General features: G+C 34.6%; 3 protein-coding genes and 1 non-coding gene across 7 annotated transcripts; 1 reads left to right on the top strand and 3 right to left on the bottom strand.

Moving 5' to 3' along the window:
* Positions 1 to 22,577: 22,577 nt before the first annotated feature.
* LOC128240741 (uncharacterized) lies at positions 22,578 to 128,451 on the bottom strand. 4 transcript variants are annotated; one of them, XM_052957556.1, is made up of 81 exons: positions 128,403 to 128,451; positions 124,559 to 124,710; positions 123,909 to 124,013; positions 123,364 to 123,477; positions 121,745 to 121,916; positions 119,832 to 120,013; positions 118,587 to 118,709; positions 117,607 to 117,737; positions 116,802 to 117,002; positions 115,888 to 115,999; positions 113,409 to 113,546; positions 112,754 to 112,851; positions 111,697 to 111,743; positions 109,613 to 109,784; positions 107,696 to 107,725; positions 106,259 to 106,406; positions 105,243 to 105,377; positions 104,635 to 104,711; positions 103,418 to 103,514; positions 102,340 to 102,464; positions 100,876 to 101,083; positions 100,230 to 100,370; positions 99,265 to 99,455; positions 96,710 to 96,842; positions 95,950 to 96,195; positions 95,026 to 95,235; positions 93,571 to 93,702; positions 90,937 to 91,144; positions 89,921 to 90,124; positions 86,959 to 87,176; positions 86,438 to 86,658; positions 85,434 to 85,581; positions 84,760 to 84,878; positions 84,247 to 84,332; positions 82,824 to 82,944; positions 82,221 to 82,467; positions 81,205 to 81,260; positions 80,592 to 80,685; positions 79,478 to 79,565; positions 77,365 to 77,500; positions 76,576 to 76,669; positions 75,782 to 75,916; positions 74,616 to 74,674; positions 74,206 to 74,399; positions 73,438 to 73,496; positions 72,602 to 72,698; positions 71,714 to 71,887; positions 71,207 to 71,394; positions 70,206 to 70,763; positions 69,519 to 69,650; positions 68,614 to 68,773; positions 67,622 to 67,728; positions 65,924 to 66,047; positions 65,512 to 65,709; positions 63,917 to 64,082; positions 63,032 to 63,203; positions 59,777 to 59,923; positions 58,512 to 58,601; positions 58,052 to 58,174; positions 57,505 to 57,720; positions 56,146 to 56,319; positions 55,038 to 55,130; positions 53,434 to 53,525; positions 52,194 to 52,347; positions 51,743 to 51,860; positions 50,985 to 51,189; positions 49,746 to 49,977; positions 47,371 to 47,472; positions 46,410 to 46,598; positions 45,654 to 45,725; positions 44,266 to 44,376; positions 43,677 to 43,886; positions 42,698 to 42,812; positions 41,863 to 42,008; positions 37,401 to 37,487; positions 35,683 to 35,865; positions 35,032 to 35,129; positions 33,746 to 33,944; positions 32,611 to 32,728; positions 25,072 to 25,173; positions 22,578 to 24,754 (listed from the first exon to the last, which is right to left on the bottom strand). In XM_052957556.1, the coding sequence occupies exons 2-81, from the start codon at positions 124,625 to 124,627 to the stop codon at positions 23,724 to 23,726; spliced, it is 12,507 nt and encodes a 4,168-aa protein (XP_052813516.1). In that variant the 5' UTR covers positions 124,628 to 124,710; positions 128,403 to 128,451; the 3' UTR covers positions 22,578 to 23,723. The 4 variants fall into 4 exon arrangements, with proteins under 4 accessions (XP_052813516.1, XP_052813517.1, XP_052813519.1 ...); XM_052957557.1 differs by having other exon boundaries at positions 41,863 to 42,005; XM_052957558.1 differs by lacking the exons at positions 22,578 to 24,754; positions 25,072 to 25,173 and adding an exon at positions 29,134 to 31,489.
* Positions 128,452 to 131,477: 3,026 nt separating this feature from the next.
* LOC128240331 (uncharacterized) lies at positions 131,478 to 185,014 on the top strand. Its single transcript, XM_052956931.1, has 10 exons — positions 131,478 to 131,585; positions 135,377 to 136,818; positions 137,453 to 137,552; positions 139,846 to 139,955; positions 141,627 to 144,480; positions 145,688 to 145,791; positions 148,008 to 148,054; positions 156,934 to 157,102; positions 157,981 to 158,149; positions 173,910 to 185,014. Exons 2-10 carry the CDS (start codon positions 135,384 to 135,386, stop codon positions 174,058 to 174,060), a joined length of 5,139 nt encoding a protein of 1,712 aa, XP_052812891.1. The 5' UTR covers positions 131,478 to 131,585; positions 135,377 to 135,383; the 3' UTR covers positions 174,061 to 185,014.
* Trnah-gug (transfer RNA histidin (anticodon GUG)) lies at positions 160,069 to 160,145 on the bottom strand. The gene has a single exon. It is a non-coding gene; the product is annotated as a tRNA-His (tRNA).
* Positions 185,015 to 191,213: 6,199 nt separating the features above from the next.
* Positions 191,214 to 200,472, bottom strand: LOC128241109 (uncharacterized). The gene is made up of 3 exons (XM_052958087.1): positions 200,344 to 200,472; positions 197,731 to 197,938; positions 191,214 to 191,377 (listed from the first exon to the last, which is right to left on the bottom strand). Exons 1-3 carry the CDS (start codon positions 200,470 to 200,472, stop codon positions 191,214 to 191,216), a joined length of 501 nt encoding a protein of 166 aa, XP_052814047.1.
* Positions 200,473 to 210,715: the final 10,243 nt, after the last annotated feature.

Below are 210,715 nucleotides of genomic sequence, written 5' to 3'. Positions count from 1 at the left end.
TAAGGTCTAGTCTAGAATATTGTACCTCAGTGTGGAACCCCTACCAGAAGACCAGAGCTACAAGATCGAGATTGTCCAACGCAGAGCTGTTCGTTATGCACTCAACCGCTTCCATTACACCAGTATCGTGAATTCCATGCTAGAAGAACTAGGCTGGGTGACGCTCGGGATTAAACTGCAACTTACCAACTCAAAATCAAACACAAATCTTATTGATGTAGCAGAATCTAAGTACCTTAATAAATGGTCAACGTCCACTCTCAGATCAAAGCATTCTATCCAGACCAACCTCTACCAGCCATCTTCGGATCAATTCAAGTTCAGCTGCTTCCGAGGACAATACAGCAGCGGAATGGACAACCAATCACACTGGCTGAGGCTCCCACCTTGGTACTTTTAAAAAGGTAGTCCCACCCAGCCCTTGTAATACAGATCTTCTATAGTTGAGGAAACCTCCACGAGTCTTGAGCTGTGCCGGCGGGTACTCGTCCCTAGCATCGCCATGCAAGCCGAAGAGGTCAATCTTCCAGTCTCAACGGAGTATCATACATGTAGCTGTGTTTTCCTGTGTTTTCTTTTTTTCTCTCCCTTTTTATCTATGACATAGCCATGCCCGTGTCTATTTTCTATTTCTATTTTTATCTATTGTTCTCTTTCATTTTCTTGATCAAGCGTATCATAATATCATGTTGAAATTTGACAGTTTTACGTACAAGAGGAGCTTAAAATTAAGAAATACACGAAAATCAAACAGGCATTTTCTGTTAGAATTAGACATATTACAGTAAGAATTCTAATAGGCGTCTGCTTCTTTCCCAATATTGTTTTCTAATCGAACCAAAAAAGATTTTTTTTTGTTTCATTTTCGTGTATAGTAATACAAAGTGCAAATTGTTGCAGACATTCCTTTCGATGAGATTAAAAATTATATTAAGTGGTTCATAATTTAATTAACGGTAGGAAAGGCAGTAAACACATAAGAGAGAAATACCATGTTTAATGAATATATATTTGACTAATGTGTCTAACATGTCTTTGTTTAATTATTCTTTCTATTGTATAGCATACAAACTCCTTATTGACATTTAAGAGCATACACTGGTTCAATGTTTCAGCGTTCGCGGTACCGGAATCGTCGATACATCCAACTGGAAGTGTCCCTCCCTTCAACCGGAAATGTCCCTCCCTTCAACCGGAAGTGTCCCTTCATCCAACCGGAAGTGCCCCTCCCTCCAACCGGAAGCTTGATGGCTTGACTAGGTTATTGAGGTGAGTTTTTGTATCAAAGAAATGATTTAACCATTGGCCAATTGTTCAGAACTTTGTTAAAGTAATTAAATGTGATTAAAGTAATCGCTTCTAACTTTTAAACGTGAAATAGTTGATGTGCTCATATATTTTAATCAAGTTAACCTGAGCAGCAGTCCCAAAGCTTGTTACCAAAACCGCAAACTACAAGTGTATCAATTTACCTCACAAAGCAGTGATTTGAAGCCTAACCTCAACGACATTACTTCAACAACGCTTGAACTTGAACAATGTTGAACAACTGGCCGATTTTTGGTAAATACACAGATTATAAACAGTATTGTTAGTGATGAGAGAAAATGCTTACAATGTACTAGGGATAAGGATGTTATGAGTGGTCTTGCATGTCGATGATGGTGGTGGTATTTGTGGTGGTGGTGATAATAGTGGTGTTGGTTGTGGTTGTGGTTGTGGTGATGATGATGATGATGATGATGATGATGATGATGGTGGTGATGGTGATGCTGCTGCTGCTGCTGGTGATGAAGTTGTTGTTGATGATGATGCTGATGATGGTAGTAGTGATGGTGGTGGTGGTGGTGATGATGAGGATGGCATGGATGATGGCGGTGGTCATGGTGGTGGTGGTGGTTGTAGTGGTGATGATGGCGGTGATGGCGGTGATGTTGATGATGATGATGATTTTTTACATATGTTAACAGTGACAAAATCACATGAACTTTTATTAAAATACTTATGGCCTATTACAGTCATACAGAGTTAACACACAAAATGCAATAATAAAATGGAATGGGGAATAATGAATACACATAACATACAAAAAGTGACATAGAAATAACTTTCTACAACACTACTATATATAATAAGAACCATATCTCTGACTCGAATTATGCCCCTTCTACGGTGGAAGAATAGACAAATCAACTTTTGCTCACAGGCACTCTTGTTTACCAAATAGTCCCCTAGCTAAACTTTGATTTTTTTAAATGTCTTTGCCTTTTGTACTGAAGCTATTTAACAATTGTAGACTTTATACTAAAAAAAGTTAATGATTTGGTTCAATGTTTCAGTATCCATGGTACCGAAAGTGTCCAACTATCCGACCGGAAGAGGTGCCCTTTGCAGTGGAATTCGCTACCCAGCACCCTTGTTTATTGATAAAAACCCTAGCTTACCTTTGAGTTCTCAAATGTATTTGCCTTTTATAATTTAGCTATTTTATTTAGGTTGGTGGTATGGGGCTTCAATTTCAGGTTTGTTTGCACCAGATTCTGTGGACAACATCATCAACAACAAAGTTATGTATTTTTGTACACGTTTTTGTTAATACGTTGTTAAAAGTTGAAAAAAAAATCAGTTATGCATTTTGAATTATGGCAAAAGGTAAATGGTGTGCACCATTTTGATAAATGTAATTGTTTTTGTTTAAAAACAGAATAGCTTTAAAAGGAATCTTTTCAATAAGAAAGTCACTTAATACTTCATGAGCTTATCATTTATAAGTCATAATCTAACTTAAAATGAAAATGTTCATCATAAAATCAACTATTTTCGGAACAAAATCTTTATTTAAAACTCAAATTACTTGAAAAATAATCAGTTATGCATTTTGAACTATGGCAAAAGGTAAATGGTGTGCACCACTTTGAATAATATAGTTTTAAAGAAACAGAATAGCTTTAAAAGGAATCTTTTCAATAAGAAAGTCACTTAATACTTCATGAGCTTATCATTTATAAATTATAATCTACTTACTTAAAATGAAAATGTTCTTCATAAAATCAACTATTTTCAGAAAAAAATCTTTATTTAAAACTTAAATTGCTTTCTAAAGAAAAACATAAAAATTGAAAAGGCATTTTCTGTTGGTTTTTGAAATCTTATCGTGAAAATGCAATAGGCACCAGCATGTTTCCCAAGATTTCTTAAACCGAACACGAGTAGCAGAAAATGTTTACATCCTTTTTTATGTATATCACTATATAATAATTGGGTTGGCTTTTTGGTTTTAGTTTGAAAATTGTTAATAATAGACTGGTAGGAAATGCTCATGAAGTGAAAAAATATAAGAAATTTAAATAATGGCAATATATTTTTAATGAACCTATTTATAAATAATTTAATGATTTTTGTTAATAACCACTTGAATTCATATGTTTTGCATTTGTTTATTTGATTCTGAGACTTTATTTTGAATGAAGTTACTGCTTTTGGTTCAATGTTTCAGTATCGATGGTACCGGAAGTGTCCAACCATCTGACCGGAAGAGATGCCCCTTGCAGTGGAGTTGGCTCGCTGATGACGCAGTGGCTTGATTGCTGGACTTGGACAGGTGAGAATAGTGTATGAAATGTAATAGTATTGGTAAATACATAGACAATGGTAGTATTAATGAGAATGATGCTTACAGTCAGTGTGCAATAGTTAAATATGTTATGAACGGTGTTTTCTGGTAATTTCTTGCATTTTGAAGAACAGACCAATTCGCGTTGGAATTCGCTACCCAGCACTCCTGTTTATTGATAAAAACCCTAGCTTACCTTTGAGTTCTCAAATGTATTTGCCTGTTATATATTGTATTTAGGTTGGTGGTATGGGGCTTCAATTTCAGGTTTGTTTGCACCAGATCCTGTGGACAACATCATCAACAAGGTTATGTATTTTTGTACACGTTTTTGTTAATACGTTGTTAAAAGTTGAAAAAAAAATCAGTTATGCATTTTGAATTATGGCAAAAGGTAAATGGTGTGCACCATTTTGATAAATGTAATTGTTTTTGTTTAAAAACAGAATAGCTTTAAAGGGAATCTTTTCAATAAGAAAGTCACTTAATACTTCATGAGCTTATCATTTATAAATTATAATCTAACATAAAATGAAAATGTTCTTCATAAAATCAACTATTTTCAGAAAAAAATCTTTATTTAAAACTCAAATTACTTTCTAAAGAAATACTTAAAAATTGAAAAGGCATTTTCTGTTGGTTTTTGAAATCTTATCGTGAAAATGCAATAGGCACCAGCATGTTTCCAAAGATTTCTTAAACCGAACACGAGTAGCAGAAAATGTTTACTTCCTTTTTATGTATATCATTATATAATAATTGGGGTGGCTTTTTGGTTTTAGTTTGAAAATTGTTAATAATAGACTGGTAGGAAATGCTCATGAAGTGAAAAAATATAAGAAATTTAAATAATGGCAATATATTTTTAATGAACCTATTTATAAATAATTTAATGATTTTTGTTAATAACCACTTGAATTCATATGTTTTGCATTTGTTTATTTGATTCTGAGACTTTATTTTGAATTAAGTTGATGCTTTTGGTTCAATGTTTCAGTATCGATGGTACCGGAAGTGTCCAACCATCTGACCGGAAGAGATGCCTCTTGCAGTGGAGTTGGCTCGCTGATGACGCAGTGGCTTGATTGCTGGACTTGGACAGGTGAGAATAGTGTATGAAATGTAATAGTATTGGTAAATACATAGACAATGGTAGTATTAATGAGAATGATGCTTACAGTCAGTGTGCAATAGTTAAATATGTCATGAACGGTGTTTTCAAGTTATTTCTTGCATTTTGAAGAGAAGACCAATTCGCGTTGGAATTCGCTACCCAGCACTCCTGTTTATTGATAAAAACCCTAGCTTACCTTTGACTTCTCAAATGTATTTGCCTGTTATATATTGTATTTAGGTTGGTGGTATGGGGCTTCAATTTCAGGTTTGTTTGCACCAGATCCTGTGGACAACATCATCAACAAAGTTATGTATTTTTGTACACGTTTTTGTTAATACGTTGTTAAAAGTTGTAAAAAATATCGGTTATGCATTTTGAATTATGGCAAAATGTAAATGATGAGTACCATTTTGATTAATGTAGTTGTTTTTAAAAACAGAATAGCTTAACAAGGAATGTTTTCAATTAGTAGGTCACGTAATACTTCATGAGCTTATTTATATATTATAATCTTTTAACTTAAAATGAAATGTTCATCATAAAATCAACTATTTTCAAACAAAAAATCTTTTTAAAACTCAAATTACTTTTTAAAGAAATACATAAAAATTGAAAAGGCATTTTCTGTTGGTTTTTGAAATCTTACAGTGAAAATGCAAAAGGCACCAGCATGTTTCCGAAGATTTCTTTAACCAAACCCATGTAGCAGAAAACGTTTTATTTTTTTTTATTTTTGGGTATATAACTATATATGTAGGTAAATATTATATTGAACATTGGAGGGCTTGGTTTGCATTAGTTTGAATGTGATTAATTATAAAAACAGTAGGAAAGGCTCATGAATATGATGTGAAAAGCAATATAAGACATAATTTAAGCAATTTGAAAATATTTGTAATACAAAACATATTTTTAATTAATTTTGCTTGTGTATTTGCATATTGGCGGGACTTTGATCGTGTAAGTTTGAAATAATAATCATACAAATAATTTAAATATATTCGTTGAATGAATATATTTTGAATTCATTTTGAACGATATATGCTTATTATCATTTCTTTTCAAATCTTTAACATTTGTTTGTTTAATAATGATACGGTACTTATTTTTATGATAAATTGACCCTTTATTGAAATGGGTGACTGCGTCCGTTCTACATTTCAGCGTGTGTCCCACCATATAGTCAGAAGTGATGCTCCGTACAATTGGTTTATTATGATGCAGAACTGATCATGTAAGTATTGTCTATTAAACTTATGGTAATAGTAATGTAAAATGCTTACTGTCAAGGATATTCATGGATTGAAACGTTTTTCTTGGATGATTTTTGGAATTGTTTCAAGCTCGACTAATCGAAGAATAAGGATGTCCATACTTCTCGCCAAGTTGTCCAAAACCATCACACAATTATGTTTCAGCAAAAAAAAACAAAAAAAACAAACAAACATTAATGCACTCATTTCTAAGAATAAGCAGCATCAAGTTCAGTGCACTGTTCAGGGCAGCTCTTGATGATGATGATGATGATCCTTTATTTGGCCTTTATGTTTAACATTTGTTTGTTTAATTGTGATACTTGGTTTATAACTATTATATTGAAATAAAGATATATGCTTTGGTTCAATGTTTCAGTGTCCACAGAACCGGAAGTACCCCACCATGCAACCGGAAGTGTCCCTCCATATATCTTGAAGTGATACCCCGTGCAACTATGGTCCATCATTGGCCGTAGCAATGGTAAAAATTTAACAAAACATTGCTTGGTTGGATTTTAGAATTAAAATAACGATATTAATTTAAGGAAATATCATAAATTAAAATATCACACTAGATAGAATATCATTTTGTACAAAAAATAATGATGATTATAAATGATGATGGTGGTGCTGTTGTTGATGAAGCTGTTGTTGCTGTTATTCTGAAGGATGATGCAACTAGTATTTTTGCCCTCAAGTTAGCAGCAACATAGTTATAAACATGATTGATAGCCTTATTGAATTGTTGATGTGTTATATAATTTTAGCCACAAAAAGAATACACAGACCTGGCTTTGGCATTTAGCGCTTTTGGAGTTGGCCATGGGGGACGCCTCACTGATGACACAATGGGTGACACCTCACTGATGACACAATGGCCTGTTTCCTCGACTTGATCAGGTAGGTGTGAATTGTTTATGAAACTTGATCATGGTCATACCATGATAAAAGATATTGGTAAATAGTGATGAGAAAAAATGTTTTTAGTATAATAGGGGCAGTGATGTTATGGAAAGTGATTAATGGTCTTGCATAATGATAATGGCAATATGTTTATTTGGATACTCTGCATGAAAATTTTACCTGTTTGTGGGTCCAATCCCTTAATCAAAATGTTCAGATAAACATTTTGAATATTATTAAGTTTTATTCTATTCTTTTTCTTTCAGAGAAAATGATGGATGCTTTCACGGGAAACACTATGGAATCGAAAATTCGAGATATTGTGTTTATTGACGAGACAATTTTACATTGATGTTTATGTGACATTCTAATATTGATTTGAGATTCTTAAATTGATGTGAAATTCTTATATGTATGTGATGTCTTAAGTTGATTTGGAATTCTTATATTGATTTTACATTCTGATACACGGTTCCCGCGGTCATGGAATTTTGAAATTGGTCAGGGAAAAATGAATTTTGGCAGAAGTCAGGGAAAAGTCAGGAAATTTTATGATGAAGGGGCATTGCTCGTACAACTACGTTCATTTAGTGACAAAAGGATAAGGCAGTTTCTTCCATTTTGTATTATTGTTGTCATTATTAATTAATTCACATATGTTGTAACTTATTAACCAATGAAACACCTTTCTTTAACATGCTGTAAATACAACTTTTGCTTGACATAATGGTATCTTTGACAGAGTAGTAATATGCTTGCTCACTTGCCTTTTTTGCTTTTTATAACTTGTGCTTAAATTTTGAATGCTTTTCCATTATCATAGCTTTATATTGCTTTATATGATTGTGTAAAAGTACTTGTATAAGCTCATGCACTTTATACCACAGGGTGTTTTTAAATTTGTGAGCAGCTAATATCAGAGCATTGTTATGTCATGTATGAGCTTGATTTGTATGTTTATGATTCTCTTAATTCATTCCTAAGTATTAGTATCAGTATTTAATAGATTTTACTGAAATGACCTTTAAGGAGAATTTCTATGATTATTATTTGTACAAGTTTTGTGTTGAATCCATCTAAAAAAATCATACAGAGAAAAAAAATGCAAATAAGGTCATGTTTTTTATTTGATTGTCTTGTTTTATACTACCAGTAGATACAAACATTTCATTAGCTGTTTTTTACAATACTAATTGAATCTATTTGATAATTTTTAGATATTACTTAGGATAAAGAGGGAGATTAAAAAGAAAAACAAGAAAAAAGAAAGAGAATGATCAGAATATTTATTAAAATAGTACAAGGAGGTAAGGGTTGGCTATGGGGAAGGAAGGAGCCCAACATCTTAAGTACATTTCATGCTCATATATGACCTGTATGTGTGGTTTTGAGCATGTGAATTGGTCAAGGAAAATTGAATTTAGTCGGGGAAAAGTCATCGAAAAGTCAGGGAATTATTATATTGATGTGGCATTCTTAAGTTCTGGTTACATCTTAAGTTTCATTTGTGTTGCAAAGGGTATATTTTATACAATATTGTATGTGCATCATAAATTTGAACAAGACACATGAATGAGGCTCGACATTCATACTTTGTTTAAGAAATTATTTTCCCCTGTTTATAATGAAATAACCGCCAGGTGGCGATTGATAAGCACGAGGAATTCGTGCGAATATGAATGTAAAATCATTCAACTTAGGGGAACCGATCCGTTCACATCGATTCAATTGATTGTTAAATTTTACAAGAAAATGTTAATTGTAAAAGTTTTCGGTCACTATGCACTTCCATCATATGAATGATAAATCTATTTTTCATTTGTCTTCAAAGAACATAACCATGTAATATACATTTGTATAACTTGATCAAGTACGTATACATGATTCATAAAATTGATAGGTTTTCTATACATCTTTGTTAAGGAGCTTATGGGTGATGAGGCCCGACATCTAGTGGTACGAGACAAATCCTGTAATTCTGGATGACAAACGGGCAGAGGTTTCTGAGTTTTCCCAAGAAGGAGGGTTTTATCTCAGTTTTTCCTCGGCCAGTCGACCACGTCTGTAAGCTCAATTTTGTCAGGCATGTTGTTACCAAGACGTACTTTGCTCATGTTCCTATTTCGTGCTGTATGTGTTAATCCGCTTCACTGATACTTTCAAAATAATACCATTGAAATAGTATTGATTTTGTTGTTTTCTATAGGAGGTTATAGAATGGTATGTAGGGAATTGTATTTATGTGTTGTTGTTTTTTTATTTAAACGAAGTAAACTAAAACTGTTAAGTCAAATTCATAATGTAGAAAATTATTGATTATAATACTAATTATCAAATAGGGTTATTTCTACTGTGTTACTACTATCAAGTGTATTCAACAAAAAAAGATTTTTCAAATTTTACGAGGCTGCCATTTTTAATAATCTTTAGTTAAAACTTTTACAAGCCCTTAGTATTTTTGTGTAAAAAATAGTAAAGCCACTAGTATTTAAGTGTAAGAATTAGTAATTTAGTTTTATCAATATAGGATTTCGCTCCTCCGGCTCCGATATAAAAGAATACAAGATTTTCTGGCATGAAGCTTAGTGTGTTGACTGTAAAAGTAGAGGTATCTAATGAACATGCTTGTATCGATATTTGAAATAATATTACGACAGAATTTGAATGTATTTGACCTTTGATAAAACTTGCATGAATTACATGTCCTGATTGTTTTTGTTTGAATTTTAACTTGATAAATGATAAAATTGTTTTGTTCGTTTTGTTTATTTCTTTGATGGCTGAAAACCTAGCTATATATTATATCAGTTTTGCGGAGAACTGCAAATTATGAAGTATTGAGTAAGGTTCAAATGTCACTTGGTTACCCAAAACGGGAAAGATGTTTGCTTGAAGGAATTGATTGAAACTTGGAACATGTTCTCCTTGGAATTTTATAATGCAGCCTACTCGAAAACAACTTGAAGCAATTCGAATACTTATGAAGTTTAATTGGTGTAGGAGAAATACTTTGGAGCTACACAGGACCAAAACAATTGAAGGGATGTGACATGACATATACAACTCCTAGTAGATACATGTTGATCTGGTGGTTTACAAAAACAACTAGCCATTGGGGACGTTTTAAGTGGCCACTTCGACAGGCGAATGATTGTGCATAAAAGTGATACTCCTGTATTGAGTGACAAACCTTTAACTACATACTAGATATTGCATTTATGGAAAATATTAAATAACCGTGCATTTAATAGCAGAAATCGCAAAAATATTAAATGATTGGTGAATGCTAAAATATTTACTGTCATCTACTATATTCTCATAAGGTAGATATACCACGTTTTCTGCACGTTTCTTTCAAACTAAACTCGGTATCCTTCATAAAAAACATTGTTTTCGACATCTATTCATCTTTTTTGGTAAATTTTATTTGGGAGTAAGAGTGCATCTTAAACTTTGAACGCGGAAAATCATCATCAAAATCAGTTATTAAGATTACTTCAATCATTACTGTAGGAACTTTAAATCTACAAACATACTTGATCAGGGCTTTACGGAGTGTGTCGCAATTTTGATAATGGAATTTGTATATCTAACATTGCAAACTATGCATACTCGTCCACTTTTTCAAAAGATTCAGCATAAAACCCAACCTCAGTAAAACTTTGCCGTTAACAAAAAACATTTACGGGTCGACAAAAAAAACTATGGACTTTTATAGGCTAGAAAGGATAATTGCGTTTGTTGGAATTATATATACATGAATATAGCACCTTATACTATGAGGGGAATGTGTTAATCGTATAATTATTGAACCTCTTGTCGGAGATCACTGCTAAGGCGAATATTGTACAATAGCTTAAAGGGGCATAATATAGGTTTATGCGAGAAGAAACATCGAGTTTATTTCAGAATACAATAGGCAATACGCCCATGCGTACACAATCAATAAAATACGTTAATGTTTTAACATAGTCAATGGTCACTCAATCTTCCAATCATACAGTTACAAATTGGTTTAACAATCACAGTTCCATACAACAACATAAACACAGCGAGAGGAATAACCAAATATTATCCGTAATAACTATAGTAGGCATTTCTCAACTCGAAAGCTTTGAAAACAAACATAGATAATTTTCTATTTACGTTAGTATTTTGAGAGGAGAATAATTCTATAAATTTAAGCATATTAGGTCTTGCAAAATAATATTTATCTATGTAAGCTTTTCTTATATCTGTATACAATTTACATTCAAGAACAAAATGATATTCATCTTCCAGTGAATCACATAAATGACATTTTCTTTCCAAATAAGGTATAGCAGCTGGTTTATGCCATCTACCAGCCTCTACCTGTAATCTGTGTGCAGACATCCTTAATCTTGACAATGCAATTCTATACTTATCAATGTTAACATCCTTTAACTATGTTGTTATGTTGAAATCTGCAAAAAGTACATAGGTTCTAGCTCTGGTAGACTCTGTTAATTCTGAGCTCCAACTCTGTATAAAAATATCAGTAGTTCTTTGCTTAAAAACATTTAAAAATAAAGATATATCCCCAACTCCTTGGATTAACCATACATCATTGAATCCAAGCCTCTGTAATAATTCTCTTAACATGTAAATCCATGATTTATTATTTGGATTTCTATCTACTTCTAAATACATTTTATCATATACAACTCTGACATATTTTATGGTTTGCATATAAACATATCTATATATAGGAAATCTCTTGGCGCTTTTTTAACTTCAGACATTGTTGCCACGAAGCTATAAATTAAGAAAACAACATTTATAAAGGCTAATATTTTTTAACTGGACTCAGATCATATCTTTTTTTGTTTTGATCAAAAATTCAAAAGGGTTAAACATAATAATGCATTAAAATGGGGAAAAAATATTTTGCATAAACATATATTGCCTCCTTAATATTTTTTTCACCTTTTTTGTAAAGTGGGCCAGACGCTTAGACTTGTTGATACCAAAATTATATGTGCACCCCATCCATTAAGGATCTTGGTCGATTCTAGTCATAAACTTAAAGTATCTTTAAAGGGTGTCCTATTATTTTTTTACATATTTGTGTGAATTTGTCTTTTATAGCCAGTTTAACAAATTAACACAAAGTTTTCTACAATCTACAAGTTTTTTTCAATCCCTTGGTAGTTCAACGTGTGTTTTGACGGATTTTGAAAATCCAAGGATGGGGCGTTTTCATGAGGAAACGTATTGACCAAACTAAATGCGACCTAAACACTGCTCATGAAAATATAGCGTTTTTTTAAACCTGAGTCGGACACCAACTACTTCATGACTGTGGTGTTCCCGCTTAATATTTGACTTGATACTGATTTTTTAAATTGTGATTTTTTTCACCAATTGCAAGTTTATACTTTCATTTTTTTATAATTCTTAATATGAATGTAAAAAATGTATAAATAATCAATTTCTAATTTGTTTTGGATTTAACTGGGGTATAAGGGGAAGTAACTGCGTTATCTAGAGACTGCTAACGCTTCAAAACAGTGGTCTGCTGCATGAAACAAGTAAAACAAGATTTATAACTGTGATTTTGCAGAAAGTAGGGGAAGCGGGAATGTCCAAATAATAATGTTCTTTTGTTTATTTTTCCACTGCCAACTAGTGCTTTTCCTGCAATAAGAGGTGAAATCCCATCAGGATGTGCTGGCTAGATAGTCTGGCATGCAATGGCACAAGATTCCTCTCGTGTTGTGGAATGGTTGAGTACACTGGTAGTGGAGTGCATTTCGGACGGGATTAGATGTTGGACAGTCAAGATATTTGTTAACAATGAGAAATATATCAAGTTTATGTTTAAAATCAAATTTTTTATTCAGTTACCTTTCTGTCATTTTTGGGTACATAAGTATATTCCAACTGGCTTCACTCTGATCTGGGTATTGAAAAATCAAAGTTGTTGCCTAAATTTGCGGGGTCAAGGGTTACGCCACAATAATGCATTTTTAGGGAACTTTCTAACATTTAGACATTCATTTTGTTCCCTTAACGTTGTGTTGCAAAACCAAAAATCATCAAAGACTCTAAAGCAGTTATTTATATGGATTAGCTGACCGAGTTGAAAGCAATTGAAGATAAAGATTTCATATACTGGTTGAGTTTTACAACCTGATCAGTTTATAAATATGATCACCTGTTAAATCATGCGTTTGTTTACCTCGATCGATAATTAGATGATCTAGATCGATACAGACGCTTGCCTTAGTCTAAAATGGTAGACATGTTAAACTTATACAGGATTTTTCTAGGATTTGCCATATAAAAAATTGTAAAAACATCTGCCAAGGTACAATTATTTGGACTACCACAGAACCCAACTCAATTGCAAATCCAGAAAAATAGAAACGTGCCTTAGGGTTGCAATATTTTGACATGCGTTCCTTATCAAAATCAACCAATTTATGTACTATTATTTTGTTGGCTGAGGATCATTTCCCATGAAAATGCTGACGCCTGAATGTAAAGTTTATATTTGAGATCTTGCTATAATGGCAAACAATTCTGAGGCTTTGAAGATGGCAGTGAGTGTTGTTAAGCAGAAGGAGTTGAGCTTACAGAAAGCTTCTGCTGAATATGGTGTGCCTGCTACAACCATACATGACAATGCAAAAGGGCCAGAGCATGCACCCAGATGTTGGAGACTAGATATGAAGCCAGAGGATAAGATAAGGCCCCAGTAATAGCCTCTACATGGCAAACCAGGGCGTGCCAGCCTCGAGAATCATTTTGACTTTTGAGGCAAAAGATAGTAAAAAAAAATCTAACATATGGTAAGATTAATTAAATTATGGTAAAATATTATCTCATAAATTTAAGAATATATCCTGAAATAGATTATTAATCTGCTAATTACTACTGTAAGTTTAATACAATCAATCATACTATCATTTATTTATCAGATCATGCTACCAGCATCAGTACAGAGAGTGAGACCACAAACAATTGGATCTGGAGTTTCCTGATCCGACATCCTGTCCACTCTGAGCGCTTGGCCGAGAACATGGACAGATCATGGGCGTCTATGTCCACACAGGAGGTCATCCACCAGTTTTATACGATGTTTGCCGGTGTCTTGGATGATCATTACCTTTAAGACAAGCTAGACAGTGTGTGAATAAAGCTAACTGTAATAAACACCATTTTTTAACGTCATTCATTGACTGATAAGTATTTTGAAATAATTGGAATAATTTCATGTTAGAATGAATATTTCAATTTTTCAATTGAGCAGTTCATTGAACTCATGTCATATTTGGGAGTGACACATTATACAAATATTATTTCATACGTATCAAAATCTGTCTACTTTCTTCAGATCTACAATTGTGATGCAATTGGATGGACTGGGAGAGAAAAGTGCTGTGAAGGTCTTTGGGCCATGGCATGGCAATGTTTTCAGAAAACTGGTTTCTTGGACAGTGCATGTAACAGCCCAAATATGTGCCTCAGCCGCCAGACTAGTTCTTCCAACACTCATGATATTTCAGGTATATACTGCTGTATGCGCTAGTGCTGTATGACTATGTTACGTCTCTCACGTTCTCTGTAGCCTAGAACAACGTCAGGAAAACAATATTCAACTTAAAACAACAAAAGAAAAAAATGTTCGCATTAAGCACGGTACTAATTATTTAATCAAAGAAATTACATGTATCTTCCTTCTCTTTGCAAATGCCTTTGCCACTAACGCTAAACGTTTTTCAGGGTAGCATCCCACACAGGGCTATAGAGGGGGTGCCGGAGTCGTGGATGTTCACCTCGAGTAAAAAGAGCTATATTTAGACGAAATATGTACCAGTGGTTGGTAAGAGTATTCATCCCCCACTGCAGAATGGCCTGTTTTGCTTGTGATGGATAACCACGACAGCCACATGTCCATCAAGACCATCGAGACGGCTCGTGATAATGGCGTAATCCTGCTTGGACTACCAGGTCATACATCCCATTTCCTCCAGATGTTATTAAAGTAAGCTAGCCTGATTGAACCCTTAATAAGATATGTTCAGTTTAAAAATTAAAATCACATTGACTCATTGACAAGTTTTGATGTCATTTAAAAGTTGGTCTTCTTCATGGCAAGATTTGCTATTATTCCAAATGATTGTATGTGGACATTTTCTTATATGGCAAATCCCTTATGTGTAAATTGTTTTGTTGCCATTTTCCACCAGTTGTTCCGATAAGGATTCTGGGTTAAAGCATATTATGTTTGTATCATACAAACAAGCTAAATTACGCGTAAAAGTTATTTCATATCAGTTCTTTGCTGTAAAAGTAAATATCCAATGAACACTTATGAGTTTAAGGTGGGTTTTTTTCATTCCCTTCTGACAAAAAATAAAGGTCATGGTTGCCTTGACTGGAAAAATAACTTGACCCAAAATCACAAAAATACTCAGTCAAAAATCAATCACTCAGTCTGATCTTTAACTCTTGAAAAACTTGGTGTAGAGTCTTCAAAATTGGTATATACATTGGCCATGTTCAGTTAATGACCCCTATTGATTTTGGGGCCAATATGTCAAACGTTAAGGTCATTAATTACGGGCGTTTCTGATCAATTTCTATTGAAAGATTTAGAGCAGAGTTTCAATCTTGGTATGTATAGGGTCAGTAGATGACCCTCTATTGAGGTCATAGGTCAAAGACATGGTGATGTTTATCAGAAAATGTCTGGGCACTACTGAAGGCCAACGCAAAGAATTCAGTGGAATTCCAGTTTTATCAAACAATAAATATTTTGAAGGTATATATTTATCAGACAGAATTTGAAAAACTGCTTTTAATCAGAGTTTGACATACAACGATTAAGACAAGGAAGAGGATAAAACAAACGTTAGTTCTGAAAACAAGTTTGTTTCTGGTTACAGCCTGAAATAAAATGAAGTTTGGTATGGAAGGATTTTTCTGCGGCAAACAGAATTAAAACCTTCAGATCATACTATTTTAAGCTCGACTATTTGAAGAATAAGGAGAGCTATCCTAGTCACCCGAGCGTCGGCGTAACCACTTAAGTTAAAGTTGGTGTACCACCTCAAATATTTTCAAAGTCCATTGACATCTGGCTTTGAAACTTGGCACCCTTGTTCACCATCATGCCCCCAGCCTGTACACAGGAGGAGGTCACTGTATCGAGCATTTTGACAGAATTATCCCCCTTTTTCGGCTTAGAATTTACATTAAAGTAGAATTTACATTAAAGTTTGCGTACCACCTCAAATATTTTCCAATTCAATATACGTAAATATCTCAGCACATCATGTATTGCATTGAAATCTAATCTCACGGTGATCCATGCATGAAACGTTTCGCCAAAACTTTTCAATCCGTACACCGAAAAGCGGCGGAATAGTTGAGCGCGCTGTCTCTGTGACAGCTCTTGTATAAATTCTTCTCATTTGAGGATCATTTATTTTATTTTATGTTCTAAAAAAATATTGGTCAACCATGGGCGGTATTTTTATTTTTAAGTACTTGTATGATTGTGTTGTTGTAGAATTGAAGCCTAATTCCGGCATGGTACAGTGGGAAAATCCCAGCCCCCAAGGGAATCTCATACTGCAAAATGCATAAACTGACAAAGATGGTTGGAGACCTATACTGATCATCTATAGCAGGATGAGTGGATGTCAGGATGAAAAGAAAATAGGTATATGATCTCCTGTAGAAAGGACTTGGAACTGTTGTGAGTATACATACAAATGATACTTTATGGCCATTTAAAAGGACATGATATGTTGGGTCAAGCCCCAAACTGCAATTTCCTTGGTATGACAAATTTTTCTATGGTATGAATTAAATCATGTATAACAGTCAATAATCCAAAATATTGTGCCTTGTCATTTGAATTAATTTTAAAAAGTGTAGAATTATTTTGATAACCAAAAATGACAAAATATCCTCCATTATGTTAAATTTTACCAATATCTGACATTAAAACTTTTTATCCAAATATACCGTAGACGTGGAAAAAATGGGTAACTTGATAACATGCCATTTAGACATTATAACATGTATGTCAGACCATAGCATTTTAAGTGAGACATTAAAGCATGTCAAGTTAGACATAATACCATAATATGCCACAACATTAGTAATTTGTGGCAAACCATAGAAATGCATGAATGTCAAACATGATATTGCTTTCAACAGATCTCAGATGCTGCTTCGAACTCTGATTTCCTTGATGTGATAACAGGCATGGGACTAACAGTGATGGGGAGATATAAAAAAGTATGTTTTTATTAATGTTTTTTTTCTTCAAAAATATTTTCTTATTTCCTTTCACTTACTTATGATTTTGAGGTAGCAAGTACATTGTGCTTTTCATGTCTAAATTAGGCCTTAAAGAGTGGTTTGTTTCTGGTTACCCAGAAAAAACAAACACACAAAAAAAACAACACAACTACTGACTCATTATATTTTGGACATGTAACCAGAAACAAACATTTTATTTGTAGTTCTTGTGCGCAGAGCATTATTTACTTACTTTGCAACGTTTAAATAGCTTCAGAACTTTTACATAACACTCACTTAGCATGAAAAAGATATCCTGGTACTCCTTATGAACAAATATTAAAAATCAAATCATGTCCAATTTTTGACTGATGAAATAAACATGGATAGAAAAACTTAACGTGTTGTTATGTAACATCATCAAGGTTCTTTAACTCCGGTTAGCGCAGTGGTTAGCACACTCGCTTCTCACCAAGGCTAAACTAAGGTTCTTTTAACTCATCTAATGTTGTTATTTTACAGATAGCAATGCAAGACCAACCTATGAGGATACCTCGGCCAATCCAGTCCCCATTCTAGACTCAATAGACATTACAGAGCATTTCAAAGTCATATGAAGGAAGTATGGAGGTAAATAAATATAGTATACTAAAGGCAACAATATGTAGCAATGTGATATACCTGGTGGGGATCAAACCACCAACCTCTTAGGTGAGAGGCGGACAACCATACCACTGGCACTCTCACGCCACGTGTTAACATAAAGGGTGATTATTTTAATAAGTGCTGGTTACAGCCTCACCAAAACCTTCCACAGACAATATTGAAGTGTTCATTATCCAATCATGTTGAAACATGGTGTGTGGGCTTTAATTGTTTCGGTCCAGTTTGATTTTGGAGCGACTTGCCACAATATCTTCAGAATTATGCCTCCTCTGTGGAAAAAAAGGTTTCTATTTTCTGCAGACAATAACTAAAGAATGAAATGGATTTTACCTTAACAAGTTCCCAAATTGAAAATTCTTTAATACAAAGTCTGGGTTCCAAGGCAGAAAAGAGTGAAAAATCAGGAAATAAACTGCTCCCCCTCTGCTATATAATATGTTATATATTATTTTGTAGGTAAAGATCTGTGGGTGTAACATGAACTGGCCATTCACAGACTGAAGTTTTCAATACAGTATCAAAGATAAATTAGACAAATATGTTGTCATGTTGTCTGCGTTATCTCACATTGTGCATGTTGTGGGCGTTGTCATATCCTTCGTGTTCATGGTGTCGGCATTGTCATAGCCTTCATAATCATGGTGTCAGCGTTGTCATAGCAGTCGTGTTCAGGTTTCGGCACATAGCAGTCGTGTTCATGGTGTCGGCATTTAATAGCCTTCGTGTTCATGGTGTCAGCGTTGTCAAGACTTCGTGTTCAGGTTGTGGGCTTTGTCATAGCATTCGTTTTCAGGTTGTGGGCGTTGTCATAGCCTTGGTGTTCATGTTGTTGGCGTTGTCATAGACTTCCTGTTCATGGTGTCAGTGTTGTCATATCCTTTGTGTTCAGGTTATTAGCGTTGTCATATCCTTCGTGTTCATGGTGTCAGCGTTGTCATATCCTTTGTGTTCTGGTTGTCGGCGTTGTCATAACCTTCGTGTTCATGTTGTCAGCGTTGTCATATCCTTTGTGTTCATGGAGTCAGCGTTGTCATAGCCTTCGTGTTCATGGTGTCCGTGTAGTCATAGCCTTCGTGTTCATGTTGTCGGCGTTGTCATATCCTTTGTGTTCAGGTTGTCGGCGTTGTCATAGCCTTCGTGTTCATGTTATCTGCGTTGTCATATCCTTCGTGTTCATGGAGTCAGCGTTGTCATAGCATTCGTGTTCATGGTGTCCGTGTGGTCATAGCCTTCATGTTCATGGTGTCAGCATTGTCATAGCCTTTCTGTTCATGGTGTCAGGGTTGTCATAGCCTTTGTGTTCATGTTGTTGGTGTTGTCATATCCTTCGTGTTCATGGTGTCAGCGTTGTCATAGCATTCGTGTTCAGGTTGTCGGCACATAGCAGTCGTGTTCATGCTGTCGGCATTTAATAGCCTTCGTGTTCATGGTGTCAGCGTTGTCAAGACTTCGTGTTCAGGTTGTGGGTGTTGTATCCTTTGTGTTTAGATTGTCGGCGTTGTCATATCCTTTGTGTTCAGGTTGTCGGCATTGTCATAGCCTTCGTGTTCATGTTGTCGGCATTTCATAGACTTCCTGTTCATGGTGTCAGCGTTGTCATATCCTTTGTGTTCAGGTTGTCAGCGTTGTCATAGCCTTCGTGTTCATGTTGTTGGCGTTGTCATATCCTTCATGTTCGTGGTGTCAGCGTTGTCATAGTATTCGTGTTGATGGTGTCGGCGTTTCATAGCCTTCCTGTTCATGGTGTCAGCGTTGTCATATCCTTTGTGTTCAGGTTGTCAGCGTTGTCATAGCCTTCGTGTTCATGTTGTTGGCGTTTTCATATCCTTCATGTTCGTGGTGTCAGCGTTGTCATAGTATTCGTGTTGATGGTGTCGGCGTTTCATAGCCTTCCTGTTCATGGTGTCAGCGTTGTCATATCCTTTGTGTTCAGGTTGTCGGCGTTGTCATAGCCTTTGTGTTTATGTTGTCGGCGTTTCATAGCCTTTCCTGTGGAAAATTCGAGCGGAGCGGAAAAGTTTTATTAAATTTTCAGTTTAAAAGAGATCTGTCCTTTTCATCCAATTTGAGCCAATGAGGATTTCAAGCCAAGCGAGTTCAAGTCAACAGGTTTCGACTGTATGATAAATTTGTCTTGGCCCACTTAACATTTCAATCTTGTTTAAATGGGCCTGGATTAAAAATTGGCTTGCTCCAATGTCACTTACTTTTATGATTTACACAAGATGTCATGAACTTGGTAAGATGGTTTTAGCCAGATTATTCAACGAAAGTTACAGGTTATAGAATGGCGAAAACCGGGCAGGGCAGATGTCATTAAAAATTCTGCGTTAATTTTTTTGTTCCATGGCATTAATTTAATAGTTGTTATCCAATTGTTATGGAACTTGATCAGTGTCTGTATGTTGTCTTGAATTATTGTGAATATGGGTCACCTCAGGTCAAAACTAGGACACTAGAATACATCTTTGAAGAAAAAATCCCTGTCATAAATTCAATGGCTTTTATCAAATCATTATGAAACCATTTCAGAATAATTGTCTGCAAGTTGTCTTGAACAATTATGAATATGGGACACCTCAGATTAAAAACTAGGTCCCAAAGTCAAATCTAAGTGGACAAAATCCCTGTCAGAAATTTAATAGATTTTATCCAAATTGTTATCAAACTTGGTCAGTACACTTGTCTTCATGTTTTCTTCAACATATATGAATATAGGTCAACACTTAAAGGTGAAATCTTATTACTACTTATTATACTAACATATATAGTTACTGTGTTTTATTTTTGTACATTCAGATACTTCAAGAACAGGGTTGGATTCATACTGTACGCCATATTTGATCAAGATTAGATCCAATTGGTGACCATTATAATGATGCAGACTTTAACGTGTGTGTGGAGTCGTATGTGCAGTTTTGCTTTTATAATAACAGAAACCTATAAACATTTTACATCTTAAGACAGCTGGAAAATGTATGTTCATTTTTAAATGAATAGATTTGCATGTCATGAACATTTTTTCCAAAGTCATTGAGAACCACATATTCCTACAACCTTTGTGAATTAAAGATGCACTCTTACTTCCAAAGTTTTAATAAGCAGTACCACAATTAATACAATTGTTTTAATTTACTGAAAAGGTTGAATAAATATCGAAAACAATGGCTCTTTAGAAGCATATAGGGTTTAATTTGAAAAAGGGTGCTACTAAGAAAGGTATTTCTACCTTATAAGACAATAGTTGATCACTGTAAATCTTTTAGGACCCACCAGCCATTTAATATTTGTGTGTTTCAGCTGTTAAATACACGGTTACAATCTTGATATCAGTAATTAGTATTTTCCATAAATGCATTATTAAGTAAGTAGTTAAAGGTTTATCACTCAAAATTTATGTTTATTACAAATGTGTATGTATTGATTTTACTTAGAGTATCACTTTAAAGCAAAAAATGAGAAGTAAAGTATTCTGTCTGAAAAGTAAGCAAATAATTATTTTTCAGTTTCTTTCTAGCAGATGCTAGCTATTTCCACTTATGATGATAATTTCTCTATTACTTTTCATTGCTTTTATAATGTGTCTTTGTCAGCCAGAAATATTTTTTTCCACTTTATTTCAGAGTTGTACCAGGAATACTGCTGTTCTACTGGTTGTTGAGTTGTTAAACATTGATACAAGCCATCATGTTCTGTGATTTATAGCCATTAGGTATGATTTAAGGGGCCCCACAAAAAATGTGGTTTCCATATTGTAATCACCACGTCCATCTTTCTGTCCATCTGTCTGTCTAGAATAATTTTGGTTAAAAAAATATAATTAAAAGTATAATACACTGTATCTTATATAATGGTTTGAAATTAACAGTACTGCATGGCATCAAGTGTTTTAACAACCATTGCTATACATTTTTTCTGAATTTGAGTAAGCAGGAAAGCATTTAACCAGTGCAGGGTGAGCAGGTTTGTGCTAATTTAAACTAGTCTGTCCTAAACTTTATTTCCTAAACGTTATGTCTTACTCTGTCCGTAACCTTGTGTCTAAAGATTTATATGCATCAAATTTCAATGCATGTTTTTTAAAATCATTCAGTTCACATCCTGTAACTTTTGCTTGGCAGTGGTCATGATTAATTTTGTCAGATTCTGTTCTTAAAATGCCAGTATGTTGAAAACATGTACCTGAATGCCCTTTCTTGGAACTACCATCAGAATCTAGGCTATGTCTCAATGTATGTTTCTTATAAGCCAGCCATTGAAAGAAACTATAAATGGCCAAGGTGCTGCTTTAAAACAATCCAGGGTTTACTAGAAGGTATTTATTATCAAAAAATAATATATTAAGAACATACAAGTAACATGTATAAATATATGTATAATAAACATGTTTTAGATTAAGAACATAAAAATAACATGTATACATATGAACAAGATATAATTTAGAGTATTAATATACATTACACCAGCAATATTCTTTATCACAGAACAAAAACATGTACAGTCTAACCCCATTGGCTCGAACTCGCTTGGCCCAATTTCATCGTTGGCTCAAACTGGATCTAAAGGACCGATTTCTTAAAACTGATTGTTAAAATTCCCGCTTGGCTTGAACTCCCAGAGTCCAGAGGTATTTTCGCCGGTCCCTTAGAGTTTGAGCCAACAAAGTTCAACTGTACATGGAAATCATAAAATGGGGAATCAATAAAAAATATATTTGATGAATATTCCATCACAAGAATAAAACTGGAAAAGCTTAGAACTTCTTATGAGCTTGTAACCACGGACGACCAAATGCGAAAGTGCATCCCACCGACCAGGGTCATAGCGGCCCCGCCGAGCTACATTCCCCCGGAAGCGATCCGACACATGACGGCGCCCTATGAACCCTCAGTTACAAATACATAGTAAATACATGTTAATCTATCAAAATTGTTAATTGTTCTAAAACGAAATAAACTGAATATTCATCAACATTTATAGTATTATCATGTAATAATTACAATATCCTATGAAAGTTTAACTTGTAACCCGGTGAAAGACATTTATTATGCAGAATTTGAAGACAAGTATTAAATTAGTTAATTAATAAATAAGAAATGTAGACTACATAAATTCATGTGTGAGAGTTTCACCAAGAGTCTTGAAAAATACACAATACAAAAAAATACATGCACATTATTTAATTATATATAAAATACAGACTATACTATGTGCTATAAGGAACACTGTCGAAAATTGCATACTGAAATGCATGTATAATTTTAGAGATTACAAAAAAGAAATGTTTGTTTTCCCATTAGAAAAGAGTTAGGCTAGAGTAATCTTATGTTGCTCATATCTCTTAAAGTATCTGAACCAGAGTGATGAAACTATACAGGATCATTTACAGCATATGAAGTGGTACATACTTAAAATTACCCTGTTGCCAATATCACAGAAATACTTACAAAAATGTCTCAACTGAGAATATTATAAATAATTAAAACTATATACTATATATATACTAAGCTAAAGGTTCAATTATTGCATGATGTCTTAATATCAATATAAACAGTGCATAAAGTAATGAAATACAATTTGATATTTTGTCATTTTGCTAAAGTGCAGCTTTTTGCCTTAAAATTTTCTTTCTTTAGCTGTCCAATATATTTTTTTTTGAGTATTGTACATTTCCACAAATGAATTCTCCATAAAGGTTAAAATATCAGTAGCAATTGTAATACACTTTTCACTAGTTTGCACATTTCAATCATTTGATTGGTTATTAGTAATTATTGGATAAATATTGACCAATCAATGAACACTTTGGCTTACTTTTACCAAATAAAAGAATTAACCATTTATTCAATTGGCTGCTGTTATTTGTATGCCAAATCAATGAGCACAGTTACTGAATAACACATGCCTGACTTGTTTTGGAATCTGTCGGATTCTTTGTCTGCTTATCGTCCCTTTTTGTTCTCAAGGATGAGCCCGTTGCACCGAGAGAGGGCACTCCAGGTTTGTTCTCATCTGATATTTCCTTTGGCTTGACTATTATCTTTTTGGGCCGTACTTTTTCTAGGGGGTGTATCATCTCTTTTTCTTTGTTTGTTCTTTTGTTTGCTCCACGGCGTTCATCAACTGAAGTTTTACTATCTGCAGATCCTTTGTTGGAAACTGTTGTAATATTAAGAGAGCTTTCTAAATTTGGTGAAGTACATTTAGAGGAGTGTAAGCTAGAACTAATGGATTCATCTTTCTGTGAAGAGCTTTCTAAAGTCTGGCTTTCATATAAACGCTTGACATTGCTTCCTTTTTTGATGTTTCCAAAACGACCTGACTGCGATTTTTGCAATGGGTGTTTTGTGTCTGTAGCTTGAATGGCATAGTTTGACTTGCTGGAGTTTTTGTATGACGATTTTAGAGCTTGGCTTATGGCCTTGTTATCTGAGCCAAGTAACATCTTTTTAATTTCATCTTTCTTTTCTTCAGTTGTAGGTGGTTTAGCTTTAGGTTTTGATCTGACATCTATTTTTCTGTCATCCTTGCCTAAACTGTTAATCTCCTCTTTTGCTTTGAGGGACTCCTCTTCCTGCTCATTTACCTCTTCGATAGTTTTTATCGCTTCTTCCTTTTGCAACTGTTGTACAGTATCCTTATTTGTTTCTGGTGTTTCTTTATCATTTTTTTCAGATTTACCATCCTTTCTCTCTTTCTTGCTTTCTAGTTTTGCTTCAGGAGTTGGTATCTTATCATCATTCTTCTTGACAGTAGTGTCTTGTTTTAGTTCAGTATTTATTAGTTTGGCATCTACTGTGTGATTCTCTGTTTCATCTTTAATATCAAGTTGTTCGTTTTTAGGAATATTCTGATGTATTTCAGGAGTTTTGTCCAACTTGGGTTCCTCTAATTTAGAATGTGAAACGTTCTTTTCTTCTGCAACAAACATGGTTACGTAATTTATTATTTATATCAACATTGAAGTAACATTTGTTAAAACCTGAAATTTAATAAAATAAAATATATATTATTATTTATTTTTATTAAATTTCAGGTTTTAACAAATACATACAATATATATATTCATAACATTGTCAGAAAGTACTTAATCCAATTTCCGAAGTATCCATGCAAAAACATTTTTTTTATATAAATTGTGATATTTCGATAACATTTTGAACGACCCTTGTATCTATAATTCTATGAAAAGGCAAATTTTATTAAGAAACAAAACCCACAACTGAGCTTATTACCTTTGTCTTCAGAAGGCGTCTGTTTGCTTAATTTAGGCTCAACTTTCGGTTTCGTTGTGGATTCTCCTTTCACTTCTTGGTTTTTGGACTCCTTTGTGGTTTCTGCAATTTGAATATAGCTGTATAATTGTTGTTCTAGGTAAATAAGTTAAACTTTGTCAAATTCCATGTTTTCTTTATAACCCTTAACAAGAAGCACAGCAATGAGACAAAACCAGGTTTTCAATGTTTGACTGAAAAACTTCACCCTTAGTTGTGAGATTCAGTTTCAAATATTTTTTCTATTTTCAGTAACATCGACCTTCACCTTGACCACAGGGACCCCAACTGCAATCCCATAAAAGTCGGCCATACACTCTTCGAACATACTAAGTTTGGTTGCAATATATCAACCCCATATGAAGTTAAAAACAGGTACCTTGACCTTGACCCAAGGCGCCCCAAATGCAATCCCATGAAAGGTCTTCATAAACTCTTCCTATACACCAAGTTTGATCACTATATGTCAAACCTAGCTTAAATAAATTGGATACCATACGTAAGTTTGGCGCCGCCCACACAACAGTGTATGTCATTCGAAAAACTCACTGAGTGGCAGAGGCATTATTAAAGTGGTAGAGGCAGGTAATCCAGACTAGTTTATTTTTAGTCTATTTAGTGTTACATGGTTTTACCAGGGTTGTCCGGAAAGTCTGTGCACAAGGATAAATATGAGAAAAATATTATAATTTTGTTAGGCGTTCACATATTACTAGTATACGCTATTACATCAAACATTTCATATATATTTTCTTTTAAGATATTCATAAGTAAGCTCGAATAATGTCAGTTTGATAAAGTCAAGAACCATCTGCTGTACGCAGTCAAACCATGAGTCAAAATACACTGTCGCTTGTTTGGTTACAAACAGAAACAACCTTAATTGTTTCATAACAAGATGAAATAAATATCTTTAGATACCCTGTAGTCTTCAGTGTAATCATATCCTAATATACAGTCTTACCTGTAAACGAGTAAAATGACTGTATTAATTGCAACACTCTGTCTAGCACAGCAATGCTGTTAATGATTGATGTATGTATTTAAATGCAAACATTTCACAAGAATGAATCTTTTCATTTTTTGTCTCGGAATGAGCCAATTTTTGCGTGAATGATTGAAAACAATGATATAAGATGGCTGACTAAAAATTAGACCGCAGTTTTTATATTCATGGTTGAAAACTGATTTTTTATGGCTAAAAGCGTTACTAATGCATTAGGAAAATTGGTATTTTTAGCCATTTTTCAAACAATAAGATCCCTTGTATGACTAAATCGAAGGTGTTGATGACAAAATTAGCTGATTCTGAGACAAGAAATAAAAAAAATGGCAAAATTGTCAAACTGTGAGAGTGCAGCTTTAAGGAGTCTTTCTTAAAAAAAACCTGAGACTAGCTAATAACTAGGTCAAGGTAATAACTAGGTCAAGGTAATAACTAGGTCAAGGCAATAATACAATGGAAACTACAGGGACAAGCTTAGTAGTCTAAAATGTTGGGTTTACATAAAATAAATGAAGCAATAAACTTTGATTATTTAAAAGAATTTTATTTTCATACTGCAAGTAGTAATCATCACAACAGTTAAAGAAACGCAAGAAGAATAGTCACTAAAGATTTATTATATTTCCTTTCTATTAACTAAATATTAGGAAAATTGACAATATTCAGGAAAATAGTAATTATAAATTACCTAAAATAGAAAACCATTATTAGATTACAAGATATATAAAACTTTCATATGTGTTTCAAAAGTATTGATAATAATTGTTATACATGTATATACATGATCACATTGTATGCAGTGCGCATGCCCAGAATCTTACAGATAATCTCGCCACTACAGCAACATCCTGGCAGTTGTAATAGAATAAAGCATAGTACAACGCGTATCGTGTGGACTCTCTATTTATATAACTCCAAATATATCAACAATTAAAACAGGACATATGTGAAAAAAAACTAATTTATGGCTAAACAGACATACAGGTAGGCTGTTTGGGGCATGGTGCCATTTGTGCAGTATAATGCCTATATAACATTTTTTAAAAGTAATAGGAGTTAATACATTATTAAACATACATGTACATTATTATACATACATGTACATTATTATACATACATGTACATTATTATATACAAGCCAAGGCTTGTTTTTATAAATATGAGAAAATCTGTTTAATAAATTACTTATTTAATGACTATGTATAAAATATCCTCTGTTTACATTTCCAAAAATTATGACGCTAAATTGAAGAATAACTTTTGAGACCTTCATAATAAATTTAATAGTGAAAGTGTTCAAAGAACAATTACTTACATGTAGCTAAGGCTAATAAACTGATATATTTGTAAGAAAAATCTAAGAAAAATATTTTCATCTATCCCCACTCCTACCTCAAAAAATCCACAAGAACATTGCATCTATATTTGAATTGTATACATACATTATGAAAGCAATCGAACCCAAAGATAATCCAGGAAACATGAAATAAAACTATTTGTTATAAAAAAAATGATGATGTAAACAAACCATGAACTATCCTCTATATTAGGATGAGGGCCTGTTATTCACTAATGTTTAAGGCTGAATTTCAGTCACTGGCTCAGAAAAGTTATTTCTTAAAGCTGCACTCTCACTGGTTGACCACTTTGAAAACTAATTTTAGTTTTTTGTCTTGGAATAAGCAAATGTTTTCGTAAATGTCTGGAAACCAGTGATATAAGACAGCTGACAAAAACGCGCAAAAAATAATAAAAATCGTTATCAAAATGGTCAATCTGTGAGAATTAATGCATCTTTAAATGTTTCAAAAATTCTTTAAAATCATTATTTTTGACAAAAGATCTGGACCTGATTGTAGAACAGTTTATGCTGAACAAACACAGGAATTTTTAAAATTATTGCTCTTATAAGAGCAGTTACAATCAAAAAATTATTTACATTTTTGAGTCAGAGTTTGAAAACATTAGAGAATATCGACTCTGAACACTTTATCAAAGAATTATTCTTAAATAATTGTACACATAAAACAGATACGCACACAAGTATAACCTGTCAATTAGTAAGATATATTCTTACAGAAATGAGTATATTCAATGATATATTAATATACTAGTTATGTGTCTATAGGACACAGATGCCATCTCTTCCCCCCTTTGTCACAAGATACAAGATGCATGACAAAATCAAAGACCTTTATTCCACTGTAGTAGATGTATGCTTCACAATTACAAGTTGTATAATGAAAGAGAGTAGGACAAAAGCATTACTAAACTTCCCATCTTGAAATATACCTGTATCAGATATTTAAACAGTATAGTTTAATTTTATCTGGTAAAAACATTCTTTCTATATTTTTAGTAACAGAGACCTTGACCATGACCTTAATTGCACACTTTCACCTGCAGACGTACATCAAATGCAAACTAACATCTTTGTGAATGTTTATTATTCAAATAAGGTGCACAACTTCAAAATATAATGCTGCTTAACATTCCTGTTAAGTTTTCTACAGTTGGCTGATACACTTATGGAGATACACACAAGCCAACTATAGGGTAGACCAGGGGCAAATTCTCTGCACTTAATGGGCGCAGCTACTCATGAAACACCCTGTTGACAGACTTTAAATCCTGCTTAAAAGCCTTTTCATCTCGGTAATATGCTTTGGGAGATATGGGCAACAAGAGATTGCATGCACTTATTATAGGGTATTTTTTTTAAAAATTGATAAATGCCATAATTCTGCACTTACTAAGTGCAGCCGCAATTTTACAAGCCGATCATCACCCTGGCTCCTATACTATAAATATGTGTGACACAAGGACTTTGGTGGTAAGGACTAGAGGATGAGGGTAACTATATCTATTTGCCCGCACTCCCACCCCTCCCCCCCCCCCCCCCCAGAAAAAAATAAATAATATTAATACAATATATAAACACTATAGTTAAAAACAATGTCCATTTACTAAATATCTGGGTAACACAAAAAATACAATCACAAAAAGAATTACAAATATTACGAAATATACATATATTATTTCATGTTCTTAACACAGTAACTTTATTCAAATCAAATTTGCAAAAAAAAGCTTTAAAATTGTGCAAAGCTACTGGTATAAACACCAGTGTAAACATTGTTTAGACGGCATTTGGTCAAAATCAACACTTAATAAACAAATTAACGTAAGCTGAGTAAATGTAAATTGATAAAAAATATATCACATTATTACTGAGGATATTTGACCAGGATAAAACCCGAGTATCACAATTGTATATCCATTGAGCCAATTGTTCAGAACTTTGTTAAAGTTAACAACATGATTAACAAGATTGTTGTTAACTCTAAAACAAGAAATATTTGATGATGTGCTGATTATTTTTTAACAAAAAACCAATACATCTGAAACCGTTGTCTCCAATCTTGTTAGAAGTACTGCAGATCATGGGTTTATCCATTCAACTTCCAGAGCAGTCAATATTTGAAATTTAAGAATGATGACGAATGATGACGATAACAACCTCGTTGACCTTTAACTGAGTTCTGAACAATCAGCCCATTGATTGCCAAACATTCATTTATATCAAGAAGGTTAAATTAAAGAATATGAATATTCACATCATTATTGCGGGTTCAAGTGAACATCTTCATGAACATTCATGAAAATATAACAAACCAATGAGCATAACGTACAATATGGATATGAAGATATTACAGTCATGTAAATTAGAGGTACCGGTAAATTGATAGCAAATTTGATTTTTATACCCTGTTGAAAATGTTAATACTATCACAGATCTTTATGAAAACTATACAGGAATAATTAAAACAAAAAATAATTCACATTTTCAGGTTAGGGTAAGCCATCTATCATAAGGATGCAAAGAATGTGTTAACGATGTGTCTTATGTTTTATTTATATTGATTACCCACTATTTTATTTTTGCATGGAATACATTTTTGAAAAAACACAATAATGACGCTACTATTTAAAATGATAATTCGCGAATAATAATTAGATATCTTATTTCTCCATGTATATGATGGAGTTTATTAAGTAATTTCTTCATGAATGAGTAACCTAATGAGGGAGCGGTAACAGCACAGCGCCAGTCACCGTTTCTTATTCACGAAGAAATTACTTAATAAATTCTGACCGACTTAGTGTTAGCCCCATCCTCATTGCATTAGCTTTATAATATAGCCGTGTGCCTGTCAGAAAGACCTGTCAATCACTGCAAGATAGAATGATGTCATTTAAATCAGCGTTGACACTGAAATTTCGCCTTATGAAAACAGTAGGTGTGGCTATATGCGCATGCACGGTTAAAGCAATTTACATAATCATGAAGAGTTGTCTTCACCAGTAAGTAATAATTCAAATAAAGAAACTAAACATTTTAAAAATCAGATGTCCCTGATTGGCTGAATATGCAAGGCAAACACTTCACATATGAAAAGCTGATGGATGGCTTAAACATAACTTTTTAAGTTAAATTGTAAAAGTTAAGGTTGTTTAAGTTTGACTTGTAATACTATAATTGAGTAAGGGTGTTCGTTAAATCTACAACATTCATTTATATGTAAAATCACACATATTATATAAATGTACCGAGTATAACAAAACAGATACAAAAACCAAGTTCAACAAAGCAAAGTAACGTCAAAATGTCTACAAATATTGCATTGTTAGTATATGTAATTGAAATGGCAAATAATAATATCATCAATATGACTTAATCACATAAAATGTTTAAAGTGTATAATCCTGCACTTCAAACATCACAGTAACAACACATTCCAAAATGTGTGTAAAATTACGGAAACAAAAAATATTTCGAATTTCGAAAAACTATTTTCACGCATTAACTATAATACATTTTCCATTCAATTAGTGAGCACATACATATAACTACCTATAAATGAATGATCATTGTCTTGTATAAATAAATTAAATTTCTAAGCAAATTGTTCATCAATTTTCATGAAGTTTTGCTGAAAAGGGTTCCTTATTTTGCTTGATACAAACAAAATGGGGCATGTCCATATTTTAAGATTCACATAAGTGAACAAGCCTTGCTCTTGGGATTTCCCTTTTTAGGTGAAGTAACCAGCTCTGCTGTTCTTCCCACTGCTTTGAATGACGGTTTTCCTTTACTATCTTCAGATTTCTTGTAAGGATCCTGATTGGATGAGCCTGGGGTGGGTGGGTCACTTAGAGCTTTTTTATTGGCTGAAGATGGCCTTGAGGATTTCTTATTGGCTGAGGGAGGTCTTGGAGGCAGCTGATTGACCGTTTTATTTTTTTCTTCCTTTTGATTGGTTGTTTTGTCTCCTTTATGATTGGATGGGGGAACTGGGGAGTTAGACTTGTCTGGAGATGGAAAAAGAATAAAAAAAGTGTTAACTACAAGCATAGTGGTGTTTATATTAACTTTTCCCCGACTATTAACTAATAAAATATTAATATTACCAGTACCACTCTAAATAAACAGTCCTTTAATTCTTATAATAAATTTAAGAATTTAAAATAGATGAAAACAGCAAAAGAAAGAGGATAAGATAGAGAAAGAGACATCAGAAATTCTTTTGATCTCCATTCATTTTTATTGAAAAGATTTGTACTCTTTACAAAAAACAAGATATTTTATAACTTTTTGTGTGTTTCATTTTAAGCAATCAAGTTCATTTTGACTGAACTATTCAGAGTTAAAAGAATGTGTTGTGACATTAGTTGGAAACTCTTTTATTGTCTAACTCCCCATGGAAAATGGGTATGATGAAAAAAGGGATAGCACAGCATAGCACAGCTTCAGTGCGTTCAATACAATCTCAAACACAAGTGCTGTTATATTGTGAAAACTAATGTAAACTAGGGCCAGTATTCAATATTCATCTTATCCTTATCCTTCGACATGCCTAAGTGATTCCATTCAGCCTATTGGTCAGCTAAATATATCGGTCAATCATAACACTTAGTTTCTAATCTTAGTTATAAGTTCAATCTAAGTTGCTTATTGAATACAGCCCCTGGGTCTACAGATAAGGGTAAGCCAGGCATAAAATACTAGAAACTTTACAGCTATCATTCATGAAATCTGTATGCAGAGCATGCATTGGCTGGATTACATTTATCTTACTAGTTAAATTTGCCTCATCACATTCGATCAGATATATCTATTTATGTTTGGGTTTTTTAAAACGAATGTCATAGAATAACCTCCAACAGCAAAATCTTAAACTTTCGAAAGTCTTAGTAGTTCTATGTGGTTCAAAGTAGTTCTTAGTAGGTTGATTAGCATTCTAATTACATGTATGTTATCGTTTTCTCAATTAGTAGCTATTTCATTTTATACTTGTACTCAAAGCATAAGTTTCTTTTCATATTAAATTGTTCAATAACAAACTTCATGAGTGAGCTGAGAATTTCTAAGTTGAGAAGATACTTAATACACACAAAATGTAGTTTCAAGAAATAAGCATTGAATAACCAACCTTTCTTTTCTTTCCTGTCACTAGGCCTGGGGCTCGCCCTTCCAACAGTCTCTAGGGTCTCGGGATCAGGCCCCACATACTCGGGTAAGGGTACCGGCTTGGGGAGAGCAGAGGGTACCTACAATACAAGTAAAATGTTTAATGTTTTATGCACAATCTTTAATGTTTTATGATGGTTTATTTGTTAAATAGCAAAGGGTTGACCTGGCAATCAGGATCTGGCCCATCAAACTATGGTAAAGTAACTGGACTGGGAAGAGCAGAGCAAAGATCAAGGTATCTACAATGCACGAAAAATAAATAATGTTTTCGGTGTTGTTTTTTTGTCCTTTGGCCTTCCAATGAAGTTGCATGTGTGTAGGTGCAATACATTTTGGAGCAACATGTGACACAATATTTCTCCGGGATCTGATTCCGTGGTCAAGACTGAAGGTTATGGGACAGACAGAAGCACCTCCTATAAATCTCCCAGTGCTTCTATAAATCCCCCAGATATAACTATCTGGCCATTTTGACATTCAAATGCCTTCGAAAACCTAACAAATATTAAACGTTGGATGACTGGTAAAAATATTCATCCTTCGAAATGAGGGTTTCTTTCATTTATTTTTCAAAACTATAAACACCATCGTTATTAGTTCATCAATTTCATGTCATGTATATAAATTAACATACAAATATCTTTTTTCATAATTAAAAATCGAAAGAGCGATAATCCAACAGATATTATTCCAGTTTAGAACACAAAGCTAATTCAAGACAGCTAACAGCTTCTTTGTTAAACCCAATTGATATTCAACCAATCTTCAATACTTGCATGCATACAAAAAGAAAAAAATACCTTTAATTTCTTCTGCAGCAATGATAAAAAGAAAAGAGTATTATGTTAAAAACAGAAATATTACAATTTTAGTTTCTCAAGCACCGTTTTATTCATTTTTTAACCTCCCAAATCACTTGTTTAATCCAGAATTTTATTTTTTCTATCAATTGCTCAGAATTGTGCAACCAATACTTAATTGCATAGTTGCAGGACACCAAAACCTTTTATTCCACAGTTTAGCAACTCACAATAATAATAAGATTGTCAACTTCAATAAAGCAGTAAACATGGAAAGACAACTCAAACAAATACCTTATCAGATTTCTTCCCCTTGAGATTCTTGTATTTCTTGGATTCGAGGATGTTTTCTGACATGAATTTGTCCTCTGGGTATAGAACGGTGATCTTGCTGTACGAGCTGCCACTGGTTCCCATGCTCAGCTTGGATACACGTTGCATGCCCTGGTGCTCCTTGCACAGCCACACGATTTTTCCACTCGGTAATCGGCACCTACAAAATCGGTATAAAATCTTTAGATATTGGAACGCACAGTTTAAATACTCCTTGTACAGTCGAATCCCATTTGCTCGAACTCGCTTGTCTCGAATTCCTCGTTAGCTTGAACTGGATGTAAAGAACAAATTTCTTAAAACTGACGGAAAGCATTCACGCTTTGCTCAAATTTTTTGAGGCTCAAGGTATTTTCACCAGTCCCTGGGAGTTCGAGCCAACGAGGTTTGACTGTATACCCTGTTTCACTTTGCAGAGCCACATGGTAGCTTGCACCATAACACAGTGATACGAGATAAAGATTATCAGAAACTATCCCATGCTTAGTTTTGAGACTTGTTGCATGGACTGGTTCTCCATGCATAGCCACACATCTTTCGATCGATACTCTGCACCTAAAAATGCAGATAGAAAATCTAGAAGTATGACAGATTCACACCCAAACTATCACTTGAACAGCTTGGAGTTGTTAGATAGCCTGATGCTTGTTGCAAAGCACCTAAAAAAAGCAGATACAAAATCCAGAATTATGGCACAATCACAGCCAAACTATTTTTAGCTGGACTTGGTCACTTGTTGCCTGCTGTTTCTTCCATAACCAAACAATATTTCCACTCAGCAACAATATTTCCATTCAGCAGTCGGCAACATAATTGATAATATACAAACTAGTATATTTATACAAACTAGTTTAAGCCCCCAGAAGACTGGTGTTCAAGTGAACTCTTGTTTCACTAACTGTTCCAAGGCCGTATTCCCATCATTTATTGATAAAGTTATTTTAGTGAGTTTGTGGTCTTTTGTATTTGTGTTTGTGGTGATTATACGTTAATGTGTCTATAGTTCATTTTTGTTCTGTACCTTGCCTTTTTTCCTCCCTATATGGTTTGTTTTAAATTTTTAACTATTGGGCTTGCCCCTGTAGTTTTCATTGTATTATTGGAAAAAATCAAAGAAGCAATAAAGCACATCTCATTGATTTTAGGACTCCTTCAGTTTACAAATGAACACCTTATTCATCATAAAACATGAGGTATATGATATATTGCTAGTCTTCTTAAAGCAAGCTTCAAAAAAGTTTTTATACCTGGCAAGACAACTGCAAAACTCGGCCGCATCGTCTTTGTCCAATTCAGAGCGCAGGTGGGTCATGGCACCAACAAAGTCCAGGTTATCTTCAGAGGCCTACAACAAATATAATCCAAATTAGTTCCAATCACAACTTGATCAAAGGGTTAACAAACATACCTACATCCCTTCAAAATATATACAGAAAGCCACTTTAAGAGTTTAGACAGTTGAACAACCGCAACCTTAGAGTGGGTGCATAACAAAACAGATATGTAACAAAATATGGTTATTACAAGTTTAGGGCAATTTTAAAATCTGGGCTGATCCAGCCAAAGAAGGTCTTTTTCTTATCCACAAACAAACACTGACATTTATATGGTCTCTGTTTCATGATTGTGTAGATTCAGATGAGATAGAGGGCATAACAAAGTAGTGACTAAATACAACCAGTCTAGTCTGGATTCAGAAAGAGATATATGCATCATAACAAATGTGGGGCAAAAATATGAACCAGTCTAATACAATCCAAGAAGGCCTCTCCCTTCCCTCCAGAGAAACTTAAGTTTAAGTGGACATTGTTTCAAGTTTGAAGTTAATGTTTCAAAATTGAGTAGATTCAGAAGAGACATGAGATAAGGCATAACAAATTAGGGGTAAATATACGAACCAGTCTAATCCAGTCCAAGAATGCCTCTCCCTTTCCTCCAGAGAAACATTTAAGTTTAAGTGGACTCTGTTTCAAGATTGTGTAGATTCGGAAGAGATAGGGTGCTGCCCCCTGTAGGAATGTTTCCAGTTGTTCACGGTTCCTGAATGCTAGTGGGTACATCTCTTGGCAGAAATGCCAGCCCTTGAATTATCAATGGATTTTTTTTTAATACTTTTAAAACAGCCATTTACTTGTTATTAAAATACCTACATGTTCATGTATCAATATCTAACATGTAAATCAATGGATAATGTGTTTCATGTTCACATTAAAGTTGCACTGTCACAGATTTATCGTTATGACAATTTATTTTGTTTTTTTAATGAGCCAATTTTTGCGTAAATGTCTGGAAACCAGTAATAATATAAGACTGCTGACCAAATATCAGATCTCAGTTTATCAGTATATTTACGTTCGAAAATTGATGTTTTATGGCTAAAAGCATTACTAACGCTTTAAGGAAAATGATTTTTTCTGTAGTTTACAAAACAATTGAGATCTGCTCTATTGTGAGTTATCTAATATTACAAAATGAAAGGCATTGATACCACAAACAGCTGATTCTGGGACAAATGTTTCAAAAAGTGTCAAAACTGTCTATCTGTGAAAGTGCAGCTTTAACTAATGGACTAAGATGTAAATGTTTATGTCAATCAAGGTGTAGCATGTTCAATGTGTGTATACCACGTGATAAATTACGTCATATATGCTACGTCAGACGGCAACATTTGGCTTAAAATGAAGACTTAAATCAAAGATAACTTTTCTTTTACAAAACTATTTTAAATGAAACAAGGCAGTCTATGCCTCTTAAAGAGCACCGCATTTGTTTTATTACCGAAATTTGATAACGTCATTAGTTTCATCAAACACTTCAACAAACCTGTTTCCAAAATCATGTTTTGACAGTGCTACGTCAGACGGCCGTATTGTGAAAAGGTTTGTCGAAGTGTTTAATGAAACTAAACTCGCAATCAAACTCTGGTAATAACCGAAGAAAGGCTCTGTAAGCGGCGTAGACTGCGCTATGTTTCATTTAAAATGGTGAAGAAATAGTGAAGTTACCTTTGTTTAAAGTCTTTTTTCAAACAAAATATTGCCTTCTGACTTAGCATTTATGACGCAATTTATCACGTGGTATACACACACTGATGTTACAAAGTCAAGGACTATGAAGTTCATGTGATATTCATACAGGACCTTATCATAAAAGGCCAATATTCAAGTAGAGAAGCTCACCTCGATGGCACCAAATGAAAAACAAGTAAATGCCAAAATGATACTTTTTAGCAGAGACAAAAAACTAAAAAATGTAAATCCCGAACCCGCCCTTTTTTGCACATTGTTGAGGGTTAGTGCAAAACTGGTGTAACTCCATCAATTTTATATGGAATTAAAAAACTGTTTTGCACTTAGCCTGCAAATGAAGGAATTTCATTCATCCAATGCATTTATGGCCCTTTATAACATGGTAACTTTTTTGCTTTCTGATTTGCTATTGGAATGCGTGATTTCTGAAAAGGACGTGGAAATAAGCGTTTCCAAATAAAGTACCAAAATGCATATACTGATTTTTCATTTGGTGCAATCGACCTGTTCATGATGAAACTAAGAGAAAGCTAACCTGTTCATGTTCACACAGGACCTGTTCATGATGAAACTAAGAGAAAGCTAACCTGTTCATGTTCACACAGGACCTTGATACAGAAGCTTTCCTTGGACCAGTCCTCCATGTCTCCATCTTCAAATACACTCTCATCAATCTGAAAATAGAATTACACCTGTGGTCATTAACCTTAGGACAGAATTATGGAATAGCATTATGCATAAAGTCATTACAGCTATGGTCTTTTAAGTGAGGACAGAATTATTGAAAAACAACTGTGGTCATTTAGCTGAAGACAAAATCACATTACATCTGTGGTCAATTAGCTAAGGACAGAATTATGGAATAGCATTACACCTGGGGTCATCTAGCTGAGGACAGGATTACGGTACATTACATATGTGGTCATTTAGGTGAGGACAGACTTATGGAATAACATTACAGCTGCAGTCATTTAGCTGATGAGGACAAAATTATCAAACAGCATTACACTGGTGGTTCTATAGCCTAGGACAGAATTATGGAATAACATTACACTGTGGTTCTATAGCCTAGGACAGAATTATGGAATAACATTACACTGTGGTCTTTAAGATAAGGACAGAGTTATGGAATAACATTACACTGTGGTCTTTAAGATGAGGACAGAATTGTGGAATAAAATTACATTACACTGTGGTCATTAAGATGAGAATAGATCTATGGAATAACATAACATTACACTGTGGTCTTTAAGATGAGGACAGAATTATGGAATAACATAACATTACACTGTGGTCATTAAGATGAGGACAGAATTATGGAATAACATAACATAACACTGTGGTCTTTAAGATGAAGACAGAATTATGGAATAACATAACATTACACTGTGGTCTTTAAGATGAGGACAGACTTATGGAATAACATAACATTACACTGTGGTCTTTAAGATGAGGACAGACTTATGGAATAACATAACATTACACTGTGGTCTTTAAGATGAGGACAGAATTATGGAATAACATAACATTACACTGTGGTCTTTAAGATGAGGACAGAATTATGGAATAACATAACATTACACTGTGGTCTTTAAGATGAGGACAGAATTATGGAATAACATAACATTACACTGTGGTCTTTAAGATGAGGACAGAATTGTGGAATAAAATTACATTACACTGTGGTCATTAAGATGAGAATAGATCTATGGAATAACATAACATTACACTGTGGTCTTTAAGATGAGGACTGAATTATGGAATAACATAACATTACACTGTGGTCATTAAGATGAGGACAGAATTATGGAATAACATAACATAACACTGTGGTCTTTAAGATGAAGACAGAATTATGGAATAACATAACATTACACTGTGGTCTTTAAGATGAGGACAGAATTATGGAATAACATAACATTACACTGTGGTCTTTAAGATGAGGACAGAATTATGGAATAACATAACATTACACTGTGGTCTTTAAGATGAGGACAGAATTATGGAATAACATAACATTACACTGTGGTCTTTAAGATGAGGACAGACTTATGGAATAACATAACATTACACTGTAGTCTTTAAGATGAGGACAGAATTATGGAATAAAATTACATTACACTGTGGTCATTAAGATGAGAATAGATCTATGGAATAACATAACATTACACTGTGGTCTTTAAGATGAGGACAGAATTATGGAATAACATAACATTACACTGTGGTCATTAAGATGAGGACAGAATTATGGAATAACATAACATAACACTGTGGTCTTTAAGATGAAGACAGAATTATGGAATAACATAACATTACACTGTGGTCTTTAAGATGAGGACAGACTTATGGAATAACATAACATTACACTGTGGTCTTTAAGATGAGGACAGAATTATGGAATAACATAACATTACACTGTGGTCTTTAAGATGAGGACAGAATTATGGAATAACATAACATTACACTGTAGTCTTTAAGATGAGGACAGAATTATGGAATAACATAACATTACACTGTGGTCTTTAAGATGAGGACAGAATTATGGAATAACATAACATTACACTGTGGTCTTTAAGATGAGGACAGAATTGTGGAATAAAATTACATTACACTGTGGTCATTAAGATGAGAATAGATCTATGGAATAACATAACATTACACTGTGGTCTTTAAGATGAGGACAGAATTATGGAATAACATAACATTACACTGTGGTCTTTAAGATGAGGACAGAATTATGGAATAACATAACATTACACTGTGGTCATTAAGATGAGGACAGAATTATGGAATAACATAACATAACACTGTGGTCTTTAAGATGAAGACAGAATTATGGAATAACATAACATTACACTGTGGTCTTTAAGATGAGGACAGAATTATGGAATAACATAATATTACACTGTGGTCTTTAAGATGAGGACAGAATTATGGAATAACATAACATTACACTGTGGTCTTTAAGATGAGGACAGACTTATGGAATAACATAACATTACACTGTAGTCTTTAAGATGAGGACAGAATTATGGAATAACATAACATTACACTGTGGTCTTTAAGATGAGGACAGAATTATGGAATAACATAACATTACACTGTGGTCTTTAAGATGAGGACAGAATTGTGGAATAACATAACATTACACTGTGGTCTTTAAGATGAGGACAGACTTATGGAATAACATAACATTACACTGTGGTCTTTAAGATGAGGACAGACTTATGGAATAACATAACATTACACTAGTCTTTAAGATGAGGACAGAATTGTGGAATAACATAACATTACACTGTGGTCTTTAAGATGAGGACAGACTTATGGAATAACATAACATTACACTGTGGTCTTTAAGATGAGGACAGAATTATGGAATAACATAACATTACACTGTAGTCTTTAAGATGAGGACAGAATTATGGAATAACATAACATTACACTGTGGTCTTTAAGATGAGGACAGAATTATGGAATAACATAACATTACACTGTAGTCTTTAAGATGAGGACAGAATTATGGAATAACATAACATTACACTGTGGTCTTTAAGATGAGGACAGAATTATGGAATAACATAACATTACACTGTGGTCTTTAAGATGAGGACAGAATTGTGGAATAAAATTACATTACACTGTGGTCATTAAGATGAGAATAGATCTATGGAATAACATAACATTACACTGTGGTCTTTAAGATGAGGACAGAATTATGGAATAACATAACATTACACTGTGGTCATTAAGATGAGGACAGAATTATGGAATAACATAACATAACACTGTGGTCTTTAAGATGAAGACAGAATTATGGAATAACATAACATTACACTGTGGTCTTTAAGATGAGGACAGAATTATGGAATAACATAACATTACACTGTGGTCTTTAAGATGAGGACAGACTTATGGAATAACATAACATTACACTGTAGTCTTTAAGATGAGGACAGAATTATGGAATAACATAACATTACACTGTGGTCTTTAAGATGAGGACAGACTTATGGAATAACATAACATTACACTGTGGTCTTTAAGATGAGGACAGAATTGTGGAATAACATAACATTACACTGTGGTCTTTAAGATGAGGACAGACTTATGGAATAACATAACATTACACTGTGGTCTTTAAGATGAGGACAGACTTATGGAATAACATAACATTACACTAGTCTTTAAGATGAGGACAGAATTGTGGAATAACATAACATTACACTGTGGTCTTTAAGATGAGGACAGACTTATGGAATAACATTACACTGTGGTCTTTAAGATGAGGACAGAATTATGGAATAACATAACATTACACTGTGGTCTTTAAGATGAGGACAGAATTATGGAATAACATAACATTACACTGTAGTCTTTAAGATGAGGACAGAATTATGGAATAACATAACATTACACTGTGGTCTTTAAGATGAGGACAGAATTATGGAATAACATAACATTACACTGTGGTCTTTAAGATGAGGACAGAATTGTGGAATAAAATTACATTACACTGTGGTCATTAAGATGAGAATAGATCTATGGAATAACATAACATTACACTGTGGTCTTTAAGATGAGGACAGAATTATGGAATAACATAACATTACACTGTGGTCATTAAGATGAGGACAGAATTATGGAATAACATAACATAACACTGTGGTCTTTAAGATGAAGACAGAATTATGGAATAACATAACATTACACTGTGGTCTTTAAGATGAGGACAGAATTATGGAAAAACATAATATTACACTGTGGTCTTTAAGATGAGGACAGAATTATGGAATAACATAAAATTACACTGTGGTCTTTAAGATGAGGACAGAATTATGGAATAACATAACATTACACTGTGGTCTTTAAGATGAGGACAGACTTATGGAATAACATAACATTACACTGTAGTCTTTAAGATGAGGACAGACTTATGGAATAACATAACATTACACTGTGTCCGACCTCTTTAAGATGAGGACAGAACTATGGAATAACATTACCCTGGTACTCTCCAAATATTTTCTCTTCTGTTCTGGTCACACTTACATTAAGCCTATCCCTGGACTTTGTTGCCGACTTCGGCCTCAGAAACTTCTTAGATCGCACTGTCAATCTCTTCATTGATGAACCTATGGATGATGATGTCCCCATAGAACTTTCACGACCTTCGTCTGCCCTGGTAGTTTTACCTGCTAATCAATTGGATAAAAATGGGCAACTGTGAGCATTGACTGGCCTTTTTACTAAAAAACTCATAGGCAGGAATTGGGCAAAAGCCAATAAACAGGAAAACCTCGAGACAAAGGAATAAACAACTTGTATGTAAGAGTATGTTTATATGCAAAACTTTTTAAACAAGGGGGATAACCATTATTAAACAATACTAGTAGCAGACAACAATTATGTGGCATACAACAATCAATACTCTGGTACTACCTTTTTTTCTTAAAAGAACAACAATCTTGAACAAAAAAGATTGGATAACAATGGACAACTGTGAGCATTAACTTTTTTTTTCATTGACAATCTTTGGTGCAGGCACGAGGCCACAGCATTTTTAAGTTTCTAAATTCTCATGCCATTTACCAACAGATAATTATGTCTTGATATACCAACATTGTAAACAAACTATTTTTTTCTTGAAAAAATACTGAATCAGATAAACTTGAAAACAAATATTTAAAGAAAAAAAGCTTTCATAAAATCAATGATTAATAAAATTATATAAGTATCGTTCTCCAATATTACACAAATACTTAAGTCCTATCTCAATCTCAAACTCAACTCATTAATTAACTCATCCAACAATTTCTGAATTAAATCTTAACACTTTATTTTGAAATGCTCCTTTTGAAACAGATTTCATATCTATTTAATATACCTGCTGCCTTGACAAAGTCCACGACCACAAGCCTAGGCAGTGCAGTCTGGTCCATTGCTGTTACAGAGCCTATTATGTGTCGCATAAACTTCCGCTGGATTAACTCAACTTCTTCCTGTAAGTCATAGCCCAAAAATACTTATACATCTACCATTTTCTTGTCGTGAGTTTCAAATTTTATAATAATATACATTAAAGGCGAGACTATTGTCACATTTGATATGACAAATGCTCCCAAATGGTACTGTTATGTCCTCATACAGGGAAACTCCAAAGTTTTATTAGACAGTAAAGCATGTTTACACATGTATTATTTCAAAATTTAGCAACACATTACATTTGATTTTATTTTCTAATACAAACATCATTTAGTTTATAATAATTTTTAGATTGTTACGGAAGCTTATAGCTTATTGAATTAAGTACAAGTCCATTTCCTGGGTAGAAACTGAGGTCAAGAGAAATCTCCCTTAGTGGGGATCGAACGAACAACCTCTTGGGTGAGAGACTCACACATGTACCACTGACCACTCTCACCCTCAAACTATATTACATGGACAGCTTATCTGATATGCCTCATAAAGATCAAACCAATAACCTCTAGGGTGAAGGGCGGACATACATACCACTGACCACTCTCACCCTCAAACTATACTTAATGAACAAATTACCTGATAGGCCACACAGGGATCAAACCAACAACTCCCAGAGTGAGGGGCAGACATACATACCACTGACCACTCTCACCCTCAAACTATACTTCATGAAAAACTTACCTGATAGGCCACACAGGGATCGAACCAACAACTCCCAGAGTGAGGGGCAGACATACATACCACTGACCATTCTCACCCTCAAACTATACTTTAAGGACTTTATACCTGATTGAAAACATGGGGATCAAACCAACAACCTCTTTGGTGAGGGGCGAACATACATACCACTGGCATTCTTTAACAATACTTCATGGACAACTTACCTGATAAGCTACATGGGAGTTCCCCTCTTTCTTTTTTTTCTCTGTCTCCCCGTCTTTCTTCATGTCTTTCTTTGCGGCAGGTTTTTTTGCCTTCAAGGCTTGAGTCTTGAGTGCTTCTTTTAGGTGTTTTATGATAACATTCACACCCTCAGGGTTATCCTTTTGCATATACACCTCTGTGGCCTTGGCTCGTCGCAAAAGCATTGCAACCTGGTAGAATAAACATCTGTTTAGAACGTTTTAAAAAAAAAGTATTAAATACTACTTTATTTCTTGATTGATTTTAAGAAACCTAGTATAAGCTTGAGCCCAGTATGAGCGTCCTTTTTTGCTTCTCCCCCTTGGTGGTCGTCATCATCATCATCTTCATCATCTTCATCATCATCATTACCAATACCACTACTACCACCACCACCACTACTTAACCACCACCACCACCACCACCACCACTACCACTACCACTACTTAACCACCACCATCATCATCATCATCAGTACCAGCACAAAATAAGCAACGAGCAGATAGCAACATCCCTATCAAGTTCAGTATCATCACCTCAAATAACAACAATAACAGCAGCATAATTTACCTCAGTTTCTTTCCATTGATTGCCTGTGCCAACAATAACTGCTATCACTGGCAGACCGATATTCAAGATTCCAAATCTAAGCTCCATCATACAGTTGTCAGACTCGGAGTACTGAAATACACCGGGCTTACAATAGTATCATTGAAAAAGGCTTGTGTTCAAAGCAAACAGTTATAATAGGTTTTAATCAAGAGGAGTCCCTCAAAAACTATTTAGCTGGAGTCATAAAACTTGCTGCAAAATGTGTGTGTTGCTAAAATGAACAAAGTTTCATGTGTTAGCTTCAGGATTGAGTTACTACCAACAAAAGAGTTTTTAACACTCAGACAATAATACCATCACCATGACAATTACTTTTTTTTGTAATTTCTTTTAAATATAGAAAGAATAAAAAGATTAAACAAATAGTCTTGTACAGGACGATGCTCCAGGGTCAGACATGTACTGGATAATGCTCCAGACGGGGACATGTACAGAACAGTGCTCCAGACGGGGACATGTACAGGACAATGCTCCAGAGTGGGACATGTACAAGACAGAGCTCCAGATGGGACATGTACAAGACAATGCTCCAGAGTGGGACATGTACAGGACAATGCTCCAGAGTGGGACATGTACAGGACAATGCTCCAGAGTGGGACATGTACAAGACAATGCTCCAGAGTGGGACATGTACAGCACAATGCTCCAGAGTGGGACATGTACAGGACAATGCTCCAGAGTGGGACATGTACAAGACAATGCTCCAGAGTGGGACATGTACAGGACAATGCTCCAGAGTGGGACATGTACAGCACAATGCTCCAGAGTGGGACATGTACAAGACAATGCTCCAGAGTGGGACATGTACAAGACAATGCTCCAGAGTGGGACATGTACAGGACAATGCTCCAGAGTGGGACATGTACAAGACAGAGCTCCAGAGTGGGACATGTACAAGACAATGCTCCAGAGTGGGACATGTACAAGACAGAGCTCCAGATGGGACATGTACAAGACAATGCTCCAGAGTGGGACATTTACAGGACAATGCTCCAGAGTGGGACATGTACTAGACAGAGCTCCAGAGTAGGACATGTACAGGACAATGCTCCAGAGTGGGACATGTACAAGACAGAGCTCCAGATGGGACATGTACAAGACAATGCTCCAGAGTGGGACATGTACAGCACAATGCTCCAGAGTGGGACATGTACAAGACAATGCTCTAGAGTGGGACATGTACTGGACAATGCTCCAGAGTGAGACATGTACAGGACAATGCTCCAGAGTGGGACATGTACAAGACAGAGCTCCAGAGTGGGACATGTACTGGACAATGCTCCAGAGTGGGTCATGTACAGGACAATGTGTGTCATGTCCAGTCTCTTGAAAGGAAAAGTTCCTACCTCATCTGATATGAAAGCCAGAATTACTTTGCTGTTCCGAATCCCAGCCGCCATATCAGCAAATATTCCTTTCTGAAATAAAAGGTTTATAATCATATTATCCTTATTTGATTCATAAATGATGAAGCAAGATGTGAACTGCGTCATTTTATATTTTTTTATCACCAGAACTATTTTCAAAATCAATCTTGATGGCTTTTTTTGTATTCCAAAACAGAGGTCTCCCCCAATGATTTGCTCATTTCGTACCACGTGTGGGTTCTGCAGTCATGTCGACATGGTAAACACTTTTCCCAAGTTTCATGAAAATCCTTAAAGGGGTTTTGACATGGTAAACACTTTTCCCAAGTTTCATGAAAATCCTTAAAGGGGTTAAGGACACAGAAAGCAGACGCACTATCTATGGTTTGAATCTTTGAATAGGAATGGACGAACGGACACTGCTCTAAAAAGAAATACATCTTCCCCTGAATAGAATTGGGGAGACAAAATTTATAAAAACTTCAGCAACAAGCTCAGTAGCCTAAAGTTTAATGCCACAGGCTAAACACCAAAGACAGAACACAAAAACAAAAATCACATACAAGAAGCATGGATCAATAGCACAAAACTCCACAAACACAGGGCATATATACCATATAAAAACTAGGTGTGTTTATCAAAGATTGTTAGGTATCGCCTTGGAGTGGTCAGTACACTGTACATTTATTTGCGGTTTTAACCAGTTTGCGTGACAAAAAAGTTGACCCTCCTCACCTTTTCCTTCCCAACATATTCTGTATCAATCCAGCAGTGAAGATTTCCATCTCGTTCCAGCTGATTTTTAATATCCCGCGGATCCCCGTGTCCTAAAGCCTCCTCTTTGATCCGCATGGATTTCTCCTGTGCCTGGCGGGAATTACTCCAACAATAACTGATAAACACCTCAGGAAGGGATAGTTCCTTCTGAAAATGGAGATTAATAATGGATGTAGTTTTGATTTTGTAATATATCTTTTCTGAAAAGGGAGAGAAATAGGGCCGCTATTTATCATTCACATTATAAAAGCTTATTCATTCATGGCTTCACAAGAAACATAACACAAGTTCCATTTATCTCTATAATGTAGTTATTTCTCTTGACTTAGCACTGATCTTCTTTGCTGGCTAGAACAAGTACCTAAATTCTAGCTTAAAAAAATCACATATTTTCACACTGGACTAAAGAACTAAATCAAAAAGTTTTCATGTTAAAAACTATTAAGGATTCAACTGCAATGAAACCATTTTTTATTTATTTTTGATGATGTCATGTGATCGATCATCATCATGTGATTTGTGTGACACTACTGATAACTTTACTGCTAAAAAGTTCTAAATTTACTTTCTACCTGTCCTTTGTATACATATAACATCATATATATATATATATATAAGTCAGTCAATGGTAGGTTTGCATGTATTATTGAAAAAAAAGGGCCGTAACTCCTAAATGACTAAAGCGATTTCCATGACTATCGAACTTGATCAAGATATTATGGTCACAAACATGTGTTTAAAGTTTGGTGAGGATTGGACAAACAGTTTTCAAGAATTAGATCGGAAACAATCTTCGGGACGTACGTACGTACAGACAGACAGACGTACGTACGGACAAGGGCAACCCTATATGCCGCCACTTTGTGGGGGCATAAAAAGTTATAAATGTGCACGGAATAGTTAACTTGTATATTTTTACATCTTTCATCATCTGCATTTTCTCTGCAAGCCATTCTTTTAGTTCATCGCGTCTTCCGCCAGCAACTTCATAACGGGATTTTGTCTTCACCATGAGCTTTCTCTGCAATATGATGATATACATTAGTGCAACCATATATTCAAAATATATCCACATTTATACGGTCTTATGTCAATGTTAACACAGTAAAGTGTTCAGCTGTGGTGAGCCCTGCCTTCATTTTATTACCGGAGTTTGATGAGGAGATTAGTTTCTTCACAAACTTCAAAAACTAAACTCTCAATCAAAATCTGGTAAAAGACCAAAGGCAGAACAGGGGCGTAGACTGTGCAATGATAATTTAAAATAGTAAAGAAATAATAAAGTTATCTTTGTTTTAAGTCTTAATTCGAAGGAACATATTATGCATAAATTTGCTTATTCCTAGACATTTTTTTATAAAGTTATCAAAACGGTCAATAAGTGAGAGTGCAGCTTTAAGTATGCAGAATTATGTAATAATAACCACACCCTCTACTAGTGTTATTGTAATTATATACACAACAATAGGGAAACACAAGTTATGTATAATTTCAAACTAGAACTACGCGAGTCGGATGTGTCGCCTGACGAATTATTTACTGTCGACATTATAGCTGTTAGATTGGCACTTTATTCATTTATAGACAATGATGTTGCCATTTAACTTTCAAGTGTAGGTGGCATTTGATAGTTTACGAGATATGCCACGGACAAAACCTAAGCAAGAAAATTAACAAAGGGCAATAACTCTAAAAATATGGCAGCAAGAGTAACAGTTCTTGTGCACTGCACTTGCCCTCAATGAGATCTATCTAGCTATGAAGTTTCAAGTTGATACCTCTTATATTCTTCAAGATATGCCCCGGACAAAACTTTAAGCATGAAAATTAACAAAGGGCAATAACTCTAAACATATAGATGCAAGAGTTACGGTTTTTGTGCACTGCACTTTCCCTCAATCAGATATACCTACGGAATAAGTTTCAGGTTGATACCTCCTATAGTTTACGAGATTTGCCACGGACAAAACCTAAGCAAGAAAATTAACAAAGGGCAATAACTCTAAAAATATGGCAGCAAGAGTAACGGCTCTTGTGCACTGCACTTGCCCTCAATAAGATCTATCTAGCTATGAAGTTTCAAGTTGATACCTCTTATATTCTTCAAGATATGCCCCGGACAAAACTTAAGCATGAAAATTAACAAAGGGCAATAACTTTAAAACTAAGAAAGCAAGAGTTACTGTTATTGTGCACTGCACTTGCCCTCCATGAGATCTATCTACATATGAAGTTTCAAGTTGATAACTCTTATATTCTACAAGATATGCCCCGGACAAAACTTTAAGCATGAAAAATAACAAAGGGCAATAACTCTAAAAATATGGAAGCAAGAGTAACAGTTCTTGTGCACTGCACTTTCCCTCAATTAGATCTATCTACATATGAAATTTTAAGTTGATACCACTAATAGTTTAGGAGATATACCCCGGACAAGCAAAAATGGGACGCGGACGCCGCCAACGCCACCGCCGCCGCCGCCGCCGACAAAAGTAACCCCTATATGTCGTCTTTTCAGGCGACACAAAAAGCAGGGGTCACAGGTATCCAATGTCTGTCTAACTTGGATCTTACAACGATATAGCTAATCCAATTACGTGTTATAAATAGAGGACCTATACAGTGCATGTGTCAAATATGTATGAGTGTAAGATTTACTTTAAAGTTGCATATTGAATACCTCCCCTGGTCTAGTCATTGTGTTTATTATATTGCCGCTTACCATACAATATGTAATGGAATATCATTGTAATTTATCTGCACACTAATATTACAATGGTAGGTGATCGAGCTCTGGTTGATGGCTACCGTTCTAACATGAGAATTTAAAACTACACAAAGGGTTACAAAGAAAAACTCTCAAATACCATGTGATAAATTATATCATTAATGCTACCTCAGAAGGCAATGTTCTGCTTTGAATGAAGACTTTAAACTCTGTCTTCATTTTATTACCGGAGTTTGATAACGTGAATAGTTTTTTCAAACACTTTGACAAACCTGTTTCCAAAATGTTTTGACAGTGCTCCATCAGGCGGCTGCTTTGTGAAAAGGTTTGTCAAAGTGTTTTAAGAAACTAAACTCTCAATCAAACTCTGGTAAAGGACCAAAGGCAGGTATCTGTAAGCAGCATAGACTGCGATAGGTTTCAGTTAAAATGGTGATGAACTAGTCAAGTTATCTTTGTCTTATGTGTTCATTCGAAGCAAAACATTGCCTTCCGATGAAGCATTTATGATGTAATTTATTACGTGGTGTATATACACACTGAATATTGTACCAGTACAACCTTACCTCCTGTTGTCCAATTTTCATTCCCAAGTCCTTGTTCTGCCATTCCATTGAGTTTCCGATAACAATTATAATTGTCTCTTTGTTCAGTATCTCGCGAGCGTAAACCAGTAAGTTGTTACACTTAGGGTCTCGTTCAAAACTATCAGAAACAAGCGCTATGAGGATTTTGCAGTTTTTAATGGCTGCCGTCAAATCCACTGTGCTGACCTCATTGACATTTTCTGCCATCCAACTGAAAATCAGTAGATGATCATTTTAGCAAATTCAGGCAGGAATGATTAAAACTCATTGTCTTCCATGTATGAGTGTTGCTTAGTTTAATTTGTGAGGTTCCTTTCCTACAATTCTTTGATTTTGACTAGGTTTGTGACACAAATATTTCATCATTTGACTTGATAAGTTAATATTTAACTACATGTCTAAAATATGTGAATACAATAATTCCAGAAAAAAATGCAAAAATTAAACCCTGTGAAATTAAAGCAATGTACTTGCAGTAATAACTGATCATGAAAGTAAAGTTTAGAGGTCAATCTAAACATCAAGTTTTTTTTAAACAAACAAATGCACATTTCTTTTTTACCAATACACAAACCATTTTTTTTTACCTGTTTCTGAGTTTAAAGTACTTGCAACAAATTAAGTATTCAATTTTTTTTTTATTTAAAGAGAAAACACAAAATATTTATCTTACACTGCTTTGGCTTCAAAGATGTCAGTGGTTGCGTTGATAAATTGTACCTGGCTCTTAAAGCTGCACTCTCACAGATTGAACGTTTTGAAAACTTTTTTTTTTTGTCTTGGAACAAGCCAATTTTTGCGACAATCCATGGAAACCAGTTATATCAGACTGCTGACAAAAATTAAATGTCAGATTTTTATATTTAAGTTCAAAAATTGATGTTTTATGCATTTTTCTTATACTGTTAGTAACGGTTTAAGCCATTAATCAATAATTTTCGAAAGGAAATATGAATATCTACGATCTGATTTTTCTCAGCAATCTTACATCATTGGGTTGCAGATATTTACACAAAAATTTGCTCTTTCCAAGACAAAAAATAAAAAAGTTGTAAAAATGGTAAATCTGTGAGAGTGCAGCTTTAAAGTCAAAATTGTCTCTCATATATATATATATATATATATATGCTCAGCTTTAAGTTAATATTTTATGATGAAATGTCAACATAATTATAATGATGCTGTTATAGTTATATTTAAAAATTCCATATAACCTACCAGGTGTGACCCCAGCCAATAATATCATCACGAATTTGGAATGGGGAAATCGCATCGCTATCGTTGGGTCCCGGAATGTCCAAGACAGCATAAATGATGGCGCAATCCACCACTAGTTCATTATTCAGCTCCTGTAAGGCCACAATACTCTGTTGTAGCTGAAAGTCAAAATCTGCGACCTCACGGCTGTCTGTCGGCATTTTTTCTGTAAAGATAAGTGATATCAGGGATAATTTAGTATGTTTCCGAAGCAAACTAACTAATTTCAGCAAGGAAGTTTGTCAAACAATTTGCCCTCTAAGTGCCGCTTTGTCAGAAACATGTGGGACTAAATAAAGGTGTTTTAAGAAAAAGTTTTCCTGAGCCAGTGACCTTGACCTTTGATCAACTGACAATCGACGCCAAAAAGGGATCATATTAGCAAAAGGCAACCTACCACTAAAGTTTCATGGTCCTCGGTTAAGCTGTTCTGATTTAGTTTAAACATATCCATTCAGTTCAAGGAAACACAACACTGAATGCACAAGGTAAAAATAAATAATATATAAAATGTTACTGAACGGATCTGCAGACAAGCATTTAAAATGCTTATAAAATTTCCTTTCCATGAAATACTCCTTGACATTTTTTTTTTGTAAGTGACCTTGAGCTTTACCCCACTGAAGTTATTAACAACAGGGGTCATCAGCTGTTCAAGGGCTATCTACAACTATTATTCTTCAAAAACAGATGGGCTTAACATGATTGCATCAAGCTACCTTGTAACTGGGCCATGGAAATCCAGTGGAAGTATTTATAACACTGAATGAATGGAGCTTTGTGGTCCTTGGCTCTCTGGATCAGCTTGGAACACAACAGGTCTGGGTCGGTGGTTCCCTAAAATAAAATTGAAATAATCATTAATATTTAGCAGCCACGAGAAAATATATTTTTCTGTGATCACAAATGAAATAAATTTAGATCTTGGTACAAAATTCAATTCATATTCAGCTTCTTTTATGCTTCATTTTAGTGACCAAAGTTAAAGATTGTATACACCAACAACACTGCTAATGATGCTGCCAATGACAATACATATGCTATGCCAGATTATTATTTTTTTACAGAGACAAACGTATAAAACTGTTGCAAATAATAACTGCTAGATCATGATTATTTAACAAAGACAAGCGTATAAAACTGTTGCATATATTGACTGGTCTACAGTACCTCTTTTTCTACACAGTCTGGGCAGGGCAGGTACAGCTCATAAGATACGCCATTGAATGATTCCTCGATGATACTTTCAAACACCTCATGAATAAGGAACAGGATGTTCTCTGGACGTGGACCCTGGACTAATACCACTAGCTCTTTGTTGTCCCTGTAATGGTTAAAGTGATGTAGGTTAGTTTATACTAGTAATTTTTAACATGATTGTTAAGACAGCTACGAGCAGATATGAACCAGCCATTATCCAGTCATATGTTGTTGTTTTTATAAAGGTCTGCCTGCACCCTATATAACGGCTGCATCATGGCTTGACCCCATCAAATCCCCAAGTGTGAAATGAACAAAATTTTGAGACCAAAAGAGGAATCGAATCCCCACCAGTTGACGAGATATTTGCCAAAATATTATATTTTTTTCTACCCAAGATGACCTGCAATGAATGACAACATAGTGGTGCTACAGCTAGATCCATTCATTAACCTGTTTAGAAACTTGTTATACCGGGATGCACTTTTTGAGAGGCAAAGGTAACATGGCTCTTGGGTACAATGGTTACAAACAGTTTCAAGTCTGAGTTCAGACTCAAGTGGCAAAACTGCATATCTTCATTTCCGTGTGAAGTTGAGTTTAGATGATGAAATTTGTTGGATACTTTTGATACTAAAAAATTGTGCAATATGAGTTTAGACTTTGACTTGAATTTTTTTGTTATCATGACCACAGGTGGGCCTCTCGGGAGGTAGGTGGACACCTTAACCACAAGACCACTCCAATCAGGAGATTAAGGGTTAACTATTTTGACCCCTTAATATTGAACAAATTTTTAACCTATATATATTCCTTTCAAGGGGCTTAGACATACTGCGATACACCATATAGTCTGTATTTACACAAGAATTATAAAAGAGATGAAGGAAAATATCAAGTCATGTCCCCTTCAAATAAAATTCAATCAAACTTTTAATTATTTTAGACAAAATTCAAGTAATGTGTAAAACAGAGTTTGCAAATGACGAAACAACATTTCACACTTGCTACAGTTCAGCAATGTAACATCTTTATATATCTAATAGCACTAGCTGTGCTTGTTTTTCAACAGTTACGCGACCAACTTTTCCATTAATGGAGAAAAATGGAAGTTATGCGTGTCACAAAGTTTGAAAATGATGTAACTTTATTTCACACTGGCCCCAATTTAGCAATGTAAATTAATGTCTTCTTATATTTAATAGCTTACGTCTGTTTTATGAGAGCACTGTGCTTGTTCTTTACCAGTAGCGACCCTTTCTTCCATACCTTCTTGCCATCTGACAGCTGGAACAGTCGCACCTACACGCAAATAAAACAAAATTGCTGCAACATTTTGTTATTTGGTTCTTTTTATAAATTGATAATTATTTTGTGAGGTTGTATTCTTGTGCAATTTGTATATATCGAAAGTTTTGCAATACCATCATCATTTTGCTTCCGTAAAATCTGTAACATAATAACAATAATAAAATGTCGAATTCATGAAATAATGTTATAATGAATATAGCTTTTATCTATAACCTGCAAGAGCTGTATTTAAAGTCCTATTTTATTTAGTCTGTTTATTAATGAATTGTATGACTTCCTACATCAAAATGGAGTATGCTGAATACAACTTTCACCTGATATTATTGAAATATTCATGATTTTATTTGCTGATGATGTAGCACTTATGTCTGATACTATTGCAGGTCTACAATCGCAACTTAACCTGTATGAATATTGTGAAAATTGGAAACTAACTGTCTTTTAAGCGTGTTATATGCTATTGAATAAAATTTTTAAGTATGCCAAAACATAGATATGTGTCCAAATGTTATGCGATGTTGAAATCTTTGGATACTGTTGGTTATGTGAATTGGGTAACCCACTTAAGAAAACTTTTATTTTCAAATGGCTTTGGTTATGTTTGGGAAGCCCACTGTATTACCAATAAAAAATGCTTTATGGCAACATACTTACGACTTAAAGATTAATATGTTCAGTCATGGCGTAGCAGTTGTATAAATAGTGCCAAATTGCAATCTTATATCGGCTTTAAAACCAATTTTGAGACTGAAGCGTATGTAAATTTTCTTTGTGTTAGGAAATTTCGGAACGTATATGCTCGCTTTCGAGCTTCAGCTCATACGCTAACAATTGAACGTGGCCGTTATACGAATGCTGAAAGACAGTTAAGGTTTTGTCCTCATTGTAAAGATGTTGTAGAGACAAAATATCATTTTCTTTTGGTGTGTCCTTTATATGATACTATTAGACAAGAATATATAGAAAGAAAATATTATGAGAACCCAAATATAATTAAGTTTAATATATTGATGTCTTGTAATATTGGAAATGTTGTGAAGAAAACTGCTCACTACTTATACTCAGCTTTTGAAAAGAGAAGTTCACTTTTCCAGGAATAAACATTACATACTTGTTACAAGTTTTGACTGTTAGTACATCGTATTGTATATATAAGTTATCAATGTCATTGTATCAAAATGTACTTTTTCTATGTTTTGAGAGACACTATTATTTTATTTTATCCATGCTCACTAATTTGCACAAGTAGTTTTCATGTATGTATTGTGTGATGTTTGCATGGGCTGATGGCCTTCTAGAAAATAAACTGTTTGTTTGTTTGTTTGTTTGCTGAACTCTCACAGATTGGCCGTTTTGACAACTTGTTTATATTTTGTCTATTGAATGTTTCTAATGCTTTAGGAAAATGACTTTTTTCGGCATAAACATCAATTTTTGAACTTAAATATATAAAAACTGTTAAAAATCTGATCTTCCAAGGACTAAATTGAACTGTGGGAAAACCTGAGCTCTGTTGAAGAGTCCTGATGGAAGGTAGGTAAACCTGTACACCATCTTTGTTTCTCTGACTCCCTCTTTCTTCCTGGGCCACTCAAGCTGTAAAAGGAGACAAGGGGGGTAATTTATCAATGACTGAAAACATGAGCATTCAAGGGAGATAATTCATTAACATCTGTGACACTGATCCCTGAAGAAAGATGGAGAGATCTGTCCTGTTTTTGGCTTATTCAAGCTGCAAAGAGCACAAAAGGGAGGTAATTTACGCATTTCAAAAGAAAGACAGTTCACAAATGTCTCTGTTGAACAATCTTGGGAAGAGATAAGTAAACCTCATTGTTCAAGGAAGACATTTTTATAAATGTCTTTGATGAAAAGTTGCTTTCTTTTTTTCCAACTCAGTGCTTTTTTATGTGTGATTAAGCTGGAAACAGCATAAAAGCTGAAAAGAGCATAAAAGGGAAATAATTTAAGTATTTTACAAGGAAGATAATTCCAATGTCTCTGTTGTACAGTCCCAGCCATAGGGAGGTGAATCAACCATCTTCACCTCTCTGACATTATCTTATTGCTGAAAGGCATGCAAGGGAGATAATTCATCTGTTGCTTAAACTTGAGCTCTGCTGAAAAGATCAACATGAACACCCCATTTTTTCTGACTCTAGTATTCTTTCTCAGATAAACAAGCTGATATGAGAGCAGAGAAGATGATTACTTGTCAATGTCCTTGTTAAAAAAACCTAAGGCATGCTTCCGCACGTGTCCTTGGATTAAATTTTCTGATCTGAATTGAATTCACATGACAAATAATTAGAGCCAACATTGAATAATATGTATGTTTTAACAAATTTGCAGCAGAGAAAATACAAATCTAAATATAGCAATTCTAGAAATAGTAACTTACATCATCAAGGGGTTCTCCAAGCAGATCACCCACAATTTACCTTATACCATCAGAGGGTTCACAATCACAGAGTATTCTTAGTCAATCTTTAAATATAGCAGTTCTAAAAATAGTAACTTACATCCTTAGGGGGCTCTCCATGCAAGAGACAGGCCATAGAGTAATCTTAGTCAATCTCTAAATATAGCAATTCTAAAAATAGTAACTTACATCATCAGGGGGTTCCCCAGACAGGAGACAGGGAACAATATTCACAGCCTCGGTTGGGAGGGGGAAAGTCAGATCAAAATCTTCTGTCAATCTCAGAAGCCATTCATGTAAATTGGGGTCATATTGTTCCCAAACAGTCGTAATATCAGAGTGAAGAAACCTGCCATGGTTTTTCTGTAATAAAATACACTAGTTAGGATTTTAGGTAGTCCATTCATTAATGCAAAAAAAAAATGCTACAAGTAAAGTTTCATTTTAAAGTTATAAAATGTTAATAAGTTTCCCTGACAACTTTTTGTTATATAGACATGGGGTGTTTTAGGAAACAAATTATTACAAAAAATACTATACTAATAAACTTTTGTTTTATAACCTCCCTTTTATATATCATATTATAATAATAGCATCATTATGATGTTATTCAAAAATGCAATCCATGCAAAAATAATATAATGGATAATCAAAATAAATACAGAAAAAAACACAATGTTAATATGCTTCTAAAATCTAAAATGCATCTTTGCAACTGAATGATGAATGGCTTACCTTAAACACAGCACATCAAAATAACAGACATGGAAACAAGCTTTATTTTTAATATGTACATAAGTCTAATTTTAATAAGTGGTGTTGTTATCTTATTTTATGTAAATGCATTGTTTCCTAAATCATATGAAAGTCAGGTGTGGATGTCCTGTAAACCCATATTACTTTTATGTTTTGAAAGGGGTTTATGAGTGTATTAAGAATTTGTAAAAAATATAGGAAAATAAACAAATAAGCTAGCCGATGGGCCTTAAAATATTTCAAAATGTGTAATTTTACAGCCTATTTAATTTCAAATAAAGAATGAAAACTGAAACTCCAATAGGCGCACTTAAAAAAATTCAGGTCAAAAACAATATTTTATTGATAGCATACAAGACATATATTTGGATGGCTTCAAAGATGATTTTGCTCAGAATAGAAGGGGATTTTGCCCACAACTAGGGAGATTTTCATAAATCGTCATTAATAACTCCGTCACTGCACATCGTCTCAATCAGGTCAACATTTGTACCAAGTAATATGGTAATCCATCCATGCATAAGTAAATTATAGCGCGGACACGAGCATGTGTACTCTAACTCTGACTCTGTATTAACTTTTACCAAGTCGCTTTCGTTGTCACAATTTTATGCAAGAGTGTGGTCTTGTGTTGTGGGGGAAACTGGAGTACCCAGAGAAAACCCACTTGTCCGGCTTGGTGACTATAAACCAAACTCACATGCGCCCAGGCCCAGGTTGCCCAGGTGAGAAGCAAATGTGCTAACCACTACACTTACCCGACAACCAACATGTCCATTTTAGAGAACGCACCTGAATAGGGGAGCTCTGAGCTGATACCACACATGCCATTACATCTACGATCCATTGTGGATTGATGACCACATAGTCTCTGAGGAAATCGTTGTCGAAGTATTGGACGGTCCCGAGATCGTGCAGCAGCTGGACTGCCATGCGAACGTCACGCTCGTCATATATTCCCTGTACCATTGCATACTCCTTCGCAACCTCCCATTTGATGTAATTAACCTGAAATGGGAAATTAAGAATGACAAGGTCCCCTTAAAAGGCACATGATAAAGGTTGATACAAAAAAGAAATTCCCTTTTTAAATGCATAATCATGTTTACCTTATTGGACTTTAATGATCAAAACAAAAGAATATGATTTGGGTACTGATAATAAAATATTGGCCATTATAAATGTTTTTGTTTTTTTTATTATTAGCTACATGCCACAAATTCCAGTTAAAAAAAAAGCTAAAATATTCTGACTCCCACTCCCCCTGCCACGCCTACCATTACTATAACCCCTTCGCTTTTCAGGGGGGGGGGATTAAAATAGACAAATAATTTTGTACCTTTGTCAGTCTTTCTGCGAGTATTCTCTTCTCAAAGTTTAGCCAGACTTGCGGTATTTTCTCGCCCATGTAGCCCTGCTGTAGAGTGACATCCAGCAAACTGTCCTGCAGATCTTTGATACCCTGAAAAATGTGAAAACAATTTTAACATCAAGAAGGGTTTTGCCTCATATCATTTAGTATTGTTTAATAATATTCTCATTTATTAAAGGTTGTGATAATTTTTTTCATATAAGCTGAACTGGGTGAATCTGAGTTTGGTCAGAAAACTGAACTGTTGAGTGTTTCAAAATGGCTTCAATATAACTATTTTAGTCAAAAGATGTATGCTGATTGTAGAACAGGTTATTTTAACAGATACAGTATGCCATTGCCAACACAGACAATGACACGATTGCTATGACAATATCGCGATTTTTTTGCAAAATACAGACAAGCTAAAAATTACAATTAAACCTACCTCTCCTGTGATTGAGCTGACCCGGTGAAAGCTAGCAATCTGGGGATATCGCTCCAGTAGCTCTTTAATCGGGATTTCAGCTTTAGGGATCTGAAAAAATAGTGATGATAGGTTACACACCACCAATATCACAAATTACATGGTTTTTTTCATAATTGAAGCACAAGGGGCCATTCAATCAAGATTTCTAGGCACACAGTTCATTTTGGTATCTACATGTAGGAGAGTTTTTTCAACAGTATATAGTACTGCCCTGTTGAAAACCTCTCCCTAGTACAAAATCGCTCTAAGAGCTCTTGATGAAAGGGCACCCTTGGATCACTGTACCTAGTGCGTTACACCGAATTGAAGCAATTCCAGAAATGCCATTTTTTTGCTAATTCAAGGGCATTAACTCTGGTTTTACTACAATAATGTTCAGCAGGACACAAAAATCAGGTGCAAAACTTCATCACCTATAATAAAATTCCACCAAGGTTTTTTAATGTTGTTGAAATAGTATGGAGATTTGAGCGTCATAAGTTTGCATAATACTTAGGGAAGAAATCACCGACGGACGCACAACGGCATGCACAGACAGACAAGGGCAAATCTGTATAATGCCTCCCCCATTTTCGTTAGGGTATAGAAAAAAATGTCGTTACTGATTAGATCAATTAGTAAAGCACCTGGGGGCCATTTCAAAAAAGATATTTTTCCATTTAAGTCCAAAATTTATTAATGTCATAGTATTATTATTTTGCTACATATTTGAGTGAACTTAACTATTTAGCCAGTATTAAAAATGAAAACAAAGTAAAGAAAAAAATAATCTTGTTGCCATTAATGACATTTATACAGATTTAAGATTATGGAAGCTTTAAGATTATGGAAGCTACGAATAAAATCCTTTTTGAAACAGCCCCCTGACTTTCATGCCTGGGGTTCCAAGTTTGATCCCCGGACTGGTGGCCAACCTTTCTGAGCTAGTGACAGACATTTACATTAAACCATTTGAACTTCTTTTTCATTTGTGACACGGAGACATGGTGGCAAGGCTCGTTGAGGCATTTTCAACAATACCTCATTCGCCCTGATTGGAAAAGTGACAACAGAGATATAGTCAAACAACGTTTCCGCGCATTCATGGCTTAGCTTTCATCATAATTGCCAAGCAGTTCAATATTGCATTATTTTATCTCATTCAATGTCAATTGGTGTATATTAAAGCATTAATCTATGATATTATTTTTTTCTTCTATGACGCAACTTTTCCTTATACTTACCAAATCACATTGTGTTCCAACCACAATAATTGGAGTTCCCGGAGCGTGACAGCAGATGGAGCTGAGCCAGAAATCAAGACCTGCGTGCTCGTAACCCTGTCTCATACTCCATAGTAGCAGGTACACGGCACGCTTCGACAGGAAAAACTGGAATCAAGGGAATTGAATTTCAATTTAATGGTTGTTCAAAATTTGCATCTTCTTTTTTTGGTTAATTGTTATTAATAACCATTATTTCAAATCAATGCTAAAACTATATAAGCCAATTTTTGCTGATAAACTAGAACTCCGCGAGTCGGATGTGTCGCCTGACGAATTATTTACTGTCGACATTATAGCTGTTAGATTGGCATTTTATTCATTTATAGACAATGATGTTGCCATTTAACTTTCAAGTGTAGGTGGCATTTGAACCCTCAATCAGATATACCTACGGAATAAGTTTCAGGTTGAAACCTCCTATAGTTTACGAGATATGCCACGGACAAAACCTAAGCAAGAAAATTAACAAAGGGCAATAACTCTAAAAATATGGCAGCAAGAGTAACGGTTCTTGTGCACTGCACTTGCCCTCAATGAGATCTATCTAGCTATGAAGTTTCAAGTTGATACCTCTTATATCCTTCAAGATATGCCCCGGACAAAACTTTAAGCATGAAAATTAACAAAGGACAATAACTTTAAAACTAAGAAAGCAAGAGTTACCGTTATTGTGCAATGCACTTGCCCTCCATGAGATCTATCTAGCTATGAAGTTTCAAGTTGATAACATTTGGCGATTAATTTCCCCATATGTGACCTTTAAAACCATACATATAGACATAATCTGAATCCCCAACTACTGACTGGTTTGCAGTTGAACATTCGCGAATAATCGACTGGAAATGGTCGAATATCCGATTAGCAATATACGAATAAAGTAGATTAAAACAGTGTTTGTCGCAAAGATACATATGTGTACATGCATAAAGAAATATTTGGCAATTAATTTTTCCATATGTGACCTTTAAAACCATACATATAGATATAATCTGAATCCCCAACTACTGACTGGTTAGTAGTTCAACATTCGCGAATAATCAACTGGAAATGGATGAATATCCGACTGGCGAATATACGAATAAAAGTAAATTAAAACAGTGTTTGTCGCAAAGATACATATGTGTACATGCATAAAGAAACATTTGGCGATTAATTTCCCCATATGTGACCTTTAAAACCATATATATAGACATAATCTGAATCCCCAACTACTGACTGGTAAGTAGTTCAACATTCGCGAATAATCGACTGGAAATGGTCGAATATCCGACTGGCGACTTGAAATAGTCGAGAAGCTTAATATCAACATCAACATCTAACTCTGATTTTTCGAATCCCCAACTGGCAACTAGCAGGTAGTTGAATATTCGAATCCCCAACTGGCAACTGGTAAGTAGTTGAATATTCGAATCCCCAACTGGCAACTGGTAAGTAGTTGAATATTCGAATCCCCAACTGGCAACTGGTAAGTAGTTGAATATTCGAATCCCCAACTGGCAACTGGTAAGTAGTTGAATATTCGAATCCCCAACTGGCAACTGGTAAGTAGTTGAATATTCGAATCCCCAACTGGCAACTAGCAGGTAGTTGAATATTCGAATCCCCAACTGGCAACTGGTAAGTAGTTGAATATTCGAATCCCCAACTGGCAACTGGTAAGTAGTTGAATATTTGAATCCCCAACTGGCAACTGGTAAGTAGTTGAATATTCGAATCCCCAACTGGCAACTGGTAAGTAGTTGAATATTCGAATCCCCAACTGGCAACTGGTAAGTAGTTGAATATTCGAATCCCCAACTGGCAACTGGTAAGTAGTTGAATATTCGAATCCCCAACTGGCAACTACCAACTACCTTCCAACTTTACCGTCATAGTTTAAAGATATATATTCACTTACATATTTATCTGATAGCAGAATGAATGTGCTTTAATTTTATAATCGTCTCATAAAAATATTTAAATTTGTTAAAAATGAAAAAAATATATAAAAAATATGTATAAATATGCTGATTTTTGCATTTGTTTTCCTTCATCCCATCCCATCCCTCAAAATGCTCTGCCCTCATCTGCATAAGGCCAAACAAACTATTTTTAATTGTGGCCTTACTATTTGCAATTTTTATTTCTGGCATAAGGGGCCTTCTTTGTACCTGGTTTTAGTTGATCAAAGTTTTTTTTTATAGAAATCCAGTTTTATGACAACAGCAGGACATAAAATACTTTTAACATCTCAGGCCTTGTACACCCTCGGGGCTGACTGGCCTGTCCTTAAAATATTAAATAACTCTCTGCGGTGTGAAATATTTCTTAATTTCAAAATATTAAATAACTCTCTGCGGTGTGAAATATTTCTTAATTTCAAAATTATATTAAATAACTCTCTGCGGTGTGAAATATTTCTTAATTTCAAAATATTAAATAACTCTCTGCGGTGTGAAATATTTCTTAATTTCAAAATATTAAATAACTCTCTGTGGTGTGAAATATTTCTTAATTTCAAAATACCGGTATTAAATAACTCTCTGCGGTGTGAAATATTTCTTAATTTCAAAATATTAAATAACTCTCTGTGGTGTGAAATATTTCTTAATTTCAAAATATTAAATAACTCTCTGCGGTGTGAAATATTTCTTAATTTCAAAATATTAAATAACTCTCTGCGGTGTGAAATATTTCTTAATTTCAAAATATTAAATAACTCTCTGCGGTGTGAAACATTTCTTAATTTCAAAATATTAAATGACTCTCTGTGGTGTGAAATATTTCTTAATTTCAAAATATTAAATAACTCTCTGCGGTGTGAAATATTTCTTAATTTCAAAATATTAAATAACTCTCTGTGGTGTGAAATATTTCTTAATTTCTAAATACCGGTATTAAATAACTCTCTGCGGTGTGAAATATTTCTTAATTTCAAAATATTAAATAACTCTCTGTGGTGTGAAATATTTCTTAATTTCAAAATATTAAATAACTCTCTGCGGTGTGAAATATTTCTTAATTTCAAAATATTAAATAACTCTCTGCGGTGTGAAACATTTCTTAATTTCAAAATATTAAATAACTCTCTGTGGTGTGAAATATTTCTTAATTTCAAAATATTAAATAACTCTCTGCGGTGTGAAATATTTCTTAATTTCAAAATATTAAATAACTCTCTGTGGTGTGAAATATTTCTTAATTGTAAATCTTATCAATTTTAATATGCGTTACCTGATGTGTGTTATAGTACACAGCTTGTCCTGCGAAATCCCAAGTGCTGTATGTGACTTCCCTACCATCTTCGCTGGCAACTGTCCACGGTTTTATGTCGATTCCATCTGTTGGGGTTTCTTTCTCAGTTCCCGATGTCTTTTTGTCTGTTGCCATCAGTGCCCGAATTAGACTGGTAAATAAATGGTCCATATTAGTTTTAACTACACAAGTTAACGAAAAACCTACAACTAGTGTACCTGGTAATAGCTATTCCCTAAAGTATGATGTTATGTCATTATTAAATAGTGTTGAAAATAGCCACACTGTATAGCGACGTCTTATGAAATTTAGCGCTTCAAATTGGCACATAAGTATTAATGAAATAAATTAAATCTCACATTCCTGGTCATTCAATAAGAAATTTATCAAACTCATTTAGTATAATTGCCGAAAACTCACCACACTAAGTCTTGTTTTTTTTCATCTATTTCAGAAAAGATGTTTTACATGTTTGTATTAGATCTCATGGTAATAGGCAATCATTAAGTAATTCAAAGCCTTATCATTTAGAATTACAACTTTTGAGGGTGTTTACAGGTCCGCCAACTGCCACTCATCGATAGACAATCCCTGCATCAATTTTTGTGTTGACAATGTGTAAGTCAATGAGGTTGTACTCTAAGTCAGTAAGATGACCTGAATAAAAATCTTAAAAATTAAGAAAAGCTCCTTTGCTTCGATCACTCAGCCCATTCTTAATCATCAACATTTTAATTAATGCAATCTAACTATTTTTAACATAGTTTCTGAACTCTGCCTACTTGAAACAGTTCTGATATGGAAGCTGGTGTTGTTAACTCTCAAACCTGATGAGAGAACAAATCTATTATTTTCCACCTTTACCTGGTTTTTCCAGCACCTCCAAGACCTACGACCATCAGCTTAGTTCTGCGACATTCAGTGAACCCTCCTGCTAGACGTTTCAGATACGCTTTCACAGATTCAAACCCTCGTGAGACAATTTCCGTCGGAGGTGTTCGTATCTGTGGGCAGCTCTGGATATTGATGGCTGAAATAATTCATTGTAGAGTTAAATTTGCATGCTTATTATATTTTTGCGTGTTTTGACTTTTTACATTTTCAGTGAGGTTCGATATTTGCAACACCATAATGATATGCATGCTTTCAATATTATATAAGTCAATGGTAGGTTTGCATGTATTAATGAAAAAAGTTTTGAATGTGCATGGCATGGTTAAATCAGATATTTTTGGGAACAGGAACCCTGGAAAGGAGTTTGTCCTGTTGGTGCAGTGGTAAGCGCACTTGCTTCTCACAAAGGCAACCAGGGCTTGATACCCTGCCTGGGTACATTAAAAAAAATAATTCAGTAACAAACGGTTATCTATTTTTAGAAGCAGTGACCTTGACCCTAGAAGCCCTAAACACATTCCCTTGAATGATCTCCATAAACTCTTTCTATATACTAAGTTTGGTCACAATATGTCAACCCTAACTTAATTTTCAGTACTAACCATTTTTTAATTTTTGTAACAGTGACCTTGAGCTTGACTCTGGGGCTCAAAACACTGTCCCATGAAAAGTCTCTATAACCTCTTTCTAAATTCCAAGTTTGGTCACTATGCAGACCCCGGAGTGTAGTTACTAATAGCCTCCTTTTTATGCCCCCGAAGGTGGGCATATTAAAATCGCACCGTCCGTCCGTCCATCCGTCCGTTCGTGTGTCCAGCTCAATAACTCGTGTCCGGGCTGTAACTTTCCCTTGTATGGACAGATTTTAAAATGACTTGCCACATATGTTCCACATACCAAGACAACGTGTCGCGTGCAAGACCTAAGTTCATACCTCAAAGGTCAAGGTCACACTTAGTGTTTATTCACAATGGAGCATAGGTTGTCGTGTCCGGGCTGTAACTTTCCCTTGTATGGACAGATTTTAAAATAACTTGCCACATGTGTTCGACATACCAAGACGATGTGTCGCATGCAAGACCCGTGTCCTTACCTCTAAGGTCAAGGTCACTCTTAGGTGTTTATTCACAATGCTGCATATAAGCACATAGAGTATAGGTTGTCTTGTCCGGGCTGTAACTTTTTCTCGTATGGACAGATTTTAAAATAACTTGCCACATGTGTTCAACATACCAAGACGACGTGTCGCATGCAAGACCCATGTCCCTACCTCTAAGGTGAAAGATACACTTAGTGTTTATTCACAATGGAATGCTGAATATAAGGTCATAAGAGTGTAGGTTGTCAAATATGGCTGGTATTTTTTTATGTTCAGAGGCAATTTAAAATGACTTGCCATATGTATTTGACATGTAAAGGCAAGATCAACTTTTCATGTACTGATCTTGTTCATAGTTCAATGTCACATTCGGGGGCATTCGTCACATACTGTGACAGCTCTTGTTCTTTGAATAGTCAAGCTAAAAACAGCTCGAGTTAATAGCAATATGATAAGGTTTTCTTACAGGTGATATTAGGCAAATGACCAAGCAGTCCAGGCAACGATTCCAAAAGTGGGTTGTCGGAGAGGCTGAGTGTGATAAGATTCTGCAGGTTATTTATAGCTGCAGGAACCATGTTGATGGCGTTGAAGTTAAGGTACAACTCCCGAAGGTTCTTCATATTAAATATCACTGGGGGAATTCCTCCGCACACTTCATCATCTGAAAATGAGAAGTTGCTTATATAATCTGACCTTGCATATTCTGACATGTCTTTCTGAAAATGTTTATTTAAAAAAAAAATCAACATCTCATTAAAGTACAAAATGTTAGACACCAGACAAGCCTACAATCCTAACTCCGATATCTGATCCTCTAAAATACTCTAATCTTATCTGAGTGTTATCCAGAATCTCTCCCTATTATCTTATCTTACTGATATCAGACATCCCTATCCTGGGCACCATGAAGAACAGGTCCTTGTTTACTCCTCCTAGCTCTTCCTCGTCAAGGCTGCCATTGCGATTATAGTCATGTTTCTCAAACAGCTTCATAATGGCCTGAGATGAGATCGAAGAACAATGGTAAAATTTCATGGAAATTCAGAGCAATGGTTAAATTTCATGGAAACTAGAGATTGGTTTTTTGAAAAAGCGCTTGTCTTCTCTATTGTGTGGTCGTATCTGAGAAAAAATAAATGATGGACATGAAATTTTGGACTGGAGATGAACCAACAGTGAAGTTTGGTTTATTCACCCGTAAAAATGTAAACAAAGTTTGTATTGTATGAAGTTCCTGGGCGCAAGTGTTATTCAATTATTGATCGGAAACCATTTTTCAGCTCAAGGTCATCGTGACCTTGATCTTTGACCTACTGATCACAAAATCAATAGGGGTCATCTACATGACCAACTTGCATACCAAGTATGAAGTTCCTGGGTGCAAGCATTCTTTAGTTACTGAGCAAGAGTAATGGTTAATTTTCATGGAAATTTAGAGCAAAGGTTAAATTTTATGGGGGGTTTTAAAGAACAATTGAAATTATCATGGAAATAAAAAAGTGGTGAAATTTCAGGGTACAATGTAACAAAAACAGATGTGGTCAACTGCAAAAAGCAAAGAACATTCATACATCTGGTCAATTTTATAGAAGTAAAATAGAAGTGGTCAACTTTCATGGGAGCAAAAACATTGGTAAATTTCATGGAGGTTAAAAGCAGTGAATACATTTAATTAAAACTAGGGATGTAAACGAATGGCAAAATAGATATTCGAATATTTGGTAATTCTTTCGATTGAATATTCGAATTTTCGATTTACAGAATACATATTTTAGAAGATGTAGTAAACTTCTATTATTATTCGCTAAAGTAATAGCTGGGGCATTTTAACCCTATTTTTGTCGTAGCCAGTACTACAATGGAGGAAATATATCCTTAAATCCATTTCAAAGCACGAAAATTGTATCGAAAGATGGAAACAGTTTAAAGCACATATATGCAACAACATTATTGTAGAACAATATTACATTATTGTGGCATTCATATCATCACATTGATTTGCGCAATGTTGCACATCATAATTTGCAGCCAAAATAGACAACACATTGGTGTATAAGTTGATCCCTAGACAGTTATTGTAAAAGTAGGGGGGACTATTTATAGTACCCGACGATCTGTCCCTAAATGACACATGACGCGTGTCTAGTCATCACGTTCACACCTCTGGCATTAGGGGCCAATCGTTGTAAAAACAAAATAAACAAACTTTATAAACAACATCAGTGTTGTGGGCAAAATGTGTTTTATTCTCTTTATTGAACTTTTTTTCGAATATTCGAATACCGATTTTGACATTCGAATACCGGTTTGATCGAATATTCGAATATTCGTTTGCATCCCTTATTAAAACCATCTTCATAGAAATAAAAAAGAAGTAGCAATATTTCATTAAAATGAAAGATTAGTGATAAAATTACAAGGAAATGAGGTTAAATGGAAGAAGTAAAGTAAATGGCTAGATTTATGAAAGTGAAAGCAGTTGTTAAATTTCATTAAAAGTTTGAATTACATGGACAAAAAGAGAAATGATTGAACTTCATGGTAAATGGAAACTATATCTACTTGGGACTCACATCTTCACCAACAGTAGACACAAAGGAGGGATGATTTTTCCAGAAGGACTGGTATTTCTCCAGGGTCATTTGTGGTTTCTTCATCTCCAGTTTCAACCATGGCACACCTGAAAAAAACATGGCATGGATGGGTGAAATTCATTTTTATTCATGTAGAATTTATTCTCTAATAATGAAACTGTTCATGGTAGAAAGGTTACCATTCCAATTGAATTAGTTTAAACTTATTTAAATTTCACAATGATTGTGAAACAAGTTATAACAACATAATATTAATCACTCTTGTTGGCATGATTTTACTCTTGGTGTGTTATAACATCACTTACCAATCAGTTCCAGCATGGTGAGTTTCTTCAGATTTGTGAGACTGTCTTAGAGAGAGGAGAGTATGGAATATGTCCACGGTGTAATGACCACAGGTGTATAACATCACTTACCAATCAGTTCCAGCATGGTGAGTTTCTTCAGATTTGTGAGACTGTCTTAGAGAGAGGAGAGTATGGAATATGTCCATGGTGTAATGACCACAGGTGTATAACATCACTTACCAATCAGTTCCAGCATGGTGAGTTTCTTCAGATTTGTGAGACTGTCTTAGAGAGAGGAGAGTATGGAATATGTCCATGGTGTAATGACCACAGGTGTATAACATCACTTACAAATCAGTTCCAGCATGGTGAGTTTCTTCAGATTTGTGAGACTGTCTTAGAGAGAGGAGAGTATGGAATATGTCCATGGTGTAATGACCACAGGTGTATAACATCACTTACAAATCAGTTCCAGCATGGTGAGTTTCTTCAGATTTGTGAGACTGTCTTAGAGAGAGGAGAGTATGGAATATGTCCATGGTGTAATGACCACAGGTGTATAACATCACTTACCAATCAGTTCCAGCATGGTGAGTTTCTTCAGATTTGTGAGACTGTCTTAGAGAGAGGAGAGTATGGAATATGTCCATGGTGTAATGACCACAGGTGTATAACATCACTTACCAATCAGTTTCAGCATGGTGAGGTTCTTCAGTTCTGCCAGGCTGTCTGGGAGAGAGGAAAGTTGGTTGTAACATAGTTCTAGCTCCCGAAGGTTGTTCAGGTGGCTGATTTGTTCGGGTAGGCTCGTTAGCTTGAGTCCTTGTAGTACAAGTACCTTCAACTGAAACAATGCATTTGGTTATATTAAACAAATGTAATAATGTATTAAACTAATGTATTATTCAAGTGTATTAAGCCTAATGTCTTTCCGAAGACAGATAATATTTTTTGTGGTGAGGAGGTGATTAACAGGTGCCTTACCACCAGACAATGGATTCGACACTTAAATGGACCAGTCGCTGAAGTACAATGTAATTATTGTAACATGTCCATTTCGTGGAGGTTTTCCAGTTTACCTATTGCATAATTCAACCGTGAGCTTATCAGTGGCTTTAAACTTTCAAATATCGAAGCTACAGAATCCCATGTTTTCAGTAGCAACATTTTGAGAATCTAAAACTTGGTAATTTGATCACACATTTTTTATTCAAAATGCCGAAGTTACAATTTTGTAGTTACAATTTCTGAAGGTTCCTCATTTTTGCTTCTCTTTAATATATGCCAATCATGGCTCAACATTTTGATCTCATGATACAACACAAGTTTCCCATTGAACTATTTACTGGCATTTTGCAGTTAGATGCAGCTAGCCCTTATGATTTTAGTGCTGTAAAAATTCTGAAACAGAAAAAATGCAGCTTTGGCTTTTTGAAGTGAGGCCATCATTATATTTGTTAATAAAACATTATCTTGGTGGGCACCTGATTGTTTGATTTGAACTGGCGATTGGTCAATTAAGTTAATGTACATGTACATGCATATTCATATTTAAAGGACGTTTTTTCAGTAAAAATATTCATACTCACCGGACTACTTTCAGGCCAACTGTTTGGAAGCTCCTTGACTGGACAACCCACTACGGTTATCCACATGACTGACTCACTCATGAAAATGTCCTCCGGTAGACTTTCTATCTCCAAGTTGGTGAGCTCAATCAGCTAGAAACACAATGTGTGTCATTTGCAACTTAAAGCGTGTATTGTGTGTTTATTATTATAAGGCATATATATAAACAGCTGAAAGTTTAAACAAAGATACAATTGCAAAACAATAATTTCAAAAATGATTTTTCATTGGCATATAATTTGGCACATTTTTTTGAAAAACTACAATTAACTGTTGTCTTGTATCTTTTTTTAGACACATAATGTAAAGAAAAATTGTTTGTTTCATTGTAAACTTGCAATATGTTTCCCCTTGTGAACACCAGAAGTGAATATTTATAATATCTATTCAAGTGAACATAGCTTTATTTGTCATTCATTGAAAAATACAAAGATGACACACTACAATTGAAAATTACAGTGGAAACCTATTGGCTTGAACTTGCAGACAAGTGGTATTACCTCGAACACAGGATAATTCAAGCCAAGCAGGATGGCTTACCATCAGTTTAAAAAAATCGGTCCTTTACATTCAGTTCGAGCCAATGGGAAATTTGAGCCAACCGGTTTCAACTGTACACACTCTCCATATTATTCCACTGTACTTACTCTTAACTTTTTTGCTTTGTTGACACCACCCGGTAGCTTAACTATCTTAGGCATTCTTTCCCACAGATGCCCGAGTTTGAATTTTTCCAGCTGTGGAAATTTCTCAAAGAAGTCGTCAGGAATCGTTTCAAGGCTCGAATGAACCCAGTGGAAATCCGTCACAAACTCTGCATATGGAGTGAAGTCTTCGTAATCAAGGCTTATCATATGATCTGTCATTTCTTTGGAATGGCTATAATAATGTGCCTTGCATACAAAAGAGTCAATAGCCTTTACCAAGGATTGTTCGCTCAACTCTGACTTTGCGCTTTCATGATCAGCTTTCATGTCGCTGAGACGTTTGACGATCTTTCCGTCTGCATGCTGAACAGAGTATTTGATTTTTTTTTCGCCACTGTCCTTCGTGCACTGAATTCCGCCCCACGTTGTGCTATAAATACCACACAGGGACGCGTAGCTCTGCAGCATTCTGTGTAGCAGGGTTTCTATTTGTTCCCGCGTGAATTCTTTCTCGTTTTCTTCCGTCACTAGAATGTTCTTGTATGATGGTAACAGCAACTGTAAATGTTTACAAAATGTTAACTCAGTTATTCATCTTACAATGTGAATAAAACATCTACCTGCATACTTCAGATCATATTTAGATGGACGTGGAATATAAAAATCATTTCATCACCTTATATCATGATATAAGGAATACTTAACAATACCAAGAGTGATGTTGAAACTTACACCTTCACTTGCTATTCATCTGCAAAAAGGAATTGACATACATTTCTGTTTGATCTACGGCCAATTTTGTCCTAATCAATACTTGATTAGGTACTAATTAATATGCTTATTTAGAAATATATAGAATGATTTTTGAGTTAAGGACACTGTTGAAGATTTTGCATGACAACAACAACCACAACAGCAATGATTTAACATTACTTCATTTTTTTTTTTCTAATAAGGGACAAGATAATAAAATTATTGACTTGTATTATGAATAACATTACCCTGGAAGTGATCAATGCGACATAAGCGTAGGCGCTTTTGGCATCAGCGAACAAGTAGTCAAATTGTATGTCACTGGAAGGGACAATACCCTCGATGTCGACAAAGTGGGCGGGGTGTCGGAAGGTGATGAACGAGTCTTCATTGGCTCCATACGTCTCCAGTGTCTGAACATTTTCCGATAGTATTTCTGAAAAGAATATTTTATAGGGGCTAGACACAAGATGGTTAAAAAATCAGCAAATACTGTTTTTCCTCAAAACAAGCCTAGAATTGTCAATACGAGCTAATGATACGTCACTTTACATGGTTAAAATAATAAATGCAACATGTTACTGTTAATTATCTGTGTTTCCCCATTTAAAGTTATAAGCACCTACTTCACATTGGCCAGTTTTTTCACGTTTAACCCTAAATCAATCAAACTAAAACAAATAGATCCTGTGCAATGATTGTATAAAATATTTTTTCATCAATCGTTCTACTTTCAACCAAAGCTTTTGACCTACGTCCAAAATAGCATAGCCTGTGAACACCAATATCTTTGAACATCTCCATGGCAACAGGAAATGTCAAGGTCACTTCGGTAAGATGCCTGGGAAGGAAGGTGAACAGTGCATTCCACTCAGAGGGGTCCCAGTCATAAATGTTCCTGGACACCTGGGTGATATGCCTCTCTTGAACTGAACAGAATAAAAAAAATGTTAATGAAATACACTTGTATAACATTCTTGAATTAAATAACAAAGGAATTATTCTGTTGATTGTTAAGAACTTTGTTAAAGTTAACAAGATGATAACATTATTGTTGTTAAATTTCAACTTGTTACTGCATTCGAAGTTTGATGGATCAACTTGTGATCTGCAGTGTTTCTAACAAGAGCTGAGAAAACTGTTTCCGATGTTCTTTTGTCATTTCAATATGTGAGCACGTCATCAAATATTTCTTGTTTAAAAGTTAACAATGATGTCGTTCATCATGTTGTAAACTACCTTACCAAATTCTGAACAATCAGCCCATATTTCAAAAATCATCAAAGAGGATTTATTTATACCTCAAAAGACTGATAAGCCCATTCTACATTCTGACAATTAATACTATTATCAATGAAAACAAAGAAACCAACATTGATAAGCCCATTCTACATTATGACAATTAATACTATTATCAATGAAAACAAAGAAACCAACATTGATAAGCCAATTTACTTACTTGTTTTTTTCTCATAAAAAGAAGATTTTTGAGCAAGAGTTTTGAACACAGATACATGTATAAGAGCAATTTGAAAACAAATATTTGATTGCATGATTTTGACCCAGCATAATATAAGTTAAAGTGCATTCATCAAGTTCTATAAACAAATCTGAAAACTGTTGAGTGCACCACATAGTCTGACCTGTATATCTGGTTAACTGTTGAGTGCAGTTCATCACAGATTGCAGCACACTGGCCTTCCATTCAGGGTGCAGGTAATCTCGAACCTTCCTGGATCCCTGAAATGTTTTTGTTTTTTAATTTGTTGTGTTCATATTATTTTGAATTAAGGGAATAAAACATCATCATCATCATCATCATCATCATCATCATCATCATCATCATCATCATCATCATCACCATCTTCATCATCATCATCTTTATCATCATCTCCACCACCACCACCACCACCACCACCTCCATCACCATCATCATCATCATCATCATCATCATCATCATTTATAAACTTTGAAATTGAAAAATCCATATCAAGCTAACTGTGGTTTATCTAAATTTGAATTCCGGGAAATGTCCTTGAAAAGCTAAGTGCAATATTATAAGTTCAAACTGCAAACAGTGCATTAAAACAAAGAACTTAATAAAGGAGGCACATAATCAAAGAAAATTGAAGCAATGCTATTCTGACACTTTTTTATAACGTAATGTTTGGTATGTAAACATGAATCCGTCTGGACCACTATTGGGTATTATTTTTAAACTACAAAACGGGTGTGATATGGGATGTCAGAAGAGCGTCCTATCATAAAATTCTCTGTAATAAACCATGGCGATCAACTTGCTTTTTGTGTTATCTTTCAGCATGGTAAGGAATTATAAAAATATTATTCACAAATCTTTATTAATAACTCAGCCTTCACTATGCGATTCCAAACCAGCATTTCATAAAGAAGCCTTGTTAACAAGAGGCACCAATAAGCTTAATGTGTGATATTAACTTAAAATGGGCAATTGTCTTACCTCTGAGAGCAAATAATGAGGTGCATGGACAAAGGTTTCCACAAGATTGGCTGGGGTGTCTGAAATAATATTATCATAAAATTGGGTAAAGGTTTCAAAAGTCAATCCAATGTATGTTACTGACAAAACTTATCGATGCAGGGACCTTTATCCAAAATCGGGCCAATGATGCTCATATATTAAAATTAAATCGAGTACATTTAAACAGTTGTCTCACATCTTGTTAGGAAAACTGCTTATCATATGTTAATCCATGAAACTGCCAGAGTTATATCCCTTTGATAGTTAACAACGATGATGTTAACAACATTGTTAACTTTAACAAAGTTTTGAACAACTGTACTAATGTTGGAGTGTGACTCGTACTGACACACAATCCACTCAACCACACATGATGTGATCATTGTAAACCTGCCTTTGGAGGCATACACATAAGTCTAGCTATATGCCCTCTAAGGCATAATAATACGAGATGTTTTTAGAGCATAAATATCTAACTAGTTGTTAGGGGCATTATCATCTAACTATGATACTAGGGCATAAGAAATTTCAAGCCCTTGTGGCATATAAATTTAACTTGGTGTAGGGGCATAAATATGACTAGCTTTTCGGGGCATAAATATCTTACTTCCTTTGAGGGGCGTAGATATCTCACTATCTTTCAGGGCATAAAAATCAGACTTTAGGGGTATAAAAATTTGACTAGGTTTTGTAGCATTAATCTTATTAGATTAAGTGGCATAAAATCTTGCAAGCAAAATGTCTTACTTCTTGCTTCATAATTCAGAACGACTGCCTCGTTTTCATTGAACTCGTCAGCAGCAAACTTGAAGGCGTGTGAATTCGTCATCATACACACCGTCGTGTTCAGCGCCGCTGCATCTTTCGGAGAGTACTCAAGAGCAAGGTTTTTTCCTCCTGGATACGTGTCCACAATGACACACTCGGCAAACTTCTTTCCCCTTAAAAATAGATTATTCAAATATGAATGGTAAAAAGAAACCTATTAATTGCTAAAAATCATATATTGAAAGATCTCAACTATTTTAAAAATGGGAGATGGCATTAAAACTTTCTCTTGTAGTCCAGAAAATAAACTTTTTTTCTAATGTCTGATGAGAATCCAAAAAGTATTTTTTTCTCTGTCCCAAACTAAACATCAAACCTTGAGCGCTTACTTTTCGAGGCAAACAAACAGCTTCATCCCTTTCTGAAAGGCCTTTGGGTATGCAAACGTCTGAAAATAAAACACACACTAATGATTAAAATGATAAAAAACTTTCAAACTTTAAAATTACAAAATTATTCAAAGATAATGAAACTGTGATGATTTTCAGAACTATTTTAAGTCACCTGTGATTTCAAGTTACTGCGGTTCATGACATCAGTAAAAAAACTGATGTATAAGCATTTTGGTGAAATTTACAGATTCTTTGCACAATGCTGACAAGGCTGAGACAACGACTTCAAGGCTATGACAATACCTCAACTTTCTTTCTGTGAAAACAGGTGACCTAAAAAAAAAGTCCACATTTTGCCTTGAAAAACAATATCTTTCTAAAGTCAACTACAGTCGAAACTCGATGGCTCGATATTCTAGGGACCGGCCAAAATACTTCGGGCCTCGAGAATATCGAGCCAAGCGGGATTGCTTACAGAATGTTTTTTTTATTCGTTACAAAAAGTCTTGTTTACCTCGTTTGTTATTGGCTATGCTATCTCCGCAAGAGAAGAGAAGAGTATTTATTGGACATAGTTACGCATCGTAAAGTTCGTAACATGACTTATTCGATACATAGAAAATATCATTTGATTTTTTTTATTTATTATAAAAATACATTTATGCGAAAAACAAGACACAAGCAATTTTAAACAGTGGATAACACAAACATAGCTTATAAGTTATATCGAAATGCATAAAAATTTATAGATGGATAACAATTAGAGACAGAACTGAAAGTGATGACATGTTTATTCAAACTGTTAAACCATTTAAATTTGATAATAATTATAATACCAGTCAAGCAATTTTAATCGATTAGCGCCTTGTGCTAAATGAAGCCAATCCAACAAATCAATGTGTGAGATTCTTAACTGAACCCGCGAAAATGACATCGACCCAAGCAAACAAAACAATGTGTGAAATTCTTACTTGGGACCGCGAAAATGACTTCGAGCATGGAAAAATATCGACCCTCAAGATATCGAGCCATCCGATCGAATTTTATATGAACAAAGAGTAAAAAAAAATTGGTCCTTTTAATTTGGTTCGAGCCAACGAGGATATCGAGCCATGAGATATCGAGCCAACGGGTTTCGACTGTATAAACAAATCATATCATACCGGACATTTTGGATATTTCAAAATGAACTTTGAGTTCTTGTTTTTCGATTCCACAGACACTTGGTAGTTGCCATTCTTCAGCCAGTATTCTGTCAGGAGCCTGTGGTTCTTATAAATCGACAAAACGAGCACATTCTGAAAAATAACAAGGTCAAGGTCATTAATACAATAACACATTTCTGTTGACTTCAGTATGTAGTTCTATTTCATGCCTGATAAATGGCTCCTAAAATTTTGCCTGAATTAAACGTAAAATATTGACACCGGAGAGAATTTCCATTATACCCACTGTGTTTTCTGATTCCTTTCCACACAGTTGCCTAGTGCTCATGCGTTAATCTTTTTCCATCATTAAAATTTTGATGTTTGTTGTTGAGTTTAAATGATTTTGTAAATTTTATATTTTTTATCTTTATTTTTTTTTTTACTTTTTGCCAGCTCCTCATCCCCCCCCCCCCTTGGAAAATATATTTGTCTGTCTGTCTGTTTTTCTAAAACCTAAACCAATTGATAAATAGGGTATGCTTCTGCATTAAGTCCTTGAACCAAGCAGAGGGATCATAAGATGACCCCTATTGATTTTGAAGACAGTAGGTCAAAGGTTGTGGTGATGATGACCTTGAATACAAGTAAAAAAAATTTTAAATAAAAACTACTGCATTTGGTAAAGACTGTCTTTTCTTTAAAAAAAAAACTAAAAAATTTAAAATTCTGTCTCCCCATGAACCAGGACCCCAGTTTCCTTACATCACAATCACAACCACTCTTGCATAACATCAAAAAGTTTAACTCGCCTGAGATTGCCCTGGGCCGCTTGGTGTTGAATCAATTTTCTTCTGCAGTGATTCCACTTTTGTTGATGCTGAAATCCTTGTGACCACTGGTAACCTTGAAGATAATCATATATCCAGTAATCGGAATAAAGTGTAAAAAACAGCAGCAAATTTGTGTAAAACTGGTTAATTGTTTGGTTTGGTCAAAGACAGCCAAACCATGTATTGATTGGTCAATAGTTATCCAATAATAACTATGTAATAGTTAGATGACATGAAGTAACACTTTCATAATTAAGAATGGGTGGAGTGAGCCAAATCTGAGTCAGGGAGTGTGTATTGAATGAGGGGCAGTAGGCGGACCTTTAAACACCCGCGAAAGTTGAAATTCTTAATGATTTAGCCTAGTACTTAATGATTGCCTATCTGCAATTTCATTGGCTGAAAATGTAGGTTGTATTCTAAATACTAATAAAATTATTTAAATGTACACACTGTCCAAAGACAACTTGAGAACAACTTATCCAAGTTTTATAAAATATGCTGCACATCGCTATTCAAATTCACTATTGAATTTATGATCATTTTTCAAGGACAAAATGCAGTAACTACTTTTGCTTTGGTACATGTTTGCATATTTCTATAGTTTACATTTGTACCAAAGTTCATGTTCATGTTCATAATAACAATAAATTATTTCTGTTTTTTCTGTCTTAGCCAAATATCAAAGCTTTGACAAAGCTTTGATTTAATTCCACTAAAAACAACAACAAACAGGCAAATCATATTCACTTTTTTTTAACTACTCACTTGTGTGTGTGGCTGAGGGCATTAAATTTTTGCATTGTTTCACCAAATATTTTTTTCATTTCTTCGGTTTCGTAATTCCGACCAGACTCTAGAGAAGTCCATTCAACAGAAGCCAGCGCTGGCATATTGTCTGCAGCTGCAATACAATAAAGGCACAATTTCAGATCCTTTGCCTTAGAAAATGTATTATGTAAATCAACACTTGAATTCTGCGACTTAAATATGTTTGCCTGTAAGTAGCTCCAATTACAATTTTGGCATTGCCTGGAAATCATGTCTGACACAAAGGAATTACTCGTTGTCCATGTTGCAGTCATTATTCAGTTCTGATAAATAACTTTTGAATTACTTTTTGTAGAGTCTTGGTATGCTATTGATACAGGGGTCATTAGGTCAAAGGTATGCTTTTGATATTGGGGTCAGTAGGTCAAAGGAATGCTTTTGATATTGGGGTCAGTAGGTCAAAGGAATGCTTTTGTTATTGGGTTCAGAAGGTCAAAGGTATGCTTTTGATATTGGAGTCAGTAGGTCAAAGGTATGCTATTGATATTGGGGTCAGTAGGTCAAAGATATGCTATTGAGATTGGGTTCAGTAGGTCAAAGGTATGCTTTTGATATTGGGGTCAGTAGGTCAAAGATATGCTATCGAGATTGGGTCAGTAGGTCAAAGGTATGCTTTTGAGATTGGGTCAGTAGGTCAAACGTATGCTATTGATATTGGGTTCAGTAGGTCAAAGGTATGCTATTGATATTGGGTCAGTAGGTCAAAGGTATGCTTTTGAGATTGGGTTCAGTAGGTCAAAGGTATGCTATTGATATTGGGTTCAGTAGGTTAAAGGTATGCTTTTGATATTGGGTCAGTAGGTCAAAGGTATGCTTTTGATATTGGGTCAGTAGGTCAGAGGTATGCTTTTGATATTGGGTCAGTAGGTCAAATGTATGCTTTTGTAATTGGGGTCAGAAGGCCGAAAGTATGCTTTTGATATTGGGTTCAGTAAGTCAAAGGTATGCTTTTGATATTGGGTCAGTAGGTCAAAGGTACCCTTTTAATATTGGGTCAGTAGGTCAAAGGTATGCTTTTGATATTGGGTCAGTAGGTCAAAGGTATGCTTTTGTAATTGGGGTAAAAGGTCAAAGGTATGCTTTTGATATTGGGTCAGTAGGTCAAAGGTATGCTTTTGTAATTGGGGTAAAAGGTCAAAGGTATGCTTTTGATATTGGGTCAGTAGGTCAAAGGTGAATATTATGGTGACCTTTATTGGAAAAACTGATAATAGATGATTGGATGTGTCCACTCTCAAAAGCGCCCAAGTATAAACACTCTTTAACAAGACAAACAAATGTGAATAATCAGAAGCGAAAGTTTGACGTCATTGACTTGGGTAATGAAAAAAGTAATCCTTTTGTGTCTGTAATGCTAAGCAGCATAAAAATATTTTAAGGAACAATATATTAGAATATTTTGTATTAAAAATCATATTGCCTAATAGAATATAATCTGAACTCAAGCAATTTCCATTTTTCGGAGGCCAGCAAAATATGCTTTGCTGATGTTTTTCAGAAACAAAAAACATGCATAATTCAAAAATGTTATATGCCTTGCTATACTACTGTATATTGTCAACATGTTTACCAAGTTTCATTTCAATATCTTGAAAGGTTTTCAATAATGGCCATGGTAAAGGGTTTGTACTATGTCGATGACACCAAAGAAATTACAATACTTATACATAATTTTCACAAAACGGATACATAAAATAAACAATCCATGATTGTTAAAGCTGCACACTCACAGCTGTGATTGTTTTGACATTTATTTTTTTTGTCTTGGAACAAGCCATTTTTTGCGTTAATGTCTGGAAATCGCAGTTTTCATATTTACATTTGAAAATCAATATTTTATGGCTAAAAGCGTTACTTACACTTTAAGAATGTTTTTTTTTGGGGGGGGGGGGGGGGGGGGGGGCAGTTTACCAAACAATTGAGATCTGTTCTATTGTCTATTGTGAGTTATCTTATATGACTGAATTGAAGGCACTGATGCCAAAATGAGCTGATTCTGAGACAAAAAAAAAACTAACTGTTAATTGTGAGAGTGCAGCTTTAAACTTACCTAAAGACTCCTGAAACCAGTGAACAAAGTCTTTCTTTGCCTCAATAACGCCATAAACACTCTTTGTTGTGAGGTCTCCCAGTGTTATCTAAAAGAAAATGTTACTTTCATTATTTCAAAATAAAAATATTCATTTTCATAATCTAAAATTATAACTAAATTCATAGTAAATTCCATTTTAATTATTTTGATTATTTGAAAAGACATATTATTATTTTAATAGTCTAAAAATGTCCACTTTAACTATATGTGTTATGGAAACATTCATCAATATTTTCATTATCTTGTTATATAAAATATTCAATCATAATCTCCATTATTTTGAAACAATAATTTGTCTTATTTTCTAGAAAAATTATAAAAAAAATAAAAAAAATAGCACATGTTTTCAATACCTAAAACTCAAAATATACATGCTTTCAATGCCTTTATCTTAAAGCATATGTGTTTTCAATGCCTTATCTCAGAGCATAAATTTGTTCAATGTCTTTATCTCAAAAGTATACATGTTCTCAATGTCTTTATCTCAAAGCATACATATGTTCTCAACATCTTTATCTCGAAGCATACATGTTCTCAATGTCTTTATCTCAAAGCATACATATGTTTTCAACATCTTTATCTCAAAGCATACATGTTCTTAACGTCTTTATCTCAAAGAATATATATAATTCAATCTTATAGTATATATTTTTTTCAAAGTCTTAACCTCAAAGCATACATGTTTCCAATGCCTTTGTCTCAAAGTAAACATGCTTTTAATACCTTTGTCTAAAAAGTATCTTTTTTCAATGCCTGTATCTCAAAGTTTGTCTTTTTCAAAACCCTGATCTCATTACCTATATAAGCATTTTTCCATACCTGTATCTCAAAGTTTACTTTTTTCAAACCTTCATCTCAAATTAAACGTTTTTCAATACCTTTATCTCAAAGTTTACTTTTTTCAAAGCCTCTTATTATCTCAAATTTTCAATGACTTTATCTCAAAATATACATGTTTCTAATGACTTTATCTCAAAATATACATGTTTCTAATGACTTTATCTCAAAATATACATGTTTTTAATGACTTTATGTCAATGTGTTCATTTATTTCCATTATTTGGGAGATTACCTTGAATCCTACTGGGTCTTTGCTTGGGTTGTTCAGAGTAACCCATCCTGTGAACCCGCCTGACATCTTGGTAAGGGTCACTTGATCTCCCGGACTAAAATATAAGACAAAACAATAAATAGGGGATATAATATGATAGGATGCTTTTCTGGTGACCTTTATCACGTTGAGTTCGGTGTGTAAACACATATCTGTCGAGACCACAGGTAATGTTATGTATCTTTAATTTGACAGGTTTTACCAGTTATTTTTGTCTTGCTTTTTTTAGTGACGCAAAAGAAGTTTCTACACCACACCACACACTGTTCTGGCATGATACGGAATAAGAAAACAACAGTATTGTGATACAAAATTTTCAAAATGGCATATTTAAAAACACTGAAATATCATTTTTATTTCACTGATTAATCTCTAACCACAGAAAAGCATATAATAAAACACATTTAAAGTCTTGTCAATCATGCATACCCAAAACTTACAACTTGAAGTTTTATACTTTAGATAAATTATTCAAACTAATGTTGTGGGCCGTTTAAACAGTATTATGTTTTTAAAATTTTTGATAACTTCAAAACTGTATGTGATGGGCCTTCCGTCGAGGGAGCACAATTACCTTATCCACAAATTTCCATATTTGAATGTTGGAAATGCTGGTGGGTGGAAGGTTTTCTGAAAATACAAAACAAGATCACTTTGGACTTTTATCAAGTGAAATCTACTAAAAGACTATAAGGCCATACTTGGTTACCAAAAAAAATAATCCTGGTGCCGTATTCAATGAACAACTAAGACTGATATAAAAATTAAGGTAAGAAACTAAGTGTTTTGATTGGCATGTATATTTAGCTGACCAATAGGTGGAATGAAAGCACTGAGACATGTCCAAGGTAAGGATACTTATGAATACTGACCGTGTATACAAAAAGAAGGTAAACAATAAATTTCCATGCTCAACAATATTGCTATGAAGTTTCATGAGTTTTGGTTGAAGCTTTTGATAAAACAATAAATATTGCACCACAAGATTTTTCACATATATTTTTTTACTAATTCAAGGACCTTACTTTTTGTTAGACCACGATGATGAATTGTCAAAGAAGTAGCAGACCTGCACAATTTTATGAGCTCACCTACATTCCCATGAAGTTTCATAAGTTTAGATCGAATATTATTGGAGCTTCATTTTGACATAAGATTTTTCAGGGGACTGGACATGAAGTGTGTCTGTGTGTCTGATGCTATATAATTATATATGTTTTATTACAGTAATGTTTATATATAAATATTATAAAAAGGTTTTGCTTTAATGCACGATCCTGAAAACAATGAAAGCAAGGCTAATTGTCACTACCTCAACAGTTCCTCTTTCAAAACTGTCAAACAAAATGAATTCATTAAAATCAATGTAGGTAAATCATTACTATTTGAAATTGATTTAGTTTCACATTAGGACTTATTTTTCGTAAAAGTATTGTTTTGGACAGATTTCATGAGGTCCAAAATTAAAATTTACAACACAATAATAACAATTATTGATTTTCATAATAAAGGCAAAAAAAATGAAACCCTCCCAAAATAAAAAAAATAAATACTCTAACCTCATCAGATAAGAAACCAACAAATACTTACATCAGCTTCTGCATCTTTCATTTCCCAGAGTGATTTGTCCATAATCTGCACCGCCTCTCCGACAGAATGCATCCCGATCATTGGATAGTATGCCAGCTTGTTTGGATTCAGGTTCAGCTCGATCATTTTCTCTCCGTTCTTGCGGAAGAAGCCCTTGTCTTTAGAGAAGTCGATGTAGAGCTCCATGATGTCACCAACTGCACAAGCCTGCGTCTTTCTCGTTGGATAGCCTGACTCCAGGAATATTCTGGTAAAGAATAAAATGAAATTTACCGTAAACGACTTATTTTCACATACGGCTTATTTTTTATTTTCACTGCATTTTTTGTACAATATTATTTTTATCATTTCACATATCTACATATTTTAGATCCAGTTGAGTGAACATCAACAGAAAACATTTAACCGTAGATGTCATGTGCGTTGCCATGGTTGGAAATATAAGTATTTTGTGTTTACATTTCTATGCACAGTGACAAACCAGCGTCCAATCGGAGAGTTGCTTTCTTTCAAAACTTCTCACAGTGGTCAGTGAGAGCAAATTTGATTGTACAGGAAATCATGTGTGAATGTTATTATAATTGTTTGTCTGTCGTGACCTACCCTCCGTCATCCGCGTGGTACCCAATTGACTTGGTGTTCCATCCACACTGTCGATTAGGTGGGTAGTCTGATGGCGCTAGACCCATGGAGATTGTGCCTGATTTCCCCGTCGATATGACCTCTGGAAACAGAATTATAAAGTTAAACACATGGTTGACTGCTTCCTCATACGCATCTGAATTTCTTTGCTAAATAGCAATCTTTCTTGCTTAAATCTTGCTTGAACTGAATTTATACTATATCGAGGCCAAAGATTTCCCAGTTGAAAAAGCACCAAAATATTGCTAATTTTTTATCTGTTCACAAATCATATTCTTTTTTGGGGGGCAGTAGTAATATGGAATGGCATCTATTCAAAGATGAGCCCTGGCCCGGCCAGTCTATTTCAGCAGCCTCTGACAAAGTTATTGACACATTTTCTTCGAAAAACTTTATTAAACAAGGAACATAACTCAATAAGCATTTAAACCTAAAAGTTTAAAGTTATGTAGTTGCTATACCTGTAACTGGCACCATGCATACCAAGTTCCATTTAAATATGTTGAATGATTTTTGAGTGAAGGCCGAGGTTAAAGATTCCGCACAACAATGATGCTGACAACAAAAACTAGAGCTGTCACAGGAGTGACAAATACCCCCAAATGCCGCCTGGACACAGGAATGGCAAACCATTCCTTTGAAAAGAGGCCATAACTCCAAGGTTACTGCACACTGCATCTTCTTTTATCATGCATGTATTGTTTTATTTAAATCTGTTGAGTAATTTAGAAGTTACACTGCTGACAAGAAAAACTAGCCTTTCATGAGTTATCATCCGTAAACCGTTTTTCTATTTTTAGTAACAGTGACCTTGACCTTGGCCCAACCAGCCCCAATATCGAACTAGACCTGTATCTTCTGATGTTACACCTGTGTACCAAAAAATTTTCAAATCTGTCAAACCTTTCATGAGTTATCGTCCGGAAACCATTTTTCTATTTTTAGTAACAGTGACCTTGACCTTGGCCCCACCAGCCCCAATATCGAACTTGACCTGTATCTTCTGATGTTACACCTGTGTACCAAAAAAATTTCAAATCTGTCAAACCTTTCATGAGTTATCGTCCGGAAACCATGAAAACCGACAGACCGACAGACAGACCGACGGACCGACCGACAAGCTCACTCCCATATACCCCCTCAAACTTCGTTTGTGGGGGGTATAAAAACCATTTTTCACCAAAAAACTGATGAGCTAACATTAAGTTGTTGTGCATGCGTGTGTGTGTTGGCACGGGGGGAGGTAGTTGCGAGTGTGCTTAAAGATATTTAAAAAATAAAAGGAGCCTTGTTATGCCATTACTGCCTTAATGTATGTGTATTGATTTGAAATCTGTGTAAAAAAAAAATGAGATTTAAATTTTTTTTTTTTTATGTTACTTACTTATTTTAAAGGTGTCGTGATCCTTGTCCATTTTCATACAACTGATGAACTGTCCGACAGGCACAGCTGTGGAGGCTGAGTCATAACTGAAATATATCCAAGAGTCTTATTATAAAATGTTAAACATAAAATCTCGAAGCTTATATACACAAAATTATCCATAAAACATTTGCTTTTATAAAACGGCAATTCTGCACAAAAACCAGGATGCCATATATATGATGAAGTCATCACAATTAATATGGTTCAAAATGAAGAAAAAAATCATTTTCATTGTCTTTTCCCAATTAAAATGAGCTGGATGGGAAATAGTTCTTAGTGAAATTGAATACAAAAGCAGGTAAATTGTTTTGGTTTCAACCCTCAATTCATAGCCTTCAGACAGACTTCATGAGTTTTGTGTAAAATTTTTTTCAAGTTTGATATCAATTAATATAATTATATCAATTTTTTTTTGGATGATAATAACTTGTTTCAGGATAAAACAAATCAATGTAAAAGAAAGAAACTCACACTACTATTCCTGTTTCATGAATGACCTTGACCTCACGACCTTTGCCAAAGTACACGGGATCAATCTGCAGCTTCGTTGCCGCAGTATTGTCATCTTTCTCCTTATACAAACTACAGCCCTGAAAGCATAAAAGATAATATTTCAAATTTCACAGCAAATTAGTGAGAAAATAGAAATTCTGTTAAAGCAAGGCTATAGCGAAAATGTACTAAGTACCATTATTAAAAGGTTGATAGAACATTCTCATTACGGTATCAATCTCCTTTTATATTCTTCCCAATTATATTTTTTTCTGTTTTGAATATTTTGCCCACTCTTACTTCCAAATTAAACGTCAGCGTGCACAGAGCTGAAACACATTTTCAACGACCTCATTTCTCAAATGACCTTACGTCCTACAATTTGGCATGCTTTTCTTCAAAACTACAATAAACAGTCATTTTATATCCTTTTTAGGCATTTTATAAATTATTTTTTATTCATTTCAGTGTTCAAGTTTGCAATACATTTCACCTTATGAACACCAAAAGTTAATATTTCAATTGTGGCTATGCCACTAGTGAAATATAGCTTTTGGTGCTTTTTCGGTAAAATATATTACGAATGAAACACTGAAACAAACAATTATCCTCTATTTATTTATTATAAAAAAAAACTATTTTCCCATACTTACTAGAGGATCTGTGATCTTCACTCGGATATGGTCCCCATTTTTCAGCATGTTCTTCTTGTCGGCTGACGTCATGGTAGTTAAATCTTCCAATTGCTTGACAAGAGCAGCATCCCCTGGGTACACTTTTGTTATTGAACCATCAGACTCCCTAGAGGAATAAACAATATTGCAATGGAAATAAATGTGAGAACATCACGTTATTCACTCTTTGAGCTGTTGAACAAGAGAGAGAGACATTCGCTGGGTAAACCTTGATTATTGAACCATCAGACTCCCTTAAGGAATAAACAATATTGGAATGGAAATAAATGTTAGAACATCATGTTATCTTGAGCTGTTGAACAAGAGAGAGGCATTCGCTGGGTAAACCTTCCTTATTGAACCATCTGACACTCTTAAAGAATAAACAATATTGCAAAAGAAAATTAAGTGCTCAACAAGTGCCACCTCACTTGGATATGCCTTTGTTTTCAAGTCATCAGAATCCCTTTGGAAAATAAACAAGATAGCCAAGAAAACAAAATTGAGAAAGTCGAGGTAGTTAAGTCTCCAACTGCTCAACAAGTGCCACCTCACCTGGATATGCCTTTGTTTTTAAGTCAACAGACTCCATGGGCATATAAACAACATTGCAATGGAAATAAAATTTAGAACATTATGATAGTTAAATCATGATGCCGCTGACCCTAGTATAATATTTTTTCCGCCCTCCCGCCATAAACACAATTCTGTTTAAACATAAACTGCCATTCAATTTTGGACAGAGAATAAGGCCTAAATATTAGTTCATCTACTCATGGATATGCCTTTACTATTGAGCTATCAAACTCACGGAAAGAATAAACAATGATACAGGGCAAAACAATGTTACAGGGGAACCTAAAAGTCTCAAATTTCTCTTTAAGACTTTAAAATCTTTGGTTATCAAGGATTAAAGGGTTAAAATAATCCAAATATAGAAAAGCTAAAACTACTTAGATCATGATTTAAATTATTCAACTTACTCTTTTAGACAGAGGAATTTATTGTCCGAGTTCAGGTTTACAAATTCCACCTGGTTGTATACGTGCGGGTCTAACGGAAGAACGGGCTGGTTGACAGGATCACGCAGGACCCGTACTGCGACTTTGCTTTTGTCTTCTGTAAGTTTTTTTGTTTTCTCGTCGATGGTTTGGTGTAAAGCAGTCAACATGGTGCCATGTGGTCGAAGTCTGGTTTTCAAGGACTAACACAGAAAAATAGACAATGTTTTGAGAGCCTAGGGCTACTCCTATTTATATACTGTACCAAATAACGGCCATCTTGCTCACAGCCCTCAGAAACATGAATATATATTTTACACAATAATAAAAAAAGCAAGTATTTGTACGAGTGGCATAGTATAACCTTTGAAATAGCTCTTAATCTTACACCAAAATTCAATAAATTTTCTTCTCTGTTTACTGTATCACAGTCTGATGAAGAAAACAATTAGGGATTTGATTTTTAGAAACATTTTTTTTTAAAAACATTTTTTTTTAATTACCCAAAGTTCATCAGCACAGCTTCTGCAGATTCCACAATCATGGCAACCAATAACCTTCGTGTCACATGGGCAATGGCGCAGGTGCTCTCCCATGATGCCGTTAAAGACACAGTTTTCTCCCTTGTCACAACACATATTACACATTGTACACACAGATTGGGAGATTTCCGTATCTGATCTCTGGGTCCAAATGTGCTTACAGCCAACAGAGGTTTTCACTGTTTGAAGAAACAAAACATTTGGTTGAAACATTTATTTAACAAGCTTGAGAAAAAAGTTATTACAAAGAACCCACTCAATGGAGTGTGATAAAAATGATCGAGCAAAGTAAACATCAATGAAAATTATTCTAATCATAGTATTAACACCTAATTCAAAGAGTCATTATAATTGGTTTTATTATATTAATTTATTTCAGCTTGATCGTGATGACAGCTTAAAGGAACTGTGTCACAGATTTGCACCAAAAAAAGTTTTTTCTGTAACGAATCTTAGGACATTTATTTAATAGAATATGTTACGCTTTGATGACATTATTGTAAAACTAGAACTCCGCGAGTCGGATGTGTCCCCTGACGAATTATTCGACATTATAGCTGTTAGATTGGCATTTTATTCATTTATAGACAATGATGTTGCCATTTAACTTTCAAGTGTAGGTGGCATTTGAACCCTCAATCAGATATACCTACGGAATAAGTTTCAGGTTGAAACCTCCTATAGTTTACGAGATATGCCACGGACAAAACCTAAGCAAGAAAATTAACAAAGGGCAATAACTCTAAAAATATGGCAGCAAGAGTAACGGTTCTTGTGCACTGCACTTGCCCTCAATGAGATCTATCTAGCTATGAAGTTTCAAGTTGATACCTCTTATATTCTTCAAGATATGCCCCAGACAAAACTTTAAGCATGAAAATTAACAAAGGGCTTTAAAACTAAGAAAGCAAGAGTTACTGTTATTGTGCACTGCACTTGCCCTCAATGAGATATATCTAGCTATGAAGTTTCAAGTTGATACCTCTTATATTCTTCAAGATATGCCCCAGACAAAACTTTAAGCATGAAAATGAACAAAGGGCAATAACTTTAAAACTAAGAAAGCAAAAGTTACTGTTATTGTGCACTGCACTTGCCCTCAATGAGATCTGTCTAGCTATGAAGTTTCAAGTTGATACCTCTTATATTCTTCAAGATATGCCCCGGACAAAACTTTAAGCATGAAAATTAACAAAGGGCAATAATTTTAAAACTAAGAAAGCAAGAGTTACTGTTATTGTGCACTGCACTTGCCCTCCATGAGATCTATCTACATATGAAGTTTCAAGTTGATAACTCTTATATTCTACAAGATATGCCGCGGACAAAACTTTAAGCATGAAAAATAACAAAGGGCAAAACTCTAAAAATATGAAAGCAAGAGCAACAGTTCTTGTGCACTGCACTTGCCCTCAATTAGATCTATGTACATATGAAGTTTCAAGTTGATACCACTAATAGTTTAGGAGATATACCCCGGACAAGCGAAAATGGGACGCGGACGCCGACGCCGCCGACAAAAGTAACCCCTATATGTCGTCTTTTCAGGCGACACAAAAAGTACCAAAATGTAAAAAAAAAGATTGTGTCGGAGACCGGGTTCGAACCCGCTTCGCCAAAATTGAAGCCCAGCATCTTCCTGACTGAGCTAACAACGCTTACACAAAACCGGTGACATAATTAAGCTATAAACCTACCTCGGTAATATCATGTGATAACACCGACTAGACAACCACGTATAAGGAATGAGTTCTAGCTGGTAGACATACCCAGTAATCTTTTTTAATTGAAAAATACGAAATAACTGCTAAGCTTAAATAAATTGTGAACTATGTGGTACTTCAATTAGTAAGTTTCAATGCATTGTACACATCGATGCCAAGTTTATGTCATTATGCAACAATTTAAAATTTTTTTTTGCTATTTTATCATCTGTGAGACAGTCCCTTTAAAGCTGAAATGAATCACTTCCAAAACCAGCACTGTGTCCTTACTAAGAGGCCATGAGAAAACGGTCCCCTGCTGGACCTCTTCAATGAGAGCTGGGGCCATGATTACAATCAGTCTTAAGTCCAAGTCTAGAAATGGACTCAGAAAAACACTTTTCTTAAATTACAAAGAATCATCTTTATTCCGTCATTTTACAATTGTTTTTTTAGTAATTGAACAATTTCAAATTGTAGTTAATTTCATCATGAAAACTCCACTAGATAGAAAATTACATGATATGAAGATTTACAGTTTTGAACTCAGACATGAGACTGGAGACTGCTCATAATCATGGCCCTAGCAGTTTTGCCACCTAAATCTGAACATGACCTTTAGACTGTTCGTAATCATGCCCCCAGCAGTTTTGCCACCTAAATCTGAACATGACCTTGAGACTGTTCTTAATCATGCCCCCAGCAGTTTTGCCACCTAAATCTGAACATGACCTTGAGACTGTTCTTAATCATGCCCCCAGCAGTTTTGCCACCTAAATCTGAACATGACCTTGAGACTGTTCTTAATCATGCCCCCAGCAGTTTTGCCACCTAAATCTGAACATGACCTTGAGACTGTTCTTAATCATGCCCCCAGCAGTTTTGCCACCTAAATCTGAACATGACCTTGAAACTGTTCGTAATCATGCCCCCAGCAGTTTTGCCACTTTTGTCCAGACCAGTTTTATTAACAGTTCTCATTTTTACATTAAACCTCTAAGTGTGACCTTGACCTTTGAGGTACAGACCTGAGTCTTATGCATAACATCATGGTGAACCTTCATGGCAATTTTTTCAAGGATTGTCAAAAAACAGCCTGGAATAGATTCAGTCAAGACAAAAACACTTACAAATGCACCCACATACACGGAACTGCAAAGCGGGCTCAACGGAATTTAATTCATTTTTGAGAGTAATTTGGTGATAGCTTTAACACATACCCATTGTATCAGGATAAAACTTCTGTATTGCCATGGGGATATTCAGTCGGAACAGAATATCCATTATGACATCCACATATATGGAAAACACGTGGAAAGTGTAATCGCGCACATATGCAGGAGTCTCTTTTGACATGAGAGATGTTTCGATGTTTTCGAGAGAAGGCATAAAGCAGCTGGATTCAACAATGATCTCAGTTTGATCTGAAAAATAAACCACAGTTAAAAGCACTGCTACAAATGTGTGTATTGTCTCTGACATCATATTTTTCTTTAAAAAAACCTGAACCGTTTTTGAGTTAAAGCTGCACTCTCACAGATTGACCCTTTTGACAACTTTCTTAAATTTTGTCTTAGAATGATCCAATTGTTGCATACATGTCTGGAAATCATTGAAATATGACTGTTTATAAAATATCAAATCACAGTTTTTCATATTTCAGTTTGAAAATTTATGTTTTAAGGCTAAAAGCGTTATTATGGCTTAAAGACAAATGAGTTTTTCAGCAGTTTTCCAAACAATTGAGATTTGTTTTATTGTCAGTCATCTCATATGACTAAACTGAAGGCATTGATGCCAAAATGAGCTAATTCTGAGACAAAAAAAAAGTCAAATCTGTGATGATTCTGAGACCAAAAAATAAAATAAAAGTCAAAACTGTCAATATGTAAGGGTGCAGCTTTCAGGACAAGGTTATTTCTTTTAGTTTTCGGTAATACTGTGTCATCATCCACAAAGATGAATCCTGTGGAGATATTCTTGGTTATGTAAACAATAGCAATAGTAGGGTAACATAACTATAACTTTCAACAATGTATAAATTAGAAATAGAATAAGACCCTACACAATTAAATCTTGAGTTATCACTCGCAAAAGCTTTGGTCTACCAATTGACCGACCGACTGACTGAACCGACCAACCAACATGTGCAAAGCAATATCTGCACTTGCTCCTGTTATTAGGGATTCAAGAAGTTTTGAGAAGAAATTGGGACCTGGCCTATTGTTTTTCTTACCTGAACTTTGATGTTTAATTATCACTGTTTGGACAGCCCCGTTCTGGTAAACTACGCCCTCTGGGGTCAATATGATCACACGGCCGTACTTGGTGGTTCCGGCAATTAAAATAGGCAAAACTCTTCTGGGACTCGACAGCGGAAATGTATATGTTTGTTTCATAACAACAAACTCTGACATGTCCTTGTCAGGGCTCCAAAACTTGTCCTGAAATAATTATAGTAAGAATTGCTAGAAACTTTATTATGATTGTGTCAAGCTGTTATTTATATTGTGTATATTGTTTACATTGTTTAAACATAAATTCTACTCACAGCTCCTGTAAAATATTTCCTTAAGCATGCTTCACAGATTTTTAACTAACATGTGAATGAGCAAGTTGATTAGGGAGATTCTGTCACTCTAGAAAACCGAACTTGATATACAATGTTAAGCCTTTAAATAAGTATTTCCTCTTTGGCTCAAACTGGATGTAAAGGACCAATTTCGTTATAAAGAAGGTTAGCATTCCCGCTAAGCTTGATTTCCCTGAGGCTCAAAGTATTTTCACTGGTTCCTGGGAGTTCAAGCCAACAAGGTTTGACTGTAATGCTTAAGAGAGCTTAAAGGCCTAGTTTAGGCCTTCTATAAGTGACCCCCCCCCCCAAAAAAAAAAAAAAAAAAAAAAAAAAAACTGTGTATTTGTACACAACCTCTGTCAATTGATCTTAATCAAATTGCATAATTGTCTTATCAGATCTCCGATCTGAGTATCCTGCTGTGATATGTTAAGATAGAAATGGACCCTAAATGGCCCTGAGCCAATAAACGAATACACAGGAAATTGGCCCCTACTGTGACACCAGTGCAATTAGCAGGATATGCACAGCAGGGGATTATCATGCCAAACATTCCTTAAACTAGGCCTAACATCAAACAGAGGATGAAAGCCTGCTACTGTTTCTATACTTAATATCACTTTTATTCCTTGATATATAATAAGGATCTTGCAATCTAGGTTAACCCTTGTGGTTAAGGTGTCCGCCTACAGAGCAGGAGGTCGTGGGTTCAATCCCAGGCTTCGTCATACCGAAAGACGTTAAAAGCTGGTACAAGTAGCTCCCTTGCCTGGGGCTGGGCATTTAAAGGGTAGTGCTTGGAGTGGTGTACTCAGTACTGGTTCAACCAAGGAAAGTTGTATCCCGTTTATCGGTGCTTTACACCGAGCACGTTAAATAACCAAGAGGTCTCTTCGCAAAGAGCTAGGGTATTGCACTCGGATCTTTTGTATCTCAATCGTATCTTCAAGTCTTCCAATGTCTGGATTTGACTGCGAATTGCTGTCACTTCTATCTCATGTCACTTATGACATTTAAATACAATTTAAGTCGTGATGGCGTCACAACGGGGTCAAGCCATAATGCAGCCAATGGGCGTGGGTAGACCTTGATAAACTCAAATAAACAAACAAACAAAGGATAACCCATGAAAGTACACTGTTTGCATTTCCAAATGACCATATTCATAAAGCTACTAAATGTGGTTATTTTCGACTTACAGAACAAATGCTTATATGATAATGTTTCATGCCAAATCAGCAAAACAAAGAATAAGCAAAGAACGATCTTACTTAGGACTATTCTAGTAAAACATATAACCCTAAGGCAATTATTTTCTTAGTATATGGATGGGTACCTTTTTTCGCTAATTTGGACCCCAAAAGAGTAAATTTGCTTCTGTAGGGAGTTTGTATAATGTAAAAGTGCCTTCCCCCTGGGGGTTATATGTTTAAATGGAATAAAACATATAAAGAAAGTGAATAAATTTGATGACATTGGAGGGTATCTAAATATTCGTTGTTAAAATTTGAAAATGTTCACTAAGATGCTTAAGACAGCTCCAACACCAAGTGCTTGAAGGACTGGAAGTATATATATTTGCCCTTCGTTTTAGTTTTTGCTCCATGACAACGCCAACACCTACGAAACCAACGACACCAAGGCCATTGCAATGCCTTATGTCATTTTTTCTTTGAAAAATGACAATCTAGAAATTAAACGTAAAATGGTCATTAGAGCTGTCACAAATGTGACAATTACCCCAGAATGCCGCCTGGACACAAGAATGGCAAACTATTTCTTGGAAAAAAGGCCATAACTCTGAGGTTATATAATAATTTACACTGCATTTCCAATTATCATGATTTTCCAAAGTGTGTTGTTTATTTATAATTCATGGAGTTATTAAGAAGTTACGCTGACAAGAAAAATAATCAAAGGGCAATAACTCTGTAGTTAGCTTAAATAGAGTTATGGTTCTTATTCACTGAACTTGCTTTTCATATGCATTATCATTGTATAAAGTTGAATTAAATCCCATCCTTCAGTATTCCAGTTACACACCAGATAGGGAAAAGTAACAAAGGGCAATAACTCTGTGATAAGCAGAAGAAGAGTTATGGTTCTTATACACTGCACTTCCTATCATTGTGCTTTATGTTAAATTAAATTCTATCCAATAGTGTTCAAGTTATCCTCTGGAAAGGAAAATTGCAATGGACCGACTGACCACAGGGTGACTCCAATTAGTCCCTTTCAAACTTCCTTTGTCAATGGTATAAAAATAAAAGGTATCGGTGATACAAATTTACAAACCATCGAGACAGCAGGACTTCCGATATTCTCCAGGGTCGTCATGATGCACTGTTCATCCTCTGGTCTGGTTCGTAAACACGGCAATGATACGAGGCCCAAACTGTGCTGGAGAAATGGGACTAAGGGTTGTTTCTGTAAAAGAAAAGTTTGATAAATCTGACAGAAGTTTTATAATGAGCTTAAGGCTACAAACAACAGTTAAAGCTGCACTCTCACAGATTGACTGTTTTGACAACTTTTTTTGTCTAGGAATGAGCCAATTTTTGCGTAAATGTCTGAAAACCAGTGATATAAGGCTGCTGACAAAAGATCAGATCACAGTTTTTCGTATAATCATTTGAAATTTGATATTTTATGGCTAAAAAATTAACTAATCCTTTAAGAAAAATATTTATTTAGCAGTTTTCCAAACAATTGTGATCTGTTCTGTTGTGAATTATCTTAAATGACTGAATTTGAGGCATTGATAGCAAAATCAGCTGATTCTGTTACAAATTTACCGTTTTTACAACTTTTTAATTTTTTGTCTTGGAAAGTGCAAAATTTTGCGTAAATATCTGCAAACCAATGATAAAAGATTGCTGACAAAAGATCAGATCGCATATATTCATATTTCCGTTTGAAAATTAATGTTTAATGGCTTAAACCGTTACTAACAGTTTAAGAAAAATGCATAAAATATCAATTTTTTAACTTAAATGTAAAAATATGTGATCTAAATTTTTGTCAGCAGTCTTATATGACTATAAAAATTGCCTTGTTCCAAGACAAAAAAATGAAAAAGTTGTCAAAACGTTCAATCTGTGAGAGTGCAGCTTTAAATTACTGAATTGGAGACATTGATACAAAAATCAGATGATTCTGATACAAAAACTAAACAAAATGGCAAAACTATCTATCTGTGAAAGGGCAGCTTTAAGCTTTCTGGTCAATAACGTGCATACCTCAACTATAACTAAAGCTAGTGTTTTGACTCCTAGAACATTGCTTATGGTAATCTGGCCCCAATTTCTCGAAACTTCTTAAATCCCTTATAACAGGATTAAGCTTAGCTCACTATTTTTGCTATTCAATAGTTTGTGTAATATTTACTTCTTGAAGAGTTTTTATACCTAAGATAGGAGTTATCATTATGATAATCACATTAAATCATTTTTCATTTATCAAAATTCAATTTAAGTATGTATTTTTGCTGTTCAAATAAGCTATACTTAAGCCTGTTAAGCTTAAGAAGTTTCGAGAAACTGGGGCCTGTGTGCCTGTGTGCTAAGATTTATAATGTGAATATCTTAAATGTTTTTTAAGTTATAAACAAAGTTTGAAATGTCAGTGTTGACATCATATGTATTGATGTATTTAAACTATGTTTTCCATTATACAGGTCACGTCAACATGGATCACATCCAAAACAACATGCATATCTGTGTACAACATTGCAGTAGTCACAACAATTACCTTTACTCTTGCCTCAATCTCTGTTAGAAGTTTACTGTCAATGGCAGCCTGGGTCCAAACGTGACTCGCTTTCCCGATAGCCGGTACCACAGTTTTCTCGGTCTTAAGTGACGCGGGTAAAAGTTGGTCCACACGTTCCTCTAACAAGGCGAAGTATTCGATACTCACAATCATAGTTTCTTGACCATTTTCTAATAGTAGCAGTTGCCCCTAGAAATCAATAAAATTATTTCATTGCAAATTTTTAGTAGCATCCATTATAATATGCTTTACCATAATTCTTAAGCAAGTATTTCCCTATTAAAATGACAACAATACAGGATATATTGTATACATGAAAGTATATGTAATGATTATGTTGAACAAATGAGTTTATGCAAAAAAATATTCTTAATATAAATTTAATTGATATTAATATATCAAACTTAATACATATACATAGCATCAGAATAATTTTTTGGACAAAAATTGAAAACCTTGATTTAGATGGAAGCATTCTTGTGCCACAGCCTATTTTATTTTTAAGAGATTCTGTCTAATAAAACTTTTTGTTAAGAACTTGATTAATAACATACAGTTGAACACCGTCAATACGAAATTGTGGGAACCCCAAAAAATATTTCGGAATAGCGATATTTCGGATTAACAATTTTCAGAAAATAACAGTGTTCGCGAAATAAAGATAATGTGAAAAACTATGACATGATCGAGTTCAAAATAAGAATTGATAAATACGTGCGAAATACCAAATCGGGACCGTAATTTTTACTTCGGAATAGCGATTATTTCGGACTAGCAATTTCAGATTAAAGATTAAAAATTTAGTTAAACAAAGGAGTAAAATCAGGACCGAAAAATAATTTTCGAAATAGCAATAATTTCGGATAAGCAGTGTTCGGAATAGCGATGTTCAACTGTACATACCTTGGACTGAAGATGTTTCAATACTGCCAAGACACTGTTGTCAGAATCAAAAAGTTGGCTCAACTTCTCTGGAAAATCAATTGCTGAAAAAATCTCTGAAAGGGGGATAATCTTCAAAGAAGACAAGTTTTTCATAATCGTCTCCCCTGCCAGGACATAGCTAGTTGTAAACTCTGCTGTGAGTGGTTGAAAATCAAGAAGTCGTTTCTGATTGGTCACTATTTCTTGAAGTACCCTTTCTCTCAACTGTAGGAGTAAATACAGAAAAAAGAATGCATTATCATAAAATACAAGTGGCGGTAGGAAAAACAATTGAAATTTTTCATAAAATTTCAAACTAAAAATAATTAAACTTAATGGTTTAGTTTCTATGTCTGCATGAATGCAATTTTAGTATCAAAATCAGATGCTGAAATGCACCTCCAGTTTTCTGAGTTAGTTTTTTCTTCTTTATTTAAGGTTGATTGGGATAGAAGCTGATAGCTGATCACTTTTGTGTGTTTTTTTTGTCTGAAACCAATACTGTGTAAAACACAATTAAATGGCCTGAAGATGAATGATTTCATGCCGATGCATCACCAATAACTTCAACCGTGAAATAACTCGGACATTTTTTCCTTTGAAAAACATGCCAGCTAAATATTTCAACCTCATAAAATTATACAAATAAATTTCAAAATTTATTCATTCGATCACTGAATGATTTTGTAACCTAGACTTTTCTCTATAATGTATTAATGAAATCAAACAAAAGTCACACCTTTGGATCAGTTCCGCCAGAAATGAACCTCATCCTCTTTTTCCTGTGTTTTACAAAGTTTGCAAGGTTATCACGAGCATTGCACAGTCTTCCATAAACTTGTTGGTCTTCGAGGTCCATTCCAAGAATGTCCCTAGAATTAAAATTCAAACACATATTTCACATATTTTAAGGCCAAACAAAAGAACTCAAGGGCTGGTATTCATTAAACATCCTAGGTCATTTCCTAACTTAAGTCATTTTCTTAAGTTAAGAATATCACTTAAGTATGATATTATCAAATGATAATATCTGAAAGACTTTATTTTCATTGATTTGATTAAAAAGCACATACTTTTATGTAAAAAAACATTTATACTTTTCCTTTCTTTTTACTACAAAAATTGACTTAAGTTAAGAAATGACTTATGAGGTTTTATAAATACCGGCCCTGATCACTCAGACGCCAGAAATATAGGCCTTTGTCGGTATTAATAAACATCTTAAGACAATGTCTTAAAATATTCAAAATCAAATTTAAAGATATATATAAGTGTTTTTAACATAAAAATAAATTATGTATTTTCAATAAAAGCAATGACAACTTAGGAATTCAAAAATTATTAAGCCATTACATCATATGATAACAGAGATCCTAAACTTAAGAAAATGACTTAAGAGTTTTCTTGAATACAGCCCAAGTCTCACAAGTGTATACTCTCCTAAATGACAACATTTGTACTAAGTTCCATGTAAATATCTTGACAAAATGAAGGTTAATGACATCGTCCATGAGGATATAAAGGTTAATGACATCGCCCATGATGACATGAAGATTAATGACATTACCGATGTTGACAGAAGGTACATGACATCGCCAATGATGACATGAAGGTTAATGACATCGCCCATGATGACATGAAGGTTAATGACATCGCCCATGATGACATGAAGGTTAATATCATCGCCCATGACGACATGAAGATTAATAACATTGCCCATGTTGACAGAAGGTAAATGACATCGCCAATGATGACATGAAGGTTAATAACATCGCCCATGATGACATGAAGGTTAATGACATCGCCCATGATGACATGAAGGTTAATGTCATCGCCCATGACGACATGAAGATTAATAACATTGCCCATGTTGACAGAAGGTAAATGACATCGCCAATGATGACATGAAGGTTAATGACATCGCCCATGACGACATGAAGGTAAATGTCATCGCCCATGACGACATGAAGGTTAATGTCATCACCCATGACGACATGAAGGTTAATGATGTTGCCCATGACGACATAAAGGTTAATTACATTGCCCATGATGACATGAAGGTTAATGACATCGGCCATGACGACATGAAGGTTAATGATGTTGCCATGATGACATGAAGGTTAATGACATCGCCCATGACAACATGAAGGTTAATGACATTGGCCATGACGACATGAAGGTTAATGACATTGCCCATGATGATATGAAGGTTAATGACATTGGCCATGACGACATGAAGGTTAATGACATCGCCCATGATGACATGAAGGTTAATGACATTGCCCATGATGACATAAAGGTTAATGACATCGGCCATGATGACATGAAGGTTAATGATGTTGTCATGATGACATGGCAAGTTTTTCACATTTTTTTTTCATTTTCTTTAAAAAAGAAAAAAGAAGCTTAAACTGGCCCTCCCTAAAGGTTTTTTGTTAGATAAAAATTGATCTCCCAGAAATCAAAAGCAATATCTTAAAATTAGTCCGGAAATATTTTTATCAGGATGTGATGACAATAGACTGATGGTTCAGAACTTTATTAAAGTTAACCATGTTGTTTGCGTTAACGTTGTTAACTTCCAAATCTTTACTGCTCTGGAAATTTGATGGATACATTTGTTCTCTGCTGAATTTGTAACAAGCTTTGCGACAGCTGTTTTAGCTGTATTTGATTTATTATAATATATGACCACATCGTCAACTATTTTAAGTTTAAATATGAACAATGATGAGGTTAATCATGTTCTTAACTTTAACAAAGTTCTGAACATTGAATTATTTACACTAAACAAGACAGCACCACAAAACAACAAAATTTGTCCTTAAAGCTGCACTCTCACAGATTGGCCATTTTGACAACTTTTTTATTTTTTGGTCTTTGGAAGAGCCAAATTTCAATATCTGAAAACTATGTAAGACTGCTGACCAAAGATCAGATTGCAGTGTTTCATATATATGTTCGAAAAGTTAGGTTTAATAGCTAAAAGCGTTACTTAGGCTTTAAGAAAAATGAAATTTTCTGCAGATTTTCTTAACAATAGAGATATGTTCTATTGTGAAATATCTTATATGACTAAAATGAAGGTATTAATACCAAAATAAGCTGATTCTGAGACAAAAATTAAAACATTAAAACTGTTAATCTGTGAGAGCGCAGCTTAAACTCCCATGATAAGGAAAAAAATCTGATTAGGAGCATTTAGCAAGACAGTAAGGTCACCAAAAACAATCAGTACTTCAATGATGCTCCAATTTTTTCAAATTTGAAAACATTAAAATCATGATTCTGTACCTTTCCATTTCAGAGATTGCATTGATGACATTGTTCAGCTGAGGCCAATTTTCAAAATCAAGTTGTTGCTTAAGTAGGTCAACTTTTCCCTCCGCATCCGAGTTGCCAGTGGCGACTCCAACCAGCAAGAACTCTGTTCCTTTGAAGCTTCTTTCTTTTTCTTTTTTCTTTTCTTTCGCCTTATGTGTTTCCTTTGGGGTAAAATGGATTAAAGAATATTTAAAAAATTGTCTAGATAATATATAAATCTAAAAAACAAACAAAATCTTAAGCTAATTGAACTAAACAACAATACAATTCTTTTTAATCCGATTTCATATGGTCAGGAAGTAACATACTTATAAATGATCAACTATCCAAATGTGCCATCAGATCTATCTTGGGAGCATGTTCAATATGTTTTTTTTTATCTTTGGTTAAAAAGGTATGTCTACCTGCGTGATTGGCAAGTCAATGTTATCACGTGAAGTTAAGTATATAGCTTAAATATTCCAAGTGTTTAGGGTAATTCTTTGTAGCACTGCAATTTTGGCAACACCGGATCTAACCCGGTCTCCAACTCGATTTTTTTTTTACATTTTGTTATTTTTTTTTACAATTATGATATCAAAGAGTAAAACATTTTATTAAATAATTGTCCTGAAATTTGCTTCAGAAAAAACTTTTTCTGGAGACAATCTGGTGTACCAAAGTTCCTAAGTCAATCAGGGGACATAATTGGTATTAAGAATAATATGGACTTATATAACTTCATTGTGTGATGGTCCTGAAATGAATGGTATAAGAGTTATAAGTGAAATGCAAACTTACCCTAAAAGTTTAACTGGATGCCGATAGGGGGGGGGAGTAGTAAAGCCACCTTATTCTTCAAATAGTAGAGCTAAAAAGCTTTACACTGATAAATATTGATCGGGGCCTAAATTTCATTTACATTGATCCATGCAGAAATATAAAAACAAAAATACCTCTGTTTTTGTTGAACTGAGGACCATTTCCCAAAGGTCGTTAGTTTCAGAATAGAATCCATGGATTTTCACTGTCGCCCATTTCATAGAAAATGCCGGATACAGTCCGTCCCCGGCAATGTAGTGGGGAACCGCATGAGCCTGTCGGGTTAACAAATATAAGAATATCATATCTTGGCTAAACATTCATTTGAATAAAGCTTTTTAAACCAAAAAATTGGCAACAATGTAAACTACAATAAATATCTTAAAGGCCTAGTTTAAGGAATGTTTAGCATGATAATCCCCTGCTGTGCATCTTCTGCTTATTATACTGGTGTCACAGTAGGGGCCAATTTCCTGTGTATTCGTTTATTGGCTCAGGGCCATTTAGGATCCATTTCTATAATAAAACCTCCCAAACTGCACAGCAGGATACTCAGATCGGAGATCTGATAAGAGGGATCAAGGCAAGCAGATTAAGATCAATACACAGAGGTTGTGTACTGTACACAGATTTGGTGGGGGGGGGGGGGGGGGGATCACTTATAGAAGGCTTAAACTTGGCCTTTAAGGGCCAAAATCAAGCTCTATTTTGTACGTAGTGGAAAAGATCTCCTATGCTCATCAAAGGAGGGCACTGTGTAGGAGCTTTTTTGTGACTCACCAGAACGGCATTCTTGTAGAAATGAACCATGACAGTCTGATGCGAATCCAATGTTCCAAACTCGTCAAAAATAAGCTGCATATTCGTGTCGGTTCTCGTGTCTGGCATGATCTCCACTATCAATGTATCACCCCCATGAATATTATAGTCAAATTCATCATCTTGTTTCTGGTAGTTGTTACTTCCTGAGCCAAGATTGTCGTAGATTCTACAAGGAAAAAATGTAATATGAGCTCTCCATAGGATTAAACAAGATATTCCAACACTAGACTTCAAATTGAAGTTTGACCATTTTTCTCAGTCAACAATGGGATGTAAGTTATTAATATTTAGCCCAGAGGTATTGTCATTGGAAAAATGTATATTGACATTAAAGTGAGTTTATAATAATCATGCTTCCCTGTGTCCTGTGATTGAAATAGATTTATCAGTGAAATAAAAATGAAATTTCACTGTTGGAAACTTGATATTTTAAATTTGATATTTTTCATTGTTTTGAAATTTTAGCTTGCTCTCTCTTACAAAACAAATGTCAACATGCGAAGGACTTTGGACAAAATCACAAAGATGTCATTTCAGAAAAATCATGTTTTGTTGGCATAAAATTTGGCTCGCTATTCTAAAAAACACAACCAAATGTCATTTAATATCCATTCAAGGCAACTTATATCTTCTGTTTCAGAGTAAGATCGCAATATATTTCATCTCGTGAATACCAAAAGTAAATATTTCACTAGTGGCTACGTCACTCATGAAATATTGCTTATGGCACTCACTTGGTGAAATATATTGCAATCTTACACTAAAACAAACAATTATCCTCTACCTTAAGCACATTTAGATACATGCCCTAAGCTCGGTTTTGCACGACTCTGCATCTGACATCTTTGGAAACGATGACAACAGGCAGACAAAAAAAAATGGCCTTGAGATTTCAAATAAAAATTTGTCAATCTTTCACAGTCAACCACAAAATGTAATTCAAAACTTTTAAGCTAGAGTAATGGGCCTTGTTTTTTCCCATGCATCACTCTATTGAAATGATTAAAATAAAAGATTATGTGCTGTGTTTTTTCCATGCATCACTCTTGTTGGAATGATTAAAATAAAAGATTATGTGAAGGAAGTTAGATTTTGCATGATTCTGCAAATCTCAACAACAGATTAACACCATGGCTATAACATTACCTGAGCATTTTCTTCTCTTAAACAGCAGTCAAATAAAAATTGCTGAACTAAAAAAATGCACTGTAAATATGAAGTAGAATGACTTTACAACTACAGTTGGCTTGATATCCAAGGGACTGGCCAAAATACTTTGAGCTTTGCGAATATTGAGCCAAGCAGGAATGCTTACATAGCGTAAAAAATAAATTGGTATTTTACATCAAGTTTGAGCCAACGAGGAAATCGAGCCATGCGATATTGATCCAAAGGGTTTCGACTGTATACAGAATCACTTACTGTCCGTTGTCCGCATGGTAGGCGAGGGTTCCTGGCTTCCAACCCATGAACAAACCCGTAATGCTTACATCGGGCTCAGAAACTCCTATGCCAAACAATGCTCCCGTATTTGACATATCCTTCATCTAAAGAACAAAAAATCCATATTTGACGTGAATTAATACTTCACTTCAGACTCTTGATGAAACAGACCCTTCATTAATCGAACAAGTTTTTTTTGTTTTTTTTTAAGGTAATAATACGCCCATCATAGGCATTGAAAGAGATAGATTATGAAAATATACAGTGATTTCAAATACAATAAATATAGATTGCTAGCAAGAATATATATTGAACAAAAACGGGAATTAACCAATATAAATCGGCCCAATTTTTGTAATTCATCTTGTTCCGGTCAGGTAAGGTAATATTTTTCATCGGTTGGGTAAGGTTCATTTTTCATAACTGTTTCCCATAGGGTAAGGTTCATTTTTCATAACTGTTTCCCATAGGGTAAGGTTCATGTTTTTCATTACAGAATCATTTTTTGTCATAAGTGTTTCCCATTGGTGAACTTTCAAGGCCAATGTGGTAGATCAAAATATACATATCAATCACTTACTATCATCATTTAAGCCTAAATTTAGCCAAACAATTCGAGGGGAAGTCTCGTAACTCTCCTATCTCAATCAGAACATGTAAAGTTTGGTTCTTAGGAACCTTGGTATGAATCAATGTTGATTCATTTCCTCAGGTATAAATACAATAAGACACCCACAACATGACTCATTTTTGCTGTTGACAATGGGCCGATTGTTCAGAACTTTTATGAAGTTAACAATGTGTTAACTTCATAGTTGTTAACTTTCAAACCTTATCTGTTTTTAAAGTTTAATGGATACACTAGCGATCTGCAATATTTCTATCAAGATTTGAGACAACTGTTCAGCTGCACTTGTTTTTATTGCAATCTAAGATTACATCATCAAAAAGTTCATGTTTAAAAGTAAACAAAGATGTTGTTAATCGTGTTGTAGCTTTAACAATACTCTGAACAATCGGCTTTATGTTCTATAAATCTATCTGAATAAGGACTGACCTCCACAGTGAATTTCAGCATTTCTTTATTGAACGGTGTTTTGCTGATAAAATGCCCGTACAAATCACCCATCGATTTCTCCTTGCTAACGTTTGGTCTGAATAAAGAAGAAGACATACACCAATGGTTATATAACCATGAATTATCATTAAGAGAGATACTCATACGGTCATATAACCATGAATAGTTTGAGCTACACCAATGGCCATTTAACCATGACCAGTTTGACATTAAGAGAACTAAATGTATTGCCAATAAAGGAATAAATCACGGGATGGATGTCATTATTGAGCGATGAATGCAGTTTGGCTGGTTAAAGTGTGTGAAGTCCAAACTTCTTTCATATCCCCGATAATGACATCATTCGCACAATTCATTACTTATATTTGCACCAATAGTTAATTATTTCTTTCATGAATTGTTAAAAAAATGTCACTTCATTTAAGAAAACTTTAAGTAATTTTTTCTCATCCATTCTGTTAATAGAACGACCAGACCATAACCAGAAACAGTTGGTCATATTACATCACAATAATGCGGGAAAAAATAATCACTTCAGATCACTATTTAACGTAAAACTGAAAGGCTTATGACAACCATACGTTTAAGATATCATGAATTAACCCTTTCTAACAAGTTGATGAAGAATCTTAAATAAATTTTGGTGAGGAACCAAGGGGAATAGATCATCATACATAATAATCCAGAAAATGGAAATGTGTTGACTAAAAGACCATACCATACTTAACCAACTACAAATAGTAAAATAATCCTCAGTCTATATCGGGTTTCATTAAATTAACTTTACACTATCAATGAACTTGCCAGATAAAAGCAATGTTCAAATATCTTATTACATATAGGTTTATCAGTTACTGTTAAGAAACTAGCTTAATTTATTAGAAATTCATCAATTTACACTGAAGGCACTTATTGGTACAATTTGGGGCCGCTCAAAATCTTTTTTGGATTCAATTTTATTGCCTGTGAACAGAATTGTAAAAATAAGTAAAATCACACGTGTGGTGCCTACAGCCTTTCAACAGTTTCAGAGCTTTTATTTATTTTTTATGGCTTAAAGGCTATAATTTTTTAAAGACGACCAAGACTAAACTTTGCCTCTGAAGGTGCAATGACCTCAAGGTTATGATAATAACTTGGCTTTTTTCCAGAATCAGTGTGACAAGGTATAAATAACATGTGTAACTTAAACATACTTGAATTCCACTATTCCATCATCCATAACATTGGCAAAATGAGCTCGACCCAAGGTGATAGCATTTCTTTTCGGCACCTAGAAAAGAAGAAATTAATTTTTAATGTTTATTTTATAAAATCTGATATTTTGTCACCACTCTTATATCGCCAGTTTCCAGATATTTACGCAAAAATTTGGTTCATTCCAGGACAAAAAATAAAAAAAGTTGTCAAAACGGTCAATCTGTGAGAGTGCAGCTTTAAGTCAAATTCACACCAACATGAAGCAAAATAAAAAAACATTATGACACATATAATTTCAGTTTACGATTGGAATGGACTAAGATCTTATTTGAAACACGCCCAAGGGGTGGCCATATAATTTTGGTTTCATCAATTCTTAGGGCCTGGGGCCTTAGTCAATAAGCAACTTAGATTGAACTTAAAATTAAGATTAGAATCAATCTAAGTGTTTTGATTGGCCTGTATATTAAGCTGACCAATAGGCTGAATGGAGTCACTCAGGCATGTCTAAGGATAAGGATAAGATCAATATTGAATACTGGCCCTGGCCCAATTTACAAAAAGGTGAAAAAATATTAAAACCATTCTACAATATTAGCCTTACTGGTGGTCTGTATTCCGGCAGGAGGTTCAATAATTTTACGATGAACACATCTTCTCCTTTATACGGGGGAATATTTATTCCAACCCACGGCATTATACTCCCTTGTTTTTCAAATATGACGGTTTCTTTGTAGACCTGCAAATGAAATTGTTTAAAGTGATACTCATATTTATAATCAATATAACAAACATAAATTTTGAGTGATAAACCTTTATCTATTTACTAAATAATGCATTTATTGAAAATATCAATTACTGATTACATGGTTATAAAAGTGCATTTAATAGCTGAAAACGCACAAATATAAAAGGTTTATCGAAGTGTTTTCAGAAACTAAACTCTCAATCAATCTCTGGTAAAGATCCGAGGCGGGTATCAGTAAGCGGCAGAGACTACCCTATGTTTCATTTATGATGGTGATGAAATAAGTTATCTTTGACTAAAGTCCTCATTCAAAGCAAAACATTTCCTTCCGGCGTAGCATTTATGATGCAATTTATCACGTAGCATACACACAATGATATACAGAGCCAGTTTTCATAAAAACTTTTACATTATTTCATAATTTAATTCAATTTTCTAGAAAATTCAAATTTGAATTTAAAAAAAATACAAGTGTTTGTTAACACAACATTATGTATTTTCAATGCAATCAATAAATCATCATAATGAAGTATTTCAGAAAGTATTAAGTTAGTATATCATGAAATAAGTGTGACACTTAACTTAAGAAACTGACTAAAAGCTGCACTCTCACAGATTTACAGTTTCGATAACTTTTTTATTTTTTGTCTTGGAATGAGCCAATTTTTGCGTAAATATCAGCAGACTGCTGTTATATTACTGCTGGTTTCCATGCATTTTCGCATAAATAGGCTCGTTTCAAGACAAAAAATAAAAAAAAGTTGTCAAAACATTCAATCTGTGAGAGTGCAGCTTTTAGTTAGGAAATTACTAATGTTGTTTTATGAATACCTCCCTTGGTAAGCTAAAAACAATCATAGATCGTAGCTTACCACTTTTTCACAGTATTTGAATGTAAAATCATATGTTTTTTCTTCCTTTTTCTCCCATTCTACTCCAATGATGTCACCTTTTTCTAGCAAACCAACAGTGGCAGGACCTTCTGTTTTATTTGATAGTTCCACCTTGTTGGTTCTAAACCTGAGAAAAAAGAAACATACATATTCGATGAATTGGCTGGGGCATACCTGAAGCATTTTGAAGTATAAACATTTGCCTTGTCCTTTGTGTAGATAAAACTTAACCATGTTATATTGAATAACATGCAAGGTATTATGACTTCATTGTTTATTTCAATATTGAGCTCCAATTGGATAAGCACAACATCATTCAACCAATGATATTCAACGTTACAAAATCAACTCTTCTTTTATACAAACGTATCTTGTCTGTTACACTTTATAATACAAATACAATAATTGCAGAAGATACTGCTTATGTTTAATTCCAATGAATACTTTTTAAATGTAAATATAAGTATTGATCACATTTTTTCTTGCGTTTATGCTGTATAAACCCTGTTACACCGCATGTGAGCAAATGACCAAGAAGCGCTAGTGAGCTTCATGGAGTTTAAAAATATGTATTTTTATTAATCAACTATTACCTATATGACGCGATACGGAGACAATTGCAGTACTATTACCATACAATAGACTATTTAGCATGATATGAATAGCTTCAACTACATCGAAGGGCCTTTTTGTTGGTAAAGAACTAGTTTTGGTTTTATATTGTTTTATCGTTTATTTTTTGAAAACTGAAGCTGGTTCTTGAAACCCCCGCCAGAGACGGTTTGGTCCGTTTGTTCCATCCGAAAACTACCTCACTAGATAAAACAGGTAAACGAAAATCTGCTGTATCATTGTTTTGAAGAAATTCAAGAATAATGGCTGCATATTGCAAAAGCTCCACCATGTTGTTGAAACTATACCGTATTTTCTCGACTATAAGGCGATTCGCTTATAAGACGGCCCCCTAACTTTGCCCATGAAATCTGGTGCTTTTTGTTTCGATCCGCTTATAAGACGGGGTCAATTTTTAAGCAAATCTAAAATTCTTCCTAATGTGTAAAAATGTTCAAGCTCAACGGACAATTATCGATTTTCGCGGTAACTGTTTTTGTTTTACTCAAAGAAAATGGCGGTCAACTGTGAGCTCTCTATTTGAAGGTAGGTTAAAAATGAGTAAATAAGATTGCAGGACAGGTCGTTACTTATCGGAATTGTAATAATTAATCAATAACAACATATGTACACAAAACCATTCGCTTGTTACTTCAAGCAAAACTTTCCAAACAGGTTTTAAACCGCCGAAACCCTTGAAACCAAAACTGAACCTTGTTTGGTATGAACAAAAACGCCCTAAAGGTCCTAATCCTGGCTCATGGTATCATTTCAACAGAGGTACTGAGTGACTTTTATACTTACGCTTTCTGTGATGTCTTTGTTTTGTAGTTTCTGAAAATAAAAGATAGTTAAATTAGTCTTTCATAAACTTCAAAAGGTTTCAATAATGATTATTACCTATAGTTCATTTGCTTTAAAAGGACTCACTCATGTTTTCTGGACCAAAAGTTCTTTGATACCGAAATTGCAGAAAAAATACAATTAAATTTAAAAAACACACCTGGTTTTAGTGGGGAGCGAACCCAGGTGGGTACAGTCAAGTAAAAATTAGAAACCACTTGCCCTTAAGGACTCTTACATTAACTGAGGTATAATTTAACCTTTAAGCCTTGTGATGAAAAGCGTTAAAAGTAACTAAAGCTTTTCAAAATCATGGACTTCAAAGACAATATTTGAGCATATATCAACATTTGTTGCAGGTTCCCATCAGTATTTTAGTTTTAACAATCCTAATGATTTGCCACACTTGGGTCATTTCATAACAGGCTTCAGGGGGTCATTTCATAACCGACTTCAGGGGGTCGTTTCAATAACAGGTTTCAGGGGGTCGTTTGCTAACAGGTTTTAGGGGGCCGTTTCATAACCGGTTTCAGGGGGTCATTTCATAACAGGCTTCAGGGGGTCATTTCATAACCGACTTCAGGGGGTCGTTTCAATAACAGGTTTCAGGGGGTCGTTTGCTAACAGGTTTCAGGGGGTCATTTCATAACGGGCTTCAGGGGGTCATTTGCTAACAGATTTAAGGGGGTCATTTGCTAACAGGTTTCAGGGGGCCGTTTCATAACAGGTTTCAGGGGGCTGTTTCATAACAGGTTTCAGGGGGTCGTTTGCTAACAGGTTTCAGGGGGTCATTTCATTATGGGCTTCAGGGGGTCGTTTCATAATGGGCTTCAGGGGGTCATTTCATAACCGGCTTCAGGGGGTCATTTCAATAACAGGTTTCAGGGGGTCATTTCATAACAGGTTTCAGGGGGCCGTTTCATAACAGGCTTCAGGTGTCGTTTCAATAACAGGTTTCAGGGGGTCATTTCATAACAGGTTTCAGGGGGTCGTTTCATGACAGGTTTCAGGGGGCCGTTTCATAACAGGTTTTAGGGGGTCATTTGCTAACAGGTTTCAGGGGGTCATCTCATAATGGGCTTCAGGCAGTCGTTTCATAATGGGCTTCAGGGGGTCGTTTCATAAGAGGCTTCAGGAGGTCATTTCATAACGGGCTTCAGGGGGTCGTTTCATAACAGATTACAGGGGGTTGTTTGATAACAGGTTTCAGGGGGCCGTTTCATAACAGGTTTCAGGGGGCCGTTTCATAACAGGTTTCAGGGGTCCGTTTCATAACAGGTTTCAGGGGGTCGTTTCAATAAAGCTCATAGTCAATCTTAGTCATAAAAAAGAAGATCTTGGTATCATATTTCCGTATTCACAAATCATCTTAAGTCATTTCGTAACTTAAGTCACTTTCCTAATTTAAGTATCTCATTAGTCAAATATTATAAAAAGTGAATAATTTCTGAAATACATTATTTTTATTCACCATTTTTTAAATAACATACTTAAATGTTAAAACACACATGTATTTCTTATAATTCGACGAAGAAAATTTTAAGAAATCAATCTTAATTGTCCGGTCAGCGCAGTGGTAAGTGCATTAGCTTCTCACCTAGGCATCCCGGGTTTGATTCCCTGTCTGGGTGCATATGAGTTTGGTTTGTGGTCACCAAGTTGGACAAGTGGGTTTCCTCTGGGTACTCTGGTTTTTCCCACCACACTCTTTGCAACATCGTGCCAACGGGAGTTATTAATTTAAGTTGCAATAGCTTGTTTCACAATCGTTGTAAAATTAAATAAGTTTAAACTAAGTAAAAAAAATGACTTAAGAAGTTTCATGAAATGGTCCCAGCTATGCTTTGCAGGCAATACAACTAAGTCTGATTCACTTACACATCAATGGCCATAACGTAGCTAGATCCTGGCTTCTTTTTAAACGTCTCTGTTGCGCATCCAACTTCTAATAAAAAGTTGTCTGAACTATTTGTAGCGTCTGTAGATGGCGCATACACAAGTTTGTCAATTTCAACTGCAAAACTGCCAGAAGCCTCAATTGGTGTTCTCCCTATAATAGGGAGGTAAGAAGTTAAGAGAGCTGATGACAATCATGAAAATAAATAATAAATAAAATCGGACCAGACACAAGAGCTGATGACACTTACTGTAAAACATTGTGTATAGGACGCTATCGTATATAGGACGCATGTCAAAAAATAAAATGAGAAAAATAAATAAAATGAATACAACTAATAGTACATTATGGGACGCATTGAAAAAACCCGACAAGATTTGCATTCTGCCATATTTGTCAAAATCAGTAGCCGCCATATTAGTTTTGAGGAATTTTATTGAATTGTGAAAATGGCAAAGGTTATTAAATAGTACAGCACATGTACATAATTGATAAAAGATATTAAAATAACAATGGTACACAGCACATAAATAGTTTATTGCAATACTGTATCGAGTAATCAATAAACAACAATTTAAATCTGTCATCCCGATGTTGCTCTCCGCGTAGCCCTAAAACTATTTGTCGTTGACATGAAATTTATTAGGAACAGCTGTATATTGTTCATCTAAGTTAAGTTTTTTAAACATAAGGTATAATGGGACGAAAAACACTGTCATTGCAACAGTTTGTACTATTGGAAGTAAGGCAGCGGCAGTAAGGCAGATCTAGATGCACAATGATGCCACTTCACATGATGCATGTCTATTTCTTTTAAAAACAGAATCATACTATGTAAAAACTACCGTACAATTTCAAAACTTTAAAATATATAACCACTTTCATTTATTGTCATCTGCTCATGCTAACTATACCCCTACTGCCGTTATAACTAAATCCATCAATCGATGTGAGTAGCATCCCTTTTTATGTAAACAAACATATTTCGGCTTGAAATGGACTTTGGAGAAAAACCTCAAAAGCCTAATACCATATATAAGACGCAGGCATTTAATTGATAGAATTTATGGGGGGAAAAGTGTGTCCTATACTCAATGATTTATGGTAGGCTCTATTTTTGGCTATTTATTTATTTTTCAGGTTTTATACAATAGTGCTTGTATAGAAAACGCGAACCCAATGCTCAAGATTCTGTTTTGTTTTTATGCAAGTCATTTCATAATTCAACAATTAAACACCTAATGGCAGCTCTTGTCCAGACAATGATTACAGTCAAAATTGGATGATACACCTTAGAACGTATTGTGATATATTATGAATGCAATACGCTAGACCCGCACCATCATGAAACGATATAATTATTGTGATATGCTTTGTTTGTTTATTAGAGTTTATCAATGTCTACCTGTGCCTATTGGCTGCATAATGGCTTGAACCCGCCATGAAGCCACAGGGCTGGTATTCAATATTGTTCTTTATTGAATCTAAGAACGATGTAGCTAATCGGATTACTTCATATTGATAACTGACCAATAGAATGAATAAAGTCAATGATGTATGACCATAAGAATAACTTAAGTGGCATATTGATTATCTGGGTGACCCCAGAACTTAAATTTTGTTGAAATATCATAAGTGACCATTCCCTCAGAATTCCGACCTATCCCCATCGGGTTTTTTTTCAAAACTTGCTTAAGATGTGGAAAGCATACATAATATTTTGAGTGTGAAATTCCATGAAGGAACATGATGACTTAGTCCAAAAATTATTGTAATTAGAGCGTATTTCTGTATTTATTCTTATATTATAAATGTTGATATTGCGCAAAATTTCGCAGCGTAAAAATCCCCAGGTGTAATATCAAAATCCCCTGGAATTCAGACCAAAATCCCCTGGAAAGCCTCTCAGAAATATGGCATGTATGTAAAGTGACATGAGATAACAGTGACAGCAATGCCCAGTCAAATCCACATATAAGAAGACTTGAGAAACAGGGTGAGATACTAGACATCCAGGTGCGTTACACTAGCTCTTTGCAAAGAGACCTCTTGGTTCTTAACTTACCTATGAATATCCCTTGACTCTTTGGATTGTTGTAGGAAGGGATGTACCTGAAAAACATTAACTAACATTAGTTCATTCTTATCTATTTTATGTTTTCAAGTCTGGGCAGAAACCATGAGTAATGTGTTCTTTTTGGAAAGATTTTGAGAAAGTCTATCAAACCAACAACCTCTTGGCTGAAAAGTGGATACTACCAATCTCACCTTCCATTGCAAGCTTAAAATCTTGCTGTAAATATATCTTCAATTCTCATCCTAATCTGCATTGTGAATGTGGAATACTCTACTTACAAAGATTTGTTACAATGATTTTTGAATATTGCAAGTCAATATAATTGACAAAATTTTATGGCTTGGTGTGATTTGACCCTGCTAGTCAATATTCTTTAATACACTGTTGGACATGACCTTCATTTTTGATTTTCTTACCCAAAAATGTACAGGGGTTTATCATCTACTGGTCAAGGGCAACATACCAATTCATGACCAATTTCATAGCCATAGTTCAAAGCTGGCTATAGCGTGAACAAAAATTTTCATTTTGATATTAAATCTACGGACCCTAAAATTCACGGGGGTCACCAACTGTTGCAACCTATCACCGAAATTTCATAAAACTAGGCCAAACAACTCTCAGGTTTAGTATTAAATGCAAATGATGTGTTCACAGCATCCCCTCACCCCAATTCATTGCTCACTTTTAATGTAAACAAAAAAAACTGTACATCAAATGACAAAGTGGGACGATATTTCAAGCCAATTCTATATGAACAATGGAAAACATGGTGCCATACTATACAAACTCTTTTTCTTTCCCCTGTGAAGCCTGAATAAATATCATGAAATTTCATGAAACATTTCACACATTTTCTTTTGTACTGGAGCATATTTTTAATACATTGAAACAGGTTTTTTTATGCCATGAAAATAATACAAGGAAATTAATGACGTTGGGACCTTGAAAATAATGATTGTCACGCATGCCTTTCAACTTTAAGTATTTCAATTGGTCATACATATAAGCCAATGTTTAAGGATAAGCTAAATAGTTCACTTACATCATTTTGCCATGACTATCTACCAAACAGTTTTGTGTAAATCCCTTTTCAATCCAGTGTTCATACTTGTCAGAGGCTGCCAATTTTTGTACCTCTTCCTATTAAGCGAAAAAACAAACATTTTAAACATTAAGTTTGTTATGTGTGTTTATTAATAGATCATTTATTTATGACCACAACACCGACAATGAAGATGTTGATAGATGATGATGGTGATGATAATTGTGATGGTGATGATAATTGTGATAGTGCTAATGTTGAAGCTGTTGTTGCTGTTGCTGATGATGATGATGATAATGATGATGATGATGATGATGATGATGATGATGATGATGATGATGATGATGATGATGATGATGATAATGCTGATGATGAAGCTGTTGCAGTGACTGATGATGATGATGTTGATGATGTTGATGATGATGATGATGACGATGGTGGTAATATTGCTGCTGATAATAATAATTTATTGAGATAATGATGATGATGATGATGATGACATTGACAATGATGATGATGATGACGATGATGATAATGATGATGATGATGACAATGATGATGACAATGATGATGACGATGATGATGACGATGATGATGATGACGACGATGATGATGGTGATGATGATGATAAAATTAAGACTCAAATTATGATTACCTTTGGTCTCTGTACCAATGGTGGCATTGATACATTTCCCTCCACCTCGCCAAGTATCGAGATGATTGGGTACATTGAGCCACATGGAGTTATCTTTTCACTCATTTCACTCATTTCCGCTTCCATTTGACCGGCCCTCTGAAAGTTTTTCAAGCATTTCAAATAAAGAAAGGTGAAAATTTTCAAATTCCATCCCATTAGAAAATGATTATCAAATACCACCAAGCAAAAAGGATTATCAATATACCACCCAAGTACATAAGGTTTATTAAATACCAACAAGAAGATAATGATTATCTAATACAACCCAAGTAGATTATGATTATCAAATACCATCACAGTAGATAATGATTTTCAAAGACAATACTAATAGATGATGATTATCAAAGACCATTCTAATAGAAAATTATTATCAAAAACCAACCTTCTAGTTAATGATTATCAAATGCCATGCCAATAAATATTGATTATCAAATGCTATCCCTGTAGTTAATGATTTCAAATACCACCCAAGAAGATAATGATTATCAAACACCACCACAGTATATAATGATTATCAAAACCATCCCAACAGATAATGATTATCAAGTACTTTACTACACCAACAGATAATGATTTTCAAATACCACAACAACGGATAATGATTATCAAATACCTTACCACACCAACAGATAATGATTATCAAATAACACACCAACGGATAATGATTATCAAGAACTTTACCACACCATCAGATAATGATTATCAAATACCACACCAACGGATAATGATTATCAAATACCACACCAATGGATAATGTTTATCAAATACCACACCAACAGATAATGATTACAAATAACACACCAACAGATAATGATTATCAAATAACACACCAACAGATAATGATTACAAATACCACACCAACAGATAATGATTATCAAATAACACACCAACAGATAATGATTACAAATACCACACCAACAGATAAAATTATTATAGAATACTACGCCAACAGATAATGATTATCAAATACCACACCAACAGATAATGATTATCAAATACCACACCATTGGATAATAATTATTAAATACCACACCAACAGATAATGATTATCAAATAACACACCAACAGATGATGATTATCAAATACCACACCATAGGATAATGATTATCAAATACCACACCATTGGATAATGATAATCAAATAACACACCAACAGATAATGATTAACAAATACCACACCAACAGATAATGATTATCAAATAACACACCAACAGATAATGATTAACAAATACCACACCATAGGATAATGACTATCAAATACCACACCAATGGATAATGATTAGCAAATACCACACCAACAGATAATGACTAACAAATACCACACCATAGGATAATGACTATCAAACACCACACCATTGGATAATGATAATCAAATACCACACCAATGGATAATGATTATCAAACACCACACCAATGGGTAATGATTATTAAATACCACACCAACAGATAATGATTAACAAATAACACACCAACAGATAATGATTAACAAATAACACACCAACAGATAATGATTAACAAATAACACACCAACAGATAATGATTAACAAATAACACACCAACAGATAATGATTATCAAATAACACACCAACAGATAATGATTAACAAATACCACACCAACAGATAATGACTAACAAATACCACACCATAGGATAATGACTATCAAACACCACACCATTGGATAATGATAATCAAATACCACACCAATGGATAATGATTATCAAACACCACACCAATGGGTAATGATTATTAAATACCACACCAACAGATAATGATTAACAAATAACACACCAACAGATAATGATTAACAAATAACACACCAACAGATAATGATTAACAAATAACACACCAACAGATAATGATTAACAAATAACACACCAACAGATAATGATTATCAAATAACACACCAACAGATAATGATTAACAAATACCACACCATAGGATAATGACTATCAAATACCACACCAATGGATAATGATTAGCAAATACCACACCAACAGATAATGACTAACAAATACCACACCATAGGATAATGACTATCAAACACCACACCATTGGATAATGATAATCAAATACCACACCAATGGATAATGATAATCAAATACCACACCAATGGATAATGATTATCAAACACCACACCAATGGGTAATGATTATTAAATACCACACCAACAGATAATGATTATCAAATACCACACCAACAGATAATGATTTTCAAATAACACACCAACGGATAATGATTATCAAATAACACACCAACAGGTAATGATTATCAAATACCACACCAACGGATAATGATTATCAAATACCACACCAATGGATAATGATTATCAAATACCACACCAACAGATAAAATTAAATGATTATAGAATACCACACCTACAGATTATGATTATCAAATACAACCCAAACAGATAACGATTCCTTTCGAATCATTCATACCTTTTCACCATTTACAATGTAGAAAAACTTGGCATTTCCATCAGGGACATATTCCGACAACCAATCACCTTCCACTCCAAATCCGACAGTTGTATCCTCTTTAAGCTCAATTCTGAAAAAATGTAGCAGTGTAATTTTCTAAATATATTTGCTTTTCAGATTTATTATAATATCACAAAAATGTAAACTTGTCCAATCATAATTTTGCATGAAAAGAAAGAATTCAAACAATTAAATTAGTGGCATTAGAATATGGATCAACAGATTGACATTTAAGTAAAAAACTTTTCAACTTTACGTCGGAAATTAACACAATGACAAGTTGAAATTTAAGGATTTATTGCAAGAATCTGTTAAGTCTACAAGTTGAAGGCGTAAACAAACAAGCTCTCAAAAAAGTGTGTTAAAGGCGCATTAAATGCAGTGGTATTAGCACCGTATTTTAAGCAAGTGAACTAAAATTTGGGATAAAGTGCAATTTTTGTCACTGAAGAGCATTTATTCTGTGCTAAAAGCATATTTATTTCAGTTTAAAAGCACATTAATGCACTTAAGTGCATTATTTTGCATTAAAAACACACTTTTCATCGTTAATTGTACAATTTTTCCTACATTAAAAGCACGTTTATTCTGCATTAATAGCAAAATTTTCTCCACTTAAGCAAAACAAAAATCTGCATTTCAAGCACAATATGGTAAAAAGCACAACCTTTTGGGAGAAGAGATGATTCTTAATCTTCCCCCACTCCATTGTGAAAAAAAGAATTTACACCTGCTTTACAAAACTGTTGACTGTAACCAAAATCAGAGGCCATGGTCGATTGCTCCCTTTGTGGATTTTTTACCCCAAAAATAAATTCAGTTGAATGTCTAATCTGCTACTGAGTTTTAATAATATAAAGGTTGCAGCTAACCCATCAACATATCCACCGTAATCGCTGCTTGAATCCATAGGATTCTGATCACTGTAAAGTAGATCTAGCAAACAGCCAACAAGAAGTCCGCATCTCTCCGGCATTGCCTCAGCAAATAACTCAAAATACGGGTTGGAACGAGTAAGTCTACCTTTGGATACCCATACACCCATCTGGGACGTTGAAGATGCAGAAATATTTCTGAAACAATTAATAACATGAGTTTAATTATATTACTTTCTTAAACTGAATTTCTTTTATGATATACCTTTAATTTGTATAAGAATACATTAAATTACATTAAATCTTATTAGAAAAACGCACCAATTTGTATTTTCATGTAGTGTTACTATAGAAGTGATTAGTATGTTGATATGGAGTTGCTTGATTTGAAAGTGAGAACAGTCTAAAATTTCGAAACATTGAAAAATACCAAATTAATATGTATATATATATATATATATATTCAAACAGTGAAATATCACCTTTACTTCACTGATCTGTTAACCACCGGAATGCATATCATTCTGTTTTATACTATATAATATTTGGTTACATCCTTTTTATCTTGAAACATACAAGTTTTATATATTTCTGGGAGATGTAAATGAACTACCAAATCCATAACAACATAAAAAGCTGCGTAACATGCTAGTAATGCAGTTCTTACGGTGATGGGGTTGATACGCCCATGCGCACATTCATTATTAAAAATGTTATGTTGATCCGCTGATGGTAGACTCCGATTTAAGGTTATAAAAGTCTGCAGGCATAGCGGCCCACAGCCTAAAAAATGGAATTTTACCTGAGGAACATTGTTCCGTCATCTTGTTGTTTCATCGTCAACAATGGTTGCACATGAGTCTGGAGAAATGGCCGTTCCGAGACCTTTGCCAAGTTTATTTTTGAATCTTTATGGCCGTGCCATGCTGGCTCCTGGATAAATTCATGAGAATGAATAGTTATTAATTAATTATATTATATGACCAATGAAAAACTTAACTTCAACTAGAGCAGAGAATGTTTTAAGTTAAGAATTAATTCAAGTTGTTTTATGAAAACTGGCCCACCCGTGCCAAAAAGGTTTCACTATATGAGGTAGTGTACATCTGATAACATTATAAGTCAGTGCTAAAGTAGCAGAAAATTGCCCATGAAAAAGCAACAAAATGAAAGCCATCTCCAAAAGGAATGCCCAGGTCTATTTTTAGAATGGAAACACTAACATCTAAAAATAGATCAATTTTTATCTCAACAAGAAATTTAAAACCTCCAGCCATTACTTAAATCGTTGAATGGGTTGTTTTTTACAGATGTTGAATGTGATTGTTGTATTTTTGTGATACTTCATTCATTTCTATGGCTTTTGTACATTTTTGGTATAATTTATTTTAAATCTAGTCAGCTGCCTTTAAAAATAATTGACTTAACATTTATCAATATTTTTCACCTTTTATTCAAAATGAATTAAAAAAAATGCAGCAACATCGTTAAAAGATCTTTCAAAATTAAGGTAGAATATGACTATAATCTTTGTATATTGCATAATTGTAATAACATTTACAATTAATAAAATGAAGTTGCACTATTACGCTGAGAAAAATTTGAGCACAGTACTCATAATAAACAAAAACTCCACGGCATAACTGAATGTGGCTGAAGCAAAATGACTATCAAAATTTCAAGGTCAAATTAATAATATTTATCAAACAGTAAAAACAGTAAGTCCTGAATTATATAATATTATTTGGAAATAAAAATATCAAACAGTATATATATGCCTACCTTTGCTACAACTTGAGAAATCGTCATCATAACATGGTGCTTTATTTCCTTCGGTTCTGAGGATGCATTGAACGGAATTATCACCTGACTCAGTCCATGCGATATGATTGGTTCAAACAGTCGCTGAAATATGAAAAGGGAAAATATGATTGGTTAAAAGAGTTTCTAAAATGTGAAATGGGGCAATATAATTGGTGAAAACAGTTGCTGAAATGTGAAATGGGGAAATATGGTTGGTTAAAACAGTTGCTGAAATGTGAAATGGGGCAATATAATTGGTGAAAACAGTTGCTGAAATGTGAAATGGGGAAATATGGTTGGTTAAAACAGTTGCTGAAATGTGAAATGGGGCAATATAATTGGTGAAAACAGTTGCTGAAATGTGAAATGGGGAAATATGGTTGGTTAAAACAGTTGCTGAAATGTTGAATAAAGAAATATAATTTGTTCAAACAGTTCAAACAACTAGTCACTGAAATGTGAAAAGGGAAAATAGGATTGGTTCAAATAGTCGCTGAAATGTGAAAAGGGAAAATAGGATCAGTTCAAACAGTCACTGAAATGCTAAAAGGGAAAATAGGATTGGTTCAAACAGTCACTGAAATTTGAAAAGGGAAAATAAGATTGGTTCAAACAGTCACTGAAATGTGAAAAGGGAAAATAGGATTGGTTCAAACAGTCACTGAAATGTGAAAAGGGAAAATAGGATTGGTTCAAACAGTCAATGAAATGCTAAAAGGGAAAATAGGATTGGTTCAAACAGTCACTGAAATGTGAAAAGGGAAAATAGGACTGGTTCAAACAGTCGCTGAAATGTGAAAAGGGAAAATAGGATTGGTTCAAACAGTCACTGAAATTTGAAAAGGGAAAATAGGATTGGTTCAAACAGTCGCTGAAATGTGAAAAGGGAAAATAGGATCAGTTCAAACAGTCACTGAAATGCTAAAAGGGAAAAAAGGATTGGTTCAAACAGTCAATGAAATGCTAAAAGGGAAAATAGGATTGGTTCAAACAGTCACTGAAATTTGAAAAGGGAAAATAGGATTGGTTCAAACAGTTACTGAAAGTTGGAATAGGAAGATATAATTGTTTAAAACAATTCCTGAATTGGGAAATAGGTTCGATTAAAACAGGCGCTGAAAGTTGAAAAATGGAAATTATAATTGTTTCAAACAGTTGCTGAACATGAAAAGAAGAAATCAAGTAAAATAGGACCTAGAACTGACAAAAAATAAATAATCTTACACTAGCATTTGTTGTCTCAGTGACTGCCAATGTCCAGTTGTCAACTTTGAGACTTGTCCTGTGAACAGTGAAGCCTTTCCTTTCTACAGTGGTTGAAGAGTCTAGAAACTCTGCAAAACTCTCCTTGAGATTCGGATCCGGTACCACCAACACATGTCCCAGAAGACTGCTATCATCCTTAGCTGCAAAAAACAGAGGACAGGCCTGAACTCCTAGAAAGCTCTTAAGCATAACAAGCTTAATTACCAATTTATATGAAGCCAAATTAAGCCAACTAAATCTTGATTTTATTAATTAAAATTACTTTTGTGAAGTCTGAAATCTCTTCAGAATGTGAAAATTACACAGCTTTAACCAAAAAATGAAAAATAGTGAGCTTATCTAAAACCTGTTATAAGGGACTTAGAATGTTTCACAAAAATGAGGCCAGAATTTTGGTTTAAAGTCACAGTTAAAGCTGCACTCCCACAGATTGACAGTTTTAAAAATATCAGCCTATTTTTGGTTTCAATTGTTTAAAAAGACTGCTTAAAATTTCATTTTTCTAAAAGCATCAGTAACGCTTTTAGCTATTAAAACATTCATTTTTGAACATAAATATAAAAAACTGCCATCTGATCTTTTGTCAGCAGACTTATATCATCGTTTTCCAGACATTTCTCAAAAATTGGATTTTAGTTACTCCATGACATAAATAAAAAATAGTTGTCGAAACAGTCAATCTGTGAAAGTGCAGCTTATCTGTGAAAGTGCAGCTTTAAGGATTATTTGGTTATAATTTATAGAATCATACATGCCATATCCCCCGGCGGGGGGAAAAATCCCCCGGAATTTCGATCCATCCCCCGATCTCCCGGCGGGATGTAAAAATCCCCCGGAATTTAAAAAAAATAAATAATTTTTTTTATTGATTTAACGTCAGGCAATAATGACAAAGTGAAACCACAGTATGTGAGTGAAACTGAATGTAAAGAAACAACTCCTCAAGGGTGAAATTACTGTTTAAAAAAAGGTTTGATAAATGCCAAAAGGAAACCTTAACAACAAGTGATCATTTAATTTGAAGTAATGATCAAAGGCAAAGAAATGTTACTATTTTGGAAAAGGAAGAAATTAATAATATTCATTCCATTCTCTTAGTGTCTGAACGTCATCATAGCTGATAGCAAAAAGCAGATTTTTTTAAAAAGACTTTGGAGGAAGGTAAATTTAATTTACAGTATCACAGTATGACATGACAGTGTATCATAAGAATATGATAAATCATGACATAAAATAATTCTGTATAATGAAAAAGTTAGAGGTTTTCATAGCAAAATATATGTGAATACATTTTTTCGTAAAAATACTTTGAAATTTCGCCAATTTAAACCTGCTAAAAAAATCCCCCTGAATACTACCAAAATCCCCCTAAATTTCAGCCTTTCTGAACAAATCCCCTGAATGGTCTCCAGAAAATATGGCATGTATGTAGAATGTTTGTATGTAATTTGTTTATGATAGTTGAAGCAGTGCAATAAAACAATGTGTAAAGTTTACTGTGTTTATTTTTATTTTAAGATCATTTCCTAAAGTGTAAGTACTTGACTAGGGAAATCCTGCTGGAATGTTACTGGTACATATAGCTCCAATATTTCATTGGGAATATTATCACAGCACCTTGTGCAAAAGTAGATAATAATAGCATTAGGTAAAGTTGGGTTCTTTCACATGACTTAAGAATGAATTTTCGTGCCAAGCGTAAGTCTACACAACAGCACTTCAAATTTCTAAAACTTGATATCGATTCATAATTATAAAATGTCTTTTCTGTTTTAGAACCTATTTATGGAGAACTGATGGGCAATATTAAAATATTCATGCTGATTTCTCTCCCTTGAAAGTGACTGAATCGATAAATGAAATCGACAAACCAGTGCTCCCGATACTGGGACGTCCTTGTGCCTTCAGATGGACGCTGGAACTGGCAAGATAGTTGATATCGGTGCCACACATGTGGCCGATCATCGTGGGCTGAGTCATGTGAATGTCAATCAACATGGCCGCCGTGTTGTCTGTTAACCGCTCACATCCATCAAGGTTGACCTGTTCAATGAATCAATGGACCAATAAGAAGATTACCTTTATTTAAGGATTGATCGTATGAACGCAGTACTCTGGGCACGCAAGCAAATTCCATGAAGCGCGCTAGGGCCTCTTGGTCATTTGCTCGCTTGCCCTTCTGTGCTCATACAGCAAAAACACAAGAAAAAAGGCGATCAATACTAATATCTAAATTTACAAAAAATATTCATTGCAAAAAAAATTAAACAATGACATCATAACTCGTTGCATGTTATATTACATGAACATCAAGTTTTATCTTGGCAAATGTAAATATAAGCTTTTAGCTTCTGATCAAATCCTTATGTGTTTGTATTTTATTTTGTTCATCAGTCTTCTTCATGAAATCGCTATGTTTTAACTAATGGTTTAATGCCATGAAGTTTACCTTTAAATCTGTTCCATTTAATATTTTAGATTTATATAAGAGACTTCATGTTGTCAACAATCTTTTTAAAATCATGCTCAAATTGAAATATCTTATTCATTTTTATGATAAAACACTTAAAAGTACTGGAGTTGTATTCATGAAGCATCTTAAGTCATTTCCTAACTTAAGTCCAATTCTTAAAATTTTCATAGTCAAATTAAAAGAAATGTTTAAGTGTTTTTAACATTATTTTTTTTGTTCATTGAATAAGCTAAACGAAAATAATGTTTTTTGGAATTCTTGATTTTTTTATTTCATATGACAAAGAGAAACTAAAATTAGGAAAGTAAATTAAGTAAGGAAATGACTTAAGAAGTTTTATGAATCTGCCCCAGATTATTAAAACAAGATTTGTAAATTCAAGCTGCATTCATTCGATAGATTGTATAATAATACTCATTTGCAAAATCAAGATAATCTATCTTTTTTATCAATAATATATGAGCAAAGAAGCTCTTATTTGAATTTCTTAGTACATTTGTAATAGTTAGATTTTAATTTTAGTCTTCTAAATAATAGTTGGCAGGCCAGCAGTGAGCCTACTGCTGAATTATTGTTTAGTAGACCACAAATTAATGCAAACTTTCTTAGTGTTCTGTGCGAAATGCCTCCCAAATGCCTTTATACAGTGCTAGCTTTTAAAGGACTAAGACTAGTGGTAAAGGTGTCTGCCTCTCATGATGTGGTGAGTTCTGCGGTTGTCGGTTTGATCCCCACAAGGGGTACTTTCTTATGGCCCCTCAAAAAGGAAACAGTACTGGGTTCTCCAAGGAAAAGGACTCGAGAGTGATTCTATAAGCTATCAGCTTTTGTCACAATTAAGCTAAAATAACTAAGTTTATACTAAAGGACTTACCTAATGTAACCTATTAATGACTAAATGGGAATTTGGAAGTAATGATTTCATTAATGAATGGGAATTTGGTGGTTGATTTTGTAACTGAATTACTGATTTGGTTGTCAGTTACTTATAAATGATTAAAAAAATAATAATCTTACTTCAACAAGCTGTGATGATTCTCTAAGGATTTTTTCCAAACATCGTATCCCATAATCAGTGATGAGGTTACATCCAACCAGATTGATCTTCTTCAGATTCTTGCATCTTTCCGGCTGCATCAAATTTAAAAGTTGCGATTAATTTACAATGACCACTAAATTAATATTCTTTGGACTGTTGCAATTTTCCAGCTGAGTGAAATTCAAAAATTGTGATAAGGTTACATCCAACTATATTAATATTTAATAGATTTTAGCGGCTTTCTGGCAACGAAGAATTTAAATAATAAATCAACTGTTTTGAGAGGAATTACAAAATATGACTTGAAAGAGAAAGGAATGATACTGTTTATTTCAGTTTGCATAAAAAATGCATTTTGAACTGTAAATAATTGTACAATTTAGATAGAAATACATCCAGCAAATTACATCATAAAAAATCATCTAGAAAGAAAGTTACAATGAAATAAAGATTTAAAGTTTTGCCAATTGAGTCTGAAATCAGCCGTAAGACAATTTGTAATCATGGCTCCAGAAAAACTTACCTTTTCTGCCAGTTTCCTTTTCAACATGTGCAGAATACCATCATTAAGGTAACCATTTCCTGCAAAGTTAATCTCTGTGACCTCTTCGTCATTGTTCAGCTTATTCTGAAATCAACAAAATAATGTAATACAAGTGTCGTTTTGATGTTCGATTATAATCAAAAAGGTCAAGATTGGCTATGACACTTAATGCACCCTTTTCCCTTTATAGTGGAATAGACAAGCTAAAAAAAGACAGACAAATCAGGTCATTATAATTAAATTATAAAAAATAAAGCTAAATGCAAATTGAAGGCAGGGGCAGATGCAGGATTCGACGTAAGAGTGGGCGTAAGTTAGGGAGTAACCTATTGACTGGCGTGCGTCCCTCAAACCCAAAATTGATTGGGCTATCAGGGGTACTCCCCAAGAAATTTTCTAATTCAAAATGGTACAATTAAGGCATATTTCTTTACTTCTTCTACATTGAAATGAACAGTAAACGTAGGTGATTTGGGGGGGGGGGGGGGGGGGGGGGGGGGGCTGGGGTCAGTCATATAAGATACCTCACAACGGAAATGATATACATTGTTTTGAATATTTGTGGCAAAGGCTGAATGGTGTGTCGTTACCAAATAAGGCAACAAAAGATAATTATGAAAGCACCATACCAAGTACTCTCCATCTAGTGGAATGTAACCTCGAAGCAATGTTTCTTCCCTGTCTGTGTAAGTCGACATCTCTGATGCTCTCTGTAAACCAGCCTTACATCATTGTAAATGGTTTCAAGTCAGACACTGTCAAGTAATGGTAGAGTGTAACCCTGAAATTAAAAAAGCCATATGAAGATTGGTTAAATTATTTTTTAATGGTTTAAATTATTTTTTCGGGCCAATGGAATTGCATTATAATAATTTATTTTCAAAAAGTTGACATTTAATTTACATAATTGAATAAAAATATTTTATTGTCATTGAAATACAAGGTCAGATGGGAATTGAAATATATAATTATGTTCCATATGTAAAAATGCATACCGGTATATGCATAAACGCATTATTTCAATCATATTTCTATAAGGCCAAAAAAGGAGTTCTTTGTTTCTACTAACATTTCCAAAAAAATAGGGTAGGTAGGCTATTTTTTATTTGGCGAACCAGGATTCTGTACCAAACTGACATATATCAGGGAATATCACTATTGTAGAAAATTTGAAATATAAAATGGTCAATTCTAAACATGTTCACTCAAAAAATGCACAATTTTTAGAAAGAAAAAAAAATCCACACTACAGCATAATTAAAAAGTGTAGGGACGGGACTAAAAATATGGTCAGTTGAGTAATTGGAACAAAAAATAATAATTTACACCTAAATTTGATTCATTTTTTTTTTCATTTATTTCAAAATTTCATGTGCTCCATTCAATCACTGTAGTCTATCGATAAAAAATAAAAGTTGGCCTATTAATTATTTAAATAGTGCCATCATAATACCAACCATAGGTTTTCTCACAAGTTGGAATATGTCATGAGGTTCATTACATTGATAGCAAATATTGATTGAAAATCTTTCAGCCCATTCACAAACAAGGCTATTGATCTCTTCAAGGCTGTTTGAAATGGGGATTTAAAACATGAAAATATTAAAGATGCACTCTTACTCCCAAAAAAGGTTTACCACAATTGATGATATTGTTATTCCAAAAAGGATAAATAAACGACGAAAACAATGGTTCTTATTGAGGATATCGAGTTTAATTTAAAAGAAATGAGCATGAAACACGGTATTTTTACCTTATGAGATGATGGTAGACCACAGTAAATCTTTAAGCATTATTCACCAATCATTTAATATTTTTGCGCTTTCTGCTATTAAATACACGGTTACAATCTTGTTATCAGTAATTATACTATATTTGTGAATGTATTGATTTTGAATAAGAGTGTCACTTTAAAGAAAATGGTGACTATATCTAAATATGACATAATTATTGATAAAATAATATTCATTTTGATCATAACGCGAACAGAATAAAGGAATCAATGCTATTTAAAATGGGAATTTAAAAATACCAAAGAGTTATTAAATAATAAAGAATATTGTGACTTAATATCTAAAAACAACAAAATCTACTGATTTTTTTGTTATTCATGTCAGAAAAAAGCTCATTGAGCTATTAAATGTTTCTTGTTAGCATATACTCAACTTTAAATAAAGATTCTTGTATCTTGATAAAATAATATTCCTTTTGAACATAGCTTTTTTCAATCAATAACTTTTCATTTTCATTCATAAATTATTGTATTGGTGTTTAAAGAATAGAGTATTAACCAATTGGATGCCTTTTTCAAATACTGAATTTAGCACTGCGCTGTAATCAATAAGAAGGTTTTAAAGGCGAGGCCAATGGATTAAATATGTAAGGATTGGTTCAAATACGCTGGCTAGTCCTCAAAGGATATATTCTCATCCCAGTTTTCAAATTACAGGAAGGCCAGAGAAAAATTAGATTTGTTTCCGGTTTCCAGTCTGACATAAAAATTAGTCTTTTAGATGAACAAGCCCGGATTCTTAAATTGATACTTGGCATAACATTTTTGAACAAGCCCTGCTACATAAAATCCAGGATTTGAGCAAGCCCAGAAAGCACTTTACCAGTGCAGGGCTGGCGGCCTTGTTCTAAATTCAATCACTGGGTTACGGCCTAAAAAACTATTGGTTGGTGGTTATGGATATTTTTTCTATATTAAAATCATTTCAGGTAAAATCAACATTCATTATATTTGGTTTATAGATAATTTTTGCTTTATGGGAAAAACATGGTTGAAAGATATACAAATGGTCTACAATAAACAAAATTGGTCGATAAAACACCTGAAGCAAACCAATATTTTTAAGCTGAACAGCCAATAAGCCTGGAACAGGCTAAGTTACAAATATATGGTCACTTTCAACATTTACAATATTTCATAATTTACTGGTACCTTCATCTGATAAGTTCACAGTTTTAAAATGATGAAAATATAGCATAAATTTATATACACATGTATTATGGTATGAACTACATCCACCTATATAATTTTTATGTGCTCTCTAATAAGTAGACTGAAAGCATTCCATATTTTAGGTACTTGATCACATTCCTCAGAAAATCATGACAGTCAGCTGAATGTTCATGAAACTTGGTACAAACAATCATCAGTGACTGTACTTCAACTTGTTTCATAGATTTTTAAAATGATCCTGTTATATGTTAAGTTTCAGCCCCCAACCTTCCATGGCCTTAAATTTGATAAAACAACAACCACTTGATGATTATAAAATAATTATACACCAGGGTAATAATTATACACCAGGGTAATAATTATACACCAGGGTAATAATTATACACCAGGGTAATAATTATACACCAGGGTAATAATTAAACACCAGGGTAATAATTATACACCAGGGTAATAATTAAACACCAGGGTAATAATTAAACACCAGGGTAATAATTATACACCAGGGTAATAATTATACACCAGGGTAATAATTATACACCAGGGTAATAATTATACACCAGGGTAATAATTATACACCAGGGTAATAGAGAACAACCTGTGGTTAAACCTTTGTCATGAATTACTAGGCAAGTGATTATAAACCCTCCAAAAACAAATGCATGTGAACTTGGATTCAGTTTATAACTTTTATACTTTTGTTAAAACTGCATTCTCACAGATTGACAGATTTCACTTTTATTTTATTTATTGTCTCAGAATCAGCTGATTTTGGCATCAATGCCTTTAATTGAGTCATATAAGATCACTCGTAATATAATAGATGTCAATCGTTTGGAAACTGCCAAAAAACTCTTTTTTTCTTAAAGAGTTAATAATGCGTTTAGTCATAAAATACCAATTTTCAAATGTGAAGAATAAACCTGTGTATTTTATTTTTTTGTCAGCAGTCTTAAATTACTGGTTTACAGACATTTACGCAAAAATTGGCTCATTCCAAGACAATATATAAAAATGTCTTCAAAACAATCAATCTGTGAGATTGTAGCTTTAAATAAAATAGGTAATTATTGAGGTCGGTCTTAACACAATTTAGCTTCAAGTCAATTCCTTATCATTGTTTTTAAACATGTCAACAATGTGTTCAAATTCAGAACTTTATAATGTATAATAAAAAGATACATGTACATGTTGTTAGACAGTCCAATGACTTTATATATTAATTCTAAAGTTTATTTCTGCTTATTAACAACTATTTCTAAATATTTACAGCTAAGCGACACATCTTCATAAATACGTTTAAATGCCGAATAATAATTATAAAAAAAAATCATTCAATTATCTATTGCGAAGTCTTTGAAAGTTCGACTCACACTGAGTACGAATGACGACTCACACTATTTATTAATACACTTATATTTGACGCAATCACGTGGATTTCCTGGTACCTGTGTAAGGGGAATATTATAAACGATAGCTATGTCATTATGTTACGATGTGTGAAAGCATACCTGGTATAATAAATCACTTCTTATCTCCAGTTAGTAAACATGGTACGACCACCTGTCAATTAGCACGGAGATATCAGAAGCTATCCGACTAAAGCTTCGCTAGCAACACAATATTGACACAAGTTTAATTAATAGTACAATCTCATTAATGCCATTTATAAGTTTTTGCACAATATTAAACAATTGAATTATTTCATCATATTTCATATTTTCTAAACAACTATTTCAATTTCTAGGAACAAAATGAAAATTCGATCGGAAATTTATTAATCATCTATAAGAACGCCATTCAAATTCCAATATTATTTTTAAGAGATCTAGATCTAATTATTTGTATTCTATATTTGACGTATGTCTTATGCGACACTTTTCGTTTTAAAATATTAAAACTGAACATAAATTGTATGACTTTGAAATTTGAAAGAAACGTTGTATACATGTATGATTGAGAAATAATTAAGACAATATGCGCTGTACGTGAAAATTGCATGGTGGCTATATTATAAAAGTGTTAATTCTTTAGTTAAGTCAAAGATAGCCGAAAAATTCATTGATTGGTCAACATTTACTATTAAGCATTAAAATAATTTTAAATGCGCAAACTCACCAAAAGATAGCCAGTGGCGCGCACGCATGTGTGTGTGTTTGCGTGAGTGTGTGCGTTTGTGCGCGTGTGCGTATGTGCGTGTGCTAATTTATACTCGCAGTCGGGCAAGGCATTTTAGTGTTTTTTTTGGAGCATAGTGCACAGACAGAATGTAACCCTGGTTAGAGCTACCCGGGTTCTTTAACGTGCTCAAGTGTATGTAGCACTGTCATCATATCATGCACGATGTTTGGGTTCAGGCATGTCTAATGGTGGTTCGAATGTATCCAGGAGCGAATGCGTTTTTTTTTAAATTATTGAAAATGTTTAGAAGCTCCTTTGAACCCAAATCGTTCAAACAGTTTAAAAAACAATATAAAGACAGCTGAAATATCCCTTTAAGGCAACGTGATGAACTGAAACACAAAAGGCCTATTCGCCATAAACAACACCTCTCTCTTCGGAGAAGAAGCAAATGAACAACATAATTATTACAATATTGTTGACAAGGGCAACGGAAAAAAACAATAAACCTTTGTTACATGTGCTTTCTTTTATATATTTACGAATATGTGCGAGTACGAAAATATTTTTTATTGGTCCCAACAAATATTCATAATTTATAAAACTGAAATACAGAGGAATTTATTTAAAAATAACGTTTGATATACGTAATTTACAACAACATCGAGAAAAACATAAATATGAAGTGATAAACCGTTCAATGCAATCATGGGCCGATGGTGAAGAACGTTGTTACCCGTAAGATAACAAAATTGTTAACGTCATCGTTGTTAACTTTCAAAAACTTCATGCTGTGGAGGTTTAATGGATTCACTTGTTATCTGCATATTTGTTAATTAAAAAAATAAAGTCATCTGTTTCAGCTGTACTTGTTTTATATAACCATATGAGCAAATCATCAAATAGTTTTCTTTTAAAAGTTAACAACGATGTTATTAATCACGTTGTCAACGTTAACATAGTTTTGAACTATCACTTGGGGCGAAGCTTTCTTATGGAGGACAATTACACTTTACTTTTATTCCAAAGTTCATAATTATGTATTCACAAAGTCTCCTAAACTGTCTAGGCCACAGCCTACACTTATTACGAAAACCGAAAACAAATACAATCTCATCTGACAGTGAATTTCTGCTTTTGATATAAGGCATAAAACATATTAGGTAAAATGAAAGCATAAAGAACTGATTCTACTGAAGTTTCACGTCGATTATCATTAACGGGTACTTTTTTCGCACCTTTCATTGAAATTGTCAAACAGGCTTAATCATTGTTATGGCCATTATCGCATAAAACAATTTATTTATATAATATTTATAAAAAGACCGACGTAAGAACCGGAAATAAAAATGAGTATTAATTAATGTCCTAATATATGATGATTAATAAAATATTTATGAACAACTTTTTCCTGAATTAAACTCGAATGATAAAGACTGCATAATTGTGGGGTTTCGGGGGTTCTTCTGTACATATTTGAAAATTGCTATCTCCACGGGAAAAGGATATATTATTCTTTCATATAAACTCTTAACTTTTGTAAATTCATGGTTTAATCACTGGGGGCTTTATTTGTACGGGAACCAGCGGTGCTGTTTCTCGATCCCGGCTCTAAGAGCCACCGCTCGTACGTGTGGTCGTGCATGGTACGAGATCTTCCTTCTCTTCTGTCTTTCCCCTTGGCTCTAAGAGTCACCTTCGTCCATGCGTATGATGTCGCGCATGGTACGAAAACATATCATATCCATTCTCCTTACCCTTTACCTATCCTTCCAATCATCAGATCTATTCATTTCTACTAGCCTGTCACTTCTTACCAACCTCGTTCTGTGTGTCTTGTACTCTCACACTACATATTCCTCATCATAACCTGTCTGCCCCCCCCCCTTTCTCTCTCAGAATCTCTTTTCTCTCTCTCTTCTCTCTACACTCCTTCACCTCTACTCTGCCCAAAACCTCAACTCCCCTCCCGCTTCTACCATTTCCCCTATCCCTCGCTTTCCCCGCTACCACCCTACCCTTATTCCCCTACTAACACCCTTAACTCCCCCCTACTCACTCCCCCAACCATCCCCTCCCCGTCTTCCCACTCTTTCACCATCCATTCCCCCTCCCACTCCCCTCCTCCCCACTCCCCCCACCTCCAACCCCATCCCACCCTCTTCCCCTACCACTACCCCACCTCTCAATTTCCCGCTCTACCCCCCACCCCATACACTACTTCACCTAACCGCCCCCCCCCCCCCCACCCCCCCCCCCCCCCCCTCAAAAATTGGACAATAATTATACTGTTTCGTGGTGTTGCATTGTTCTTAATTTTTATTTTCATGCATTTTTATTTATCAATTACATGTTTTTGATGTTGTTTTTATGGCATCGTTATTTTTCGGTTTTAAGGTCACTCCAGCATGGAACTCGAAATTTTGTATAGCTGTGTGTATCCTTTATTTCTCGTTTTATCTCGACTAAGCGCGTGACTTAAATTTACTTCCGGTTTATAATGAGAAAGTAATCAAAATGTCAATTTTGTTTTCTTCACTCCTCTCACTGATGTGAAATTGATAAGTTAAAAGGTAAAAGCTACACGTTGAAATGAATTTATAAACACCCGATTCTCCTATTTGTATAATTTCGCTGTAAGGTACATTTCATTAATTTCGGACAGATTTTTCGGATGGGTATTTTTTAGAAATTCCCTCCGACTGCGTTTTTTTCCCGAATTATGAAGCTTGTAATTATAGTTGTATATTTCATCTTAGATTTCACTGTAGATGACATCTATCCAAATGATTACAGTTCACGATAGTTTAGACAGCCACGTCAGAGTCTTTCATTTTTATTTTGCCATTTTTGGTGACCTGCATACATATACCTCTTTGTGTTTCTTAGAAAAGATCCTAGTGCTAAGTATATCTAGCAGAAATATAATATTTTATTACACGATTACCTATATAAATATAATTCACTATATTCGACTGTTTTACAAATAGTAATCAACGTTTTTGAACTGGCCGGTAAACAAAACAGTATGACTATTAACGATGTGTGAGGCTTCGGCATAGGTACGTCATGTATTTTACCAAGGTTTTAAAAATAAATTGCATATCATTTACACTCCTGAATTTCCAGTATTGGTTTGTAATTTTAATTGGTTCATGGAGAATAGCGAAGAAATTTAATCTGTCTCAACCTGGGACCCAAATGTTATGATCACATCAGCTCACATGAATCTGGGTCAACTCGGCCCAATTACCTTTTCGGCCTTGTCCAAATCGGGCCCGTTACCATTTCGGCCTACTTTTTGTATTGTTATTATTATACTCATATTCGTTTGTGAATATGTATATGGACATCCATGGTTGTTGAGTCAGCGATTGGCACGATTTAATCGTCACCGGCGTACTAAGTCCTACACTACTAACAAAAAGTACATCAATTATTTACCGCTTCTGGCAGCTTAACATCAAGGACTGTGTCCTGCAAGTAGGCCGCCTCGTCGGCAGTGGTAGACTCGCCCGTTTCCTCAGGGGCCTGAAATAGCATATTATTATAGCTTTAATTAGTTAAAAAACATCATTAACAACCTTTAAAAATTTTAATTATCAAAGGTGTTGTCAGCTTTCATTAAAACATTCTCACACTTGCAAGGCTCTAAATAATTACGCCAAACTTAAAACCATAGACACGCTTTCCTTTCAAAAGTAGGCCGAAAAGGACTAGGGCGAAAAAGACCAGGCCGAAAAGGTAATTGGGCCGAGTTGACCAGACACCGCTCACATGCCGCTTTTTTCTTTACCTAGGCCTAAAAAAAAAAATTGTTTGGTTAGGGTTACATCCTTAAAAAAAATAGGTAGGGTAGGTAGGCTTTTTATTTTTTTTTATTTATTTTTATTATTAGGTTTTATATAAGAAAATAATTTTCATCATTGGAGAATGGTGTTAAAGCTATCTTCTGTATAAGCATTTAAGGTTTAAACTTAATATTAAAAAGCAATTTAAAAAAAAACGAGATTTTTTTTTTTTTTTTTTTTTTTTTTTTTTTTAGTTTTTCATTTTTTTTCAAACTGACTATAAAAACGGTAGGGTCGGCGCCTATTCCGTAGGTAGGGTCGGGTAACCCGAACCAAATGTATTTTTTTTTTAGGCCCTACCTGTTTTTTAGGGTGGTCCACTTTTGCCCCTTTCTTACTGCCCTGCCTCCTTTGTGAGTAGTGACTTTTTCACCATTGCTCTATCAAAGCCTTCTATACTTTTAGTGCCACTTTTATTATCAGAATATTCACCAAAGATCGACAGCCCTGTAATTTGCTGTCATCATTGAGACATATTGCACAATACTCATAATAGAAGTGTTTCTGTTAGGTGTTTTGAGCACGTGCCAACACCATGCTGCCCCTTTGACTGCTGAAAATATGCTGTGCTGCTCTTTCATCTTTCCATGTGTCTAGTGATTGTCATATGACAGCTTATTACATGTATTTGTGTAAGACAACCTGTGTTTTCATAATCTGTAATCACCTTATCCGATTATTGGGTAGAGTATCAGCCAATTATTGAAACATCGCCTGTAGGCGGACCTATTGTATGTCAGCGAATCAGAATTAACATTGAGAACTCATTCATTAAATGATGAAAGTTTGTAAAATGTGATAGAAAAAGCTAAGAGATGGTGAAAAATGTTGTCAAGCACTAATAAACCTTTTAAATTATAATTTTTAATTGTATTGTACAAACCAGGCACGCCATTTTAAACATATTTTTTTTAAACCAGTTTTGAAGCAAACGGTCATAGCAGATTTGTAAACATGGGCAATAGGCATGGAGGTGCTAAGAGAATCAAATACATCACTTGGATTCGTCATTTGGTTCTAAAATATCCGCATTTTATACATGATTTAACCAAAGTCAGTTAAATTTTACCCCGGCTATATCATTCAAAACTCCTCGGCCATTTTCCATCTAAAACTTGGTTGTATAAGGACGGTTTACAGGGCTTTTTCAAAAGTACCCACGGGTCCAACTATCGGACCCATTCCCAAAGCAAAATATAAGATATTTTTCCCAATCTTTAGAAAAAAATCCCAATAAAAAAAAACTTTTGAAAGTCTTTTTACATTTCATTACAAAACATCCTAATAACTAATGTGATGTAAAGTTTTTTTGGTAATTGAACTCGGAAATCATCGATTTTCATCACATTCAGATATCTGTATGAAATATTATCTGTCATGATCGATTTATTGCAATAAATATTTACACCGAAGGATTGATATTTCAGCTGTTTTGGGTCTTTTAAAGGAAAATAAACTGATATAAAATAATTTCCTAATTCGCAGGAGACTAAACAGCTTTTTCTTTTAACTGAAAATTTTACCTATTTCGGCATTTTTACGACGCAAAATTTCCCAAAATGTCTAGGGTCTTTTTCCCAAATTGGGCAGAAAAAGCCCTGGTTTACAATATCAGAATTCATTACGTTTAACTACACTGCAAGTAGATTGCTTAGTAACTTAAATTTAGCAGTTAAACTTAATGACTTTACTTATGGGAATTGTAATTATTTATGTAATCATTCATTTCACTGGCAATCAGTTAAAACTTTAATTTACAACATACACGTTAAACTGCAACAATTAATTTATACAATAATTTGAAATTTTACAAACTACTTCTACTGATGTACCAGCATACATCTGAGGTTGTTTTTGATGGAAAATAGCCAAATGAGGTTGAAGGTAACAGTCGTACCCTATCCTTGGAGCCTCGCCTTCGATCTTTTACCAGAGATCAATTGAGAGTTTAGTTTCTTAAGACACTAAAGACAAACCTTTTCACAAAACCACCGCCTGATGAAGCACTGCAAAAACATTACTTTGGAAACAGGTTTGTCTAAGTGTTTGAGGAAACTAATCATCTATTATCATACTCCGGTAATAAAACGCAGGCAGGGCTCTTTAAGCGGCATAGTCTGATCTTTGTTTCATTTAAAATGGTGAAGAAGAAGAAAAGTTGATCTTTGTTTTAAGTCTGAGTGTGGAGCAAATTGTTGCTTTCAGATGTAGCATTTATGACGTAATTTATCACATGTTGTCTATATGACCCAATACTTACACTTATTTTATTTTGGAAAGAATATAAATTAGTTTTGTTTGATTGAAATTTCCTTCTTCCTAGCAATTTTTCCCATGAAAGGGCCTCGGTCCTAATCCCGTTAAGCTGATAGACAATCCTGATGTTTGTTACTTGAAGTGATTGTAAATAACTTCAATCGTTATGATGTTTCTCTGTGATGTCAAATTTTTAAAATTGTAATCATACTTTTTCGGGTGTCCCAGGCCATAAATCTCTTAATTATACATTTCAGGACAACGATGGCGTCAAAGAATGTGAAATCTTCTACTTTGCCTCCAGGTTTAAAGTATTCAACCCAACAACAAGAAGAAAATGAGGGATTTTTAAGCAAATTACGCAAGAAATTTAAGTTGAAGAAAGCGAAATACCATGTGGACGTTAGCACGGGAGAATGTGACAATATATCACCTCTCTCATTTAAGAAACGTCAGAGTGTTGAAGTACAACAGGATGAAACACCTTGGACGTTGCGAGATCCTAGTGATATTGAAAATGGCCAACTGATGGAATCAAAATCTGAATCCCCAGGTCAGGTCAAAAGGTCTTTTAGAACACAATCAGATAGACATATAGCTGGAAAGTTGTCTTCCAAACTTAAACATGAAAGAAAGAATTCGTATCCGGAACGGGAACTATCTGCATTAAAAAATGCGCAGATGTTCGAAATAGCACCCGATACATTGGAAGTATCGGCCAAACCAAAGACTAGAGTCGGGAATGAGTACAGTAGATTGGATTATGAGACGAGAGATCTTGCTGCAGATATAAGACAAGAAAGACTAAAGACAGAAAGTGCTATTGTGAATGAACATTTGGCAGAAGATGACAGTGCTATAGACCTGGACAGTATGGAGGCTGACAGACAAGTAGTTGTACCACCTGATCTAGACTTTATTGATCCAGGTTATGAAAAATTGCCAGTGAGAAGAAAACAACCTGATATAAAGGCGGAAGTTGTCGATTGTCAGAAAAGTCCAGATTGGGACCCGCGATATGAGTCAATGCAAGATGTGAAACAGAAGATAAAGGAAAGGTTTGCTGATGCATCTGTGGATAAGACTAAAGATGATATTGAATCAGCATTTGATCCAAACTATGAATCAGTCGCTGAGGCTAAAGCTAAGCTTGGTGATAAAGTTAGTAAGAGTGATAATGAAAATGAAATGGAGATTTTGGAAGATCCCGGATATCAGACTGTAAAGGATGTTAAAAGGGAAAGAGAAAAGAGAGAGTGCGATATGAAACCACCAAAAACATACAACCTAAATCAGTCAATTGAATCTTTAGATGAACCAGGCTATGAATCACTTAATGATGTGAAAAGGAAAATGCGTGAAATTGCAGACAAACCAATGGTTAAAGAAGAAGATATGAATGACTCTGCATTAGAAATGTCCATTATGGCACCAAATCAAAAGCCTTCTGATGATCAAGAAAACGACCCTGATGAAGTGAAAACTAATAAGTTGAGCCATAGTGGCAACTTAAAGTCGCCAGAAAGTGATTCGGGTATACGGGGTTTGACAGAAGCAGCTGTTACTCTGACTGGTTTTGCAACTGCCTTGTCTGGCTCATGTTCAGACCTGACTCAGAGTGGGCCTCACAAGTCAACGACGGAGAGCAAAGACAGTGGGTTTGCAAGCAAGGAACGAAGTGTCGATTCTGAGCATGAAGGTAGGACTTTCTCTTTAGTACCCACAGGTCCGACTATCTGACCCATTCCCAAAGCAAAATATAAGATATTTTTCCCAATCTTTAGAACTAAATTCCAATAAAAAATTAAAAAAATATTTTTTTTAGGAAGTCTTTACCTGTACTGTACTGGTTCATTTTAAACATCCTAATAAATTATGAAATGTAAAGTTTATTTGATAATTAAACTTGGAAATCATTGATTTTTATCACATTCAGAGATCAGTATGAAATATTATCTTGTCATGATTTATTGCAATAGATATTTACACCCCAAGGATTGATATTTCAGCCATTTTGGGTCTTGGAAAATAAACAAATATTAAATCATTTCCTATTTCGCAGGAGACTGGACAGCTTTTTCTTTTAACTGTAATTTTTTTTTTGTAGGTAGGGTAGGAGCAGATCGCAGTTTTTCATCTTTACGTTCGAAAAAAAATTATGGCTAAAAGCGTTACCAACGCTTAAAGAAAAATGAAAACTTTCGGCAGCTTACCAAACAATTGTACAATTGAGTTATGTTTTATGACTGAATTGAAGGCACTGATGCCAAAATGAGCCGATTAAGTGGTCCTACTGAATTGTGATGGTACAACTGTACTCTTTCTGTTAACAGACAACCTGTACAGCTCCATCAAGAAAAAGACTAAAGCATATGAGGAGGACCCCCAATACAGCTCTGTGAGAAAGGACCGGACAGCTTCAGACCAATCTCTGTAAGTCTGATAAAGGTTATTTCGGTTTATAGGTAAAATTAAATTATGATATAAACCTACTTAATAAGTCAAACTATCCTTCAAAAATACAAACTTACCTAAACAATCCGCCATTTTTTTCTGCACTGAACATGTCCCTCACTTAAAATTCTGCGAAAAGTATGTATGTTGGACCTCGTGCAAAATGAGCCCTCACTCCACCCGGAAACACTGAGTGTGCTGAGATTATTATGTGACCTTGAATTTCTCATGTGTTCTTTTAATGATTCATATAAATCACTTTAATGGTTCATATAAATTATAAATCACTTTTTAGTTGTTCTTAAAAATCACTTTGTAATGGTTCATAAAATTATAAATCACTTTCTAATGTTTCATAGATATCACTTTATAATGGTTCATATAATTATAAATCATTTTTATGCCCCCGAAGGTGGGCATATTAAAATCGCACCGTCCGTCCGTCTGTCCGTCCGGCTCTGTAACTTTCCCTTGTATGGACAGATTTTAAAATAACTTGCCACATGTGTTCCACATACCAAGACGACGTGTGGCGTGCAAGACTCGTGTCCCTACCTCAAAGGTCAAGGTCACACTTAGTGTTTATTCACAATGGAGTGCTGCATATAAGGACATAGAGTATAGGTTGTCGTGTCCGGGCTGTAACTTTCTCTTGTATGGACAGATTTTAAAATAACTTGCCACATGTGTACCACATACCAAGACGACGTGTCGCGTGCAAGACCCGTGTCCCTACCTCAAAGGTCAAGGTCACACTTAGTGTTTATTCACCATAGAGTGCTGCATATAAGCATAGAGTATAGGTTGTCGTGTCCGGGCTGTAACTTTCCCTTGTATGGACAGATTTTAAAATAACTTGCCACATGTGTACCACATACCAAGACGACGTGTCGCGTGCAAGACCCATGTCCCTACCTCAAAGGTCAAGGTCACACTTAGTGTTTATTCACAATGGAGTGCTGCATATAAGGACATAGAGTATAGGTTGTCGTGTCCGGGCTGTAACTTTCCCTTGTATGGACAGATTTTAAAATAACTTGCCAAATGTGTTCCACATACCAAGACGACGTGTCGCGTGCAAAACCCGTGTCCCTACCTCAAAGGTCAAGGTCACACTTAGTGTTTATTCACAATGGAGTGCTGCATATAAGGACATAGAGTATAGGTTGTCGTGTCCGGGCTGTTACTTTCTCTTGTATGGACAGATTTTAAAATAACTTGCCACATGTGTTCCACATACCAAGACGATGTGTCGCGTGCAAGACCCGTGTCCCTACCTCAAAGGTCAAGGTCACACTTAGTGTTTATTTACAATTGAGTGCTGCATATAAGGACATAGAGTATAGGTTGTCGTGTCCGGGCTGTAACTTTCCCTTGTATGGACAGATTTTAAAATAACTTGCCACATGTGTTCCACATACCAAGACGATGTGTCGCGTGCAAGACCCGTGTCCCTACCTCAAAGGTCAAGGTCACACTTAGTGTTTATTCACAATGGAGTGCTGCATATAAGGACATAGAGTATAGGTTGTCGTGTCCGGGCTGTTACTTTCTCTTGTATGGACAGATTTTAAAATAACTTGCCACATGTGTTCCACATACCAAGACGACGTGTCTCGTGCAAAACCCGTGTCCCTACCTCAAAGGTCAAGGTCACACATAGTGTTTATTCACAATGGAGTGCTGCATATAAGGACATAGAGTATAGGTTGTCGTGTCCGTGCTGTAACTTTCCCTTGTATGGACAGATTTTAAAATAACTTGCCACATGTGTTCCACATACCAAGACGATGTGTCGCGTGCAAGACCCGTGTCCCTACCTCAAAGGTCAAGGTCACACTTAGTGTTTATTCACAATGGAGTGCTGCATACAAGGACATAGGGTATAGGTTGTCATGTCCGGGCTGTAACTTTCCCTTGTAAGGACAGATTTTAAAATAACTTGCTACATGTGTTCCACATACGAAGACGATGTGTCCTGTGCAAGACCCATGTCCCTACCTCTAAGGTGAAAGATACACTAAGTGTTTATTCACAAGGGAATTCTGAATATAAGGACATAACAGTGTAGGTTGTCAAGTATGGGTGGTATTTTTTTATGTTCAGAGGAAATTTAAAATAACTTGCCATATGTATTTGACACATAAAGGCAAGATCAACTTTTCATGTACTGACCTTGTTCGTAGGTCAATGTCACATTGGGGGGCATTCGTCACATACTGTGACAGCTCTTGTTTAATAATATTTTAATGGTTCTTATGAATCATTTCAGTGAACCTGAGAAGACAGAGCAGCTTGTGCCCGTTCCGGTCGAGGCATATGACAGTGATACAGAACTCAGCTTGGAACCAGGATATGCCGAGTGTGCTGACGCCATCAAAGGTATACTGCAGTTGGTAAAAAGTGTAGCAACATATAGTTTAAAGAGGTTAGACACCAGATGATAAAATTGCAAGAAAAAAAGCAAATCGTCAAAAGCTTACATAAATTTGACATCGTTGTACTCACGAATGCATTGAATCATACTTACTGATTATCACATTGCTTACAACACTTGCATCTTTTGCAGTTTATGCGTATTTTTTCAATTCGAAACTTACTGGGGTTGTCTACCACGTAACCCCAGTAAGTTTAAAAATAGCGTCAAATGTTTATCTGTACTCATAAATTTATTTATGGACATCATTTAAACTTGGACACCATTATGCGCTGTTTTAAACGGGGAAATTCAGATGAGACAGCAAGATGATAGCTGGGTTCATTATTTTAACCATGAATAGTGATGTATTATCAGTCTCCTACAAGCTGTACTTGACAATTTTAGACTTGTTTTGAGTAAATACTGTATAAATTTTGCTGATCTTTGGACCATCTATTGTCTAGTCCCTTTAAACTTCTTTATTTTACACAAGGTGAAACAATTCATTACTGTAGATTTTTTCTATTTCATATTTTTCAAGGGTTTCAGAATGGTAGGACTAGGTGGGTAAACAACAATGGCAATAAGTGTCGGCTACTTTTTGGCTGACCCTTAGAAAACTGATGGGTCAGGTCCCCCAAATCTGCTTCAATTTATAAGAGTTATCCAACTTCTTTCAAACAAATTGAATTGAGAATTATGTTTTTTGGGGCAATTGTAACACACCATTGACAAACATCAAACACCAACAAACACCATTGAAAAATTGGCTGGGTTATAATTTCACAAACTGATAGATTCACAAATAAAAATGTGGATATTATACCCACAGGAAATCAATATGCTTTAAATGGGGATTGTACATTGTAACTTACATGTGAACAGTGAAAAGGCCTTTAAGTATATATGGCTTTAAAAACAATTTCATATGGGGTATTATAAGTATCTATCATGTGTTTCCGGTACGGAAAGGAAAATCTGACCCGAGGGCACGTGCGTAAGCCGGTAACAAGGCTTGCCGAGTTACCGGCGGCGCAGCGTGCCTGAGGGTCGGATTTTTCGATACGGACCGGAAAAACGTGATCAATATTTTTTCTTGCATATCTAAAATGATCAATTTGTGGAAAAAATGACGTAGAAAACGAACTTGTACACTACACCAAAAAGCGCTTGCGACGTTGTTTACTGACGTCATAAAGGGCAAAATTTTAAATCACTAAAAATCACGAATTTTACGATTATTTATTTTAAATTTTAGTTTAAAAGTCTTGCATGCATATATATTTGATTGCGCTTTATTAAAATGGCATAATATTATTTTCATAAACCATACAATAAAAAGAAATAAAAATTGGCGCGTTGTTGTGCATGACTCATCTTACATGGGGGGTGTAAGACAGGTTTTTCCAGCACTGGTCACATGTACGGAAACACACGTCCGGTATGCAAGAACAGCCCATTAGCCTGGCTTGGTGCCTGAAATACAGGCCAAACGATAACAGAGTGTTATAAATTTGTTTCTTTAAAGGGACTGTGTCACAGATTGGCACCAAAAAAAGTTTTTTTCTGTAACAGATCTCAGGACAATTATATAGATTGGGAAAAATTATGATTACCATTCATGTCTATTACAGGTTGCATCCCATATTCCATCTACTCTGACGGCAGTGGTTCCAAAGTCTCGAGCTGTATGAGTCTTGACTTGTCCGCTGAGGACTTTATTCAGGAGCCGGGTTATGCAGAGTGTGCCGATGCCATTAAACATGGCGCGATCAAGAAAATATCTGTCTCCCATGAAAGGCTGGTGGAATGTAGATCGGACGAAAGACTCAATGTAGAACCCGAGATATATGCTAATCCCCAGATTCTGTTTAGAAAGAGGTCGAAAATGCTTGAAGATAGTGTTGAAGAAAGTCTTGGAGGAACTGAAGATGATATGGATATAAATGTTGCAGAGAAAAGGAAAAGTATTGATGGGTATGGTAAGAAAGATAAAAATAGAAAATCTGGAAGAAAAACAGTTGAGGTGAAAGAGGAGCTCCCTGTGGCACCCCCATTGCCAGCTAGAAATTATAGCTTGTATTTGGAAAGTGAAGAAGCGGAAAAGACTGTTAATGAGGTTTTAGAAGAACTTAAACTTGAAGGAGATGAAAACGATGCTTTTGAAAATGTTAAAAATACTTTTGCAGAATCTTGTGGAGTTGGAGCTGAACCAAGTAAAATGCCAAAAAATAGTGATGTGGACTTAAAAAAAGAACCATGCAGAAATGTTGCTGAATTGGATAGAGAATGTCTCGGTTCGAATTGTGAAGTTGAGAAAAAGGGAAAGACATCAAGTAAAGAAACTCTTACTGAGCAGTGTGATGTTGAAAAAAATAATGAGCAACATTGTGAAGCAGGCAGTAAAAAATGTGGTGTAAAAAGTTCTTCTCATTGTTCGGGAGGTGAAGGCTGTGGCAGTGGTAATGATGATGATGCTGATGATGCTGATTGTTTGAAAGTGAAAGTCACAGACAGTTGCGGAAAAGAATTCATGCTAAAGGTTGTTGAAAAAGAGGAATCTATGAAAATTAGAGTCAAACGAAAACAAAGTAGAGGAAAGAGTATTACAAGTGATGAGAAAGGCACTCGTCCAGGTCTAGAAGGGGGTGGTCCAAATCTAACCATGGGTGGTCCAGATCTAGAAAGGTCTGGTCAAAGAACTGGTTTTGGTTTAGAAGAGTCTCATCCAAATACAGTAGGAACTGGTCCAAACCTAGATAAAACATGTGATCTTGATAACACTAAAGAAGAAAATGATCTTAATGCAAAGAATATCTCATTGGTTAAAGATGATCTTCATGTTTGCAAAGCTTTAAATTCTGAATTGAAGGACCAAAATGAGTCTTCAGACCATTCTAGGGAAGTGATAACATGTGATAACAGTGAAAGTACTTTAACTGAATGTTTTGACACCAAAAGATGTGACTCTGGCAAGCAATATAATTGCGATGTCTCTTTAACCAATGTTGATGGTTGTTTAATTACTTCTGCTTACAATTGTTCTCAAAGCTCTCACATATCAACCAAAGATCAAAGTGCTTACCAATGTACTGACACAAATGATGATGTTTTATGTAGTGGTGATTCCTTTCACAGCAAAAATATTACACATTCTCTTAATTCAGACACAACTTTTCAAGAGGTACATGTATCTGATGGTATTGATCATGAATCTGATAATACATATCAAAAAGACGTTTCAGCATTAGTAGTTGGTGTTAAAGCGGACAGAGCTCCATCAGTAAATGTTATTAAAATGAAATCTGTGTCTTCAATGGATTCAGATTTTGATATGTTAGATAATGAAGATTTGCCAAAGTTGGAAATTAGCGAGAGTGATCTGGACAGTCCATTTGAAGCAAGCGATGCTTCCAATAACCCTGACACTCAATTTGATATTGCAAATGAAAGTGCAACTATTGTTAAGATGACTAATGATCTGACAAAGGACTTAAGTGGGAAGTCTGAACCTATGAGGGAAGAAAGTGAAGTGCTAAATAATGATCAGAATAAAGGCATAGGTGAACATAGAGGTATGACTGGTCATGAAGAGGACAGAGTTGAATCAACAGCAGGAACTGTTAAATTTGCTCTAGACTTAAGTATCAGTGAAAAAACTGTAGATGGTTGTCAGGAAGCAGAAACTATGGTTGTGAATATAGAGAAAATTGATGAACTTTGTGCGTTTAAAATTGTTGATCCGGAATGTGAGTTGAGCGATGACAGTGCAATAGAAGATAATGTTGACCAAGAGAGAGACACTAGTACACATATAGCAACAAATGTTGTAAAAGAGCCAGGTGACATTTCTGTTGATGGAATTTGTACAACTGAAACATCACTGTGTGAAACTGATGGCTCAATGGAAAACACTGAAACAGTCTCACGAAATATAGTTCTCTCGCCAAACCAACCTCTTCAGGCCTATGATCCAAGGTTGTATGTAGATTGTGAACCAACTCATATGTCATTATTTGAAGTATTGGGACATAGCCAACCTCATGTTGCGAATGTGTCACATTCTGGCGAACCCCCACCCCCTCGACCGCCTCCTCCTAGTTTGACCAATCAAATGGAGACATCTCCATTAAATGATCCTGCTCATACTTCTAATGTATTTTTGTATGATGAAAGTGTTCATGGACTACCTGTTTTTTCACCAGATCCTAGTCAACATGCAAATGTATTTAACTGCTTTTCTGACACTGAAGATGGTTCACGTAATACACACTCCTTAAATAACTCAGACAATTCACACATTCCTAGAGATTTCTTAATGGGCTCACATTGCACCAATGAGGATGGCTCTATAAATAGCCATGCTCCGCCTCCAAGACCACCTCCTATTGCTATTGGTCAATCTGAGAGCAGCAGAGATTCAAACAGCAGTCAGTCAAGTTCAAGAAGTGCTGGGACACCTCAGGATGAGACATTGCCAGGGTTCAGGTTTGCATATACTTAATTTCAGGGATTCTAAAGATAAAAATGCACCCTTACTTCCAAATAAGATGTACCACATTTAATACAATTGTTTAAATTTACCGAAAACGGTGAATTAATATGGAAAACAGTGGTTGTTATGAAGGATACTGTGTTTAATTTGAAGGAAAGGTACAGAAAACACAGTATTTCTACCTTATGGACTATAGTTGATCATTGTAAATCTTTTAGCACTGACCAGTCATTTAATATTTGTGCCTTTTCAGCTATCAAACACACGGTTACAATCTTATTACCAGTAATTAGTATTTTCCATAAATGCATTGTTTAAGTAAGTAGTTAAAGGTTTATCTCTCAAAATTTATGTTTGTTATACATGTATGTGTATGAATTGATTTTAAATAACAGTGTCAATTTAAGCTTTTATCCTGACATCAGAATTGAGAGCTTTTAACTTCAGACTATAGTCAGTGTGTGCATACATGGCATGTGATAAATTAGGTTATAAATGCTCCTTAGGAAGACAATATTTTGCTTCAAATTAATACTTTAAACCAAGATAACTTTACTGTTTTCGATATTCACCATTTTAAATGAAACATGTCGCAGTCTACACCGCTAACATACCCTGCCATTGGTCTTTTACCAGAGTTTGATTGAGATTTTAGTTTCTTAAAACACTTCAAAAACGTTTTTACAACACTGCCTCCTGATGGAGATCTGTCAAAATTTGGATTTTGGATACAAGTTTGTCAAACAAAGTGTTTGAGAAACAAAGTGTTTGAGAAAACTAATCACCTAATCAAACCCCAGTAATAACCTGAACACGGGGATCTTTAGCAGCATAGACTGCCCTTTGTTTCATTTAAGATGATGAAGAAAAAGAAAATTTATCTTTGTTTTAGTCATCATTTGAAGCAAAATGTTGCCGTCCCATGTACCTTTTATGACGTAATTTATCACATGGTATTCACACACTGACTGTACAGTTCTAATGACATTTTTTTTAATGAGATGTTTGTATCAAAGACAGTAGGAAGTACTTTGAAATCTATATTAATGATTTTGGAAACATTTTCAAAAGGGGTTTATGCCCCTTGACCCTGCTTTAGGCATGAATCCCTAATACTGGGTACTCAACTGAGTGTAAGACTCGAAAATAAAACAAGCTATATATATATTAAAAATTGATTTAAAATGTAAAACATTACAGGTTTCTGAGCGGAAGTGGTCCGTCAGACGAGGAAGGGGGCAACCCCCCTGCCATACCCCCCAGAGCAAGTACACGACATGGAAATAAGACAACCAAGAGACCAGGTGAGGGGTTAATGTAGTATAATTCATCGCCTCAAACAAGCCAATCATGGTAAAGTATTTCTTGCGCTGTATTTCTAGTATTGCCATACATTACTGAGTCAGCTCATTTAGTGGATCTGCGTAGGGTTTTAGCCAGGATTTAAAAGGCCAGGGTGCTGCAGGAAAGGGACAGGGTGGAAGGGTAAAAAGGTCACATGAATTGGGCTATGAAGAACTTGGAAACCTATGAATTTGGTAGAAAATGTTAGAAATTGCATTTAATTGAAGTAATATTAGGTTTCAACTGCCAGATACATAAAGGGTGTATATATTTATGATATAGTTACAAGTTTTTAGACAATACAAAATAAGTACTTGACAGTCTTGAGCTTTTTATTCTATTAAGGCATGGGATTACCCGTGCTGGTTAACATGAGGGCAGAAGGGTGCTACTGAAAAGAACAGAGCGCAGCACCCTTCCATTTAGCTTAAATCCTAGCTAAGCTTACCTGAATTTCAACAATATACTTAACTGTAAGTCAGTATCAACTATAAGCTAGTATCACAAATACAAAGTTTTTTCAGGGATCAATGTAGCAATTAAGTGGTATTACAATCAAACAGATGTATTTTAATGTATATCTGAACTTTTATGAAGCAGGCATTCTTTAAATGATATATATTATGTTATTTCACCTCCCACATGTCACATGGTGACCCACTATTTTTCTACAGTGGGTCAGTAAAGTCAAGTTGACAAAAATGGCCGCCATTCATCGATTCTTCCTTCAAAACCACTTTTTTCTGATGAGAGGTGGTCGATGAAATAAATCAGTTATTTGGTCTGTTATTGACCCTCTACAGAAAAATTGGGGGTCTGTGAAATTTATAGGGGGACTGGGCTAACGCCTGACCCCCTGTGAATTTCACAGACCCCCCATTTTTATGCCCCCACAAAGTGGCGGCATATAGGGTTGCCCTTGTCCGTACGTACGTCTGTCTGTCTGTACGTACGTACGTCCCGAAGATTGTTTCCGATCTAATTCTTGAAAACCGTTTGTCCAATCCTCACCAAACTTTAAACACATGTTTGTGACCATAATATCTTGATCAAGTTCGATAGTCATGGAAATCGCTTTAGTCATTTAGGAGTTACGGCCCTTTTTTGCCAAAAATACTTCAAAAATATATGTTTCCAATCTAATTCTTGAAAAGTATGTGTCCAATCCTCACCAAACTTTACATACATGATTGTGACCATAATATCTTGATCAAGTTCGATAGCCATGGAAATCGCTTTTGTCATTTAGGAGTTACGGCCCTTTATTTGCAAAAAAAGACTTGAAAAATACGTCCCGAAGATTGTTTCCGATCTAATTCTTGAAAACTGTTTGTCCAATCCTCACCAAACTTTTAACACATGTTTGTAACCATAATACCTTGATCAAGTTCGATAGCCATGGAAATCGCTTTAATCATTTAGGAGTTAGGGCCCTTTATTTCCCAACAATACTTAAAAAATATCTTATCCGATCTAATTTTTGAAAAGGATTTGCCCTTGTGCAGATTATCCTGAATAATCATTATGGCTTATTTTCTGTGACAAAAAATCGAAGTGGGGGCATCCGTGTCCTATGGACACATTTCTAGTTCAGAAGTGGGTCAGTAACAGACCAAATTACTAATATTATTTTTCACTAGTAACTTCAATTCACATCAGGAATATCATTATGTTTTTTTAGTTACATCATATTATGTTAATATCAGATGCCATGGAGGGTGATAGCATATAATGTTAACCCGAGAAAGGTTATGTTAACATTAATGTTTCACATATTAACATTACAAGCTATCAGCCTCCATTGGGTCTGATAATTATTTTATTATACCCAACATATATTGTTATCACCAGTTACGTCTGCAATTGTGAGGTTTCATTTGACAAGGAGTCAACTATTCTATTTTTACTGCGTTATAATGGCATCATATGATAAAACTGTTTCCTGTTTATTTAAATTTCTATATTTAGATTTTCAAGTATATTTTATAAGCGTCTATGTGCTCAGCCTCTTAAGGAAGAAAACAATCTTATTTTTTATACAGAAGATGAGGGGAGTATTAAAATTGAATGCATGAGACATTAGGGAATAAGTTATGATTACAGATTTTTAAAAACCTTGGACTTGTGCTAAATTTGACTTCTGTTTATAAGGAATTGTGTCTATTTGTTATTTTAGCCTCCTACTCCCAAGACTTCATGAAGAGTATGCGGCAACTGAAGGATGTGAGTATGACGTATTTTAAGTGTTTTATATGTCTACTGGAGTGTTCTCAGTTTCATATGTGTACTGGAGTGTTTACAGTTTCATATGTCTACTGGAGTGTTCTCAGTTTTATATGTCTACTGGAGTGTTCTCAGTTTCATATGTCTACTGGAGTGTTCTCAGTTTTATATGTCTACTGGAGTGTTCTCAGTTTCATATGTGTACTGGAGTGTTCTCAGTTTTTCATGTCTACTGGAGTGTTCTCAGTTTCATATGTCTACTGGAGTGTTCTCAGTTTTATATGTCTACTGGAGTGTTCTCAGTTTTATATGTGTACTGGAGTGTTCTCAGTTTCATATGTCTACTGGAGTGTTCTCAGTTTCATATGTGTACTTGAGTGTTTACAGTTTCATATGTCTACTGGAGTGTTCTCAGTTTCATACGTCTACTGGAGTGTTCTCAGTTATATATGTCTACTGGAGTGTTCTCAGTTTCATATGTCTACTGGAGTGTTCTCAGTTTCATATGTCTACTGGAGTGTTCTCAGTTATATATGTCTACTGGAGTGTTCTCAGTTATATATATCTACTGGAGTGTTCTCAGTTTCATACGTCTACTGGAGTGTTCTCAGTTTCATATGTCTACTGGAGTGTTCTCAGTTTCATACGTCTACTGGAGTGTTCTCAGTTTCATATGTCTACTGGAGTATTCTCAGTTTTATATGTCTACTGGAGTGTTCTCAGTTTCATATGTCTACTGGAGTGTTCTCAGTTTTAAATATCTACTGGAGTGTTTACAGTTTCATATGTCTACTGGAGTGTTCTCAGTTTTATATGTCTACTGGAGTGTTCTCAGTTTCATATGTGTACTGGAGTGTTCTCAGTTTTTCATGTCTACTGGAGTGTTCTCAGTTTCATATGTCTACTGGAGTGTCTCAGTATCATATGTCTACTGGAGTGTTCTCAGTTTTAAATATCTACTGGAGTGTTCTCAGTTTCATATGTCTACTGGAGTGTTCTCAGTTTCATACGTCTACTGGAGTGTTCTCAGTTTTATATGTCTACTGGAGTGTTCTCAGTTTCATACGTCTACTGGAGTGTTCTCAGTTTCATATGTCTACTGGAGTGTTCTCAGTTTCATACGTCTACTGGAGTGTTCTCAGTTTCATATGTGTACTGGAGTGTTCTCAGTTATATATGTCTACTGGAGTGTTCTCAGTTTCATATGTCTACTGGAGTGTTCTCTGTTTCATATGTGTACTGGAGTGTTCACAGTTTCATTTGTCTACTGGAGTGTTCTCAGTTTCATATGTCTACTGGAGTGTTCTCAGTTATATATGTCTACTGGAGTGTTCTCAGTTTCATATGTCTACTGGAGTGTTCTCAGTTTCATATGTCTACTGGAGTGTTCTCAGTTTCATATGTCTACTGGAGTGTTCTCAGTTTCATATGTCTACTGGAGTGTTCTCAGTTTCATATGTCTACTGGAGTGTTCTCAGTTTCATATGTCTACTGGAGTGTTCTCAGTTTCATATGTCTACTGGAGTGTTCTCAGTTTCATATGTCTACTGGAGTGTTCTCAGTTTCATATGTCTACTGGAGTGTTCTCAGTTTCATATGTGTACTGGAGTGTTCTCAGTTTCATACGTCTACTGGAGTGTTCTCAGTTATATACGTCTACTGGAGTGTTCTCAGTTTCATACGTCTACTGGAGTGTTCTCAGTTATATACGTCTACTGGAGTGTTCTCAGTTATATACGTCTACTGGAGTGTTCTCAGTTATATACGTCTACTGGAGTGTTCTCAGTTATATACGTCTACTGGAGTGTTCTCAGTTTCATATGTCTACTGGAGTGTTCTCAGTTTCATATGTCTACTGGAGTGTTCTCAGTTTCATATGTCTACTGGAGTGTTCTCAGTTTCATATGTCTACTGGAGTGTTCTCAGTTTCATACGTCTACTGGAGTGTTCTCAGTTATATATGTCTACTGGAGTGTTCTCAGTTTCATACGTCTACTGGAGTGTTCTCAGTTATATATGTCTACTGGAGTGTTCTCAGTTATATATGTCTACTGGAGTGTTCTCAGTTTTTCATGTCTACTGGAGTGTTCTCAGTTTCATATGTCTACTGGAGTGTTCTCAGTTATATATGTCTACTGGAGTGTTCTCAGTTTCATATGTCTACTGGAGTGTTCTCAGTTTCATACGTCTACTGGAGTGTTCTCAGTTATATATATGTACTGGAGTGTTCTCAGTTTCATATGTCTACTGGAGTGTTCTCAGTTTTATATGTCTACTGGAGTGTTCTCAGTTATATACGTCTACTGGAGTGTTCTCAGTTTCATATGTCTACTGGAGTGTTCTCAGTTTCATATGTCTACTGGAGTGTTCTCAGTTTCATACGTCTACTGGAGTGTTCTCAGTTTCATACGTCTACTGGAGTGTTCTCAGTTTCATACGTCTACTGGAGTGTTCTCAGTTTCATACGTCTACTGGAGTGTTCTCAGTTTCATACATCTACTGGAGTGTTCTCAGTTATATATGTCTACTGGAGTGTTCTCAGTTATAAATGTCTACTGGAGTGTTCTCAGTTTTATATGTCTACTGGAGTGTTCTCAGTTTGAAATGTCTACTGGAGTGTTCTCAGTTTTAAATGTCTACTGGAGTGTTCTCAGTTTTAAATGTCTACTGGAGTGTTCCCAGTTTCATATGTCTACTGGAGTGTTCTCAGTTTTATATTTCTACTAGAGTGTTCTCAGTTTCATATGTCTACTGGAGTGTTCTCAGTTTCATATGTCTTTTATATGGGTACTCCAGTGTATTAAATTCTACTGGGTACTCAAGTGTTTTCAGTTTTATATTGGTACTCAAGGGTCTTTCAGTTTTATATGTGAACCAGGGATGATAAAATTCCGGATTAATCCGGAATTCCGGATTTAAGGCCTCACGGATCGATTTTGAGATATATGTAAATCCGTTGAGTTTTTTCTAGGGAGGGAGGGGTACAGGGAGCGATTCGAGCTATGTTCGAACAATATGGGTACGAAAGGTGAGTTTTCCGGAAGTGTAAATCCGGAAATTAACGAACATAGTCACGTCTTGCCAATCGAGCTATATGATTGGTTAAGATAGCGTCGGGTTATTACGGAAATTACCGATCGGACAAGAAAACAGTATCCGGATGGTTCGTATCCGGATATGACAGACGACGAAGATTAATAAACGAGTATTGGAAAAACACGACCACAACTTCTAAAAACATCGATTCGTCGATTAAAAGGTATATTTGCTATTTAGTTTTAAGAGAAATTGCCGAAACGTTACTTTTAAAGTTAATAGAATGTGTTAAAACTGAGAATGGCTTTTTGCGCATGTACTGATGTAGCAATATTTCGGACATCCCGATTCGGATTTTGTTATAATAAATGATTTTTATTTTACAATTTTTATTTAGCCGATTGAAGTTTACGATGTAAACCGTTTCTTTATTGTTCTCATTATATTTGAAGCATTGTTCTCAATAAGAAGTGGCTGTTGACCATAATGGAAGGTTAAAAAAAAATCACTATCCCCACCCCTGACACATTCAAGGTGGCTGTAACAACCATTAAGCATTCGATAAGCGAGCAGTGTTTTTATCCTTTTACCAGTTCACCAATCACTTTTTATCATGTTACTTAAATTGTGTTCTCTTTTATACCCTAGTTCTCAATTTTCTGATGTGATTTGCCTCATCAGTGTTTTATTTTTTTCACTAACAAGCCGGTGCACACCGTTCATGTCAGTAACACTCGGAAGAGGGGTTGACATTAAATTGAGATAGATAGATAGATAAAATTGGGTTGTTTAAAATTTAAAGAAAAAATGAATTAATATTTTGTAGTAGTAATATATATTAAGTAAGAGCAATCAGTTTATTTTCTATTTGAGACAGTTCAACAAATCTTCTTGAGGACCCAGTTTGAGTGAGATTTAATTTCTATAGTTGTAATTTGTATTTCCAGGTATGTTGATGGTTCCAAAAGTCAGGGATGAACAGACACCTCAGCCAGTGCATCCGGTTGTTCCTGTCAATGACCGACAATTCAATTCAGATGCCATGATTCTTGGATTTATGGCTGAACATGACCTTCCATACCCCTGGTAGCACATGTAGTGAGTCTTACTTAAGACACTTGCCAAAGATACAAAAGCTCTCAGCGAATTAAAACTTCAAAGGTGTACAGCATCATATAAGATGACTTCCGGAGAGGCAAGCCATTTCAATGATGAACTTGTTGAGGAGTTAAGTGATATTCGGTGTGTGCTACTGGACACCTGTAACATCATGAGGAGAAAAAATCCGGCTTGGAGACCAGAATACGTCAACTTGTCCCTCACCTCATAGACATTGATGGTGACACAGCCCGCCATGTCCACAACGGTTACCCTGCCAAAGCATTTACAGTCCCATTTGGATATTACTTGGAATTCCGAATAATAATTAGTATAATATATAATAATTAATAATATTATATTCTCATCAAATGTGCAGATAATGGAATAAATATTCTTATGTCTGATATATAAAATTTGAATAAATAACACTTTACAATAAACATTTGCAAGCTTGATATTTGATATGTTATTCATTATTATTTATTAAACATCCCACAGTATAGACTATTCATACACAGGCATTTGATCATAGCCAGTTGAGTTTTATGGGAAGTGGACAACTGAACCAAAATGTCAGGTACATGTCTTATGCCTGTGATTTAAGGTAAAAAAGTAAATTTAACTTTGTTCAAAGACAAAGGTGTTTAACTTCACTGCTAAGATTCCTGATAATTGTTCTGATTGCGGAAGTCTCCTGTTGGACATAATTATATCTACCAAACCGAAAGGTGAACTCCTTGAACACTATTCTAAGACAAAAAAGGGTATTAGAAACTCTGAAATACTGAAAGCTTCGGGGGGCTTTGCCCCCCTTGTCCCCCCACCAGGGCTTTGCCCTGGACCCATCGGGGGCCTTTAGGGGCCCCCTGAACCCCACGCAGACATTTTCAGGATTGGCAACTTGGCCCTGTTATCATCCCTGGTGAACTCGAGTGTTATCAATTCTAAACGAGTACTCCAGTGTTTTCAGTTTTATATGGGTACTCGAGTGTATTCAGTTCTATATGGGTAATTAAGTGTGTTCAGTTTTAAAAGGGTATTCAACTGCTTTCAATTTATTTAGGTTCTCAAGTGTTTTCAATTTGATATGGGAACTCTAGTGTTCTCATTTTAAAGGTGAACTCCAATGTTCTCATTTTAAAGGTGAACTCCAATGTTCTAAATTTGAAAGGGATACTCAAGTATTCTTAATTGTAAAGATGTACATAGTATTCTCAATTGTAAAGGGGTGCTTAAGTATGAATAGTATTATCAGTTTGTAGGGTTACTCATAAGGACAAGTGTTCTCAATTTTAAAGGGGCACTCAAGTGTTACATTCTAAAAGGGCTATTCAACATTTCTCAATTTTAAAGGGGTACACAAGTGATATCTCAGGGTCATTGGGTGTTGGGGGTGTTCATTATCTTCAGTGTTATCTTTTTCATGGGTTCTGGGGATATTTATTATATACAATGATATCTCAGATTTCATTTGATCTGGGTGTACATATAGACGAACCTCATTGTTTCGAACTCCCAGGGACTGGCAAAAGTACCTCGTGCCTCGAAAAATTCCACCCAAGCGGGAATATTTACATTCACACTTCATTCCTTAGCAATGGTTGTTGTTTATCAATTGCACTTTATTTCTGTATAAAGTGCAATGGCATTTCCTATCGATATCGCGTGCGTTTGTTCGATACTTCTGTCCTGTCATTGGGCGCAATAATACCAAGGGGCGGGGCATATTTACTACGGAACTATTTTTTTTAATGAAATCGTAGTAAAATTATTGGCAACATGCAAAACTGTAATCTGCAGTAAAGCAGTTAAAACAAAATAAGCAACGATAATTTGATTGATTTTAATGTAGATAATTTCATGATGGATGGAACAGTTGAAGAAACGTTTGTGTTAAAAAATGCTGTTAAATGTCACGAAAATGCAAAAAAACAGTTAGTTCAAAATAACCTCTTTAACTGTCTGATGTCATAAGTGATGTCATTGAAAACGTTTTACATTAAGCTCGATTCGGGCCGCAACATAACTCGGCAGCTGCATTTTGTTTCGATGCCATTTTTTGCAGTGTTCATTCGTTTTGAAAGTGTTGTTTTTTCGAAAATTGACTGGATTACTGGGATTATTTACACACAATACCTATTGGGTAAATGATTAATTACCTATTCAGTCCTACTTTAACCATTATTTGTTTTGATAACTAATTTAAGCCTGAAAATTTTGTAAACATGTACTTGATAAAATGTACAGCATCTTCAGCATCAGAGAAAAAATATTTGAAATTTCTTTGTTCATTGCATACGACGTAATGGAATCATGTCCAAATAAGTCGTATGTTCTGAATAAAATCGACAGAAATAACTAAATTTCGGAGGAGTTAGTCGTTTAAGACATAATTTAGTGCTTTTAATAGTCAAAACAACTGCAAAAAAACTATTTGGTAAACACATCAGCTTGCCAGGAAAAGACAACTCGGCAGAAAATATGTAAGTTATACGTGGTTTATTTCATGTTTTGGTATTTGTATGCAGCTACATTATATATTCTTAAATATGTTTTTGTGCAAAAGTTTGCATCCTTGACCAACTTTCGGTCAGAAACCAGGTCGCTCAGCCTTCATTGTTATGATGCGGGCCCTGAAAGCGCATATGTAAAACAAAAATAACGGGCATTAATGGCATGTGAATTTACTGAATAATGCACGTTTTCTACCGATAATGCCCGGGTTTTTGCGTTTTAATACACCACGATAACGGACAGAAAACACACATTGTATGCAATAATAAGAATTTATAATATTCTTGACCTTGAAAAGATAGAAAATAAACATATAAATAAGGAACTATTTTATCTGTGCATTCATTGTCGTATAAAATTAGGTTACGATAGCTGTTCTAATTTACCCACCGTTAAGAACAACGAGAGAAAGAAAACAGAAAATGCTCTTGAATAATCAATTTATTTTAGCAGAAATGTAGATTTAAATGAATGTAAATATAAGTATTAAAATTCGACATGTTGCATTTTATTGGGGTATGGTATGCAATGGCGCAGTTCAAAATGTTGGTGGAGTCCTTCATGTTGAATTTTAATCCTTAAATGTTTTAAACCTCAGTTTAAAAATAAATCGGGCCTGTACATCCAGTTCAGGCCAACGTATAATTCGAGCCAAGTGAGTTCTAGCCAACAGCGTTAGACTGTATAACCTTCAGTGATTACTCCAGTAATTATACCCCCACAAACGAAGTTTGAGGGGGTATATAGGAGTGAGCTTGTCGGTCGGTCGGTTGGTCTGTCTGTCGGTCGGTCTGTCGGTTTTCATGGTTTCCGGACGATAACTCATGAAAGGCTAGACAGATTTGAAAAAATTTTGGTACACAAGTGTAACATCAGAAGATACAGGTCAAGTTCGATATTGGGGCTGGTGGGGCCAAGGTCAAGGTCACTGTTACTTAAAATAGAAAAACGGTTTCCGGACGATAACTCATGAAAGGCTAGACAGATTTGAACAATTTTTGGTACACAGGTGTAACATCAGAAGATACAGGTCAAGTTCGATATTTGGGCTGGTGGGGCCAAGGTCAAGGTCACTGTTACTAAAAATAGAAAAACTGTTTCCGGACGATAACTCATGAAAGACTAGACAGATTTGAACAACTTTTGGTACACAGGTGTAACATCAGAAGATACAGTTTGGTACACTGGTGTAACATCAGAAGATATAGGTCAAGTTCGATATTGGGGCTGGTGGGGCCAAGGTCAAGGTCACTGTTACTAAAAATAGAAAAACGGTTTCCGGACGATAACTCATGAAAGGCTTGACAGATTTGAACAATTTTTGGTACACAAGTGTAACATCAGAAGATACAGGTCAAGTTCGATATTGGGGCTGGTGGGGCCAAGGTCAAGGTCACTGTTACTAAAAATAGAAAAACGATTTCCGGACGATAACTCATGAAAGGCTTGACAGACTTGAACAATTTTTGGTACACAGGTGTAACATTAGAAGATACAGGTCAAGTTCGATATTGGGGCTGGTGGGGCCAAGGTCAAGGTCACTGTTACTAAAAATAGAAAAACTGTTTCCAGACGATAACTCATGAAAGGCTAGACAGATTTGAACAATTTTTGGTACACAGGTGTAACATCAGAAGATACAGGTCAAGTTCGATATTGGGGCTGGTGGAGCCAAGGTTAAGGTCACTGTTACAAAAAATAGAAAAACGGTTTCCAGACGATAAATCATGAAAGGCTTGACAGACTTGAACAATTTTTGGTACACAGGTGTAACATCAGAAGATACAGGTCAAGTTCGATATTGGGGCTGGTGGGGCCAAGGTCAAGGTGACTGTTACTAAAAATAGAAAAACGGTTTCCAGACGATAACTAATGAAAGGCTAGACAGATTTGAACAATTTTTGGTATACAGGTGTAACATCAGAAGATACAGGTCAAGTTTGATATTGGGGCTGGTGGGGCCAAGGTCAAGGTCACTGTTACTAAAAATAGAAAAACTGTTTCCGGACGATAACTCATGAAAGGCTAGTTTTTCTTTCAGCAGTGTAACTTCTAAATTATTCAACAGATTTAAATAAAACAATACATGCATGATAAAAGAAGATGCAGTGTGCAGTAACCTTGGAGTTATGGCCTCTTTTCAAAGGAATGGTTTGCCATTCCTGTGTCCAGGCGGCATTTTGGGTATTCTTCACTCCTGTGACAGCTCTAGTTTATATCTACTACAGTGTGGCTGGTACTGGGGCCCTCTTAGTTGGGGGGAAGCGGAGATGAAACTGGCCAACAAACCGGAAGGAACGTTTCTCGTGCGGGACAGTTCCGATGAGCGATACATCCTCAGTCTCTCCTTCAAGAACCAGGGGCGTGTGCATCATACTCGGATTGAACATCATAAAGGTAGATACATCAGGACCATCCGGTGGCCAACAATATGTAAAAAATGGTCAATCTTTATATTTATAAAATTGATTTCATACGTTTTGATGTCTTCCAAATACCTTTGAAATTTATTCACAACTTTCAGAAATACTTAACATTGCTTTTGAACAAAAATTAGGCTTATGAGTCTTTTAGAACATTGTTTACAGTGGTCCTACCAACTAACCAAGAATGCCTTGAATCTATTTAGATATGCCTGCAGAAGGCTATTGAAGATTTAACCAAATTTGTTACACAGGAACCTCAATCTGTCCATGCCCCTCAAACGCCGACCCTTACCCCACTTTTCAAAAAAAAGATAAAATTAATAAGTAAAAAATTTGTTTGTGTTTTACAATTTCTACAATTTTACTGACTAAGCTGTTTTGGACCGATATAGAAAAAAGTGATCAACTTTCAAACCAATTTTAAGCCATTTCCTGTTACTAAAATCAGTCTGGCTAGGTCAAAATTGGCAGATAATTGTCAGATTTTAGAAGCCCTGCAATAGACAATAGGCAAATGTTTATAGCAAGGCCCATAACTTTGGTTTTGGTATTTGTACTTATTGCCCTTCTGCAGCGTTTAAAATTAAAAAAACAAAAAACACCTGAATTGACACTTTTGTTTAAATGAATGAATAATTTCTAACATTTTCTATGAAATTCATAATTCTTAAATTATTTACTGCCCGATATTATATGCCTTTTTGTCATTCAGCACCCTGTCCCTTTTCTGCAACACCCTGTCTTTTTTAAAACCGGGCTAAACAATATATTTTCAGAAATCAGCCATTTAAAAAAATACAATTCTAATGGAAAATTGACCATATAATTAAAAAGTTGTTGTGTTTCCAGGACATTTTAGTTTCTGGTCTCAGCCTGATTCCCACGGTAAATCGACCATCAAGGATTTTATCGACCAGTGTGTGGAGAACTCCAGAAATAATCGGTTCCTGTACTTCATTCGTCCAAGCGGTCCTGGGAGTCCCCCGCTTCCAATTCACCTGCTCCATCCTGTCTCAAGGTAAAGTCACACAGGAACTGACCATCCTGACCATCCTTATCATTATATATTTTACAACGATTGTGAAGAAAGTTATGATCATTTATACTAAGTCACTGCCGTTAGCACAATGTTGCGCGAGAATGTGGTCTTGTGTTGTGGGGGTAACCTGACAACCTGGAGAAAAACATACTTGTCCGGCTTGGTGACCACATACCAACCTCACATGCTCCCAGGCAGGTTCGCCTTGATGAGAATTGAGTGTCCTTTCTAGACAACCAGTTTAAGAATTCTACGTACCGGTAATAACGAAAAAAAGAATCATCATTTTTGCTGAGAGATGATTGTTTAGGAAACAGATTTTACTTAGAAAATAAATTGCTATAACAGTCATATAGGCTTTCGTATAAAACTTTCATAAGATGTACACTTGAAGCCAATTCTGTAAAACCAGTTGTATATTTTAAGCTTTCCTAAGTGATTCCAACGTGTTTATTGATTGGTCAATATTAATACAATTATGCGCAGTCATCGTTGTTAACTTTCAACTCTGAATTGCTCTGAAAGTTTTATGGATACACTTGTGATCTCAAAGTGACACTCTTATTTAAAATCAATACATTCACGTGTATTACAAACATTATTTTTGACTTTTAAACCTTTAACTGCTTACCAAATAATACATTTATGGAAAATTTTGATTACTGATAACAAGATAGTAACCGTGTATCTAATAGCAGGAAGTGCAATAAATATTAAATGATTGGTGAATGCTAAAAGATTTACTTTAATCTACTATAGTCTCAGGCCTAAAAAAAAAATACATTTGGTTCGGGTTACCCGACCCTACCTACGGAATAGGCGCCGACCCTAACGTTTTTATAGTCAGTTTGAAAAAAAAAAATGAAAAACTAAGTTTTCTTTTTTTTTTTTGCTTTTCAATATGTAGTTTAAAACCTTAATTGCTTATATAGAAGATAACTTTAACACCATTCTCCAATGATGAAAATGACATTCTTATATAAAGCCTAATAAAAAAAAAAAATATAAAGCCTACCTACCCTACCTATTTTTGAAAAGGATGTAACCCTAACCAAACAATATTTTTTTTAGGCCTCATCAGGTAGAAATACCATGTGTTATGCTCATTTTTTTCAAATAAAGCTCGGTATCCTTCATAAGAACCATGGTTTTTTTTACATTTATTTATCCTTTTTTTGAATATTAATGCATTATTATTAAATGTGGTAAATTTTGTTTGAGAGTAATAGTGCATCTTAAAGTATTTTTTACAAGATTATATATAACTGTTTCAGTTGAACTTCCATACATGAGCACATCATAAAATATTTTACATTACAATGTCGTTAATCATGTTGTTAACTCAAACAGAGTTTTGAACAATGGGGCCAATAACTACTTAACTATCCAAAAAATAACCTGAGGACAACTTATACATGCGATATCCCCTAGTAGGGGGGAAATCCCACCAAATTACGACCTATTCACCTGTCCCCCTTCAGGGGATCCAGGCGGGGGGATATGGATCCCCATGATTTTTGATTTTTTCAAAAAAAACTAGCTCAAGGTTGACAATGGAAAGCATCCATATTATTTTGAGTGTGAAATTCCATGAACACACTCTTCCCTGGTGTTATATTAAAATCTCCTGGAATTCAGATCAAAATCCCCTGAGAAGCCCCTCAGAAGTATGGTGGTGGTGTTATTAGTTTATACTCCGGGTCCCGGTGAGAGCACATGAAAGGGTCCCAGAGTGACAGTTCAACAACCGCACACCTATTCTGGGCAGACTATCAGGCGGTTAACCAGTACTAGGTGCCTTCACCTCTGTAAGGAACTAACAACTTCTGTACATGCCAGGGGCAGTGGTACAGTGCGAATGGTCGTAGAAAGGATTTCATAACCAATCACAACAGAAATGACCTGGTCCGCCCGGGAATCGAACCCGGGTCGTCCGATTCACAGTCCAACGCTCTACCGGTTGAGCTAACCGGGCGGACATATGGCATGTATGACAACAGATAAATGTTTTATACCAGTGCACTTATCTTTTGGCTAGTTTGTGCATTTAAATGATTTTATTGGCCAAAAGTTACTTCTGGATTAATATTGACCAGTCAATAAACAATTGCTTACTTTGACCAAACCAAATAAATGACTATTTTAAAACATTTGCTGCTGCTTGTATATTTATCTTATTACAAAGCTGTCAACTTATCAATGAGGGTATGACGAAATATCGTTTGATTTAAGATTTCACTTAAATATTAAGCGGGAATCACTTATGCTGCATGTTTATTTATCTTATTACAAAGCCGTCAACTTATCAGTGAGGCTACAACAAAACATCGAATGATTTAAGATTTCACTTAAGTAATAGTGGGCGTCACTTATCCAATCAAAGAATTTACTTGCAACATCAGATGCACTTAGCCTAGAGGGACCTTTCTTGCAGTTAATTTTGAAACATATATTATAACCACTCAGAAATTATAAGGATGCTCTCTTTCTCCCGAAAAAGATGTACTACAATTAGTACAATTGTTTTAATTTACCGAAAAGGATGAATAAATATCGAAAACAATGTTTTTTATGAAGGATACTGTGTTAAATTTGAAACCATTGTATTTCTTTCTTAGGAGATGAGTTAATTACTGTAAATCTTTTAGGACCAACCAGTCATTTAATATTTGTGTGTTTTCAGCTATTAAATACATGGTTACAATCATGTTATCAGTAATTAATATTTTCCATAAATGTTTTATTTTGTAAGTAGGTAGAAGAAGTTTTATTACTCACAACTCATGTTTGTTATACTTGTGTATGTATTGATTTTAAATATGAGTGTCTTTTAAATTGAATAAAGTGATTGTATGATACGTTTATTGCTCAGATTTGTCCAAAGCCAAGGTCAAGTGCCTGAGTGATTGTTATTCATTTAAAAGCATAACATTTATTATTGAGGTTTTACTGGTTTCCTGTTCCATGTTTTCACTGGAAGAAAAAAACTTGTCTATGGATAATTTCTACTGTTTTTAGTGTGTTTTTTTAAATCGAGTGCAAAATTTAAAGCTGCATTCTCACAGATTGACTGTTTTGACAACTTTTTTTATTTTTGTCTTAGAATCAGTAAATGTTTGCGTAAATGTCTAGGATCCAGAGATATTTTAGACTGCCGACAAAAGAGAAGATCACAGGTTTTCATATTTACATTTAAAATTGATTTTTATTCCAAAGAACTCATTTTTTCTTAAAGAGTTAGTAATGCTTTTAGCCATAAAACATTATAAGTACATGTATCTTTCATGTGTTTCTGGTACGGATTGAAAAATCCGACCCGAGGGCACACGCGTAAGCCGAGAACAAAGCTTGCCGAGTTTCCGGTCACGCAGCGTGCCCGAGGGTAGGATTTTTCGATCTGGACCGAAAGAACATGATTGATGTTTTTTCTTGCATACCTAAAATTATGAATTTGTGGAAAAATTGACATAGAAAATGCACTTTTGTACATTTCACAAATAAGCGCGTGCGACGTCATAAAGCACAGTCATTTTAAATCACTATTGACGTCAAATAGTTCCATAAAAAATCACGCTTTTATGATTATTTGTTTTCAATTTTTATGAAAAGTATTGTATATTTATATTTTTGAATCCGCTTTAATGAAATTGCATAATATACTTTTCATAAACCATACAATAAAAGAAATAAGAAGTGGCGCGTTGTTGCGTGTAACTCATCTTACATGGGGGGTGTAAGATGAGTTTTTCCAGCACCAGCCACATGACTGGAAACACATGTCCGGTATGCAAGAATAACTTTTGAACGTCAGCAGTCTTATATCACTAGCTTCAAGATATTCACATAAAAATTGGCTCATTTGAAGACAAAAACAGTCATTCTGTGAGAGTGTGGCTTTTAAGTATCATTTTAATTTTTTTATACCCCCCAAAACAAAGTTTGGGGGGGTATACTGGAATCGGGTTGTCCGTCTGTCCGTCTGTCTGTCTGTCTGCCGCAAGACAAAATTGTTTTTCTTCAAGACGCGAAAATTTGATTTTTTTTTCGGGGTTTTAATAATTTTTTTGTACGTTTAGGGTCATTTCCCGATGTTAAAATTTTAATTTTTTTTATCTTGATACCAGGTTACACTCGGCCGAATTTTGCCCCATGGATGACATTGCCTACCTTCAGTCATATTTTGGTTTTTCGGTTTAAGACCGTTACAAGTTTTCAAACTGATCAAAAAATCGTATAAATGTTACTTGTCATAAACACAAGAAATGTAGCGAGTTATATTAATATTTATTGACGGGTTAAAAAAATATGACATTTATCATTTTTTTGTTTTACCTGTCTGACAGCGTCTGTTAGCCAGACAGGTTCAGGCAACGCCTGTACCTTTCAAATTTTGTTTTTTTTAATTTTCTTTGTTAAATCATTTTTGTTTGTTAAGCAATTTTGCATGATTGTTCAGTTATATATTGACAATTTTCAAGCAAATTTTCAGTGAAATTGGAATACAGGTTTAAAAGATATTCGATATTGAAAATATTTCAAAATCTTTGCAGACGCAAACAGACGCCAGACGGATTTTGAGAGATAATTTTTCGTAATTAACTCTACAAAAAGGCATCATTTTTAACAGTTTTTACATTAAATATCATAGTTTATTGTTTTTTTTTACATTTATGATTAAAATACAAAATAATATTAACATTTTTCAAATCGTTTTCCCGATATTTCAGACATTTGCTTCCAGACGCATGCGTCTGCCGTATGATTTTGCGGTACTTAAAACGCAATATCTACAACATTTTTTAACGTATTGGCATGATTTATTTACCAAAATGTAGGGTATATTATACGCTTTAAATTAAGGTGCTATTTGCTTTATTGCTATACGAAACAACTGTAGCGTTAGACGTCCCATATGCCTACCCCACCCTAGTTTTTCCCTTATTGATCGTGGTTTCGCATACATTTTACACCATTTTCAGTTTGTAAATCATTCAAATATTAAGTTATAGTTTTAAATTTGCTACAAACTTATAGGTGAATGATAAATTATTGAAAATGTAAATAAATGAATGATATCGTGCTGATTAGTTCTAGCACGTTGAGCGGAAAAAATGCTTGTAATAGCACGCTGTGTTACGCTTGTTTTTCGCGCTATACGCAGCTCCTGACCCCCAAATATGGCATGTATTTATATTTATGTACAGCTAGGAGTCTTAGCTACACTTTGAAAACATAATTACATGTGTCTGCCGACGGATTCCGCCAGGATGACCGAAACACGGATGTATCATGGCCATTTCCAGAGTCAATTGTACCATATTTGGAGCGGGTTTTTTTATCCTCCTGTACCTACACTACTACACTACTACATACTACACTACTACTACTACTGCTGCTGCTGCTGCTGCTGCTGCTGCTGCTGCTGCTGCTGCTGCTGCTGCTGCTGCTGCTGCTGCTGCTGCTGCTGCTGCTGCTGCTGCTACTACTGCTACTGCTACTGCTACTGCTACTGCTACTACTACTACTTCAGCTTGTTTCGGCTAGTACTACCACTACATTACTATTACGACTGGTTCAGCTAGTACTACTACTACACTACCGTTTCAGCTAGTCCTACCACTACACTACTAATTTTCCTGCTTCAGCTTTTACTACGACTACACAGCTACTACTACTATTTCAAATAGTACTACTACACTACTACCACTAATGCTTCAGCTAGTACTACCACTACACTACTACTGCTTCAGCCAGTACTACCTCTACACTACTAATACTACTGCTTCAGCTAGTACTATCACTACTCTACTCATGGCCGTAGGCCTGAGTGATATATTATTTTGAATAATAACGAAAACTTCGGGTTATTCTTCGATAAATCACATTCGAAACTTGTTATTTCGATTCTAACACGATATATCTTTAAAGAACAGTGTTAAAATAATGGTAACTACTTTTTTACGCGCCTGGATCAATAAGGATTGACTTCATCGCATTTGCACGTCCGTGGTATATTGCAGAATAACCTGACTTTGGTTTTCTACTATGGGTATTTAGGATATTTACTGATCGTATTAAAATTAAAGAAAATGTATAAAATTTAGCTAGAATTCAAACTAATCATGCATTTTCTTTTATCTTTATAAATGTCTTCAAGATACATGTCTCTGCAAAACCCGGCATTGCCGTCCCAAGAAGACAAAATTGAATCTTTTTTCAAAATTATAGAAAAATGTATGCTATTTCAAAATATATTAAATAGTAAATATGCATTTGTAATATTTAGCAATAAATCAAAAACAATTCAGGCATTTTCTTTGGGTTTTCTTTTATATCTTCAAGACACTTATGTCTGCAAAACCCCGCAATGCCGTCCCAGGCAGACAAACCAAATTGAATCTCTTTTCAAAATTATAGACAAATGTATGCTATTTCAGAATTTAAAGACTGGCTATAATATTGAGCTAGATTACAAACAAATCATGCATTTTCTTTTATTTCTATTTCTTCAAGACACTTATGTCTGCAAAACCCGGCATTGCCGTCCCTGGCAGACAAAACAAATTCAGTCTCTTGACAAGTTTATAGAAAAATGCATGCTATTTCAGAATTTTAAGACTAAGATATTTAGCTACATTTCAAACAAAGCATGCATTTTCTTTTACTTTTATGTCTTCAAGACACTTATGTCTGCAAAACCCAGTATTGCCGCCCCGTCAGACAAACCAAATTGAATCTCTTCCAAAATTATAGAGAAATGTATGCCATTTCAGAATTTAAAGATTTGGGTATAATATTGGGTAGATTTCAAACAAATCATGCATTTTCTTTTATTGTTATGTCTTCAAGTCAGTTATGTCTGCAAAACCAGTCATTGCCGCCCCGGCAGACAAACCAAATTGAATCTCTTTCCAAAATTATAGAGAAATGTATCATTTTAGAATTTAAAGATTGGGTATAATATTTAGCTATATTTCAAACAAATCATGTATTTTCTTTTATTTTATTTTATGTCTTCAAGTCACTTATGACTGCAAACCACGGCATTGCCGTCCCAGACAGACAAACCAAATTGAATCTCTTTTCAAATTTATAGAAAAATGTATTCTATTTCAGAATTTATTAAATATAACATTTAATACTTAGCTAGAATTTAAGGAAATCAGGCATTTTTGTTTTGTTTTTATTTATATCTCCAAGACCCTTATGTCTGCGAAACCCGGCATTGCCGTCCCTGACAGACAAACCAAATCGAATCTCTTTACAAAATAATACAGAAATGTATGCTATTTCAGAAAGATTGGGTATAATATTTAGCTAAATTACAAACAAATCATGCATTTTCTTTTATTATTATGTCTTCAAGACACTAATGTCTGCAAAACCCTGCATTGCCGTCCAAGGCAGACAAACCAAATTGAATCTCTTTTCAAAATTATAGACAAATGTATGCTTTTTCAGAATTTAAAGATTGGGTATAATATTGAGCTAGATTACAAACAAATCATGCATTTTCTTTTATTTCTATTTCTTCAAGACACTTATGTCTGCAAAACCCGGCATCGCCGTCCAGGGCAGACAAACCAAATTGAATCTCTTTTCAAAATTATAGACAAATGTATGCTTTTTCAGAATTTAAAGATTGGGTATAATATTGAGCTAGATTACAAACAAATCATGCATTTTCTTTTATTTCTATTTCTTCAAGACACTTATGTCTGCAAAACCCGGCATTGCCGTCCCTGGCAGACAAACCAAATTCAATCTCTTTACAAGATTATAGAGAAATGTATCATTTTAGAATTTAAAGATTGGGTATAATATTTAGCTAGATTTCAAACAAATCATGTATTTTCTTTTATTTTATGTCTTCAAGTCACTTATGTCTGCAAAACCCGGCATTGCCGTCCCAGACAGACTAACCAAATTGAGTCTCTTTTCAAATTTATAGAAAAATGTATTCTATTTCAGAATTTATTAAATATAACACTTAGCTAGAATTTAAGAAAATCATGCATTTTCTTTGGTTTTTATTTATATCTTCAAGACGCTTATGTCTGCGAAACCCGGCATTGCCGTCCCTGACAGACAAACCAAATTGAAACTCTTTACAAAATTATACAGAAATGTATGCTATTTCAGAAAGATTGGGTATAGTATTTAGCTAAATTACAAACAAATCATGCATTTTCTTTTATTATTATGTCTTCAAGACACTTATGTCTGCAAAACCCGGCATTGCCGTCCAAGGCAGACAAACAAAATTGAATCTCTTTTCAAAATTATAGACAAATGTATGCTATTTCAGAATTTAAAGATTGGCTATAATATTGAGCTAGATTACAAACAAATCATGCATTTTCTTTTATTTTTATTTCTTCAAGACACTTATGCTTGCAAAACCCGGCATTGCCGTCCAGGGCAGACAAACCAAATTGAATCTCTTTTCAAAATTATAGACAAATGTATGCTATTTCAGAATTTAAAGATTGGCTATAATATTGAGCTAGATTACAAACAAATCATGCATTTTCTTTTATTTTCATTTCTTCAAGACACTTATGTCTGCAAAACCCGGCATTGCCGTCCCTGGCAGACAAACCAAATTCAATCTCTTTACAAGATTATAGAAAATTTATGCTATTTCAGAATTTTAAGTTTAAGATATTTAGCTAGAATTCAAACAAATCATGCATTTTCTTTTGTTTTTATTAATGCCTTCAAGAGACATTTGTGTGCAAAACATAGTGTTGCCGACCCTGACTGACAAACTAAATTAAATCTCTTTTCAGAATTATAGAGAAATGTATGATATTTCAGTGTTTAAAGATTGGGTATAATATTTAGCTAGATTTCAAACAAATCAAGCATTTTCTTTTATTTTTATGTCTTCAAGACACTTATGTCTGCAAAACCCGGCATTGCCGTCCCTGGCAGACAAAACAAATTGAATCTCTTTTCAAAATTATAGACAAATGTATGCTTTTTCAGAATTTAAAGATTGTTCAAATTTATAGAAAAATGTATTCTATTTCAGAATTTATTAAATATAACACTTAGCTAGAATTTAAGAAAATCATGCATTTTCTTTCGTTTTTATTTATATCTTCAAGACGCTTATGTCTGCGAAACCCGGCATTGCCGTCCCTGACAGACAAACCAAATTGAAACTCTTAACAAAATTATACAGAAATGTATGCTATTTCAGAAAGATTGGGTATAGTATTTAGCTAAATTACAAACAAATCATGCATTTTCTTTTATTATTATGTCTTCAAGACACTAATGTCTGCAAAACCCGGCATTGCCGTCTAAGGCAGACAAACCAAATTGAATCTCTTTTCAAAATTATAGACAAATGTATGCTATTTCAGAATTTAAAGATTGGGTATAATATTGAGCTAGATTACAAACAAATCATGCATTTTCTTTTATTTTTATTTCTTCAAGACACTTATGTCTGCAAAACCCGGCATTGCCGTCCAGGGCAGACAAACCAAATTGAATCTCTTTTCAAAATTATAGACAAATGTATGCTATTTCAGAATTTAAAGATTGGCTATAATATTGAGCTAGATTACAAACAAATCATGCATTTTCTTTTATTTTCATTTCTTCAAGACACTTATGTCTGCAAAACCCGGCATTTCAAACAAATCATGTATATTCTTTTATTTTATGTCTTCAAGTCACTTATGTCTGCAAAACCCGGAATTGCCGTCCCAGACAGACAAACCAATTTGAATGTCTTTTCAAATTTATAGAAAAATGTATGCTATTTCAGAATTTATTAAATATAACATTTAATACTTAGCTAGAATTTAAGGAAATCAGGCATTTTCTTTGGTTTTTATTTATATCTTCAAGACCCTTATGTCTGCAAAACACGGCATTTCCGTCCCTGGCAGACAAACCAAATTCAATCTCTTTACAAGATTAAAAAATTCATGCTATTTCAGAATCTTTCAAAGATTAAAATATTTAGCTAGAATTCAAACAAATCATGCATTTTCTTTGATTTGTATGAATGTCTTCAAGAGACATGTGCAAAACCCAGTATTGCCGCCCCGACAGACAAACCAAATTAAATCTCTTTTCAAAATTATAGAGAAATGTATGCTATTTCAGAGTTTAAAGATGTTAATTCTGAATATAAAGATTAGCCATAATTAAAACAAATCATGCATTCTTTTATTTCTATGTCTTCAAGACACTTATGTCTGCAAAACCCGGCATTGCCGTCCCAGGTAGATAAACCAGATTGATTCTCTTTTGAAAATTATAGAGAAACGCATGTTATTTCATAATTTAAAGATAAAGTTTAAATAAAATAGTTAATAAATAAAATCGTGTGAAAACAGAGGTTCGCGGTCAATTAACTTAATAGCTAAACAATCTTCTTTTTTTTCAGAAATTCAAATCTTAGTAGCTTCTAGTCTATTTCAAACATTCCCGAAGAGTCATAGTTTCGAATCCAACACTGGTCTGGGCTAAATATTACACTAGCTCGAAATGATGACATTTTGTACTATTTATGTATAATGTTATTTTGGATGAATTAATTAAACGATGTCTGAGATACATTATATGAATAATTTACGACGTTTTAATAATATTCGATAATCAATAAATATAACTCAACCGTTTTAAATTGATAATATATTCCAATCTTGTTGCAAACTTTTGGCAGAGATCTTCGGTCAACACATAGACAATAAATTTGATAAAACATATCAGAACGAATTCTTAATCATATCTTATATCAGCATAAAATAAACCGTTTGTATTAAAACTTACTTGTTGTGATTTGTCAGGCTCAAGTGTCATGCAGTAATTGAAATACACAACGTTACTTGACATTTTCACCTGAAAAAACATAGGAAATTTGAACATCTGGACACAAATATTATACCCAAAACACTCAATCAAAACAATGTAATACAGAATGTTTTTAGAAAATATTCAATAACAATTAAAAAATGATACTTTTTGAGAAATACTTTAAAGCAAATAAAAGAAACAAACAAAAAATATTAAATGTTGTGCAGGTGTTATTTAATACAGTCGAAACTCGTTATCTCATGGCTCGATATCCTCGTTGGCTCGAACCAGATTAAAAGGACCGATTTTTTTTTACTCTTTGTTCATATAAAATTCGATCGGATGGCTCGATAACTTGAGGGTCGATATTTCTCCACGCTCGAAGTCATTTTCGCGGTCCCAAGTAAGAATTTCACACTTTGTGGGAAATATTTGCTTGGGTTGATGTCATTCTCGCGGGTTCAGTTAAGAATCTCACACCTTGGTTTGTTTGCGTGCGAATCGATTAAAATTGCTTGACTGGTATAATAGTTATTACCAAATTTAAATGTTTTTTACAGTTTGAATAAACATGCCATCACTTTAAGTTCTGTCTCTAATTGTTATCCATCTATAAATTTCTAAGCCTTTAGATACAGCTTATAAGCTATGTTTGTGTTACCCACTGTTTAAAATTGCTTGTTTGTTGTTTCGCATAAATGTATTTTTATAATAAATAAAAAAAAATCAAAATGATATTTTCTAAGTATCGAATAAGTCATGTTACGGATATAGCGTAGCAAATAACAAACGCTGTAAAAAATACTTTTTGTAATTAATACAAAAATAACATTCTGTAAACAATCCCGCTTGGCTCGATATTCTCGAGGCTCGAAGTATTTTGGCCGATCCCTAAAATATCGAGCTATCGAGTTTCGACTGTAATTAACTTTAATGAACAGAACAATGATATCAACAAAACATTAATAGATTTAAAAGATTAATGTATTAAAAGATAATTGATATTTTTACAACAAACTGTACTTGTGAATAACAAATTAAGTGCATCAATTATCTATTTTATATTATACAATACAATATCTTTTATTGCTGAGAAACAAATTACATGTTTATAGCAAATAAACAAACAAATTGAATTTTTTATTTCAAAGTTATTATTCATACATGTAATTATGTTTAAACACCTTTCTATTCACAGATACTGACAATGAGCGACATTTAATTAAAGTTAATTGTACAATTGATTATTTTCTTTCAATGATGTGTTGTTAGTGTGGGTAATTCAATCTTTAGTAAGCATTATCCTCGTAGAATCATATCTTCTAGTTAGCACCCTCAAATTGTAAACAATCCATGCGATTACATATATTATTGGCATAGAAAATATAATTTTATACAGAGTATATTAATTTTCTTGTATCGGCTTAATATTAAGAAATAAAATGATCGTAAAACATGAATTCTGTATACGTCGATTTTTCAACTGCTTGCAAAAACATATTATGAAATAGAAAATCATTCACTTAAGAATTAGTAATATTTTTTTGGGGAGTCTTTATTTTCATTAACCTTTTGTTTTTAGTTGAACTAAATAGGAAATAACATGTAGAAGTATTTTGATTTAACCGGATTCAACAAAGATTAATTTCGGGGCTCTGGTGTATACTGCATTGCCATCTTACGTTCAAACGGAAAATCATAAATTTTGGTTTCCTTTTTAATGCTAAAATTGAATATGTTTATTTTACTGCTAAACATTCAATTTGTATTGTTTGCGAAAAGATATTGATAAATTCCTTGATATTTCTTTTACAATTAAAGATATGAAATTTAACTCTTATTTATATATTAAGGTAGTCAGCTAAAATATACACTAGTTGATTGTGCATATGGTGTCACAAGGGCCATAAAAGGGGACAGGATATGCCGCGAACGTATAACTTTATGGGCGTGACTACCTAATTAAATCGCAATTTGACAGAATATTGCCCTCAGCCAATCAGAGAGAAGATTCAAAAAAGAAAGGTCTGCCGGTTCGATTGGGGGAGGGGCTTACCAATCTCTTTAGTTTCCGACACAATTCAACTTAAACTTCATGTTTTGTACTTTTCGGATTTCATTTAAAACCACATGTTTTATTCAATTATAATATAGAGCTTGAGCACATTTTAAGAATTTTGATACCAAACACGTCCTTTTTAGCTATAAAATGACAAGTACTGTTTTTTCAGTCCGATTGGCAGACATGAATCAAATGAAATCTTGTGAATCTTGTGCATCATTATCGCGTCTAAATAAAAACATGGAGGTTTGTAATGTTTGAAATGGCGTTAATTTACAAAAATAAAATACTGAAGGTTTCAGTTGCACTTTTGCTAGGATACAATGTACAATGTCATTCATTAATTAGTATATTAATTAATTCTTTCGTTCGATCGTTCGTTGGTTTCATCCGTCTGTCATCCATCCATCTTCGTTCGTTCTTTCGTTCTTTCGTTCGTTCGTTCGTTCGTTCGTTCTGTTCGTATCACTTACTCACTCATTTATATCCTTCACTGTTACGGAGCTACACTTTAATGTGAAAATATATGAGATATGAACAATAAAACATTCATCGCAAAATTACTTGAGGTAAAGATACGTAACTTTATCAATATTTACATAATAGATAACTGTTAAGTCGTTATTAGATATAAAAGAAGTCTTGAACTGTCATGCATTTCACAGTTAAATACCATAATTATCATGACGTGATGAACATCATGTCACACAGCACTGGTAAATGGATTCAATTTCTTAAAAAAACATTTGAAATACATAAGAAATATTCAAAATATATTTCACTCGCGAACATGATAACTTACATTCTTACTCGTGAACATTATTAATTATGGTGATCAGTGGGTGAAACTATTTTTTTTATCTTAAACTGAAATAAAAAGATAGCCTTAAAATTGGGAAAACTTATGTGACAGAATGTTTCAAACACCAACAACAATATTTTGTTTTAAATTTCGACCAATTATAACTGCATGCACATATTTTCAATGGGGTTATTAAAAACATTCCTAACAGCAGCATGTCATTTCAGTACCAAACACAATACAGCCTTAAGCTGACATATTTCCCGTCAACCAATTTTTATATGACCCTTTAAAGAATTTAAGATCACTATCTGTAAGCGGTGCTTTATGATCTTTACCGCCCTTCCGGTCTATGAACAGTTGGGTGCAGTAAAACACCATGACGCATACGCGTGAAACATGGAAAACAATCTAAATATACATAGATCTCATTTTTTATGCACCCAGCGTTCTTTGTGGATATGTACACGAGCCCGCAAATTTGCAATGTTCTTGTTTATAAATAGGATAGTCAATAGGAGTGGAATAGTAGCAGTTTTTGTACTTTTATATGTTGAAATAAGGTAAATTGAATTGAAAAGTACCTTGTTAATTTAATTTCAATGATGTTGATTTAATGTCAAAATGCTTAGAAAGATTGCAACACTAAGCAATCGGTACATGCGGTATGACAAAGTGTTAAATAGAAGTTAAAAGCGTAAATTGCACAGACGATACATTATTTGACGGGTCTTTCTAATCATAGCAAGTTGTATACTGTTATTATCAGCTTTTGTTAGTAATTTCAAAACAACATGATCATTATCGCACATTTTAAATATATTAAATACAACAATTATTCCCTCGAAATTGTCCGCAGTAAAATTTCATAGACAAATTGAAGACACGCAGACGTGGTAGTAGCTGTTCATGCAATTATATATTTTTATATTTAAATATTATTTCTTTCAAATTAATATTTTTTATTCTAACGAATTTAGTCTTAATTAACAACAAACATTTAATTTTTTCCAATAAAAACGATGATTTAAGCTATCGATAAATTTATGAATCGGTACAGGCAGCGCCTGCCACTGACGGCATCGCCTGCGTATGTCGATACAGGCAACGCCGGTATTTGACCGTGATTGCCTACCGTCTTGAGGCCTGTCTGTCTGTCCGTCTGTCCGTCTGTCCGTCCGTTTATTTTTGTCCGGGATTCATCTTTGTCGTTATTGAACAAATCTTTTTCAAACTTTCAGATATTAATGGCCATGATGTAAACTTGCGCCTCTGTGAAATTGGTACGGGTCACATGACCCTGACCAGAGTTATCTCCCCTTGATGTGTTAAAGTAGGCAAAATAAGCCCTGTCCGGGACTCATCTTTGTTATTATTCAACAAATCTTTATCAAACTTTCAGAAATTAATGGCCATGTTGTAAACTTTCGCCTCTGTGAATTTGGTACAGGTCACATGACCCTGACTGGAGTTATCTCCCCTTGATGTGTTAAAGTAGGCAAAATAAGCCCTGTCCGGGATTCATCTTTGTTATTATTCAACAAATCTTTATCAAACTTTCAGAAATTAATGGCCATGTTGTAAACTTTCGCCTCTGTGAATTTGGTACAGGTCACATGACCCTGACTGGAGTTATCTCCCCTTGATGTGTTAAAGTAGGCAAAATAAGCCCTGTCCGGGATTCATCTTTGTTATTATTCAACAAATCTTTATCAAACTTTCAGAAATTAATGGCCATGTTGTAAACTTTCGCCTCTGTGAATTTGGTACAGGTCACATGACCCTGACTGGAGTTATCTCCCCTTGTAGGCAAAATTAGCTTTGTCCGGCCTAACTCCAGGGCAAACAACCTTAAGACATGGAGGGGTGGGGGGTATTCGTTAGCCTATGGCTTACAGTTCTAGTTAACAAATATCTTATTATTTTGGTGTTTCTTCTCGAACGTAATATTGATTCTGTGTAATTGTACCAAATTCATAATTTTTTAAAACAATCATACAATAAATATTTTTATTCTAATAAACAAAACTAACAATTATAATTATATTTTTCAGGTTTGTTCAGATGAGATCCCTACAGCACATGTGCCGATTCCGTATTTTACAGCTTGTGCGACGAGACCATATCGACCATCTTCCCATCCCAACCCGAATTAAACAGTACCTTAAAGAAACACAGTATTACGTAGAATACTTAGACGATTAACTGACTTTGCAAAACTAACTGACCTATCAAGCCAAGTTTGGTAAAATTTGAGTGGACCGGGTTTATTTTTTGGCCAAATGTAATTTAATTAATCATTCGCAAGACAAAAGATGAAGCAATAATAAGGTTGGTCTTATAAAAGCTGGAAATCTTTTGTCGAGATTTTCAGCAAAAGGAAGATCTTTGAATCACTGTAATATAAAGAAAACTTAGCCGATATTTAAGCTTAGTTTCTTGCTCACAAAACATGTTCTGATTAAAATATCTTTATTACAAAATTACTTAATTTATTATGTAGAAATTCTTAAAATGATTAGCGGGTATTAAGGTATTGTAAAAAAATTCAAACTTTTCAGGGTTTTTTTACAAATAGGTTAACTTACTAACTAACTAATGTTGCTATTTTGCGTATTATAATAAGTGCATGTATGAAGCATGTATGAAGCTTAAAGTTATGTTTAAACTGAAAATATGGCCATGTTAGAATATTATATTTATTGTTATATATCTCCAAAGACTTACATATTTAGAAAATTTAAGTTAGAAAATAAATACTATTATAATATTAATGTTTTCTCTAATTGATTTGTTATTTAGCCTGTATATGCCTATAAAACGCACAGGGCACTTGTCTTTTTGAAAACCCTGAATTAAAGCTTAAAAAGAACTATTTTTGGCCATTTTATAGCCTGATATATTGGGTTATGTTCCAATTCAAAAAAGTCTTGTTTTTTCCCCTAATGTTAATTAGATTTCCCCAAAAAGAGTATTTGAGTATATTCAACCTTCAAAATAATTTATAATAAAATCTAAATTTTATGAAAAATAACTTGAAAAATTTCCATTTCCAAGGATATACATGTAGGTAATTTTTTTTAAAAACTACTGAAAAAAAACACATGGATCTAAGCAGACACAAAAAAATGAAACTTCAGGCCGGCAGCCTATGATATGGTTCAGATAAGGGAAAGGCTGGCCTATGATATGTTGCAAAGGAGCATAAGGTTAGCTTTTGATATAGTACAGGAGAATATTTTGAATATTGGTTATACACACTTGTGCATTTTATAAATTAGTGTCTAATTAAAGTGTTCATACATTTTGTTATTTATTGTTGATTATGCTGGCATACATAGGTGTATTAAGACTTAATTACTTTATCCATTTTGTTTGTGAGATGATGGATCAGTTGTTCAGAACTTTATTAATGTTAGCAGCAAGGTAGTTCAGTTTAAAAGGTGATTTTTTTAAATATATTTCAAAAAAACATTTAGAGCATTTGGAACTCCTCAGCTATTTTCCATCGAAAACAACTTTGGATGTATGCTAGTACATCGGTTGAAGTATTTTATAAAATTTTAAATATTAGTATTAATAAACTGTAGTGTTTTTACGTGTATTTCGTATGTCTAAGTTTAAAGTGATTGCCAGTGAAGTGTATTATTGCATAAATAATTCAGATTCCCAAGAGTAAAGGCATAAAGTTTAACTGCTATATTGAAATTACTACACTATCTACTTACAGCATAGTTCAATGTAAAGAATTCGGACATTGTAAACCATCCATATACATCCAAGTTTGTTTTTCGATAGAAAATGGCCAAGATTTCCGAATGCACTTAGAGCTAAAACAGTTGTCACAATCCTTGTTAAAATATTACAGATCGATCAGGATGGCTATGAAAGGTCCAGATCAGTAAATATTTAAAAATTAACAATGGTGACATTAACAGAGTTGTTAACTTAATAATATTCTGACAATCAGTCCAATAAGTTTTCATTGTTTGTTGATATCATGTTGACTTGAACATATTTAGCTGCTGCATTTAAAAAATGTTTTAGTTTAAATTTTTCTTGTTTTTAATTTTCATTATTGGAAGTATACCGTGACAATAATATGAAAATGATTTTAGCTTATTATGACATCATCATTTATGGCTGATATAATTTTAAGTATTGTTAATTCTCATTATGACACAAAAAAGTTTTTAACTACAGTGGAACCCTGTTGGCTCGAACTCCCCTCAGCGACAATACCTCGAGCCTCGGAGACATCGATGAATTTGAGCCAAGCGATTTCGAGCCAACGGGTTCGACTGTAACTGTTTGCCAAAGAATGTTTTAAAAGGTTGAAGTTCATTTTTGTTAAAAAGGGGATTTCTCATTTCTCAATTTTTAATGATTTTTCTCAACTCCTTTACCCTCATTATGTAAATATTACATGGCTTCAATGTGATAATTGGATTATGACTTACATATTATTATTAATGATACCTCCAATTTAATTGTTCTCATAAAAATTATAAGTTTATATCTCATATAATCAGCCGTGTTATTTTAACATTTTCATAAGAATGATCTTCTTAGCCAATTTGTTCTCAAAAAGAGGCACTCGCTGCTTTTGTAACATTTTCATAATAATTATTGCATACTTATCTGTCGTTGTCACAAAATGGGCTGTGCTAATTTAATTATTTTTTGTAATCATTGTCTTATTCTTAATTGCTGTAACATATTGATGTAACAGGCTGTGCTATTTACATACCATTCATCTTTATGATCTTCTTCTCATTTGCTTTTACATAGTTAAAGTCTGTCATGACCGACTGTGCTATTTTCACATTTTCAAAATCAGGGCCCACATTTACGAACAGTCTCAAGTCCAAGTCTAGACTCAGGCTCAGAAAAGCAAACAATCATCTTTATTCCATTTGTTTGACAAAAATAAATGTAAAAAAATGTGAAAAATAAATTTCGTCGATTTTCATCGTAAAATGAGAAGACCTAGAAAGAATGATGTGCTACAGTGTATTGGAAGATTTTGTTTTCTGCCACTTAAGTCTGCATTCAGACTTTAGACTGTTTGTAATCATGGCCCCTGGGCCAATGTCTTGGTCTAGGGCTGGTCTTAATTGGATCAAGGAACGATGTAGCTAATCCGATTGCTTGTTATAAATAACTGACCAATAGAGTGAATGAAGTCAATGATGTATGACCATAAGATTGACTTGAGTTGAATTTTGAATACCAACCTAGGGCCAATCATCGTCTTTAAAAAAAAAAAATTCTGTTTGTTGCCAAATTCAAAATACCCCAAAAATTCAAAGTAATTGATAACTCCTCATGAGAAATCTAACTATCCTGCTGGAGTTGTTTCCCTTACAGTGAATTTTGAGTATTTCCCTGTGTAGCGTGTGAGACTAGGAGTGATAATGTTGATTGATGACAGTATTAGTGAATTGGACCAATTTTTTTTAGTATTGCATTGAAGCCGACTACCTATCAATATTATTTAAAGCTGCACTTTCACAGATTTATCGTTTTGACAAGTTTTTAGTTTTTGTCTATAAATGAGCCAATTTTTGCATGAATGTCTGGAAGCCAGTGATTTAAGACTGCTTACTAAAGATTTTACTAAAGTTTAGATTGCAGTTTTTCATATTTATGTTTGAAAAATGATGTTAAATGGCGAAACCGTTGATAAGGCTTTCAAAAAATGCAATTTTAGGCAGTTAACCAAACAATCGAGACTTTTTCTATTGTGAATTATCTATTTAAATATGACTGAAATGAAGGCATTGTTGCCAAAATCCGTTGATTCTGAGACCAAAAAAAAGAAGTGTTGAAACTTACAATCTTTGAGAGTGCAGCTTTAAAAAAAACTTAACATTGCTTGTTTTGAAAACAACCTCCTATTTCCATTTAGTCATTAAAGTTGTTATATCTAGTGGGTAATGAAGAAACTCAAGCATGGGCACTGCCTAGTGTAGAGGCATTATGTGCTAAACACTAAAAAGTTAGCATTTATATTAAGTCTTCTTAACAATTAAGTCTTGGCACGCTGTGTCGTGTCTGCCACTGTTCAGGAAACCAAAATTAAACACTGACTATTTAACACTAGTTTAGCATTTTTCATACCACGAAAAGAACTCGTTGAACTGAAATGGATATTAATTTCCTTGTAAGGAAATGTAGAGCTGTTCTTTTTTCCCTCGGAAATGCACTTGATGTATGTCTACAAATTCTTTAGGGAGGAAATAATTCCTTTAAGGTATCCAATACATTATAATGTACTGATTTTCATGGTTATTTTGGTAGCAGTCAAAGGCGTTGTCCTGAGGTGTCAGGAATGGCATCTTAGTTTAAACTTAATTAATTTATCAACGATTCTGAAATAAGCTATTGCAACTTAAATAAATCACTCTCCTTGGCACAATGTTGCATGAGATTATGGTCTTGTGTTGTGGGGTAAACCGGAGTTAACAGAGAAAACCCACTTGTCCGGCTTGGTGACCACTAACCAAACTCACATGCTCCCAGGCTGGGATTCGAACCCGGGTCGCCTTAGTGAGAAACGAGTGCGCTAACCATTGCCCTAACTGGTATAACACATCAGGGATGGCATCTGAACTGTTGCTCGAGGTGGATTGATTTTATCATTATCATCCCTCAGACACCAAGAGACAACAGTTTTGACTGTTGAATGGCAGTATAATATAAGAAATATAACTCACCACTTCAAGCCATGTGACATTTATAAGGACCGGAAGGCAGCCCACGAAGGTGAATGGACCTCGGCATTAGCCGAGCAAATGCCTCAGTGAGGTGTAAATTTTCTTGAATATAATGTATTTTTGGTAATCTATTTTACCTATTGTTCTAGTTATCTGCAAGCAATTATATATTTTTTTGGTATAGGTTTAACATGTAGGGTGGATTGTTCAGCGTTTTGTTAAAGTTAGCCACATTGTGAACTTCATCGTTGTTAACTTTAAAATTGTTTCTGCTCTGGAAGTTTCATGGATACACTTTGTGATCTGCTGTGTTTCCAACAAGATTTAAGACAGATGTATCACCATTACTTGTTTTACACATATATACGAGCACATCATAATTAACTTCCCTTTATAATGTTAACAACAACACTGTTTACAATGTTGTTAACTTTAACAAAGTTCTGAACACAACTGGCCTTAAACATTATTATTCGAACCCATTCAGAAACTGTTAACTTTAACAAAGTTTTCAGAACAATTGGCCATTAAAGCTATTATCAATGGAGCTCTGTCAGAAAGTATTCTTCTTTGTGCGTCAGACTCCTTAAGTTAAAGATATGTAAGAGCAGTTAAAAATAACCATAATTATTTAGTTCTTGGTAATCCCTTACCATGTTCAATGAACTGTATGAACCAAGAAACATTTTAAACCAGGAACTATAATTCTTTTCTTTAACTTAGATAATTTTGTCTGGATCTATAATTATTCACAGCTCGGTGTCGTAAAAATTCTAGCTCCCTACCGCTTCTAAGAATGAGACTAAGGAACCTCAATTTTACATGAAGACAATTTTGTCTAGACAGTTCGCTACTGTCACTTTCCTATCCCCTTCCCAGAATAATAACGGGGGAAATTGTTTAATAACTTTGTCTGAATTTTTTTTATTAAATTGAGGAAATAAGTTACGCGGTTTATGCTTGATTCTGCACTAACATTTTAACTGCTACCTGTACTTTTAAACAATTCCTGTGACTTTTGACTAACTATCTAATGTGACGACTTTAACCTCAGTTTGTCAAGCATGTTATTGATGGGAGCCCTGCCGTGAATGCCCTTTTTGTAACACCCAAACATCACCTTTTATCCCTGCAGCGCCCTTTTTTTGTAAAAGATTAAGTAACTTATTTCATTTATCCAATTCCTAACTTGATCTTGAATTTGCTATATAAACAAAGCCATTAAGATAATTCCCATTTAAAGTCCAAAAACTCTTAAGAATGTAAATATTACACAAAATATACGAAAACAAAAATAGTAAACATAGCTTAATCCTGTTATAAGGAAATTAAGATGTTTTGAGAAATTGGGACAAGGGGAGCATTGACACTTGTTTGTGGTGCTCTTGTTAAAACTGTAATAAATGTTTTCTAAATTTTGTAATAAACACTCTTTTAAAAAGAGGACAGCTGCATGTGGAGGGACTACCAATGCCTGTCTGTTTTTTTGAGATTAAAAAAGGGCAATAATCCAATGATTTTTTAAGCCAGAGTTATGGGTATTGATGTATATGTGTCTATTTTCACAGGGAATGTCTATACCAAGTGTCTTGTTAAAGGGGCTAGACACCAGATAGTCAATTAATCGGCAATTAGTTTTTCTCAAAAGAAGCCTAGATCTTGAAACGCTCTACTTTTAGGAGGCAGATAATACATCACTTCATGTGGTTGAAATAATAAATGCAACAATCGGTTAAAATCGAGCATAATTGTTTTCCAGTTTAATTCATATCTGTTTATGAGTACAGATAAATATACCAACGCTTTTTTTTAACTTACTTGGATTTACGTTGTAGACAACCCTAGTAAATTACGAATTGGAAAAATGCGCAACAGTTGCATGTATGGTAAGCATTGTGATACATCAGTAAGTAAGTCAATGCGTTGTATTCAACTTTGTCAATTTTTTAGGTTTTAAGTTTTTTGTATCATCTGGTGTCTAGTCCCTTTAATGGAAACTACAGACTGAATATGAAATAAATAATTGCTCCATCATAGGTTAAGTAGACTAGACAGTTAGATAAGGCGATGGCATGAAGTTAGAACATGTACGTTGAATTGCTATGCATTTTCAATAGCATTACCAACGTTTTGAGTAAAAAAAAGAGCATCTTCTGGCACGTTTTTAATTTTTAATAGTTAGCTTTCAATTCTGGTTTTCTATATGCTTAGCTTTGCAGGGTTGGCAGGCTGGATGCAGCCCTGCGCGAGTTTTTGTTTAGTAGGATAAAATAAACTGTGAGTGTTCAGCTCATAATGCCTATCAAATGCCTCTATACTAGCCACTGTGCATGCGCAAGCTTCTGAATTACTAACACAATGAAACCAATTAATGACTAAATGGAAATGTGGCTGGAGCAAAAGTCCGCTCGGTGTAGGGCTCGAATCCACGACCGCCAGAACAATAGCATGGCGCTCTAACCAACTGAGCTACCCGGGTGTCTCATTCTTAGCCACACACACTACACTTCTCCACCCATGACCTTTTAAGTGGCTCGAGGCACTCCTGCTGTTTACCGATGCCACCATTAAAGTAAACCTGTGAGTTAAATAAAGCCTGAATACTTTTTAACAATAGAGCCAATTTGAACCGTTGTAGATGTTCTATCAAATTTACAAGCATATTGTTCACATTTCTGACCCTATAAAATATTAACGAGTCCCTGGAATAAACATCTCATTGCTGTTAAACAACATTTGATCTACTTAATGGAAAATGCGTTAAGCTCTGAAGCGAAATTTCTTGAAATTTTCATAGTCAAATTATAAAAAATGTTTAAGCGGTTTTAATATTAAAGTATTTTTTTCATATGACTTAAGAGATACCAATATTATGAAAGTGACTTAAGTTAGGAAATGACTTAAGAAGTGTTTTGAATACCACCCTAGGATTAGATCTAAGAGCCCTTGAGAACTAACAGCTTAAGCCACATGTATGATGATCCCCCATCCATCCTTACTCATTTTCTATTTGTGATGAAAAAATGATTTTTCAAGGCTTCTGGAATGCTGAGATGCAAGGGAGCATTGACACTTCTGTAGCTATTGATGGTGTCAATGAACTGTTCTCATCCTCATGCAGATAATATCGAATGAAAACTTACATGATGCCCTACAAGTTTTCACTGTCAAACGCACATGCCAGCTGTGGAGCGATTTATGACGATCTATGAAAAATAAACATTGTTCAGGGCGAACTCCTAAGGCTTTCTGAGCAAAATCCGCTGGGAAGGCATTCAGAATTGTTGCATGACGTATGTTTGCCTCTCCTGAAGGATTTCTCTTTGCCAGACTGTATTATGTAATCTAGTAATCTAGCTATATAATTATGTACTGAATTGCTTGCCTACATAAAAATGTCGTGCATTGTGTAATTTCTTATGCGCATGTTTTGAAGTTTCCTTGCATGATTTGTTATCAAGAACGTCACCTATATTTCTGTTACCTCTGTGCAGAACTCGGTGTTAACATCACCTTGGAGTGGTTTCGTAACTATTCAAATTACTTGTCTTTAAATAGAACACTGATCATCATTAGTTGAAAATGTAGATCATTTTGCACAGTGATTTTCTATTAAAACTTCTCTATTATGAACAGGCGATGCAATCCTTAATAATCTATTCATGTTACAGAAGTGTTAAGTTTCTGTGTCACATGCTTGGTTAAAGGCCCATACACTGATTTTTATATGTTTGATTAAAGGCCTATATACTGATTTTTGTATGCTTGATTAAAGGCCCATTAACTGAGCCAATGAGGTTGTATTCGAAGTCGATTACGCTATGCTCACTCTGCCTATTCTTAATCATTAAGATTTTAATTCATGTCAGTTATTCTAACTATTACATAACTTTTCTAAAACCCCTCAAAAAATGATATACAAAGGTTAACACATGGACCTTTTTTTATAAATACAATGATAAAAATCTTGCATTATGATTCAAACCCAGGTAACTCAGGGCTTGCTGTCTATGGCCATATCCATTACACCAGTTAAGGTGGGTTTTTTTGTAAGATATAAACCCAATTTTAAGTTACAGGCAAACCCTGTTGGCTTGAATTACCAGGGACCAGCAAAAATACCTCAAGCCTCGGAAGATTTTAGCCAAGCGAGAATGCATTTATTTGGTAGAAAAAAATCGGTCCTTTACATCCAATTCCAGCCAATGAGGAATTCGAGCCAAGCGAGTTTGAGCCATTGGGTTGTTCAAAAGTATATCATCATTGAAACAAAAGTTGTCAGCATTTGAATTTTTATTGTTTTAATGTTTTGAAAACTCTGCTAGATTCTTAGACGATGCTTGAAAAACAAAATTATCACTTTGGTCGGCTTATTTTGCTTCATGTATAAAGTTATGAAAAGCTTTCAGGAGACTTAATTCAAGCTAAATGGTATTCAATATTTAACTAAAGTAAATCTTATAGTCGTGCATCATTGACTTTATTCACTCTATTGGTCAGTTATTATTTACAAGTAATCTGATTAGCTACATCGTTCTTAGTTCCAATTAATACTTTTATTGAATACAAGCCCAGGTGTTTATTATACCCCCCAAAACAAAGTTTGGGGGGGGGGTATACTGGAATCGGGTTGTCCGTCTGTCCGTCTGTCTGTCTGTCCGTCTGTCCGTCCGTTTTTTTTTGTCCGGGATTCATCTTTGTCGTTATTGAACAAATCTTTTTCAAACTTTCAGATATTAATGGCCATGATGTAAACTTGCGCCTCTGTGAAATTGGTACGGGTCACATGACCCTGACCAGAGTTATCTCCCCTTGATGTGTTAAAGTAGGCAAAATAAGCCCTGTCCGGGATTCATCTTTGTTATTATTCAACAAATCTTTATCAAACTTTCAGAAATTAATGGCCATGTTGTAAACTTTCGCCTCTGTGAATTTGGTACAGGTCACATGACCCTGACTGGAGTTATCTCCCCTTGTAGGCAAAATTAGCTTTGTCCGGCCTAACTCCAGGGCAAACAACCTAGACATGGAGGGGTGGGGGGTATTCGTTAGCCTATGGCTTACAGTTCTAGTTTCAATTTTTTTAAGTATAATCAAATTAACTATCCAAAGCTTAGAATGCCCCTTTAATTAGTTACAGATTTTCAGGGACTTAAAAGAGAACATCAAATGACTATTGTCAATTAAAAGGTCACTTTTTGGTGCATTTTTTCATAGGTCTACAAAAACCATCCTATATGCCAGCTTTAAAAAACGCCTTCGAGGGAAAAACGGGGCTGGCTTCAGGATTTCATGTTAGCGGTGTAATCTTAAATATTTAATCTACGTCATCTCATGATGTGTATATTGCACGGTTTAAAATGTCCGCATGAGGAAAGTGATTTGTACGAGTATCTGCAGCGCAAGCTTACAACGACAAGTTTAAAATCATTTTAATGACTTTAACTATAAAGGTGCAACTTTACATGTACATAAAACGTGACATTAGCTTCACGTTCAATTACACACAAATGTCGATATTCGCAACCCGTCTCTATTATTATACTGTTGTGAAACAGGCTTTTTGTGTTATATAAGGTATAATTTCATAATTGTGGCTCAAAATGGTTTGGGTTTTTTTGTATTTGTATTTGAAATGCTTTTTGTTTCCGTTGACAATTTCGATTTGTTTCATATCATTAAATATAGTTAAGTTCGATCATTTTCGATGGGACGCACCAGGTGTCACACGCCTTGTATTATGCAATTAACATTGAAACCATGGATGCCAGTAAATATAACTTGTATCCCAATGCATGTATATTATTATTCTTATGTAAAGAAAAGATTCATTGCACATAAGCAAATACTAGTAACAATCTCTTTGACACTCGATAACACTTGATATTCATTTGTACACTGTACAATTGGTCTAATTTACAAAATGAGGCTCTCTAGTTCTTATCTGCTCTCCCTAGTTAAAATGAACCTTTGTATGGCCAGTCATAAACTTAGCTCAATCATTCTGCTTGCAGCTTGGCCATGCCATTTGTAATTAAAATTGCAGGTATACAATTTCCAACAAAGAGTGTATAAGGACTTAGTTGACTTACTTCTGTTTGACTTACCAGTACTTTGGTTGCACTAAGGCTGCAAAGGAATTTTTTTGGTGATTGTGCAACTTGCTTTGACTTAAAATGATCTACTTTATTTGCTGGCTATTTTAAACCTGCACAAGTATTGTTATTCAAGGGTATCTCAATAAAACTTTGACTTAGTATATTCTAACACTAGCCCAGATTTCCACTCAAAAGAACACTCAAGCCCATCTTTATTTATATAGAATTTGCAGAACATAAGGAACTTTCTTCTACTTCTGTAAGCATAGCAAACAGAAGAAAAGTAGTATCTTACAAAACTATAGTGGCACCCACTTGGATCATTTTTGGATACGTCCCTCCCGCCCCCGCCCCCCCCCCCCCCCCCCCCCCCCACACACACACACACACAATTTTTTTTTTAAATTCATAATATAAATATTAGATAAAAATTTCTAAAAACTGTCATCAACATAAAATCATGGTTAAATTATAGTATTTCTTTTTTCTGAATAAGAAATTATTTGGTCGATTTTATAAATTTTATAAATAAATCTTGACAAAACTAAATCATGACTAAACATACAAGAAATAGACAACTATCTTTTCTAACAATTCTAAGTTAATGATCTTATAATGAATGATGTAACCTCACTCATTTAATCATACAAAGTTTTATATTGTATCACTTTAAATGCTGAAGAAATAAATATCCATGATTTCAAAGAAAAGAGAAAAAAAAGAAAAGAGACGACCAACATAAAATCTGTGCGCGAGTCTCTTTCAATTGATATCATTTATTTTGTTCGACTAACATCATAGTGCTCAGTACCTGGGGAACAAGAATGATATAGCATTATGTCTGCATAGTTGTAATCTGTTACTCATAACAATAAAGCGTTACTTGAGCCCATTATAAGGATGTTTTTTGCTGCAGATGTAGGTTACAATTTATAGGGTTCTTACCTGTATGCAAGACTTAGTGCAACTCTTAAGTGTATAAAGGCTAATATTTTCATGATGTAAACTTTAAAGAATAAGCACTTTTTATAAATTTGTTTTCTTAAAAAAAAAAAGTTTTAGTTGTTAATAGCTGCATGTTATCTTAAAGCTGCACTCTCATAGATTGAACGTTTTGATAACTTTTTTATTTTTTATCTTGGAACGAGCCAAGTTATACAAGAATGCATGGAAAACAGTCATATAAGACTGCTGACAAAAATTAGATCGCAGATTTTTATATTTAAGTTCAAAAATTGATGTTTTATGCATTTTTCTTAAACCGTTACGGTTTAAGCCATAAAACATTAATTTTCGAACGGAAATGTGAAAATCTGCGATCTGATTTTTTGTCAGCAGTCTTTTATCATTGGTTTGCAGATATTCACGCAAAAATTTGCTCATTCCAAGACAAAAAATAAAAAAGTTGTAAAAACGGTAAATCTGTGAGAGTGCAGCTTTAATTGTGATTAATGTATCTAGGGCCAGTTGCTCAAATACTCCGTTGAACTGCTACTTCACCTTAACAGTCTGTTAATGCCTTAAATTAAATAATGCTTCGTTAAATATGATCGAGTTGCTAAAAGCTATTCAACACTGAATTAAAAAATCTTTTAATTAATTGCCAACCTCACACCTCCCATTAAAATTAAATTGAGGTTTGGAGGTCAATTAAGTTTGACGGCAGGTTCAACCGTTAAGTCATGTTGTTTAAAATTAACTAGGCTTTTGAACAACCCAACGGTTACGTAGTATTAAATATAACTGACCGTGTACAGTCTGATAAGCATAACGGCGGGCCTCCGAGGTTTTGAGCAATTCTTAATGTTTTTATAATCATAGTTTATTATGTTAGGCATAAAGCTATTTTAAACAGAGTTTGTACATAAACATATATAAAGTATATTTAATGTTTTAATTTAATTCTTCGTATAATACTAGTATGTAAAATGTACAAACTGAGTTAAATGTAATAGATATAATTATTGATTCAAAATATTTTGTAAATTAATTAAAATTTGTACATGATTTTACTGTTCTCTATGTAAAACTGGATGTATTTTTTCTTGTGAACTAAATTAATTCAGTTAATATATGCATTTTAACTATTTTTTTGTTCTTTGGAGTGTTAAAGGGTTTCATCATGCTCGCCTGTTTAACATTATGTTCTACTGTAGCAAAGTAATACAAACAAGTTTTTGTAAAATTAGTCCTATAGAGTTTGTCCCACATTAGTGTAGGTGGTGTCGATGTCCCTAGGTTTGTTTAAGTCAAAAAATAAATTACACTATATCAGGTTGTGAGTAAAACACCTAGCAAAAAAACCTGCACATTTTTGTGAATGTTTGAATAATGACATGGTAATTTTGTTTTATTTTTTGTTAATTTTTTAAATCAAACATCAGCACACATAGAACTGGGACACAATGTCAGCTACTTAATTTCTTAAATAGTCACATTTAGTTTGTATATAATTTGGCATGCTTTTCTGAAAACTACAGTTACCTGTCATTTTATATCTTTTAAAACAATACAACAAAAAATGTTTGTTTTTAGTGTAAGATCGCAATATATTTCACTTTTGATAAAAGTAATGTATTCGGACATTTAAATTTAACATCTAAATAATAGTTAATAGAACTATGATAGATTCATCATAAGTCCAGCTGATTTTTGGGTCAAATAACCTTTAAAATTGTCAGTAATTATTGAATTCATACTGACATAATGACCTTACAGTCAAACCTGTATATAATGGCCACCTTTTGGAAAAGGTCAAATTGGCTGCTTAAAACAGGTGGCCTCTTTATCCAGGTGGAAAATTTCCACCACTTGTACATTTGAATTGTTAAGTGTATTTATGTTGTATAGTGGTATTATAGTAATGCATTTAAGTCAATACCAAATACTTAAAACCGATTCAAGTCACATATATGTTTTTATTTGACATTATTTTCATCTGTTGCTTTTCTATGTGCAAAAAACAGTTTAAGTTTTTGTCATTTTAAGTTTAAGCTTCTGTTCATTTTTTGCTACAGTTTTTTTTCATGTTGAGTTAAGTTATGGCTCATTTTATGGTACAGTTTCTGTTCATTTTAGTCACGTTTTTTATCCATTTTATGGGTAAGCTTCTGTCCACTTTATGTTCATTTTAGTTATGGTTTTTCTCCAGTTTATGGATAAGTTTCTGTCCATTTTATGACCAATTTAGCAGTTAATTTTCCTTTTTATGCTACAGTTTCTCTCCATTTTAGTTACAGTTTTTCTCCATTTCATGTTACAGTTTTTCTCCATTTCATGTTACAGTTTCTCTCCATGTTATGGTACAGTTTCTCCCATGTTATCGTACAATTTATCCCATTTTATGGTACAGTTTCTGTTAATTTATGATACAGTTTTAGTCCATTTTATAACCAGATTTACTGTTATTATGGCTTATACATGTATTTGTAGACCAAATTTTAGTGGTACCAGAATATTCTATGGTACCAAAGATTTCAATTGAAATGCCTACTTACCAAGATATGTTGTTATACTTTGTTGTTTTGGGAATTTGTCATCATATCATTTCGATATTCTCTGGTATTATTAAATGGGCTAGAAACCAGATGGTTCAACAATCGGCAAGTACAGTATTTCCTTAAAACTAGCCTAGAATTTTCAATCAGGGGCTGTAAGCGATGTGATACATCAGTAAGTAAGATGCAATGTGTTGTACACAACAATATCAATTTTATGTAAGTTTTTGACAAGTTTCGTTTTTTCTTGCAATTGTATTATCTGGTGTCTGGCCCCTTTAAGTCTTATATAGATTTTAAAATATTTGAATGTCCTCGTCCCATATTGACTAACGTCTTGATTCTGAGTTTAAAAATAAGGATCAGAAAAGCGAATCTATAAACTTTATAAGTTATCTTGAATGTAGTCTTTTTTTCACCAATAATGTGTAAATAATTGTTAAACATGGTATTCGGAACATCTATTGCCAGTTTAATCATTTCTGCTCTTCAAATAACAATTGCAGAATCAAATAAAGATTTGCAATTTTGAGTCCCGAGTCTTAAGCTCAGACTGGAGACTGTAGTGAATACGGCCCCTGATCTTGCCCTTATTTTCTCAGAGCCTTATATCAGGATAACTCCGACTGGAGACTGTAGTGAATACGGCCCCTGATCTTGCCCTTATTTTCTCAGAGCCTTATATCAGGATAAAGCCAAGCTAAGTATTTTTGTTTTTCTGTTATTTAGTTTTAGTTTAAACATTATATATTTTACAATGATTGTGAAGAAAGTCATGCTTACTTAAACTTGTTCACTCTCGTTAGCATGATGTTTCTGTAATTTGTGTAACAATAAGAGTTTTTAAAAAAAATAAAAATTATTTAATAGGATTTATCTTCATGATAATCACAATGAACCATTTTTCATGTGTCAAAATCAATTTGTTAAAAATATCTTAAGTTTTAAAAAGTTCTATAAAATGATAGAACCCGAATTAGGATATCATTACATTGTATAAAGAAATAATAAGAATTGCTGTTAAATATCATTTGCGCAGTAAGTATTGATCCATACTTGGTTTTTAAAGTACCCTTAATGAAGATTAACAAATCAATAAAAAAAATGTTAGAAATTATTACTTGTATAAGAGAAATGATCTTTTATTTAATTATCATAATTCTTATCATATAAGCTTTGGTGTGCTTGTAAAATATTCAAGGTTATTAAAAGTATATTGCCCTTTTGGATTTAAGACACTTATTAATCAGTGACTCAGATTGTATGCCATAGGTTTTTGAAAAAAAACAACACTTTGCCATTTTGCAAACATATCCTGCATTTTATTTTGGTTTGCCGCACAAGCGGTGCAAGTATTTTATCCATTGTTAACAGTTTACGTTATGATTTTCTCATTCATTGTTGTGTTTGTCTGTCCGTCTGTCCATGTTTGTGATTCTCAGCACCCTAATTTCTTTATTGTACATATAACTTATGTGAAGAAATAATATATATATCATAAGCTATATATATAGAGTACTATATATCAAGTTATTTTGGAAATCTACAAAATAAAAATTGTGCCATATCTTGTCTTGTTATTATGTCTTTGTTCCTTTTACCATCCTTAGGGAAATTCTCTCATGTTTTTCAGGAGCAAACATTAAAATTATTCGTTTTGTCTATGTAATTTCAGCAAAAATCCTTCAGTCTTCAGGGGCCATATTTATAAAACATCTTAGAAAAACTTTTCAGCTTAATGAAATTGAATATTTTAAAAACCTTATATCTTCCATCAAATTTATTCATTAAATTTAATACCGTCATTATTTGATTCTGATTTTAATCATGCTTTTGACTTTTTTTCTTGTTTGATTCTTTGAATTAAACTATGAGAAAAGGCGGTTTTTCACAAAGTAGAAATTTCACTCAATGATTGATGAGGATGGCCCCAGAACTACAGATGATGTGACATAGCGACATACGGTGTTAAAGAAATTTTATCAGCATACCCAGCTAAAGTGAACAAGCCAAAATTAGTTCAAGCTCTCACAGATCAACCTTTTTTTCATTTTATTTTCTGTCTCAGAATCAGCGGATTTTGGCCTTAATGCCTTTAAAAAGTTTTATATACATAACTCACTATAAAACAACTCTCAATTGTTTGGAAAACTGCGGAAAAATTGATTTTTCTGAAAGCGTTAGTCAGCTTTTAGCGTTAAAACATCAATTTTCGAACGTAAATATGAATAACCGAGATACGATCTTTTGTCAGCAGTCTTATATCAATGGATTCCAGACATTTGCACAACAATTGGCTCATTCTAAGACAAAAAAAGAAAACATTTGTCAAAACGGTCGATCTGTGAGAGTGCAGCTTTAACAACAAATTTATGCTTTAACTTGTCAAGTGGACACAAAGTTGGTCATTAACATCATCAGCAAATACAACATACGCTTCCATATTTTCGGTAGCACAATTTTATTTTCAATGAAACAAATTGCAATTCAACCAAACAAGTACTCTGAGAACTACCTCTCAATTTGATAGTGAGAGTAGTTTAGAGGATCTCCTTTAACCCAAATCTCCGTGGGTTTGTGACCCATGTAGGTCAAAGTTCTCTCGACCTCTCAGAAGGACAGTAGTGGTACTGATTTTACGCTGGAAACGGATGCGTGTATGAAGCTGTCGTTACAATCCAGGTAAAATGTTTATGATCTAGCAGTATATCTTCATGTTAGAATAGCCTTTTTAATATTACTAGAAGTAAAATAAAATGGGTAATTGCTGTAAAGCAAAATAAAACAAATTCATTGGCCAAAGAGCATCTATACTTTAAACATACATCAAGAAGTTTAAGTTATGGTTAAATGCTATTAATATTTAACTAGCTTAGTGCTTTAGAATACATTTTTTCTATTGACCCAGCCTCTAGTTAAATCTACCGTTTCACCTGATTAAAATCAATAACGGCTGATTTCTAAAATACCAAAATAAATGTACGGCATATTTAAAAAAAAATACTGCCATCTCATTTGACAAATTATAGCTTTAAACGCTACGCTTAGAACATGGACGTTTTTCCCTTTCCACGCCCAGACAGGTCAATTTTGCTTCCATATCCTTGCTTCTGCAAAGATTGCTCGTACGAATTTTTTATCTTCTTATATTGCTCATAATCCAGTTTGATTCCGTAGTCATCTGCAAGCCGGCGTGCTGTTTGAAAGGCTGAAAAAAACAACAACATTTATTTAAAGGGACCAGACACATAATGATACAACAACAAGAAAAAAAAGAAAATTGTCAAAAACTAACGTAAAATTTATATTGTTGTGTACAACCATTGATTCCTACTTGCTGATGTATCACATCGCTTACGACACATATTTCTCCCACCTCAGATAAGTAGATCCAATAATTTAACCATGCTAGAAATTCTAATCTTGCCCATTGGCGAAGATAAAATGCCCGTATGGAACTCCCTCCCTTGTTGAAGACTGTCGTCTGTAGCATCATGTAAACCTTGTCTTTTGGCAATATTTAGAACGCTTATTAATTATTTATCACTTCAAATGTCACCATAAAACAGCTTTAACGCACCTTTCAAGATAATTAAATTATCAAGAATTCACTCTCCTTCGAACGATTTAAAGACCGATTTGACTATTAACATAATCTGAATCATTGCGCGCATATCCATAACCACGAATAATCGCATATCCATACGCAATTATTTTCAATAAGCACAAAAGAGTTCCAGCAAAAGATACATTTTTACTTAATTTTGTTTAACTGAGGTGGGAGGAAAAGCATCTACCATAGCCGCTCGTGTAAGATAGGTTCATCCCGACCCTCGCGCAGGATGTTTTGCGGAAACTCGGTAAACCTCGTTTCCGCAAAACACCCTACGCTCGGGTCAGAATGAACCTATCTTACACTCTCGGCCATGGAAGATACTTATAATCTTTCAAATTTTTTTGCACATTTTTCTCACTCCAAAATTTATAGGGTTTGTCCGTTACAAGTTATTTTAAAAATAGCGTAGGCATGTGTACCTGTACTCACCACTTGACTTTTACATGCCAAATATATACACACTATAACTTATTAAAATTATTATGCACTATATTTTACAAGTAAACTCATCTGAGACAGCGACAAACTATTCTTTAAATCATGTACAGTGATGTATTAACTAGATATATTGCATTAAAACTTTAGACATTAAGTGTTCCCACCCATTCAGCAATCAAGTTAGATATCTCAATTTTGCATATAATGTAAGTCTAATAAGAACGGCCCTCAAGCACATTTAAGACGATATCTCAGCAATTACTTGATGTACATGTAAATGTATTTATTGATTGCATTGACACTTTATAGTCCAGCAGAACCTGGAGTGAACCGTGCATTGGCGTATATACAAAATATTTTTGCATTTTCTTAATGGCATGACTGCACCATAACATAATCTAAATGATGCCACTCTGACATCGGTGGGCATATCCTGGAATTCAAGATGGCGTCCAAGATGGCCGCCAACGGACAATTTGTACCCGGAGTGATCAGTGCATTGGCATCTATACAAAATGTTTTTGCATTTTCTTAATGGCAAGTCTGTACCATAACAGAATCTAAATGATGCCAATCTGGCATCGGTATGCAACTCTTGGAATTCAAAAAGGCGTCCAAGATGGCCGCCAACGGACAATTTGTACCCGGTGTGAACAGTGCATTGGCGTCTATACACAATGCAATTTCTTAATAGCGTTTCTTACCATAACAGACTCTGAATAATGCCACTCTGGCATCGGTGGGCAACCCTTGGAACTCAAGATGGCGTCCAAGATGGCCGCCAACGGACAATTTATACATTCAAACATTAGGACATGATTTCATATGATTGACATACTATTTTATGGAAAATACTGAAAGTTCATAATTATTAATCCATTATCACTACCCTTCTTCAAAATTTTGACACAAAATGGTCTTCTTTGAAATGGATATCAAAAGTTAAAAAGGGTGCCAATGTATTATAAAGCAAGTGATCATATTTTGTAGGCGAAATTCTTAACCTGTGCGAGAAAGCAAAACAGCGTGCAACAGTTAAGGGTCGAATGTCATCTAAAAGTTGTACTGATCATGATAATGTTTATCCGTGCTGAAAGGGAAGGTGATTGGTGCTTACATCTAGCTGGGATCAAGTGTATGATTCTAAACTTTTTTGCGGCGGGTAACTTTAAGTATGACCGCTATGGTCTCTATCATTTGAGATCGATGGAATCGCTTCCGAAACCAGTCCGAGAAAAATTCTTAAAAGGTGAACACATAATGCGTCAAATACCCGAAACATGGAACGCGATATGGAGCGATATGTTCATTGAAACGACCTTTATGAGGTACGCACTTGGAGCCGGGGGAATAATAGGAATCACACTCAAGCCTGCAACTGAAACGTTATAGGCACTCAGTCTGCACATATGTAGTCAAATGGAACATGGCATCGAATTTATTTGTGAAGGAGAACGACCACAGGCAAACATTTAACGAAGATAGGAAAAGCAGGATATAAACCGATATGAAATACCGCACTTCTATCAAGACCAAGATCAATTAATGCATTCATCAACTGCGGCCCATCGATCATCCACAAGAGCTGGTAAATGTTGTTACCTGAGAGCTTGTTCCATTTGTAGCTAATGTACACGATGTCATCGCAATTGGTACGAAGCAAATGAAAGACTTTAAAACGGATAGTCAGTATCATTCCACGAAGCCATTCTGCGATCAATTAAAACTCAATCCGCATCAAGGAAGTCACTCAAGATGAGTTGAGATCATTTGACACAGAGTTGATCGATACCAGAGTTATTGGTCTGCAAGCGAGTTCACGGGAAAATGACTTGAAATGTGTGTAATCGTATGAATTGTCGCCTGTTTCCCCCTCTTTGTTTCCTGCATCAGGTGATCTCAGAATTGCCAAATCAAAGTCACAAATGAAGAAGATTTTACATGTAGAAACGTCTGCAAGACAATCACCAAAGCAGATAGAATGGGTTATAATTGGCGGTTCTGCAATTGTATGTATAATTCGCTGGCCCATAAGTGGAACGGTGATGGATTACATTTTCCAATTAAGAATATATATTGAAAGGAAACTGGCCGACTTCAATATGTACTTTGTATTTGACAGCACAAAAGGTGAAACGCGAGAATCACGAGGAATGACATATTGTCGGATACACCAACTTTCTACAGTTATGCAATTGCCCACACAGTATGCCATTCTTACTGTACCAGAAAACTTAAACAGTTGATTTCTCTTATATGTGACGATTTGTCGACAAATCTAACATTCCCAGAAACAGGCTCAAGACACAAACTCGTTAAAACTGGGAAAGACGATTTTCAACTCGACGTTACAGAGAGTGTAACAATAAGACATGTGCACATAACATGAAGAGGCGAATAATACCCTTGTTCAACAAATGGTTGTTGTTGCCAATGAGACCGAAAGTGGTATGTGCATAATATCTGAAGACATCGATGTGTTTATGCTGGCCCTTTATCATTTTCTGGTACTCCCAGTGTCTTTGAAAGTATTAATGGAATAACCAATACAATGCCCCGCAGTTAAAGACATCAACGCGACTGTTGAGGCTAACAATATAATACTGGATATACCAGCATCTCATGCACTATCCTGTTGTGACATATTGGCGTGTTGTCATGGAATAGGAAAGGAAACAGCTATTAAAGTTCTAAAATCTCAAAAATACACACTCGAGTCTGTTTGAAATAAAACATTCTGATTCTGGACGCCATCGTCAGGGAATTGACGTCCTTTGATGCTGCTTGTTTCGAGCTAGACTGAATAAATGCAATGTTAGACATGAGAATAACTGCATGGGCCAAAAAGATTGAAAAATCTCCAGCATCAGCACCAAAGCTTCAGTCACTCCCCATGCATGTATATGGAAATACGCCGTCAATATTTATGCGAAAAGCTACAGAAACAAACCCAGATCCACTAGAACTTGATCGTTCGGATCATGGTGGGATGCGAAATGAAGATCACAAATTGTTGTCAGACGTTAAAGTTCATATTGATGTACAAAGGGCACCGCAAACTGATAAGGTGTTCATGTGAAAACCAAATGCTGTGCTTTAGTATGCGATGTCTTTGTTATAGCTCTCGACTGACATGCACTGTGTTCTGTGTTTGTCGTGGAGAAAGTATGTGCTGTAACGAAGAGAACAAATAGGCAATCAATGAATACGCTTGCTGACCGATGAAACACTTATATCAAAACGTGTCAAATGAAACAACTGTTTTATGTAGATAACTTTAATATACAATGTTAGTCTCTTTTTGTGGTATTATCAGTAAAGATCAAGGTCCACTGCCGGCACCATACCATTGATAAGTTTCAGTGTGCTAAGCATTTCTGTCACACAACCGCTATTTCCTTTGTCTTGTAGCTGTTTGAGATAAAAGGTGCTCCTAGTTTATCAATATCTTCAAGTACAGGTCCCATATAATTCATTCTTTCCAAATTATTAATATCTCTCTTCCAAGTATTGGTTCCGTATTGTTGATTATTTTCAAGTTGATCACTATCTATTTTCAAGTACGTGGCCCATATAATTGAACCGTATTCTAATAGAGATCGAAGGAACTTTTCCGACATTCTAAAGGACATTGTTTTAAGTTGCGTAATGGGAAACCAAGTCTACCTATTTACAGCAAGATGTTTGCTATGTGGACACGTTCACAATGTTAAGTCATTTGATATAAGTAATCCATGGTTAGGATATGACTCAACGTGTTTCAGTGTTGTATTGTTAAGTTCAGGAAAATAGTATGATCAGATTACAATTTTTGCATTACATTTCATGCCCCATGGAAGCACACTTTTCAAGTTCATATTATAAGTATCTATCATGTGTTTCCGGTACGGATAGAAAAATCCGACCCGAGGGCACGTGCGTAGGCCGGTAACGAGGCTTGCCGAAGATACTTATATTCTAATGGTTAATGGGATATGAGGCGTTCTTTATCTATCGATACAGCAAACAATCAATGCAAGGAGTCACACACGAGAGTTGACGCTCATTGGAAGGTCATTTATATGGCAGAGAAACAACAGCGGTCCTAGGAATGCTCCTTGTTGTACTCCGGAGTCTACGTGTCACTCGGAACTCCTCGGCCATTTCCCATATAAAACAACCTAGGGTGTATATGGACGGTTTATAATGTCAGAAATCTTAACATTAACTACGCTGCAAGTAGATCGCGTAGTAATTTCAATTTTCAATTTAGCGGTTAAACCTTAGAAATTAATGTCACTTGAGTGTTTGTTTACATCGAATGTGACCCCTGGTGACCAATGTGAGAACCCCTTTAATTCACTGGATTCCTCAACCTTATTAGTATGAGCAGGGAAAGTGTCATGTGACAGAAAATATCCTTCTGAAACGATTTGTTTTATTCTGAACAGAGCATTTGAAAAAAATCCTCGACTGTCATTGGCCAACACAAAAATGCAAACACCAAGTATGTGCTACCTTTTACTACTGACACAGGTAAGCCTTGGTAGAAAACAGACTGACTGAACTTTACTCTATGAAACGTATTTTTGGTACATTCGTCAGAATCGACCCATGATAAAATATTGCGCAGAACGTTTGAAAAAACAACAACACACAACTTCGATTGTCATTGGTCCATACAAAAATGCAAACATATATTGTTCTGAAATAAGGACCCTAAAAGCAATATATCATTATCTGAAATAAATCGTAACCCATCAAACTTTTCATTCACAGCAGCAATATGCTTTGCAGTCAAATACGTTTTTGCCTTTTATTAGCACCTGTATAGCCAACTTGATAGACAATTTTTACGGTGAACCGGGCGGACCACATTAGGTACAAACATGCTTCTTTTGGCCAATATCCCGTCAAAGGGTAGGGGTAAAATTCCCATATAAACTTCAAAATTCAAAACTCCATAGTACTATAGGGTTCCGACATGGAAACTTTCTCATGGCCTCTCAGAAAGGACACCAGGGATCTAATGGTGTAGCTAATCGGATTGCTCAATATGCTGAATGGCGTCAATAAAGTATGCCCATACAACTGACTTAAAGGTGCACTCTTACAAATTGAGAGTTTTCACCTTTTGTGTTTTTTTGGTCTCGTTATCAGCTCATTTAAGATAACTTAAAATGGAACAGATCTCAATTGTTTGGTAAAATGCCGTAAATTTCATTTTTCCTACAGCGTTAGTTACATTTTTAGTAATAAAACCTCAATATCCAAACGTAAATATCTGATCTTTTGTCAGCAGTCTTATATCACAGGCTTCCAGATATGTGCGCAAAAATGGCTCATTCCAAGACACAAGATGAAAAACAGTTGTCAAAACAATCAATCTGAGAGATCAGCTTTAAGTTCCATATTGAATATCACCCCAGGGAAATGGAGTTATTCAATGAGCCTACAGCTGTCTTCACAACTGAATTAAAATGAATAACATGTAGTAGGTACTTAATACATTTGAAGGATGTCCTTACTTGGGTCCCTGTTAAGGCAGATATCCCGCATGTCCCGACACCACATGCAGCCAATCGCACAAAGCCGCGAGAAGAACCGCTTGCAGCAGGCGAAACAGCAGCAGAGAATCATACAGACGAAAGAACCAACGAAAATTATTTTTATGGCGTGTTTTTGCCATTTTTTGGCAACCCTTTCGAGTTTTGTATCCTTTTTCGGCTCCTCTCCCTATAAATAAAACAGATGAATAGCTGGAATAAGGAAACTTGCACATACATAAATAAATGAAATAATGAATAAATATAAACATAGATGATATTTGTTGATTTCAGTGAAAGATCGTATTTTATTTCACGAGTGTCATAGAAAAAACAACATGTTTTCACTAGTGGCGAAGACGCGAACTCAAATATAGTTTTTCTATGATCACGGATTAAAAAAGTATTCTTAAAGTTGAAATTTCAGTCCTTAGTTTGCAGTGTGACTATCAAATATCAATGTTATTTCACTGATAAAACTCCTTTAAATCGAAAAGCATGAAAGATAATTGTTAAATATTTCATTCGTGACTATTAAAAAAGGAACTCGACCCACAAATCTCAAATGATGTTAATGGGAAGAATACATGCTTTGTGCAGAAGGAACCCGAGCACATATTTCGCTAGTTCTCTGAAAGCTCTATTACTGGTGATCCCATATAGTTTTGGTTACAATTGAAAGATGATTTATTTCCGATGACCATAACTGATATATAAAATAGAATGACAAGAAATGCAACTATGAGTATTGAAATTAGTAACAACGCATACACAATATAGATGGAACATTAACCCGTGCAAGTGCCCTATTAATACTTATTCAAAGCGCAACAAAAGTGCACATTTTTCACCTTGCACTCTGCCCTTTTTAATCCTGGCTGAAGCACTGCATTGCCATACAACATCCTTTTTTTTCTACAGAACACACACACTAGTAATGTCGTATCGTCCAGTCCCCCCCCCCCTCCTAGCACATAACTGACGTTAATACAACCAGTTGTTACACTCCTGCTGCCAGCTTTAAGTAGTACCGTCCCTCAGCACTTTCAGTGCTTTGATTTCACTTGCACTTTATTTCAAATGAAATTGGGCGTGATATGATAAATGGCCAGACCCAAAATTTTTGTGACACAGTCGAACCCCGTTGGCTCAAGCTCGCTTGGCTCGCTTTCCTCGATGGTTCAAACTGGATGTAAAGGACCGATTTCTTTATTAAACTGATGGTAAGCATTCCCGCTTGGCTCGATTTCCCCGAGGCTCGAGGTATTTTCGCTGGAACCCGTAAGTTCGAGCCAACGAGGTTCGACTTTACTTTTTCGGTAAATCGTTTCAATTTGTGTGTTTTTATATATTCAAATTCAAACTTTTCAACTGATACCAAGACAACATGGGGTTACCAATACAGACAGACTGCAGATCGTAAATGTCAAGGAACAATACAATATAGATGTGGACGTTAAAACGTTGTTAACGTAAACAAACAATTGGCCCCTTGAGATCTAAATTACATGAGACAAATATAAAATGTACACTTCATACATATTTATTTGTCCTTTATTTACAAAAGACGAAATGAGAACGTGAACTAGAAAGCACACACACGCGCACGCACACGCGCGCACACACGCACGCACGCGCGCGCACGCACGCGCACACACGCACATGCACAATTCTGACCAGTTATGCACCGTGCTGATTAACATTAAACACTAGTTAAAATATATTACAAACATCAATTCAATTACTGAAATCTGCCATGCGTCCAGTAAACATGTTTGGGGCGAACGTTTGCTGTTTGGTTCCCCGCTGGGATACAAAACAAAACGTTTAATGCTCGCATTACTGAACGCACTGCTGCTTTACAACATCAAGCACGCAATTATAAAACAGATCGAAAAATGCAAAAAGAATGCACCAATCACTTTACACGTTTTCTCACGTATATATATACATAAATATATTGTGCCCATCCATCTTCACTGAGTTATCGTCTTGATCTCGGTATCAGAAACCTGATTTCTTTTATGTTTCAAGATATCTCTAATACAACTAATTCTTGTACATAACATCTGTGACTTTTTGTAAAACAGGTCATTTGTAAACTTTACCGTCATACAAATACATCCGTTTTGTTTACTATTGCAGTATAGTTCCTCTTGTTACATCAATGATACAAAATTATTTTGAATTTTGAGATAGTTGTGAATATGCCCGGCATTTTGACTTTATCTCTACAGTAAATTAAATTTGTAGACCAAACTCCACGCAGCGGTTATTTCCCTTTACTACCTCCACGCACATCTCATGATGATGATGATGATGATGGCTGCTGCTGCTGATAATGGTAATGATGGCTGCTGCTGCTGCTGAAAACGATGATAATGGCTGCTGCTGCTGATGATGATGATGATGACGGCTGCTGCTGCTGATAATAATGATGATGATGATGGTTGTTGGTGCTGATAATGATGATGATGGATGCTGCTGTTGCTGATGATGATGGATGCTGCTGCTGCTGCTGATGATGATGATGATGATGATGATGATGATGATGATGATGAAACTACTCAACTGTACAAACGCTTATTGACTTACCGGTAACGTATAATCTTTGCCACCGTTTTCCCACTCGTAAGCTGGATCGAAGTCCCAGTTTAGTTTTCGCAATAGTTTTGAATCAGAAAAATCGCCACCGGAATTGACGTCATCTTTTCCTTTTCCCATAACATCACTCGTGGACAATACACTTCCGGTACATGTTGTGGTCAGGCATATCAATGAGAACGCCAACGGAACTGAATATCCTGTAACACGTCTTGATCTAAGTTTTGGTTGAATCAATTCGAGCTATACCAAAAGAACAATAATCACAGGTCGAAACCTTTAAGTAACCTTACCTGAGAATTTCAAAATTATGCTCATCGTTCGCTTCTGTTCATCGCATTAAACGGAACGTTATGCATATTTTACCAAAAAATAAACGACGTCATACCATGGAACTGACGTCACTTCTGAAAATGGCGCCAAATATATTGGAAATGTTACGTCATTTCTAAAACGATAATTTGCCAATCTTGTTCGCGATGACGAATGACTTTTTAAAAAACAGGTATGGCTAAAATGTTGCCATTGTTGGAAACAGAGTAAAACTATTTCAAACTTTGACTGAGGCATTAAAAGCTGCACTGTCGCCAATTGACCTTTTTAACAACTATTTAATTGTTGTTGTTGTTGTTGTTGTTGTTGTTGTTACGTTCGAATGTTTTATTGCGTTACTAACGCTTCAAGAAATAAATAGTTTTTCGGCAGCTTTCCAAACAATTGAAATCTATTCTACTGAGTGATCGTATATGCCTGAATTGAAGGCATTGATGCCAAAATCAGCTTATTCTGAGACAAAAACTAAAAGAACAGTCAAAATATGGCAATCTGTGAGAGTGCAGCTATAATGTAAGTGTTACAGAATTTTAAAACAGTGATATAATTATATCAATTTGATTAAATTAGATCGCTTATAAATTTCCATAAAATACCGAAAACTTAACAACATATCAGAGAGAGATATCTATTTAAAACAACTTCGCAAGATTCCCGTGTATGACAGTACACAATAACTAAGATTTTTGAGATTTAGAGACGAAACCCCGTTGGGAAATGGTTACATTCAGTTGAAAAAAATAGTATTTTACATCCAGTTCGAGCCAACAAGGACATCGAGCCAAGCGAGTTCGAGCCAAAGGGGTTCGACTGTTCAACTGTACAACTAAACCATTGCGACGTCCTAATTTGGTTTCCCGATTGCTGAAAACACATAATTGGGCCGATTGTTCAGAACTTCAGAACAGAATCGTCGTTAGAATTTAAACGTGACATGTATATGGATTTGCTAATATATACCAATAAAATAAGTACAGCTGAAACAGTTTTCTCAAATCGTGCTATGAACGCTCAGATCACAAGTGTATCTATAAAACTTCCAGGCACCAATTTCTCGAAACTTCTTAAGTCCCTTATAACAGGATTAAGCTAAACTCACTATTTTTGTTTTCAATAATTTGCAAAATATTAACTTCTTTAACGATTTTTATACTTTAAATAGGAAGTACGTTTAATATATTTACAATAAACCATTTTTTATTTATCAAAATCAATTTAAAGTATGTATTTGGGTTTATTGAAATAAGTCACTTAAGCCTGTTAAGCTTAAGAGGTTTCGAGAAATTGGGGCACAACAGTAGAGATTTGAAAGTTAACAACGATGAAGTTAACAACGATGAAGATAACAACGATGAAGTTAACAACGTTGTTAACTTTAACAGAGTTCCGAACAATCGGCCGATTACTCGAAAATATTGTGTAAAGAAGAGATTCGCGCCTTTTTTCCGGCGCCAGCCTTCTTAAACATTAAGATTTTGCACAATATATTCTAACTATTACAAATATTATTGTAATTAAAAACTACGATTAAAGTCATATTGTACAATGTCCCAGATCAAGGCAACCTTTTTTTATTTACACAGTCCGTTAATTGCGTATTGCTTGTTATCTTTATAAATGAATAATTAGGTTATCACTGAGCGCAATAAAATGTGCACCTTTCTTGATAAAACCACTTTCAGGTCGTTTTTTTTGTTTAACCGATTTAATTGTCCAAGGTCAGTGATTTTATTTAGGCGTAGATAATAAGTAATCTTCATTTTTTCAGCCAATGAAATCGCCTACTGGCCTTCCGAATATGTACGGCACATACCTGTTAAGAATAGTGATTTTACAACTTATTAAACAGAGACGATCTCGTGATTTGGTTTCCAACCTATAATCTAAGACATTTAGAAGAAGGCTAGCGCTTTTACATCGGCTTAAAGCTGCACTTTCACAGATTTACCGTTTTGAAAACTTTTTTTTTGTCTTGGAATGATGAATTTTTTGCCTTTATATCTGTAAACCAGTGAAAAAAGACTGCTAACAAAATATTAGATCGCATATTTCATAGTTCGATAATTGATGATTTATGCATATTTCCTAAACCGTTAGTAACGGTTTAAGCCATAAAACATTAATTTTCGAACGGAAATCTAAAAATCTACGATCTGATTTTTTGACAGCAATTTTAGATCATTGTTTTGCAGATATTTACGCAAAAATTTGCTCTTTCTAAGACAAAAAATAAAAAAAGTTGTAAAAAATGGTAAATCTGTGAAAGTGCAGCTTTAAAGCTTAAGAGACACGATGTCACGATTTTATTTTAAATCTATAATCTATGACATTTAAGGGTGATTCTTTAATAAAGTGACACTCTTATACAAAATCATTACATACACATGTATAACAACATAAATTTCGAATGATACACCTTTAACTACTTACTAAATAATGCATTTATGTAAAATATTAATTACTGCTAACAAAACTGTAACTGTGTATTTAATAGCTGAAAACGCAAAATATTAATTGACTGGTGAGTGCTAAAACATTTACTGTGATCTACTATCGTCTCATAAGGTAGAAATATCGTGTTTTCTGCATCTGTATATCAACACTAAGCTCGATATTCTTCATAAGAACCATTGTTGTCGAAATTTATTTATCCTTTTTGGTAAATAAAAACATTTGTATTAATTGTGGTATATCTTATTTGAGAGTAAGAGTGCATCTTTAACGACTTAAAAAGGCTTGCTCGCTGCGCGCTCTTAGACAATATTTTACATATAAATGTGTTCCAACTATCGCATGGTTTAAGCAATATTCGATTTAAACTTCTATTTATATTTGATTAGGAAATAGATGCACAGCCCACCCCCACCCCCACCCCCACCTTTACACACACATCCTTTGTTTGGTGACGAATCAATCGTGATGCCAAGCTGGCGTAGTCATACCTAGTATAACACAGATTGTATGTTCAATACAAATAATTATACATTACGCGCACGAAACGAAAGATTTACCACAAGAATAGTGAATCGGAAAAAAATTGTTTAGACTAAGCTGCAACTTTTTCATGTACACGTAGAAACATGCACGTGTACATGTACACCTGTACCCACAACTACTTGTACAACAACTGCGCGTACTTCAACTACACATACTACAACGACATACATAATTACACGTGTAACTATACATACAACTACACATACTACAACGACATACACAATTACACGTGTAACTATACATACAACTACACGCACTACAACGACATACACAATTACACGTGTAACTATACATACAACTACACGCACTACAACGACATACATAATTACACGTGTAACTATACATACAACTACACGCACTACAACGACATACATAATTACACGTGTAACTATACATACAACTACACGTACTACAACGACATACATAATTACACGTGAAACTATACATACAACTACACGTACTACAACGACATACATAATTACACGTGAAACTATACATACAACTACACGTACTACAACGACATACATAATTACACGTGAAACTATACATACAACTACACGTACTACAACGACATACATAATCAAACGTGAAACTATACATACAATTACACGTACTACAACGACATACATAATCACACGTGAAACTATACATACAATTACACGTACTACAACGACATACATAATTACACGTGTAACTATACATACAATTACACGTACTACAACGACATACATAATTACACGTGTAACTATACATACAATTACACGTACTACAACGACATACATAATTACACGTGTAACTATACATACAACTACACGTACTACAACGACATACATAATTACACGTGAAACTATACATACAACTACACGTACTACAACGACATACATAATTACACGTGAAACTATACATACAACTACACGTACTACAACGACATACATAATTACACGTGAAACTATACATACAACTACACGTACTACAACGACATACATAATTACACGTGAAACTATACATACAATTACACGTACTACAACGACATACATAATTACACGTGAAACTATACATACAATTACACGTACTACAACGACATACATAATTAAACGTGTAACTATACATACAACTACACGCACTACAACGACATACATAATTAAACGTGTAACTATACATACAATTACACGTACTACAACGACATACATAATTACACGTGTAACTATACATACAATTACACGTACTACAACGACATACATAATTACACGTGTAACTATACATACAACTACACGTACTACAACGACATACATAATTACACGTGAAACTATACATACAACTACACGTACTACAACGACATACATAATTACACGTGTAACTATACATAAAACTACACGTACTACAACGACATACATAATTACACGTGTAACTATACATACAATTACACGTACTACAACGACATACATAATTACACGTGTAACTATACATACAATTACACGTACTACAACGACATACATAATTACACGTGTAACTATACATACAATTACACGTACTACAACGACATACATAATTACACGTGTAACTATACATACAATTACACGTACTACAACGACATACATAATTACACGTGTAACTATACATACAATTACACGTACTACAACGACATACATAATTACACGTGTAACTATACATACAATTACACGTACTACAACGACATACATAATTACACGTGAAACTATACATACAATTACACGTACTACAACGACATACATAATTACACGTGAAACTATACATACAATTACACGTACTACAACGACATACATAATTACACGTGAAACTATACATACAATTACACGTACTACAACGACATACATAATTACACGTGTAACTATACATACAATTACACGTACTACAACGACATACATAATTACACGTGTAACTATACATACAATTACACGTACTACAACGACATACATAATTACACGTGTAACTATACATACAATTACACGTACTACAACGACATACATAATTACACGTGTAACTATACATACAATTACACGTACTACAACGACATACATAATTACACGTGTAACTATACATACAATTACACGTACTACAACGACATACATAATTAAACGTGAAACTATACATACAATTACACGTACTACAACGACATACATAATTAAACGTGAAACTATACATACAATTACACGTACTACAACGACATACATAATTAAACGTGAAACTATACATACAATTACACGTACTACAACGACATACATAATTACACGTGTAACTATACATACAACTACACGCACTACAACGACATACACAATTACACGTGAAACTATACATACAACTACACGCACTACAACGACATACATAATTACACGTGTAACTATACATACAACTACACGCACTACAACGACATACATAATTACACGTGTAACTATACATACAATTACACGCACTACAACTACATACATAATTACACGTGTAACTATACATACAATTACACGCACTACAACGACATACATAATTACACGTGTAACTATACATACAACTACACGCACTACAACGACATACATAATTACACGTGTAACTATACATACAACTACACGCACTACAACGACATACATAATTACACGTGTAACTATACATACAACTACACGCACTACAACGACATACATAATTACACGTGTAACTATACATACAACTACACGCACTACAACGACATACATAATTACACGTGTAACTATACATACAACTACACGCACTACAACGACATACATAATTACACGTGAAACTATACATACAACTACACATACTACAACGACATACATAATTACACGTGAAACTATACATACAACTACACATACTACAACGACATACATAATTACACGTGTAACTATACATACAACTACACGTACTACAACGACATACATAATTACACGTGTAACTATACATACAACTACACGTACTACAACTACATACATAATTACACGTGTAACTATACATACAACTACACATACTACAACTACATACATAATTACACGTGTAACTATACATACAACTACACATACTACAACTACATACATAATTACACGTGTAACTATACATACAACTACACGCACTACAACGACATACATAATTACACGTGTAACTATACATACAACTACACATACTACAACGACATACATAATTACACGTGAAACTATACATACAATTACACGCACTACAACGACATACATAATTACACGTGAAACTATACATACAATTACACGCACTACAACGACATACATAATTACACGTGAAACTATACATACAACTACACATACTACAACGACATACATAATTACACGTGAAACTATACATACAACTACACGTACTACAACGACATACATAATTACACGTGAAACTATACATACAACTACACATACTACAACGACATACATAATTACACGTGTAACTATACATACAACTACACGCACTACAACGACATACATAATTACACGTGTAACTATACATACAACTACACGCACTACAACGACATACATAATTACACGTGAAACTATACATACAATTACACGCACTACAACGACATACATAATTACACGTGAAACTATACATACAATTACACGCACTACAACGACATACATAATTAAACGTGTAACTATACATACAATTACACGCACTACAACGACATACATAATTACACGTGTAACTATACATACAATTACACGCACTACAACTACATACATAATTACACGTGAAACTATACATACAATTACACGCACTACAACGACATACATAATTACACGTGAAACTATACATACAATTACACGCACTACAACGACATACATAATTACACGTGAAACTATACATACAATTACACGCACTACAACGACATACATAATTAAACGTGTAACTATACATACAACTACACGCACTACAACGACATACATAATTACACGTGTAACTATACATACAACTACACGCACTACAACGACATACATAATTACACGTGAAACTATACATACAACTACACGCACTACAACGACATACATAATTACACGTGTAACTATACATACAACTACACGTACTACAACGACATACATAATTACACGTGAAGCTATACATACAACTACACGCACTACAACGACATACATAATTACACGTGTAACTATACATACAACTACACATACTACAACGACATACATAATTACACGTGTAACTATACATACAACTTCACGCACTACAACGACATACATAATTACACGTGTAACTATACATACAACTACACGCCCAACAACTACATACATAATTACACGTGTAACTATACATACAACTACACGCCCAACAACTACATACATAATTACACGTGTAACTATACATACAACTACACGCCCAACAACGACATACATAATTACACGTGTAACTATACATACAACTACACGTACTACAACTACATACATAATTACACGTGTAACTATACATACAACTACACGTACTACAACGACATACATAATTACACGTGTAACTATACATACAACTACACGCACTACAACGACATACATAATTACACGTGTAACTATACATACAACTACACATACTACAACGACATACATAATTACACGTGAAACTATACATACAACTACACGTACTACAACGACATACATAATTACACGTGAAACTATACATACAACTACACATACTACAACGACATACATAATTACACGTGTAACTATACATACAACTACACGCACTACAACGACATACATAATTACACGTGTAACTATACATACAACTACACGCACTACAACGACATACATAATTACACGTGTAACTATACATACAACTACACGCACTACAACGACATACATAATTACACGTGAAACTATACATACAATTACACGCACTACAACGACATACATAATTACACGTGAAACTATACATACAATTACACGCACTACAACGACATACATAATTACACGTGTAACTATACATACAATTACACGCACTACAACGACATACATAATTACACGTGAAACTATACATACAATTACACGCACTACAACGACATACATAATTACACGTGTAACTATACATACAATTACACGCACTACAACGACATACATAATTACACGTGTAACTATACATACAATTACACGCACTACAACGACATACATAATTACACGTGTAACTATACATACAATTACACGCACTACAACGACATACATAATTACACGTGTAACTATACATACAATTACACGCACTACAACGACATACATAATTACACGTGTAACTATACATACAACTACACATACTACAACGACATACATAATTACACGTGTAACTATACATACAACTACACGTACTACAACGACATACATAATTACACGTGTAACTATACATACAACTACACGCACTACAACGACATACATAATTACACGTGAAACTATACATACAACTACACGCACTACAACGACATACATAATTACACGTGAAACTATACATACAATTACACGCACTACAACGACATACATAATTACACGTGAAACTATACATACAATTACACGTAGTACAACGACATACATAATTACACGTGAAACTATACATACAATTACACGTAGTACAACGACATACATAATTACACGTGAAACTATACATACAATTACACGTAGTACAACGACATACATAATTACACGTGAAACTATACATACAACTACACGTACAACTCACCTTCTACAACTACACGTACAGTTTTACGTACATCTACACGTACAAATACACTTTTATCTACACATACAACTACACGAAATACAAGACGTAAAGCTACACGTAATCTACAAGTACAAATATACATTCGGCTTTGGGTACAACTACACTTACATTAGTTGTTTTGATCGAAGCTTCTCAAATGTTCAAACAGTGACCTTAGACTATGCAAACATGAACGCTTGACCGCACTAAAACAAACATAACTATCTAATGACCAAGGACGAATGAACACGCTGACCAGTTGACCAGCGGTGTTTATCGCGTCTTACTAAAGCCATTGACCACAGGACAATGACCTGGATGTCCAGGTGTAATGTGCCCTAACAAGCGATACCGGTCAACATTCACTCTGACTTTCAACCTGTGTACTCAAATAAACTTTCAGACAAACAGCATTGGCAGTTTACACGGAATATCATACAGAGGGGAAGCACAATAATCACACTCATGTTAATGAATTTTTCTGATAACCTATGGGTCAATTGTTCAGAATTTTGTTAAAGGTTTACAACGTTGTAAACGGTATCATGCAGATTTTTTTTAAATCTGCCTTTGGAAGTTTAATAGATACACTTGAGATCTGCCGTTATAATATTATATTATAATCAAGATTAAAACAACGTTGTTTTCGATAGAAAATGGCCGATGAGTTGCGCACCGCATACCTATATTAAGTATTGCTTAAACCCCCCAAAAAGGACGTTAAGCATCCGAACTGCTTTAAAAATACTTCCGAAGTATGTATGTGCGCGTTCAGAATACGCATTTGGAAGTTTCGTTGAGTAGCTGACCTCTGGCTAGATTGGAGTGACCATCGCAATTTAGGACGTTGTATTGCAGTTTGTTTGCTTGGATAAAGGGGTTCGGGTGCATTGGGAGAAAGCCATACGATGCCAGGTAAGTGAAGTTCGCTAATCATTCAATTTTGTTTGAAAGTGTATGTGCAGCTGAAATTGGGTGGGGTGGGCTATTGAGTTTGTCGGTGGTAAGTGTGGTTAAGTTATTAAGGGAGAAATATTCGAGATCGATTTCTTATGCTTGTTACTCTTCAATCGCAACTCGCTATGTCGAACTCTGTAATCTCGATGTTCTGGTTATGTGGAACATTTTTTTATGTGTTAGGTTCGGTTATACACTTTTTGTATTTCGGTTACATCGAATGGTCGTTACATCGAACTATTTTCCCAGGTCCCAACGACTTCGACATAGCGAGTCTTGCCTGTATTTAAAGCGTACTGGCTGAAATTCAGTTTCGGTAGGGTGGGGATGGGTC

Source organism: Mya arenaria, chromosome 7 (genome assembly GCF_026914265.1).
Source record: "Mya arenaria isolate MELC-2E11 chromosome 7, ASM2691426v1".
Lineage (NCBI taxonomy): Eukaryota > Metazoa > Mollusca > Bivalvia > Myida > Myidae > Mya > Mya arenaria.
Note: the sequence above shows the minus strand (reverse complement) of the source record. Positions and strands in the feature narration are given on the sequence as shown.

Bases quoted from the DNA above. Each gene is read 5' to 3' on its own strand.
- LOC128240741 (XM_052957556.1), bottom strand. From the start codon at position 124,627: ATGTCGACTTACACAGACAGGGAAGAAACATTGCTTCGAGGTTACATT. The intron at 91,145-93,570 runs GTTTGTAAATTT...TAATTATTTCAG, and splicing joins GAAGTCCTGCTGTCTCGATG to GACAAGTTTTGGAGCCCTGA. The intron at 58,602-59,776 runs GTAAGTATAAGG...CTATTTTTTCAG, and splicing joins TTGGAACACAATGTGATTTG to ATCCCTAAAGCTGAAATCCC.
- LOC128240331 (XM_052956931.1), top strand. From the start codon at position 135,384: ATGGCGTCAAAGAATGTGAAATCTTCTACTTTGCCTCCAGGTTTAAAG. The intron at 136,819-137,452 runs GTAGGACTTTCT...TTCTGTTAACAG, and splicing joins TGTCGATTCTGAGCATGAAG to ACAACCTGTACAGCTCCATC. The intron at 158,150-173,909 runs GTAAAGTCACAC...TATATTTTTCAG, and splicing joins CTGCTCCATCCTGTCTCAAG to GTTTGTTCAGATGAGATCCC.
- LOC128241109 (XM_052958087.1), bottom strand. From the start codon at position 200,472: ATGGGAAAAGGAAAAGATGACGTCAATTCCGGTGGCGATTTTTCTGAT. The intron at 197,939-200,343 runs GTAAGTCAATAA...TTTTATTTATAG, and splicing joins GCAAAGATTATACGTTACCG to GGAGAGGAGCCGAAAAAGGA. The intron at 191,378-197,730 runs GTAAGGACATCC...TGTTTTTTTCAG, and splicing joins CTGCCTTAACAGGGACCCAA to CCTTTCAAACAGCACGCCGG.